This window comes from Hermetia illucens, chromosome 1, assembly GCF_905115235.1.
Source record: "Hermetia illucens chromosome 1, iHerIll2.2.curated.20191125, whole genome shotgun sequence".
In the NCBI taxonomy this organism is placed as follows: Eukaryota; Metazoa; Arthropoda; class Insecta; order Diptera; family Stratiomyidae; genus Hermetia; species Hermetia illucens.
Window position 1 is genome coordinate 51,177,658 of NC_051849.1, and position 288,358 is coordinate 51,466,015.

The 288,358-nt window shown below is 41.9% G+C and overlaps 2 protein-coding genes across 4 annotated transcripts in view; one reads left to right on the forward strand and one right to left on the reverse strand.

Moving 5' to 3' along the window:
• The window catches only part of LOC119651261, a 378,821-nt gene extending 361,997 nt beyond the window's left edge, over nt 1–16,824 (reverse strand). Inside the window, exon 1 of the mRNA XM_038054760.1 lies at nt 15,850–16,824. Within this exon, the coding sequence (XP_037910688.1) occupies nt 15,850–15,895 (46 nt within the window). The 5' untranslated portion in view covers nt 15,896–16,824. The remainder of the gene's footprint in view (nt 1–15,849) is intronic.
• A 15,112-nt stretch (nt 16,825–31,936) lies between these two features.
• LOC119653608 (tubulointerstitial nephritis antigen-like) lies at nt 31,937–229,653 on the forward strand. 3 transcript variants are annotated; one of them, XM_038058384.1, is made up of 8 exons: nt 31,937–32,274; nt 221,679–221,883; nt 222,003–222,035; nt 227,798–228,136; nt 228,238–228,360; nt 228,548–228,731; nt 228,803–229,151; nt 229,351–229,653. In XM_038058384.1, exons 2-8 carry the CDS (start codon nt 221,703–221,705, stop codon nt 229,525–229,527), a joined length of 1,386 nt encoding a protein of 461 aa, XP_037914312.1. In that variant the 5' UTR covers nt 31,937–32,274; nt 221,679–221,702; the 3' UTR covers nt 229,528–229,653. The 3 variants fall into 3 exon arrangements, with proteins under 3 accessions (XP_037914312.1, XP_037914303.1, XP_037914319.1); XM_038058375.1 differs by lacking the exon at nt 31,937–32,274 and adding an exon at nt 205,345–205,819; XM_038058391.1 differs by lacking the exons at nt 31,937–32,274; nt 222,003–222,035 and adding an exon at nt 205,350–205,819.
• Nucleotides 229,654–288,358: the final 58,705 nt, after the last annotated feature.

Genomic DNA, 288,358 nt, shown 5'->3' on the forward strand with positions numbered 1-288,358 from the left:
ACGATATCGACATCATGGGAAGAACGACCCGAGGCGTACAAACTGCCTTCATCCAGATCGAGCAGGCGGCGCGAGATCTTGGGCTGCACATCAATGAAGGCAAGACAAAATATATGGCGGCCACGACAGAACCAAAAATCGCACTGGTCAAACGGGAAGAATAAAAATAGGAGATTACAACTTTGAGGTCATTGGTAATTTCTCTTATCTAGGGTCGAAAATCAAACCGATCACAGCTACGATGAGGAAATCCACGTACGGTTGTTGTCACCCAACAGAGCCTATTTCAGCTTACAAAAACTGTTTCGCTCGAAACCTCTCACCATAGGGTCAAAGCTCTTACTGTCATAGAATATAATCTTGCCAGTCCTTATGTATTCCTCGGAAACCTGGGTTCTTAGGGAAAAAATTGCGAACTCTTGGCCGGGTTCAAGAGAAGAATTGTTGGCCTCCTACATGAGGATCGTCGCCACGCTATACAATGCCCCATGATGAAAGCATTTGACGGAGCAAGCTTCTTCTCTTATTCAAGCAGGCGGTCCCACGGAGAGAGCTCTTTATGCCATACAATGCATCGCCAAGACACATGAGGCGTCCGTGTCTAGGAGGTGTTCATTCCCCAGAAGAACACCGAACTACTGGTGCAATAGTGAATTGACCAGCCTTCGATCAGCCGGCCACCGATCCAGACGATCCAACGGCTCAGAGGGCGGTAGATAGGAGTGATCAGAGAAAAAAGTTGCGTGTTTACAAGGCAGCCCGCGAAAATATCAAGCTTGCCATCCAGCGGCGCATGAGGGGATGTTTCTCGGAGCTCTGCTCGAAAGCGGATGTAAATCCGAGCGGAAGCGCCTGTAGAATTCTGGTGGGACGGTTGAGAGGTTGGTTATCCCCACAGATCACGTGCCCTACTTTTTTGTTGAAAATTATCCAGGGGTTATTTCTTAGCAAGAGAATGATACTAACGCTTTTTAGAGTTTCCTGAATGTGATGGCAATTCCGGCAGTAACCACGAACGAGCTGTTAGCGATCTGCACCATAATAGGTGATAACAAAAGTCCAGGCCTGGACGGCATAACGAACAAAGCCTTTAAGCTCGTCGTAAAATCCAGATTGGACATGTTCGCTGAATTGCTCGAAGGGTGCATATCCGAGGAGATATTCCCTACAGCATGGAAGCTGCAAAAGCTGGTACTGCTGCCTAAGGCTGATAAACCTCCAGATGAACCATCCTCCTATAGACCCATAGGTCTTTTAGACACTATGAGGAAAATGTTGGAGCGGGTAATTTACAACAGGTTACTCCCGATCGTCGAAAGACCAGGAGGCCTTTCAGATCGGCAGTGTGGGTTCCGTAAAGCCAGATTAGCTATTGATGTCATCAAAATGGTTGTCGGCTTAGTCGAAAATGCAACTCACGGAAGGCGCAGTACCAGCATGAGCAGGATGGTGGGTTACGCCAATGATACATTGGTTGTAGTCGCTTTTAAGGCTTGGTTAGAGAGCGTTCGATTGGCACTTGCAGAGGAAAAGATGTCGTTACTCCCGAATTAGAGTCAGCAATCACATTATCACTTCCGACCGTCGACCATCAAATATTTGGAAGTGATGATAAGTACGAAGTAAAGTTTTAAACAATACGTGCAATAAATATGCTTGTGGTAAGGGATCCACGACTATTTGGGGAAAGGCATTTCATATGTCATGTAATGCTCGTAAACTGTATGCGGTCTATAGGAGGACAGCCATAAGGGTATGTTCTGCCTTCAGAACCTTCTCAGATGAGGCTGCATTCATCATCTCCGGAATAATGCCAATTGACGCAGATGAGATTACAAGTAGGTACAAACTGAAGATAGTCTCTCCATTGTCGCAGACCAAGGACGCCAAGGGGAGAGACCTGCAAATAGATGGCAGAAGCGTTGAAATCACTCGGGAAAGGCTGGGTGGATAAACAGGCTGATCCATAAAATCAGCAGACAGGTATTGAATCGATACTAATAAAGAGTGTAATAATCTCAGGTAAGCGCAATGTTGACCCCATTGCTTCTTACAATGTACTGTAGTGTACCGCTACGGTCTTAAATTAAGTTCTCTAACACATTTCAAGGCGCTGATCCAATATGGATTGTTGCGCCAACGGTTATTATTATTATTGCCAAGGCATCAACAAGTTAGCTATGACCTAACTAGAGAAGGCAGTTTTGGGGTATTAACAAGACATAAATTCCCACCAGATCATTTCTGAATTGCTTTCCCAATCGACTCCACATATCCTTGTATATTTCTGGACTAAATCCCTATGCTAATTACCGCATTTCCTCTTCTGCTATGTAGAATGCCATGTCTTTCCCTCGGTAATGTATAAAGAAATCTAGTTTCTTTTGTACTGAGAAAAATTCTTACTTGCTTGTTGGATGAAATCCCCTGGAAAAATTGCGGCGAATACCCCGTTTCTTTAAAAACTGATGGCCACTCGCGAATAGAGAGGTAGAAGGGAAAGTTTGCAGGAGAAAGAAAGGCATTCTCTTTTCTAGTCTTGGTAAAAACTCACAACGGTGGCCCAAAAAGGAGCTATTTTCATTTGATTATTTAGCTTTTTGGTAAGACAATTATTTATCCCTCTATACTCTCCTTAGCCCTTCCGAGGATTAGATTTAAAACTAAACCCTACCGTTATGACAGCTCAATTTTGAGGTGCCACAGCTTTTTAAAGGGGTGACCGCCACAATTCTTCAGCGGTGGCACTTTCCTCTCCCTTCTACGTATCCTCTCCGCTCCCACTCCATTTTTGCGAAACCTTTTTATGCAATAACGAACCTTTACCTTCTCTTAATTAAATGTGTATCTCAGAATTAATGAATTCCAATTTTTAAATTTAACTGCCTTTGACTCAGAATTGCAAATCGGATCGTACTTGCAGGTAGACAAGACACAGCACCTTGCCCATTTGAATCAAGTGGCAACAAGATCACCTGAACAATTAGACAAAACGATGGAGACATCAAAGCACATGTCACTTAAGAAAACAAGGTCAGGAAGTAGAGAGAAAATGGATCAAATTTCCGGCTTCCGTACAAGCACGGAAATATAAACACTATAGACATGGGAAGTCAAGTTGCCGGCGCTCCAAACGTCTACATATTTACATGGCGTAAACAAAGTCTTCACAAACAATTAAAGACATCTGTTCCTGATCTTTCTGAACCACAAAACATATTGTTTCATTGGAACTGCTCGATCTATGCGGGAAGATGGTGGTATTCCCGAGAAAATACTCGTACACTTGAGTGTAGCTGCATATGTTGTGTCTATACAACCCTTGCCTTGTTTCCATTGTGCATTTAAACTATTTGTTCTTCTTAGAACCATAGATGATTCAAAAACAAGAAGTTCTGAGAATTAGAGTCATAAAATTTGAAATATTTCTGGACAAAAGTGGTCCAAACCTGTCCTGGGAATTTCTAAGAGGTGTCAACATTTTTACGATCCTCCAGAAATTAACAGAAAGTTGAACACAAATGAATATCAAGGCTTACATAATTCCTCCATTCCAAACAAATATTCATCCCCCACAAAGTGACTGATTCGTCGTCATCTTCTCAAAGAAATCTTTTCTATCAAAAACATTTGGTTCCCTTCTGGGACCAGGAAGACAATAATCGTAAAATTTTCATGTGTGAATAGTTTTTATGTTGCATGGACTGGATGTTCGGGATAGGTGTGTGGATTGACTGACGTGTGACAGGTAGAGCGTGGATGTGACCACATATGCATGCCGGACTTCTGCTGAAATGTTCAAGATGTGAAGAAAAAAGATGTCGATTGCGAAGGCGGTGAACGCTGTGAAGCCAGAGTTTTCCGTATATACGAATATCTACAGTAAGAGCTATTCGCATGTGACGTGAAACGGCTGCTGTAATTCAATCCTGTTCGGCGATCGTGAGTGTCCTCTTCAAGTTCTGAAGACCATCCGTTGTAAACTGGTGAATATTTACATAAATGATCTGAAGAAATCCGCATTATTTATGTATGGTAGCCAGGCACCGTGGTGAAGAGCTGCTAGTATCGAAATGCTATATTCATGCATGTTATATAAATTAGGTATTTTATATACATACCATCAGGTGGAAAGTTGAAAAAGTGCAACACTTCGAGTGGTAGCACAAACAACAAATATATTATGAGTGCCTGCATGCTACTGTTCTCAAGTCAAGGAAGCAAATGACCATTGATCTGAACATATAATGGCAATTTAATTTGTCTTTATATTATATTGTTTTGAACACCGTACATATACCGATTTACTCCAAAAAATTTGCAATGTAGATATAATTCCATTTCGCATAGAGAAAAAAATCTTGATTAGCATTAATTGCTACCTTGAAAAATAATAGATGCAAATCCAATTGAAAACCGCCTTGACCTGGAAATATCCTCCAGCAATGCACTATATTAACGAATTATTCACCGATATATATGTAAGATATTGGTTTTGAAATTATTTTTGGACATAAGTAAGCACATAGCCTAGAGTAAGATTCGGGAACTCGAGTGTTTCATATACAACTATCCATAATATTGATAATTATGATCTACGTATATTATTAAACTTTTCTTGTTTTGGGAGAAGGAGTCCTGCGTGCGTGATACACTTGCAAACGCTGTTTTCCAGGGCAGAGATAAGGCAATGTCTAACGCCCATGTCTAAGCCACAAGTCGTCTGTTTTTAAAAATTGGGTGCTAGCTCCAAAGGGAGGGGTCCGTGGACCAGAAATAGTACGAGAAATTCTCCCCCCAATTGGCCCCGTCGGCCATCAACTGTATGCTCAGGACTCCAACAATCCTGAAATAAATATGCAGTTCTTCTTCGGGTGGCTTAGGGTTGAAATTGTTGGTGATTTTTTCATCCAATATAATTCGCATCCACATCAAGGTTCCTAATCTACATAAAAGTCACGCTGTTCCCAGCACAGAGGTGAACAGAGGCTGATGGGTTGCCTCCGCCGAAATCTCAGGTCGCCAGATCTCTGAAGATTATTAGGTCCAATTTCAAATTCCTACAATATAAATCTTTTTACAAGATCAACTTATCTATTTTGAAGTTACCGATCTAAATTCATTCCTTGAGATATCACTGAATGAAGAAGACACACCTTTGAACATGTTGATAAGTGCCCCTGTTTTACAAGGATGTTAGTCTTGAAACCACACCTGACGCAAGCGGAATACAATTTCAACAAAATTCGAATTTTCTTTATAATATAGGAGGCCTGCACTGATACTGGGCGAGCATTCTATCCCTGCAGTTCTACTCATTTATGAATACTACGTTGAAGCATGCAAAAAGATATTAATTGGTTTGTTCTATGCAAAATGTAAGACGACAAAAGGCACATTGTCCAGAAGTGCGACATGACGTTAAATACATATGATCTGAAAGAAATGAAGTTTATGGAATTGCACGAGGCAGCTTGGTGTCAGCTATGGCACGTAAACAGTGGAGGGGAGTCCACGTTGAATTAAGTCCGAGGACAACCGACAAGGTTACATTCTATGAAGCAGTCAAGGGATAGAAAGAAGGTTTTAGGTTGTTGCCTAGAACTTATGTTTTCTTTGAAAATATTGACCGTCTTACAGAAATAACCAAACTGGAAGAGGTAATCAGTGAACAGTGCCTGAACAACGACCCCACAACATAGCATTACGACTTGTCAGATACCGTTGCTATCAGGATTCGGTGTTTAAGGATATCACTTTTCAGCGGATATCTAACACCGAATGAGACCATTCCGGACTATCGATTCAGGCTTAATGCTCTGTTAAGGCCACAGAGGGGCAGATCGTAATTGCTAGGCTATTTGAATGCGGCATGTCTCATCTAGACTCCGGTGCAACACAACCGCTCGAAATGGCGGCGAGAACGCGGTTCATAGTTTTAAATGCCAGCCCACGCTAACATTCCAGTGCCCGGAAGCGAAGAAAGCATTCCCGAGGTAACTTTCTTGCTGGAACGGCTTTTGTTGTCGATGAATCAGTGATGAGTTCTGGAAAACTTCTCAGCAAGTGACCATTAATACATCGTTCTCAAAGCAATTGCGGCCGGTTGGAACACCGCGAAGGTGAATATTGGGTGATTCATCAAAACCCTTGGAACAAGCAGGTGCTGTCGTATACTATACGCTATGAATGAATGATGAGCTACATTTGGCAATATCGGCTGCCTATTATTAATATTTGATGTTGATATAACATAATATTTGCGAAAAATGATGTTTGTGATACTTTTTTCTCAGAAAGTGATATAATTCCACATTACGCGCACATATTTCACGTACCTCTAGTTCACAATGTTGTAAATTCAGATATAAACCTAGTAAGGACGGTCTTCCGCGTTTCCATTGGAGCCGTGATTGCCTTTCTATGTGTTGGTTGATCGACCTAAAATTAGTACAACATTTAAACGACCGGAAGGAGGTGTGGAGGCGCTGTACTGTGGAGCCGCCTAGCAGAGATTCGTCCAAGCTCCACACCAGGTTAGCAAAATTCACCATGGCTGGAAACTCACCTTCGTGTGTGGCTCGCCTACTTGTTGAAGACAAGTTGACAGGTGCGAGGCCGGGGGAGCAACGAGATAGAATAAATAGTCTGTCTGATTCTGTCAAGGAAAATAGATCTCGTCACTTCATTGGTTTTTGCTTTAAAAAGAATACAATGTCTAATTTAATTCAGAAAAGCTAAAAATTTAAATAATGCTCATGTCAGTTAAATAAATTGTTTTAGAAAATAATAAATTAGCGATTAACGGGGTTGGTCACCCGAAAAATGGAGGCCCTACAGAGACCCTGTTCACTTAATGCCAGAGAGATGGACCCCATTATAGGAGGATTATTCTTCACCCATCTCCTCCTTCCGTAGAAGTCCTCTGGATTGTTCACTGTTCACTATAAAAGAGATGGAACGCTTGCCTTTCCTTGTCGCTGGAAGGTGGCGAGACTTGCCCTAATCAGCAAAGGTAAAGAAGACCTTGTTTGCATATCATCGCTCTGTATGCATGTCACAGTTTGGAAATTGCTCGCAAAGCTCATGAAGAATAGACTCACCAAAGCGATACGCGCGGCGAGGACTAAACCCCAAGGCATTTTAGAGTCTGAAAGTCCACGGTTGATACCGTCATGGAGGTACAGTACATCGAACTGAAGCGCAATCCGTGAAATCGGCAATCTTGACGAATCGTGGTGTTTGTAGGTTAGGCAGACAGATTAAACTAGAAAATTCATTCCATCTACCGAGATACCGACATACCTTTACCTGCTATATGAAAGTAATTACGTTGAAGGAAAGCACCGGGTTCCATCCTAGGACGGGATTCTTGAAATGTTTCTCACGACAGCTTGGTGAGACTAGACAAGCAAAAAGAGTCGCGTCTAGTCGACTATGCGGATTAATTTGCGGCACTTATTTCCGGGCGCATACAAAAAAACCAAAGTAGTTATTTTGACTTAACTCCTTGCGTCTCGGGTCGTTCAACTTGGTGAGTATATAGCGAAAACCAGTTTTTAAGTGTCTTGAATTGACGGCCGACTAAAAGATAAGCTCTTTCGAGCAAATCAAAGCAGCAGCGGATATGGCTGCCAGAGCTTCGGCTTTAAGTCGACTATTGCCAAATGTTGGGGTTCTACATCTAGCAGGAGACGTCTCTTATGAGTGGAAATGCAGTGCGTTTTGGTCTACAGTGGGGTAGTATAACCTAATGAATCAAGCTATGGCGGAGTGAGCATACACAATTGCGAGTATCGTTGGCCATGACTTTCAAAAACAATTTTTGATAGCGAAAATGATTTTTCGAAGTCAGTGGAGAAAAGAGAGCCAAGAAGTCCAGTCATAATATTTTGATTGTTGAACTCATAATCCCCTTCTTTTTGCGAAAAAATATGTGTTGGTAAGTTCTTACGTTAAGCGTACTTAACAAGTATCGTAAACTCATTGTGTAAATACAGAGACAGTGAGCTTCACGGGTAACATTTGCCTGGTGTATTGTTTCGGAACTGCGAGAGTGGTAATCATTGCCGTCCTTTGTAAGGGACACAGTGCAAGGGAGAGGGGTCGATGGAGTTGATCGCCTGCGAAAATCGACAACACTCATTGAATGAGTAGCAACTTTCATGGGAAAAAGAGCCAGATGGATAACGCAGCTCATTAACAAATTAGGTCCGTGGTTGAATCCAAAGCACGGAGAAATTGATTAATTCCTTGGAGATGCTGCACGGTTGCTCATGGAGAAACTCCGTGGGAAGTATTGCCCTCTTTACATTGCATTTCTGGATCTAAAGAAAGTGTTTGACCGTGTGCCACATAAACTCATTTGCCAGAAGAACTCGTGCGCTGGGTTCAATTTCTCCACCACAATCCGAAAAGTAAAGTTCAAAGTGTGGCGGGTGTATCAAAATCGCTTCATGTCTCTGTTGGTGTTAATCAAGGAAATACCCTCTCACCAATCTTCTTTGTTCTTGTTATGGACACAGTCACAGGGGACATCCAACGTCTTAGCATCACATAGCAAAAATGGTCTCGAGCAACTTGTCCAAGAATGGAATGATCGCCCCCTTCAACACGGTCTCAGATTGAATCTGAATAAAACTGAATTTTTGACGACCGGTCCCCATGAAACAGGCACAATCACTGTCAGCGGCAGTGACCTGCAAAGCAGAACTGCGTTATGAAATTGCTTCACGCATTAACGCAACCTGGATAAAGTGGCGTTCCACAACTGGTGTTCTTTGTGATTGACGTATCAACGAATGTCTCAAATTTAAAGTTTACCGCAATGTCGTCCGTCCTGTCGCTCTCTATGGTTTTGAGTGTTGGCCGGTAATGGAGGCGAAGATGTTGCTTTGGACTAGTGGCGTGACGCGTTTTGATCACATTCGAAATGAGGATATCTGCGATCGATATGGAGTTGCACCAATCGTGGAAAAACTGCGAGAGAGGCGTCTTCGGTGGTATGATCACGTAATTCGCGTTAACGGGAATTCACTTCCCAAGAATGAACCTCGAAGTCGATGGCAAGCGACCAAAGGCTGGCCGAAACAACGGTGGCTTGATACGGTGGATGGGGATTTAAATGCCTTGAGATTGGATCGGTATCAGGCATTTGATAGGGCCAAATTGCGAAACCGATTACCACGAGCCGATCCCGCTTATAAACGGGACAAAGGCTGAAGAAGAAGACTGAAAAGACCCGATAGACAAGGCTAAGTTAACCTGTAGGGTTGACGCGCCTAAACCGGACATTTTATTGAAGTCGATCAAGCGATCATTAGTGAGTTTCAGATAATATATTTCTCTTCGTTTCAATCCTTAAAAGCATCATGGGCGAAGAAGCAATATCATGAAAAGAAGGGCCGTTGACAGGATCAGGGCTGATATGAAAATTATCCGGAAAACAGCGCTCGGCGTGAAAATTATCCGTGCCTGAGATAAAAATTATGCGGGCCCCCTATTGTCCTAGTTTTCATTGAAGCAACTATTCCGAGTCCCCGAGAAAACTCTGGGCTCTGAGGAATCCCCTCTTTCCACACTTTTTTCGTCAGGCCTGAAAGGTAGACACAGTTGTCTGCGTAAATTAGATTTTCATGACCATCGTCAAAAAGTGATTTACTTACTCAGCTCGTCCTGTTATCTCTGAGCAGCAACTTTGTTTGAAAACTTCCGCAACAACCTCTTAAAATTTAATCGTATCCAAAAAAAAACTAATTTTACTAATTTTACTTTACTTTCTGTCGTTGCATAAAAATGGCGGTTGCAAATGGCAGTTTACTTAGTTGAGACTTCTAGTAGACAGTGAGGCGCCCGCTGCATAAGTACCCTCAGTTCTCACAGCTACGTTACTTTATAATAGAGCGATTATCTCTCTGACCTTACTGGAAAGTGAAATCCTATCAAAAATATGACTAATGATCAATGCCATTTGCGTCTTTTAGTCAATTTATTTACTGTTTTTTGCACCAACGGTAAGCAAAGTTCTTATCTGACAGCATTAGTCAGAATAATTGAAAAATATTTGGTTAAAGCGAAATGATGAACGATTAAGAATAAAGAGTGATAGTAGTTGCCTGCATGAAGCGGATCCTAACGTAATCTTAAGGTTAAAATCAATGTCAAATCAGACGTAATATTTAAAAATCTCACGGGAAAATAAATTCGAACGCACGGTGATAGGGTAAATCTCTTAAATCTCTTGTATCAAAAGTTTACCTCACTAGTCTGCTTATTTTTTTTACTGACTATGGTATAGCGGACATTTGAATTCACATGCAATTTGAAACGGCTTCACATGGCTGTTTCCTTAAATTGTCGATTATCCTAGGATAGAACAGGTTTGTGCTATATAACACCTGGTAAAAATTTTCTTCGTTTCAATTTTTTTAAGGACTAGGCCGGCAATTATTTGTAACAGGTAATTTTAACGATAAATCTTATATATATATATGGATGCTGCTCACCCCTCGGTGGGATATAGCGCATCATCCACAACTACACGCCATTGTACCTTATCCACTGAGATCAGCCTCAACTTCCCCCGCGACTTCCCGACGCGCCAGCATTCCTTCTCTACTGTTCAGCGCCAAAGACTCTTGGTGCGACCCACGTGTCGTGGAGTCTGTGCCACTACATGGCGTAGCTAGCAGCTCCTGGATGTGTGATCTATCCACTGTCACTTCTCCCTCCGATCACAGCGCTCACAGGTGAATGGTCTGTGAACCGACCAAGTTCTTCATTCGAATGATATATCATAGACAAGTGTTTAGCAAGGCTTTTAGCTTTTGAGGAACGCCCATTCCATTCCACATAGCAACACAGAAATCGTCTTAGCACAAAGCAATCTCACCTTGATCTTGGTGTTGAGGTAACTGCATTTCCAGACTGGAGGCAAGGCAGCGAAGGTGGATCTAGCGTTGAGCGACATTCAGTTCTGTACTATTGTCGGCAGAATCGATACTTCCAAGATATACAAGGTTTTGTCCATTAGTGCAGATAGGAAGCGCGTGATAAGTGGGTCTGTTTGATTAAGAACCTTGGTTTTGTTGGTATTTATCCTCTTTTTCCAAATCCCGAGCCATTTCACCAAGATCCATGACATGGTTAGAGAGTAAACAGATGCCGTGAGCGTAATCGATGTATTTAAGGAAATATGCCTGGTCCATTGAAGTCCTCCGCGTCCCCTGGGCAAGACAGTATGAAAAACGCCGATAATAATAATCGTTGGTGCAATAATCCATATTGGATCAGAGCCTTAAAGTGTATTAGAGCACTTCGTTCAAGACCGTAACGGTACACTGAAGGAGGCAATATAGACAGCATTGCGCTCACCCGAGATCATTATCCTGTTTTGACTCAGGTACCCATGCGAAGCTGAGACGACTGGTATCTCACATCCAGTCACGATAACAAATTACTTTGCCACCAGTGAGATTTGAACTGCTACCTTCCGTTTCAACAGCGCTGCTCTAACCAATTGAGACATCACGGAGAAAAATGCTGGTAACAAACCAAATAGTATCCGTTACAAGATGCAACCCTGGCGAATTTAGCTTTGGATCTGAAAATCCTCTTAGATTTGGCTTCGATGCATTACATGACATTTGCGCCATCAGTTCGGAGTAGACTTTACGGCATATCATGGTATAAGATATAATCGAGTTCGGAATTACTAAAAGCATATTCCTTAAGGCCACTCACTAATCAACGGACCCTTTGATACAAATCTTGTAAAAATTTTGATTTATATGACCGCTTTTTAAACTGAAATTCCCGATAGAAATCGAAGCCACTTGTGATGAACCTAACAGATTTACATGGTCAAATAACCATCCTGAGTGGCCAAGATGACTTCGAGGGAAGAGCTATCCCAAAACCAAAAAGAAATCGGCTAAATGGACTGTGAAGGCTTGCCTGCAAATACTGAAGCTCCAGCAAATAATGGCGTGAGGATGTCAAGGCAGGTGGCGCGTCTCATTGAAAATCTGAGACAAAGGAAGCAAGGATCAAGACTGTGATCCGTCGTGGATATTTCATCCCTCGATCGCGACACTCGGGTCTGGAGATTTTTTTTTTCAAGTTTAACTCGCGTTTTGTTTTAACTTGTTAGTCGTAGTGAATTCTCTTGTTCGTTGTGTGATTTTTAGATCCGGCGCGGACCCACGCATCAGTACAGACACGTTAATTTTTCATAATGACACGTGAGGGATCGAAACACGCAAAGGACTCAATGCTACATGGACACAATTCCCAATGCCCTTGGACACAATCTCGTTACTGCGAAAATGATAAATTTATTACCTCTTTCTGATAAAGTAACCGTTCTCCATATGTTTGATGCCATGCGTCAAGTGAAGCACTATCTGGCTAGTTGGGAATTACGCAAGAATTAAAGTTATTCGAAAGGCAGGATAAAACAAAGGTTGACCCCTGTAGACCTATCTTTGTGCAATAAATAAGATCAAAACTGTCGGGATATAATCACTAACATAATCGTCGAATCTACCTACATGCCAACGCTGTCGACTCCCAGCACTGCGCCTAAACTCCCTACACGAATTTCCAAGAAGCTTGCACCATTATTCCTTCGTTCTGCGCTACTACTCTGTCCAGTCATCGCTCATTCTATGATAGTGGGTTCCATTGCATAGCATAGCCTGTAATCAAGTTGTCGGCCTTATTTTGGCACCTATCCACTGCCACTTCCGCTTTCAAATCTACACGTTAACGGATATATGGCCCATATGTCGACCAAGTTCTCCATTACTTCATTGTCTTCGATCAGAATACGCTGATGACACGAATTGAGTCTGAGGCGCTGAGGATCAGCGATAATAGGGAGAAAACATATCGGTGACAAGATCCAACTCTCGTTTTCGACTTCAAATTCGTCTAATATTTTACCTGAGTGACTTTTCTGGAATCATATGTCAGTTTTTACGGAATCCCGGAATGTTAACGTTGTCGAAAGTTTTCTCGAAATCGATGGAGAGCAGATGAGCTAGTGATCTAAACTCTCCGTGCTACTCCACAATGATTCGACAAGTATTAATGTGATGCAGATGGGTTTCTGCGGATCAAGCTGTCGAGATCTTCCTTGATGTTTCGCAGGATGTTTTTGGCTCATTGCGATAGCAGGGAGAACGCAAATATCCCTCCAGTTGATGCATTTCAGAGGTGTGCCTTTTTTAATAAACAGCTCAGTAAAGACTGCAGGGGCTGCACAAACAGTTTGGTATGGAAACTGACAAAGCTGGCGGCTTAGTTTCGGTTGACGGCTAATTCTGTATGAATGATCGCAATAATAATTTCACTGCTCTTCGGAAGGACAGCCGGTATCTGCATGCAACTGTGAAACTTCGCCGAATGTAAAATGGTTCACAATCGTGGTAAAATGGTACTTACATCTTTCCAACTGGTCATCCTTTGAGATGAGGAGGCTTGCTTGTGAGAGACATAATATTCATGTCTCTCACAAACCCCCGAAAAGCCTATGATCACTTGCAAGTTCTATTGTAATGCGATATACGGTAGCGAAATCGGTGCTATTTGTGATCGTTTCTGCCTCGCTCACGATGACCACTACTCTGTACTTCTCATGCTTTTTCACGATAATGAAATTTTTCCGGGTCTCCCCCACCTGCTCTTTTAGGCGTCAGCAGAATTCTCAATCCGCTTCTAGGTTTCCGTTGCGTTCTTTTGAGACGTGGCTGACAACTTCACCCGCACCAGAGGTGAAGATACTTTTCATGGCGACTCAGTGTTCCTCAATATTCTCGGGCAGGTTGATTTAGAGTTTGTGTTGCTTGCGCAGCATGGAATTTTTTCCCCTCCTGAATGACACCCGGATGGCATAGATGGCATTTTAAATTTTGGGGTTTGGCCCGCCGGTTACCTGCTAGCAGAAGCTGACCAATGACAGCACCTCTTCTGCGTAGCGCATTCAGAAAACAACTCCTAGATCTACGTTGATCGCGATATAGTCGATTTAATGTTTGCTGTCGGTCAGTCGGAACCCAGCTGTTATTGTGGCAGAGGCTGTGCTCGGACACTATGCTACTGATGACAAGACGGCGAAAGTTGCAGAAGTCAACAGACTTTTCACCGTTGCTATTAAGGTGACTAGGATCATGTCTGGGCAAGTTGTTGTCAGAGCCCACGTTGACATTCAGATCGCCCATTACTACCAAAATGTCACCTTTGGGAAGCCTCTCATGAATTGGGACTAATTGCTCATAGAAGGTATCCTTCTTCTCTTCTTTCTTCTTTTTCTTCAGCCTTTGTCCCGTTCACAAGCGGGGTCGGCTCGAAGGTATCCTTCTTCTCTATGTCTAATATTTCTCTAGACAATTGCGATGCGCCCTAACATCGACTGGAATCGTGCAGTCAAGATTCTATTGAAAACCGGCTGTCAGCAATAGTAAAGCGCAGGATTTGCGCCTGCTACCACTTGACTTGACAAAAGAGAGGGTGTCTGCTCCAACGTCCCAATGCCTGGGTGTCTAACTTACACTGCTTAAATTCTCGCTTAACCTGGAGTAAATGCTTTAAGCGAGCGTAAGCACATTCGAGGAGCCAATGATAAGTCGTTTTCGATTGCCAAAGCCATTGCCCATCCGTGGAACCGACGATTTCGGGAGCAATAGAATTGCCATTTCATGAAAAGCGAAGGCAATGTTTTCCGCCCTCCTTTAACGACTGCCGTGGTAAAAAATAGCATAGGAGATGTAGATCTAGCGTGACGCAGCAAAAAGATTTAGATACTATCATAATAAAAAAAACAAATATATTGCGCCTTTTGTATTCAGAATTTTCCCAGATCCTTTGCTAATTTGAATCTACAGATGAAAATGCCTAAGGAAGCCAAGAAAGTACTTAAGATTTATCCGTTTTCAGCTCCCATTTATGTTTCCCCAAAGGCAGCCTCCCACAGTGGAGGCGGTTTCAGAGTCTCTGATCCAAAAAAAACTCTTTTTGAACCTTCGTAATGATTATCCAACAACATCAAGCAAGAAATGTCTGGAAGTCCTCAACCAACAACACCAAGCCACAACTAAATTAGCATTATTCTTCTTTTTGGTGCAGACACTTCAGCAAAAAATCAAGGATCATTCCAGTGTGGGTTGAGATGTCCCAGAGAGACGACGACCAAGAATCAGGCGAATATATCAAGCAATGTGCTACGAGAGCAAGAATCGCAGTCAGACAGGCGAGTGTCGTTAAAAGTCACGAAAAAAGTAGTCGTGGGTTTCAAGAAGTTCCGCTGCTGTCGAAGAAGTTGCGTGTTCTTCACTTCCATTCATCGAAACGTATAAATATGCATACTCGCATATAGGAGTCCATATGCAAACTAGCATATGATCGTTGTCCAACTGTTCAAAAAATCCATTCATTCATAGATTCCTGGTAATATGCATTGCACTTGGAACGTGGATATGTGTTCGAAATACGTTCAAAAACATATGTGGACCGCTCGTGCATGTGATCTGGCATTACAAACGGCTAATGCAGCCCACATATCGCGGTACTCCATATGCATACGCTCGACGCCGTGTAGTATCTGCATTGCATACCACGAATGCACAACTAGAACATAGCGCGGAGTTAAGAGTTAAGGTTAAATTGCAATTACACACATTGACTTTGTACGCATTGCAATGCAACTGGCCAGTCTAATTCGACCTATCGAAGAAAGTCAAGGAACTTCTATAAATGATTGCGTCGAGAGAGTTGCATATGGTAGACGATGTAACGACCAAGTGTACAGCTGAAATCAAAAACGAGGTACTAAACTAAACCAGAACATACCAAAAAAGTCCTCCCAACGTTCCGACTCGTCCGACTCAATATCCATGTTAGAAGACTGCGCACGGCTGGCTATAGCTGGAGCTGCTTTCTGCTGACTCGTTGCACTTCGAAAACTCGTTAGGTGTATTCCTTATTTAGATTATTATAGATCCAAAGGTTCCAAGAATCGAGTAACTTCTACACTCTGTTACATGTACACGAAGAGCCACATACAAATTCACGGATGAAAGGGTAAGAAATGATTACATTCACTGCCTATTTTGGATTTCGAAGCAAACACGTTGTGGATTCACTTAAGACCGCATAGTACCCATAAATCCATCTTAAGATCGCGACCACTACACTCGAAAGGGAGATGCTGTAACCACAACATGAAACGTTATTGACCCCTCGGTGATTCACGACCAAGAGGTCACTGATCGTATAACCCGCGAGTGTAATTTGCCAAATGGCTGAGACTCTGGCCGACCGCCTACAAAGGTCAGTCCCAACAGGGGCCGGCGAATACCAGCTTGGATACCGGAGACTTCGAAAGTCTTACTGCACCATAGACTTATTTTCTTTTTCTCGATACTACATAGATGGGAAAGATAGGAAGGATCGCCTTTCCTTAATTAAACTGTGGTTCTAGTACCTCAGCTTCCCACTCAGGCGGACCAGATCCACCGGATCATGCAATGCGTGTTCAACTACTATTCGATCTTGACCGCACGACTATGTATGAATCACACTAGAAACAGTTAACTGATTTTCCGCAAACTAATTAACTGGGTTTCCTATCATTGCACTCATTCTCCCTGGCTTACAGAAAACGCTCGTAACGATCTTATCAAGGTGTCGAACTCAAGACGCTGCGACCCACACTATCGCGGAATCACCGAATTACCTTCCTTAGCCGCACTCTGCACCGGCTAGCAGCTAAGTCAACGGCAAAACTCAGACTGTTCGTGCATTTTCTGATTTCCCTACGCCATACGGAGTGCCTTGCTCACCCTGTCTATTCGTAGGTTGACTCATGTGAGGAGCTCGTCTCAAGACCTAAGACTCTGCCACTGCTTGGGGCTCCACGGCTCGTTTGCTAACTTTGAGTTTTCTTGTTGAACTCGTGCCACTCTTGCCTCCTACTTGACTTCCAAGATCCAAGATCATCCCAAGCAGCATGTGTTGATCCGAAGGGGAATCATATGTGATAAGTGCATTGTCTATTGGAACGCTGCTAGTGAACAACATATGATCTCTAGCCTATTTCAGAACTCTGATGCAGCGCGGTGTATCTTGTGTGTTTGGATTGGAATATCTTTAGATACTGGAAATAATTGGGGTGTGGAACATGGTTTTTGAATTAGATGGTCATGGTTTATGTCCTGAACGGGAAGAGTTACCGTTCTAGATTTAGCAAAATATTTTTAAATATATGTTAAGCTTTGAATTGTAATCACTTGGAATGTCGCGACGGACGAAACCCGATTTAGAAAACGTCCAGCGGCGGATGCGGACTATGTCCACATTCCGAATGCATCTTCCAAACTCTGCCCGAAAGTGGATGAACCTGCGTCGTGACCTTGCAGGCAGGGGCGTGGTTCTCGTGGTAGCACAAACATCAAGACCAAGTCGACTCGCGACATACTTATTTTTACAGTAAAGAGCAGGTGAGCCCTTACATGCCGTTGTTTTTATGGTAGACTGTGGGCTGACTCCACTTAACTTGAAGGATCGACCTTCCAATCCTCTGAGTGTGAATTCAAGCCAAGCGTGCACGGGGAGTCTTTGTCGGAGGGATTTATGCGTTCCATTTAGGACGGCATGGTTGTCACCTAGGCTTATAAATGTAGAATGAAACAGCGGATGAAGAACGACTAGTGTGGAATGTGTGATTCCGCGTTGATGACGTTGAACCGTCTCATTTTTGGCTGTACTGTTTTGTCACTAGCGCAATACATGGATAGGCACGATGCAGTATGAAAGATGATCCAACAAAACGTTGGACACAAGAATGAGCTGATCCCGGTTTCCCGATATGATCCGCACGTAGTACTCGATAGTTATACTTATTGCACGTGTTGGAACCGGCAAGTTCTAACTGATCGCCATATAGCCCACAAAAGCCTGATGTACTGTTAGATGATAAGGCAGGTTGTTTCCCCATAATAACAACATTGGACGCAAATATAAGGCGAGAAGAAAGAAACTACAGGCCACTGGCTCGTGAAATCAAAGGAATTTGTCGTTACAAGAGGGTGGTTGTAGTTCTCATTAGTCAGATTACAGGCATTATACGTGTCACCCGAGCGGTCCATTACAAAGACCTTTACAATAAACGGGACACTCGGTATGATGAGAGAGATCTGTGTCGACTTGCCAAAAGCCGACACGAACGCACACAGGATATCGAACGCTTCTATTGCGTTAAAGACAAGAACGGCACTTTGCTTACCAATCGTCGAGTGGTAACGGATAGATGGCAAGAATATTTTGAGCACATTCCAAAGGAATTTGTTTATCCTCTACTTCCACAAATGTTGTCGACATTTGGAGCAATTCCACCTGTCAGCGCCACTGAAGCGAAGGAAGCAATAAAATTAATGAAATCGGGGAAAGCCACAGAATCTGACGACATCGTACTATCGCATCTCAGTTCTGCGAAACGAAGAGCTTGGACCCAACACTGTAACTCAATGAATTCTTCAATCAGGTTATTCAGGAAGGTAGAACACCACTGGCACAGTTCAAATATGGAAAAAGAAAGATAGTTCAGCAGAATGTTCAAATCACCATCCGATCCGATTACTTTCCCACACCATGAAGCATGAATGCACTCTTCACAACTGTATTCGTGAAATCGTTGAAATAATCGTGGATCAAGTCAGTGTCAGGAACCATCGAACTACTGACGCAACACATGCTGCGTGGTTACTCATGGAGAAACTTCGTGAGAAGCATCACGCTCTTTATTTGCATTTCTGGATCCAGAGGAAACGTTTGACCATGTGCCACACGGTGGAATGCTCTACGACAACACTTCGTGTCAGAAGAACTCGTGCGCTGGGTCCAACTGCTCTACCAGATCCGAAAAAGTTCGAAGTATTGCAAGTATAACAATGCCACTTTGTGTCTCAAAGATCATCAAAGAAATGTCGTCTCACCAATCCTCTTTGTGCTTGTTATGGGCACTGTCAAACGGGACATCCCGCGTCTTATACGCTGCTTTATGCAGATGATGTTTTCCGCGCGTCTGATAGCAAAAATGATCTCGAGCAACTTGATAGAATGATCACTTCATCCAACACGTCTCAGATTAAATCAGAATAAAACTGAATTTTTGACGACCGATTCCCATGAAACAGGCACCATTACTCTCATTGGCAGCGATCTGTCCAAAACTGAGCTATTTAAATATCTCGGGTCAATGCTATCAGCCAATGAAGACCAGCGGTATGAAATTGCTTCACGTGTTATCGCAACCTGAGTGAAGTGGTATTTCACAACTGGTGTTCTTTGCGATCGACGTATCAACGATCGTCTCAAATCTAAATTTTACCGCAATGTCGTCCGGCCTGTCGTCCTCTATGGCTCTGAATGTTGGCCGACTGTAAAAGACAATGAACGGCGTCTTGTAGTAATAGAGGCGAAGATGTTGCAATTGGCTAGTAGCTTGACACGCTTTGATCACATCCAAAATGAGGTGCACCGATTGTGGTCACGTAATTCGCACTAAGGGGAATTCACTCGCCAAGATTGGTGTGAGCATCGAAGTGGACGGTAAGCGACCAAAAGGAAGGTCAAAGGAACGGTGGCTTGACATGCTAGATGGGGGTTAGAATGCACCGCGATTGCATCCAGATCAGGCTTCTGATAAATCAAATTGTGAAGGGGACAAAGGCTGAATAAAAAAAAAGATTGGGCAGTTGGATATAACTCTGGTTAACGAAGATTTTGTGAACACCTTTCGAAAAGTTAGACTCCCCTGGCTTGGTTGTGCACCAGACGTTTGTCAGCCTTGTACTAGCGCGTTACCGAATACTACACATACAGCAACTTTTTTGAGCTATGTGGGCGAACTACAGGGTAGAGAACTAGCACGCTCGGAACCCAGAAAGATTTCAGACTAGTCTACAAAAGCTTTGAATGAGCGGACCTTTATAGAGGTGTGGTTCGCCTACCCGGCAAATTAGGCGCCTCCACCGAAAGTGCTATCTATGTGGTACAATACATCGCCAGAGCATGTGACGCAGCCTTACCTAGGGGAATAGTGAACTGGACAGCCTTCAATCAGCCTGTCACCCAGCCAGAAGAGCGGCTCAAAGAACAATAGGTAGAATCAGGTAGGAGCTAAAAGAATACGCCTATAAAAAACCCGCAAAACCCTTAAACAAGCTATCCAACGGAGCAAGAGGATATTCGTTAAATAGCTCTGGTCGAAAGCGGACGTAAACCCGTGGGAGAGCGCCTAAAGTATTGTGATGGAGCGATTGAGAGGCCGTTCATCTCCGCCAGCAAAAGGAGGTTACTGAAAGCTAAAAGCGATCTCAGAATGTGACGTCAATATCACCGGGTTGCTGAAGATCTAGAAAATTTAGAATAGGAGACAACAAAGCTCCCGGTCTGGATGGCATACCGAATGGGGTCTTTAAGCTTACCGTGAAAGCCAGACCGGACATATTTGTTGAATTGTACGAGGGAATATTGCCTACGACTTGGAAGCGGCACTACTGCCTAAGGCCGGTAAGCCTCCCGGGGAACCAACCTCCGCCAGACCTAAATGTGTTTTCGACACTCTGGGGACAATGCCAGAGCGAGTAATCTACAAGAGATTACTCCCGATTGTTGAGTGCCTTAGATGGGCAATATGGGTCCCGTGAAGCCAGATCAATGATAGATGCCGCCATATTGGTTACTGGCTTGACCGAGGATAGAGGAGGAGGAGGGGATGAAAGGTGACCAAGCTAAAGTGAGCTGACTCCGCCACGTGATAAAATACCTTATGGGGGAGACGGGAGTCGTTTTAGTTGATAAGAATCCCACAACTGGACTGGACTGTCCATGCCATTGTGTTTTGAAGATTTCTACCTCCTCAAAAAAAAGACAGACAGACGGACAGACCGATTTTATAATAATAATAATCGTTGGCGACTGGTATCCAACGTCAAATCACGATATAAACCCCACTGCCACCGGTGAGATTTGAAACGCCACCTTCCGTACGACAGTCTTGTGCTCTAGCCACTCAGCTATCCAGACACATACAGACTGATTCTACCGACGATTTTGAAAAAGGCTAATATTTCACTCGAATGTCAATTATTCTCGTTAATTATGATCTCAGTATCTTATTTGCATGACGTAGCATGCAATTACTTCACGCGAAAATGATGATTATTACTTATGATTTGACGCTAATGGGTGGATTTGCGTGAAACTTGGAAATATTTGGAATTCCTAGGATGAGCTTGAGGGGGATTTTCAGTAATTTCTAAGAGTTGGTTATATACTATTGGTAAGTTTATTTAGGCAGATATCGAAATGGGACATATTCTGAGGTCTGGATTTCATATAAGCGCATCACTCAGTTTTTTCAGATTTTTGGGTTGGGTAGTTTCATTTTGACTCCTTACTCACGCACTTTGTAATTCAAGTCAAAACTTTTAGTCTCTCCGGCTCTTACTGATTGGCGGTGTGTAGATCACTTGTTTCTGTGAAATAGCGTTCTCTGACCTTTTTGTCGGTGATTTCTCAGAGAAGTTCGTTCAGATTCAAGTTAGAGATCTATGCAGCTTATAGAAGGGCATTTATATGATTGTCGTCCTGCCAACTCTTCGGCATTTGTAATGAAACTAAGGGAAATAGGATGATCAACTATCATCCTGATTGGCCGACGACGACATAGAGGGAAGACCTATCCTTTCAGCGCGTTGATCTCTCAGGCGTCATTTGTTGAAAATCAACGTGTTTATACCGAAACGTGGGTCCGCACCGGATCTTAAAATGACACAACGAACAAGGGAATTAGTGATCCCCTAACACGGGTCCCCACTTGAGTGGAGCTGTAAGTTCCGTGCCCGAATGCCGTGATCGAGAGGGAAAATTCACGACAGAAAATATATGGAAATATAATAAAAGGACGAACATAACGTTAAAGTGTACCGGAATATTTTTTTATTAATCACGAGATTTTTCCAGTGGGAAACAGAAGAATTTTTCAGTAGTTCCCTTTTTTTAAGTAAAACTAGAAACCTCGTAGGTAACAAAAATAAAGTTTTTCTTTTCCTAGTTTTCTTTCCGGAGTCTTCCCAGCGCTGCACACGCGAGCAGGAAAATGCCTCATACACACTCCGACCGCCTCCGAAATTCTCGGAAGCTACAAATGCGATATTCTCTATATGCCGCACACTCAATAGAGAAGCTGTCCGCGCAGCTCCACGAAACTACAACTTCACCACAAATCACTACAAGAGTTTTCCAACGAGAAAATGAGGATTTTTTTTTGCTGAGGATGCTGGGAGTTCTGAGTCCGCATCCACTTGATGATGGACCAGACCACTTGGGAAGCCACTTACTTCCTCTTTTGTGGTCCACGGACTCCCCTTTTTGGTTTAAACGTAGGTGCGAAGTCAGGAGTCCTAGCATTCTCAACAAAAAAATTCACTTCGGCCTGGTTTGACCTTGGGATGGATTTCACTTCAATATAATTCGCACTCAGGTCGTGTTTGCGATTATATATGAAAGGAGCGATTACTACCTGTCGCCACTTTTCCAAAATGAGGAAATTCACGACATCAGCGAAAACAAAGAAAGCTCCTCTTTAAGAAACCACTGTGGCTTCCCTCGGAAGGGGGAGATTAAGTACATCGTTGTGTATGATGTTCCACGGTAGTGGGCCAACAACGTACTTCTGGGGTCCGTCATCAGTGTCGTACCAGAGCTTCATTTCAATTGAATAACTATCGACGATAGCAGTGATAGGCGGGAATACCTTCGCTAACGATTTGTATATTAGATTCCAATTGGACGAATTGAATGTGTTTTTCACATCCAAGGTTACTACCTACTGTCCGGATAGCTGAGTGGTTAGAGCATAAGGCTATCGTACGGAAGATCGCGGTTCAAATCTCACTGGCGGTAGTGGGATTTGTATCGTGATTTGACGTCGGATACCAGTCGACTCACCTGTGAATGAGTACTTGAGTCAAATCAGGGTAATAATCTCGGGCGACCGCAATGCTGACCACATTGCCTCCTACAGTATAATGTAGTGTACCGTTTCAGTCTTGAATGAAGTGCTCTAACACACTTCAATGCCCTGATCCAATATGGATTGTTTGGCCAACGATTATTATTATTATTAAGGTTACTACCACGCAATATTTGCTGGTACTACCCTTTCCGTGGATTGCATCTTCGGCCAAGCCAGTAACCAATTTGATGGCATCAATGGTTGATCTGGCTTTATGGGACCCATACTGCCGATCTGAAAGGCCGCCTTGGTTGTCAACAACCGGGAGTAATATATTATAGATAACTCGCTCTAACATTTTCCCCACAGTGTCTAAAAGACATATGGGTTGGAATAAGGATGGTTCACCTGGAGGTTTACCGGGCTTAGGCAGAAGTACCAACTTCTGCCGCTTCATGCCATTGGAAATATTTCCTCGGGTATGCACGCTTCAAACAACTCAGCCAATATGTTCGCACTAGATTTCACGGCAAGGTTAAGGGCCTTATTCGGTACTCCGTCCAGGCCCACCGCTTTATTGTCTCCTATTCTTCCGCAGATCTCCAGCAGCTCATCTCTGGTGACTGGCGGAATTGTCGTCAAATTCAGAGGTGGTTGGAATGTATCGGTGCTCTTCTCTTTCTGGGGGAATAACCCTTGGATGATTTTCAGCAAGCGGGTGGGGCGCGTGATCTACGGAGCTGAACGATTTCTGAATCGTCCCATCACGATTCTATGAGCACTCCCCCACGGGTTTACGTCCGCTTCTTAGCAGGGATCCTTAAAACGTTTCACATTATATATGCATATATTACATGCTGGGTTCTAATGGGACAAATGCATACTCAAATGGCCTTATAAAAGAAATACACAAAACCTTTCACGCCTGAAGCGTCCAGCTTCCGGTTTCCCAACTTGTTTCTCCGATAAATCAGCGATAAATTGGAAAAATTACTTTGAGCGCTTTTTCCCGCCCAAAAATGGACGATAATGGCAATAGTGAAAATGTTTACTTTATCACAACTTTTTTCAAAAACTGAAATTCTGTATAAGATATGCTACAAAATCATGCATAACATTTAACATAAAAATTAAAAATACATTCGTTTTTTAACGGGGCTTGTCGGGAGTGGTTTTAGTGGCGTGTTCAGGCAAAACTTTTGAAGATTCCCACCTCCTCAAAAAAATGTCTGCATCACAATAGAATATTTTTTTTTCTTAAATTATCGTTAAATGATATTGTTGAACGTCGAAATAAAGTCTGTCACTTGTATTTGCAGTAAACCGAATTAATTAAAAAATCGAGATAAACAAACGCCATCTCTGTACTAGCTAGAACGATCTTTTTGTACCGAGTCCAGCTGATCATCGTCCAATTTCTTTAGCCGGACTGGATGCTGCTAACTCTTGCTTTGGCTGACACCAACCTTGAACTTCAAATTCAAAATCGGCGGTAGCAAAAGCAACAATTATATAAAATTTTCCTTATTGCACTCGCCTCCGCCAGAAACAACAACAGCGTGTTGCATCCAATAACATGCAGCATGAGCAGGCCTGGGTGCAAGCAAAAGGCCAACGTTCTTTTCGCTTCTTTTGAACATTGCGTTGTAAAAATAAAAACTTCCAACCGGAATCAAGCATTTTGTAGGAAAATGCGCTTTTGAGTTTTGAGGAAAACTACCTGGTAGTAGGTGGATATATGTGAATGCCGGGACGTGAATTGAAAGGAGTATATTGGGAAAGCTAAGGAGTGTTAAAACGTAAGAAGAAGAAGAAATGTTGCATATTACTAAAGGCACTCTAACGTCAGATTGTCACTGGACAAGGCGAATGAAAAATTTGAAAAATACGACTGACGTCTGCATTATTTTAAAATATTCGGTAGAAAGTATGAACCTGCCTTAAAATACTTCAAGATATTGATTGTGATGGTTCTAGTCTCTGTTTAATTCTGTCTTCGGTTTGTATAATAGTTTATAGTACGTACTTAAACCAGTTCAGACACCCACCGTTTGGGACATGTTATAATCTTCAATGGATGTCATGAGTTTTTAGCAACATTGTGTCTTAGCTAAATCGTTGCCAATATAGAATGCATGCAAGCAATGAAGTGCACAAAAAATATCCTTAGGAACCTTTATTTTTTCATTGAAGTTTTAATCAATTCAAATGATTCATGAAATTTCTAAACATTACATGAATCGTTACAATGAATACATTTATTTAGTTGTAAATGAGTTTCTGAGCTCAAGTTAACACAGTTTCCTCGGCCATGGCGGTTGCCAGTGCCAACTCGTTACCCAAAGTGATTTATTTCCTACGATGGACGATAATTACACCGTCGTATTTTACTTCATTCCAATCGCACAATTGAGCGTTGCAGACAGTTTCAGAGGAAATTTGAATGAAACGCGACACTCCAGCTAACTAGCTATGACCACGTAATTTTCTATTCTAGTTCGTTTCAATTGGGACGACTGCATTCAAGCGCAATGCAACGCCGGCTCCAAGTGTAAATCTTCATTTTGAAGGTTAATTTCAGTATTTAAATAATAATGTGCATCGATTGCAGTGCAATTGGTAATAGATTGAATTCGATGCAATGTAGAAATTGAAAAGGAACATTTGGCTCAAAGGCCAAATTGTAATGTGGAGCATATAAAGCGGGCCTTCCCCGTTTTAGTTGGGCCTTTTTAGCATACTTTCCTGGATTTTGGTTATCAAGAGATAAATCGTCTCACACTCATATTGCATGGCCACGAAATATCAACTAAATTTGCTGCTAGTCGTCGAAATATTCATCAAAAACGCAAGTTTATCTTATATTCCACTTAGAAGATATTTGAGACATTGCTTTGTCAAGTCACCGGAGATGTTTTGAGGGTAATATTAAGCCTAATTTACAAGCTGAGTATTCAATCCCGTTAGAGATGCGATCTCAACACTGTGCATAGTAGAAGAGTTCAGTATTAGTTTAATGGGGCCTAACACGGCGCCTCGAAATGTTGATATCTTAGCTCTGAAATGATTGCCAAGCTCTGCACGGTGCAGCATTGTGGAGCATTAGCACCACTCAACTAAGTTTTACATTTGTCGTGGTTTAGAACGGGGATTCCCGTAAGTCAATCCTTTATAAATTTTACCCTAGATCTATTTGAGGAGCACATGCAGGTATGAAAGTTTATATCACATTCCGGTAAAGTATGACTATTTCAACCATTTTTCACATTGTCATGCCGTCGAGTTTTGTTTTGTCTATGCACCAGTATTCTAGGTTTAACCGAACTTTTTGTTTGTTATTTAAATCTTTCAAAACTTGTTGATTAAACAGTTACTATGTAACCAAAGACTTCTAAAGAAAATAAAAGATGTTGCCACAAACCTCTGAAATTTTTCATTATCAGAAATATCAGTAACGCGTTGAGAGTTCTCCTAAGCTTGGTTTTTGTGCTTCAGCCTTGGTCCCGCTCAGAAGCGGAGTCTCAATCATCATCATCATTATCACCGCGCAACAACCGGTATCCAGTCTAGGCCTGCCTTAATAAGGAACTCCAGACACCCTAAAAGCTGTCTAGTGTCCTGACTTACGCCATCGCTCCATCTCAGGCAGGGTCTGCCTCGTCTCGTGCCTTTATAGCCTTTCCGAGCTAGATCATCCTCATCCATACGGATTAAGTGGCCCGCCTACCGTAACATATTGAGCCGGATTTTATCCACGACCGTGGTATCGTTCATAGATTTCGTCATTATATAGGCTACGGAATCGTCCATCCTCATGTAGGGGGTCAAAAATTCTTCGGAGGATTCTTCTCTCGAACGCTGCCAAGAGTTTGCAGTTTTTTTGCAAAGAACCCAAGTCTCCAAGAAATACATTAGGACAAGATCATAGCCTTGTAAAGTAAGAGCTTTGATCCTATGGTGAGACATTTCGAGTGGAACAGTCTTTGCAAGCTGAAATAGGCTCTGTTGGCTGACAACAACCGTGCGCGTGCGGTTTGATGTTGTTGGTTGGTTGGTTTTCGGTACTGACGTGCCTGCCTTCATTCATACGCCAGTAGTTGCGTGGACTTAAAGAGGATCGTACCTCTTGTATTTACCTCAGCATCACGGATCACTTTCTCGAGGGTCAGGTTAAAGAGGACGCATCCCCTTGTCGTAGACCGTTGTTGATGTCGAATGGTCTTGAGAGTGATCCTGCTGCTTTTATCTAGCCTCGCATATTGGTCAGGGTCAGCCTAGTCAGCCTTATTAATTTCGTCGGGATACCGAATTCTCTCATGGCTGTGTACAGTTTTACCTTGGCTATGCTATCATAGGCGGCTTTAAAGTCGATGAACAGATAGTGCAACTGTTGTCCATATTCCAACAGTTTTTCCATCGCTTGCCGCACAGAGAAAATCTGATCTGTCGCTGATTTGCCTGCAGTGAAGCCTCTTTGGTATGGGCCAATGATGTTCTGGGCGTATGGGGCTATCCGGCCTAGCAAGATAGAGGAGAATATCTTATAGATGGTACTCAGCAACGTGATACCTCTATAATTGCTGCATTGTGTGATATCTCCCTTTTTATGTATGAGACAGATAATGCCTCGTTGCCAATCGTCAGGCATTGATTCACTGTCCCATACCTTGAGCACAAGTTGATGAACCACTTGGTGTAACTGGTCGCCTCCATATTTAACTAATTCGGCTGTAATTCCATCGACTCCTAGCGACTTATGATTTTTAAGCCGATGAATTGCACGGACTTTTTCTCCTATACTTGGTGGTGGCAGTATTTGTCCGTTGATCTGGTTGTTCAGTAGCTCATCAAAAGTACTCAACCCATCGCTCCAATATACCCATTCTGTTGGAAATCAGATTTCCCTCTTTGTCTCGGCAGGATGAGCATCGAGGTGTATAAGGCTTCATCCTGCTGACTTGTTGGTAAAACTCCCGCGCCTGGTGCGGTTGCTCCCTGTACTTTTCTAGTTCACAGACTTGTTGGTTCTCCCAGGCTTCCTTTTTCCGTCTGTGAAGTCGCTTCTCCGCTCGACGGAGTTCGTGATAAGTCTCTGCGCGTGCCCGCGTTCTTTGAGAATGCAACATTACTCGGTATGCGGCATTCTTCCGTTCCGTTGCTAGCTTACATTCATCGTCAAACCAGCCGTTCCGACTCCTTTTGCGGCTGGCGCCAAGTATATTTGTGGCCGTATCCATGATAACGTTCTTCAGGTGGTTGTGAAGATCATTAGTTGATGCTTCATCTCCAGGTCCTCTATTGACTGCGGTTATTGCGGCATCCATTTCCCTCTTATAGGTGTCGCGGAGGGTTGTGTTGTGGATGGCTTCAGTATTCACTCTGATTGATTGTCAGAGGGGATTGTAGGTGGTGTCGTAATTCGAGCTCGGAGCACCATACCAACGAGATAGTGGTCCGAGTCTATATTGCCCCCCCCCCTAAATGTTCTGACATTCATCAAGGCTGAGAGGTGGCGGCTTATAGGTATACTATAAACGGTGAAGGGGCACAATACTTTTTTTAAGGACGTAGTGCAACGTCCCTTGACAATATTATTATTATCAGAGCGACATATGATGACACAAAATATCACACGCTAAGCTAAAATCTGAGGTAAAATCTCAGAGAATTTTGGGGTCGAAGGCGGAATCAGGTAGGGTTGCATCCTTCATCGATATTATTTCTTCTTGTTGACGATGACGTTTTTCATGCTGCTTTGTCCGGTGGAACAGTTCAAAGGACAATGATATCTCTCCTTAAACCCCTCGACTACATTTATGGCATCTGTTTGCTTTCTTGTCGGGTCGTGGCCCTTGGCCAAGTGGATCTAGATTTCGAAAGAGAGGCAAGTAGAGTTGGACTGAAGGTAAACACCAATAAAACTGGGGTTCCCAGTCTAACGAATCCGTCGAGAACTCCACGCAGCATCGAGCACGTATGCAGAATGGTTAACTCCTGTATGACTTGAACGAGACTGTGTGGGAGTCCCGAGATACAAAGGGAAGCTGTGAGGGACTTAGGTACAATATCCGTAGCTAACAATATTAAGGGAACTTCAACTACCCGCTTGAGACGTCAAATTTCTTTGATTTCCCGAGCCAGTGGCTAATTGTTCACCTTCTTCTCAACGTTCAATGCTGCTATTATAGGGGATAGTAATCGTAACTCTTGGTCACCAGTTTCCGCGATGACTGCAAATCGTACACGATCTCTGATGATGGCGGGGATTGTGTTGATGCGAGTAGTAAAGCGGTACTGATCTGCGACTCGCTGCACAGTCATAACACCATGAATCATAATTAAATTTATTTAATTTGAGGACTTCCTCTCCGCCCATTCCTCCCTAGTTCCTCTAAAAACTATCTTTACATAAAAGGATATTCTCCAAAATCATGGCCTGAGGATATCAATGTAGGGTGGGAATCTCAGAGGCCACGCTTCGTGAAACATCTGAGGCAAAGGAAACATTGATCGAGGATCCTCCCTTCCGATCGCGGCACTCGGGTCCAGAGTTGTATGGCTCCACGCGCGCGGTCGAGCAGTCCTTTTCTTATTTTTCATTTCAGATTAAGCGCGCGTGTTGTTTATTTCGTTGGGCTCGCACGAATCCCCATGTTAGGTTTGGTTTCCAGGGTCAGGGTCAGGGTTCAAAATAAGGACACGTGAATTCTTTTGGATACTGACACTCGAGGAATCGAAGTGTTCAAAGGGTCGCCGCCACTCCCAACTTTGCGAGGCTGAATAGCACAGAAGCGTGCAAGCACGTGTCGACGGAACACTTCGATGGAGCTTCAAAATTTGCGGGCAGACCTTCGTGGCCACTTTAGTCAATTTTTTTTAGGTATTCGGGATAGCTCTTTTGACTATCGACCATCAACTTTTGTAATAACAACCGATCCTATTTCCCGTAGCTCCTTTTCGATAACTGGCGGTATCAGGCACTCGTTGGCTTGGCCACTGTTTGTCTTCCGCTGTCTTGGTGGTAATCAAATAGAATGATAACAATCTGTTTCACGAGGCGTGGACGGTCATCTGGGGTGATCTGCATAGCTTTTTCATCACCATCCAGTAGGTTCCGTTCCAAGGGTTTATATCGGCATCTTCACACACCTGTTTGAAACAGTTTCTTTTACCTTTGTGAATTGCCTCCTTTAAGCGGCCAAGCAGTTGTCTTCTTCGATACCGGATTTTCTTCTGAGCCTCCGGTAAAGACTCCCTGCTGCAAACATGCGGCTCTCAAGCTTTATATTTTGTTGTTCCACCAGCAGTTGCAGCAGCTCCCTACTGGGAAATAGTCGCCTTCTGGTCATAGTGCATCGCATACTTTCATCACCTATTGCGTGATCTAGGTGTCTTCTTCTAAGTAGCTATCAATTAGGGAGAAATCAGGCTCAAGTACCGCAGAGAAAGTGTCCTACTCGAAGGCTTTCGCCGTCCATCTTGGCACCCGACAATCTGTGGTTGCTCTTTTTCGAGTTCGATTCGTTCTTGACCTCCATGTACATTGCCTGGTGGTCACTGTGAGTGTAGTCCTCACTAACTTGCCAAGCAACTCTTCTGACTAAAGCGGCGTTCACGTATGTCAGGTCTACTATAATCCCAGGCCCCTTCCCTTCAAAGTGAATGAGGTCTCAACATTCGCGAGCATCACGTCAAGCTCCGTGAATGCCTCGAGCGGAATACGTCCTCTCACATTCGTTGTCCGGTTGCCCCATTCAAGAGCCAACACATTAAAATCACCTGCTATGATTATCGGTCAACGTCTTCTTGCATCCGCTGGTTGGAGCATAGCAGCTGTAGATATGAACTTCCTTCACCTTGGGTCTGATGAAACCTTCCTCCGGGAGCTCCATTATTTCCTGGAAGGTTTGCTCTCCGCAAGTCCATTGCGCTGTTTGGCCCGTGCCCGTTTGATCCTTCACCCAAAGGCCACCACCGTGATTTCAATATGCCTCACTAATTATGGCCACATCTATTTTTTCGCGCGAATGGTTTGCGAAACTAGATCCTGCGCCGCCTCGCATGGTTGCCTTTGCCTCGAGGTAGATATTCGGTTAATATCGCAAAAATGACGGCTCAAGTTGAAGAAACAGATTTCTAACGCTTAGTTCACGGCATAAGTTTATACTAAGACTAAGTAATACATATGCTAAAATTTCCGCAAAAGCCCCAATAACTACTAAATCTGCGAATTAGGTAAACTATCTTAATTATCATTTCCGATTTGCATTATTTCAAAGCGTCTGACTGAAATTTTGAATGCAAGTGATCCCTGCGTAAATCGTAAAGTTTTTGATTCTAACTCCAAAAAAATAAAAGAGCGTTCCATGTGTTCCTCTTCGCTAGCTGCTTAACGGAAGAGCGCTGAAAGTGCATCCCCTTGAATCGAAATCTAAGTAGCTACGAGATACTTTGCAATATGAGGCAACATAAATAATATAAACGTAGACGGTGTCACCTGCGTTGCAACAGTTTTACCTTGGGTCAGAGTCAAACCGCTGATTTTGAAGGTACAAACCGTCCCTTTGATATCTTAAATGTGTTATTGTGCAGATCTCAAGATTCAGATACTCCATAATGGTTCCATAGTGCTGCAAGAAGCTAATGTTTGAGGGTTCGGTCGTTTAGAGTTTAGTCTGCGGTTATGGTTACTTCTTGTGCTTATTACAATAGTTCATTTGAGAGTGCGGCACTTTGATACTAACGTAGCTGGTCGCGGTCTGTCCACGTATGCTAACTCCAAAGCGAAATCAAGACCGTCTAACTGAAGCATCTGCAGCCGGTAAAACCTTAGTAGGAGTTAGTGTAGAAGTGCTGTTGCAGCTAATTTTTTCGTTGCTTGCATTTAGAAATTTCTATCGGACGGATTTATTGCAAACTTATTCAGTAGTTTACGGGACCTTGCGTTTAGAAGTTCGTTTTTAGGGAGTAGTTCAGAACTTCTGCGGATTTATCTTTTTACCCCTGAAACCCTCGTTATTCAAGAAATCCGCGACAAGCTAAGAACGCCGCTTAAATTTGAAAAAAAAAACCGGTAACGAGTGTTTGGAAGTGTGATACTCCCTTGAAAGTCGCTAATGTTTGTCATTTGAAGTGGACATCTACGGTAATTGATATCAGATACAATAGACCAAGTGACGACAGTGAAGACGCAGGTGATTAATATAGTGCTGAAGTCAGCTGCCCAGAACGCTACCTGTTGCAGATTTTGTAAGGTAGGAATCGTATTTCTACATTTTCGTATGAAATAACGCTTGGTTGGAGGGAGGGAGAGAAAGTCCAGGAGCATTTGGAATTATAAATGATGACAGCAGGTTTAAGAATTTCAGTTTGTTGTACAAGAATGGCAGATATGACTGCAATTTGTTTACTTTGCAGTTTATTGGTCTTATCACAAGGGTTGGGGTCTAATTTTTTTCTAAATTCTTCAATCAGACAAAACAAAATGAATAATCTCTTGCTATTGTCAGATTTAAATCAAGGGTTGAAATCAAAACCGAAATGTGGAAGTACCCTAGACACTCTTAACTATTATGCTAAGTAATCAATATACTTGATAACATAAGACAAAGGATACGAAATCTACTTTTCAGATAGGGTGAAGTTTTGTATGTTCCCCATACGGATATAATTGCAACGCTTCAGGATCTTGTTTTTGAGCTACAACTTTCATAATGTGCGCGGGACTAGAACTTCTGGTTAGTCTCCTTTCCTGACACAATGTAACATTTACGTTTGTCAATAAAAAAAATGCTTTCGAACTCCAAACTTGTCTTTGGTTGGGCTAGTTTCTACTATGCATTTAAGGAGGACTACTTGGCCAAGTTCTCGAATCCGTAGATACAGGACGAATCTCTAAAACCGCTTTTGTGTGAGTCACCCTTTTATGAGAGTGGAAATACCGGAAATTTTGAGATGCTGAGGAATGGGGGTTGGACGCGTTCAAGCGAACAACCCTCCGCTCTCCATTTTGCAGGTTGCGCTAGAAGTTTTTGGGCTAGAACATTGGGAGAGAGTACAAGTTTCTCGATAAATCGTGGAGCTGCAGAAGTGCATTGCCAGAAATCGACAGCGATAGCATGTAGGAATGATTGACGTGCTTTGCTCCAAATAAGTGTTTATAGTAACCATACACTTAGTGCTATGGTATTATTGAAATGTTCCGGAAACGGCCTGAAAGTTTGAAACATGTCCTTTAAAAGTGGCGATTAGACTTTGGCACATAGACTGTATGAGAAAAGTGATATTTGGCGGCCAACTAATAGTAAAATCTTGCGCTGTAAGTTGTCCTTAGTACAGCATTCCTTGGTCACCTTCATTCGCTTCGTGTCATTTACCTTCCTCCAAATCTACTAGAAATGTAGTTCGCTCGAAACCTGAGGCGGGGCTCTCTTATATCAACCTAAAGTTTCCTTCGTTTTATCTCATCATATAAGTGTATAGTATATAATAGAAATGAATATTATTATGTTTCCTCACTCTAGTCACGTATTTTGGGCTGCTTTATTTTTCTATTCTTCTTTTACTGTCGTCAGTATTACCGTCTGTTGCTCCTTCAACCCTTCCTTTTGTTGCATTTTCCACTGAATTTGGCAGTACCAATCTGGAGATTATCGCCCGGGGTCCCGAGATTAATGCTCTTATCGAAAGTGATTTCATCGGCATGAACCAACTTTATGATTTCTTGAAGCTGTATCCCTCTTACTTGGGGAATAACCCCTAGATAATTTTAACATTTCAACAAGAGGGTAGGACACATGACCTATGGAAATGAACGGTCTCTGAACCGTCCCGTCACGATTCTATAGACGCTCGCATAAGGCTTTACGTCCACATAACATTCCCTCTTTCTCTACTGGATGGCGAGCTTGAGGGTTTTTCAGGCTTCCTTAGACGCGCACTCTTTTTTTCCTGATCGATCCTACCTACCGCTCCCTGAGCCGCTCGTTTGGTTCGTTACTATTCCCTATTTCATCAATAGTTGGGTTTTCTGTTGTGGAGTGGGAGGGCATTGACGTGTCGCATGCTTTGTATCACATGGAAAGCTCTTGCTATTGAGGTGCGTGCTTTATTGGGTTGGTTTAAATAGATACACCATTATGAAGGTCTGCTCATTCAAAGCTTTTGCAAACAAGCCTCAAATCAGTCTCTGTTTCGAGCATGCTAATGCTCCGCCCTGTGACTCCGCCCATAGTTCAAAAAAGATGAATTTGACATAATTTGATTCCTGTCAGTTTCAGTGGATGCCACTGTGATAGCCACGATTTCCCGCCTTATTGCATTAACGAAAATAAGTTCATTCTCAGAACTAAAGATTTGCTGTCCTGTTTCTACAATAACTAATATTTCAGTAAAAACTTCTCCGACATAAAGTGATCTCCTCGACCGAATAATCTTGCACATTTTTCACTAGAAAACTCGTTTCGATGAAAGGAAAATAAAGACAACCTTGAGGGATTTTGGTGTTACTCAATTGACTCTTTACAATTACTTTAAGCAGTGTCCTATTTCCGTCAGATAGGTTGGTAATTAAAGTACAAAAATGGAATCTAATGTCGGGATGATTTAGCGCTTAGAGCGCTGGGCTATCGCGGCCGAAGGTCGCGAAACGACATACTGAGTCTGGCAGTATAGTTCCCTATAGGCCAGTACCACCACCTTAAACTTGCAGGAATTTGCACGCGTCTGGCACGAGAGTTCTTGCGATCAGGTTTTGCTATGGGCAATTTAAATCCGCTCTGGTTTGGTGGTCAGCCTTTGCCATTTGAAGCCAATGGCTACTAGGTAGTGCGAGGACGCAGACTGTGCCCATCGAGAGACTGTCAAGAGCACACCTCTGCCTGACCAGCTCATTGCCCTACTCATTTCTCTCTTTGTTCTATGACCACGAACCTACAGGAAAATGATTTTGAGCGTGCCATCAACCTGGGCGATGTTGCACTGTGTACAAAGCCTTAATGACCGCTTAGCTGTTGGTCGGAATGGTTATGTTACGCTTGGGACACGGATCATATCCTTGTCACTGACAGGCTTCCAGCACTACTCCCACTTGTGATCTGAGAAAGATCTCTGATCAGACAGAGACTCGCCAGCCCGTCACCCTAAAAATCCTATTGTCGGTTAGAATGGTGATATCAAGAACCCCCTCCCAACCGTTACAGTTCTGCCAGCTTGGGAAATGGAAGGTTGGTGAACCGCTAATGCTATGGACATGGATACCTTCTTCTAGGAGGACTAAATGAAACGCACTTCGAGTGATGCAGATTTATTTGCGCTACCCTCAGTATGATCTGCCTGCATAGAAGAACCATCAGTCCCTGCCGGACGTCGATCTTCATCTCTTCCAAAGTTGGCGGTGTCGACTGTATATCGTCATCCGGTTTCATCGAACCGAACACTGACTTCGAACCGCTTTTTATGATCCGCCTTTTTCAGTGCCAAGAGGCACTTTCCATTTATGCAGGGCAGAGATGGTTGGTTGTTCACCACGAATTCCTCGGCCATCCATATAGATCTTTGGCATTCGCTATAATAGTTGAAACTTCGGCGTTCGCTATAATAGTTGAAAACAACTAGTCCATTTGCCGCCTAACTCAAGGCGGTGCTACTGCTGGTAACGACTACTAGCTGGATGAAAGCAGCTCGTTCTCCGATGATGCGCCATCACCCGCTCTTCTTTCTTCATCGACGGTTAGATCTTCTTGCTTTTTGAGTCCATTGCTGGTACTACTAGTAATCCGGGAAAAATGTCCACCTTGACCAGTTAGGCCACCGGGGTAAGGGTCTTACTTGAAACTAAAGGTGCCCAAGGTATTCAGGGTCTACATACTAAAGACCAACCTCTCCATTTTCCACGCAGCCGTTGATGTATGTTGTTCCCCCTTGGCTTGAGTTTCGGTAAGCACACTTTGCAGTGCAGTGTGGGCGATCCCCAGTTGTTGCTTCAATGCATCGCTCCCCAGATCCGTTTGCGCCTAACACATGACCAGGGTAAACAGATCCTCATCAGTTTGATGAGCCAATTCCCAGCCCGGCCTTACACACTCTTGGTATGTCCGAAGACGGTTTCCAGCGGCCGCAGCGAGGAGATCGTGTGAGCACTTGTCGAATTATGCAACCTTAAACTGAAGCATAATCAAATGAGGCCACCGATGGTTGTTGTAGTTGTGATCATATCGATTGCAGAGCTGTTCAAGCATGGAATTGCGCTGTACAACTCAGCGCTATCCTTTAGTTGCGGTAATGATTAGATAGGCATTGATTCCACTGGTATGAATGCTGGGTCTGCATTTAGTATAAACCAGATCTGCTGCTCCCGGTCACGGCGAAGATCTGATTGTATTTGTTTTGAGAATGATGGGGTCCTAAGTCCGCATCAACTTAATGCTGGACCGGACCAAATGGGGAGCAACTTACTCCCTCTTTCCAGGTCCACGGACCCCTCGCTTAGGGCTTGCAACCAAACTTTTTAAAAAAAGTCAAGCGACGATGGCTTTACCGTTTCTTACCAGGGCAGAGGCAAATAAATCCTCAGACGCTGCCTCACCTCTCTCTGAGATTTCACTGTCCGGTGAAAGTCCCCAAGTTTTTCCTATCGCATCTGCAGGATTTTTGATATTGTTGCTGGATATGGTGCTTCCACGTTAGCTTTAATTCGAGATATACTCCTAAATACTTGACTGATTGCACCAGCTGAATTTCCACCCCTACTAAGGTGGGTAACGTGTAGCTACCCCACTTGACGTTCTGAATGAAGATAATTAGCTCAGTTTTCTTGACGTTCATCGTGAGTCAATTGCAGAGGCAACACTTTGTGTCCGCAAACTTGCTGGTAATTATTACGGCTAGACCGTCCACGTGAAGACCTTTTCTGGTAAGTTTGGCAGTTGTCGTGTCGCTATCACATTGGTCGTTAACCAAAGGGTCGATCATTTCCACTGGCATACAACAGGTCAGCATATTGGAAGCTTAGGCCCCGGACTACCCCACCAGTAACCTATGGATCTTGTAAGAGGTATGTAAATGTCTTGCAGCTCGATTATTAAATTCAGTCACCGCTTTACAATGCTGCAAATTTATTTAAGGAAACTTACCGTCGCTGCACAGGCCCTTCAATGACTTTAGGAGCTGGCACTTGTAACGTCACGGTTCCGAGCCCGCCGTAGAGCCGGCAGCCCATTTGTTCCTGAACGTTCCTAAAATCCGGTTCGGAAATGCGCGCCGATGGTATGGAAAGTTCCTGACTTAGCAGCAAGTTGTTCCAGAATCCCAGCAACATTCCGCTCTTCTTCTGTAAGCTAGAGAAAGCACTTTTTGACCGATGGCAGCTCAGGAACCTTTTTCAGGGTTAGTGGCGCACCCTCCCACCCATCATTGAGAGAGGAGCAGTACTGTGTGAGCCAATTGTTTGTGTTTTCGTCAGTAAAGTTTAGCCGTAACATTTTATGGTACACACCTACTGACTCAAAGCGAAGCTTAATGCCTCCGATTATACAGTCCTTACAGCTAGGAGGGGTTTCCTCCTAACCTGTTCGCACTGTTTAGTATCATAACTGGATGGATAGGGGTCGTCTTACAAAACCCATCCATCAGCTTCGACAGCCTTGCCGGCCGGGCTTTCTTCGCTGCTTTTTGTGTTGAAAAGTTGGCATCGTTCGAGGACCGTTGCCGCTTCGGTTTGCCCTTACCCGCAGGTGGGCCGGATGCTCCTTTCCTGTTTGCTGTCCGAGGATAGATGCTTATCTATGGGCAAGACTTTACCTTCTGCAGGTTGCGTTGATTGGTGCTCGGGGTCAGAAGTGCTGAAAGAAAAAGACTTGGGTCCAACCAGATTGGTTCCACTTAAGTAAGTGAAGAATCTGACTCAGGTTCTCCATCGATGAAGGGTTCCACCTTTACTCAGGGTTGGATCGTCACGATCGAGATTTAATTTTAGTTTTTTTTAATAGTTTTTGGTTTTTCATAATTGGTCGCTATGAGCTCAGTTTTAACGAGGAAAGTAAATCGATCTCGTCGTCTGGTAACCAGAGTTCACCATCCACTGCCACTTTTTAACCTCTGTGACTATTCAGCCCGCGGCACGTTAGTCAACCCTTGGCTTGGATTTTGATTACCTCTTGGCCTCAGCTGTCATCTTTTTCCCTAGAGGATCTTCCTTACCGAGCTCCCTCACCACAACAAGGTAGGTAATCGTCGAGAGAGCCGCCTAAAATGTTATGTATATTTCCCTGCTTCAGTTCAAACCGGATTCATTTTAAGATTCCTGATCTTACGCGTTTATTAAATAAAATCTAAGATATTTTCTATAAGTTATAATATATCCATTTAGACCAAAAAGGAAGATATTAGCTTACATTAGCCATCTTATCTTAGTTTGAAAACAGGGTGGTTAACGGAAAAACGTACGGAGATTAGTTTAGGAAGCTTTATCCACAGAAGTTCCCGCTTCTGATTTGATCATTACCGGGCACTGATATACATGATGAGTGAATAAAAAAATAAACTAATAAACACAAAAATTTGCCACTTATGCCTCATAGGTTTGTAATTAATTAGTGTCTATTCTAAATATCTACAGGAACAGAAGATTTTTAAAAAATTATCTTAATGGTTTGAATTGGTTAATTGTTCATATCAAATCATTTTAGTCAATTCAGAACTAATTGCACTTTATAATCAATATTTGCTTATCATCCTGATTGTCCGGAATAAATACTGCTTCTGAAACCATAAAAAAGATTGGATTAAGACAAAACTAAATTTGGTAGATGATCGCAGATTATCTAAATTTACAATGTCATTAGCCATTGTCAAGTGTTTTTTCTGAAAAATTGTGATAACGTTATCTATTTTGACTATCACTTATCAAAAAAAAAACTATAAATATGCGGGTAGACCTCACATGGCCTTGTTAGAATATAAATATGTATGGCTATGTTCGAAAATACTCGACTATGTAAGCAGATATGTATACAAAATAGAGTGATTCCTAATATTTCTCTAGAAATTCCAAAGGTTGAAAAGTTGTCACAAGAAAAAATTTGTTCAGGAAACATATAAATAGGTAACTATGAAGTTAAAAAATATCTGGTATTTTCAAAGCAATCTCAACAGTCAGACCACATTCACTTTGGTATCGTGGGAAAAAATAAGACTCGAATTGAGAATCAATCATGATCTTGTTATTAAGATTATTGACATGATCGGATTTGGAATGTTATTACCACTCTTTACGCAATTATGCCAGGTCTCGGCTTACTACAGAACTTTAATCAGACTCCCCATCAGGATTTAGTTCACTCGACACCCTGTTTGTTCATATCGTGAAAAACTAGATATCTTCGCCACACAAACATGATTAGCAAAAACGAAACCTAGAACCAGACACAATGAAGGTAATGCCAGAAAAGTATTTACAATCCACCAGTACGTTCTACTCGTATCTAAAATTAACGCAAATTGTCCGATTCAAAGTGACACAACACTTAAGTATGCGATCGAAATGATTGACTATTGCCTGTCAGAGCGGTCAAAATCAGCCTAAATAAAATTACGTAATCGAATTAGAAAACATTCCTGTCATCAGCATTAATCAATTGATTAGATGAATCAATGAAAAGCCTCACTCCGTCCATATTTCATCGCAGCGAGCATCATACTCAGAAAGAAGATATTGCTTGGGTCTTCAGGTGGTTCGAGTTGATATTGTATGGTCCAGCGAGATACAAGTGATGAAGTCATATCGCTGAGGACGTCTAAATTGATTGATCGGAGAGCTACCAGTGGTGATGACACGTGTTTAGGATGAAATTGATATGTATTGGTTTGGCATCATAAAAAAATATGGGAGCTGAAAAGTTCAATAATCAGAAATAAGAAAAATAAATGAAAAAGGAATAGTTTCGAGGCTTTTCTTTCAAAAGTCGGCTTGTTTCTGATATGTCATTTCATGAAGTTAGTGTGCATTCGCAAATCTCAGGATCAATATTAATAAGTTGGCTTTATTGCAAGGGGGCTATACGATCTCTCAGGGAGGCTCATTTATATAATTAGAATTCCAGCAGCCACGTATGTGGCCACCAACAATAACTTCACATTTCCTCTGATAAAATTTGTATTCAGTGTTCATAAGAGAAATTGCTTCTGATTTGCGTTTGTTTATAACGAACCTACTGATCAGTGGAATTTCGATATAATGATCTCATTATTATTTTAAATGGTGATCATTCTCCTTTTTATGCAATGAAATAATCAAGAAATTTCGGGGAAATTATTCAAATAATAACGTGCCAAGAATTCCTTTAAAAAGTGAGTAACCATGACTTCATTATGAATAGCCAAAGATAAATAAAACACAATTTGATAAATTCTGCATCATTCTGTACAAGATATCAACGAAGCGCTCTTAAACGATAGATGCATAATAATCTAAAATGCGGGGCTCAGATATGTTTCATCGCTATTTTAGTCTGGAATAGCCCTGGAACATTTTTTTTGCCTAAAATAATGTTAATGTTGGTAAATGAAAGACTAGCAAGAGGATGGTAATTAAACTTAACCTCAAGTCCTGGTGGACTGACTTTTGGAGTTCCCAATGAAACATTATTCACATCACGGACAAGGAGAAACTAGTCGCTTACTTCCCTTGGATATCGTTTAAGAATAAACATTAAAATCAGCACGTTCCTCAAGAATAGCGTTGAATGCAATGCTGGTTTCCTTGACATCCAATTCCATCGATACCGGTTGAGTATTTTGTGTCTAAACAACTGATAATGGTATTTGGTACTATGCTCGTATACTGTGGTAGCACATGTAGGAGTAGACATTGATTCTACATCAAATCGACTTCATGAACATCCACAAGCCCGAGACCCATGACCTAAATATAATGAGGATCATTAAATTAGAAAAGCGAACCACTTCTTTCAGAAGACAAAGAGTCCGCAGATTTTCCATTGAGGAAAAGTTTTCCGAGATATCTTCATCTAAATTCTGAGGAAGTCAGGCAGCTACCAGCATATGTATATGAAATATAGGTTCTTCACCCCCTCTCCCTCGTGCCAATCACCACCCCTCCAATTTTCTCCATGTTACCACGTTTAGATTGCAGTGTCGTGTTAAAAACCCAACAAGGCATTTTTTCTCGCCTCCGTATTGCAACAAAAATACCGCTTTTGTGGCCTTAATTTTCGCAAATGGCTAGGATTCAAATTTTTTTATTCGAATGTCAGAGTCTTTGTAACTTCACCCTTCAAGGTACCATTGGTACTCCAGACTCCTCATTATCAAAGATGCTCGAGTGGCTGGATACGGTTTGCTATTCAAGACTCATAACGATATTTGACTTTTAGAACAGATTGCGGTAGTACAAAATCACTATCCCTGTAGCAAACATTCTTCTGATATCAATCACATGACGTATACCCCCGGCTTGAAATTCTAATTTTTCTGAGCGGTCGTGTCAGTTCTATAATTACGTTTTCTGAAGCATCAGAGCCATCTGGAGTTTTCCGAGGATTTTCAGGTGGCTACATGGCTTTCTGATTGGTAGCTTTTCTTTGTGTCAATGTTAAGAAATCAATATGCGTCGTTTGGTGCTCTTCACCTCAAGATGAATGGGGGATTTTTTTGGGAGTAGGGTAGATGCATTTATGCACATGTTTCTGGACGTCAAATTACTAATTAAAGACCTCCATGTTTTCAGAGAACTAGCCTGGAACCGTTTGACATGGCCCGCTTCCGAAACCTTCAGGTCAGGGAGTTCTTTTCTCCAACGTGCTTCTACTTTAGTACCGAAGTCGAATGGAGTCCCCGTACCAGCGGTATCTACTGTATCTTCAGCAGTTTCTACTCCTCCTTCTGCCAAGGATGACTTAACCAAGCCCATCGATTCAGCGAAATCACTGACTTCCGCTGAGAACGCGAATCGCACCACTGGTGCAGTGCTAAAAATGCAACGAGCTACTAAGTCGTCTTTATCTACGTGTTCCCGCGCTTAGGAATTCGTTCGACGAGACTTTGACTTCTGAAAAGGCGCTTCCTACTGTGATTAACAGTGTGGCCCCAATATCTTCTCAGGAGTCTATGTACCAGGCCTCTCAATCTGAGTTGATTTCATCTACATTTCTGAGAGGTTAGATATTATCTTCTATTTGTAGTTAAGTCTAAAATTGATAGACCAGCAGCTTACTCCAAACTACAATTTTATGTTATTATGTAACTAGGTAGCTTTGTACTGATAAAGGGAATAAGTTGCTCCCGAAATATATATATATACATAATAAAATAAAACTGTAGTTTGGAGTAATCAACATTGCCTGCCACTGGCTCTACACCGCTGATCCAATGGCCCCTATGTGACGAGTTACGGTCCACTGAACCTCCAATGCAGTCTCGCTCCTTCGCACTTACAATGGGACAACATCCGCAGCCTGCTCAGCAAGTCACGAATCGGAACATAGCCGCTCCACATTTTGACATCATCCCCGTCACCAACGAAGCTCCACTTTCCGCCGCTGCCATATATCCTGGCATTTCATCCATCCATACAGCGGCCCCAAGAGAAAAATGGCGTCCCCACCCAAACAGCTTTTCATCTTCAGGCTAGCGTTCGTAACTTCTACGAACGGTGTACTGGAGAATATAAAGAGCAAAGATGGGTTACTTTCTCCTCTGTCCTGCGCCAAACTGACAAAAGATAACAACACTGACCGGATAATTGCGTCTTTTAGGGTGACTTATCTACACGAAGTTGACGTCCTCGGGAAGCCTTCTTTCTGGCCTGAAGGTGTATTCATCAAGCGATACAAGCGCCCCAATTTGCCGCAATTTCAGGGCAATCGTGTATTTTATCAGAATGTTAGGGGTTTAAGAACCAAGCTGGGGGCCGTCAATTTATCCGTGCTGGCTCAGCAACACCATGCCATCTGTATCTCCGAAACCTGGCTGGACAATGCCGAGCTCCCCAGAGGGTACTCCATTTGCCGCTGTGACAGTGACCGGGATGCATTTCGTAAGTCCACCGAGGGTGGGGTCCTAATTACAATCAAAGATACACTCCCCGCCGAACTCGTCTTCTCCTCTTCTGGCTTTCCTTTCGACTGTGTTGCTCTTCGTGCCTCCCCCTCCATCTTCCTCCCGTTCTTTGTATCTTGTGTATATGTCCCCTGCGTTAGCCCTTATCACCTGTAGTTTGTCTGAACTCCTTACATTCAGATTCCTGTCTTTTCTTCCTTTGCGGAGATTTTATTCTCGCCATGCTCCACTGGCTTAATCATCCTAACCTTCCAGCTTTAGCGTCTTTCACCTGCGTACATATATTAAGCAACTCATCGTGTGATCAAGCTCTAACCACCTTTTATAATATCGTGTCCGATCTTCTCTCCTGTTATGTCCTTTCTTCCCCTGCCTGCCTACGTTCGTACCCAACTTGGTTCACAACGGAGATTCTTGATGACATTCGCCTGAAACATGGACTGCGGAAGAAATTTTCGGGCTTCTAACGGTGACGCCAACCTTGCTCACTTTAAGGCTATACGCTCTTCTGTGAAGTCAGTGCGCATAAAAGGTACTTATTGGGCGTCGAAGTCGCCCTTGGGCGGTAACTTAAAACCCTTTTGATCTCATGTTCGCAATTCTCGTAGCCACACTCAATCTCGTCCTTATTATCTATCAGTTTTGGTGACTCTACTGTCAACTCCCCAACAACAATCATAACACCTTCTCTGCACCTACTTCTCGTAAGTGTTTTCTCCATCGACCCCTCCACCCTCTACACCTCTCCTAACTGCAGACTGCTTCGAATCTCCGACCATTCCTCTCCTTACGCCTGCCTTGGTTGAGTTCTTCATTGGTACTCTTGACCCCAATGTCGGACCTGGTCCCGATGGGCTTCCAAACCTCTTCCTCCTAAACTGTAGAAAACAGATTACCCTCCCCATTTGTATAATCTACAACAAAAGTTTAGGAGAATGCTACTACAGGAGTTACATGCTATTTATACTGATTTCTCCAGAAGCCTTTGATACCGTAGACCATAATATTCTCCTTTCTAAACTCTCATTACTCGACTCCCCTTCATCAGTCATCTCCTGCCTTTCCTCGTATCTCTCAAACCGTTCAAGCAAAGTTTCTTTTCATGGTTACTCATCTCATTCCTTCTCTCCTTATTCTGGTGGCTCCATACTTCGCCCGCTACTTTTCTTGTTTTTAATCAATGACTATGTCCCCAGAAAGAACACTAGCAGAGTTTCAATTTTATCTTGGTATTGAAATAACTGCCTTTCCAGATTTTAGACAAGGCAGCAGATCTAGCGTTGTTAATGTGTCAGGCATCAACTAGTTAGGTGGCGCAGTCGGCAGAAACCACGCTTCCTAGATACACACTTTGATCGACGTTTACCTCATACCATTCTCTCCCTATTATTTCAGATAGGAAGAATGCGTCGACCCCGTCAGACAGAAAATTTTGGTTTTGTTCGTGTTTATCTTCAGTCCAACTTTACTTCCTCTCTCCCCAAATCCAATTTGGCCAACATCGATGACTCGGTGAGAGCAAACAGATGTTATCATCGTAGGCGAAGTGTTTGAGGAAAAATGCCATCGTCTGTTCTTTGATGCGTTTCCGAATTATTTTTGCAATTATCTTTGCGACGGGAGGGAGCACGCAGGTACCACTTCGAATATCACACTCAAAACAGGTCCCTTCTTTGGGATCTTAACGATCATCCGCTTCATGCACTCTCTGGGCAAGATCTCAGATTTCCAGGATTTACGTACGGGAAGGGGAAAGTAGCAGAACTACAGTAAGTGGGATAAATAATTTTGTGAGGAGACCATCAAGCCCAGTGGCTTTATTTGGTTTGATTGCATTGATGGCCGAAATGACTTTACTTCTATTAGGTTGTTGCAAATGAAATGTCGGATTTTTCAATGAAGTGAAGTTAGTTATGATTTTAATGTTTAAAACTGCCGCAAGGTGACTCTGGTGGTATGGGATAATTGAGTATAAATAGTCGTTCGTTCGATCAAGGAGTCATTTCAGTTTCAATCGTCATTGAAGTTCCAAGTAAAACTCAAAGAAAAAAGCATGGAAGGGAGTCAAAAACGTCTACTTTTTCTATATGAATTTAAACTTGGTCACAACGCAGCGGAGGCAACCAGAAACATTTGCAGAGCATTTGGAGCTGACGCAGCAAACGAACGAACGACACAGCGGTGGTTCGAAAAATTCCGATCAGGCGACATGACCCTCCAAAGTGAACCTCGTGGACACCCAGGACCATCGATCGACAACGACGAGTTGCGTTTGATAGTGGAATCTGATCCCCGATCATCGATTCGTGACATTGCAGAGAAAATAGGCGTACACTATTCGACAGTATCTCGGCACTTACAACAGCTTGGAAAGGTGAAGAAGCTTGATAAGTGGGTTCCGCATGAACTCAACGAGCAAAACATGGCGCTGCGAATGGAAATATCCAGTTCTCTACTCAACCGCAACAGGAACAATCCCTTTTTGCGCAGAATAGTGACATGCGATGAAAAGTGGATATTGTACAACCGTCGCAGATCAGCGCAATGGCTAGATGTCGATCAGCCTCCACAACACATGCCAAAACCGAGCCTTCACCCGAAGAAGGTAATGGTAACTGTTTGGTGGTCTGCATCTGGAATTATTCATTATTCGTTTTTGGAGCGTGGTGAAACAATTAATGCAGAGAAATATTGTGCCCAGCTTGATGAAATGCACGAGAAATTACGTGTTCAGCGGCCTAGATTGGTCAACAGAGGTGGAGTGATACTGCTCCATGATAACGCCCGACCTCATGTTTCCAGAATGACGGTCCAAAAATTAAATGAATTACGATATGAGACTCTTCCTCATCCACCATATTCACCCGACCTCTCGCCAACCGACTACCACTTTTTTAAGCATTTGGATCACTTTTTGGCGGGGAAACAATTCAGCAATGAAGTAGCTGTCAAAAGTGCCTTTGAAGAATTTCTTAGCTCTAGAAACCCAGACTTTTACGAAACTGGAATAAATGCCCTTGTATCTCGTTGGGAGAAGTGCATTGAAGCTGCTGGTTCTTATTTTGACTAATAAAATTAATTTTCATAAAAGTTATAGTTTTTTGAAATTTTACTCAAATATCCGACATTTCATTTGCAACAACCTAATATAATACTTGAAGGAACAGTGCGTATCCGCATGTTACGATGACTAGCCATTTCATTCACAAAATGAAGAACTTCACCGGATGAGATACGGTTAAGAACCATGGTGAAGTGTTCTTTCCACTTCTTCAGTTGTTCATAATCGTGGATGAGAAGTCGACCGTTGACATCCTTCATAGAACCATTGAAAGATCGCGACCATATGCAAGCTCTTTCGTGATTCCGGTATACATTTTTGAAATCATTGAAATCTGCGGCATCTTCTGCTTTCCTGACTAGCGCAACAAAATTTCGCATTGTTGCTTTCAAAAGGTGCTTTTGGTGGGCACTGTGAGGGCAAGTAAAAAGGCAGTTTTGTATGGTATGCACTTTAGCTTACATTCCGAGTGAAGTTTGTAGAGAACAGGGAAATTTGAACCGGAACCGCTGGTCCAAATTTATTCACCACTTCCACACATGGGGTGTGCAGTATTAGTACTTAAACTTCAACCATTTCTCATACTAGTACTATAGTAGCATAGTGCACGAATTGTCTGCTTACCCTAAGTGTCTGAAATCGAATTGATTTGTTTTTTGCCCTTCTAACTATTGTTTTGGGGTGTCATGCGACGATGCTAGATTGTTTCTTTTTGTCACCATTCTCTCAAAACTGGTAAAGCTTTTTATCCAACTACAACTTCATTGCATTTATATTAAGACCGTTTCCGCCACTTTTCGCAGGGTTGGAGAGCTGGGTCCCCCTAAGTTCAACATCTACCGCTTGTATGACCCAGCTGTCGCTCGACAGGCGAAACTATCTTGCTGATCGAGCGGCAGATCTACTGAGTAACGCGACTGAGAATATCGATAAGCATTGAGCCGCCATCGAAAGCGCTCCTTTCTCGGGTGCTGTACAGGTCGTCGGGGATGTTCGGAAAGGACGTCATAAGATCTCGCTCGCTACGAGTGATGGCGAGTGTGACGCGCTCGAACTCATATCCTATGATATGAATTTGCTATGGCGCTGGTCAGGGAAGCAGAAGACCGCAATGGTTTCAGAACTGAATATTTCAATGGTCCTGTGAAGGACGCTAACGGTCGACTTTTTATCTACGATGATGGACAGAGAAACTAACAGCTATTATCAGAGGGACGTATAATTGCGCGAAATGTCGCGTGCGGCACCGAGGTAAAATCTCTTGCTCGGAGGACGTGCAGGAATTTAATGCATGATACCATTTTTCCTCAAATACCTCGATTACGTTGATGACATCTGCTTACTCTCTCACCGGGTCATGGACCTTGCCCAAATGGCTCTGGATTTGCAAAGAGAGGCAAGTCTGAACATAAACACGAACAAAACCAAGGTTCTCAGTCAGACGGGTTATCACACCCTTCCTATTTGCATTAATGGGTAGAGCATCGAGAGCGTGGATCAATTTGTTTATCTAGGAAGCGTGGTTTTCCCCGTTTCACCGAACTGCATTAACAGCCCTAGATTCGCTTTCGCTGCCGCCCTGTCTAAAATGTGGAAATGCAATTATCTCAGCACTACGATCAAGTTCAGATGATTTTGTGCTAGTGTTTTTTCTGTATGGATATATGGGAGTAGCACATGGAAAGTGAACACCACTGTTATTCAAAAGCTCCAGTCTTTCGTTAATACCTGTTTGCATCGTATCATCGTGGAATCCACTCTCCCAAGATGGCCGACGAGTGGGTCGTCTCAAGGGTAGTAGAGCAGTGCGAGCGCTTCTGGAAGTCGTGGGGGGAGCTGAAATGCATTTCAAGTAACCGCGAGCGATGGCGTGTAAGAGTGATTGGCAAGCTATACGCCACCAAAGGGTGAAAGGCAACCATATATATAATGTCTGCCTGCCCTTTTTTTTCTGGAGGTGGAAATCACCGAAAGACACCGGTAAATATGTTACAGTGTGTCAGATTTTAACCTATTAAAGCCACTCCCTAGATCTTGTTCTCTTTCTTGGGAAACCACTGTAAAGTATTAGGTCGGGGGGTAGGCTTGACTCCAGCTTCTCGTTTTGCCGATCGATTGCATTCACAATCGTTTGTTTCTCACCTGCTCCGCCTCTTTCCACCAGTACTCAATCCGCCCTACCATGTGGATAACTGCTTTTTAACTTTCCGGTGCTACTCTCTTTCACAATGTCTCCTCTAGACTCTTCCCTTACTCTGCTAGGACAATTGAAGAAGACATGATTCGAGTCCTCCGTAATACCGTCACGGCTGGGACCGTTAGGTGCATGGTCCAGTTTAAACGTATATTCGTCATGTCCCATGAGAGACTCCGTGAGATCGAAGCTTATCTCCTAATGCGTTATCTGTGTCCACGTCTTAATGCTGGGAATCAATGTGTGGGTCCATCGACTCTTGTTCACTCACTCCAATCTTTGTTGCCACCTGCACAGCGAAATCGCCGAGGCAGTGTTTTTCACTTGGCTATCAAAGGAAGAACTAAGTCCATCATAGATGCTGGTCATCGCGTCTGCCAAAATTTCGATTGGCATAATTCTACCGTATAGGCCTCTTTGTCGGAGATGCTTCTAAAGCCGCAGCACACTGTTAATGTGGTCCTTTTACTAACCGCTTTCATCTTTTGAGCATTGCGCGTAGTATGCAGTGCAGTTTCTCAGACTGACGCTGCGTAGAGCTATATAATGCTCACCATTCTTGCTCTAAGTAGCCTATGAGTGAACACTTTAAGGCAAGCATGTTACACAAGCCTCTTTATGTTGAAGTTTTCAAACCACAATTATCACTATGTCATCGGATAACCCACTATCGTGGCCTCGGTAGCTACAGGAACGTGAAGACAAAGCATTCCCAGTACCCATTGCCTGTGTCGTACCTGAGCGATTTTTTCGGGTAGGCACCAGCAAATAAGCCCAGAGTTTTCGAAGTAGTCCGTCTTCCTTCGCTCTACAGCTAACTTGACGTTTCTTCTTGTACATGCGCTGCTTCACCTCCTACCTAGCCATACTCATTGCTTTTTAGACCCAATTATACACCGACCTAAGATCAGACAGGCCTGCAGTTAGGTCTTTCACTGGGGGAACACATAACGTCGTAGTGTCGATGAGTCACATGCCGTTTCGATGTACTCTGTGATACTGTAGCTTCTTTCCGAGAGTGTACATGCTACATCATCCTGGTCCAACTACACCTCCGTATATGTTTGCTCGCCAATTGCTTTCGCAGACCAACCTGACGTGTTCATCATTCTTGGACGCGTCACTATTTCTTCTTGCAGACAATACCCTCTTGCAGTTCCACATGTAAGATCGCCTACTCGTGAATTATTGTTAGGTTTGCTATGGGATTTCCTTGTTATAGATAGATATTCTGCGTTACTGTTCATACAATGATTGAGTCTGATCTGAGCCTATCCCACAGCAGTTAGCAGCTTTTTGAACTGGTGATATTTTTCGCTTCGGGCAGTATGCTGGCTCTCCAGAGCCTCCTTTCCATTCTACAAAAAGGGCCTGATCCCTGTTATATTCATTGGCTAATACGACCCTCTTCCCAGCACCGTTTGCATTGGTCAATTTATCAGCCATTCTTGAATATATTCTCATCAGAAGCCCGTACAAGAGATGCTTGGAGCTTCTTTGCAAGCTGCTCTCTAAGGCGACTATCTATTCAATAATATATTCCGAGGTCAAGCAGTTTTAACAATTGTGGTATTTCCACCTTGTGAAAATCGTCCAGTTTAAACTACTCTGTTACAGTAGTGCGGATTTCTACTTTAGAAGTTACCCTGTCTAAGTCCATACACTCCATATTTTTGAGCTTGCATCGCGGTGCTCGCCTTTGCTTCTAACGGTCCTTTTCAGCTCTAACATTAAATCCTCACTTTGCTCCCGCATCCTACTGACAATTCTCACCAAGTCTTTAAGATTAGCCTCTTAATATGATCATGTAGGACCTACCTGTTTCCCCAGGTCGCCTGCAGAGCCAGTCAAGGCCAAGCATTCCATTGTATGGAGCGGTCCAATACTGAACCTTGGGGAACACCTGTTGTTACATTATGCTCTTTCGGCTTGTCACCCTGGCACATCCAATTTAGAAAAGGTACCCTTAATACAACCAAATGAGGGAAAAGATTATTAAATGTATATTACCTTTACCAACAGCTTGCCCATAGTGTCTTAAGGACAAGTATTTTTTGGGGCTTGGGTAGCAGAAACAATTTCCTCCCTTCCACGGAATGAGAAACACTTCTTCCATTAAGAACGCTTCGGATTCGGAGCGACTTGGGCCTAATCTTCGCAGCCAATTCGAGGGCTCCCGGTAGGGATCCCGTCCGATCCTGAAGGCTTGTTATCCCCGATACGTATACAGATCTCTCGTGTCGCCTCATCGGTAACCATGGGGACGATAAGATGTCCCGTCGAACTGTTGGTCGAGGTTTACTTTATTCCGCTGCAGAAGAGAATTATGATTTTGAATGTTGCCTAGGAAGCGCACCTCATGCAGATAATTCGCCATTTCCTCATTCTGGGAATTGGTTTTTGAAGGCACACCAAAACCTTTACCAAACAACCAGTTTCGCTTCTCGTCTTTTTGCAGATAAAGCAACAGGTTGGTGATGATAATGCAAAAACCTTTGCGTACTGGCGGCAAATAGTGTAAAACTGTCATCTATAATTCGTTTTTCTCAGCAGCTTGTCTAGTCCTGATATCCGACCTTATGCAGGTGTTATTGTCTTGGTTGGACAAGTATCGGTACTGATTGATATCGGAATAATGATAAGTTGTTTTGCTTTAAAATTTGGACAGAAGATGATTAGCGACGATCGGTACAAATGGGAGAGATTGCGCATTGATCTCAAAACAGCAGACGGGACTAGCCACTCAACAATAGACAGGCTGCCGTGTGAGTATGGGCCCGTTGTCTATCCTCAACTTCTACGATCATTACAAATATTACTTTAACGTCCATTACAATGTGCTAGATAGTCCAGTCGTTAAAGCCGGAAATCGGATGGGACCTCCGAATTCTTTCAGTCAAGACCGATTGAAATGAAATTTGGGATGGAGATAGATGGTAACATAAGAAATACAGGTTATAAAGCGCCGATGTGCGCCTACCCCCCAGAGGGGCGCGGCATCCCCACTCCGGGGTGGATTTTTTTCGGAACAACCACAGAAATCGATTAAGTGGTCGATGCACAAGTAGTATAGTGGTTATGGAGTTATTCATGTTTAAACATGTCGTCTTTTTCATTGAAAAATCCATGTTTTCAACGGTTTTTCGGCAAATAAATTGAAAACCATGTATTTCGAGTATCTAGAAATAATATGTAGCACATTTAATAACAAAAAGAATGGATCTTTTTCATTAAGGTTTTGTATAAAACAAAAAAATCGATTCACTGTCTGTCTGTCTGTCATTTCACACGCACTTTTCTCCAAAACGGATAAACCGAACGAAATTTGGTGGACAGACGGGAGCTATCAAATCCCATGCATACAGTGAGTGACATAAATTTAGGTGGAATTTAAAGGGGGCTCCTCATGCATGCAAAGGGGGGATTTAACAATTTTTTTCACCGGATATAGTCGTGTACGGCATCAAATGGTATTCAATTAGTACTTTCCGAAACTGATATTAGTTTTGACGTGAATTGCAAAGTGCGCGAGTAAGGAGTCAAAATGTACGCACTTAAAATTAGACAGGACTCCTTTTCGGAAACTACCCAACCCAAAAATCCGAAAAAAAATCAGGTAACTGCGCTTAGATAAAATGTAGGCTTCAAAGTATGTCCCATTCCGATATCTACTCAAACGAACTTACTAATAGTATATTGCCAACTTTTAGAAATTTACTAAAAACTCCCCTTAAATTCGTTCAAAGACTACGGACCAGCATAGAGGGCTACATTTCGCATACACCAGCTGAATTTCGTGGAAATCTGCCCATTAACGCCAAAGTTATAGCAGTTCAAACTTAGCAATTTTGCGCAAATTTACTGCTTCTAAAGCCACGCAAATAAAATGCTGACGTCATAATTAAAGAGAATAATTGATTTTCCCGTGAAATATTAGAGTCGCATTTATGAAGAATCTACTTCTTAAGTTCATCCTAGGAGTAACAAATTTTGCTCTGGACAGTCTCGTGCATACATATGCCAAATTTTATGCAAATCCGACTATTAGTGACTAAGTTGTAGCAGTTCAAACTTATCCATTTCGTAAGAATTCACCGCATCCTAAGCCACACAAATAAAATGCTGGCGTCATAATTAACGATAATAATTGACATTCGAATTGAATATTAAAATTTCATTCATTAAGAATCTACTTCTCCCCAGCCCTTTTTGTGTAAACAGTAGACCTTATTAAAATCGGTTAACTGTCTGTCTTTCTTAGTAGAAAGGTGGGTAGATGGCATTTTCCCAGCACTTATCCAGAGAGGCCTAAGAATTATCTTAGAGTCTCTTCTGAGGGTGGTAAGGGGGAGCATAGCACTGGGTTACATACCAAGGGCATGGAAACGGGCAAAAGTGGTCTTTATTCCGAAAGCGGGTAAAAAGGATCCTTTTCACCCTAAATCTTTCAGACCAATCTGCCTAACATCGTTCGTACTCAAAACGGTGGAGAAGGTCATAGACAACTATATTAGAACTAACGTTCTAAAGCGTAATCCCCCACATCACTGTCAACACGCTCATCGGGCAGGACGGTCAACTGAAACTGCTCTGTATCAGCTGACAGAGGTATTACGGGACGCCATAGAAACAAAAGAAATTGCATTGTGCGCGTTTTTGGATATCGAAGGAGCATTCGACAGAGATACAGGATGCCCTGAGCCGCAAAGGAGTGGGAAACACCCTGGCACTCTGGATGGGCAAAATGTTAGAAAGCAGACAAATAGAGGTACAAACAGGTACAAATTCTATTATCATGAACAGCACTCAAAGATGTCCACAGGGTGGAGTACTATCGCCGCTGATGTGGAGTATGGTAGTGGATGAACACCTGGACGTGTTAACTAATACTGGAATACAGGTCCAGGGCTACGCGGACGACATTGTTCTAATCTGTAGGGGCAAATATGAAGATACCCTATGTGATAGAATCCAAACTGGATTAAGGGTTACTAGTGCCTGGTGCAGGAAGGTGGGACTGCGGATCAACCCAACCAAAACCACCATAGTACCATTCACTAGGAGGCGTAAGCTGGATCACCTGAAAGCCATAACATTACATGATATTAAGGTGAAACGAGAAACAGAGGTCAAATATTTGGGAATCACGCTAGACCAAAAATTACTCTGGAAGACACATGTCGGAAACACTTGTCGGAAAGCCACGAGGGCTCTGATGACTTGCAGATCCATAGCAGGAAAAAAATGGGGTTGCAGCCCGAAGATACTACTTTGGATATATACTGCAATAGTGAGGCCAATGATTACCTATGTAGCGGTAATCTGGGCAGAAAGAACCCAACTCAGCACACAAGCCAGGGAATTACATAAGCTCCAAAGGGTGGCTTGCGTGTGTATCAGTGGGGCAATGAGAACATGCCCAACGGCATCCCTGGAGGTCCTTCTGGAATTAACCCCTCTCCATCTGCACATACAGATGCAGGCAAGGATATTAATATTCAGGATGGCCGGTAGTATGAGTGAGGCGGGGAGCTGCCTAAATCGAAGGAAGATTGATATCGTTTCTAGGCGGTATCCCGAATTACTGATACCGAGGGACAACATGACAACGAGGTTTCACTTCGATAAGAAGTTTGAAACACGTTGGAGTAATAAGGCAAACTGGGAGAGCGTGGCTGCGATATACGGCTTAAACCAGCAACTGATTACTTGGTACACTGACGGATCCCTCAGAGCAGAGGGAGCGGGTGCCGGTGTCATTGGTCCAAGGAAAATGTACTTTGAGCCAATGGGCAGGTACACTAGCATATTCCAGGCGGAAATTTACGCCATAGACAAATGTGCCTCCTTTAATCTGCAAAGGAACTACAGGGGGCAGAACATAGTTATTCTCACCGATAGCCAAGCAGCGATCAAGGCACTTCAACCAGGTGAATTCTAAACTGGTATGGGAATACCTTGAGAGACTGAATACACTCGGCTCGTCCAACAAGGTCTGGATACTTTGGGTTCCAGGCCATGCTGGGTTGGAAGGCAATGAGGCAGCGGATGAATTAGCCAAGAAGGGAGCAGGGATGCCTTCACACGGGCCAGAACCCTTCTGTGGACTCGGAAACGGTTTCATGGCTGTGAATCTAAGAAACGAAGAGAAACGGTTGAGGGGAATATATTGGGCGGGCCTATCAGGGATGGAGCAGTCCAGGGTGCTTATTGGGGGATACGAACCCATGTGTACAAAGGATTGCTTAAACCTCACCAAAAAGAACCTCCGAATCATAGTGGGAATTCTCACTGGTCATTGTCGGCTGAACTATCACCTAGGGAAGCTAGGGGTATCTACGGACACTGCCTGCAGGTTTTGTGAGGAGGAGGACGAAACCTCTATGCACGTCCTGGGACAGTGTCCGGCAAAGTAGGTCGATACATCTGGGAGAACATTTAATACCAGATGCAAAGCTGAAACCTCTGGAAGTGGGGAACATACTAAAGCTCCTAACGGTTACATGCCTGCTTGAGATACTATGATCAACAAGTACACTATAACCAGTAAAAGGGGCACAATAGTTCTTAAAGGACGCGGTGCGACTTTCCCTTAACAGAATAATAATAATAATAGTAGAAAGATAGGAGGCGTCTAGCTTCCGGTTTCTCGACTTGTTGTATTTTTTGTAGCTACAATATGGACAGAGTTATGGCTCGTCAAACGTAAATTGGTGAAAATTGATCAAACGCTCTTGCTTGCTTTAAAATAAGGTGTGATAGAAGTCAGTGGGATAAATAATAACGGAGTTATGATCAAAATAATGTAATTACCCGAATTTTAGATTTGAAAATCAATAAAAGCAAAACCTGGTTTTCTCATATAAATTGAAAATAAGTTGAATCCCTTGAGAATCTACTGTATTTACCCGTTACAATAAACTCTGAAATTTTAGTGGATATAAAGTGCGTGATTTACCTGATTTTTTTTTTTATTTTTCCTAAAAAGAAATCATCTTTTCAAAAAGATCTCAAAAAGAAAAAAGATAGTTAAAAAATACTAAAGCAAAAAAATGTAGCCTCTCTGTTGCTTAAATACCAAATCAGCATTTTTTTCAGTATTCAGTATTTCTACGGATGTTAAAACGACGGACCCGGCAACGACAAAGGAACAACGATTTGCGCATTTTCTCATGGAACGTGCGCTCCCTGTACAGAGATGAAGCTGATAAGCAGCTAGCCGATACCCTGTCCCAATATAGGGCTGATGTAACAGCGTTGCAAGAGATGCGATGGACAGGGACCGGTTTCCTGGAGAAGAGCCACTACACCATATATTATAGCGGCCATCCAGTAAACCATGTGCTCGGAGTAGGTTTCTTAGTCAGCCAAAAAATGAAACCTGCTGTTATCGGCTTTGAAAGTATAAGCGAACGGCTATGCACTCTGCGCTTGCGAGGCAAGTTTAGAAATATAAGCCTCATAAACGTTCACGCCCCTACAGAGGAGACTGCAGAGTCGGAGAAGGATACCTTCTACGAGGCAGTAGAAAGAACCCTCAAAGCCTGTCCCAGATATGATATCAAAATCATACTTGGGGATTTTAACAGCCAAGTAGGGAAGGAGCCCGTATTCAGGCGATACGTTGGCTCCCATAGCTTGCACGAAAAAACAAATGATAACGGACTGCGGACTATTCAATTAGCAGGGTCACACGAAATGGTTGTTGGAAGTACCTGGTTTGCGCGGAAAGCGGTCCACAAACATACGTGGGCCTCTCCAGACGGGACCACTTTCAACCAAATTGACCACGTGTTGATCGAACGCCGCCACCTCTCAGCCTTGATGAATGTCAGAACATATAGGGGGGCCAATATAGACTCGGATCACTATCTCGTTGGCATGGTGCTCCGAGCTCGAATAACAATACCACCTAGAATCCCCTCTGACAATCAGGTGAGAGTGAACACTGAAGCCATCCACAACACAACCCTCCGCGACACCTATAAGAGGGAAATGGATGCCGCAATAACCGCAGTCAATAGAGGACCTGGAGATGAAGCATCAACTAATGATCTTCACAACCACCTGAAGAACGTTATCATGGATACGGCCACAAATATACTTGGCGCCAGCCGCAAAAGGAGTCGGAACGGCTGGTTTGACGATGAATGTAAGCTAGCAACGGAACGGAAGAATGCCGCATACCGAGTAATGTTGCATTCTCAAAGAACGCGGGCACGCGCAGAGACTTATCACGAACTCCGTCGAGCGGAGAAGCGACTTCACAGACGGAAAAAGGAAGCCTGGGAGAACCAACAAGTCTGTGAACTAGAAAAGTACAGGGAGCAACCGCACCAGGCGCGGAAGTTTTACCAACAAGTCAGCAGGATGAAGCCTTATACACCTCGATGCTCATCCTGCCGAGACAAAGAGGGAAATCTGATTTCCGACAGAATGGGCATATTAGAGCGATGGGTTGAGTACTTTGATGAGTTACTGAACAACCAGAACATCGGCGAGTTGGAGGTCCCGCCAACTGAAGACGACGGACAAATACTGCCACCACCAAGTTTAGGAGAAACAGTCCGTGCAATTCATCGGCTAAAAAATCATAAGTCGCCAGGAGCCGATGGAATTACAGCCGAATTGGTTAAATATGGAGGCGACCAGTTACACCAAGTGGTTCATCAACTTGTGCTCAAGGTATGGGACAGCGAATCAATGCCTGACGATTGGCAGCGAGGCATAATCTGTCTCATACATAAAAAGGGAGATATCACACAGTGCAGCAATTATAGAGGTATCACGTTGCTGAGTACCATCTATAAGATATTCTCCACTATCTTGCTAGGCCGGATAGCCCCATACGCCCAGAACATCATTGGCCCATACCAAAGAGGCTTCACTCCAGGCAAATCAGCAACAGATCAGATTTTCTCTCTGCGGCAGGCGATGGAAAAACTGTTGGAATATGGACAACAGTTGCACCATCTGTTCATCGACTTTAAAGCCGCCTATGATAGCATAGCCAGGGTAAAACTGTACACGGCCATGAGAGAATTCGGTATCCCGACGAAATTAATAAGACTGACTAGGCTGACCCTGACCAATGTGCGAGGCCAGATAAAAGCAGCAGGATCACTCTCAAGACCATTCGACATCAACAACGGTCTACGACAAGGGGATGCGCTATCATGCGTCCTCTTTAACCTGGCCCTCGAGAAAGTGATCCGTGATGCTGAGGTGAATGCAAGAGGTACGATCCTCTTCAAGTCCACCCAACTACTGGCCTATGCTGACGATATCGACATCATGGGAAGAACCACCCGAGACGTTCAAACTGCCTTCATCCAGATCGAGCAGGCGGCGCGAGATCTTGGGCTGCACATCAATGAAGGCAAGACAAAATACATGGTGACAACGTCAGCACCGAAGACGAATCAACCAACAACATCAAACCGCACTGGTCAAACACAAGCACGAACAAGAATACGGATAGGGGAATACAACTTTGAGACCGTTGACAATTTCTCCTATCTAGGGTCGAAAATCACAACCGATAACAACTACGATGATGAAATCCGCGCACGGTTGTTGTCAGCCAACAGAGCCTACTTCAGCTTACAAAGACTGTTCCGCTCGAAACGTCTCACCATAGGGTCAAAGCTCTTACTGTACAAGACTATGATCTTGCCAGTCCTCATGTATTCCTCGGAAACTTGGGTTCTTAGCAAGAAAAATTGCGAACTCTTGGCCGCGTTCGAGAGAAGAATCCTCCGAAGAATTTTTGGCCCCCTACATGAGGATGGACGATTCCGTAGCCTACACAATGACGAAATCTATGAGCGATACCATGACCGTCCGGTTGTGGATAAAATCCGGCTCAATAGGTTACGGTGGGCGGGTCACTTAATCCGTATGGATGAAGATGATCCCACCCGGAAAGTCTATAAGGGCAATATCTATGGTAGGAAAAGAAGACGAGGCAGACCCTGCCTAAGATGGAGCGATGGCGTGGGCCAGGACGCCAGACAGCTTTTAGGGATATCGAATTGGTGGACCTCGGCGCAAAACCGGGATGTCTGGAGTTCCTTATTAAGGCAGGCCTAGACCGGATACCGGTTGTTGCGCCGTTGATGATGATGAGTATTTCTACCCGCACTCCCAAATTTCATGTCAATCGGTTTTGACTAAAAGAATTCTGAGGTTGAAGTCTTTAGTGACTGGACTAAGACCATTTTTTTGCACTTTTCTCTAAAATTATTAAAGCTTTCGATTCAATATTTTACTTATTTGCAGTTTAAAGTCCAACTACAAACTTCTCGCGTTTAGAAGTGAATTGAGTTTATGAAGGAAGTATTTTCTAAGATATAGAATATTTACTATTTGTAATGGTCTCTTGATAAGCCAGCTCATCAAATTAACCTTCCCTACACCGTATGTATCTGGTGCTATCTATAATTCTATCATAATATTCGTTCATTAACATTGAAGCCCTGTGAATTTAGTTTGAATGCCATGTGCCAATATAAGATATGTTTAACTATTTTATTTCCGTTAATTGATACTTTTTCTGATTACAATCTAATCTTGGTTTCCGTCATTGATATATGTAATACTCAAAAAAAAATTCGTAATCAATTTACATCATTTGTAACTGGCATTCGACCTTGGCCATAAAACGTATCCAAACAAATTGCCTGCGCGACATTATGTCACTTCTAATTATAAGATTACAATCCAAATATTTTTAATTTCATCTCTCCCATGGCGTACCTGTACCAAAACAAAAAATATTTAATTTTCACGGCATATTTCCATCCGACTTAATTAGTTTAATCGCGTAAGCCCCGCATACTTTCGTTGATATCATTCATGAAAATTCATTGAGTTAAAAACAAGATTATGTTCCCAGACAAATATTTATACGTAAATATTGGGGCCTGCATGCATTTGCGTTCCTGCTTGATAAATGCAGGCCGGGCCGGTATCAGGCATTTTGAATATTTTACGGGTTTATGGCGTCATCCTTGGATGCCGTCATGCACCAATTTCGATTGTTGACTTCATTGACACTGAAAGCTGCCGACAATCAAATAATGAGCTTTTGATTGTCTTTGATTGGATACCGCTACTTGATACTGGGGATATAAAATGTTCGCTAAATTATAGTATTATAAAGGTGAGATACGGTTGCTATGATTTATGAGCAAGTCAATACTAGTTGCAAACGTTTTAGTAGGAACTAAATTATGGAATTTGTTTGAATTAATGAGGATTGCGAGTACGTACTCATATACATATATTTGAAATCAATAAAATTGTTCATGAAGTCTACTGGAATGTAGCAACTTTATCAAGGAGGTTCAGATTTTTTTGCTTACATTTTTACTACCTTGAGAAGTATCTTAGAAGTTCTTACAAAGTTAATTTTTTGAAACTTCTTCGTAGTGAACTATCTTTGGATAGAATCTAAATAAAATAAAATACAAATGATTTTTTCCTGAAACGGGAAATATTATTTATTTGTATATGCGTATTTCGGGCACAAGTTGTGCCTTTCTTCAGTGCCTGGTCACCCAAGATATTAATTCCTATTCTGCTCTATAAAATTCAACAATTGGGATTTTATAATTGCTAACAGATTACCTAATTCGAGATCGTGGTTATACGTATAATGTCGTCTGGTGTCTCCCTTGCCACCTCTCTCAGAAGCTTCGATTGTACGTAGCCTGTGTCGTGATTCAATCTGTTCTCTTCTGGTTCCCTTAGGATGGCTCATTTCTTGATGACTTCTACGTTGTTCCATCCCATGTTATGTCTCTCTTCAAAAATGTCCTACGTAGCACTTTTCACAATCTGAACATGTCACTTTATATATCCCACTGGATTCATGCTTTAATTTGCAGTCGTTTTGGGATCTCAGCCTACTTTTGAGCTGGTAAACCCTATTTGATGGCACCATGTCAATGTTTTCTCCTATCTAGGGTCGAAAATCATAACCGATAATAGCTACGATGATGAAATCCGCGCACGGTTGTTGTCAGCCAACAGAGCCTATTTCAGCTTACAAAAACTGTTCCGCTCGAAACGTCTCACCATAGGGTCAAAGCTCTTACCGTACAAGACTATGATCTTGCCAGTCCTTATGTATTCCTCGGAAACTTGGGTTCTTAGCAAGGAAAATTGCGAACTCTTGGCCGCGTTCGAGAGAAGAATCCTCCGAAGAATTTTCGGCCCCTTGCATAAGGATGAACGATTCCGTAGCCTACATAAGAACGAAACATATGAGCGATACCATGACTGTTAGGTTATGGATAAAACCCGGCCCAATAGGTTACGGTGGGCAGATAACTTAATCCGTATGGATGAGGATGATCCAGCCTAAGATGGAGGGCTGGCGTTGCCCACGACACCAGACAGCTTTTAGAGATATTTGGTGGACCTCGGCGCAAAACCGGGATGTGTGGAGTTCCTTATTAAGGCATGCCTAGACCGGATACCGGTTGTTGCGCCGCTGATGATGATGATGATGATGTCGATGTTTAGCCCTTTCATCGTTTTTATAAATTTTGACGAAACCGCCGAGTGTGTGACCCCTATTCTTCTTTTCCCTTCCAAGTTATTAGCGAGGGATGTCAGGGCCCTTATTTCTTGCTGTTTCGCCTTTTCCACATGTTTCTTTCCATAATCATCATCATCATCAACGGCGCAACAACCGGTATCCGGTCTAGGCCTGCCTTAATAAGGAACTCCAGACATCCCGGTTTCAAGCCGAAGTCCACCAATTCGATATTCCTAAGCTGTCTGGCGTCCTGACCCACGCCATCGCTCCATCTTAGGGTCTGCCTCGTCTTCTTTTTCTACCATAGATATTGCCCTTATAGACTTTCCGGGTTGGATCATCCTCGTCCATACAAATTAAGTGACCCGCCCACCGTAACCTATTGAGCCGGATTTTATCCACCACTGGACGGTCATGGTATCGCTCATAGATTTCGTCATTGTGTGGGCTACGGAATCGGCTATCCTCATGTAGGCGGCCAAAAATTCTTCGGAGGATTCTTCTCTCGAATGCGGCCAATAGTTCGCAATTTTTTTTGCTAAGAACCCAAGTTTTCGAGGAATACATGAGGACTGGCAAGATCATTGTCTTGTACAGTAAGTGCTTTGACCCTATGGTGAAACGTTTCGAGCGGAACAGTTTTCCATAATAGACCGTTGAAAGCCGTTCTTCACTCCGGTGTCAATTATATATTCCTTTTCTTCCTTAAATCTTTCAACACTGAGGAGCACGTTGAATAATCTATGGATCATGGTATGGGAAGAGGCCATTTTATGTGAATTGGAGTGGTTCAAATTATCTGGTATCGTCCGCTGCGTGTGTATAGGCTTCCTGTAGACATCAAAAGAGATTCGCCTTTTCCTCTCCAATGATCCCTAAACCAAGAAAGGGGAGTTCTCTATTATCCTCTGCCTCCATTGTGAATCTAAGTTTCCGATGTACCTTGTTCTGGACCTCCAGCATCTCCTCCGCTTTGTCTTCATGGACAATGGTGAAAATGTCATCCACATACCTTCCCCAGATCTTTGAGAGGAGATCTTTGGATTGTAGATCTTTCTCCATGAATATGCCACTTAAAAGGGGTGAAAGGATGGTTCCCCATTGCCACCCCTCTTGTTCCTTTGTGGAACTTTCTTTTGAATGTCAGGTAGCTCTCCGACATGCATACCCCCGCAAGTTTCATAAACATCCGTATGTCTCTTTGTCACGCTAAGAATGAATTGACCAAATTAACACCCTATGGATCAGTGGAAGTCGCAGACTCATTTTACTGACTTTTCATCGATTTGGAAGAAGCTTTCGACAGCTTGAACAGGGAGTGTATCTGGCGTGCTCCACGCGAGTGGGGCTTTCCAAAGAAACTAATAGCCGACGTCGGAACGACATATGATGGCGCAAAATATCACGCGATGCATCGAGATAAAATCTTAGAGGAATTTGACGCCCAAAGCCGGGCCAGCCGGGGTAGCATCTTATCACCGATATTATTTTTTCTTGTTGTCGATGACGTTCTTCGTACTGTGGGACGTGAAGGAGTTCAATTTACAGCGACATTTTTCCCCAAGCATCTCGACTGGCAGAGGGATTTGATATTATAACTGGATGGCGGACACCAGTCGACTCAGCTGTGAATGAGTACCTGAGTCAAATCAGGGTAATAATCTCGGGCGAGCGTAATGTCACATTGCCTCCTACAGTCTACGGTAGTGTACCATTGCGGTATTGAATGAAGTGCTCTAACACACTTCAATGTATTGATCCAATTGACTACGCTGATAATAGCTATTTACCCTCTCACCAATTAATGGACCTTGGGCGGATTGCTCTGGATTTGGAAAGAGAAGCAAGCGGATCCGTACTGAAGATAAACGCCAGGAAAACCAAGATTCTCCCAATGGCGCAGAAGTGGATGTTGCCCCGCATATTAACAGCATAAGATCGGTTTTTGCCTACTTGTCTTAAATTTGGAGATGTAATTATTTCAACACCAAGATCAAGTTGAGAATCTTCTGTACTAACATCCTTTCTGTGTTGTTATATGGGAAAGGCACATGAGGTCAGCTGTCCGGCTAAGACAGTCAAGTCATCAATGGACGTACTCTGGTGGAGTAGCAACATTGGAAAACAAACCGGGGACTGGCAAAGGTACAAAAGGGCACTGACGGGGTATAGCACTGATGAAGGGAATAAGTGGTTCCCGAAATATCGGTATTTACAATAGGAATAGGAAATAGGAAAGACAAGTTTTTATTATTTCCAATAAAAGCTTCAGGGAATTTCGTGAAGAAATAGAACAAACCATAGAAGTATCTAGGCTATAGAAAGCTATAGCCAAAGAGAAATATTTCCTGTCTGTCTGGAGAAGGAGAATGGAACATTTACCGAAAATGAGGAGGACACATCTGCTTCGCGCATCATCCGGGGTCCTACTCCACGATGGAAGGCAATAGAATTCTGCCTGATACACGCCAACGGACAGAAGGAGGAAAAATGTGAAACAGCGGAAGAGGTATGCTCGGAAAATAGAGGCAGTGGGAACTTTAAAATCATTGAAATTATTTGATAATTTTATCAGATTGTATCCGCCGACGGATGTATTACGGGATGCCATAGTAACGAGAGAAATAGCACTGCGTGCCTTTTTGGAATCAAAGGGGCGTTCGATAGCACATCGTACAGAGACATACGAGATGCCCTATTCCGCAAGGGAGTGGGAAGCGCGCTGGCGTCCTGGTTGGGCAGAATGTTGGAGAGTAAGCAAATAAAAGTACCCACAGGTACCTATTTTATTGTTATGAACACTATTCAAAATTGTCCACATAGTGGGGTATTATCAGCATTAATTTGGAGCATGCTAGTTGATGAGCTCCTAAAAGAACTAACAAACATTGGAATACAGGTTCAGGGTTATGCTAATGACATTGTTTTAAACTGTAGGGGCAAATATGAGGATACCAATTCAAACCGGACTGCGAATTACTAGTAACTGGTGCGGGACTGTGCAATCCAGCTAAGGTCAATATAGTATCATCACTAGTAAGCGCAAAGTTGACACCTTAGAACCATTAGATTACATGGCGTGGAGGTAAAATGAGTAACATAGAATTGATACTTGGAAATCACACTAGACCAAAAACTACTCTGCAAAGACGTGTTGAAAATATATGTCGGAAAGTTACAAGGACTCTGATGACTTGCATGAATTACTGGTACCAAGGGATAACATTACAACGAGGTTCCACTTTGATAAGAAGTTTAAAATACGCTGGAAGAACAGGGCAAACTGGAACAGCGTGGCATTTACGTACGATTTAAAACAGCAGCTGGTAGGCTAACGGATGTGCCTCCTTCAACTTCGAGAGGAGCATTGCTATTCTAGCCGACAGCCAAATGACTATTCAGTCGTACAGGATAAATTCCAAACTGGTATGGGAATGCCTTAATAGACTGAACACGCTCGGCTCGCTCAATAAGATCTGGATACACTGGGCTGATGGCCTCTAGACGCTGCGTTACGGGCCAGAGCCATTATGTCGAGTCGAAAATCGGTTTAGAGCTAGGATATTGAAAAATGAAGAGGAACAGCTGGTGGAACTTTAATGGGGCAACCTACCAGGAACGGAACCGTCCAGGGTGCTCATCGGGAGATACAGAAAGATTGTTTAAACCTCAGCAAAAGGAGCTTCCAGATTATAGTGGGATTACCTACTGGTCACTGCAAGCTTAACTATCACCTGGGGAAGCTAAAGATATCTACCGACACTGTCTGCAGATTCTGTGAGAAGAGTAATGAAACCTCCATACATGTTGTGGGACAGTTTCCGGTACTTGTGCAAAGTAGATTGAACCGGCTGGGAGTATATTTAATACCAGATGCCAGATTGAAACACTTGAAATTTGCAAACGTAATCAACTTTCTGTCAATTATATATAGGTATTCTATAATCAGTGAAGGGGCGAAATAGTTCTTGAATATTATTATTATGGGAATAACACATGGAAGGTGATCCGCTTTGTCACTTGGAAGCTTTCTTGAACTCCTGCATGCAACGGGTCATCTGAGTGCGCTAGCCTTATACAATTTCAAGCAAAGAGCTTGGTCAGTGTGCAGGCCTGTCACCCGTAAACGATATGATCGAAAGGCGAAAGTCGGACTGGGGTGCTCTCACATTAAGAGGGGCGGCAATTCCATTGTTGACTACGCTATGCGGTGGAACACTCTATCCTAAAATGGCCAACGAGTGGCTCGCCCCAGGAGTGTTGGAATCATGGAAGGTCCTGGGTTGAGTAGAGAGTAGGGATGCTTGACATGCTATATCTGACCTAGACGTGAAAGAACAACCATATTATTTTTTCTTCCTGTACTTTGCGATTTCCTCCATTTTTTTCCTGTCAACTTTATGTATGTTCTTTCAGGAGTGCTACTGCGTCCATTTCGTTGTATATTCCTGTTATTTCTTTTTGACAGATCGTCATCGTTTGCAGTACGGCGAGTGCTCTGTTGTCACTTATCTATGGCCGGGATCTCCTAAATTATTGTGTCTTACGACACTAGTTTCCCTTTGAGTTCCCCTACTTTTCAATCCCGTAGCCTAACCATATGTGCGGTTTATGCAGTCCGACCGCTTCCAAAGTCTGTTAATCAGGTGTCAAGTCTTCAATATTTGGAGCAGTTCGAAACCCCAAAGCTCTCAATTATGAAACATTCCGAGACTCATGGTCGGAATTCTAAGCTTTGCATATCTGCGAAAAGTGATAATTGCCTTCACCTCAAATATCAGACAGTACTACGGTGGATTTGCCTCTTTAAATTGCGTAACGTACTAACTAAACCGTGCTGTGTAACTTTCCCACAACGGTTTGCTGACAATTAACTACATGCACTTTTTTAAGAAGAGGAAGGGGAAAAAGGAAGTCCTCAAATTAATGGCCTGAGGATGTCAAGGTAGATAGGGAAGGTCGAAGGCCGCATCTCATCATATATTTGAGGCAGGAGGAATATCGATCGAGGATACGATCCGTCGTGGATCTTCCTTTTATTGCGGCACTTGGGTCCGGAGTTTTATGGCTTCACGCGAACGGCCGAACCGGCATTTTTAAGGTTTTGAATAAAACAAAACCTTTTTAAAATCGGTTCACAGTGTGCCTGTTTGCCCATCTGTCTTTTTTTATGCGTTGAAAAGTTGAAAGGTTCAAAACCTATTGCTGGCTCCTGCTATATGGCTATGTGAGACTTTTACGCACCAAAACCACCTCAGTCTCTATCGCTTACCCCGCAGGACTGTCATTTCGGTATTACGTTGCCGGGCAGGATCAGTTACGAACTACGCCTCGTGTTGTTATTTGTAACTTCCCTCCAAAGCTCCTCCCTCCTTAGCAGATTGCTGATTGCCTTCACTAATTTTTCCACCACCCTCCAAGATGTTTCAGAGGCTAGCATGTGGTTCACGATATTCTCAGTTGTCAATCGTGCCCCGGCGTCAATTTCCGCTTCCGCTCTGTGTGCTCCGCCTCCGCTGGAATCATCACGCATGTAGGGCAATACGGGGAGTCGTTACACCCGAAGTGATAAAGGTATGCACGGTACCCTCCGTGCCCGTTTAGGAATTGAGTTGGTAGCTACCCTCACCATGCCTTCGTTTAATCCATTTTGAGACATCTGGAATAATCCTATATGTCCAGCATTCGTGAGGTGAATCATCCCATCTTTTTTGCCATTCCAAAATAGATTCATTTCGTGCCAATTGTCGACGACAAGGGTATAGGACTTGCTGTTTGCATATGATGGGACAGGCGTCGACAATCGTTCGCCAAGATGTCGATGGGGACCATGCCTGCTATTCCACAGGCTGCTTCGTCTGATATTGTACGGAAACCGCACGACGTTCGCAATGCACTCAATCGATATGAGGCTGCGATTATTCTTCTATTTGCTTCCGACTTTAAAGACGGTGTCCAGACTGGAGCTGCATAAAGCAAGATCGAGCTGACAACTCTCCGTCTCTTTGGCTGTCTGTCTCTCTGTCCGTTGCATGCATTTTTCTCGGAGATGGTTATATCGATTCCGACCAAATTTGGTGAAAAGGTGGAAACTGTGAATGCTCACGCATGCAGTGATTTATATAATTTTACATTGACTTGAAGGGGGGTCTCAATACATGCAAAAGGGAGGTGAAATGTTTTTTGCATCAAATATAGTCATGTGGGGTCACGGTTAGTACTTTCCGAAGCGAGTCTTAGTTTTGACATTTGTTGGAAAGTTGGGGAGTGCGGGGTTCGAAAGTGATCATTTCTTTAACGGACCCATTTTCAGAAACTACCTAACCGAAAAGTCTGAAAAAAAAAATCAACAGGCTGCCACAATATGGTGCATAAGCTCCGAAACATCCTCAATACCTATATCTGTTCAAATAAAGTTGATAATAGTATATCACTGTAACTTTTAATAATTGGGGGCAAAACCCCCCTTAAATTTTTCCTAGCATTACGTGATTGAATTGAATTGAATTGCAGCAATGTAGGGTATAAAACAGAGTATCATTTTACCGAGTTTGGTGGAGATCGCACTATTACTAACAAAGTTAAAATAGGTCAAAGTTGTCGCTTCTTTGCAAATTGAATACTTTGAAAGTCAATATTGCCTGAATGTGGATCTACTAACATAGCATATGCATATATTACGTGCTATGTACTAATGGGTCAAATGCACTTTATAAAAGAAACACACAAAACTCTTTCGTATCTGGAGCGCGCAGCTTCCAGTTTCCCGACTTGTTTTATTTCCTTTTCAGGTTCAGCTCGTGTGTCATTTCTCTCCCCCGAATGTTCTCGTTGTTTATTTTTCAATTTCTAGTGCGGACCCACTCATCGCAAAGGATAATTTTTGTAAAATACCCCATGAGGGATTAAATTGCTGAAACGACACCTGAGGATATTTCCTAGCCTGGCTAACACAGAGGTGTGCAAGCACGTGTCAACGGAGCACTTCGATGGAGTTTCAGGGTTTGCGGGCGGACCTTCATGGCTAATGTCGCCACCTTCTTAGGTTCCTGGGATAGCTTTCCCCTCTCGGCCGTCTCTGGCCACATAGGTTGGTAATTTGACCCTCGCCAATTCCATTTGGTCATCATACTACTCACTTACAACACTTTCTACTTTACCCAAATTAAAGAAATAATAACCTCCTCTCTAAGGCTGGCATATACAAGACAAATTACTAAAGATCCATTCGCGACCTCAAGCAATTCATTTGGAATCAGATTTAAAATCAGTTTTCCTCAATTGTCTGAAAATGGCCATAACAAGACGCGCAGTAGTTTTGCGGGAGTGTGGGAGTACGGCTGGCAAACAGAATGCAAAAATTTTACAAATCTTGCTAATAAATATGTATGACATTTTAAACTTTATGATTGTTGTTCGGATGGTATTGCGTTACACTCATGCATATGCACTCGTCTAATATTTTGCAAGGAGTATGTAAGTGTGTTCATGCTTGCCCATGAGTAGGATAGGAATTAACTTGAAGTGTCTACTCTGATTATTAGTCGCTTGACCGACATATGCTACTTGATCAACATGAGTGACATGTGCTTGTAGTGCCAATATTAGTTTAAACTCCTCATAAAATCAAGATCTATTAAAAGGTACTTAACAGACATTTTCCATCCCATTAAACCGAACTCAAAACGACACAAGTTCAATGAAAGTGAAAAGCACAAGCCGAAGGGGATTATCTCAAAGGCAACCCGCAGCCATATCCATGACATCTTTCTGGTTTCCTACTGATATTAACTTCAGTAAACGGAACCGTCTCGTCACATGTTGCACGGAAACTTGAGTGCTAAATAAGTCATGATAATTGTGACGTGCATTCAGCGCGCTTCTACTGCAGCTTTCGGGAAGGCGGCCACCTTTGACTACTGGAAGCTGTGAGCAAACAAAAGGGCCTGCGAACACCAAAGCTACTGACACGCGTCATAAGCAAGCACAATACAACGCCAATATAACGCAACCGAGCCTCTATAAAATGATATCGTGTTTGGCTAGTTTTCCATCTAAAAGGCGGAAAGAAAGATAGATTAACACAGTGGCTACTGTTGACATCAAGCTGTTAAGAGCTATTAAGCCAACAATTATCATCTGGTTAATACGCGCATAATGTGTTCCAAAGGCCAGTTTGAGTTATGTCGTGCTAACATGACATGTGATGTGAACTAAATGGGCACTCAGATGATTCCTGCATCTTGAAATGTAGCTTTTAGTTTTGTAGTTTCTTACTTAGATAATCTTCACTTGATTACGGAATATCTAAATCTTTTTTCATTCTAGTTAACTAATGAACTGCAAGTTTAAACTTTACGTAGAGGATGCAATTATTGAATTGTGATAATGGAGGGAGGTTTGCAGATTTTTGAAGCTTATATCGCCTCGTCATTGATGGCACATTGTTCGAGCACATACTTTTCCATAGGGTCAGTTGCGGTTTAACTGATTGACACCGTACGACCAACAGATTGAATACTTTGATTATCTTCTGCATATCCGTAAAAAGAATTCCAAGTTCAACATCGCCCGCTTGTATGATCCAATTGTCACCTGACAGTGATGCTGATGAAACAGCAGAATATCGTTGAGCAGTAGACAAGCATCGAAAATGCTATTTTCTCGGGTGCTATGCAGATCGTTGGCCACGTTCCTAAGGGACGTCACAAGATTTGGTTGACTGCAGAATTGTGGAAGGGGATCCATGAACGGAAGGGTTTTAAGGATTTATTAACCGTTTCGAGTGATGATGATCGAAATGAAGTTTGTTATTGCGCTGATCAGGTAAGCGGAAGTTAACACAGATAGCGATGACATTAGAACTGTATATCACCTTATGAAACCTTATGTCGAGCTTGTGGTCGCAAACCTTTCGCTGGCCCTGTGAGAGAGGTTAAAGGACAATTCCTTCTACTTCTTTTTCTTCAGCCTTTGTCACGTTCACAAGCGGGGTCGGCTCGTCGTGATCGGCAGATCACTGCCGCTGACAATGATTGTAGCCGTTTCATGGGGATTGGTCGTCAAAAGTTCAGTTTTGTTTAGATTCAATTTGAGACCATGTATGAGGCGATCATTCCATTTTTGGACAAGTTCATCTGCATAAAGTAGTGTATAGGGCGCTGGACGTTGGATGTCCTTTGTGAAGGTGTGCATGACAAGATTAAGAGCGGCTCTCCAACAATTGGAGAGGTATCTGCTTGCTCGCAGCAGTTGCGCAGCGTAGTCGCTGATGACAACTATTTGCTCCTTCACCAAGTCATAAATCTTGGTCAAATGGTTCTGGATTTGGAAAAAGAAGCAAGTAGACTCGGACTGAAGGTAAACAAAACAAAACGAACAATTTGATGGGTGATAGCACTGTTTCCTATTTGCTTAAAGCGTTGATCAAATTATATATATTAGGAAGTGTGGTTTCTGCTAATGGTGGCATCCAACTGGATGTCGCTCGATGCATCATCAGCACCTGATCCGCTTTCGCTGACTTTTCTAAAATCTTGAAATGCAATTATCTCTAGATCAAGTAGACACTGCTCTGCGCTAATGTTCTTTCTGTGTTGATATATGGGTGTAGCACATGAAAAGTAACTCCCCAGCAATACGACGACAGTCTGGTTGGGAATAAAATCGGGTTCAATGCGTTGCAGTAGGCGGGTCAGTTAACCCGTTGGTATGTTGTAGCAATGTGTAGGATTCTCACCGATGAAAACCACCCCCTCCTTTCTCTTTCTTCACATCGCCACAAAGTACTTCACGAGAAGAATTGGGCTTGTAGCAATCAAGCCTTCCGCTTTTCGCGTCTTTCATGCATGCTCGGCCTCCGTCTCAATCCTTCTTACTACACCAAGTTTCTTCCGAATTCGGCATTTCTCCGCCGCACACAGGATTTGACTGACTTTCTGAAAGCTTAGCTTCTCCAGTTTCTCTGAGGAAAATCGTTCCTCCGGTTTCCCTGCTGCGCAATCACATTCAGGACAAAAAGAAAAATCATCCAACCTAGATGAGACAGATCCTTCCTTTTAACGCCATGCCTTAACAGAAATTGTAGTAGGTACATATTTTCACTGCGTCTTTATTAAATCCATCTTTAAGTACGAGTAATCAGTGTATGGATCCAACCACCCCGGTGCGAATTATTCCACAGTGCTTGCCATTTTGTCAGTGATTTCTACTATTTGGTATCCTTTTCAAGTAGATTCACTTCTCCTTTCTCGTACAGACCAGACTATTTATGCAATAACAAATGGTACCTCGCTTGAGATTGTCGTGAATATATGTCCTTTCTTAATGCTACGAAGCGTCATTGCGCTACTGCTTCCACCCAGGTCGGCGCTGCATATAATACTATGGAGAGAACGCGGTATCCCTTAAAAATGATCTTCGCCTCAATGATCGCCCCCAAATATTTAATGATCGGCTTTTAAGTGACTATGTGACCTAGGATTGGTGATCATAGTCGCCCCCATCTTTTATTCTGGTAAGTCAAGCTCGACTATTGCTAACCACGTTTTTATGGAGGTGTTGCTTTCATTAGCGTACACTTCAAAATTTTCAGATTGTTTTGAGACTAATAATAATATCAGCTAAATGATCCGCAAAACCGATTATCGTAGCATCCTTCGGAAGTACAAAGGTCTCTGTATATATCATGTTAGACAGAGCACAACCCAACACTGAGTTTTGTCGCAATGTTGTCCTAACAAGGACATCCGTTTGGCTGACAATATAATTTTTGTCCATTTCCAGTTGGCTGAATTGAACCCATTTTTGACACCTAATATTATCACGGCTCAGCATTTACTGAAATACACGACGTCGTGAACTAGCTTCAAAACCAGGTCTATGGCGTCAATCATACAATCAGTTCGGGGAAAACCAAACTATAACTCCAATTGGCTATCTTTATATTCTACGATAAGGAGAAGCCTATTATAAACTACCCTTTCTAACATTTCTTCAATCAAATCGGCACATTGGGCAGAACAATAATGTGTTCTGCGATTGCTTATTAGACTTCAGGAGCTAAACTAATTTCTGAGTCTACCATCAAATAGGGAAAAACCCCTTTTACCGTTCAAGTAAGAAATATGTTGATAAACCAATCGATTCTGGTAATCATAGCGAGTGTAAAGACTTTATCAAGGACGTCATTCAAACCAGGAGTTTCTTTATCCACAAATCTCCGCTAATCTTTCCTATGTTACCGTTGGTATAGTGAAGATGCACAACACTTGCTTATACTTTTTGCGGGCGGGAGAGCACTGTCAGTATATCAAGAAGAAGATGCTGGCATGTTAGTTATCATGCTCGCCTACAGCTACTTCATAACAACCCTGTACGCTCTTCCATAAAGTCTGCCACCGGCAAATTTCTTCAAAACATTTGCGTCTGTTGGTGCATGTAACCTGCTTCAGCCTGTCTCCGGAGTTCCGGCTACTCTTAGATAGTTGTTTTGTTGTCCTAAAACATGCGGCCCATAAGTCCATGAGCTTCATCAATATTTTGACAGTTTCCTCGTCAGGATTCACCACCTCGGCTTGGTAGCGTCGCATGCTCTTGCTAATACATCACGTCATTTATGCTCCTTTTTCTAAAGCCATACCTTCGGTATCATTCCTCCCAGTAGCACCTTTATAAAGGTATCCCCTTCAAAGGCTTTCAATGAACAGACCTATATTCTAGCTCCCCATCCCCGAAGAAAATTTCCTGATGGTTATTATGAGTACCATGCTCACTAATAATTCAGACCATCTACCTCGCCAAGGTGATATTCACAAATGTCAAATTGGCTATTGCACCCCAGTCTGTACTACGAAAAGTGAATGCATGCAACCAAGTCGACCTTCGCGAACGCCTCGCGCAGAACACCACCTCCAGTTTTATCAGTTTGCCTACCTCAATCGCACCCCATAAAGCTATACGCTATTATTTCGGGGTTGTGATTTCTTGCAACCGAAATCTGCGTATCTGGTGTTCCCTCCAATTGTACCATTATCGCACTTGATAGAGTATGATAGCTGTATATATAAATAGCAGCCATTTTCTATTGGTCGAATCAAGTTTTCGATGAGTGAATTATTTTTTAGGATGGGTTGAATTTTACAGAACCATATTGCCAATCACAAGCTGTCGAGGGCGCCCTTGCTCACGGTAGCCTCAAGCAGTTTTAGTCCCTCATTCGTTATTTCCGTAATCTCACTTTATCTATCCACCGGTTTTTCTGACTTGGCTCCCAATTCCCCATAACAATCCTGTGATCTTCTCTGCTCTTATTTCTCTTCCGTGTTAACTCCCTCGACTTATGCGTCTCTTCTAGATGCGCACTACTCAAAATCTTTGATCATTCGTCTCCTTAGTTGAGTTCCTCATTGGTGGTCTTGACACCCATGTCGAACCTGTCCCGATGGGCACCCTAATATCTTCGTTGCTAACTGTAAACAACACATTTACCTCTCTCTTTGCGTAACCTTCGAAAAAGTCTTGAAGGATGCTACTTTTCTCATCTCTGGAAAGAGGCTCTTATCCCTTACCCTTATTCTTGGTTACTCGTCCTGTCCCTCCTATCCTTCCTCTCATGTTTCCCAAAGCTCTACACTTGGTTCGTTACTGATAAAACCGTTCGTGACAGTCAAAGTCAGCAAATCCCATTGGATGCGCTATTCATTTAAACCCTCCCCAACATACTTTTCCTGCTCTTTTGCTTAATAATCACTTCTACTATTTAATAGTTGACGACAGACTTCATTTCAACTCCCATTTCGTAGGCATCACCAATCGAGCTTCCAAAATGTTTGGTTCACTTCACTTCAATATCACCCTCCTCTTATCAGGAATATCCTGGTTCTCTTTCCGCAACCGTGACTGTCGCGCTGCTGAAGGTGTATAAATTGAATTCACTCGGACCCTCGTTTTCAAAAAGAATCTTTTCCGTATCGAATGTCTTTCACGGTTCTGCACCCCAATTTCCCTTCCCTGCAACAACGCCGAATCTTCCTTGATATACGAGTATATGCCCTTAAATTATATGATGGATTGCTCCGTCAACTCCGATATTACTTTCCAGATCGTGTATCATAGTACGTGAAGTGCAGACATTTTTTAAATCACCTTGACGTAGTTTGACATCTACTTTCGCCGAAACAGAGACTACAGCACCCTTTAGTTTGGATTTTTGGCTCTGACTTTTTCCTTAGTTTTAAGAGTAAGCTAAACCACTTACTTGCTCCTCCCTCTGAGGAAAACTAAGTAGAACTTGAAATTTACTTGTTGTGCCATTAAATAAGTTAAATTCAAATGAGAGTGGGTCCTGCGCTGCTTCGCAATGGGTGAGGTTGATTGGTACTAACTTTATTTCTTCCTATAGAATTTAACCTTCCTGAGAATATCGAGGGATATCATATCGTCTTTTTGAAGATGGAAAATAATCCGTATTGTAATCTTCTTTTGTGTATCGCTTTTGTCTTTCTACTAATTCTGACCCACATTCCGCGGTTTTACCTCCCTTGTGCTTGATGAAGGGAGCGCCGCTGTTTTCGCAAATTTGGTTATCATGTTATGTTTTTCCATTTTGTACTGTTAGGGTCCAAAAGAATCATTCGCTCCCCCTCTACTCCTCTTTTCGAGTTGACAGCCCTTTGTGTTTTGAGGAGATGTCACTTGTGTCGCCTAGATGGCATTTGTTGTCTTCTTGGCATCCTTAGTATATAGAACCGTAATGCCTCTGACCATTTTTTAATCCCCTAGTGCATATTGTGCTTGGCTTCTATGACTTTGGACCGCGAAAGGTCATGCGTCTGTATTCAGACACTAGTCCTACTTATTGATTTCTATCTGTGCATTTCCGAATTTAATAGTTTTCTAGAAGCCACTCTAATTTTCACCTTTCACTGCCTTTCTCATTCGGGAAATCATAGAATCACCGAGCTTCTTTTAAATGGGTCCAGCACGTATTCAAGCGATATCTCCAGACTGGTGTGACAGTCCCACTATGCATTGACGGATGACAAAGCTTGGGAGTCATCCTTCCATTTCTTTCTAATGAGCTTTCGCGGGAATGATGTACTCCTTTAAGGTACCTCTTCCTCGAGCCTGCTTGCAGTATTAGATGCAACGGTGGCCTAGTAATTGACTGAGGTACCCCATTCAAGGGGTTCTGCCGTTACTTAATATAATTGAAAGTTCAGAACCAGAAGTGTATCCAGAAATATCATTATTATATTTCGTCACGGATAATTTGAAGATTATTACACTTTTCAACCCTCAAATACTTCCATCTTCTATGTAGAAGATTGTAGTCACTACGCAACCACGAAATCAACAAAGTTTTTCACATAATTGGGTGATGATGATCGCGATGATTTCTGGCCAAAACAACAAACAAACTAATGGTCCAAATATTTACAACGAACTGTGTTTTTGCATCACTACTTATAAATATTTTTGCGGTCCAAATTTAATTTTACGACGCACTAATTCCAGCCCGCGAGACACATGTCGTTGCGATCAATGGAAAATATTTTTACTTTCCATGATACAAACAACTAAATCCGCTTCGGATTCCTGTGTCAAAATTAGATCAAATCTAATATTCTGAATGCATATCTGCAAAATTAGCGAATTGCTGTTAAGTCCTCCTTCGAGCGGAAGGTGCTAATCGCGGCTCGCGCCTCTCGTTAACCCTGACGTAATCTAGTGCAAATTACTCGTGTGAATTGTTAATAAAAGTCAATGTCATTGCCAAGAAAATATGTTATTAGGTTTTATTGACTTTTGATCGCGGCCCGCTTATTATAGTCGTACTTAAGCGAATCAAATGGAATTGCATAGCAGCATGCGCAGATATTAATCGTTTCGCTTCAGTCATAACACAAACAAGTACGCATTGATCGAGAATAGTTAATGGCTGGCAGGCGTGGGTGAAGAATTAATTTCATCAACCTGCATTGTGCCGCAAGATCGTTTAGTCACCCAATCATTCAGTTATTATGCATGAATTCAATATTTTCCAGTGGATTACATACATTTTGTCAATGCTTTTCACTTGAATGAATGAGGGTTATTGATTGAGTATTTATTCAAGGTACTCTTGAAATTTATACGGAGTCTATATTGGGCTGATGTATTGTATAATTCATCTGCATTACTCGTATCTTCCAGACGTAAATACTCTTATTTGGGGCTTGAAGTACCCTCGTAGATTTGACTCTTGGCTAGCAGAAAGTGGGTCAGGGTCTTTGTAGATGTCCTATAGAAGATAAAAACGTAAGGTCGGAGTCAAATAGTCCGCGTAAACCGATAAACATAATTTGCAATGTTAAATTATCAGATAATTCTGCAATGATACTAACCTGACCCACCTAAGTTCCAATAATTGTAATCCTGATACCGATGACCTCACGTTGTTTAGATTCATAGCGTTGCCTCTTTCTATGATCAAATTTGTGCATTTGTTAATATTCAGTGGAAAATGTATGAGTCGACGAACGACGGAACTACATGTTGACTCAGGACCATGATATGGCTTAAATTTAAGCAATTCTTTCATAAAAAATATTCTATAGAATCAACTCGTTCTTCCCTATGAGAACTCTACTACCACAGGCGCTGCTCTTGAAGTTTCCACATGATGTGATGAAAACTTTGGCCATTTTCACTGCAATCATGCACGGTTTGAGTGGAATACTTGCGGTGTCGTGAGAGGATTGACTTGACAAATTTTCTTTATTTGAACGTTTTTTAGTTCATCTCATTTGCGAAATAATTTCATTTTTTCTGCTATCAAATATTTCAATAAATCGAGAGAGAGATCCTATCAAAAACGGCATTTTAGTTCGCAGCGTCGATAATAAATAGTTTGCATGATCGACTGCTCCGAACGGAGTGTGTTGACCTTTTGTAACGGCCTTTGTACGATGTCGAAAAATTAAGGGAATACGGAACTAAGTACATAAACAGCACAGTGTAAAAACAAAACCTTGTTAGAATCGAGTCGATGTCTGTCTGTCCGTCTGCCTGTCTGTTAATCTGTCTTGCCGTCTGTCTGTCTGTCTGTTAATCTATCTTGCCGTCTGTCTGTTTGTCTGTCACACCTGATTTATTCGGAACTGGCTAGACCGATTGTCACGAAAATTGGTATGAGTGTGTGATTTGTTGTTCCATTTACATGTGGCGCCATTTTGTATTAAGTTTAAGGGGGGTCCCCATATTGTGAGTGAGGGTGCAAAATTTTTTTTCATAAAATGTGTTTATGCTAAAACTACGAAATGCATTTGTGTAAAGGACGATATAAGGCACAATTTGCTCAAGTTTGAAGAAAATCCAACTATTATTAAGAAAGTTATAGAGGGTGAAACTTTGCCATCTTTGGTGAATTTCGTGCATTCTACAACGTGTATGACGTCATCATCCCATATTAATTCGTCAATACTACAACCAAGTAAACTGATATGAATATGAACATTTTATTTTAAGTTTTTGAGTCATTTGTATATATTTGTGTATGTAAGTGGATATGCATGCTAATGAAGTTTGCGGGTAGGCAATGCAGACAGATATATTTGTACATTAAACCAGCGGTATTCACTATATGTCCTATATATGTACATATGTATACTTTGAAGTAAACTGGAAATGTAGGTACGATCAATTTATATACGTGCATGGATATGTACAGTATTCGGTAATAGGCAGTTTGTTTGTTTCGGGTGAGAATACTATCTATGTCTGTAATTTGTACGCATGTCTTTTAGTTTGACAAAAAATATGAAGGATTATATTGGATTTGTAGCAATATTCGAATGGAAAAATGTGCGTAGAAGTTTCTCACATATTTTAAGATGAACACAAAACCTTTATATCCGAAGCACTAGCTTCCGGTATTCCGACTTCTTTTTTATTTAATTTGTAAATACCCATCGTTTGTCGTTATATCTTTAAAATGTCCTCACCATTCGACAGAAAAACACATAAACTCCATGCACCGGATAAAAATATTAAATAATTGTATGTATTGTATTGATGTATGTTGTAAAATTTTACCGATTCATAAATTCGCCCTAAGACTCACAATTTTTCTTAGTGCAAGTACCTGTACGATTTACTAGTGATAAAAGAAATTTGACGGAATTTCATTTTATGGACAAGCAACATAAAAATCGATAACAGGAATTGCTGTTTCGAACAGAGTAATCACCCAAGAATGCATAGTTAGCTGCTGTGTTTACAATAATGACGAATGAATATAACCCACTTAGCACTCATAGATGCGCTGAGCACCTCAGCACTTCACACAAATTTCGCATTAGCGAAAAAAACTCTTTTGACGTAGAGATTAACGTCTTAATGTTACTGCCTCTTTTTTACAGAAATTACCCATGAAATTAGTTTTAGTTTAGTTTAATTTACTGGGGGGAGCCGTAGCTCCGAGCACTCAGGCCATTGTTAGGTCCTTTGTACTATCCCCGTAAATCGCCTATTCAATGGCTTCCCGCCTATGGCGTTCGCAGGCTTTAGTGAATCCGAGAAAATTCTTCAGAGGCAGAGAGTGTGCAGATTCTTCATTGAAGAAAACCTTGCCAAGGTGTCTTCGTCTGAGATCTGAGGAGGCCCCGGCACCCACGTCTTGAATGTTTCGTTCAGTCGGCCAAGTTTCAGCAGCACCTGATGACAACTCCACACCAACTGGCTTGACATGCCGTTCCTGTTTAGTGCTGATAACGCTGCCCGGCTGTGGGAACAGATTCGAATGGTGCGACCCCTCCGTCTTTGTCGCAGTCATTCATCTGCAGTCAATGAAATGGCATATATATCCACCTGGAATATGGTCGTCATTTTTCCAAGGGGTCGGGCCAGTTCTATAATCGGATTCCCGGAGAACACCCCTGTGCCCGAACCGCCCTCCATAACTGACCCGTCGGTGAAGTTTATTAAGTTTGTGATCAGAAAAGACTCATGGCCATTTAGCGACCATTCATCTCTTTCGGTGATTACGACGGTGTATGTCTCTTGAAAGACGAATCTGGAAACCATCATTCAACATCAGGGCTACGGGATATTTGTTAAGGAATTTGCAGATAGACACATGACCGTGTAATTGGCCGCCTTTTGACGCTTCAATGGTATTAAGTCTATATGCGTCATTGGCTGCTTTCCGTTTCACCTCCAAGTCAATGAGGGGTAAATTTAGGATAGTTTCAAGTGCAGCAGTCCCCGTGGTACTCATTGCTCCAGTAATACTTAGGCAACTATGCCTCTGAATCTGCGTTAACAGCTTTCTGCTGTTAACAAAGTTCAGTTTCGGCCACCAGACGATGCATGCATGATGTATGTTTGTAATGGGTTTTATTATGGATGTATACATCCAGTGTATCGATTTTGGTGAAAATGTCTTACCAATCGCATTCCTACAGCATTAGAGCAATCTGCAGGATTTCTGATAATGCTATGGTGCTTCCATTTTAACTTGGAGTCGAGATGTACTCCTAAATATTTAACTGTTTGTACCAGTTGGATTTCTGTAGCTGTCCCACCTGACGTTCCTAGTGAATATAACTAGTCCAATCTTCCTAGCATTCACCGTGAGTCCATTGCGGAGGTATCAACTGTAGATTTCATGCAGAGTTGCATTCAAGCGGTCACATACTGTATCCGTGAACTTGCCGGTAATTATTACAGCTAGGTCGTCCGTAAAAGCTTGCGCGAAGACTTTTTTGTCCTCCAGGAGCCACAGCACGGTATCCATTAACAAGAGTCATAACAGTGGGGAAAGAACCCCTCTCTGTGGGCAGCCCCTCAGACATCCTGCTTCAATAGACTTCTGGCCGACCGATATTTAGATTTTGCTCCGCTCTAGGATGTCAAGGTTCCAACTGATTAGCAGCGGTTCTCGATTCCATGCTGTTTTGCCGCATCACAAATTGCCGCGAATGAGGCATAATTGAAGGCACCTTCGATGTCCATGAATGCGCCTAAGACGTATTTTTTTCGGACATTACCTTTTCAATTTTTGCCGTGATTTCATGGAGTGCTGTCTCCGTGTATTTGTCTTTCTGATAGGCGTGTTGTCTATGTTGAAGTGGCCACTTAGGAATGTGTGTATCAGTTATGAACCGATCTACTAGTTTTTCTAGTCCTTTTTTTAGAAAAGACGTTGTACTAATCGGTCGGAAGCTTTTCGGGTCTATGTGGGTGGGTTTCCTTGGTTTGGGAATGAATAACACTTTCACATCACGCCAGGTAATTGGATTTTGGAGCATGCCTGGGAAGAGAACTTTAAGCAAATGGTTCGCCATTTCTTCATCGCTTTCTGTACCTCTCTCTCTGTAAACGTAAATAACAGAGTTTCTGGCTACGTTCTTTAATCAGAATTCGCTTCAGCTTTGAGGTTGCCTCAAGAGAATTAGTCTCTTCGCAAAAGCGTTTCCATGATGGTCGTTTAGCCAATCTTATGCTTTTCTTTAGAGCCTTCTGTGCCTCTTTATAGCGATTCCAGCTAGCGTCTGAGTCATATTTCAGAGCACGATTGACGAGCATCCTTGTCGTTCTCCCTCTGTTTTGCCAAATCCGAGTTCCGCCATGGTGTTTTACCCTTCTTTGGCATCTTGAGTAGACAGCTTTCTTCGAAAGCTTCTCTCGTGCTAGTTGCGATCATCTGGGTTGTCTTCTCAATTCAAGCAATGGATTTGATGCGCTTCCCAGGGATCGTGACTCGGACGCTCAATTCGATTTTATACATCACCCAATCTGCTTTCCGCGGATTTCGAAATGGAGTGGGTGGAGGTGGATTCGTGCCCATTACGAAATAAATGCGTCTGTGGTCCGAGAGTGTGATATCGTTTGGTACTCTCTACTCTCCGACCAGAGCCGCGATGTTAAGAGATGCCACCGTGATGTCGATGACCTCTCGCCTGACCACGTTGAAGAAAGTCGGTTCATTACCCAAATTAACGATCTGTAAATCGGTTCCTACTAGATACTCCAGTAGTCTCGATCTTCTTGCATTGATGTTGGCACTTCCCCAGCATATGTGTTGAGTGTTAACATCACATCCTACCATTACTCCCATGCCTTTACTTTTAGCATATTGGATAACTCTGATGAATGTTCCACTGGGAACTTCTTCGGCGTCATAGCGGAAATATGCAGCGCATCATAATATCTCTTTATCTGCCTGTTGACTTTTTACGTTTGGTTTAGCCGATGTGGTGTCGCCATCACATAGGTCGTTAACTAAATTGGCCTGGAAGTCTTTTGAGACTACCATGCAGGAGCGGGGTCGATCACTTCCATCGGCATACAACAGGTCAGCATGTTGGAAGTTTACGTTCCTGACCCACGGTTCTTGTATGAGACATACACGTCTTGCAGTTATTGATCCGACGACTGATAAGTACAGTCGCCGCTTTACAATGCTGCAAATTTATTTGGAAAATTTAGCACCTCATCTACATTTCATATAAAGATGCCGAGGGTTGCACGTCCCCTTCAATGGTTTTAAGAGCCGACGCCTGTAACGTGGCGGTCCTTAGTCTGTAGTAAAGCCTGCAGCCCGATAGTGAGAAAAGTTCCCGGTCTATCGGCTCTCTCTCCTGTTTTGCTGCCCAGCAGCATCCAGGTGGAGGTGTTGAGGTCATTCTTCACACTAAGTTGTTCCAGAACCCCCGCACCATTCAGCTCTTCTTCTCAACCAGTGGAAGCACTTTTCTAACAATTGTAGTTCAGAGGGAGGGAGGAGCAGTACTGCCTGAGCCACTCGTTCGTGTCTTCGTCGGCAAACCGACTCAAAACAGAGCTTAATTCCTTGCGAGGATGCAGTCCTTACAGCTAGGAGGAGTTTCCTCCTAAGCTGTTCGCACTGCTCAGTATCGTAATCGGATGGATTAGAGTTGTCATACAAGACCCATCCATCCGCTTTGATAGCCTTGGCTGAAATGAAGGCCTAACCTTTGCCGGCCGAGCCCTCTTTGCTGCTTTTTGTGTCGAAGAGTTAGGGCCGTTCGAGGACCGTTGCCGCTTCGGTTTCCTCTTAGCCGCAGGTGCCTCGAACGATCCTTTCCCCTCAACCTTGGTCGTTGAGTTGTGCTTTGCACGGAGACGGTTCGCCCGAAGGCGGTTTGGTTGGGGCAGTTTGCCTGAAGGCGATTTGCCCGAAGGCGGTTTGCCTGAAGGTGGTTTACCTGAAGGCGTTTTGCCCGAAGGCTGTTTGCTGTTCGTGGACAGGTGCTTCCCTATAGGTAAGACTTTAATCTCAGCAGGTGGTGCCAATTGGAGCCAGGGGTCAAGAGTACTGACAGAACGGGCCTGCTTCGGCTCGTCCGTTAAGGATTGAGTCCCAATTAGATTGGTTTCCACCTGAGTAAGTGGACAATCCGAGTCTAGACTATGGTTTCCCATTGATAAGCTTAGGGTTGCTTCTTAATTCGGAGTTGGATCGTCACGATCGAAGTTTAATTGTATTTGTTTAACAGGTTTTTATTTTTTTATGTTTTCATAATTGGCTGCCACGGCCTCAGTTTTATCGGGGAAAGTAGGTCGATCTCGGCAGAACCCCTTTTTGCCGAGACAAGGCTAGTTGAAACTGGGGGTCGCCTGGTACCCAGAGTTCACCGTCTACGGCCACATCTTAACCCCTGTGAGCATTCATCCCTCGGCACGGTAGTCACACCTTGGCTTGGGGTTTTGAATACCGTTTGGTTTCAGGTATCACCTCCCGTTTCTTGGAGGATCTTCCTTACTGAGCTCCCTCACCACGACAAGGTAGGTAATCGTCGAGGGAGACCCATGAAATTACTCCGCGTAAAATTTTCGCGCTGAGAACAATGGAAATAAAAGAAAAAAGAGCTTCTTACTGCCGTTCTCCATACTTCTGTCAAACCTGGAGCTTCTTCGGATGGGTATGGACATCTATTCTCGGATATACCAGCTTGGGTAGTTATAGTCTCCAACAGTAAACGAATTGGGAATTACAAAGGAGTTAGTTTGCTGAAATCACAATAAAATTCCTCTTGCGTTGCAAACAATCTCACAAAATCTGGAGCCGTGGCCCATCCTCAGGTCCAATTCCACCATTCTGTTTACTTCACAACCCTTTTCCCGAATCCGTTAGGACACTCTCAACTAATAATTAAAAACAATCACAGCACTTCTTAAAGCAAAAGGGATCCTTTCCCAGCGGCAGCTTTTCAACAACTGCTCTGGAATCCTGCTGACCACAGGTTCAGACCCGTTAATTTTCGTTGTCATTGATCCTAACTTTGAATTTTCAAGTACATGTCGGTGGCAACAGCGATCATAATTATCTAGCGCGGCTCGACGTTAAGCTTGCAGTCAATAATAGCACCAACATGTCCCTTGTTCGATCATATTCCGCTTGCAATATGTATTAGGGGGTTGTGTAAACATTGAAATTTTTAAATGTAAACGGATTTTATGAATTAAGGAAAGGACCCAAGGTTTCTTTTAAATAAATAAAATTTAAAATTTAAAAATTAAATTTTTGATATAAGTGAATATCGGAATGGGAATTAGGAAATTGGGAGGAGGAAGAAATGAGAAAACGAAGAAGTGCTGTTGCATATAATTAAATACATTCTTTCGCAACACCGCACATGTCGCAAAGCCTGCGAACCTACAAATGTTTAAAAAAGTGAACTTACCGGAAAACGTGTTTAAAAATAAAGTATAGTATTAAACCTGATTGCAGAAACTTACAATTCAATTTGCGATACCAAGGTCGTAGAGTTCTTCTTTTCCGTTATGAAAATGTTCTCGGATGACCCCATTTTACTCTCTCTGTTGAATCCAAACGATGCGTTTCTCGTTTTCCAAAGTATTATATTATAATCCCCAACACGTTCATGACTTGCAAAATGGACAAAAATCCTTGCGAATATCATTACTTTTAACTGAGCATGTTTTGAAATCAAAATCCAAATATAGTTTTTGAGATATTTGTTGCTGTTTTGCGTGTATGCACCCATGTATCTATCTAATATACTATCAGAAGACAGATTCCGGCATATCGCTTTCTTTAACTGTACAATCCGGGATGGATCCGGAATTCTGTCATGTTGAAAACTTGTGAAAGCCACTTGATGAGCGGAGCGATCGAAAGCCCCTAAGCGCCCGAAAAGGTCCCAGATGTTTATATTCCCCCTCCCAAATACCCAAAAAGGAACGTGTTTTTCACGAAATCCTTTTTATGGTGTATTGGTAACATCATCTTTTTTCAAAATATGCGAAAAAGAGAATCGATTTTTTTGAAACCATATCGGTAGAAAAACACCTTAAAGCTGTTACCATTCTAAAGCAATATGCAAACTATTGGAAAAACTTCCAACATTCTATCCTAGAACGGTTTCGAACGTTTCAGAAAACAATACGATTTACATCATTGGGTCATGATATATGATAATTTTAGCCTACAACATAAATGATAAGTACATAAACAAGTGTTCATAGTTAAATTCCTTCAAACAAACAAATTTTCTTATTTTACTTCAATGGAGCGGCGAATAGTGTAGTTCGAAAAAATAAACATCTTTGTCGAAAATCTTCTATGGATTCAATCTATTTTTTCGCGATAAGTCATTATGCCACCTGCCTTATGCGTGATTTGTTGGAAAATAGGAAAACTGGCAAAATATTCTCAAACTTTTAAAACGCTTTTGATTCACTATTCGGTCTGGAGTCCAAAAAGATGAAAACTTTATGGGAGAAATTCGTGAAAAGTATCGATTGCATGGAAAACATTTTCGATTGGAAACGCAGAAATAATTAATGGGAAACGTTGAAAGTGATTCAGCTGTTTGAAAATATAATTTTAGGAAAGGATACTATTTCCAGATTCATTTATTTACGGTGCTTGCTTATATTTTTATCGTAAATTTCCAACTTTAGGCACTACAACTGATTGCCAGGAAAGTAGGATATTTCAAGATTTGAATTTGAAAAAATAGATTTTGCAACATGTGCTCTAATTTTTCAAATATATAATTTCAAACAGATAAAACTGGAGCATTAGAAACCTCATGAAGGCTACCTACCAATGTTTTCTTCTTGGAGCTTTCTCTTTCAAAATTAGTTCATATTTATAAAATTGATAATGGTTTGTTGAAAACCGACCAATTAAAGATGTTTTCCTGTTCTTTGAATATCGAATAAATCTAAAGAATAAAATAGCGAACTGGAGCCAGAAAACCCATTACAAACGAAATGAATTCAAACGCGCTCTCATGTTTTCCATGTTGAAATTATGCCAGTATATCCATGAAAACTGTTGTTTATGCAATTACTTAAATTAAGTGCATCGCAATAATAATTGGGAGAATTTCTCGACATCTAACCTTGGTACCGCAGATACAATTACAATACTTTTTGATTTGTAAATTCATTTAATGTTTCTATTAGTCGATGTGCGTCAATCTGTCAGAAGATAATTATTCAATGTCGCATGTACAATGACTCCATCGGCAAAGCGAAATTAGACACCAAACATGCAGACACCCATTCCAAATATTTGACTGGATATCGAATTATGTAAGACATCATAGAACAAGTTGACTTTTATTAATTTTATTTTTAGACATAAAACCGGATGGCGAAATGCATAATTGGAAAGAGCGAGTTCGATTTTTTAAGTGAACAGGTTATTAGCACAGCCTTACATAGTTGGGCGTTAAAAAAGGTAGAATATTGATTAGTTTGGTTAATGAGAAAGTTTCGGTTCAAGCAAGATACTCTATTGATTTATTAAATCTTCTAAATGATCCAATAAATTGAAGGATATTCAGCAAAAAGCGATGACGCAAGCAACATAAACCTCAATGCGTTCACTTTGGTTCTGCATTCTCCAATCTAGTAAGGACAACATTTTCCTGTTTATATATCTATGCAGAAAACAAATTGAGTTGCCGGTGGGGTACTATAGAGGTTATGCGCAAGCTGTTTTCAGATGTTTGTATTAAATTCGCCGAGAAAAACTATTTCACTTCGGACAACGAGTCGTATATCGGCTTCCTTTCCAATAAAGTTAGTGCGTTTTTGAAGATTTTATTTTTACCGTAGACTTTCAGTATCGTAGATCATTTATTAACTTGAAACCAATAATGTTCCGGATAAATTGTGTTTGCCCTACAGAAGTTACAACTCGAAACGCTACCACTTTTGTGAATTGTATCATATATGCTAATTTCTCAAATATCTCTCTTCTTAGTAATGTTATTCCCAGGAACCTCTACAACAAATGCTTGGCCTTCAGGATGTCCTTCCTCCAATCATCTCAAATCATCATTCGCGTCCTCCAGAGCTGCGACCCGACCAAGTTCAGTATGGACCGCTTGTATGATTCTGCTATCGTTGAGCAGTGGGAGGGCGATTTTGCTCATCGGACGGCAGTAAAATGCTCTTTTCTCATATGCAACGCATGTCGCCAACCACATTCCGAAGGGCATCATAAGATCTGGCTGAGTTCGGAATCGTAGAAAAGGATAGATGAACGGAAGTGGTTGAAGGCTCTTTTGGCCGCTGCGAGTGAAGGGGGCGTGACGCGTGAACTTTGATACCGAGAGTTTCCGCTCTGGATCTGCTTGCATTCACCACATCAACACCCTACAGATTATTTTCGAAGAGTACGTGGAATTTAGACCTCCGCTGCACTTGATCTTTACCGATTTCGAGACAGCTTTGGGTAGCGTGAATAGGGAGTGAATCTGGAGTACTTTACGCAAGAGAGGCATTTCGGAGAAACTTATTGCTATTATCAGAGCGACATATAATGACGCGAAATGTCACGTCTTGTTATTGTTTCTTCATGTTTTCGGTGACGTTCTTCATGGCGCCTTATACGGAGAACGTGGAGGAGTTCAACACATATCTTCCCTTGGACAAGTCGATTGCGCGCAGACATTTATTTGCTCTCTCACTGGACTATGAAATTTGGCCTGAATTTGGAAGAGAGTCAAACACAGTAGGACTGAAGGTAAATACTAACAAAACCAAGGTTCTTAGTCTGACGGGTCGTCGCAATCTCCCTATCTGCATTAATGGGCAAAGTATCGAAGACGTCGATCAATTTGCGTATTGAATAGACGCATTAACAACACTAGATCCGCTTTCGCTGCTTTGTCTAAAATCTGGGAATGCAGTTATCTCAAGACCAAGATCAAGTTGAGACTGTTTTGTGGTAGTGTTCTTTCTGTGTTGCTATATGGGAGTAGCACATAAAAAGTGAACAACTTGTTGCTCATAAGCTCGAAGCCTTCGTCAATACCTGTCTCCGTCGTGTCTTCGGGGTACACTAGTCTGACACTATCTCGAATGAAAAGCTTAGTCAGCGCACTCTTACAGAATGTATTCAGAAGGGGAAGGTCTTAGTGCAAAGGTCACATATTAATGTGTAACCTCGTTAAAAAGGAGCAACATTTGAGGTGTTTGACTTTAAAGTGATGGTGAGGCCACCATATTAATCATATTCCTTTTCCTATGATCAGTAATCAACACCGCCTCGGTCTTTTGTCCCACTAGGTCAAACCACAGCTACATCATCCGACAGGGAGGACAAAGACCACATTGCACATCACGTTCCACAGAGGAAGACGGGACAAAGTACTGCTATCGTACCAAAACACTGAGAAGTAACTTTCCAGAAGCATGCTTAATTAACTAGCAACACCCGGTTCAGTAAATCAGCTTTTTGTCCATTCCCATCTAGCTGGCATTTTTGATCTCTAATGCTACCATCGCATAACATCTATTAAAGGGCAACGTGTCGCTAACTAGTTTCAAAACCAGTCTAAGCCGTCGATCGTTGAATGAACTAGACGAAAATCAAACTCCCACTACGACTGACTATCCTATAAGGCAAATCGATCGGTATGCTGATGGATCTCGTGGTTGCTTATGGGGTTTCAGCAAAATTACTTCCTGCCTCTTCAAGAGAGCGGGAATAACTCCTTCAACCATGCATCTTTAAACATTCTGATAAACCATTCAGAGTTGACTTTAACCACGAGCTTAAAGAGATAAAGTCTCGTCTTCCTTTGATTCATCGGCCGACGGATGCAGCCTGCAACTTCGCGATTACTTCATTTCCCCAATAGTTTCACGACCTATTCGTAAGGATTCGCCACTTGAGCAAGCTAGTGTCGCATGCACTCGGAATGCATCTTATTATTTGTGCTACCTTTTCTGGAGCTGCATCATGGGGTTCATGGCTTCACAATAGCATCTCTACCAATCATCTATTAAAATCACCCACTATGGTTTAGAAATTTTCACTTCTCGCATTCGAAACCAACACACCCAGTGTTTCCTTGTGCCATCATCCGATTTCCAACCATTTCAAAATGTTTTTTATGATTTGATTGTCCCACGCGCATATTGCCGTCCTGCCAGATTCCGCTGCTATTGTTACGATAAAACTTAATGATTGTGGTCACTTCAACTTCCTTCCCATAACGGGAGTAATCCCTATGCTGTCTCGCAATGGTTGAGAATGATTTATATCGCCCTAATTTGTTACTTGCGTCATGCCGACAGTAAATTGCGGATTCCTAAAAACAGAGTGGCCGAATTACTATTCTAGTTCCTCACATAAATATGACAATTTCTTGCTGTTACCCTTGCTTTTCTATGAGCGGTACCACGACCGTCTAGTTCTGGATAAAATCCGGCTCAACAGGTTGCGGTGGGCGGGTCACTTAATACGTATGGATTAGGATGATCCAGCTCGGAAAGTCTATAAGGGCAATATCTATGGTAGAAAAAAAAGCTTTTAGGGATATCGTATTGGTGGACCTCGGCTCAAAACCGGGGTGTCTGGAGTTTTTCATTAAGGCAGGCCTACACCAGACACCGGTTGTTGCGCCGTTGATGATGATGATGAATTTCTGGTTTTTTGATTCCTACGTCAACCTCTAAATACTTCTCCACAGTGCAAAGGAAATTTATAATCGTCTTGGCAGGAGAGCTCCGGCATTAAATCTTCCTTTTCGGAACATCTGATGCGATCGTTTTCTTCAAGCATTTGACCTCCCTAAGAATAACAGCATCCACCGTCAACTTTTTTTGGAGGTTGTAGTCAGTTAAGGCCATATTCATCCTTTGCGTGTCGCTTTTTTTTTGCACAAATTCTGGCCCGAGTTTCCCCCAGTGGCTTTTTGGAGTTTCACCTCCTTTGTGTTCATTGAAGCAGTAGCGCCGGCTTTCATAATTTGGGCTATTTTGTTGGCCGTTCACTTTTCAAATGAGGGACCTTTTTGTCTGTTAGCAGCCCGCGAGGATTCAAAAGAATCATTCGCTCACCTTCTGCTAATCTTTTCCAGGATGACTCCTTTGGGCTTTTTGGAGGCAAAATTTTTGCTGCGCTGATGATATTTGCTTTAACTCTAACCATGTTTTTAATTAATCACATCCTCGATCCATGCTTCCTCAGCTTCAGGTGTTCTTTGAGGCGTGGCCTCTGAGGTTCCTCCCTTATTTCACATCTTCAGGCCATGATTTTGGAGGATGTCTCTATTTATATTAAGAGTTTTAGGTGAATAAGGAGGAAAAGGGAAGAACGAGTCCCCAAATTAAAGAGAGAATTAGTTCATATTAATGATTGAATGGAAAGAAATGAGTGTAGAAAAAAAAAATAAATAAAATAAAAAAAAATAAAAAAAAACCACTTCGAAAAGAAATTAAATAATAAAAAATATAAAATAAATACATCACCCAGAGGTCTGGTGATCATTTTCTTTTCCCAATAGGAATTCTCAATTATTACTACAACTAACGAATGGAAATTGGCAGCATTCATATTTTCTGTTAATTCACTTAACTCGTTAATTCACTTTCTCTCTATAATTTCGTACTCCACGCTTTATGTGTTTGTTTATACTATATATCTCGGAAATTCCGACACTTTACTTCTGCAGCTCAATATTTATTTCATTCATGTAATATTTCAATTATTTGTTTTTTCGATAGTTTTTCTCCTTTTTGCTCTAAATCACTTTTGTCAACGCTTTGAACTTATTCTCGGAATCTTTTGTTTGAAATACGCTTGAATTATGGTTTAGCACGATGTGGCGATAGTTTTCTTGGTCGACTTCTTTTAATTTGCTCGCGAAAATTTTCACACCTTCTGAAACGATTGGCAACAAAATTATAAAAAAAAAATACTTTAAATATGAAAAATGTTTTAAAGTAGTTTTCTTTTGACTAAATTAGCATTAGTTAAAACGTTTTCTGCCCCACTTTTGTAGATCCTTGTTTATATGTACAAATTTTATCAAAAATTCAATAGTTAAATGCATTTCTATTGTTCATCTGATCACAATATTATTTGAACGCTACACCGACTTCTTTCTTAAGTCCGTTGTGTCATATAACTTCTTTATTATTGTTTTAGAGTAAAAAATATCCAGGTGTATTTACATTTTTATGGCGAATAAATAGCCATTCATTCACGTTCGGATTAACGATGATTTTTTGGTCTCGAAAACTCATGCCACGGCAAACACCTCATTTGACAGATTTTTTGGAGTGACTTGCGTCGCTATAAAAGCGGGAATAATTACAGTTAGATCGCCACGACTCGTCTCAACTGAACTGAACGGCGCCCGGCAGATAAATTCTAAAAGCGCCAACTTGCCTCTAATGCAAAGAGTCGAATTCCAAATTGCGCTGCCACCTGAATTTAACTTCTAGCATGGAGCCGCTGCTTCAATCAGTTCGTTTCCAAGAGACGATGCTTTGACAGCCCTCGGAGTGCAATCGGCACCCGCTGAAGACAACTTCCTTCCCGATAATCACCTGCAAATTCAAGACTTGAATATGAACAACTTCCCTCACTTTGATTCAAGGAGTTATTTTCATAAAATTATTCACTTCAAAAGATGCACACCTTTCTTTAAAGAAACCATCTTATTCCGCGAATAAGAGAATGACGACCCGGTTCAGTTCATCACCTGTTCCTCCAATCAACCGGTCCCCGGTTCCGCTAGTCTTTGTAACAAAAATGCATTCTCACTCGCCCCAACCAGATCAACCGTTAGATTTGCTTTCCTCCTTCTTTTTCTTCAGCCTTTGCCCCGTTCGCTAGCGGGGTCAGCTCGCGGTGATCGGTTTCGCCATTTTATTTTATCAAATAGCTTTTATATCTCCATCCCCCATCCGGCCGGCCTTTTGGTCGTTTACCATTGACTTCGATGGTCAGGCTAATCTTGGCAAGTGAATTCTCGTTAGCGCGAATTACGTGAACTGGTCAAGTTTAAATACAAGGTCGATGTTCCCTTTTGCTCGGTCATTCAACATTATTATTATATACAAATCGACAGTATGTATATAAATATATAAATGATCTTTGGCGTTTTTAGGGAGAAGAAGTGTATTTTAGGGAGAGGAAGTATATTGCGAAAGGTTTAGGGGTATTAGAAATTTGAAGAAAAGAGTAGAATATTCGGTTGTCTCTGAAAAAAAAACGAAGTAAAGACTGCACTTATCGCACAGATCCGGACGCAACTGCCTATTCACGGAAAGAATTCTTTTGTTCTCAATTGTCTGTCATTAAGCCAGTTCCGTTGGCGTTATCAGTTTCCTTTTCTTCCGCTTGTTCTATTAAGGGTGTAGAAGAAGGTATTAATGGAGAGGATTTTACTGGTTCATCTGCGCGACCCATCACCTACCCACGACCAGATCCATTGTGGGGAACCACATTGAAGTTTTCGTTTTGAGAATGATGGAGTCCTAAGTCCGCATCAACTTAATGCTGGACCGGACCAAATGGGGAGCAACTTACTCCCTCTTTCGTGGTCCACGGACCCCTCGCTTAGGGCTTGCACCCAAACTTATAAAAAAAGTCAAGCAACGGCGCCTCTGCCCTGGTAGGAAACCGTAAAGCCGCCGTCGCTTGACTTTTTTTCACATTGAAGTTGTTGCAATTTGCTCCATTTTATATGAGTCGAATACCATCGTCACTCTTCACTCTCCAAATAAAAATTATGCTCTGCATTTTTCTGATAAGATTGAATTTCAACATTTCAAAGTACTTTTTACACCTTTTTAGTCCAGTTTGAACACGAAGCTGAGACCCTCTAGGTTTGTACATTTATCATTGCCCCCATTCAAGAGCTTTACCTTTCAACGCTCAAGGTGAACAACTAACTTCACTGAGATTCCTCTGGCTGATTTGATTACCTACCGACACATCGGTCCTAGCTCTGCGAAAAAGTAGGCCCAAGTACAGACCACAGCGTAGCGCTGCCGACCAGAGTTGTCTTGGCCTTACGCTTTCCGCGCGCATGACCGCTGACAAAAAAGTCTGCTGCCTCCACTGGGGGTTTCACCGTAGTTAGCAGTTAGTTCCCATCTATCCCCGAAAGTTCTGCTTCCTTCCGTTCAATTCTCTCTTCTCTGAGCATTTCCAAACCTAGTGGTGTAGCAATACCCGTGTCCTAATTCGGAGGAACTTTCGCTTTCTTCCCAAGCGCCTTACTTCGCCGTCTGCGGAAAGGCTTGGCACGTCGGTCTCCTATCCGAGCCAGCTGTGTTTACATTAGCAGCCTTCCATTCTGCCAGGTTTTCTTATAGAGGGGGAAGGAAAAGTTCTGACAAGTGAAGGAAGATTCAGAAAACAGTGCCACAGACAGGCTGTCTGCAGCCCACTGTCCATTGAAATGGAGAGCATACGTCCTTCAGATTTCTTCAGGGGTGAACATACATGTGGGGAGGCCTTTGAAATCCGTGAATCGGCCGAAAATTGATTGCTCATACTCACGGATGAATTCGAAGTTTGCAACTTTTTACCACTTGGAGAGTTAGTATCCTTATATTCATGTTTGAACACTCATAGCCTAGTAAAGTATTAGGGAAGATTCACCAGTATAGTCAAACGAATATTATGTTCGGACGCAGCATGTATACGTTGCACCATAATATCGACACTGATCCACTATTTTGGAGACTTGACCTCTCCGTTAATTATTTATTGAAACCTTCTCCCCAACTACTTTAATTTTCCATGAAATTGCATTTTCTGAAAAACGTTCCTCAGAAATTAAGGAAAACCTATTTCCCACGATTCGTTCCAAACAGCTGAAACATAAGTTCAAAATTTATTACTTCTGGAAATATTCTCAAAATCCAGTAATATTTTATAGTCAGTGAGGATTCCAGAATTGCTACTCATGGATATATTTATGACGAATTCATTTGCACTCAGTAACGATTTATTTTTGTTTGTCATAGCTCAACTGCTTCTGTGGAAAAGGAAAATAAGCTTTAGTTGTTCACATAAAATTATCTCCACTCGGTTATTATTCCGGTTTATATCCGTGAACTTACATTTGCATGGAGTCCAAGTCAGCTCTGCCCCGTCCTCTTGCTTAGATGCGGTGCTAATTTTGTTTTCCGATTCTGTTCAATATTTCAGCGATGATTGCATCCAAGGTCGATTTTCACCTGATGGATGGCGTTTGTATTGATCTTGTAAACACTGAAATTTTCATGAAAAACAGAGTACGAATTTGATGATTGCGAATTTGCTGCAATACTGCTACTTTGCAAACATTTTGTTGAAAGACAAGCCACACGAGCATTTCCTGCTGAATTTCGAGTCACTGCTAAAAATACTTGCGATTGTCATAAATCAGAACAAACTTTACAGAAGCAACTTACATAATTGTAATTATTGTATCACCGCGACTTGGTGTCCCTGAACTACCTGTGCAAGTGCACTGTTGCATTAGCATGCAAATTGGACGATATGTGCATCTTTTGATCATATGATTCAATCCACTCGATTCCGAAGCTCCCAGCTGCTGGTGATCTCAATGATGATGAGCAGAACCTTCGATAATTTATCTGAAGTTCAATGCCAATGTCAGGGGAATATTGCGATTCAGATCGATTGTGTAATAAAACTGGAAAATTGTTACTCAGAATATGTATCTAACTCCTCTTTGGAATGCTTTGATGATGATTTCAATAGATAAATACTTTTGCCATGCACGTCCTTGACTTATAGAAAAAAGATGAATTCGTTTGCATTCATGTTTTATAAAAAGCTACAATGTTCAAATAGGCTTGTTTCATAGATAGTTACTTCGCCACATTATAAGAAAGAACGCATACATTTATACGTTCCAATTTTTCGAACTAAGCAATGTTTTCATAGTTTCCACAGGCAAACAACACAAAAATGTAATCCAAATATCTAAAAATAAACTGAAATTGCAATAATGAACAGATTGATTGAAACTGAATGAAAGGGTGTTTCGTTACAATATCGGCCAAACATTCTTGCTACGCTTCTAGCTTTTCACACCAGCATTTCCAACGCACTTATTGCCAATTCTAAGACAGTTTCAATTATGTTCACGTAACTGCACTCATTGAATTTCAAAAAGTGACATGAAAATGGTGTGCGAAGTAAAAGACATTTGTGTGGAAATGACTGCTTTATCAATAGATCACGCTTCTACATATGATAGGCATTTGCATTGCCAATTAAAGTGACAACAAATGTCTGTTTGTTGTTAAAAAAAACTGAGCATTTGCTGGAGATATGTGGTCCCTCTATATCCAAAGTAATATATACATATAAGTGAATAAAAAGAAAAATTTTCTATTTCCAGTAGATACTGAAGTGGAAAATAGATTTAAATTTAAAATTTAGTCTCAGAAAGATGGAATTACGGATATTTAGGATTAGTACGAAATGTTTAATTATCAATCAATCTGAATTACCCTAATTATTTTTTTTAGTTTAGGGATTGAGGAGTCCTAAGCCCTTTTTAAAATTCCCAACATAGGTGTAATTAAAAAAATCTGCACACACTTCAGACCAATGGAGAGAAACTTACTCCTACTATATTTGGTTCACGGACTGCTCTTCCAGGGTTCAAAAATTTAAAGAGGAGATTTGGCCCCGTCTGACATTAAGTGGATTTATTTATTTAATGACCACAATACGCAGAAAACAAACTCCTTATTACATATTGTCCTCAGAGAGAGGAGCAAGTAAATGGCTTACTTTACGCTTAAAACAAGAGAAAGTGACAGATTGAAAGGACCGTGGGGCGTTGTAGAACAGGCATAGCCTCGGGATCGCAAAGAGGAAATGAATCTCGAGCTCCGCAAAGGATACATAAAAAATATCCGCACTACGTGTGTTATGAGAGGCGATGCAGAAAGTAATATCCGAGTTGGCAGAGCAGTCCATGAGGCAATTGCAGAGTTTGAAAAGAGTACACATATCAAGGGAGATACGGCGTTGCTGCAGGGAGGAGAGATTGAGGGTGCGGAGTAGTGACGGATAGTCAACCCGTGGAAGGTTCTTTTTAAGGTTTTGTGTGAAACAAAACCTTATTAGAATCGATTCGATGTCTGTCTGTCCGTCTGTCTGTCTGTCTGTCTGTCTGTCTGTCTGTCTGTCTGTCCGTCTGTCTGTCAGTCTGTCTGTCACACCCGATTTATTCGGAAACGGCTGAACCGATTGTCACGAAAATTGGTAAGAGTATGTAATCTGCCGTTCCCTTTACATGCAGCAACTGGCGCCATTTTGTGTTAAGTTTAAGGGGGGCTCCCCATACAGGTGAAAGGAGGCTGCAAATTTTTTTTTCACAAAATGTAGCCACGTGGGGTATCAAATGAAAGGTCTCAATTAGTACTTTTCGAAACTGGTTCAATATTTGATATTGGGTGAAACATAGGGGAGTGAGGACTCAAAATGTGACCCCCAAAAAGTGTAACAGGTCTCGTTCTCAGAACCTATCCAACCGAAAAATCCGAAAAAAATCATAGTAGTGCATCTCTATGAAATCTAGGCCTCAAAATATATCTGGTTCCGATATCTGCACAAATAAAGTTAATAATAGTATATTTCCATATTTTAGAAATTTACCCGGCACCCCCCTTATGTTCATCCCAGAAGTACAAAATTTGGCATGCGTGTAATGAAGAATATAATGCACAGTTTGGTCAAGTTTGAAGAAAATCCAACTATTATTAACAAAGTTATAGGGGGTGAAACTTTACAATTTTTTGTGAATTTCGTTCACTCTACAACCCGCATGACGTCATCATCACATATCAATTCGTCAATATGACAACGAAATGAGTTCTTATGGATGGGGGCGGAAAGGATTATTTTGTTTTAGTTTTTAGTCATTTGTATATGAATATCAATTACTCAAACCAGACATGTGTGTATGTAGGTATATAGTATATGCTTGCTGATGAACTTTGCGGGTAGTGCTTAATTCAGACAGATATAAGAAGTAAATCGGAAATATGGGCACGATCAATTGATATACGTGCATATATGTGTACAGTATTCGGAAATAGGCAGTTTGTTTGTTTAGGGTGAGCGTAACATCTACGGCTGTAATATGTATGTATGTCTCGTAGTTTGGAAAAATATGAAGGAGTATGTTGGATTTGTAGCTGTATACGGATAGAAAAATGTGCCTTGAAATTTCTTAGATAAGATGAACACAAAACCTTTATACCCGAAGCGCGAGTTTCCGGTATTCCGACTTGTTGTAAAAGTGGGTCCGGGCGAATTTGCGTTGTTCAACTTCAAGAACGCTGCAGTCAGGGATGCGGAAGGGGGACCAGACCACACAGCAATATTCATGGATATTTCTGACAAGGGAATTGAAGAGTGTTAAGGAGGGCTGAATTAAGGTAAAGTCGGTGGAGGAACGTAGCATAAAACCAGACATTTTGGAAGGTCTGTTGATGATTTCAACGAAGTGGGAATTGAAACAAAGTCGAATATTACACCCAGGTCTTGCACGGAGGTCAATAGTGAAAGCGGTTGTCCACTGAAAAAAAAAGAGGATTTTGGGGCAGATTAAGGCAAATAACACATCCAGTGACATTTGCCGACAATCAGTGTTAACTAGTTGAACGAACACCAACGGACTAAATTATCAAAGTTAGACTGAAAGAGAGCACAGTCAAGCGGAGATGAAACAGAGGGAAATAATTTAAGGTTAACACGGGCAGGTGAGGATGGAGGTGAGATCATTGATAAAAAACAGGAAGAGTAGCGGGCAAAGTATAGACCCTTCGGGAACACAGAGGAAGGGGAGAAAGAACGAAATGAGTAACCATGAAAAGCAACATGCAGGAACGGTATGAGAGATAAGAGGAAAGCCAGGAGACGAGTGAGGGAGGGAAGTTGATTAATGAGAGTTTAGAGAGAAAAATATTATGGCCAACGGTATCAAAGGCTTTGGAGAAATCAGTATAAATAGCATGTACTTCCTGTCGTGAATTACAGCATTTAGCAACGAAGTTGGTAAAAACCAGAAGGTTTGAAGCCGCAGATCTATGTTTCACGAAACAATGCAGCTCTTTGACAATGCGGTTACCGAAGTGGGTGGTCAACCAGTCGTTGACATGTTTTTCCAGGATTTTTGAGCAAGAGGAGAGAAGAGAAATGGGACGGTAGTTCACAGCAAGAGCCGTTCTTGAGGATAGGAATGATAAAGGCCTCTTTCCAGGGGAAAGTAGCATTTTTCTAGACTTTTGTTGTAGATTATACTCAGGGGGAGGGAAATTTGTTTTCTACAGTTAAGAAAGAAGAGGTTGGGAAGCCCATTGGGGCCAGGTCCGGCATTGGGGTCAGGTTTACCAATGAGGAACTCAACCAAGTAAGGCGTTAGGAGAGGAATGGCCAGAGATTCAGAGCAGTCTCCAGTTAGAAGAGGCGTAAAGGGTGAAGGGGTCAAGGGAGAAACCACTGAAGAGAAGTAGGTGCAGAGAAACTCGTAAGACTGTTGTGAGGAGTTGGCAGACGAGCAAAATTGATAGAGGACGGGATAGATTGACTGGGATTACGAGAATTGCGAGTGTGAGACCAAACGGATTTTAAGTTATCGCGGGCAAGGGCGGCTTCGACGCTCAACTGCAAAGAGGCATTATCTGTCCTATACATTAAAAGGGGAATATTACGCAGTGCAGCAATTATAGAGGTATCACGTTGCTGACTACCATCTATACGATATTCTCCGTTATCTTGCTAGGTCGGATAACCTCATAGGCCAGAACATCATTGGCCCACACCATAGAGGCTTCACTCTAAACAAATCAACAGATCAGATTTTCTCCCTGCGGCAAGCGATGAAAAAACTGTTAGAATATGAATATGAATATGTCAGCATCAAAAACCAACCAACCAACAACATCAAATCGCACTGGTCAAACAGGAAAAATAAAGATAGGAGACAACAACTTTGAGATCGTTGATAATTTCTCCTATCTATGTGGAAAATCACAACCGATAACAGCTATGACGATGAAATCCGAGCACGGTTGTTGGCTGCCAACAGAGTCTATTTCAGCTTACAAAAACTGTTCCGCCCGAAACGTCTCACCCCGATAGGGTCAAAGCTCTTACTATATAAGACAATGATCTTGCCAGTCCTTATGTATTCCTCGGAAACTTGGGTTCTTAGCAAGAAAAATTGCGAACTCTTGGCCGCGTTTGAGAAAAGAACCCTCGAAGAATTGTTGGCCCCCTACATGAGGATGGACGATTCCGTAGCCTACATAACGACGAAATCTATGAGCAATACCATGCCCGTCAGGTGGTGGATAAAATCCGGCTCAATAGTTTAAGTGGGCGGGTCACTTAATCCGTATGGATGAGGATGATCCCGCCCGGAAAGTCTATAAGGGCAATATTTATGGTAGACGCTGCCTGAGATGGAACGATGGTGTAGTTCAGGACGCCAGACAGCTTTTAGAGATATCGAATTGATGGACTTCGGCTTGAAACCGGGATGTCTGGAGTTCCTTATTAAGGCAGGCTTAGACCGGATACCGGTTGTTGCGCCGTTGATGATGATGATGATGACAATTATAGCAAGTCGAGAAACTAGAAGCTATACGCTTCAGGCATGGAAGGTTTTGTGTATTTCTTTTATAAAAACATCTCCCCCTTAGCACGTAATATCAGATATCTTCCTTTGGGTGCTACCGACATTGAAAGTGTTATAATTCGCACTGAAACGACAACTTTATATTGCTGCTAAATTTCATAACTCCAGGATGAACCTAAGGGAGGTTCTTCAGCCAATTACTAAAGATTATAGTAATATACTATTATTAACTTTACTCTAATAGATATCATTATGAAGAATATTTTGGAGCTTAGGCAGTGGCAACTTTCTGATAATTTTCAAATTCTTCGGTTGGGTAATTTCTGTATAGTCCCCCCCCTTTTGCATGTATGGGGGACGATGAACTCACAGTTCTTACCTGCCCATCAAATTTGGTGTCAATAGGGGTAACACCGTTTCCGAGAGAAATGTGTGTGGTAGATAGACAGAAAAAACTTCAACCAGATTTCATGTTTTTACCCCCGTAGCGTGATATTCTCCCCAAGTGAATTCTTAACTTTTGCCTCAGTTAAAAAATGAGATCGTATTTCTGAGTACTTCGGAATATGCAGACATTTCCGCCAAGATCTTTTAGGTCGGGGTCAACTTTAATCTATTTTAGTATCTCCGCTTACGTTTGCTGGAAATAATTATTGCCTCTGGACGAATTCGCGATGGAGTCTAGTTCTCCACGCCTTAACGTGTTTACGCTTCCAACATTAGCTACGGTGATGTTTAGGCAGGAGAACACCTCGAGTTGGATTCTTCCTCATTCATTTTTTTATTTTAAAAAAAATTTTTGATTTTATTTATTTTCATTTAGGTTGAAGTTCATATTCTTAGAAAATAAGTTCGTGATGTAGAACTCAAAGCTTTTTGGTTTCAGATAAAAATTTGAGCCTCTACACGTCCCGAAGTTGGAGAGCTTCAGTTATGACCTTGAACGAAATATTGCCGCGTAACTCTTTTATTTATAGCTGAAGCTTTTGAAAAAACTCTCACAACTTGTTCAGAATATGATTTATATGTATAATGTGCAACATGATTAAATTTCGAATACTTCTTCCCACTAAAAAAAATCCTAAAAGTAAGAGGCCTTTAATGTGGTTTCTCCCCTTAAGGCAGGACATTGTTAGGCTGACGAAAATCACCACCGGCAGTGCCAGCAGATCGATAAACAACAAAATGCAGGGGGTTTACTGCAACTACACCATCCCCAGTGCAGCACCTGAAGCTCAAATTTTGAACACACTAAATAAACTTTCTGTTGTAAGGCAAGTGTCGAATCTAAGCCATTTGCAAAGGTCATCACGAGCCGCGTACCAGACAAAGCGTTGGTGCCCTCCATATCCAAGCTTTGAACGCGACGCACTACTCCAAATACCTGAGAATTCTGCAAGAAACCCATTTTCGAATTGGTGATCTGAAGGAGCTCTGCTGTCTGAATTCATGCGAGAGGTAACGCTGGTGCTGAATTGCATCTTTCAGGGAAGTATAAAATATAAAATAAACGACCGCGAAAATATCGTAGCGTTTACCACGGGAAAGGACAAAGCTGAAGATCCAAGAGAACCTGAAGGCACAACTTATTTATGACGTCTGGAAGGAGAGCATATGTAAGTAGGTCACATGTAGATGCATTTGCAATTGGTTGTACTCTCTACAATCTACTGCATAGGTCTACTGATAGTCGACCCTAGCAGGTTTAAATGTACAATAATAAAATTGGGGAGAAGAAACCATCTATCCTATCAACATTTATGGTGAAATGCACGTTATGGCTCATTTTGATTCAGTTATCAGCAATCACGCTATTGATTCTCGTGAGTTAACTAGACATAGTGGGCCAACTACGCCTACTCACCAACGGAATAGTAACTGACCCAGAGCGGAACAATTAGATGCATTATTCGTGACACCTGATTGACTTCATATTTGTTTTTTCAGTCGTAGTACACAACACATTATGTGAAAGCATTTGTAAGCACACTAATCGCACCATAACGATCTCCAGCTATTTAAACAAATATAAGTCAATCAACACTAGCGTTGTGATAATAGTAACATGAACATAGTTTTTTAAAAGGGTCCGATTACAGAGAAGACATGTTTACTTCCAGTGGGAAAAATGGCTTGGCGGATGTTCTACGAATAAATAAATGCTTTCATTCTTCAAAGAGCCATATTAATTCATTATCATATTAAATTAAATACTTAGATTCGCTCAGAAAAGGTTCAAGAACAAAAAGGTTTCCAGAACAACAAAAATTAGAAGTCCTGGATTCTTAATTCTTCGTAAGAAACATACGAAACAAAACACCATGTGAAGCATCCCAAATACGACTTGGAACTATACCCTGAACTCTTTTATCATTTCCTAATGGAGATCGCTGGAATGTTCATAAGAAAATGTCCAATTTAAAAATAGAACTTACAGACCAAGTATAGTAAGTGTGGAGGACTTTCCACCCATTACAGCGCCGGCCGCCTTTATAGATTACAGTGTCGTAATTTGAACGAATTATTTCAATAGCAAGGGTCAAATTTTTGAACTCCTTGACACTTATGTCAAAACGAATATTCAATTAGATAGTGCCGCCAAAGTTGTAAATGTTTCAATTTAATTTTTGTTGATACTCGTATTTCATTCATTGAATGGAAAACTTTCGATTTCGTTTTGATATTTTATTATTGTAAATACAAATTAGAATCAAGGACAAACTTTATTGCCAGTTTAAGCGGAAATTCGTGTAAATTTACGTCATCTTTTTGTTTAAAAATACATTTACAGAACAAACAATAATTGTATAACTAAACAAACAAATGCCCACACTATTGACCATTAACCGCTGGGTGTCTACAGCGTGAACGATACAATTTAGATATCAATCTGTTCGATAAATAAATAACCAAAGGGCTTTGGCTTGTACTAGAAACCTTCACGGGCAGCGAGCTAGCTTTATCAGAAAATGTGCCTGTTAACATGAAAATTAGGTAATCTAAATTTATATCCAAACAATCCATCTAGATTACAACAATAAGACAAACAGAGGTCGTGCAGCTAATTAAAAAGCTCGTTAACATTGTTTAGCGCTGATATGATTAGAAACAAATGTTTTGTGTGTTTGTATTGTTTCTCGTTCAGAATCATTAATTCCCTCGTATTTGGGGGAATCAATGGAATTTAAAAGTTAACTCGATTCGACGAGCAGCGTGTTAATTGATGTCGGATGAGCAGATAATTTGCGTTACGTTCTAATAAATTTGTGGATTATTTGAAATTTTAATCAAATTTACCAGGAGATTTTGTGATCGAGTTGTTATTTGCTAAGCATCTAGATTGCAGACTATGCGCTAAGTGTCACGCTATACTACGCACATTGAAACGCATCTAAGCATGAAATTTAGTTTACAGATAATAGTTATCAATTTTTAAGAAAGACTTCTTGTCTAGACCTACATCCATCTTTTACATAAACAATTTGTCCAATTTTCAAAATAGTACGATGAGATCATCTGATTTGAATTAAAAACAATCTTATAATTACTGATTTCATTAAACAACATGCAAATGTGCCATATGTATAATACTACTAAGATGTGTTATGCCAGCAAATTTGAGACTTAAACTATTATGTAAATTTCGCAGTCCGTCAGGCGACTATCAAGTTGACAAAATCAAATGTTTACAAACACAGAAGATTGCGCTAACTAACGAATCAATAAAATCTTTTACTCCAACAAATTTCTGTTCACTGGAAAGCTAAACATTTGCTAATTTATAAAATTGGTCATTTCCAAGTGCTATGATCAGTATCGCAAACATTAAAAGGTTGTTCACACTTTTGAATTATTCAAATTGAAATTTTATTGACCATTAAGTAAAATGTTCTTAATAGGAAAGTAATAACACTTTGGGTATTTTATTACTTAAAAAACATATGTAAGTTCACCACCATTTTAGAAATAAATACAGTAAAATAACGAGAATATGTGAACGTTCCTTTGCTGTTCCACACATCTTGTTCAGTTCAGTCAGTTATTTGACCTTTACTTGAAAACGGTCGACATCCTCCTGTAACTATATAAAACTCAGTCAAAAAAGAAAACAATAGTCGAACTAGGGTGCAGATTGTTAGATTGAAGTGGTCGCTCGATGCCGCAATCTTGGGAATTGCGGTATCGAACGACCATGGTCGTTATAAGAGAAAAGAAGTAAAATTTAGTGAGCTCTGACCCTTAGCGCCAGCCTGTGCGGCTCATGAAAGATAATAGCTTTCTTATTCAATAGCTGGACATATCTTTAAGGTCTTGAAGCGATGGTTTGCCTATTGCCCGTTGCCTGAAAACTTGAAAGTACACTGAATCCCTATTAGGCAGTGTACCTTGTAGATGGCCGTGATCCTGTATGTATTCGCACGTGTTTGGCTAATAAGCTTTCGTGCCCAGGTTTTCCCGTAAGAGGGTTAAATTTCCTCGATTTCGCTAAAATCGCGAGTGCGCGGCACTTAGGATTAACAACTCACTAGTAGTGTAAGACAATTTTGTTCCTTACCAAAGCCCACGCAATTGAAACTGGGTCCGAAACAAGCTGTCGAAATTGGAACTAGTTCGTCTATCCATCCTTTAAATTTTTGCGTTCTTTGGAACCCAGTAGTAAGAGATGTAATGTCATAAATGTGAATGCGATGGTCAAGCTACCATCCTAAGTGGCCGGAGACAACCAAGAGGAGACAGCTATCCCAAAAACCTAAAAATGTGGCGAAATTTATCATGAAACTCTGCTCGCAAATATTGTAGTTCCATCAAAGTGCTCCGTCGACAACCGCTTCGAAGCCAGGCTCGGGTATGTGGTGGAAGGGGTCTTTTGAGCGCTTTGATCTCTCCCGTGTCATCGATCGAGGTTTTCCCTCACTCAGATGTATGATGAGGCGCGGTTTTCGAGTTTCCGTCCTTACCTTGACAGCCCGCGGTCATTATATTGTCGGATACCCCTATTTAAAAAGATTTTTGCGGGGCTAAAGAGAAGGAAGGGGAAGGAAGTCCTCAAGTCAAGAGATTGAATTAGATTTCATGGCATATTCATATTGCCATTCAAACCATAAATAATAAAAAATTCGTAAAATAAAAGCAAAATGGTGGAAATAAAAACAATTATAAATAACTTCGCCCTAGCAGGCCCCAAGTCTGGCAGTGAAAAGGGGAGGGATGGATAGCTTCAGTCTGAATGGCTGTACGCCACCGCAGCGTCTCAGGGGGTAGGTGAGAAAAGTGCAGGAATTTTGTAGTCTTGTAGATTTCTCACTAAGGAAGCTATCACTACACCTGGCAGTTAGGTATAAAATGCAAATCTGCTTCATGAGAAGAAGGAGAAACTTGGATACTCGGTGGGAGCCATCTGACTTGGTGACTGGGTCATGCAGTCGAAACCGCTAATCGTGCAGCGAGTCGCAGACCAGTAGGCCTTTATAACTCGCAGCGACACAATCCCGGCCGTCAGATTGCATGGTCAAAAGATTCGCTTTCATGTTATTGGTTTCAGTGATCGAAGAGATCCACTATGGAAAATTCGTCTGGAACGTCGGCAGGACTCACTTAGGTAGGACATTGCTAGGCTGACTCAACTCAGCTCTGGCAATGCCAGCAGACGGGTGAAGAATAACGCTCAGAGGGTTTACCGGAATATGTCACACCCAGTGAACGCGGTTACGACGGTATGGTGAAAGTCACTCCAGACGTGCTCAAAATGCAGCATACCCGAGGAACCAGCGGAGCTCTTTCAGATTTCTCAACGAATCCCACCCGTGCAGTTTTCAGTGATGGAAGTGAAAGAGTACTGGGGTGGACTTTTGCCCTCCCAACATGCTGAGCATGCAGAATGGATCACCGCCGTAAGGACTCGCCATTCCTAAAGAGGAAGTTCGCCGAGCCATAATCAGCTCGAAGAACTGGACGGGCCCAGGCCTGGATCGGGTACAGAATTTCTGGTATAAGAAGTTCACCAGTATACATGGTCGGTTGGCACATAGAATAACTCAGGTCATGAGTCGGCTAGAGGAATTTCCACCCTTCCTCAGGACATAGTGCAAGACCCCGCACACTCAAGATCGAAATTCATAACGTCCATCATTAGTTTAAAGGTCAATGCGTACCTCGAGACCAAGAACATTCTGTCCGAGGAGCAAAAGGGCTGCCGAGTTGGGTCAAGGGGTTGTACTTGTAGGACAAGCAACCAGAGGTCAAAGAAGCCTTCTTACTTGCTATATCCATTATGCCAAGGCTTTCGTCAGCGTCTCGCATACCTGGCTAATCGATGTCCTAAATCTTTATCGCATTGATCACAAACTAATGAAGTTTTTGGTGACAACCATGAAAGGATGGCACACCACCTTATCAGTGCCTTCATTTCAGGGTGCCAATACCTCAGAGTCCATCCATATACGGAGGGGCATCTTCCGATTAAGAAGAATAAGGAACTCTACTCTGAGTCCCCTTTGGTTTTACATGACATTGAACCCTCTTTCATGGGTACTGAAAGATGCTAGAGGGCATGGTTTTGCAATAAAGTATGGCTTACGTGCTAAGTGCGAACTGACACACTTGATGTACTTAGATGACATCAAGCTGTGTACTGGTACTGACGACCATTTTAGAAGTATGTAGTGAATAGTAGACATGTACAGCCGTGATATTTAGATGGAGTTTAGATTAGATAAATGTCGAATCCAAGCCGCATGCCGGACATAGCATTGGTGACCTTCACATCCAAGCTATGATTGAGACAGACTTCTACAAATACCTAGGAATTCTTCAAGGAACCCTTGCTAGAGTTGGTAATTTAAAGGATGCTCTACTGTCCGAATTCCTACGACGTGTAAAGCTGGTACTGAAATCGCATCTCTCGGGGAAGAATAAAATAAGCACATTGAATGTATTTCCTATCCCTTCACCGGCCAATCTGGAAAACGTCTAGCGACGGATACGGACAACTATGTCCAAATTCGGAACGCATCATCCAAATAATTAATAAACCTACCTCGTGACATCGGAGGTAGGGGCGTGGTTGGCGTGGCAGCACAACATCATCGGCAAGTCAAGTCGCTGCGCGCTTATTTTTACTGCAAGGAGCAGGCGAGTCCTATGCATGTGGCTATCTGTAAGGCTGACTGTGGGCTGACTCCACTTAACTTGAATAATCGATCTTTCAATACTCTGAATAGCGTGAAGTCGGACCAAAAGCGGATTGATGAATGGAAGTCGAAGGCAATGCACGATAAACACATGAATTGTCTTTGGCAGCCATTTGTCGAGTTTCATTTGTCGAACAGCTGGTTGTGTGCTGGGGAACTCTTTGCTGAGACGGATACGCTCATGTGTGTCATCCAGGACGGCGAGCATATAAACAGCTCATTATGAAGGATCGAGTGGAGAACGGCCAGAATGTGTGCATTTATTCATATAGTGTATCCTCTTGTTTGGAAATACACGGAGCAATATTTTGAATTTTAATTATGTAGGTGAACGTACATTGAATTCCCCGCATAACAAAAGCAGATTAGCTTTCATACTTCAAGCGTTCAGCTTCCTGACTTATTTGCAATCTATACCGGTTTTCTCAATCCCTAATTCTATGTTTGGCCTCCAAGTTAACTTCGCGTCTACAATAAAATCAAGATCCCTCACATTGCAAGAAAATGACGGTATTTGTACTTTTAGTCACGGAAAGTCAGACTCATATCAATGGTGAATGCCTTCAAACCAGTTTGGGTTAGATTTATACCAAGTTCAAAATCACTCCTGCAAGCTATATAAATTGGTCGACGCTTTTGATGATCTGCCCATTAATCTAGGCAGAAAGAGTGCGTTGACCCGTCATACTAAGGACTTTGGTTTTTTTGGTGTTTATCTTCAATCCGATGTCATCAGCGTAGTCGAGGGTGTTTAAAGAAAGATGTCATCATTCATTGAATCCCTCCACGTCCTCCGTACAGCAGAGGGCAGCATAAAAAACGTCGCCGATAACAGGAAGAAATAATATCGGTGATAGGATTCAATTCTGGTAGACTCCTTTTGGACCTCTAAATCTTAATGTTTTACCTGAGTGGAGCACGTGAAATTTTTTGCCCTTATATGTCGCTCTGATAAGGGCTATTAGTTTCTTCGGAATACCCCTCCTAGGTAGATTACAGCAGATGCACTCCCTGTTCACACTATCTAAAGCTTCTTCGAAATAGCTGAGGATCAGGTGCAGCGAATATCTAAATTTTGCGCACTGCTCCAAAATGATCCATAGAGTGTCGATGTGGTCGATGCAAGGGGATCTGGAGCGGAAACTAGTCTGCTCTCTGTCGATCAAACTTTCGAGACGTTCTCTGATGCAATCCAGGATTATTAAATTATTATTTTTGCGACGGCAGGGAGCACGCAGATACCACTGCAACTGTCACACTCAAATCGTGTATCCTTTAGGGATCTTAACGATCATTTCTTCCATTCTCTGCGGAAGGTATCGGCTTCTCAAGATTTCCATAAGAGTGGAAGCAGGAAATCTGCAGTAACTGTAGATGCAGCGACAAATAGCTGCTTTACTCCGTTCGAGTGCATTGATGTCCGAAATGGTTTTTCTTTTTTTTTGAAGAGCAGTCCGCATTCGCACACTTACGTGGCCGACGTCCTGTGCAGCACCTGGAAAAAAGAACATTTTTTTTGACGGGCTCTCAGTAGATTTTCCGTTCGATCAGCAATATAGCTTTCCAACTGTCGAGCTACAACTGAGTCATACAAGCGGTCGATATTGCGCGCAGCTCTTCAACCCTACAAGAAGTGACGGAAGCAACACGGAACCGAAAGTAAGCGGCCATCAGATGGTGATCCCTTTCAAGGCCGACGTCAGCGCCTCTCTTGTTACGCACATCCAAAACACAACTCCTAAATCTACTGCCAATCGCAAAGTGGTCGATCTGATTGCTCGTACGGTGTGGGTCAGTTGAAACCCAGCTGAGTGCTCCAACGGTGTGCCCCTAATGATGAGGCGGTGGAAGTTGCAGAAATCCACGAAACTTTACCCTTACCGTTACGGTCGCCAAGACTTGCTACCCTATCATATGCCCGAGCAAAATGTTATCTGATCCCACCATGACATTCAGATCACCCATTACGATCACAATGTCACCTTTAGTTAATTTTCCCTGAACTACGTTTAATTGCTCATAGAAAGCATCCTTCTCCACTGCATCGGAAGTCTTGGCTGTGTCGTAGCGTGGTACAATTGTGATGCTCCTTAACCTGGATCGGAATTTTGCAGTTCAAAGTTTGTCAGGAACCGGCCCCCGGGTCTAAGCGTGCTTTGCGGTAGCAGTCAGAAGCAACCCGACACGGGATTCATATCTGCTTTCCAGAGTGCAAAAGCACATTGCCGCAAGAGGGAGAGGAGTAGTTTCTAGAGTCCCAAAATCTTATTTCTCTTAGTGCTAGAATGTCCGCTGAAATCTCCGCTCAAGTTGGAGAAAACGAGCATCCCGAGGACCTTTGCTACTGTTGTCGAGAAGCATGCATACATTCCAGAAAACAATCATAGTCCGTTTTCGATAGCCAAAGTCGTTGCTGTAGGGTCAGTCCCTTTCCGAGGCGTTGTTGACGTTTCAGTGGCAGTAGAGTTTCAAAATGTTCAGGTTGCTATCCCATAAATTTCCTATCCCTTTTAGTCGCCTCTTATCACAAGCAGAGAAGGCTTGGAGTGTATTCTTAAGGTTCAACTCACAGAACGTAATTTAGTTTCGAAAAACCACTTGTGGTATATTCCAAAGCGAAGATACTATGACCTTGCATCCACTAAAATAACCCAATCTATCAAATCAGTGATAGTTAATAAACGGGGCATACCACTGACACGATATTAGAAACTATCAGCTTAAATGTCCAATTTAGCCAATCGCACATGACACCCTAACGCCCCATTCATAGCTAATGCCCACTATCTATATTGTTTTCCCATAGATACTATTTTTATTGAATTAAGTCATCACGACGAGTTTTCGGCATGTACTCGAGTTGTTTTTGCAGTGCCACTGCCAAATTGCTCCTCATCTGCTTTGTTTTCCGACTCGATTACGTCCAATTTGCAACAGTTATGACGTCAAATGACTTTCAAAAGATATCGACATTTTCGCGAATATTGAAAGGAAGGCAATGGATAAATTCCTCGATTAATCGAATTCGAATCACGCGTGTTTTATGTTGTTATATTTTTAGCAAAGCCATTTTGTCCATTAGATGCGTACATAAACGATCAAAGGATTCGGAATGGAACATTTCGCGGAATTGCACCGGGACAAGTATTTATGGGGAAGACGAGGCCCAGATACTTTCTCGCGGCCGCCATGTCATTGGGATGCACTTGGCGTTCATGCGGTGATACAATAGGAAATTTAGTAAATTGATTCAATTTACACAAATTTAGCATTAGAATTCACTGATTAGTGCATGGCTCCAGGAGGTATTTGATTATGAATGAATGGAGCCGGGTGGGTAAATTTGTGTACGCCAACCACATGAGCGTGTTTACTGAATTTAAATGACACCAAACAATGACCCATATTAGATAAGCGTATCATGTTTCTGATTAGGAGTGATACTACGTGATTTGATTATTCGCGCAAATTTATTTGCCCTCAAGTTGCTTAACAGCTGGAAATTATCATATAATATTACATACAATTAGCGCATATGGGGAGTTGTCGGTAATTTTAATTTATTCCATGTATGCACATAAGCAAACATGCATGTAGTTCAGAATACGTGAAAACGTTTGCTATTCGACTCGAAGTTAGATTGCTGCACAAATAATAAAACTAGGACTGTAATGACATTTTTGATTCCAAATAAATTCAGATAAGATTTGAATTTTATCTTTTGGGGATACCCCGTGTTATTGTCGATCTTTTAGTGGGAAAAATAACGCCAGTGCCACACGCAGCGGTGGAAATATTAAAACATTCTTGTTATATAATAAATAGCGGACACACCTATGGTGCACTACTTAAATGAAGGAGTTATCCGTGGGGAAGCGGAGGAAAAAGATTAGGGTACAAATTACCATTGATGAAGTTGGCTGGGAATGGTATGGTCTGCCTTACTTGGGTGGTCAAAAATTAAATTTGGGAGTGGCGACCGATGTAGAGGGTTTCCCTAACTACTCTATATAACAGGCAGTTATTATTGCTAAGACAGTGTCTTTGCTTATCCAAAAGTCCAGGTTCTCAGCAACTAAGGGGTTAGAGTAGGGGTAATAGCTTTTTGGCCATGTATCTAATCAGTAATACGTCGATGCTCTATATTTGGGAGGTTAATCTTCTTTGCACATCAATTTGAGATAGCAATAAGAGAATAATAACTAATTTCCATTCGATGAGGTATTTGTTGAAACTATCTAAATCAAAATTCAATAGGGTATGACCTCCTGTATTCTTTATAGAGATAAAAATAACAAGTTCATTGACATATTGCAGAATTTTAATCGGGTTGGGTCTGTTCCTTTCATTTGGAATTTCTGCTGTGGTAAGTTCAAAATCGTGTCAAGGATGGATCTTTATCAGAGCTCATCTGTTGATAATTTTGTCGCCCAGCTTGAAAGCTGAATTTAAGTTTGCAGAAGCATCGGTGGGAAGTGATGGTTTTTCTCAGATTTTATGGAAAGAAAAATCCGATTCAAATTGGTTCATTGTCTGTATAAATGTCTGTATGTCGGGGTGGAAATCTTCAAAATACGCTGTCAGCTATGTTACCGGGTTGTGGTTTCTCTTACTTTCTAAACCACTCCCCAACTCCAGCACGCCTCCCCGGTTAATCATAGCAAATTATTACGTTGCGTGGTGAATTTATGTCGAGTGCCTTTGCTACCAAGCATTTCTCGCCTCTGCTACCTTTCCAAGCCTCCATTAAATCCGCTCAATGCTTAACAATTTCAGTTTTTTGGCACGCAAGCATTTCCCTAATTAGGCATTTCCCTAATTAGGCCCCTTATTTGGTGCGATCGTCCTTCCTAATATCTCTTCCAGACCCATCTTTTCTTCTATGAGTCATAGTGGAAGAAGACATGCTCCAGGGCTTTCAGGACACCATTCCAGCTTCGACAGTTAGGTGAGCTGTACAGTTTAAATCTATACAGGCGTGATATTGTAGTTTAACATTCTACATCGTTTGTGCTTACAGATCTTGGTGTTGGCAACCAATCTGTAGATTCTCAATTTTGTCAAGCCATTCACATCGTTCCTGCTTTCTACCGGCCTATTTTTGTCTTTTGGTGCTGTTGCGGAACAACTCGGTCCAATAAAGATCATCTCATCGACCAAAAGATCGATTGACATCGTTTCTTCTACAACATAAGCTGCGGTTCTGAAGCCACAACACACTCCCAAGGTGGGCATAGTGTAAATTGCACTCATATTTTAGGCATTGCATCTGGAATACCCTGGACCCTCGAAGCCTGTCCCAAGTATGATATCAAAATCATACTTCGAGATTTCAACAGAGAAGTAGGGACGGAGCTAGTATTCAGGCAATACCTTGGCTGCCATAGCTTACATAAGGGTACCAATGATAACGGATTGCGCATTATCCAGTTAGCAGCATCACACGAAATGGTATTTGGAAGTACCTGGTTTGCGGGGAAAGCGGTTCACAAACATACGTGGGCCTCTCCAGACGGGACCACTTTCAACCAAATTGACCACGTGCTGATTGAACGTCGCCATCTCTCAGCCTTGATGAACATATGGGGTGGCCAATACAGACTCGGGCAACTCTCTCGTTGGCATGGTGCTCCGAGCTCGAATTGCGACACCACCTACAATCCCCTCTGACAATCAGGTGAGAGTGAACACTGAAGCCATCCACAACACAGCCCTCCGCGACACCTATAAGAGGGAAATGGATGCCGCAATAACCGCAGTCAACAGAGGTCCTGGAGATGAAGCATCAAGAAATGATCTTCACAACCACCTGAAGAACGTTATCATTGATACGACCACAAAGATACTTGGCCTCAGCCGCAAAAAAAGTCGGAATGGCTGGTTTGACGATGAATGTAAGCTAGCAACGGACCGGAAGAATGCCGCATACGGAGTAATGTTGCATTCTCAAAGAACGCCGGCACGCTCAGAGACTTATCACGAACTCCGTCGAGCGGAGAAGCAACTTCACAGACGGAAAAAGGAAGCCTGGGAGAACCAACAAGTCTGTGAACTCGAAAAGTAGAGGGAGCAACCGCACCAGGCGCGGAAGTTTTACCAACGAGTCAGCAGGATGAAGCCTTATACACCACAATGCTCATCCTGCCGAGACAAAGAGGGAAATCTGATTTCTGACAGAATGGGCATATTGGAGCGATGGGTTGAGCACTTTGATGAGCCACTGAACAACCAGAACATCGGCGAGTTGGAGGTCCCACCAACTGAAGACGACGGATAAATACTGCCACCACCAAGTATAGGAGAAACAGTCCCTGCAATTCATCGGCTTAAAAATCATAAGTCGCCAGGGGCCGATGGAATTACAGCCGAATTAATTAAATATGGAGGCGACCAGTTACACCAAGTGGTTCACCAGCTTGTGCTCAAGGTATAGGATAGCGAATCAATGCCTGGCGATAGGCAACGAGGCATTATCTGCCTCATACATAAAAAGGGAGATATCACACAGTGCAGCAATTATAGAGGTATCATGTTGCTGAGTACCATAAGATATAAGATATTCTCCGCCATCTTGTTAGGCCGGATAGCCCCATACGCCCAGAACATCATTGGTCCATACCAAAGAGGCTTCACTCTAGGAAAATCTGCAACTGATCAGATTTTCTCTCGGCGAGTGATGGAAAAACTGTTGGAATATGGACAACAGTTGCACCATCTATTCATCGACTTTAAAGCCGGCTATGATAGCATAGCCAGGGTAAAACTGTAAACGAGAGTGAATTCGGTATCCCGGCGAAATTGATAAGACTGACTAGGCTGACCCCGACCAATGTGCGAGGCCAGATAAAAACAGCAGGATCACTCTCAAGACCATTCGACATCAACAACGGTCTACGACAAGTGGATGCCCTATCATGTGCCCTCTTTAACCTGGCCCTCGAGAAAGCGATCCGTGATGCTGTGGTAAATGCAAGGCGTACGATACTATTTAGGTCCACCCAATTACTGTCATATCCTGACGGTATTGACATCATGAGAAGAACGACCCGAGACGTACAAACTGCCTTCGTCCAGATCGAGCAGGCGGCGCGAGATCTTGGGCTGCAGATCAGTGAAGGCAAGTCAAAGTATATGGTGGCAACGTCAGCATCGAAAACCGACCAACCAGAAACATCAAACCGCACTGGTTAAACAGGAAGAATAAGGCTAGGAGAATACAACTATGAGACCGTTGATAATTTTTCCTATCTTGGGTCGAAAATCACAACCGATAACAGCTACGATGATGAAATCCGCGAACGGTTGTTGTCATACAACAGAGCCTATTTCATGCTTACAAAGACAGTTCCGCTCGAAACTTCTCACCATAGAGTCAAAGCTCTTACTGTACAAAACAATGAATCTGCCAGTCCTCATGTATTCCTCGGAGACTTGGGTTCTTAGCAAGAAGAATTGCGAACTCTTGGCCGCGTTCGAGAGAAGAATCCTCCGAAGAATTTTTGGTCCCCTACATAAGGATGGACGATTCCGTAGGCTACATAACGACGAAATCTATGAGCGATACCATGACCGTCACGTTGTGGATACAATCCGGCTCAATATGATACGGTGGGCGGGTCGCTTAATCCGTATGGATGAGGATGATCCCACCCGGAAAGTCTATAAGGGCAATATCTATGGTAGGAAAAGAAGATGAGGCAGACCCTGCCTAAGATGGAGCGATGGCGTAAGTAAGGACGCCAGACAGCTTTTAGGGATATCGAATTGGTGGACCTCGGCGCAAAACCGGGATGTCTGGAGTTCCTTATTAAGGCAGGCCAAGACCGGATACTCGTTGTTGCGCCGTTGATGATAATGATGATCTGGAATATGGAAGGTCGCGGTTCGAATCTCACTGGTGACAGTGAAATTTGTATCGTGATTTGTAGTTGGATACCAGTCGACTCAGCTGCGAATGAGTACCTGAGTCAAATCAGGGTAATAATCTCGGGCGAGCGCAGCTCCCAAATTGACGCCGCATAAAATGATATAGGGTTCACCATCAGCTGTAATCAACCAGTACAGAAAAAGAGCTGTCAAACAGCTAACCGAGATCTTCTCAAAATATAGGACTAACGTTAGAGCGTTAAAGATACGCTGGACAGGGATCCGTTTACTGGAGAAAAACGACTATACCGTATATTATACCGGCGATCCGCCTCATTAACGTTCACAATGTCAAAGGGACAATTTATCATATTCCGGGAATGCCTGTGGAAAAAATACTGGAGTCTGCAAAGAAGCCAAGATTTAACAATTAAGGTTTTTGCAAGGGGCTTCTCCAGTTGGAGTGCACTGATGAGGCTACCTTAAAGTGGCCCCAGCAGGTAATCCCGACTTTGAGATCTGGCGATCGACTCAAGTTCACTATTGTGAACACTGTTGTTTACCGAGCCCTCAAAGGAAGACAGGGGACGTAATCCCCATGTTGGGTGAGCAGAACCCGGGCATGGACTTCGGACGCTGGATGGTAAATTTCATCAATGCCAGCAAGGATAAATCTACAAATGTGGAAGGTTTTAGCTGAGCAGAGTCTGAATGTGCTCAGGAAAAGTCACCTTATAGTGCCCCACTTTTTCCTAGATAGATTGAAATTCAATCATATCAGGAAACTGTAGAGCATCATCTCCATTTTGAAAGCGAAAAGCAATGATGATCTTCGACTCACACAACATAGAGCAAGGTGCAACATCTTCGGTGCGTTTTCCCATAATGGAGCTGCATGTGAAGGATAGTGTATACAGTGCTGGAACCCCCGTATGAGGGTTCGGACTGGCGAAGGGACTACAGAGTGAATTTTACCTGCCAGTAACTTCTCCTACATCATTTATGGAACGGGCGGAAGAAATGGAAGCCAGAGACGTGAATGAAACTGACTTGATGACAGTTCGAGTGATCACATCTATGCAAACCGGATACCGCAAACCAGTGCAGATGTGATGTGGAAAACAAATTAATGCTCGGCGTGATGAGATGAGATCTTTCATCGATGATGACATGGGAATTGCGGCTATTCTTAGAGAAATAAAACACAGGGGATTGAGTCTGGCGTACAGTGTGAGATGCTTCTAATTGTTTCCCATTACACATTAGACTAACTTTATGTTGAAAAACAAAAGATTGGTCAAATTAACCTACAGCATGCCAAAGCCCCTTTCTATCTATTGACAGCGGGGCTGGTAAAACTACAGGATTACCTTGATATTTTTCTGGTGCAAGAGCCATGGATTCGATTTCATAGAATCTACCGCATTGGATTAGTAAAGGAGGCTAGGATTTTTTACGATGAAATATCCTTAAGATCGAGAGCTTATGTCCTAATATCAAGCCTGTTAGAGACAAATATGCTGAGGCAGTTCTGTTCCCAGGACTTAGTTATGGTCATCTAACAATACCAAATTAACGGCGGAAGGAAAAGCATCATAGTTCTTCTTTTTCTTTCGTTCACAAGCGGAGTCGGCTCATCGTTTGATGTTAAGACCAATCATGGCAAGTGAATTCTCGTTTGCGCGAATTACGTGACTATACCATCAAAGACGCCTGTCTCGCAATTTTTGCGTGATGCAACCCGATATCGACCACGGATATCCTTATATATAACGACGACATTGCGGTAAATTTGAGATTTGAGAAGTTCGCTGATACGCCGATCACAAAGAACACCAGTTGTGAAACGCCACTTCATCCGGGTTGCGTTAATGCGTGAAACAATTTCATAGCGCAGTTCTCCTTTGGCTGATAGCGTTGACCCGAGGTATTTAATATTTAAATCGCTCAGTTCTGCGCAGGTCACTTCCTCTGATAGTGATTGTGACTGTTTCGTGGGGATCAGTCGCCAAAACTTCAGCTTTATTCACATTCAATCTGAGACCGTGTTGCATGAGGCGATCATTCCATTATTGAATAAGTTCCAAGAGATCATTTTTACTGTTAGACGCAACGAAATCATCATCTGCATAAAGCAGTATATAGGGCGCTGGACGTTATATGTTCCATGTGATGGTGTCCATAACAAGAACAAAGAAGACTGGTGAGAGGACGCTTCGTTGATGAATACCCACAGAGACAAGAAGCGGTTGTTATACACCCGCCACACTTCGAACCTTACTTTTCGTATCGTGGCAGATCAATTCAATCTAGCCCACGAGTTCCTCTGGTAGTTTTGGCGTAGAGCATACAAAATGAGTTCGTGGGGTACACAGTCAAACGTTTTCTCCAGATTCAGAAATGCATTAAAGAGGGCGATGCTTCTCTCGGTGTTTCTCCATGAGTAACTGCGCAGCGTGTATTGCGTTAGTAGTTCCGCAGGTCTTGATAAACTCGGTTATTTCAACGATTTTACCAATACGGTTGTCAAAAATGCGTTTAAAAATCTTCATATAAAATCTTCATCTTCATCTACCTCTGTTCGAATCCTAAGAACTTCAGACAGATCAGCTTGACATCATTCTTACTGAAAGATTTGGAGAAACTGGTTGAGCATCACATTCGTGGAAAGGGATTTAGGTCGCACCTACTGAATGAAAACCACCATGCTTACTAACGTGGAAAGTTCAGTGAGTCAGCTTTTCATTCTTTGGTTTCAAAGATAGAAAATTCAACACTGAAGGGGGAGTACGCGATGGGAGTTGTTCGTGGACATTGACTGTGCGCCTTTCCAAATTCTTTATGATTCCACTAGAGCGCATGCTGTTGATGATACTTTAATTAAGTGGATCTGTGCTATGGTAACGCAGAGTTTGCTAATCGGTACCTAACAGGAAAAGCAACAGAAGGCTGCCCCCAACGAGGTGCACTACCGCCACTTCTGTGGAATATGCTGATCGAGGAATTGCAATGTGAACTGCAAAATATGCTAATACACGATGAAGCTTATGCTGATGATGTACCTGTGCTAGCCGATCCATTGATTTGACAGCTGGGAGGGGGTTTAGATCTTCATCTCATCTGTTCTTCATTGATTTCAAAAAATTTTCGATAGCGTTAACAGGGAATATCACACAGAACCTTAAAAATGACAGTTATTGTATATATACCCCGTTTGTGATCGTTAGCCTGCGAAACTGTAGAACCGATGGCGAAAATTGGTGAAAATTGGTTTACGAAGCGACTAACGAAAGTTTGGTAAATTTATATGAAAAAACAAACAAATTGTAATTTTTGTCCATCTTTATTAAACCTTGTCAGTTAATGTTTTTTCAACGTAATTTTCGTTGATTTCAATGTATTTCTTGCGTCCGTAGATCGCCGTTTCAAAACATTCCTTGAAATCGTCTTTTGGAAGCTACTGAATTTCGATTTTGATTGCATTTATAATCTCCTTGTTAGAAATAGCATCGCTTGCTGTCAATTTTTGGTTTATTTTTGGAAATAACTAGAAATCGTATGTTGCTAGACCAGAGGAATCTGAAGCTTGACGAATTTCATCAATGCCTGAGAGCGCAATAAAGCTGTTGGTTTTTCCAGCAGTATAAACTGTCGCATCGCCCTGGTGTAGAAAGTAGCGACGAAGTTCCTTTTTGGCTTGCCTGCTAATACACTTTTGAAAACTTGTGGTAAGCATATTTCTGCGAGCCGCTTTATTATTACTATTTGATCTGTTTCCAGAGGAAAAGCAGCTACAACCTTGGCCGAATTGAAATAAATTGACACCGCCCTTCTTGTTGCTGACATTGGTTGCCTTTCTAGGCTCATGACATTTACTGCTGTTTGATTTCCGCATCGCACTTATAGAACCATGCTTCCCCACCTATAATCATTTTGTCGGCAATGCCAGGCTGGCCATTTTTAGACGTCGCAAGGAAATATTGAGTGTCATTTCAAAAACCGTAGAAAATAAGTAACCGAATTCATGTTGTTTTGGTGGTAGAATCAGCAGTTATAGCATCACCAAAACTATGTTCCCCGGTCTCCATTTTCACTGATGTTACTGAAATTTCACATAAGATATCACTAAACTATAACAAACCAAACAACCCGCAATTTACGAAGTTGGCCTAATAAAAAATGAAGTATAAATTTATCGAACTTTTGTTAGTTCCTTCGTATATGCGTATTTTGTAATAGATGACGCGGGCATAGATAAACTAAAACATCGTTCATCCGACCGCTATGAAAATTGGTATTCTCCATGGAAAACATGTTGGTTTTATTCGTGGTGTTGTAGTTGATCACTAGATGGAGCTGCGCCAGGTCAACTTTAACACCATTCACCCATTCGGCATGAAAATTGGAGTAAAGGTTGGATTTTCAACCCCCTCCTCGTAGGAGGTGAGGAACTCAGCATTTAGAGGGAAAGGCCCGGCCTCCTTTCAATTCTCATGAAAGCTCGTGGCGGTCATCCCTCTTAAAATGTTTTGGACATTCAAAGTGGATTTTTCTGATGTCGTGATGGTAATGTTTTAATTTTCAACATTATGTATGCAAGGGGAAGAAGAAGCGCCAATACCAAAAAATTGCGACGGCCATATCCGCTTAAAAAGTGATGGTGCACTAAATTGAAGAGATTTTCTTTAACTTTGAACTCCGAAGAGTAGGCTGACATTTGTAGAGAACGGACGTGTCTACGAATTAATATTATTAATAAAAAGAATTTAAAATTTAAATTAAATTAAATTTTATTAATAATATAAAAAGATATTTATATTACATAATTAATACAATATAATTTTAAACTTAATTTAAACTAGCTCACTTCTGATTTGTTATTTAAGGTACTCTGTCACCGAAAAATTTGGTCAAAAACTTCGTTTTTTCCACTTGTGTGTTGTTGACGGGAATTAGTGGCTAGCGGCCGACGCCGACTCGGATCGGTCATGGAGTCCGTAACGAGGAGGATCCAGACCTCAAAAGAGCCAAAGTAAGGATAGCCAACTTTGAAAGATGAAATGGCGAGCTGGCAAAGACACTTGAAGATCTCAAAAACCAAATGTCATTATTGCCGTGTCCAATGGTAGGCAGGAAAAAGGTGAAGCTTTCTTGGAATACTTCTACAGCCATGGAAGAGCCGCTCACCAGGATGGTTGCAGTAGTGACAAGTGCGGCAATGATGGCCCTGAAGAGGGAAAACTGGATGAGTTTTTGCTCTATGTTTCAAAAAAATGAAAAAAGAAAAACAAAAATGAAGAAAAAATGTTAATTGATGAAAAGAATAACCTAAGTAGGACTGAAAATTTAAAAAATGGTCCGACCGGGGCCACAAGTAGCAGCCGGAATAAAGAAAAGAAAGGGTGCCTCCCATTAATGTATATGAATTAGGTGGTAGAGATCTAGCAACTCCACTTAATGGGAGCGTGGGGCTCTCGAATTTTATTATTAAAAGACGGGGGCCAAGAGAGTGCAAATCAAATGTGAAAAAATAGCCAATTACCAGAAAGCACGGGAGGTCCTCGAGAGAGTGAGGGCTCCTCACTTCACATACATTCCAAAGGAAGAAAAGGTGCAAACCTTCCTTCTGAAAGGCTTGGATGCGGAGGAAGAGCCCGATTAGGTCCTTAAAATGCTCTGGGAGGCGGGAACTGAGGTCAAGTTCCTCTCAGTGTCACGTTTTAGTACGAGGAGATCCATTTTGGAAAAAACTAATTCTGCCGCGCTTCCTTTTGCAGATAAGTCCGGAGAGCCGGGGAAGCGATCTGATCGGCATCAGTACAATGTGGTCCCCAGGCATTTATCACACATTGCCATTCGTAATTATTACATCTTGTTCAATAAAGTCCAGTAAAAGTCCGAGTGTTCCCGATCTTAAAGAGCGGGAAGTATTCATCAAGTACTAAGAGCTACTGCCCAATCAGTTTGCTGCCTAACATCAGCAAGGTGTATGAGGCTTTGGTACTGAAAGCCTTAAATGGGCATATCAAGAGAAAGGAATTATTATCGAATGCGAAATTCTAATTTCGATCTGGACATTCCATTCATTACATGCAATAACGAAGGTAACGTCTGATATTTGCTGGCGGATTAACAATGGAGAGTGCCTAGGTGCTTGCCTTATAGACATGAAAATGCCTCTGATACAGTCTGGTTGGATGGACTGATTTTCAGGCTCCTGAAAAACGCGTGTCCTAGCCATCTCGTAGCGATGATGTGTAGTATACCTTATGGCAAGTGCTTTATCATCACGGACGAAGGTCTCACTGCTAGTAGAGAATTTCATGTTCTGAATGGATTACAGCAAGGGACAGTGACTGCGCCTACACTTTTGCAGTATTTGTCGGCGAATTACTCAGCTCGTTCAAGTTTGATAAATCTCCTAAAAGATCGTTGGCTGCCTTTGCTGACGATCTGACAGCGTACACGGCACACAAAAAGGTAACTGAGGTGTAAGTTGAACTTCAAAAGATGTTCAATGATATTAAGTTCTTCACGAACAGCTGGCGGATGAAAATCAATGCGCAAAAGTGTGAAACGATTCTGTTTCGAAATTCCTTGGCATTCGTCAGTAGGAGTTTGAAAAGGAATTGGAGAGATTTCCATATTGTCGCAAACGAGGATAGTTCGCATAAGAAGTGCGTTAGATATCTGGATGTGTGACGAGCGTCTCCAATTTAACGAACACGTTAAAGTGGCGCTAGGAAGCGCTCGCAAGGCATTCATGTCTCTTCTAAAGCGCTTTTATGCTCCACATCTTAGCCGGAAGGTTAAGATTATCTGCTATCTTTGGTTAGATCGGTGCTCACCAGCGTGTGTCCTATCTGGTTTAATTTGAGTGCTAGCCAAATGGAGACAATAAGGATCTTTGAAAGGAAATGTCTGACTGTGGGGGCTCCGGAATTCGATTGGAGATACTCCAGAGCGAGAGCAATTGATATTAAGTGGGATGAAAAAGAGAAATCCTGGTACTGATGGCTGTCCGATGTCGGTTAGCGGCAGCCGTGCTCAGTTCTGTCATTTGTTTCTCAGTGGGGCTTTGTTAATATGCACATATTGAATGGTGCTGTTTTTTGCCTCCAGTTGTAACTTATACATGCATATGTCGCCAGAGCTACTTCTAACTCATATTGCTAGTGCTACCCAAGAACACTTTTTACAGCATATTCGGAAATACAATGTATGCTTTCAAAAACATAATTTTGAGCGACAAATATTGTAAGATATGGTAAGTGCCACACCTACATTAAACTTTTGCCGGTGACACCGCTTGGAGTTTCTCCTTGGCCATTTGGTGTTGACACAGCCGATAGGGTTGCTGTCCCATCTGCCTCCTCACCACCTTAGAGCACCAAAGTAGTGAAAACATATGTGCCAACAGATTGGTTCACTTATTCCAGTACCTGAAGAAAATCCGCCGTTTTGAACATATACACAGGCAGAACAAGGTCTCTCGGATTCAGCTAGTACATAAGAAAAGTCAAAACGCTTTGGGGATGTTTATGATCACCATCCATTGTGGGTTATAAGTAACATTCGAACTGCATAGGCCGCAGAATTATTAATAATAATGATCCCGGAGTATGTTACTATCAACAAGCGCCTTAGAATGAAATATATATTCCTGTCAAACCTGTGTATTTAAATCGGATCATGTCCTAAGCAGAATGAGCAAATATCCTTCAAAACATTATTACCGACTGTTAACAACAATGTTCACCAGAAGGAGGAATGCTATCATAACTCATCCACCCAGAAAGATGATGAAAAACGACTATTTTGATGCGAACAAGACTTTCTGCCAACAAAACAAATACACAAACTAATATAATTCGCACAGTCATTTATCAAAGATAAGGATTGCGTGTATCTAAAAATAATGCAGATAAATCGCATTGTTCCAACGCACTATTCGCCGTGTTGTGCCATTTTCATTTTCACCGAACAGCAGGATTTGTTGATGCGACGAAATTAGCTGGGGGAAGCTTTTGGCTCGTGGCCAAGGAACGCACAGCAATTGCTTGCTTTCAACCACTTGTAGATCCTCATGTGAAAATATTGCGGAGCATCAATATTTCCCTCTAAAATAAATTCGATGATTCAGCTTGGTTCGTGTTGGGGACCTAAGAAATTTTCAGGATGCGAATTTTTTCCACTGCTTGTGGCCGAAGATTTATGAATATGGGAAAAACGGATCGGAAAAAAGATTTGAACATTTTTAGAGGCCGTTGGCGCGTCTTCTTACGTTTTAATGAATTTGATGTAATGTATGACTGGGGATGAACATGATAGAAGCGCGGAATGCTCCCCAAAACGCTAATGATTATTAGAAACTTTCGGTTTGATATATGACCACATTCTTGGGTGTTGTTCTCGGTTGGAACGAGGGAGAGCAGTTGGATTATTTCAATTATTTCAGCTAATTGTGTTCGACGCCGTTAATTTAATTAGGAAAGGAATGCTTTCGTAGGAAAATGAGGTGTTGAGTACCTTCGACATAATATCATTGTTTGAAATTCCTTATTATTTTTAGGGTATGATGCGTTGGGCTAATAGTACGTTCATATGTGGGAACCGATAATCACTACTATAAATATCGAGGCATTGGTATTTTTGCACAAATGATTTCAATGTTTATAGTTGCTTAGAGGAGTGTGAAATTCATAAATCATGTCAACACATTTAACATGTTGGTTGCTTGAGTTTAGTTTGCGTTACGGGCAAAACAAAACTGTTCTGTTCTCTTATTTTTGGATTCTCATTTCTATTTACCTTTGCAATTTTGGTTGGGAGGTCAACTCCCTTCAAATATTGCCCTCATGCAATGGAAATTTCTATTTCTGGCCATGAAAATAAAAGCGAAATAAATCAACTGGTCAAAAGACTATATCACTGCCAGCAAAACAACGTCATCTCCTGCTTATTATTATTATTAAATTATGAGGGTAGAGCCACTTAACAAGCAGCCACAAAAATGGTTCATGGAGTCACATTAGTCCCTCTTGACAATTGGTTCCAATAGACGGGAAGGTCTCGTCGTCTGGCGCTTCATCCCTTCGGTCGAACTTGAGGTTAGCAAATTAACAACCCTTAAATCGTTAAATTTCTTATTATTCTTATATTCTTAATAATATCGTGTTTCAGCTCTGAACTTTGTTTCTGGTTTCTTGGATAGCGACGCAACTGTCTCTAAACTTGGTTCTGGGCTGGGCTCCACATACATCTTCTACCGTTATGGTTTCACAACTTTTTCTTCACCAAGCTAGTGTTGCCTCATTCCTACTCCACCTTCCGAGGAAAAAGTTCCTGTCATTCTCTTTTGGGTATTATCATCATCATCAAAGGCGCAACAAACGGTATCCGGTCTAGGCCTGCCTTAATAAGGAACTCCAGATATCCTGGTTTTGCGCCGAGGTTCACCAATTCGATATCCCTAAAAGCTGTCTAGCATCCTGACCTACGCCATCGCTCCGTCTCAGGCAGGGCCTGCCTCGTCTTCTTTTTTTACCATAGATATTGCCATTGTAGACTTTCCGGGGTGGATCATCCTAATCCATACGGATTAAGTGACCCGCCCACCGTAACCTATTGAGCCGGATTTTATCCACAACCTGGTATCGCTCATAAACTTCGTCGTTATGTAGACTACGGAATCGTCCATCCTCATGTAGGGGACCAAAAATTCTTCGGAGGATTCTTCTCTCGAACGCGGTCTCATGTTCGCAATTTTGCTTGGGAAGAACAAAAGTCTCCGAGGAATACATGAAGACTAGCCAGATCATAGTCTTGTACAGTAAGAGCTTTGACCCGATGGTGAGACGTTTCAAGCCAACCAGTTTTTGTAAGCTGAAGTAGGCTAGGGATAGGAGGAATGGGAATAGGAATGGGGGGTTTTTGGCTGCCAGCAACGGTGCGCGGATTTCATCATCGTAGCTGTTATCGGTTATGATTTTTGACCCTAGATAGGAGAAATTGTCAACGGTCTCAAAGTTGTAGTCTCCTATTTTTATTCTTCCCGGCGCTGACGTTGCCACCATATATTTTGTCTTGCCTTCATTGATGTGCAGCCCAAGATCTCGCGCCAATCGCCGCCTGCTCGATCTGGATGAAGGCAGTTTGTACATCTCGGCCGGTTCTTCCGATGATGTCGATATCGTCAGCATAGGCCAGTAGTTGGGTGGACTTAAAGAGGATCGTACCTCTTGAATTTACCGCAGCATCACGGATCAATTTCTCGAGGGCCAGGTTAAAGAGGACGTATGATAGGGCATACCCTTGTCGTAGACCGTTGTTGATGTTGAATGGTCTTGAGAGTGATCCTGCTGTTTTTATCTGGCCTCGCACATTCGTCAGGGTCAGCCTAGTCAGTCTTATCAATTTCGCCGGCATACCGAATTTTCTCATAGCCGTGTACAGTTTTACCTTGGCTATGGTATCATAGGCGGCTTTAAAGTCGATGAATAGATGGTGCAACTGATGTCCATATTCCAACAAGCTTTTCAGCTCTTGCCGCAAAGAGAAAATCTGATCTGTTGCTGATTTGCCTAGAGTGAAGCCTCTTTGGTATAGGCCAATGATGTTCTGGGCATATGGGGCTATCCGGCCTAGCAAGCTAGCAGAGAATATCTTATAGATGGTACTCAGCAACGTGATACCTCTATAATTGCTGCACTGTGTGATATCTCCCTTTTTATTCAGGGGACAAATAATGCCTCTTTGCCAATCGTCAGGCATTGATCTGCTATCCCATACCTTCAGCACAAGTTGATGAACCACTTGGTGTAACTGGTCGCCTCCATATTTAACCAATTCGGTTGTAATTCCATCAGCTCCTGGCAACTTATGATTTTTTAGCCGGGAGGTCACTGTGTGAAATAGAGCGCGTTACCCACTCCGCGGAGCCATCGCTGCCAGTTCCTGGTAATATGCATCAACTCACTTCACCAAATTTCGGGAGATTGCGGGCGCTTCACTCGTCGGCCATCCTACGATAGAATGTTCCATTGCATGGCATAAGTCGCTATGGAGGTGTCCCCCTTTCTCAATATGTGACTTATCCACTGCCACTTTACGCGGCATAATGTAGGCACGAAAAACACTTGAAGAAAGCTTGTAACTTTTAGGGAACAGGAGCAGTCACTTTCCATTAACGAATCTCACATTGAAGCACAGAGGGAATTTTATTGCGGAACATAACACCACGCTGAGGCCCGAAGGTCTCTGTTCACTTGAACGTAACTACAACCCCATGAAACTTCCACTAGGGGACCAGCTGCTATAATTGAACTGAACGCGAACGAAATTAACTTCAGGGAGGCAGGTAGCAAGCATCGATTTTCTAAAAAGGCTGAATCACTTAGAGAGAAAAGGAAGTACGTTTTAGGAATGTTGCTCAATATGAAGCCAGAATGTGTTATTTTAATTTTAATTTACGTTGAATTGAAAGGCGAAGCAGGAATCCATGAATAATACAAAATAAATACGATATGGATCAGAATAGGAGGCAGGAGAACATAGCGAACAAATGGCGGGGAAACTGTAGTCATCAGCAGCTTCGTCATCTGGTCTCTTTACTTTTCGGTAACATATCCGAAATATGGTACCAATTCTTCTGAATATTTTCCGGACAAGTCTGTCGCTGAAAGTTCTTGATGAAAACAATAGGTGGTCTAAATTGCGTCTGATTTCAGCACCCTAAGACAAGCCGGTAAATAACGCATGTTAAAAGTGTCCACAGAAATCCCAGCTTATGTTCACTTGCTTAATATTGATTTAAAGTCCAATTTGAGCAACGCAAACAGAAAATATATTTTTTTTGCATTGGGATCGAGTGGCCCTCAGTCTGCCATCTACTTGGTGCCGTACAATACTAATTTTGGCAAATAATCTGCTCCGTCCTTCTCGAGAACGGATCACTCTTCTTTGTGCGGATACCCAACTTTCAATGCATCTGAATGAGTTTGCCTCTGCCAGAAGGAAAATAAATGGCCCTCGAATCCTAGCGCGGAAGTGTCACGCCGGATAGATTAGAAGTTATTATCAAAGCTACGTAAAATATCAAAATTTCAGGGTAATATGAGGTAAGTTCCTAAGGGTTGTATACTATTTCTTTTTGTGACTGAAATTAAACGTAAACCTTTCCTGCAGGGTATAGACAATTTTGGTTGTATTTCTTTTCTAATATTGGGAGTTAAATAGGGTATGCATCAGGGTAAAGATATTGCGGATATTGGTGAAAAATCGTAACCACTTTATTGTTGTGGCGATAGTCAAACGACCAACCTGAGTTTCCGGAGACAACCAAAACGGGAGAGATCTCCCAAAAGCCTAAAAAAGTTGACGAAATTGACCGTGAAAGCCCGCCCGCAAATTTTGGAACAATAAAAATGAAAGGAAACAAATAAAAAATAAAGGAAAGATAAAAAAATAAGAATCGACAATAAATTCATAATGTCCATTATTAGTGGAAGGGTCAATGCGCATTGCGAGACCAATAATATTCTGCCCCAGAAGCAGAATGGCTGCCGAGTTGGGTCAAAGGTCTGCAAAGAGAAACTTACTATCGACTCCGTAGTTGTAGAACAAAGAACAAGAGGCCAAAGAAACCTCTTAAGTTGCAATATCGATTATGCGAAGGCTTTTGACTGCATCCCACATATCTGGCTAATCGATGTCCTACAACTGCATCGCATTGATCCGAAACTAATAAAGTTTTTGGCGACAGTCATGGAAGGGTAGCATACCACCTTGTCAGTTCGTTCATCTGAAGGCACCAATATCTCAGAGCCTATCCATTTACGGAAAGGATCTTCCAAGGGGATTCGTTGAGTCCCCTCTGGTTTTGTATGGCACTGAACTCCTTTTGGCTACTGGCTACTGAATGATGTTACATAGAGGGGCCAATGCCAGACATAGCATTGGCGACCTCCACATCTAAACTATGACGGAGACAGATTTCTACAAATAGCTAGGAATTCTTCAAGGAAACCATGCTCGAGTTGGTGATGTGAAGGATGTTCCGCTGTCCGAATTTCTGCTGAATTTGGCGCTAAAATCGCATCTTTCGGAGAAGAATAAGAATTAAATAATCACACTGAATGTGTTCGCTATTTTCTCACTGGATGGAACATTGACGTGGACGAAAATCGACTTGAAAAGCCTCCAGCGGCGGATGCGGGCAACTATGTTCAAATTCCGAAAGCATCACCTAAACTCTGCCGTGGAGTGGATGAGTCTGTCTTGTGGCAACGGAGGTAGGGGCGTGGTTGTCATTGCGGCACAACATCGCTAGCTCGACTCCCTTCACGCTTATTTCTATATCAAAGAACAGACGAGTCACTTGCATGCGGCTGTTTGTAAGGCCAATTGCGGGCTGATTCCACTTAACTTGAGGGATCTTTCAATCCTCTGAGTGGGGTGAAGTCAGACCAAGAGCGGTTCGATGAATCGAATGCAAAGCACGGTGAGGACGAGAGTTGCCTCTGGTAACCATTTGTCGAACGTATGCATGTTGGGGAGCTCTTTGCAAAGAGTGTGGGAATAATGTATGCGATTCAGGACGGCGTGGCTTATAAAAAGTTGATAATGAAAGATCAGGTGGAGAATGCACAGTGCAGAATTTGCGGTTCAGCGTTAGAGAGGTTGAACCATCACATTTCTCGCTGCACAGTCATGGCTCCGGTGCTATGCAAGAACAGGCATAATACTGTATGCAAGGTGATCCACCAAAGCTTTGCATACAAGCGGGGACATGTTTGATTTACCGGTATGAGCTGCAAACAGTACTCGATAGTTCTGCTTACAGCATGTATTGGGACCGGCAAATTGCAAATGATCGCCACATATTGCACAACAAGCCTGATGTAGCATTAGTTGAGAAAACGGCCGCTCCGCACCATTGAACAAAAATACGTGTAGAAGAAGGTCAACTAAAAGCCACTGGCTCGGGTAATCAAAGATGTTTGGCATCTCGAGAAAGTGATTGTAGTTCCCATAACATTGTCAGCTACAGGTACTGCACCTAAATCCCTCACGACTTTCCTTCATGTTCTGCGACTCTCACACAGAAATCTCCAAATGGTCGCCATTCGCCATTTGGCTTAGGGACCAAATGATGTGGAGAGCGGTTGGACGGTCTGCAGATACTCTGTTTCATCAAGTCTTCGAACTCCTTCTTCGCAACAGCAAGCTTCTGGGGTGAAAGAGGACGCACCTTTGAGATGATTAGAAATCCGATAGTGTTGATGTGGTGCTGCACATCGTGGTTAACTGGTTTTGGAAAAACTACTTTCAGTAGTAATGTTGCGAAACTTCCGGAGGAGTGCACGAATGCGGTGATCGGCAACGTCCTCGAAAATTATAGAAGGAGTATCATTTTGCAGGTAGAAATTTTTCCTGACGTTTGTAACGAGGTTGCGGGGTATATGAATGTCTTTTTCTGCAAGTCGACCAGGAGCTCATAGTGACACAGGAAGTCTGCGCCTAATATGGGGACGCCAATGATCACCTGAACGAAACGCCATGATAACGTCCGACGCAGCCCAAGACTTACGTCCATCTGCCTATATCCATAGGTGCTGATGGGAGATGAGTTCGCGGTCACCAGTATTTTGCGGAAATAGGGTGTTGCGATGGGGTACAGGGAGAACCGACACCAAAGCGCCAGTGTCGACCAGCAAGCAACGTCTGCTTAGGGCGTCGAAGATTGTAAGGCGACCTGTAACTGCGCCTCGAGTAACTATCGCCGAGGCACTCAGCGAGCCTAGTCTTTTGTTGCACTAAACGTGCATTCAGTGGTACATTTAGTTGCTTGAGCTTCGTATTTCTGAAGGTATCAACAAACGGTCGAGGTCCATGAGGGTCCCGGTGAGAGACTACCCGAACGCCCCTTTCGGGGCTTTGACCATGATTGCGATCGAGATCTACCTCCCGAAGGCAAAGTATCAATAGTCGCAGTGAGCTTGGTGACCGTGTCAGCAAATGCCTTCACCATTAACTTGAGGCAGTCCGCTTTCGAGTTATGTCTCGAGAAACTTCCGCGAGCACGGGGCGTGCGTACTCGCGTAATTTATCGGCCGTGACGGCAACACCTCCAGCGATCCCGAGTCCGTGCAGGCCAAGATTGCGCGGGAGCTCTCTGGAAGACGCTGCCGCCTGAGTGACTTTAGCAGCTCTGAGCCAATCTTCTCTCCACCCAATTACCTCGTTTCACGAAGCAACTGGCTGGGGCTACGGTCATCTAGCGACAACTCATGCAGTAAGTGATTGAGTTTTGCCTCCTCACTCACTGAAAGGCGTCTTATTAGCTGCTCCTTCAAGCGGACGTAGAAGCAAAGAAAAAGGAAAAGAATAATTTCCTGCCTGTGCTCGCTATGGAGCGCCGAATGTTTGTGATGTTGCCCTGTGGGTGGTGTTATGCTGCTCACTCCACCGGTTTGTGTCACAGATGATGGTCCCAGCTTTCCGATAATATATGTCTTTTTTTATTACTCAATGAATTCGAATTTGAACGTCGAAATTTGTTTAAATTGATCAGCCACTGTGGATTCTTCCATACTTGGAGGACCAAGAATGTTCCCGAAGAATCGCGGACTGTGTACCTACGAAGCTTCACCCTTAGCCAACCTGTGGCTGAAACTTTCCAAATTCGTCTTCTCAAGCACCCTCGCCTATCTAGTCAAGAATCACTTTGGTGTCGCGGCCATAATTTTACTAAAATTGTTGCTTATTGAACGGTGCTTTCCTTTTCCCGTATGTAATTGTCCTTTTACAAAAAGTACCATCCTGTCCGAACGTACGGGGTCACCACTTTGGAGGAACCGTTTTCCACCACAAACTAAAAGACAGGAATTACTAATTATAATCATATATATCAAATTCAACTTGTAATAACTATATCACACTTTTGTTTCAATATCACGACTTTCACTGAGCTTAAATAATTTAGTTTGTAATAATGCACTTATACTTTTTTCTGTTTTTTGGGCTTCTCTGATCGGCTGTCAAGAATTCAGTCTTCCTTGACATTTGTCCTCCAGTCTATGTCAGGCTGGTTCGACTTTTCCACAATTTTAATGTCTCGAACCGGCCTCATTACAAAAAATAATTAATTTTGCTTTAGCCAGAAACAAGCGTTGAGACGGCATATCGCAATATGCTACATTATTTAGAATTATGTGTAAACAGCAAAAGCAAAGGTGAATAGACGTTTTTTTCGAAATCTTTGAAATTATTCTATATCAGGTTATGTGGTATGGACCGTATCAATATAACTGCATTATGCACCACTTCGGGGTTTGTTTAGACGGTGATGCTTTATTCTGTCTGAGTTCCCGAGTGGGAGAGATTTCTTCTTAATCATTTCACTTATCGAAGCTACTCTGAGTTTTAGAACGGATTGAAAGTCGAAAACAACAGATAACTTCCCATCAAGCTGTAAATATCAGAAACGTACGTAATTAATGATTATGTTTCGCTATCATGAAACATGAAAGGAATTTTAATTGAAAAGCCTGGCAGCCAAATCTCATGGAGTGAACAGGTTGCATGGTCATGCAAACCATTCTTATAGTTAAACTTATCGTCATTACAGAACAAATGCCATTTATCGTTTAACGCTATCGGGCGATCATGCTTCTTGAAGTGTGCAATGTTTCACAACACCCACGACCACTATTATGTTGTTAGAAGTGAAGGTAGAAAATTTATGGTAGAATCTGTTTTCATGAAAATGTGTGGATTATGGGGCATCTAGGAGAAATGGGGTTTTTCCTGACTAATATTGTTAATATATTCCAATAATCATCACCCGAATGTAAGTAGACCACAATTTGTGAACTTTTCAGACATAGCTAGAATTTTTTTTTAATTTTGTTTTAATGAAAGAGTTATCATCCTCAAATTTAGTCTCTAAATTTTCTGAATTTCCTTATTTTGATTCTAAATTTTCGATTCCAATATTGCCCAGATAATATTTGTCATTGAGTCCAGAGTATCTTTTCAGCCTAAAGTAATTTAGTTGTACGATATTTCGGGAACCATTTGGCCCCTTATTCAGAGTAATTTCGTCGAATTTGATAGATATGGATGAAGAAAGAGATATCGCTTCTGTTCTCACCATTTTTTTGCGCAACCAATTCCAACATTGCTTAATATGAATATAATATAAATTCCTTTTCTTACCTTGGATAACTTCTTTGGATTTAGTTGCTGACGCGGTATGTCTTTCGGACAAAATAAACTTACAGCACTAAGTGCAAGATATTGCACAAATTCTGGTAAATTTTCCAATTTCAAAATACATACTTCAACTTATTCTTCACTTGCAAATACAGACACTCAAAATACCAGAGCCTAGAGCGAAATTTCAATTTACTTTTACTATCCACAAGTGTCTTCACTTCTATCCTTTCTACTTGAAACAATGCAATCTTGAAAATGATCTGTAGAAAAGATAAAATCTCCACTTACCAACTGCAAATGCTTCAACAAAGCTCGCAGAGGGTCGTTTGGCTGCACATTTAGTGAAATGGATTTATGAGTCTCACCGATGGATATGATCGGATAATTGTCTTTAAAGTGAAGTATATTTTGTAAATTGCCGAGCGTTAGTGTGACGGATTGATTACCGTCCATTGAGTTATGGGATCGTACAGAAACTCTCACAATGCATTAAATATTAGTTTCTGAGGTTCGCGGATGCACATGCAGTTGCAGTTGAGGTCAAGAAAGTTGGAAGCTCTTGGTCTTCAAAACTTTCTTTTGAGAAAACGTGCAAAGTGAATGAGAATGATATTGTTATCGATCTACGTGAGAATTTTGAAAATAACCCTGCCTCAAGGGAGGATTCTAGGGATATGTATTTTTGCCTACCTTGCAAAAGTCTGGAAGAAGAATCTCATAATTTACAGGAACTCATTTAAAAAATAAATAATAAAATAAATAAATAATACTCTCTCCATTAAGCAATCCGCCAAATTATAGGAGCTTATCCAGACAGGAATAGAATGAATATTCTGCATTGTTTTGGAATTTCCTATTTAAGCGGCTAACAAATTTTGTCTAAGGCAGTCAATATTATAAACAGAATGTTGCAACTTCACGAAAAGAAAAAAAAGTACACGTGCGGGGGAGAGGCAATGCCTCTGAACACTCAGACCCCAGTGGTCCATTGCACCCGATTCCGCCGTCAAACGGAATATCCTGGATTAATACTGGAAATATAGCAGGATTTCGTTTAGTGAATTTGATGCCCCCACTGCAGCTGGAGCATGTCAGCCCTAAAAATTTGATATTTGATGCGTCCATAGGCGGACATTCATATTGAAAAGACTCCCTGGACCCGCTTCCCCATTACAAGCTCGTTTTGCCGCCTGCCACTATAGGAGGTCTGTTCTTAGGTATAGATAGCAGTCAATACTACTGATACTCCAATTGCTGGTTCCGATCCTGGTAAGGGGAAAATTAACCCTCTTTTGCTAGTGCTTCCGAGATTTCATTTCTCTCAGCACCACAATGACCGAGTACCTCGAGTATTGAATCTACAAACAGAGCTCAATCAGTTTCTACATTCTTGAACAATTTTTGAAGTGATCAAAGGACTCCTGCACGAACTCAGTGCAACTTGACTATCGCTACAGATTGCCATGCGCCTCCTCTTCAACCGCTTGTCAATCATTTAGGTTGTTTCCCGTAGGGCCGCATACACTTCAGTCTGAAAAACTGTTGTATGTCCCAACGAAAAAACCCCAGTCAGTTACTGGAGAGGTGGACTCCCGCCCCAGAACCCTGTTTTGTTTTTGGACAAACAGTTCAGAAGACTTTCGTGCATCCTGGCATGCCTTTTTCTGGACTTCCTGGGTTTCTCTACGTTTTAGGATAACTTGATAAACGAAATGGATGCATGGGGACACGAGAATAAGAATGCATTTTAAGAGTGCAACCCATTTCTCCCAGGACTTTTCTGTTGTTGTTCTGTAGTCCTCATTTCCGTAGTTTTCCCATAGGTCCAATCGAATTAATCTTTGATCTGCTCTCATTGCAGTATTTTCAAAAAATAAATCCAAGGGTTACAAATTGAGTACTCTAGTTGTACCGGATGTCGTGCACATGGCACTGGCAACACCCAGACAAACAGCTCTTTGCAGTGTGGCTACATTACAGTGAAAACTCTTTTGTTTCACCTTAAACCACCATACTAAGATGCATAAGGGAATATGAACCTGATGATAACAATGTACATCTTCATTATTACCTACGTCGAATCGATCAACATACTCTTCAAAGTGGCGAAAGCACACCTTCCTGGGGCAGCTAGGTAGCGATCCACACCCACTTCAGCACACAGCAATCTCAGTTTTATGATAGCATACGAGTAGATCCACTTAATTAAAGTTTCACCTCTACCGGCATCACAAAGCTTTTTGAAAAGCGCACAGTTAAACGCCCCTTCAATGTCTACAAATACCCCCGCACCCACCTTCAGAGCTGTGTCCTCTATGTTTGAAACCAAAGAGTGAAAAGAAGACTCACCGGACTTTGAACTTTGGTAAGCATGTCGGTTTTTTCTTATTGACTGCGATAATAGCGCCTTCCCGCGGATGTGACGCTTGACAAGTTTCTCCAGATAATTCAGAGAAAATGATGTGAAGCTTATTTCTATCAAGTATGAGTAGTTATCTTCCCCATATAAAATATTTTCTAGAAGTTGCTTTTATTGCTCTATAAGGTGCGAGGCGCTTTGAAGTGCTTAAGAGACAGTGTGGCTCACCGCCCTCGCAGTGCCCCAATTATCCTACAAATACTTTCGTGCGAAAAGGTTTGTAGAAATCGCCAATTCTTTCCCCCCAATTCCATTATCTGCTCTCAACAAAGATACAAATGCCCTTCGAGTAATATATGGTTACCATTTATCCCTCAGTGGGGTATAGCTCATCAACCTCATCTTAGCATTGTCGTTCCCGGTTACCTGAAATCATCTTCAGCTTGCCCGACGATTTCCTGAGACGCATGCACTCCTCTACTGTTCTGCGAAAAGTGCTCTTGGGATAACCCACTCGTCGGCCATCTTAGGAGAGTGGGTTCCACAGCATGGAGTAGCCCGCAAAGCAATTATCGCCCTTCTCAATTTGTGACCGATGCTCTGTACATTAATGCAGATTGTAAGAGTGCGATGACCCGTCAGATTGAGAACCTTGGTTTTGTTAGTGCTTATCTTCAGTACAATGTACTTTCCTCTCTTTCCAAATCCAGAGCCATCTGGTAAAGATTCATGGCCCGGTGAGAAAGCAAGCAGATGTCATCAGCGTAGTCCAGGGAGTTTATTAAATTTTATCAGCAGCATGGCCTTCTAAAAGCGCGGATCCGTTCAAACTGCCGCAATCTTATATATATTTGCACCCACGGGTCATGATCCAGCCATCAAAACGCTATCTCCTAGATCAAACTAGATTATCATATTCCTTAGCAAGGCCATTATAAGATGCACCTTCAATCGTATTCTGGTTAGAGCTTCCTTGAAGGCTTTGGAGCTAACGTTAGGAAATGCCCCTTCAATATTTAGGAAAGCCGTAGGGTATATATATATATGCTTGAAGTGTAACGACTAATCAACCGTGCTAACTACCTCTCGAAGAGCGGTTACTGTGGATTTGCTTTTGATGAAAGCATACTAACACTTCAGAAGGGGGTTCTGTTCTTAATCGTCCTTAAATGCATGTCAAAGACACTTTGTATGGAGGTGAGACTGATTGGTCGATAGCCCTTCGCGGAATCATTGTCGCGTCTTGATGTACGAAAACCACGTACGTGTCTGAACTAGCAGCTCCTAGGCCGACTTGTGCAAACAATCATTGTATGGCTATTTGTGCCTGCAGGAGATGTTGAACATCCCCTGGTCAATTTCCTGAGTTTGGGGAGACCTTTACTCCACCACGGTGGCTATGCCTTTTTGCTGTATTTAGCAGGACACGAGACTTTAACGGCGGTTTTGAATGCCTTTGCAGATTTTGACTCATCTGTTCTGTCAATATTGTCAATTTGCGCACCGGAAAGTGTGTTTTTGACAAGTTAACTAAACTTTTTCTACTCGATTCTTCTGAGGTCTCTGAAGGAGTAGTGTCCAGCTGTGGTGAGAAGTTCTGAAAATTCAATTGAAGGATATTAGGGTGACAAAAAGGACCTTCTTCTAACTTTAAGAGTTCTCTGCGCTGAGGAAATAGACGGTTTGTTTACAGCCCTTTTACACATTGATGGGTCTGTGTTAATAAAAAACTCAAAGAGAAACTGACCTCTTTCGTTGATTTTCGAACTGCCTCAAAACCACCCACCCTACCTCAAACCACCCAGTCGTCCATGACGATTTCGGGGATTTGAAGACGCTTGTTGTTATCCATGCTGATCTTTGACAACCAGTTATGATTGTCTAGTCTCCTTAGAATCTGGTCGTATGCGATGGTCTAGAGCTTTATGCTCTCTCATCCGTCGAACACCTCCCAAATAATCGACAAAGGCCCTGTATAATTGGTCCTCGTATGTTATAGCGATCGGCTGGTATTATCTAAACCGCTTTCATTCCGCTGGTTAATAATACCGGGATTCTTGTTCTTAGCAATCTTGCTAAAAATATATATGACATTATGATGCTAGCTCTTGAACAGGACTCCGGTGGACACCCGATATTGTTTTCAGTCCTTTTTTTTATGAACCTCCGGTGCTACGTCTAGTTCGATGACAATGGATCTCTAGTTGTAAACCAGTATTCCTTTTGCCTCCTCACTCTCGGGAGTCCCTTTTGTTGGTTTCAGGCAGCGGTGCTGCCCATGGTAATCAGAGTCCGCATATTGGTGACCAAGCACACAGCCTTTGGCCTATGCGATTTCAGTTTGACTTTGGGTCCTATCAGCACCTTTCTTATTGCAACGAATGTTAGTCTGGACTGGTGCTTCGGTTCACCCCCCCCCCCCCCCCCCCCCCCGTCCGTTCTCCGGCAGATCCGTTTGCCCCGAAATATGGCCAGCAGGTAAACATATTCTTGTGGTTGAAGACGGTATCTAGTGACCACAGCGGGCAGGTCGTGTGGACCAGCCCCATAATCAATAAAACCAAGTTACAATTGCTCAAACAGACTTTCCGTAATTTCATGAAATATAATAAATATATCTATGTATCTACTTAAAATGTTTACGGAGACCTTGACCTTACTCACGAATTCTCACAAAGATAATTTAAATCTGAAAGGAAGCAAGATATTGCATAATGCGATAGGTAGTTTAAGAGATAAATTTTTGCAAAAGTTATATACAATTTGCATTTTTCTTGGATAAGAAAGTGTAAATAATGTCAATCTTAAAACTTATTTTCAGGTATTGCATCATTTACAATATTGGACAAGAACACAGGACGGTAAACTTGTCCGCTACTGCCAGGTGATAAAACATTTTATTCGCTTAGAAAAATGGACTTTTTATAAATATTCAGTTAGACGGTGACACTTTTCATGTGTTGATTATTAGATTTTTAACCGTCACTTCACTGCGTCATCTTATTATGATACCAGAAGTATGAAAAATCTAGCTTATCACACACAATGAATGGACAATTGCAAGTATTTAGTCATGCAACGAAAAGTGAAATTTCGTAATTGTGTCACATTCGCACTGTATTGATAACAACGATGGATGAATTACTCAAAAATGACAAGCACTATTATATTTTATATATTAAGGTGTATGCATTTGAAATATTATTCGTCATATTAAGTCATAAATTGCATATAATCTAATCCTAATAAAAGTACAAGAGGGGTTGATCTTCGCTCTTGTAGCCATTACCGCCAATAAAATAGTATTTTCTGACTTTGCAGTTTTTCCAATAATAAAACCGTTAGCTTATCCCCTTGAAAACTTCCTCTTCTTCTTCTTCTCCCTTATTTCGGAAGATACTTACTTCCTCCTTCATTACACTGGTTTTGGAGTAGTGAGGTCAAAGGAGCTTCCAAAATGCGTATATACATGAATTACGCTAAAGTAATGAGGATCAGAGAAAGCACCTCCCGAGATACGCATGAAATAAGCATTTATGTAGGGCCTTAGAGTAGCTGACACCAAAATCTTCTCTTTTCTTTATCATCTGGAGTTGAGTTGTTAGTGTGAGTCAATTAATTATATGAATCTGTCCCCTACGTATCATCCTTGTCCTTGACTGCTTCCGTATTGCAATAAGTATTGACACGCTATTTACCTGCGTACGCTTGTGTGCAATTACATTTCTTTTTCCTAAGCGATTTCCTTTTAGCAATACAGGAATGCAGATACACAGATACAGTTCCAAAATTGCAGATACGCTTTCCATTAGCTTAGTGTATAAGCGCCAACATATCGTTACCTTACGATTCAAGTGTAATGCAGAGCAATCGCATCATTATCGGCCTGTCTGTTTGCCTGTCACACGTACCTTTCTCAGAAACCGTTACATCCGTGGGTACGAAATTTGCATTTTGTACTTTCCGAAACAGGTCTTAATTTTGACATCAACCATAAAATGGGGAGGTGCGGTTAATTGAAAGTGGTTACCTATTTCAAAAGACCATTTTTCGATATCTTCGGAAACAAAGTTAATAATAATTCATTATTACCACTGCTACTAAATTTACTGCGAAATATGCTTTAAGTTCGTTGTAGAATCCTAAAATTGTGATAATATAGGTCTAGACTCTGGCATTATTAACGAAGCTAGGTCAATGGTGACAGGAGTGTCGACTAGAGACGAAACGTCCTAACCGCCCCAGCGTGTAGGTGGGACGGTTGCGCTATTGACACATTGACAAACCAATTTGTCGGCTCTTTATTACCGGCTGTGTTTTACTAATAGCCCTTTCGACTGCACATTACTTCCTCTGCAAGAGAAAACCACAGAAAAAATTGGAAGTGTTTTGTGCAAGGCGGGAAACCGTCAGCCGGTCGCTCCCAGTATGAAAGGTTTTGTATATTTCTTATATATAAATATTTGAGTGTACATTTGTTCCATTTATACCTAGCACGTAATGTGTATGCATATATTATGTCAGAATATTCATGATGCTGACATTCAAAGTCTTAGAATTGGCACTGAAGCGACAAATTTGACCTATTGTAATTTTGTTAATAATAGTCCGATTTCCACCAAAAACAAACCATCATGCCTCATGTAATCGTCAACAGCACAACATTTCACGATTGTAGGATGAATTTACGGGAGGGGCAAGGTGTGCAGTCAATTGATAAAAATTAAAGTATTATACTATTATTAACATTATTCGAACAGATATCGGTATGGAGGGTATTTCGGAGCCTAGTACCATATAGTGGCAGCTTCTGGATTTTTTTCAGGTGATGAAATTAAACGTTTTACACCCGCATCGCATCCCTGCCAGTAAAATTGTCAGATTTTGAATTCTTAGCTACCTTCATTTTCATCCTTGCCGTAGTCATCACCATCATAGTGATTACTTAGAATATAGGCCGCGGCTTTGACAGTGTAACTCAACCGTTTCTTCTAATCCATGGCTATCTAATTTTTCAGGTTTGAACCATACCTGAATTAATCAATGGATGATTAGCATCGTTGATTACAGACAACAAAAAAATTTGTTGATACTTATTCCCTCCACTACAGAATAGCGTATGATTTGGCATTGAAAAGGAACAAAATCTGTTATTTTAAATTGTCAGGAAGTATTTACTCCAATTGCCCCTATACTGCTATTAGACATACCCTCCTTAAAATGTATGGTTTCCCTATTTAAAAAGAGGCACACCGAAATTCAGACAATTGAACTACAGTTGTGAATTTACAAGGCTTAGATTTTTTTATTATTCCAGATATGTATAACTACTCTTATACCAGCGCTTTGGAGTATTTTTTGGTATTTTCTTCTTTTATGGTCCATTTGGTTGCTTCGCCTTGCAGAAAATCCAAATGGATTCTAAATATTTTTAATATATATATGTGGTTACTATTCACTCCTTGTGGGGTGTAGCACTTTAAGGGAGACCCGCAACCGTTTTCTACGATCTGTACGAGATGCTCTTGGGGCGACCCACCGGTCGGCCAACTTGGAAGTTGCCTAAAACACTCTCTGTTCACGTAGTCGAAAGTTTTTTCGAATTTCGTACAGAGCGAGTGGAGCGAAAATCTAAAGGGCACACACTGTTCCAAAATGTTCTATAGGACATTGATGTGGTGAATGCAGGAGAATCCGGAACGGGCATCCAGCCTTCGAGATATTTTTTGATGCGTTCTAGAATTATCTGAGCTGTTTTCTTTGCGACTGCAGAGAGCACGCAGATAATTCTCCAACAGTCACAATCTAAGCGGGTGCCCTTCTTTTAAATCTTAACGATGATTCCTTCTTGCACTCTTTTTGGAGGGTCTCAGATTCTCAGGATGTCCTTATGAGTGGAAGTAGCAGATCTGCAGGTGCAGCGGTAAGTAGATCTGGAAAGAGGCCAAAAAGTCCAGCGGCTTTACTCCTTTTGAGTGCATGGATGACCGATATGACTTCCCTTCTGCTTGGAGGAACAGTCCGGATCAACATGCTACGGTGATTGTAGATAAAAGTTCATTAGATTTAATACGGTTAAGAACCCATTCAAAGGTTGCCGCCCAAACGCTAGTTCTTTCGTGATGCGGTATGATGTTCTAGAAACATTGCATTCTACGGTATCTTCTGCTTCCCTGACAAACGCATCCGAAAGGTCGAGCCAGTTCAATAATCGGATTTTGCGAGAACACCCCGGTAAAGATTATTAAGTCTTTAATCCCAAAAGAAGCGCGGTCATTTATCGATCATTCTTCTCTTTTGGTGATTATGACGGATAATATCTTTTCTAAGACGAATCTGCAAACCATATGCTCGGCAGGGGTCAGAATCCCTTGATGTTTACCAAGAAATTGCCAGATCGACGCATGACCGTATGATTGGCCGCCTTTCCACGCGCTAATAGTAGTATCTATATGCGCGTTGATGTTGGAACTTCCCCAGCATATATGATGAGCGTTAACATCACATCCTGCTATTATTCTCATGCCTTTACTTTTGGCATATTGGTTGACTCTGATGAATGTTCCAATGGCAACTTCGTCTACGTTATAAGGGAAATAATCAGATCACTATAAAATCTCCTGGCTTTTCATGGGCAATTTGATCGTTGTGGTATCGCTATCAGATACGTCGTTAACCAAGATAGCTTGTAGGTCTTTTGAAACTACCATGCAGGAGCGAGGTCATCAATCCCATTGGCAAACAACAAGTCAGCCTGTAGGAAGTTTAAGCCCCTAATTTCCCGACCAACAACCCATGTTAAGATGAAGATGCCGTCGGCTGCACGTTCCCTTCGATGGTATTAGGAGTCGACACTTGAAATGTGACAGTCCCAAGCCCGTGGTAGAGCCGGTGGCCCATTTGTTCCCGAATCTTCTTAATATCCGGTTCGAGAACGGCAATAGTGAGGAAAGTTCTTGGCCTATCGGCTCTTCCTCCTGCTTTGATAGTTAATAGCATCCAGGTGGAGGTGTTGAGGTTATGTTGGACTCGAAGTTGTTCCAGGACCTTAGCACTATTATGTTCCTTTTCTGGAAACCAGGGAAAGCGCTTTTTAAACGATGGTAGCTCAGACACCCTCTTCAAGGTCAGTTCCACATCATCTCACACATCGTTGAAGGAAAAGCAGCACTGTCTAAGCCACTCGTTCGTGTTTTCGTCAGCAAAGTTTATCCGTAACATTTTACGGTATACACCTACCGACTTAAAGCGTAGTATAATCCTTTGTAAGGATGCAGTCCTTACAGCTAGAAGGAGTTTCCTTGAAAGTTGCTCACGCTGCTCTGTATTGTAGCCGCAAAGATTGGTGTCGTCATACAAGACCCACCCATCGGCTCAATAACCTTGACTTCTTCATTTGCAGCTCGGTAATGGAAGCCGATGTTGGAGGAGCCTCTTTCCAGCCATTTTAGCCGAAGAGATGGGATCGTCAGACCGTTGCAGCTTTGGTTTGCCGTTAGCCGCGGATGCCCCAGACGGTTTGCCTGAAGGTGATCATCATAGATGGTTGCCATGGCCTTTGTTTTACCGGGAAAAGTAACTCGACCTCGTCAGAGCCCCTTTTTGTCGAGACAAGGCTAGTTGTCCTAACCCTTGTGACCATTCAGCCCTCGGCACGGTAATCACACCTTGGCTTGGGGTGGCGATTACCGCTTAGTTTCAGGTGTCACCTCTCCCCCGGAGGATCTTGCTTACTAAGTTCCCTCACCACGACAAGGTAGGTAATTGTCGAGGGAGTGGTGACGCGGAAAGGATGAAATCGAATATGTTGAGTCCTTTCCAAATGACTAATAGACAGATTTTAATACAAATCCGAGTGATATATTTTTTTACACTTGTCGTCTACTTAAATTATTTTAATATTTTTGATTATTCATTTAATTTTAACATTATTTAAACATTTCTTAACAAATTATAATATTTATTTTCACAACTAAAAAATCTAAGATCAGCAATATCATGCTCCTTCATATCTCTTAGATAATAGCTTTGCAAAACTTTATACTTTAGTTGACCCCATGCATTTCGCGTTTGAAGCAACCTCATTTGGGTTTTCACAATTAAAACCCATCTCAATATTTTAGATGTGAATTACAATCATAATTCCTACACAGTTGATAGCATCAACACTCTAAATTGATCGCTACATGGTCTCATCTTTGGTGGATTCAACGAAAATGCTCTTGAACTATTTAAATAAATTTCTTAGCCTTCCAGTAAGCACATACATAAATATTTCGGCTTTATTCAAAAGAGAATTATGATGGAGCGCCGAGAATAGCTGATAAATGTGCATGTGAGATAAACTGTATTAAATATATTATATAAAGACCGCTTCTAAGAAGTAATTGCCAATGACGTGAACGTGGTTCAATGTTATCTTAATAACTAGAAAATTACTTGGTAGATTAGTTTTTCTGTTTTATGGAAACGTTGGCATTTTTGGACTTTGTGAATACCGGGAAAACGGAGACAGTTCGAATAAGGGAAATAAGACGAATTTCCCCTCCAGCTGTGAAGTGTGTAAAGAGTAATCAACGTAGAATATTTACATGAAATTGTCTCAATAAAACTTTCATAAATAATTTAAATCTGATGTCAGCTATTCGCAAAAGTATGAATCGAGTTCCAGCATGAGGGAGTGGTTGATTGAGTCTCAAATATGGGTCAAGTGTGTTGCAGCCCACTGCACTGCTGCATTGAATAAGTTCACACTCATTGTTTTTCCCGAAAGTCTGATGAATTATATGGTGCTGCGGTCACCAAACCCATTGTTTGTCGCTTACTACAATGTTATGTGTAATGCAATGATTCCACAAATAAACTGAATAAAATTTTGAGGTTTTACCGGGAAATCATTGCTATATTTAAAGTTTTTGGAATTCATCCGCTGCTACTGCTAGAGAACGTAGACCCTATAACAGACTATTACTGAAAATGAGTGTAGGAAGCGAAACCTTTAGATAATTGCCCAAACCTTTGATATCCCACTTCAGTAGTTAGATGACGCAAACATTTTCAAGGTATTAAAATGTTCAGAATATAATAAAATAGAAATTCGGTAAAGGTTACCTTATCCCCGCAGTGAACTCTTTTCTCTTGAATCTCGTTGAAAAATCGCGGTAGTCATCTCCCTTGAAATGAGGTGCATATCAATATGGTTAAATTGAGTTTACCAACCCCACACTGGGAAAGGAAGGGAGTAAAGAGGTTATAGCGCTCCTCTTAAAAACGAGCAGGAGTCACCACTCCTTAAAAAGTTACGATACCCCGAAAAGAAGCTATTTTCGTATCAATAATAAGCTTGTTGATTGGGTAAGAATCATCGCAATGTGTGAAGAAGATTATAGACGGAGGCCGCACCTTACCCCTTTCTTATCTGTGACGGTGTGGCGCAGCGGGGTTAACAACATTCGAAATTTATTTGGTGTTCTCCGTGGCGGAGCAGGCCATGATTAATTAATTTTTGAATTTAAAAAAATATGAATATTGACAAGTTGAAAAATGTCAGCTTAAGAAAATAAAAAGAATTTTATGTCCCGTCTGCATGTAATTGTATTTTTGTCTTCAGTGGATTTTAAGTAATTTGCAATTTAATTATCTCCAAAGTGTCATATAGTGGCTAACATGTCTGAAGCTAGTGAAAAGGAAGAATTTTCACTAGACGAGAAATTTTCTGGTATTTAAACATCACCACAATGAAGCACAATATCTAGTTCTGTCTGGTATTCCGAATAAAGACGCTCAAAGTGATAAGTGGCTTTATCTAATAAGGTAGAACTAGAAGGCTGTGAGGATGTCATAACCTTTCAACGGAAAATGACGGCTACAAGTCTTTGATGGTGTTAGAAGGAGGGAAGCTTCTCGTTCAACACCTCCTATCCTCTGTTTTCTCTCCTCTCCTGGGCGTGGCAAATCTAACTATACTATAATGTAATTGAAACACCATAGCTTTTTGAGAGGAAGTGACCGCCGCAAAAGGAACCCCCGGCTTTTGCTTTTATGTACCCCTTTACCAGTGCGGGAAAAAGGTTCGAAATCCAATCCTAACGTACTGACATGAAAATAGCTCCACTTTGATCCGACATTTCTTTTTAATGGAAGTGACCGGCGCAACTCTTTAACTCTTCCCATTTTCTACTCCTCATGGGGTAGGGTTGAAAATTTAAACTTGACCACGGATCACGGATATAAAAAATCCTAACTTTGAAGGGCCTTTTAAGGGAATCATCGCTATGAGCTTTGATATACTTAGAAAAGCGGGCTTTCCCCCTTCTCCTCCAATCTTCTTTACCTTTATTCTATACCAAAAATTCTATAACATTTGCAACATATGTCGCGTATGTGTATATTTCGCAAACATACTTTAGCCTCTCCAGACAGAACCACCTTCAACCAAAATGACCACCTGCTTATTGAACGCCGCCACCTCTCAGCCTTGGTGAATCTCAGAACATATAGGCGGCCAATATAGACTCGGATCACCATCTCGGGTTCGAATTACAACACACCTACAATTCCCTCTGACAATCAGGTGAGAGTGATTACTGAAGCCATTGACAACACAGCCCTCCGTAACACCTATAAGGGCGAAATTGATGCCGCAATAACCGCAGCTAACAGATGTCCTGGGGATGAAGCATCAACAAATGATTTTCACAACCACCAGAGGATGATTAACACGGCCACAAACATACTAGGCCCCAGCCGCAAGAAAAGTCGGAACGGCTGGTTTGACGACGAATGTAAGCTAGCAAAGGAACGGAAGAATGCCGCATACTGAGTAATGTTGCATTCTCAGAGAATGCAGACATGCGCAGAGACCTGCCACCAACTTCGTCGAACGGAGAAGCGATTTCACAGACGGAAGAAGGAAGCCTGAGAGAACCAACAGGTCTGTGAACTTGATAAGTACAGAGGGTATCCGCACCAGGCGCGGAAGTTTTACTAACAAGTCAGCAGGAGCCTTATACACCTCGATATTCTTTCCGCCGAGATAAAGAGAGAAATCAGATTTCCAACACAATGGGCATATTGAAGCAATGGGTTGAGTATTTTGATGAACTGTTCAAAAAGCAGAATATCGGCGAGTTGGAGGTCCCGCAAACTGAAGACGACGCATAAATGCTGGCATCACCAAGAATAGAAGAAACAGTCCGTGCAATTCATCGGCTTAAAAACCATAAGCCCTAGGAGCCGATGGAATTACATCCGATTTGGTTAAATATGGAGGCGACCAACTACACCAAGAGGTTCATTAACTGATGCTCAAGATGTAGGACAGCGAAAACATAAAAAAAGAGATATCACACAGTGCAGCAATTATAGAGGTACCACGTTGCTTAATACCATCCATAAGACATTGTCCTCTATCTTGCTAGGCCGGATAGCCCCATACGCTCAGAACATGATTGGCCCATACCAAAGAGGCTTCATTCCAGGCAAATCAGCAACATATCAGATATTCTCCCTACAGCAAACGATGGAAAAACTGTTGGAATATGGACATCAGTTGCACCATCTTTTCATAGACTTTAAAGCCGCCTATGACAGTATACCCAGGGTAAAACTGTACACGGCCATGAGAGAATTCAGTATCCCGACGACATTAACAAGACTGACCAGGCTGACCCTGACCAATGTGCGAGGCTAAGTAAAAGCAGCAGGATGACTTTGAAGACTATTTAACATCAACAACGGTCTACGACAAGGGCATGCCCTACCATGCGTCCTCTTTAACCTAGCATTGGAGAAAGTGATTCGTGATGCTGATGTAAATGCGCGGGCACTATTCTCTTCAAGTCCACCCAACTACTGACCTTCGCTAACGATATTGACATTATGAAAAGATCGACCCGGGATGTACAGTATATCATCAGCTAGAACGAGCAGGCAACGATCGGCGTGAGATCTCGGGCTGCACATTAAAGAAGGCAAGGCGAAGTACATGGTGGCAATGGCAGCGCCAACAACCAACGAATGAACAACATCGAATCGCACTGGTCAAACGAAAACAATAAAGATATGGGACTACAACTTTGAGAGCATTGAAAATTTCTCCTATCAAGGATCAAAAATCACAATCGATAACACCTATGATGATGAAATCCGGGCACGGTTGTTGTATTTCAGTTTACAAAAAGTATTTCGCTCGAAACGTCTCACCAAAGCTCTTACTGTATAAAACAATGATCTTTCCATTCCATATGTATTCCTCGGAAACCGCGCGCGAGAGAAGAATACTCTGAAGAATTGTTGGCCCCCTACATGAGGATGGAAGATTCTGTAGGCTACATAACGACGAAATCTTGGTTGGTTTGGTTGGCGATAAAATCCGGCTCAACAGGTTGTAGTGGGCGGGTCACCTAATCTGTATGGCTTAGGATAATCCAGCCTGGAAAGTCAATAAGGTCAACATCTATGGTAGAAAAAGAAGACGAGGCAGCCTGAGATGGAGTAATGGCGTAGTTCGGGACGCCGGACAGCTTTTCGAGATATCGAATTGGTGGACCTCGGTGCAAAATCGGGGTGTCTGGAGTTCCTTATTAAGGCAGGCCTAGACCGGATACCGGTTGTTGCGCCGTTGATGATGATTTAAATTTACTTGAGGTGGCAATCCGTGTCCGTATCAATCCAAAAGTGTAGCGGGGAGCCATCCATCCTGCCGCCTTTCATGCTTCTGAATGTTAGCCGACTGAAAAATACAATGAATCAATCTCTAGTCAATTTCCCGAAAACATAGCAGTTATTTTTGAGGTGTTTATTGGTTCTGAGAATTTTTTCGTGAGAGGAATGACCACTTGCCGCCCCTGGCGCCTTTACAACAAATGCCAAAATCAAAATCGGCTTTAGAAAGTACTAATCAGAACTTTTCATTTCCTATCCTACATGCCTGGAAAAAAAAATTTATACTTGGAAAACAATTTTGTAACTCGAGTACTTGCAGGAACTAACATCGGAAAACAATTTTTAACAGCGAAAACTTTTGTTGAGTGCCACCTGTTGGTGTGGTTCACAGTGGCCGTCCAGGTGTGTTTAAGCTTCTGGCATTCCTTCAGCAAGCTGCACCCCAAGCCATATTCGTCGATGCCTCAGATATTGCCGTGGGCGCCGCTCATCACCAAAAAATGAACTAAATTTGGTAGCAGTTGAGCTTCTTCTCAAAACAGCTCAATTCCGCTCAATGGAACTACAACACCTATGATCGTGAGTTATTAACCGCGTACCTCGCAATTAAATACTATTCTCTTAAATACAGGCCGTTTGCAGTGCTCATTGATACTAAGCCCCTCACTTTGGGTTTGAAACAAAAGCCCGACAAAGCGTACCCTAGACAATTTCTGCACATGAGTTTTATCTAGCTAGTTTATTTTCGACAATCAACACGTGTGTAGAAAAGATAAAGTAATTGCTGACGCTTTGTCACGTGTTGCAATGGTAAAGATCCCCGCCACCGTCTATTTTCCAGCAGTTACCGAGGCGCAGAAGGACAATGCGAATCTTTTCAGTGAGGACCGACTCCAAATACACTTTTAGGGGGTTTCCTATCTTCGGCTCAACATCCAATATATACTGCGAGACCTAAGACAAGGGACCAAGACCAGAGATTCCATCCAATTCACGAAAGGAAATATTTCACGGAGTTACGTTCTAGAGCGATACCGCTGAAAGTTATTACTGCACACTTTTGTGCGGAGGCCCTCTATCGAGAATGGATTCCACGTTCTACCCGACAACCGCGTACCACTCGCAGCCCAATGGGATGCTTGAAAGGTGACATAGGACGCTGAAAGCCGCTATAATGGCCCAAGACAACCCTCCTTGGCCGCATGACCTGCCACTCGTTTTACTTGGCCTCCGGTCAGCCAGTCGAGAAAAATTTGCTGCAAGTCCCGCGGAGTTGGTATACGAAGGGAACCTGAGATGCCCTAGCAACCCTGTTCTTGACTTCAGGTCGGGACTCAACACTCTCTGCTAAAAATTGCAAGAGAGGCGTCTTCGATGGTATGGTCATGTAATTCGCGTTAACGAGAATTCGCCTGTAAAGAATAATCTGAACATCGAAGTTAATGGTAAGCGACCAAAAGATTGGTCACAACAACGATAGCTTCATACGCTGGATGGAAATCTCAAAGCCCCGCGATTGCATCCAGATCAGGCATTTGATAAAATAAAATGGCTTAACCGATTCCGACGAGCCGTCCGTGCTTGTGATCGGGACAAAGGCTGAAGAAAAAGAAGAGCAGCACACCCCAAGCTCCAACAGCTTATGCTGTTTATCGGTAAACCGAAGAAACGTTCTGCAGTTAAAAGACTTTAAGACGTGGTATGCTTAAATATGAGGGTTACACAAACTCACCTTCTTACATTGCATGGAAGGAACAAGTGTGGGAACACATGAGTAAATCACCACTCGAGCTCCCTCTGATTTTAATCAAGGTATTGGTCCAGCATGTTCCTACCAAAGCTTGATTGGTATTCACATCACTAAATGAACCCAATAAATATAGCCTAATAGTCTTTTTATCTAACACACCGACGGGTCCAACAGCCTTATGCCTGGGTAAAGTTGGTGATGTGGGAGGCCCCAGGACATCCGCCTACTGGATCACGACCAGCAAACCGTCGTGAATACAGCGTTTCCCAATGCCATGGGGGTTTCCCAATAGTCATTTTGGTGGTGCCTCAGCAGACAGGATTGTTGCTTCTTCTGCCTCCTTGCCACCTTTGAGCACCAGCAAGTAGGGACAGTCTCGTCTCTATGGTTTTACGCGGATACCTGTCTTGGGGACCTAATTGCGCGGTCTTCTTAAGACAAGGGTTGATTTGGTGACCACAATCAGAGCCTCGCTGTGACAAGCTAAAATGGTACCAGTCTGTAGCGAGTGCATGGCTCAGCATTCATACTGGTAGACGCATGACCTGCTTAAATCTTTACCAAACTAAGGAGTACGGCTCCCGTGTTGAAATGCAAAGTCTCTCTTGGCTTGAACGTAACCGCGCCTCTGAGTGGCCAAGGAAGCACTGGCTTGTAAACACAACTCATTAAATTCTGAAAGTGAAATTAAGTGCGCCATAATATTCCAATGAATTCTATCAGATATTCAAATTGGAAAGTTTCTTCGTTTGAACATTTCGACTCACTTTTTTTGGTATAATAAAGTTAAATGAGAAAGAAAAATGTGAAATGTATCTGAGGTTGCTTCGATTATTCGATTCTCGATATTCCTTCTTTGCGTTTGTATACTAATTGACTGTATTTGATGAGAATACTAATCTTAATTATAATGGATCGAATAAATTGGAATATCATTTTAAATCCTTCAAAACCTTAACTTTAATGCAACGCATTTTGATTTCATTGAATTGCATAACGACAATCAAATAATTTTCCAGTTAACATCATTTCAATGCGTCCACGCACTGCCATTCCGTTAGAATTCATATCTATTCTCAATGCCAAGTTTAAATTGTCTTAACGATCTTTAAGTGAACTGCATTCTCAATTATTAGAGGAGTTTTTTCATTAAAGTCGTGAATGTCTGCGGTAAACTTCTAGGGAAGCTGGCATCTACGAGCTTATAATTGCTATACTGGGAGAACTTTCTCTAGCACAGAAAAGATAGTGCAGCACATTCGGTCTGTCAGTGAACTCCTAATTTTGGAAATGGGACTCTTTCGCAGAGTTTTCCATTATTTCAATTATGGTAAGATGTATTGCGACTACGAGCGTTTTTTGAACTAAGCCGAAACGTGACTTCTTTACGGAATAAAAAAATATTCTCATATGTAAAAATATACAAAAATATACATATGTAAACAAGCACTACAAATTTTAATAAAAAGCATGTTCCAAAAAGTTATATGTGTTTATCTAAAGTTTCGTAAACGACCAGTTGCATTTCAATGAGGGATTTGAAAGAAAAATAGTCCACCATGAAGCACATATAAGATATTACGCTGTTTGAATCCGAGAGCAATATATCACGTAAGCTAAATCAATCAATTTGTACAAGATTTAAGATAAGACCAGACAACATAAAATCGGAAACAACGCGAGATAAATCAGTTCTTTAATTTAGTATAATGGAAGCGCCTCAAGTGTTACAACTTTCAAATATGGTATTATAAGATTGTATCTACTATTTTGTTTCGCGTTCGAATATTTGATAGATGGATTGAAAAGGATAATTATGTGGATTTATGCAAGGACAAGTGAGAATTTACTAGTTAATAGTGCTAGAATGAGGCACTAAAATATTTAATGCTGGTGATCTAAATTCACATTATGTAGTGTAGATCTATCTGGATGCCGCAATGTACATACATAGCTTCATTGCATGGTATGGTATTTAATATTCTATGGCTAACCATTTTCCTTCTATTCTTGGAACTTGGGCAATGATAATTCAAGCTTTTTTCGAAAAAGTGCTATAAACATTTTGATTACTTTTTAAGGAAATAAGGTTTTCATTTTCTAGTTTATGAATATACAAAACTTAATAATATTCTCGCACTACTTTGTTTATTTTCGGAATATTTATTCATAAAGAATGTTTATGAAAGGGACTTCAAAATAATGCTAAAAACAACTGTCTAACTTACATCGAAGTACTAAAGAATTCCAGATCTAATTATTCATCCAATCAACGAATCATGACAATCTTTTTTGTAAAAAGGAAAAATCGTTCATTTCGTGGTCGTATTTTCGAGCTCAGCTTTTCCATTCAGTAAATGAAAGAAAGATGCAATATATGTTTATGCGTTTTCTATATAGGATCTTGAGATTTTCTCAATTTTAGATGCCTTCCTTAATTGATTTACTCAATTTTTCCCGGTTTTGCGACCGTTTGAGAAGCTTCAGATAGCTCCTTTTGGGATGAGTTCATGAAGTTAGGAGTAATTAATTTAACTGTGGATGACATCACGGGTTAGACGATGGCCGAAAAACGGTGAGAAAACGATAAAGAGGGGATTACTATTCCAGAAAAACTAAAAATTTGGCAAAATCAACGGCTAAGACACGTCTGCAAATACCCAAGTTCCACCAAAGTGTTCAATATGCCCTTGCTTGTCTCTTTGCTAACTAGGCTCAGAAATGTGGAGGTCCTTTCAACATTTCAGGCCTTCACATGTCATTTAAACGTATCTTTTTACCAATGCGTAGGTGCGCACCGAAACCTGAGAAACAGAATAAATTGCGCCAACCTTAGTATCCTCAGGCTATAAAATTGGATGGCAGGGTGGGAACCCCGAAGGTCGCGTTTCATTGTAAAAAATAAATTTAGCTTGCGTATTTATCTTTTATGAGGATTGTGTTTGATTTTGAGGTTCCGGGCCAGACCCACATAAATAAAACGTGAGAGACTTAAGGGGGTCATCCCGTGAGTCGGATCCGAGGATCGATTTTTAAGGTGTGAACACAAAACATTATTAAAATCGGTTTACTGTCTCTCTGTCTGTCCGTCTGTCTGTCTGTCTGTATGTCCGTCACACGCATTTTTCTCGGAGACGGTTATAGTGATTGACATGAAATTTGGTACAAAGGTGGGAACTGTGAATTCTCACGCATATAGTGAGTTACATCCTTTTACGGCGAACTTTTGGAGGGGGTCCCCATACATGCAAAAGGGGGTGTAATTTTTTTTTTCATCAAATGTAGTCATGTGGGGTATCAAATTAAAGGTCTCAGTTAGTACTTTTCGAAGCCAGTCTTAGTTTTGACTTTCGTTGAAATGGTGGGGAGTGCGGGGGGTTGAAAGTGGTAATTTCTTTAACGAGCCCATTCTCAGGAACTATCAAACCGAAAAATCTGAAAAAAATCAGGGGGCTGCCAATACATGGTGCCTAGGCTCCAAAATACTCTCCGTACCGATACCTGTTCAAATAAAGTTAATAATAGTATGTTACTATAATTTTTAGTAATTGACAGGAAAACCCCCCTTCACCTTAGAATCACAAAATTTTGCAGCAATGTAGGCTACAGTATAGAGCATGATCCTTTGGTGAAAATCGCGCTATTACTAACGAAGTTATACTAGGTCAAAACTGTGGCTCCTCTGCAAATTCAAGACTTCATGTCAATATCACTTGAAAGTGGCTATTTTCACATAATATATGCATATTTTACGTGCTACATGCTAATGAGACAAATGCACACTCAAATCTCTTTATAAATGAAATACACAAAACCTTTCATACCTGAAGCGTCTAGCTTCCGGTGTCCCGACTTGTTTATATTAATTATATCTAGATATATTGTAGAATATATGTGCAAAGTGATTTTTCGATATTCGGAGGCGTTTGGAATTTACAGTGTTAAACAGGTAAAATGTCTATATCGATCGCCGTAATAAAGCGCGTATTTATCGGTCCGAATGACTTTCGAATCGCTTCGTTAAAATCATAATAATTGAAGTCAATCCTTTACATGTGTTTCTTCAAGAAACCTAAGGTTTATGGACTAGGTATAGCAGATTAATGGTTACTTAAGATTTTGTGGCTGAAAATCGCATCCTACTTTTTAAATTCGATTTTCTCGAAACTGCATGTTGAACACCTGCTGCCACCATAGCCCAAAATCTATCCAACGAAATTCTTTGAAATTTTCACGACTTATTATGGAGATGGGTGTATAAGTTGCTCTGTATTTTAATAATAAATGACGCTCAACTGGGCGGTAGAGTAAATTGCTTCGGCGAGTACTGAAACTGATGACCGAGAGTCGATGGTGGCAGAGGTGGCGGCCTCAACAACGCCACGCCCCACTGCAGGCAACAGTTTCAGTACTCGCCGAAGCAATCTCCTCTTCCGTCCAGTTGAGGTTCGGGACGAATTCCAACAAACGTGTATAGAATGCTCGCAAATAAATCCTTTGCATAAACCAGGTATTCCCAGGCTATATGCATCCTCACCAACTACGAGAATTCCATCTCAATTAAAACCGAGATTGCATCTCGGCCGTGTGCTGATATGTTGTTGCTGCAATTACAATCGTTTGCATATTGTGGCTGTCAGATTGCACGGTCAGAAGATTCGCTTTCGTGTTATTGGTTTGTCAGTTAGGTACTTTCCGAGTTCATAGACTTATTGGTTCTCTTAAGCTTCCTTTCTTCGCCTGTGAAGTCGCGTGTACCTCCGTTCTTCGAGTGTTCAACACTGCCCGGTATGCAGAATTCTTCCGTTCCGTTGCTAGTTTAGATTCATCGTATAACCAGCCTTTTTGACTTTTTTGCGTTTGGGGTTAAATATGTTTGTAGCCGTATCAATGACGACGTCCGTTAAGTGACTGTAGAGATCATTTGCTGATGCTTCATCTCCCGGTCCTCTGTTAGTCGTAGTTATTGCGAGAAAGGTTTCCCCTTATAGGTGTTACGAAAGACTCTGTTATAGATGGCTTCAGTATTTACTTGCATCTGATTACCAGAGGGGATTCCAAGTGTCATTATTTGATCTATGGACACCATGCTAACGGGACAATTTGAGTCTATATTGGCCTCTCGATATATAAATTCTGACATTCATCAAGGCTAAGAAATCGCGGCGTTGGAATAGCCAACATGATATCATGGGGTAGAGAAGTTTATTCGAATTCATCGACTTTTATTAGGTTGGTATTTCTGCGTGCAGCAGTGTTTATGGCGTCGGGAGCCACAATTATTACTTGGTTGATTTTTTTATCTGACAAGTTTCAGGTTACAATGAGTTTTCTCAAGTTCAGATTAGGCGTCTGACCAATATGTGTGAACGAAGGATCTGCTAGTCATTAGGACTCGCTTTTGCAGTTGAGAAGACGAGGCAAGTTGGAGTTCAACTGAAAAATAGTCGGCCATGCTCGGTGACGTTTTACGGGATTTCATCTGAAAACTTAGTTTGGTTTCGTCAGACAGCAGGAAGTAGTCGATGATAGACTAGGTATTCGGTCCTGTCAGCGTATCTGGCAGAACCATCTCAATATTGGTGAGCGAAAAAGAGTCATGGATCTATTTTAGCAGGGTTTCTCCATTTTTTATTGACTGCCCTGTCGCCCCAGGGGGTGTGCCTAGAGTTGAAATCGGCCCTGAGAGGAAGGTATTTTGACTTTAACTGGAGATTGCTCAAGACTTGTAAGTCATGGCCCAGTCGCTCAGTTTTAGACGGAGACTACCAAGATCCGTCTAGAATCCGTAGTTTTAACTATTGCCGCTGCAGCGGAAGAAGTTTGCAGGTTCACCACTGGCGAATTCCTCAAAAAAAATTTTCTTTTCGGGCTAGAAGGGCAGCGCCTGAATTGTAATCGCTCCTAATAATGTTATATCGGGTGGAGTTTACATTATGCCTGCTTTTAAGCGGAAGCGAGAGCTTCAACTATTTCTCAGAAAACTCTGTTTGGTTGCGTGATGTTTTGTTGATTCGTATACCATGCCCGGGCCGGTCAAACTCTATGAAAGTTGAGTTGCTGTTGCTTGACTGAAGATTTTTCAACTGTTTTCCGGGTTTTGGTTTCCGGTTTGGCTTCCAGTTTGGCTACCATCTCTTTGTAAGGTGGACATCGACGATAGCTTGCAGGATGCTCACTTTGGCCGCAGTTGCAGCAGTGCGAAACTTCTGTCGTAGGTCTTGAGCATTCCCCACTCCAATACGCATTAACTGCGTCTACGCACTATCGAGCAATTTTGAGCGATATGCCCGAAGTTTTAGTAGTTGTAGCGCTGTACTTCTTCCATTTATCTTGTTTGGTCATAAAATTTAAAACCGAGCGAACTTTCTGAAGTGGGTACTCTGAAGTGAATTCGGCCATAATTTCTTCAGAGTCAGTTTTCCTATGGAGACCGCGGATGATTATGCGCTGAGTTCTGGAGTGGTTCTTGTGGTGGCGCTAAGCCCTTGCTCTTTAAAGAGCGAAAAAATGTTGGCATGGTTTTCTGTGGACTCTGCAAAAACGAGAATTATATCACCCCTCGTGTTTTTAGGGACGCCTTTAGGGATTTCACTAGCAGCGAGACATTAATATTATATGCCCTATTTGGAGGAATTTTCTCTTTTTTGAGCTTTATGGCTGTAGCAGAAGACTGACACTTGGCACATGAGGAGCACTTACACTTTTAGCACTCACCTGTTGTTTAAGTTAAAAACGTCTTCTTGTTGCTCCTCTTCGATTAACTCAAGGCATGTCTTTTCTCCTGCGGGTCCCACCTTTGGCTCACAGCGTTGGACGGTATGGTTGGGTGGGGGATAGTCAGCAGATATTTTTGTTGGCTTGGTCAGGGCAACAACGTGCTGTCCCACGTTCATAGCGGGAATAGTAAGCCCTCTGACATTAGTGAGATTTAAACCATGACCTGGTCCTATAAAAATTCACTTCTCCCTCCCTAAAAGTGACCTAATCGTAGCACAACTGCAACTTAGCCGAACGATGAGGGTAACAAAAAATGTCATGCACAAACAGAGGAAGTCGAAAAAAATTGAAAAAAGTAGTAATATTTCTGTAAAAAATTTTATGTGCAGAACGCCACGAAAATTAATTATGTTCTAAGAAATGAAGCAGAATCTGAATTGAACTGCATACTCAGAGGCCAAATAGACTAATTGGAAAAACCCCTTCCAGCCGTATGTATATGATTTGTCTTTGGTCCTTTTGCATCATCAAACTTGCACACATGGTCTATATTAAACTGACTTTATAATTTGGGTCAGACTTGCATAAAAAAACGCCCACTAAATTCAAGTTACCCTTGACATTTAAAACACATACACGCCTGACTATACGCATAGAACATGTTGTACAAACACACTTATTTATAGTTCTCAAATGAAACTTTTGAGAGACATCCATATGAAAGACTATCATCATTCATATGCCACCAGCCTGTTCAGTTTTAAATTAAAGCGGAGCTGACTAGCCCTAAAGGTTGACCATTGCGTGGAATCATAACAAATAACATCTTAATCAAACTTTTGAATTGGGGCTATAAATCGATCTACAAAACAATTGGAGCCCAATGAGTTGTAATCGAATAGTTTCAACTCTATCACAATATGTTGGCATGGCATATCTGTAACTCAATGATTCAGTTTTCTGGATATTAAGAATCATATGTTAAGATAAAAAACCCATAATGCGAGTCCGATATTTGAAATTAAATTGACCCCTTTCTTAGACTTGGTCCGACTTCATCCTCTGGTTTTCAGAGCCAACTACTGGTATGTATGGCATTCACTCAATAAACACATATGACCGTCACGTCTGGACAATATCTGAAGTAATAAACTAATGTTAAGATACATACATGCATCTCAATGTACATATGTATACCGGGCCCAACATATGCAAAGCATTTCGCGAATTATTGCCAAAGGCGCTTTTGTGATGAGAAGCAATTGATTTTGGCAATAAATTATAGTTTTTCAAATGGAACCAAGAAAAACTGTTGATTATATTGTTGATATGGAATAGCCCAGCCGCAAATGTTGATGAAGCTGTAGATCTCCATTTGTGTACGTACAAATGTGTCCCAGTTAATATATGAAGATTTGGGCGCCGGAATAATTTACTTGAATTAAACAGGAATACCAGCTCCAATGACGACCTTCGTCTAATTGATTTTTGTGCTCTCGTATCAAAGTCTAGAAAACGAACTTTATCCTCGTTTCGTAATCAGAACTAATAATCCCAAAAAAATGCGATATTATATTGAGGAATTTTACAGCGAAAAAATATAGAATTAGCTTTTTGCTGGGACTAAACGACTAATTGTTTCGATGGAATAAGCATCCCCTATCGACATAAAAAGTTGTGATTCCCATCACATAGTGCTAATTAAATCTATTTTTACGATATCTTAATAGTAACCATTAGATCCAATCACTGCATTTAGCACGGTCGTCAATTAATTAAAATGCTACGCCTGACAGTCTGTAAACTTGCATAAAACAATCGCTTTGGCAAATTACACTTATCTTTTTGGATTCTTTTCCATCTACGTAAACAACAATTAAAAGTCGATTTGTCCCAACCAGTTGATGCATTATCGCAAAAAAGGAGGACACCATGGCGAATTAATTCGGAAATTATAATTTATAGCAAGTACGGGACCGGTATGTGTCCCATTAGAGCTTTTAGCAAATTTATCCAGAAAATCTCAGTCACCTTCACACATGAGTCTTACTAAAAGGTGTTTGCTTCTCTTTGCCACCTTTGCTTCTGGGGTTTTAACATAATTTAGATGCAATAGATCCGAAAACGTGATAACGCATGGGAACATGTGCGCACGCGACCTGCCGAGTTCACCTGAATCATGCCGGCGCTGATTGAAACAGATAAAGTGGCGTGAAATGCATACACTACCTGTCCGAAGCTGAGGTACTTGGTGGAATGTTGCGATTGTTAATAGCACACCTGTCCGTCAATCAATTGATTTATACTTAGGCCCCTAATCTGTGTTGGGTTTTTCTTGGGAGAGCGCTTGAAGGAATAAACAGCTCCGGTGATGCATATCTTCTCCTCGGCTCAGTGATTTGTTGGAAGCCAGTGGATATTTCAAATGCCATATTAGTTTCGCAATTTTAATTATCATAGTTGAAGTGGAGTAATAATTGTGACGTGATATATGAATGATTTCCAGAACTTTGAATTCTCAGCGAAAATTAACGTTTGTGTTTATTTTGACAAAGTTTCGATCCCACGTTGGGCGCCAACTTGTAAGAGTTTGTTTAAAACGCCCTCGCCAACTATCCTCTACTTCGGGTTGGTTTCTCTTCAATATTTAGCTTTTCACAATGCATTTCTATCTACCTTCTCTCTCCACTTGAGATCCTCATTGAAAATCTCATGGGAAGTCCGATATGCTGGTATTCATAAATCATTTCTGTTAGCTAAGCAGATTAGCCTTTTCAGTATAATTATCAGTAGAGCTTCGAAAGGTTCGATTACCCCACAACACCAACAGCAACTTTTCGACTATTCGTGTGAATTACAAGGGATCCCTATTACTTTCAATTACACAATTTGTCATAAATTTTAAATGGGGCAAAGGGAGTTAAACGCACCTATACACAATTGCTGTCCATCCCCGGCAATGTGCTTCATAAATGCTATTGTCTAAGGCCGACAATCATAACTGATAACACTTATTATAGTGTCTGCGACTTTGCGACGTGGGTGGAATTTCTTCCACCTTTCCCAAATTCGTCCCGACAGGAGAATACATCCAGTAGTGTGTAATTTTCCCCACTTTCTTCAACACTTGGTTCTCCCAAGTAGCCCTCTCAATTTCTTAATTCCCATCCCGACATTCCTTTGACTCCATATATATATATATATATAACTTTTAAATTTATTAATCTTACTTATTTAAAAAAGAAAATACAAGAAAAGACTAACAATTGGTCGCTTTCCCCTAAACCTAAAAATTCATTTTCATTTGAACAAATTTCAATTTGAATTTAATAATAATTCTCTATTACAAGCCAACATTTACGAGCAAAATGTACATTGATCCCTTTGCTTGTATCTGAACTTACCCAGGTTATATATTATTGGTGAGGCACAACGGTTGTCCTAGGCTGCAGCAAATGTGCATCTTTAAGTAATGCAAAAATTTGATTTAATTTTTGTTTTCGCTGCGCCGACTGTCAATTTAAAGTGCAAGGCCGCGGTCGGCGAAATCAGGAATTAGCGGGATAGAGACCGGCTGATGTGGGTTGGCCTCTGATTACCTGGATAGAAGCAAGGTAATTGTTTCAGTCTTTCAAGAAAATAAGATCGATTTTGGTTTTTAGAAGTTGAAGTGGCTTTGATTTTGAGAAAAAGTGGTATTTGGAACGGAGTTTTATAAACAAAAGCAGTTACCAAACATCAGAGAGAAAGGAAATCAAGTTAGTGACGATATTTGCTATCTCCTCCCGGAATCAGATGGGAGGGAATCCTCCTTCTGCGGTTTAGAAGCAGGAAATCTAATGGAAGAGCCAGTGGATCGCGATTCGTGCAGTGGGGGCAAAGAGAAGCTTGCCGGTCGCCATTTGTGGAGTTTTTATGGGAATTCCGCGGGAGATCTGACATTAATGAGTATAATAGACGATCATCTCATGTGAATAGCAGTGAAGCGAGTCCCTATTGTCGTTTCTGGAGGCTTGACGCGTTATTCTATACGTCGTTGCCAATTCAGAAGCTCCCAATCGGAAATATTTTATTTGTCACCCGAAGGAAAGGTGACCTTTTTATAATTTAGTGAAGGATCACAAATATATTTTCTCATTTTATGGAATTTCGTGCAAGGATGTGGTGCTTAGTGTGGCTGCGGTCGTTCATTTTTTTATCTAATCGTCTGGTTCATGTAAAAAAAATCGAGCGTGTATGTTGGTGTAAATGAACGAATTTACTTTTCACTTAATTAGTTTGATTTATTTAAATCCCCAAATTTCGAAATTTGTTGTATTTTTACGGTTATTGCGCTATATTTTGATTTAGTTATTAGATCTATGTAAACCAACCCTGGAGCTCAGGGTGGAGGATTTTGAGCATTTTTATGACAGTTTTATTATTTCTTTTTCGTAGATGTTTTGATTTATTATATTTTCATTTGCGTTTTTTTTCTTTTCACAATCGTTTTATTAATTTTCTCATGAATTATTTATCTCATTTCCCATGATTTTTTTGTTAAATTTATGGATATTATTATTATTATTTTCCGAGTTGGCACAATTTCGGCAGATGCCGGATGTTACCCAATACTAGCACCAAGTGCCAAGCATTTAGGCTCGGACGATCCTACCTACTTAAAAACTAAAGGGGCGCTGGTGATAGTGGCCGATGGCAAGGAAATGGGAGAATCCGTCGAGAAACCCTTATTATTTTTTTCCTTTTTTTTTTATTTGGAATATACTGTACCATAAATATTAACTAAATCTGTCTTCGACATGAGGACTTTCTCTTCTCCTCCTCCTATTTAACACCACAAAACCCTCTTTACAAGGAGGCATCTTTCAATAGAATGGCCTGAGAATGCAAAGTAGGGAGAGAGCCTCAAAGGCCGCGCCTCATCGCACAGCAGAGACAAAAGAAGCAGTGATTGAAGATGTGATCCGTCGATATCTTTCGATCGCGGCACTTGAGTCCGGAGTGTTAGGGTTCAATCTTTCATCTGTCCCTTTTAGCTCGCGCGCACATCTCTCAATAGGCTTCTGAATCCAGTACCGATCCAGTCATCGGTTAAAAGAGCACGTTAAGCTTTGTATAATGACAAGCGAAAGATTGAAGTGCTCAAAGGACAGTATTTGTGGGCGGACATTGTCGGTCAATTTCACAATCTTTGGTCGTCACCAGTCGCTTCAGGATGGTCGTTCCACCATCTTATTTGGTCATTACAGTATGACGATGAAATCCGTGCACGGGCATCTTCCTATATGGTCAAAGTTCTTACTGTACATGGCAATGATCGTGCCAGTTTTCATGCATTGCTCGAGTATGGGTTCTTAGAAAAAAAATTGCGATTTCTTAGCCGCAGTCGAGAAAAGGATCCCCCGAAGAGATTTTGGCTCCCAAAACGAATATAACCTAACCTATACTACAATGAAATTTTTAAGCGATACGACAACAGTTTGGTTATGGATAAAAATTACTAAATAGGCTACGGTGGATGGGTGACCCAATCCATGTGGCTGGAGATTACGCCAACCCCCCCGCCCCCAATATATGTTCAGAATCTATGATAGAAAACAAACACGTTCTTTAGCAGAGGCTGCTTTAGATGGAGCGATGGTATAGGCGATCAACACCCAATTCTATCGATACACATCCGGAGCTGCTATGAGGTCTCTCATCTCGCCCGTCATTGCCAATATCTTCATGTAACATTTAAGCCCATAAATGAGGCTGTCCACAAACTGTCTGGCTCAGAATTTCTTAATCTCGCCACATGCACATGAGAAACTTCATGAATTCCTGGTATACTTAAACGGGCTACACCCAAACAGCAGATTTTCCAAGGAAAGGACAAAATTGAAAGCAACCCTTTTTTGACGTGTTGATATACAAGAAAAAGAATAGAGAACACACTAGGCCTAATATATCCAGGAAACCAACACACACCAATAGATATCTACATGCAACGTTACATCACCCTTCATCGCAAAAATAACCATCAGTTCTCTCATCCACAGGGCTATAAAAATTGTGAACAAGGAGGATCTGTACACGCAGCATTACCTTATATAAAGGCAGGATGGAACAAATCAGGAAAAGAGGGAGACCGTTGCCAAGCTAGCACGAAATGTGTTCCTCAGGTCTCTGCGCGAAGGCCACTATTGTGGAACATCATGTGTAATGATTTCACCAACATTCCAGTTGCTCCTAAGGCCACAAAAGACAGTTACACATATTTGTTTTAATCATCCGAAGCAATCGTTGACATGAAGAACTGGTTGAAAGATGTAGGCTTACACTCGCCGTAGATAAAACCGAGTTTGTGCTTAGAACAAAGCGGCGTAAAGAAACGACTTTTCACACTAGAATTGCCAACAATACCATACCATCATCATTCAAAGTCAGCAATCAAATACCTACCCTCCATTAAGCCGTCTAACGTTAGCATGGTGTCCGGATGGCTCAAGTGGTTTAAGTGCTACGCTGTTGTAGCGGAAGTTCGCGGTTCAAATCTCACTGGTGGCAGCAAAATTCGTATTGTGACTTGATGGCGGATACCATTCCACTCAGTTGTAAATTAGTACCTGAGTCAAATCGGGGTAATAATCACGGGCGAAGGTAATGCTGACCACATTGTAAGAAGCTTCTACTTTCCAAGCTACACCAACATTTGGACAAAAAAGAAATTATTACTTCTCACCAGTTTGAATTTAGAAGAAAACATGGAACTGTCGAACAATTTCATAGGCTAGCCTCCGAGATAGCCTGTGCATTGGAAGATAGTACCGCTTGGCCATCTATAAAAACAAGGAAAAGCTAACTACAAATGCCGTTAAAGTTCTCGGGCGTTAGTACACTAGATAATCAGTGGCTGGTTTAAGAGCAATAGATCACTACAATACTCTCTTAGCGTTGCGATGATGGCAACCTACATAAATTCAAATTGGAGGTGGAGCTCGCCAGTTAACATATCCATTAAACATATGTATCTTACACAGTATATGCAGCCATATGGTAATTAAAAATAAATTAAAATTATTCCGGGGCTAAATTACCGGTAACCAAACATCATTTGCAAAAATGCCTGATTAATTACTATTACAAATAACCAACACGTACTTCTCCCCAATATTATCTTTCTGTTTGGAGTACCTCAGAAATTCATTCATCACACCACCGCACGTCACACTCCGTTGAACATTTCAATAACTTTGTATCAATTTATCATCCCATATATTGTAATAAGTCCTCACATTACCAGTGACTAATTGATGGCATAACTGCGATAAAATCTTTTACAATTTATCCAATATCAACAGTAGATATGAGCATGCAATACAAATTACATACAATGTGTCAAGCCAACAATGCAAGCTTTTGATTAATTTCTCGCCATTAAAGGTCAATAAAATCAGTGAACCATAGGAAATCTAGCTCAGCAGCAGGCAATGTACAGATATCTCTGATTACAGATATTGCCGAGAATGTGAATTGATATCAACTGAAATTTGTCACTCAGAAGTCAATTCGTACCGGCAAACTAGTGTTTAGAGTTTTCCGATCATGCAGAGTTACAAATGGGCTTCTGAAAGCGTATTCATGTTCGTTAATTACTCAACGTGTTTCAATCAAATCAATTGCATCTATTCATGATAAACTCATGACTGTCATTGGTGAGAAATTATCCAAACGACATTTAATAGAGGTCATTCCAGCTCCAGCACCACAAACTATCCAATGTGAAAACTACTGCGACAATGTAGTCAGGAATGAAAGATCTTCTGGGTTTTCGACGTACAAATATTAGGGCGCACAATTTTTCTATTTATATATATATATATATAGTTTTGCAAGTCTGATTCAGAATTTTTCAAACCAAATTCCGAATTTTTCAAACAGTTTCAGACTTTTCCCAGTCAGTTTCAGAATTTTCCATTTCAAATTCAAACTTTTCAATTTCAAATTCAGAAATTTCCATTTCATATTCAACATTTTTTCAACGTTCTACCATAGGGTTGTATACAAACATTTTATCACTGGTTAAGGATGGAGTTTATGCGGTGAGAGAAATTTGAACTGTCTATCAATTTTCTATTATTGCTTGTTTTCGTGATCTGGGAAAAATGTGTGTTTCAGGGTCTGGGAAAGAATATGTTTTCAGGACTTCTAGATATAAAATCGTGTACTTCTCACTACAATTAATTCCGCCGTTTCCACTGACAATCGAGAGAACTTCCCTAGTATTAAGAAATTTAAATTGCGAGATTGCTAATTACTTTCAAACACTTATCTGGAATAAGCGAGGAGTCGCCAGCCACCTGATCTGTTCAAGGATGAGATATGAAATAGGTTTGAACAGTCGAGAATTTGTTTATAATTTTCATTGCTTTATTTTTGTAAAATAAATACTTGAATTTAAATTTGTGTTCATGCTAACATTCTATAATATACATTTAAAATAAAAATTTTATTAAATCAATTAAAATAATTTTTTGTTTATCTACTTACAAAAAAAAAATGAAAATTATGGAAAAAATATGTGCAGACCTGTCTCATAGAGTCTCCATCCTTATTCAGTGATAATGCCTTATAGTAGAACGTTTAACAAATTATGAATTTGAAATGGAAAATTATGATTTTGAAATGGAAAAGTGTGAATTTCAAATGGAAAATTCTGAAACTGACTCGGAAAAATTTAATTTTTGGTTTGGGAAAATCTGAAATTCGGAATTTGGTTTGACAAACTCTGAATCTGACTTGGAAAACCTATAAACATTGGATTTGAAGGACTGTTCACTTCAATATGCTACTTACATGTATGTCGGCTTCCGATTTTTCAACTTGTTTCTTTTTGTCGATGATATTCTCTATGCTGCCTTATCTGGAGTACGTAGAGCAGTTCAACGACTACATCTTTTCTCGAAAACCTTCATTACACCGATTACAACTATTAGCTATCTCATCGATCATGGACCTTTTAAGCGCTCACACTGTAGTGATCCATTTTATTCAACTCCCCCTTCTATCCAATTATCCCAGATATGTTTATGTATCACAGGATTCCTGTTAGTGGATGTGACTCCAGTTGCAACTAGAGCAAATCAACACCAAAAATCTGATGTCTTTCATAGCCGGGGCATTTACATAGAAAATACTCTGTGGATTTTGCTGCCTCATTACATGAGGGATGCTATCATCTTATATTCCTATTCTGAAAGAATGTCTAGCTAGAGGATTATGGCCAGTCACAATGCTCACAATTTTTCCGAAAGTCTTCCTGCTTTTCGACAGGTTAAACATTGCAGTATGTTTGTTAGATTCTGTCAGGAAAGTTTCTTGTGACTTGAGGCATTTAGGCAGTATGTCATTCCCAGTTTTTAAAGACAACCTTGGCCAATGTTACTGACAATCAAATTGCAAATTCTGGTCCTGGCAAAGGCAAGTGTGTTCTTTTTTCCTAAGACATCCGAGATTTCATTTCCCTCAATACCACAGAAACCTGGTACCCACAGTAGTTGCTTCGTATTAAATCTAGAAATAGAGTTCAATCGATTAATGAACAATTTTTGTGGTGGGTGGGAAACTACTTCACGCCCTCAGTATAGCCTGGCTATTGCTGCAAATCGCGATGCACCTGCCATTCAACCGTTCGTCAATTAGCCAGATTGCCGTCCTTAGGATCACAGACACTTCAGCCAAACCGTTGCATATTATCCCATAGGAAAAGCCGGCTTCTCATTTTTAATCGAGAGGTAGACCCCTCTGTTTTTGATTCATCTTTGCAGTAGACTTCCGTGTAATGGCCACGCATTCCCTTGCGAATTCCAAACTCTCCCTCCATTTCAGGATAACTTCATATCTTCTACCAAACAGATTTGTGGGCACGCGCAAGTCGAAAAGTATTATAAAACTGGATTCAGTTCTTACAATGCTCTGTACCCCCACAAATTTTGCAGTTCGCATAGTACCTGGAGGGCAGGCTTTTGTTGTTTCTGCTATTAGATAGCGATCGACACCCACTTCATCAGACAACAATCTCTGCGTTAGTATAGCATAGACCTACTTAATTAAAGTATCATTGATACCATTTGTTTTAGCGGCATCATAAAGTGTTTGGACAGATGCCATCCCTGCCAGGTGCTTTGAAGTATTCAATGGACAGTATGTTAGATCTCATTTTTACATTGGTAACAACTGCTTTCGTAGAGTTCTTATTCCCTTTGCAACACTTTTGTGTTGAAGAGGTTGCAGGAACCGTCAAGTCTCCCTTTTCCACTTCTTTTACCAATTCTCTCGGGTGGTGTACTTCCAAGCGAACCTGCACTGATTCCAGTCTAAAGTTCGTGAGAGTACCATCGTGTTTTTTTGTGAGAATCAAAGTAGGCGACTCATAACTTTTAAGCACTCTTCATAGCTCTCTCTTGCGCTTTTTTGCTCCTCACAGTACGCCCTAATGGACTCCCCTGCCTCGAACACTTAACGAGTCTCTTATTTTTTCGCCTTTTACAAGCACGATTCAGAAGTCATCTTTTTGATTTCTGCGATTTTCGGTTCTAACAAGGAACCTTTTTACCACTTTTTCCTCGGGAAGTAGGAGAAACCTCTTCATATCAATGAACAAGTGCATGGTTCAGAATTTCTGCAATTATAGACCAAATTTTAGGTATTGGTGATCTGGCATTGAGACTCCGTCTAGTACCCTCCAATCTGTAACCAATTCTAACACCTGCCTACCTTCTCGGTCCCATGAAGGTAGTGGCGCACCATACGTTTGCAGTTATAAGACCAGCTTAAGTCATGAAATTTAATAGCTGCTCTCCTCTGAGATTAAATTTGCTATTGCCTCAACAAATATATTAAGCGTCCGCATCACAATCTATAACGAGTTGACGCCCATTTGATCCTCTATACGCTACCACATCCTTAAGTTCTTGCGTCGATGTAGGGCATAAAAAATAATAGGATAAGTAACTATGATAATTTTCCTGTCGCCATTAATCTGATGTTGTAAGATGACTGTAACTAGGCCCTGGAAACAAAACTGTCTTAGCATGGTTACTTCTAACAAGTTTGAAATCAGGACACAAGCTCTGGATCTTACGGATATTTCATCGTAAAAAAAACCTCCTTCACTGATGCATTTTATTAAATCGAACCCATGGCTTTTGAACCAAAAAAAAATGTAGAGGCAATCCTGCAGCATTGTCAGCCTCGCCGCTAGCAGGTAGAAGGAGCCCTGCCATGCTGCAGGTTACTTTGATTCACCTTTATGTTTTAGGTCATAAGCTTGGTTTAAAGTGTAATGGAAAACAGTCGGAAGCATATGCCGCGGTCGGCATTTAACCAGATTTCCTTCACATAGTACCGTAAGAGACTCGGTCACCTTATGTTGAATTTCTTTGAATTGCCGTATTTGGATGTGCAGCATCATCACGCAGAGCATTCTTCTGTTTTCCAGTTAAAATATTCTTTGGTTTGCGGTTCCCGGTTGTTTTAGATCCAATTACAAAAACCTTTGTTCCGTGAAAGGTATAGTACTGTAGTGTAGGCCAGTGCGCCACTGTATACACAATTCTCCGCGCGCAATTCAATTGTGGAAAAGCACACCGAAGATGCTGCAATTTGATCCATTTTGTGCAGGTTGACGACCATCATTACACTTCGCCCTTAAAATGAAGATGATGCTTTATAGTTTCCTGTTACCACTGAATTTCACAATAGTGAATTTTGACCGACCGCCAGAATTCAAAGCTGGGGCCCTCTTCAGTGTACTCCAAATGAAGGAGCTCAACGCGAAACTCTTCGCTTCGTTCCAGGCTCCAACATTTTTTTCACTGGAACTCCCATAGAATGGTGAATTGTGCCTCTGACATTTTGGTCAGAAATGGGGGTGAAGTTTGCACATAGGACCAGTCCTTTCCCGCTTTTGTGCTCGTATTACTAGCGGAGGAGCCAGCTTCGTTGAGATCACCCTCGCTAATCTGACTCCCACCCAACACACCGGTCCTAATATACACAGTACTAGACCCCAGTGCCGAATACAATAAAACGTAACCCACCACAGATGTTTGCTTTTGTGCTAATTACCGCTGACAGAAGAGTGTGGTGCATCCAGTGTGGATATCACTGGGGTTCCTTGTTTGTTCCCACCTTCAGCCGAAGATTCCGCTTTTTTGCGTCCAATTTCTCTGAACATTACCTCATATAGTTCTGCAGTCACATCTATGTCCTCATTCCGAAGGTGCGTCCAAGACACCAGCTTCCTTTTCTTCCGCTCTTCCTTGTAAAGGTTCTGATAGGCAGAATTCATTCTGCAGTCCCCCTCCCTAGTTACTAGTTTTGCTTCTGCGGAGTCTTCCTCTTCGGTTCACGGATAGAGTTAGTCAATAGTACCGCGTTCGGGCCAGCGTTTGTCGGATTTCCAGTTCCAAGTTGAGAGTTGCGACTGGCTCCAGCGTTTGTACTAAATGCAAGCTTTCCATTTAGTTGTAAAGCATGCCTTCCTCAGATTTCTCTGCAGAGATCCAGGCCTTTTTCGGCCTGATTGCTCATGAGGGCAGTGGATTCGAAATTTGTGTCTTCTCACCAATTGGAGAGTTCAAATACATAATCGTGTTTTGGACACCCTTAGTATAGTACTAAACTATTACAGGCTGCTTCATCATGGCAAGGTGGTGTTCGAAGGATCTTATTTCATTACTTCTTAGCTTATTCAGCCAATAATCTAAACGGTTTTCATATGTATTGTACATTATGAAGGTCCGCGGCATCAAACCAACAATTTGAGCCCCAACAGACAGTTTATTGCCATCCAGCCAGATTTTAAGGCCACATTTGTATTTCTTGACCACAAACTTTTCTATAGACAGGTCGGTCTGTTGAACAATCCTTACCTTGGAGGACCAGTCGTCTTCTGTTTTGTATGTATGACTTTAAAAGTCTGGTATTTAAGTAGGGTTCGCTAGGAAGATTGCTGGTGTTTAATCGCTGTGTGCGTAGTTTTACTATAATAAACCAGTGCGTGGATCAGAGGCTTCCATATTACGTGAGAAAGAAGATGGACGAAAACCATGAGCACGGTAATTCCAACATAATTAGAATACTTTTTAAGAGTAATCAACATATCAAGTATACATGAACGAAAATTCGTAATTATACCGTATATTAGCACCATGAAAAGATACTAGATTTCAACGTAAAGTATTTTTTTGTCAGTCGTAGAACTCGTCTTTTTAACTCTGTGGTTTGGATCTATTCAAAACTTGTAGGCTTCATAACAGAGTGGTAAATCTTTCCACGAATTCAAGTAAGCATAATTTTCATGTACTGAACTGGCAGGATAAGTACATATGTATGCTGAACTATATCCAAATAGTTCAGCATACATATTGAATCCATGTTACCTTTGTTCTGTTCTTAGCCCATTTACTGATGGCATTGAAGATATTCCTAGTATTGCTGCGATTGCTTTCAATTGACTTTAAATAGATACATATAATTTGTTTAATGATGAAAGATGACAAAACTACTGAAACGAAAGTGGTATTGAGCAATTCATTGGCTGAAGACCTTTTAATCATAATTGTCTATGAGATTATTTCAATTCTGCTTTCAGCTTCAACTCGCCCCAAGGAGATACAGCTAGAATCTGAATAGCCTCAATCTTCAGAATGACATGGATGTTCGTTGAAAAACGCATAATCGCAATTATATTCATAGAACTTTTTTATGACCGATTTTTTCTCACCGTTATCATTGTGCTCTGCTCGATGAATTCTCTGCCATACTATTGGTGTTGAATACTAACATCTTCTCGGCATACATAAATTCACCAACTCTTCCCATTCGAAATTTACGATTGGAAATTTTATATCTGGCATTAATCGAATAATCATAACTGAGTGGCGAATTTAAACTATTTATGGTGACGTAGCTGGTACCGTGGGGAGGTGATCATGTTAGTTTTTAATGAATAGTGCGAGGTAACTTAATATGCTTGAAATATTTCGTAGTGGTTAGTAATGAATTAAATAATATTGGGCGCCATTGATACTGCGGAATGCCGTTGAATACATAAAATACACGCGAAGATTAGCGCCGAGGATAAACAAAAACGGCGACGACATATTCAAGTCTGCTTGAATATTAATTATTGTTGTTTGGAGGAAAATGAATCTTAAAACAAAAGCAAAAGAGCAATGGCATATTAACAATAATAATAAACAGCAATTAATTTCGGGAGCTTAATTAGTAATAATTTAAAGAATGATATCATCAACGGGTTGGGTTAATCTTTTGGAGTTAGTTTTTAGTTTGTTCAATTGTCCGGCGAGGTTTTTGTTGGTCTGTTTGGGCTCTGAAACCTAAAATTAATGGGTGGAAGGTAATAAAAGAAGTTCTGCTCCGTTTTGCTATGCTCAGCGAAAAATAATTACAAATATAAACATTTAGGTAACCAGTTTGTGTTGAAATCAGAAAGTGAAGGTTTGCTTAGTCTGGTCGCTCGGTGTTTTGAACCAAACTAGAACATTTTTCGTAAAAATATTTTATTAACGTGAATTTGCATATAGCTGTTTCTGAGAAAACTGCGTGTGACAGACAGGCAGACGGACAGACTGAGAGACAGACAGACATTGAACCAAGGTTGTTTTGTGTTGCAAACAAGACCTTAAAGAGGATTATTAAGCAGATAATATTGTTCAGGTGGGCCCTTAAATTTTAGACAAAACAGCGAAGAAAGAAATAGCATTGTTGTCGAGGTCTCCTATGTTTTTTTGGCAAGATAAAATTGATATGTTTCCTATCAACAGCGACGGGTTCCAAATTCTATTTTATTTTTTGTCAATAGGCATTACGAAATGCTTTCGTAAGTCAAATTGCCTCCTCTTTGGAAGTGGATTGATTGTGCAACTAACTTTTGCTTTCGTCAACACGATTGAATTCTGAAATGTATGTATGTTCCTAGGCAACAGTATCAAATGACCTAAGAGTGTTCGGCTTTTAACTTAAGCGGGAATTCCAGCGGTTCAGACTGAACATTCTGCGGTGAAGCAAAGTAAGCTTGACACCACTCTACTTTTCTATTCGTTAAAGTCTACTGGAAGGGTAAATCCATTGGCAGAATGATACTGAATGATATTGACTGAGAGATTCCAGTGCAGGATGAAGAGCATTTCAGCACTGCCGTGATACGCACCGTCGGAGTCTTCCAATACATAAATAAGTCGGGAAACCGGAAGTTGGAAGCTTCAGGTATGAAAAGGTTTTGCATATTTCTTATATTTGAGCGTGCATTTTTCCCATTAGCACGTAGCAAGTAATATATGCATATATTATGTGAAAATATCCACTTTTAGTTTTGAATCTGCAAACAGGCCTTGTTAGTAATAATGCGATTTCTACCAAACTTGGTAAGATCATGCTCTATATTATACCCTACCTTGTTGCGTACTAGGCACATGATACTAGGATGACCTTAATAGGGATTTTGCAGCTAATTTCCAAAAATTATTATTATTAACTTTATCGTTCGGTATGGAAGGTATTTCAGAGCCTAAGCACCATATAGTGGCCACCTCTTGATTTTTTCCAGATATTTCGGTTGAGTAGCTTCTGAGAATGGGTCCGTTATTCCATTTTCGACCCCTCGCATTCCTCACCTTTCCAACAAATGTCAAAATTAAGACCGGCTTCGCAAAGTATTAAGCAAGACCTTTCATTTGATACCCTACATGATTATATTTGGTGAAAAAAAATGTACACTCCCTTGTGCGCCTATGGCGACCCCCACCCCCTTAAATTTGACGCAAAAGGATGTAACTCACTATATGCCTGAGCGTTCACAGTTCATATTTCCACCAAATTAGGTGTCAATCACTATAACGGTCTCCGAGAAAAATGCATGTGACGGATAGACAGACACTAACTAACACTAAACCGATTTTAATAAGGCTTTGTTTTACACAAAATCTTAAAAAAGAGCCTTTCTAAGAACAAGCGAATGCATTCTATGCAAGGTTTGTTACTGATGACATTCTGATGGTGATGGATTTGGATAATAAGTGGGCTCTCAAAACATTTTGCTAGCACGTATGATGGGAAGGCACTATCCTGGGGACTTTGATGACAACGATGAAAGGTTCGTAAATGTCTTTCATTTCCCATACAGGGCATATTTTCTGATCAGAGAGCTTACCATACGCCCAATCGGATTTAACTGGCTGATAATAACCAACAAGTTGGACCGACAACATCGTAGTCGTCAAAAAATTTTAGAGTTTTACTCTTATGTACGAAATATGTGAAGTATTGAGATTGACCTCAAACAAGGACGTTGGCCTGCCCGCCCGCCCGAAATCGCATAATTAATCTAATTTAGTTAAAGTTTCTTCGTTCGGAGCCCAGGGGGATTCCCCTCCTTTCCCCTCTCCCTCTCATCGCCTGCATGTTGCTTCGATTCCTGAAGATCAACAGGGGCCGCTTTCGTCATCGATCTGTCATTTAGCAGAATTGCCTGGTTGATCAAGACCCAGATGTGTTAAACAAAACGATTAAAACCACTTTTTCTCTGGCATGAGCCAAGCTTACTGTGAAGAGTTGAAGCAAGAAACTGAAGGTTCGTATTTTTGTTGTGTGTTGGGGCGAACGTGACGCCCTCAAGCTTTTTACCGAAACAAATCCCGGAACAGACGCGTAAAGGTACTATGGGAAAAGAGATTGGGCTAGCCAGTAAGGCGGAAGTTGCCACAAATAAAGATGAATTTAGGATCATATGCTGAATCACGAAATCGATACCGTCGTGAAGAAAATAAATGGTGGGGTTCTCTTTCGAGAATACAATTCTGAACAATGTAATATCAGATAGATTTCCACAGAAGTTGAAACATACAAGCAGAAGTAAAACATCCCAACTATCAATACGCTCAAACGGAGTAAAACCGTTGGACATCTGCGGTATATTCCATATATTTTGCTACTCTGCGATAGATTCCTACCGTGGCAGCTGCCGTCGAAATACGCTAGACTAGCCCAACTGCATACGTTTTGTCGTAGACGCACCGGCCTTCATTCGCCAATATGTCTATGGGAAGCATCCCCGCTAGTACATGTGCTGCTTCAGCTGATGTTGTCTGATACGCATTAGATACCTGGAGTGGACTTCATCGATACGCTATTCCTAGTGTTTTGCAGTTTACTTTGTTGTTCAGAACAGGTGCCCAAACTGGAGCTGCATAGCACACTAACTACCCTAGAAATCAATTCAAAGTATTTGAACGATGGTTGGGAGTAAAATGTTTGTTCCCAAACTTTAATTGTCACGATTGTGTTCTTTATTCTCTTTCTCATGAGAATTACTTCTGTTTTATGTTGAACTAGTGATAGGCCGGAATTTTCCAACCAGGAATTGATCTCCCATATCGCTTTATTTGCGGAGGACCCGATCTCGTCTAAACATTTTATTAAATTGTTATTTCGGTATCATCCGCGAAGGCAGTGGTTGTCGCATTGTCCAGAAGGCGTAGCGTCAACATTATGGCATGCCCCAAGTTGTCGAGAATATTTTCAGTCCGTCGCCCGAATTGCAAAACAGTCTTCCCCAAGAAGAAATTATACAACCATGCGTACAATGTATTTCGTAAATTGACAATGATTTTTGTCCATTTTGCAATGTTGCCTTCTTGTATTGCAGCCTGAACCAAGCCAGTCACTATGTCGACCAGTTGATTTCACCTTAATTCGAATTGTTGGAAAGAAAGACCTCCTTCTTTTGCGTAACAGCGAGCAGCCTGTTGTATATTACTCGCTCAAAGAGTTTGCCAAAGGTATTGAGCAGACACATCAGTCTATATGAGGAGATGTCACCCAATGGTTTACCTGCGTTCGGAATTAGTATGGTGTTAATGTTAGGACAAGTAATCGATGCGGACTGCTTGCCTTTTAGTGAGGACATTATCAGCTTTTACACGCCACCCCATGGATCAGAGTTAGCTTCGGTATACATCCGTAAGAAATACTCGGGCCTGCACTTCGTGATAATTACTTGCATTTTTTTCCTCGTACTTTTGTATTGCACGTGTAGCTCCTCGAACTCAGGTTGGTATTTTCTACGCTGGGAGCGTCCCCTAGTATTAAGGCAGTTGTTCCGGCATTGTTTGATTTATGAATTCGGCCAAAAGCTGGGATTTCGTTTTCGAAAAGCGCTACGTCGCATAGAAGCATCGCATGCACGCTGAAATTTGTACGCAATCTCTGTCTGTCTATCTGTCACACTCGATTTTTCCGGAAACGTCTGAACCAATAGACAACAAATTTAGTGAGAATATGTGATCTGTAAATCCCTTCTCCCCTGGTTTTCAGGGGAGCTCCCCATTTATGCAAAAGGAGGGTCAACAATTTTTTTCCCAAAATATGGTCATGATCATCAAATGAAAGGGCTCAATCAGTATTCTATTTTTGATATTCGGTCAAACATAAGGAAGTAAGAGCTCAAAATGTGTACCCCGAAAAGTGTAACAGGTCTCACTCTCACAACCTATCCAATCACAAAATCTAAAAAAATCCATAATGATGCATCCATATGAGATCTAGGCCACAAAATACATTCCGTTCAAAAGTATGCTCAAATAAAATTAATAATAGTATATAACAGTATTGTTTAAATTTACTCGAAAACCCCACTTCACTTCATTCTAGAAGTGCAAAATTTGGTACAATTCATAATAATAATTGGAAAGTTTGAAAAATTCCTAATATTATTAACAAAGTTACATAAGGTCAAAATTGTGCATTTTATGTGAATTCATCGCGCTCTAAGACGTGTGTCACGTTATCGTCACTTTATAAGTTAACTCATATGAACGGCGGAGTTGGAGTTAGGAAATACATATATCAAGGAAAATTTTGAATTGGATGTTTGCACGAATCGTAAAACGAAGCGCCCAACTTGCCGTATTTCGACTTGTTTTTATTTTTCCCATTTCAACTTGCGAGTTTTCCTCCGCTCAGTTCGTGTGATATTCTCTTTGCTGGTTTTTCAGGTCCTGCTTCGCTCCCAAGCATCTTTTACCATTTTCATATTATTCTTCAATTGGAACTCGATTGGTTAAACGTACATAAGTTCTCGCTATACCCAAAATCCCCACACAATATTGATGATTTTATTGAAATAGTAAATTAATTTTATTTAAAATAAATTGCACAATTATTCAATGGCATACTCACGAAAAACAAAAAACTTGCGCTCACGTCAAAGCAGCAGACGATTCCTGACGGTGTAGTAGTCAAGATTATTTTAATCGGTCTCGTGACCAGCCGCGCTCTTTCAGGCCGAAGGCACGTCGCACATTAGCGTGCGCTTGGTATCACTTCGCCATAGGCGAAAGAGCAAGTAAATTTGTTTTGTAATTGCACATGAGGGGCTGAAGTCTTCAAAAGGACCTCCTCCTGATATTCCCAACCCTTTCGAAGGCAAAGGCGTACAAGTGCGTATTGACCAAACACTTCCGTGAAACGTCAGTATCTTCAGATGGACCTTACGTCAATTTCTGCAACTTCGTAGGCTTTTAGGATAGCTCTGCCTCCAGGTCGACTCCGGTCATCGAGGACGTTTTCAGACCATCGCTATTCATGTAAATTGTTGCAAAATTGCAAAATCGAAATGTTTATGAAAATGAACACCATATATTGAGATAACTTTGGAAGTACTTTTTTCGGAGCCATCAGATGCATCAACACGACGCGCTTCTTCAATAATTAAATTCAGTTTTAGAGTATTCATTCTTCTCTTCTCTCTTGTAACATTTGAATCCAGTATCTGGTACATTTTTGGTTCAATACTGGTCCTTTCTACGTTTTCATCTCATTACTTCCTGTAGGATGTTTGTTATAAACTTCTTTAGAAACAGAATCTTTTCACTGCTCAAGGCTGGAACCCACAGCTCTAAACAAATAGGGTTATTTAACTTTAAGCTACATAATATGAATGACTGCGAATACGATACATGTTTACAGTATAATCCTTGGTATGCCATATAATATGACCGTAGATGAATCACTCAAGTCAAAAGCGAAGGTTTGTATTAGAGTAACATAGAATACGCAGCAAATTATTCAACCAGAAAACCAATCAATATTAGAATTACGTTTCTGACAAGTATGGATCCTCCACTGATCAAACAGAGATTAATTTTCAAATTCATTTTAGTAAAACTTCCATTGTGCTGTATAGAATAAAAGCGGATAATCACTGGATCCGCACTTCAAAATCTTGATTGAAATTTGAATGGATACGCTCGTTATTTTGTTGTGTAGTAGTTATGTCCCAAGTAGATGAAATATGTATTAATTTGCTCTTCAAGCTCTGACATCATCTATTGTTTGTACTTGAGAATAATTACGCAATCAGCACACACATAGGTCTCCACCTGAAATGATATCATTAGCCTTCATTAGGTAGTTCTAGATTTTATTAATAAATTAATTATATAAAAGTTTCATAAAAGTACGTTGGTTTTATTTTCAGTTTAAGGCAAAGATATATACGTAATATGCTGTGGTCTTTTCTAACTATTTTAGGAAAAGTTCATTTTTTCAATTATCGGAATTTCCTGATCCAAATTCCACAAGTGAGCATGGATCATTCCCTACCATTTTAGTCATCACTTCCAACCACAACCCCAAAGTAAATATTGAACTTTCATTCTCACTAAAAATGTGTCTCATCAGCGGAATGTCTTGGAAGTCCCCGCGAGTTCAAAGTATTGCACACGATTCCATACAGCCCTAACCTTGTCATATTGAATAATTTTCAGAATATACAAAGTTTCGCAACGTACGCAATATGGTAAAGTGCCGACATCTTAGACATTTAGACTTAATTATTATGTCTATCAGGGGCGATACGTTTATTTGTTTACTTCCCACTCGAACAGATAACAGAATCAGACTTTTGAAAACTGAATGGGTTCTGGATGGCTGTGGAACGGCTGGGCCTTTTGTAATCTTGACACAATATCTCGACCCTGAAGAGGTGACTAACTGTAGAGAAATTTCAATGAAATGGGTACATCATCAACGGTATTGTTTGCAGTAGCAATTTTTAATTTATAAATCAATTGTATTTGACATAGTATCAATCAATCAGGGGAATGAAATGTTAAATTGTAATATTGTTGTCTTTTCGTTGAAAGAAAATATTTTTCTTCTTTCATCTTATTTGGCACAATATTTTTCTTTTTTTTTTAATTTAAGAGTTACCTTAATTGGTCATTTTAATTGTGGAAAAATTTCCTCTATCTTTTGAATTAAATCATCTTAAAAGGAGGTGGATTTCACTGGAGTTAATTCCCTGTTATTCAGTCCACTCTTACTATTCATAGCACAGTGGATAGGGTCCAGGTAAGATATGTACTATATGTTTGATAGACTGATTGTACTGCCTTCAGCATAAAAAGTTTTTGCAAACCGCTTGGGCACCGTCTTCTGCCCCTGATTGGGCCCTACAATTAACATCCTAAAGTGTGAAAGTGTGGTCAGTGCAAGAAGATCCCGAACGAAAATTAGCCTGCCATTGCCTATCAAAATTTCGAAATAGCCAATGTGAGGACGAGGAGGAGATGACTCTGCACTCTATATGCAGCTGTCCGGTCTCCTCAAATTTCAGACGAAGACATCTTGGTAAGGTATTCTTCAATGAAGAATCTGTACACTCTCTGCCTCTGGAGAATGCTCTCAGATTCGCTAAAGTCTGAGAAAACGTAGGCGGGATTTACGGTGATAGTACAATGGGCCTAACAATGGCCTGAGTGCGCGGACCTGAGGCTCCCCTCAGTAGATTAAACTAACTAACCCTATAATGAAATTAATAGATTTCTCATGTCTATAGAAATCGAAAGAGTTGTAGGGGAAGCCTAGTTTAGTGAAAACAAATTTTAATAAAAACAAATGTCATTTTGCAACTGCTGACAGTTTCGTCACTAGGCAAAGATCAATCTTCGGACGCTGTCTTGGCCGAAAGCGGCTATAAGTGGTATATGCTTTGTTTATGTTACCACACCATGAGGAGAAATAATAACAAGCGGCAAACACCCTTTGAAAGGTGGTCTAAACCTATAACCTATAAGTTTCAGTAGTTTACTCAATGACGCCATTTTTTCACTGCTAATAATTCTAACAAACCGGCTCATATTAAACTGAGGTAGACGAAATTAAGCAAACTCATAAGCACATACAGCACAACACCCAAGTAGTATCACCCACATCCAAAATAAAGCGGAACACTAAAATTAATATGGATGAACACTACGCCCCCAACGGCAAAGCGGTGAAATCTTTAGGAAGCTTGTCGTGATGTTATGCTGGTTACTCCAGACCGAGGAGAATAGCAGTAAGAATTTTAGCAGCCTAAGGATCAATGTTGAATTCTAGCGCCACAGAAGAAGAGGAAGGTAAACTGTTTATGATAGACTCTAGATGTTTATTAGGTTTCCGCAGGTGGAGTAATGGATGGATAGTTTACCCTAGTTTCCAATCCGGTCAGAAACAATATTAGAACTCACTAACTCAGTATTAGGCCTAACTACGGTTTTTGCTGTTGTCTCCTGCTTTCGGTTGACAATAGCGTTTCGGTAAAAGTTTCCTGTATGTGGCAAATATCCAGCATTTAAAATCAATATGCTCCATTTCCGTCGTAATAATCTTCCATATCGGACAATATGGAGAGTCGTCTTAGCCGAAACGAAAAATACATCCGCGATATTTTCCATGCTAGTTTAACAATTCATGCGTCACGTCACGTCGCTTTTAATTCAGTTTGAAATTTGTAGGATAATTCTGTAAATACAACGTCCTCTCAATGAATGATTTCTTTCGTTTTGTGACTTCAGAATTGATTCAATGTGCGTTAATCCCCGAGGATGTGTGTTGCACATGACAATGGGGTATATTGAATCATTTTGGAGAATCCTATTCTGAGCATATGTCCAGCTAGTGAATTATGGCCGATCAAAATGCCCACAATACTTCTGAAAGCCTTCCTGCTTTTCGATAGGATAAATTTTGCCGTATGTTTGTTCGGTTCTGGTGGACTTAGCTTTTGATAGCAGTATTAACCTGACACCCCAATTGTTGTTTCCGGTCCGACAATGCGGGGAAATTCAAGCCTCTATTGCTAAAGCATCCGAGATTTCATTTCGCTCTACACCATAATGACCGGGTATCCAGAGTAGTTCCGATTTCTTCATTCTTGCGCGATTTTTGAAGTGACCAAAGGGCTGCTCAACGTTGCTTGATTATCGCTACAGATTCCATATATCCTAACATGCATTCTTCTGGTTCGTCCCACTTTTCCTCTTCGTTTCATTATAATTTGAAGTCTTTTACGAAACGAATGTTGAGGATCCGAGAATCAGAAGGTATTGCGAAAACTGGATTCAGTTGTCCGGCATACTCTTCAAATACTCTGTGGCCCCACGTCCATTACTTCCCCATAGATCTAATCTCTGAGCTGCTCTCATTGCAGTGCTATGAACAAATATATGCAAGGCCTGCAAATTGTGTAATGGATTAGAGCTGCGCCGGATGCCCTGCTCACAGCACCGGTAATCCCCAGGGACACACTACAGATACATAAGCATATATTAGCCAGGTTGCCGCCCTTGGGATCGTATAAAATTCAGCCACAAAAACGGTTGCCAATTGTTGCAAAGGAAAAGCCTTCTTCTCGTTTTTACTCGAGAGGTAGACTCCGGCTGAAGAACCCTCTTCTTTTTTTGATCCATCGGTGTAGAAGGCCTCCATGTGCTTCGTCACGTATTGCTCTCTGATTTTCCAGTTACCTCTAAATTTTAGAATATCTTTATATCTTCAACCAAACATATGTTTGTATTGCGTGCCAAAAGTCGAAAGGAAATATAAGAACTGGAATCAGTCAGTTATCTCAATAACTCTTACAATACACTTCGCCCCCCCTCCCTCCGTTCTTTCCCTTAGATCTAAACGAATTTGTCTAATAGCTAATCACATCGTAGTGATTTGAATAAATATATCCAAGCCCTGCAAATTGAGCGATGCATTTAAACTTGCCTCGGACGTCGTGCTCATGGCACCGGTGATACCCCGACACACAGTTCTTTGAAGTGCGGCATCACAGAGCTTTCGGAAAGGCGCATAATCAAACACCCGTTCAACGTCCACAAACACCTCCATCACGTACCCGCCCTTCAGAGTTGCATCCTCTATCTTTGAAAATAAAGAGAGAAAAGCAGACTTACAGGACTTTCCACGTTGGTAAGCATGTTGGTTTTCATTTAGTAGCGCCTTTTCGCAAACGCGACGTTCAACCAGTCTCTTCACACTTTTCAGCGAAAATGATGTTAATTTGATTTGTTTGAAGTTAGATGTGAATATTGATCTTTCCTGGGCTTAGCTCTGGAGACTACCTTAACCTTTCTCTAAGTGCTCTACACCCTCCTCTAGCATCGATGGATAGATGTCATCCTTACTAGGTACTTTGAAGTGTTCAAAGAGTAGAATAGCAGCTCTCGCCTTTTCAACAACCGCTTTCGAAGTATCCCTTGCAGCGCCCTCATGTTGACAGGTTTGCTTCTCACTTTTGAGACCTTCTCTCCAAAGTGGTTTACTTTCAAGAGGGTCTGTAAGTACCATCCGGATTTCTAAAAGAGCCCAACTTGTCCGACTCATCCTTTTTAAGGACTTTGCATAGCCTGAAAGTTTCCCTTTCATCTTCAAGTTTCTCACAGTATCCTCTAAAGGAACCTCGCTTCAAACGCTTTACGAAACTCTTATATTCACGCTGTGAGTTCCGGAAGTTTAAGCAGTCTTCATTCTTATTGCTTTGATTTAGAAGTCGGCTTGCTGGTTTCCTGAGTTTTTGCAACTCCCGGTTCCAGCATGGAACCGCTTTACTGCTTTGGTCTCGGGAAAAAGGAAAAGCCTCTTCAAAGTACCCAAAAAGTGTGCGATTCAGAGTTTCCATTTGATATTCTATCGCCAAAGAAGTCCTTAGTCCTATTCCGTTGTCCTAGAATTTCGTCTTTGTATTGCAAACTATTCGCCTGCAATAGTCAGACTAAATTCTAAGTAACGGTGATCTGAGGGTGAGACTTCATCTAACGCCCGTCAGTCTCGAATCAACTCTAGCAACTTTGTAGTGTAGATTGTTAGGTCAATTACCCCAACCTTCACGGCCAAAAGACCAGCTGAAGTGATCAAACAGCTTCTTTCCTCTGGGATTGCATTTGTTACTGACCCAACAAATGTGTTGAGCGTTCGCATCACAACCTATTAAGAGTTCAAGGCAGTTTGATTCTGCATACACTATCAGATGCCTTAGTTATTACGTCGACGGAGGACACCAAAAATACCGGGGGAAGTAACCAGAGGCAACTATGACGTTTCTTCTCTTGCATTAAACTTGAATCGTAAGTTGACCGCAACTAGGTCCTGTGAGTAGAACTGCCTCAGCATGGTTGCCACTAACAATTTTGATATGGAGATGCAGCCCCTTGGTCTCGAGAATTTAGTCCCCTTGACTGATTCCATACCACGAATTCTGTTAAAACGAACCCATGGCTCTTAGACCAGAAACATTTAAGGGCTTTCCTGCAACTTTGCCAGCCTTGCTGCCAATAGACAGAAAGAAGCTTTGGCATGCTGCAGACCTTTTTGTTTGTAGACATAAGCGTAGTCTAATATGAAAACCGCCGCTAACTGAAAATTCTAATGTATTCAGCGTGTATCATATCGGGGTTACCAACTTGCCATTAGCATCGCCGAAAGTTACGGTTTCTTGTGTCCGATTTCACTGCGTATCGCCCCACTTGGTGGTGTAACAACGCACATGCCCTCATTCTCAAGAAACTCCGCCTTCTTTCGCGATGCCTTCCATTGTCATCGGCTGGGAGATCTCCTAGCTTCACGGTAGCCGGACTGCATGGATCTGTCTCCACATACTGGAATTATACCAATTGGGTCTAAAGCACGAGCTTCACTTTCTTTCGCTTTCTAGGTAGAGGTGGTGGAGAAAATTCGGACAATTTCTCCGATTTTCTGGAAGAGTTAAGTATCACGGAGGGGCGGTCATAGTCAGATTTCCTCTCATAAAGGGAGTGGCTCTACTATCCTTAATAGCTGACCGCGCCGTAGACACCGGGTACAAGTTCTCCACTGCATCTGATGAGGTCTCCAAAATCTGTCCCTCAGCAGCGACCTGATTTCTCAAAGCCGCGGTTGGATTCGTCCGTGTCTGTGACTTCTTACCTCTTGGAGAGTTACAATCCTCTGCTTCCATCTTCGTGTGTTTTGGACACATAATAAACTACTACAGGTTTCACCACCAAGACAAGGTGGAATCCGAGAGGGAGCTTTTCGGTTGCAATAAAGTTTGAAAATTTGCAGATTTCTAATCGACAATCTTTTAGTTGCGTCTTACGGCAATAAGGGAGGACTTCGAGTGTATTCTTAAGTTCCAACTCACAGGTGGTTGTAAGTTGTTCGGCTTAGAGAGACCTATATTTGCACAAACCAGAAAATTCCAACAACCATTTCGTGTGACACAAGTTGGATAGTCCGCGGTTCATTTTCATTGGTAATTTTATGCATGCTATGGGAACCATTTTATGCATGCTATGGGAACCGACGTATCATCCGAATATGAGTACCGTAAAATAATTTTGATACCAAATCTGGGACAGGTTCCAAATATTGATTCCACTGCCTTGTAGAAATTATTCTTCTCTGACTTTTCAATATCATCTGCAGGGACGTGATGATGCTTCTATCATAAACGAGAGTGCGTAGCCGTTCGCTTGTATTTTTATTTCTGCAGGTTTCATTTTTTGCCTGACTAAGAAACTTACTCCGTGCATATTTTTCCTGGTAGTCTTATAGCGCTACCCAATCTCTAACTTAGAGGAACAGGTAGTGTGTCCTGCTTTTAGGGATGGGATACCCTCCTTCATTCATTTTCGTCTATACTTTTTCGCTTGGAAAGAACTTGCAGATTGGATGCTTTCATTGCAGCGCTATTAATAGGAATTTGCCCGGTTTAGGACTTCTCCGCACAGACACACACTTCAATAAAGCTTCACTTATGTGCCGTAAAAACGTACGGTCAACTTTCATCACTTTTATTTTGATTTTTCAAATAGCTGTGCGCGAGTGGTTGATCAAAGTCAACTGAGATGGTCATTCGAGGTGACCCCAGCAGCGACGTTCACTACGAAAGATACAATTGTCAATTTGATTTGTAACCAAGTCAGGAAACCGAAAGCTATACGCTTCAGGTATAAAAGGTCTTGTGTTTCCCTATGTGAGGAACGATCAGTGCATAATAGTTCCGTGTGCATCGTTAAAAATTCAATTGCTCTCTGTTTCTCAAAAAAGCCATTTACACAATTTTTTTTGATCTGGGAAGCACTACATTGATAAAAGTCAACCTCATATGCCACATTAGGAGTGCAATATTATTAGCAAATATGAAGAAGTTAACCTATTATTAACTTTATTTGAACAGATATCGGTGTGTATTTCGGAGCCTAGGTACCATATAGTGGCAGCCTCTTGATTTTTTTCAAGTTCTTCGGTTGGGTAGTTTCTGAGAATGGGTCCGTGAACGAAATGATTACTTTCGGCCCCCCGCACTCCCTACCTTTTAAGCAGATGTCAAAACTAAGACTGTTATCGAAAGGTAGTAATCGAGGCTTTTTATTTGATACCCCACAGGACTTTATTTGGTGACAAAAAATTACACCCCGCTTTTGCATATATGAAGATCCCTTTAGGTTTGACGTAGAACGATGCAATTCACTGTATCCGTGAGCATTCATAGTGCCCACGTTTCCACCAAATGTAATGTCAATCGGTAGGACCATTTCCGAGAAAAATTCGTGTGACAGACAGACAGAGAGACAGACGCATCGACAGATAATTGGAACCTCCTACGAAAGTCTCAGGCGATGATTGGTGCTCTCACCTACCTCGCCGCTATTATCGATAGCTCTTTAAAACAGTGGACACTCTTGTATAATACCGATGATGGACTCAAGGAGTACCTCATCACTAAGCACCGCAAAAGAAATTACGCCTGCATTAGAATCGGGAATCGTATCATCATTTCCAAGCTGGCCATCAAATACTTGGGGGTTATGAAAGACGGAAAACTCAATGAGCATCCACCACGAGTATCGCTCCCGCAAGGATGATGCCGAACGCAGGAGGACCGCGGCATACGCGCAGGCTGTTCATAGCCAAGGTGGTGAGTTCGATCATGCTGTATGCAGTCCCAGTTTGGGGAAACGCGCTGCAGGTTTTAGGCAATACACATAAATTGAGTACGGTTTATAGAAGAACAGCCTTAATGGTGTGTTCTGCCTTTAGCACCGTCTCAGACAATGCAGCGTTCGTTATCTTGTGAATGATGCCGATTGACAATATTTAGAACCCCAGGTCCATCTCTCCCTTATCGCAGGTGAAAAAAGCCGAAAGGAAGAGAACCATAAGCAGATGGCAACAGCGATCGGACCAGTCAGAAAAGGGTCGTTGGACTTACAGGTGTATTCCTTCCATCGAGGAGTGGAGGGTGGTAGAAAAAGAAGACGAGGCAGACCCTGCCTAAGATGGAGCGATGGCGTAGGTCAGGGCGCCAGACAGCTTTTAGGGATATCGAATTGGTGGACCTCGGCGCAAAACCGGGATGTCTGGAGTTCCTTATTAAGGCAGGCCTAGACCGGATACCGGTTGTGGCGCCGTTGATGATGATGATGATCAATTATAATCTCACCCAATTTCTCACCGGCCATGGAGAGGATACCGTCAATACCTGTACAGCTTTAAATTGGATACCTCATCCAATTGTCCAAACTGCGAGGGGGTCCCAGAGGACATGTATTCTTCCAATGTCCTAGGTTCGTGGAAGAAAGGAGCAACCTAGAGGAAACTCGAGGTGAAGTGTAATCACCGGAAAATTTTGTCCGGAGAATGGTAGCTTTCTAGGAAGACTGGGATGCGATCAATTCCATGATCGCAGTAATCCAGGATAAAATACGAAAAGCAGAAGAAGTGACGAAGGCGAATCAGACAGAAGGAGATCTAGTTAAAGTAAGCTAACTCTGCCCCGTGATGTAATACGTAAAGGTGGTTCCACGGTGTAGGGGAGGAGTCGGGGGTGGTTTTAGTGGGTAAAAATTCCACACTCTGGCGTGCTCAGGCCAGAGTCTTTTGAAGATTTCCACCTCCTTAAAAGAAGCAGGCAGTAAATCGATTTTAATAAGATTTTATTTTGCAGAAAACCTTAAAAATCGTACATATGTTCATATAAAGTGCGCATATTGAATACCGTTGGTTCAATAAACAAATATATCTATCTGAATTAGGCACTTCTCCAAATACTTCATTAACATATACATATAAATACATATATGTCTGCCTCGAATAATTGATGTTTCCTTGCGACCCCCATTAATATGAGAGACACGTTTTAGGATGCACAAACTTCACATTAAATGTAAAAGTTTAACCTTCTATAACTTAGTTAATAATAGTTGGATTTCCTTCAAACTTCCCAGAGTTGTGCCTTTTGTTATCCCTTTTGTTATTGCCAAATTTTGTTCTTCTGGCATGAACCGAAGGGAGGTTTCCGGCTAAATATTAAAAGAAATGTTAATTTTGTGACCGTCAGTCCAATCGTTTCCGAATAAATCGTGTATGACAGACAGACAGACAGACACACAGACGGATGGGCGGACAGACATCGAATCGATTCTAATAAGGTTTTGTTTCACACAAAATAGTAACCCTTTTATCTGGTGGCTCAGGTGTAGGAAAGCACAGGAACCAAAAATATTACAATATTGTTGTAACTTCCTGAAACGGCTTGATTGAAGGTATCAATATCTTATAGACAAAATCTTAAAAGTGCAAAGGGACTTAGAGAAGAGAATACAATCTAAGGTGAGGATGATTGTTAGTTATCTTATGCGAGATTTTGGGGTTACGTTGTGTTCTTTTGCGTATAGAGATAGCAGTATCTCAGTGCGTAGGAGTAATCATATCTAACACTTCAGGAATTTAATCTAACTTGTCAATAATAATCGATAATTTGTCAGAATATTTCCACATTTATTTACTTATAGACGTTCAAGTGCACTCGAAAAATCGCTCACTCATTATTTATTTTTTCCACGGAAGTGATTCCAAACAAATTTATGCATTTTTCTTCTATGACAGATAGATATCTATTGCAACCAATGAACATATGTATTTCACTTTTTGTTTACACAACCCGATAAGGAATCGGTGAGTATTCATGTCGGCTTGTGTATAGACACCCACTTGAGATTCGAGTGTATTTAATCTAGCATTATTCAGAATTTTGAGCCTCTTCCAGAAGCACATTCCATACCTTGTGCATCATAGTCAATTTGCAATAGATTTGAAGACAATTCCGCAAAGTACACTCAAGTACCTCCAATTAAATTTGTTTACTAATGACTACAATATGTAGATTAGAACATTTCCTAAGATGAATGGAATGCGGGTGACGTAAGGCTGAGTGATCGCAGCCCTTTAATAGTCTACTAATGGCAGACACGTGAAGTAGAACTTTATTATGGACACCGTGAACAAAGCATATCTTTAAGATCCCTGAAATTCTTCGGAATACAAAGTTCCGAATTAGAATATTCACTGACCAGCCGTAATCATTTGCAAGAGCTCCGTACTCCCGGTGAATTATTTATGTGCAGTCATCAACCAAAATATACAAAATAATATAAACACAATAAAATTCATCTCAGAATAAACAAATTTGAAATACGCATTTATTATTATATGGCAGAGCGTAGATTCGACAGATCTGCGTTCATACGGCGAAACTAAGATCGGCGTATTCACACTAATCACGTTTTAAGACTTTGGCCTCTTATTCATTTTAATGACGGAGGGATTTTATGGACTCCATTTCTCGGGTTGTAACTCAATTTACAGTGTATTAGCACCTAATGGTATTTTTATTAGTTTATTCGTAATAAATGTCTTCATTATGATGTGATTCATTCGCTTAATTCATTTCAAAGTCAGCTTTTTCATGCGATTGGCAGAAATTAATTTAATAACACTTTGGCAGGGGGCAATTCGCCCTTAGAAGAACTGATGAAAGATTTATTTAAGATTCGAAAGCTAAGAATGTTCTTACGGAATATTTAAGAAAATATGGAGAGAAGAAATGCCCAAAAAAGAACCTTCAGATTCCATAGAATAACATCTGAGTTCTCTTGAATAAACAAAAGAATTTCAGAGCTATGTAGCGCTGCAGGCGTATTTGCAAGTGACTTTCAAGAATAGAACAATCAATGCCTTCTAAAATAAAATCTGATATCCTGTCGTGAAATTATCATTATCATTTTTAATCTATCGTTCTAATTGTGAGGTCTTTAAATATGTTAATAATGTAGCCTTCTCTTGAATCGAGTAAATCAGCCTTTGATATTGGAGCATGCAAATAGTCAAGTTTTCAATGTTATTTATAGTTGTATCAATGTCCTGATATTATAATGTGTGGGGTTAGTTTCCACTTGCCGTAGACTTAAACGAGTCTCATAAACTTATAATAAAATATTATGAGATAACGCACTACCAATCAGAAATATATATACATATATTTATCTCATCAATTATATTTGAGACATAAAAACTGTAATAAACTCAAAACTTGATAGTTGATATAAATATTTGCTGAGTGGAGAAGAGGACAGAGAAATAAATAATTTGTAGAAACTGGCGAATATGTAGTTGTTGTCTATGTCAGCCAGCTGGGTTGGTCCTCAAAATACTGTATTTGTATTCATTTCATAAAATTATTAACCAATAAAATAGAATATCTACCAAAATTAATTATTTGCTCAAATTTTGATTAACCACGTCCTAAATTGCACCATGACCAAGACGACCAGACCAGATAATATATAGTTTCACTCCTTGGCGCTCGCGATTAAATGAAATGCTCTTTAGCTCCTCCCCACGACTTCCCCAAGACGCCCGCCCTCGTCCTCTATTGTTCTGCACCAAGTCCCGTGGGGCGATCCACCCGTCGGCCATCTTGGGAGAGTGGATTCCACTGCATGGCATAGCCCGCAATGCAATTGCCGACCTTTCTTAATGTGTGACCAATCCACTGCCACTTCCATCTTCCTATCACAGCGCGTACCTTGTACGCAACCAAGTCATTCGTTTGGGATAGTGTCAGGCCAGTGTACTCCGATAATACGATACGGGCGGCAAAAGCGGACCTAGGGCTGTTAATGCGTCGAGCAGCATTTAGTTCGTTGCAACCGGCGGCAGAAACCACGCTTCCTAGATATACAAATTGATCGACGCAGATAGGGAGAGTGCGATGACCCGTCACACTGAAAACCCCCAAATCCAGAGCCATGACACAGTGAGAGAGCAAAAACAGGTGTTGAGGAAAGATGTCATGGTCCATTGAATTCTTCAAAGCCCTCCGGGCAAGGTAGCATGTTGAACGCCACCGTTAATAAGAAGAAATAACATCGGTGACAGGATGAAAACCCAGGCGAACTCAGGTTCCGAGATTTCACCTGGATGCAGCACGTGAAATTTTGCGCCATCATATGCCACTCTGATAATAGCGATTAGTTTTCTGGAATGCCCCTCCTGCGTAAAGCACTCAAGACCAAAGATTGTATAAATCTCTGGTCACGCATTCGAAACCTTTCTCGAAATCGATGAAAAGCAGGTGTAGCGAAGATCTACATTCTGTGCACCGTTCTTAAATGATTCGTAGGGTGTTGATGCGGTCGATGCAGGAGAATCCGGAGCGAAACCCAACCTGTAATCTCTCGATCAAGCTTTCGAGGTGTTTAGCTATTATCTTTCGCAGAAACCACTCCAATTGCCATACTCAAAGCGGGTGACCTTTTTTGAATCTTAACGATCATTCCCTTCTGCCACTCTTCCGGTAAGGTCTCGGATTCCCAAGATTTCCGCACGAGTCGAAGCAGCAGATCTGCAGTAACTGCAATAAAGAACCCTGCATTGATCCCCGAATATATTTTTCTTTTGTTTGGAGGAACAGTCCGTATCCTCATGTAGGGTGAATGGCCATTTCATCCACAAGTGTTCATTTCACTTCTTGAGTTGCTCATCATCGTAGATGAGAAGTCGACTTTTGACATCTTTCACAGGACCATCGAATGATTTGAGAGCATATTCAAGCAATTTCGTGATGCGGTATGCAAATCTGAAATCATTGCTATCTTCAGCATCTTCCGCTTCCGTGACCAGTCTCGGCATACATCATGTTGAACTTCTGGGAATTTCGCTCGGTATCGGAGTTTGAGCGCGTTACGCCCGCCATTATTCGCAGCGGTGAGTAGAGCCAGGAACAAAACATCCCGTTCGCCGATCCGCTTCCACGACTCCGAAGTGAGTCGCATCTTATGACCCCCCCTTCGGGACGTAGCCAACGACCTGTAAAGCATCCGAGAAAAAAGAAGCATTTTTGATAGCGGCCCGATGCTCACCGATTACTCAGTATATATGCCAATCGATCAGCAAGATAGCTCTCCCACTGTCTAGCGACAGCTTGGTCATACAAGCAGTCTATGTTGAACTTGGGGCGTTAGAGCTCCCCGTCCCTGCGAGAAGGACCACACGCAAGCGAACGTAAGCGACTATCAGATGGTGATCCCTTTTAAGACCGATGTCAGCGAATCTCTTATTATGCACAACCAAAAGAAAACCCCTAAATCTACAGCTGATGGCGAAGTGGTCGATCTGATTGCTCGTTCGGCTTTGGTCAATTGAAACCCAACCAACCTTATGGCAGACTCTGTGCCTCAGTATTTCATTGTGAAGAATCTACTCAGTAATTTGTTCAGTGCTCTCATGTTTCATGTGTTGCTCCGGCCACAGGCAAATGGTCTAATATAGGTCATTTTCTATCCTTTTCGGCCTTCGAGTGCAAACACGTGCATGAAGTTCTACTACTGAACCCCATTTCTCCAAGGATAGCTGCTGCCTTCAAGTTTCTCTTATGCTCTTGCTGATTACAACAGCCCCTACAGGCTCTTGCATAATCTCTTTATATTTTTTCCCTGGTAACGCAAATCCTTTAGACTGCTCCATGAAGGCTTTTTCATTCGTTCCCCGTTCAGGTAACTACATCTAAGTACTGGGCCCAAAATTTCTGCCGTACTGCCAGTGTAAGTGAAACCACAAGAGCGAACGTCTCGGCGTAGTCATCACGGTGACGTTAGAAGAGGTCACCATTGGCTTTCCTCTTTAAAATCATTTGCATGAAACTGTTTTTCTGACTAGAAGAAAATCTGCGATTTCCCGGACTCGGTGTACGCCTAGTGATTTCATGTTTTCCTCTACAGCAGACTGCCACCAGTCATGCTCTCTCTGTGCCATTTTATACCCTGGCCTCTGGGTACGTCTTTGTGGTGTCGCTGGGGCACTCTGCACTGGCGACGGTGTTTGGAACTCTTCATTTATTGATTCGTTCTGAGATCAATGATTCCTCCTTCAAATTCTTAGTCTTCCGATTCCCCATCTTGTGGCGTATCATAAGTAAAGAACTGCTTTAATAACTTGTTTTTCTTCTCCTCATGGCAGCTCTGTTCTCGAGTGAGTTTTCTTGGTTTTCCCCGACTTGTTAACCTACACCTCTACCGCTACTCAACCGCGTTTATGAGTGCACTCTAAGGTGGGCATTTGAAACCTGCAATTTTCGAACCTTTACGCTACCGAAACGTCAATAGCGCTTTAGATAGGGATCGATCGCATACCGAAGATCTTTGGCTGTTGTAAACGAACTATGATTGGTTTCTGAAATGTGGCCACGCTCCTCAAGAATGGTATCGAGAGTCCCCAGAAAGTTCACTTTCGCCAACTCGAGGAAATTTCTAAAGAAATAAGCTGGACATTCTGAGACTTTGTAGTCCTCTCCTTTTTGCCTCACTTATGGCAATGTACTTTTGTACTCTAGAAAGCAAACGTGAATCCGCTCGCTTCTGATGGCTTCCCCAAGATGCGCGGGGGAGAGGTATTCCTAGAAACTAATAGTTATCATCAGAGCGTCATATGATGGCGCAAAATGTTACGTCTGCATCGAGCTGAAATCTCAGAGGAATTTTAGTTCGAAAGCGAAATCCACCAGGGTAGCATCTTATTATCGATATGATTTCATCTTATTTTGGGTGACGTTCTTCATGCTTGCTCGTCCGGAGCACATAGAATACTTCAATGGACGATGACGTCTCTCCACAACCACCTCGGCTTCGCTGATTATATCTGTTTGCTCCCGCACCGGAATATGGACTTTGGACAAACGACTCTGTTGATAAATGGGAGTAGTACATGGAAAGTTACCACTACTCTTACTCAAACACTGCAAGCCTGTCCGCGACGTAACATCGGAATACACTGCTGCTAAGGGTATTTGAAACAAAGTATTTGGTCGTAACCGTGACTGATGTGATTGGACGGTGGAAGTGGCAGTGGATAGGTCACACCAGACATTAAGGAGGGGTGATGACTCCATTGCGGGCTACGCTATACAGTGTAATTCATTCTCCCAAGATGGCCGACGTGTGGGCCGATCCAAGAGCACTTGGCGGAGAAAACTAGAAGAGGAGTGCGGGCGTCGCGGGAAGCGTTAGAAGGAGTTGAAACGCATTTCAGGTAACCGCAAGATGGAAAACAGATTTCCCGATTTGGTGATTGGGTGCACATCTTTTGGAGAAGAATAAAATAAGTTATGCCGCGGACGAGGACCGTTCTAGAAAACATTCAGCAGCACTTGTTTTCAAATGCATCGCCCAAATCCCGCTGTGGAGTGGATCAGCGTGCCTCGTGGCAGCGTGGTTAATATTATATTTCCGCATATCATCATCGTCGAATCGATTCGCTACGCGCTTATTTTTATAGTAAAGAGAAGACGAGCCATTTGAAAATGGCTCTTTGGAATGAATGGACGTGAAGAGTAATGCTTGATAAATACGTAAATAGCCTCTGTCATCCTGGACGGAACACGTGTTTACGGAAAGGTTATTCTGAACGAAAAGATGAGAAACGACCAGTGTGGAATATACGGTTTTGCTTTAATAAAACTGGGCTGTGACTGCTCGTAATGATAGCTGTACAATACACGGATAATCATAATTTTGAATGCAAGTGGATTTAGACAGAACCTTTCATACAAGCGGGGGCTGATCAGAGAAAGATATCTTCATCTCAAATCTAAGGCAGTTGGACCGCTGTATATGAACTGAAGAGCTGTCTCACCCAATCCTTCTGCATACATCCGACCGCACAAACACCGCTTAAGTCATATTCAGGATGTTATCAAGCTCTTAAAGCTAGGCCTTCAATTCAATGAAATTTAAAGGACATCAATCCGATAAGCTTAAAGGACCGACATTTCCAAATAGATTATGAATATTAGTTTATATGAGTATCTATTCTGTTTTTCAAAAAATACTGTAAAGCTGTAAAATTCAAGCGACCTTAAACTGACACCAACCCTCACCTTTTTTATCTTCATAAAACTAAATGAGAAAAACCTTGTGGGGCTATATCAGACGCAATTTAACTGTGCATTCTGATATATATTTGTAGTCAAATTTGATTTAACTCAATTAAATTTTATTTACAAATGGCTTTGGTGTTAAAAGAGCCAAAGTGGTTGGCCTTGAAATGCTGCACTTTCTCAGCTAGCCAGCAACCGCTTCTCAAGGAATAGTAAAATTTTGTATTTGATATGGTAGACTTGATAAAAGTAGCTTTATTGCCTATTCAATGGGAAATTTATTGTTATTATTATTTTATTTAGATTTCTTCTATTCACGTCATAGTCATATTTCATGAAATCGAATACATCTTTAAGAATATGCAACATACACATGTTGTGATAAAAGTATTTAATGAATTCCTGCTGAGAATTGATTGATTCGTCATTGGATTTGCTTTATTTAATTAGCGAATATTTATAAATAAGATTTTTGTATTGCAGTTTTGATTTTATGGTTTTTTTATGAAATTCAAAAGGATTTGAATTTGTGCCTCATAAAATAGTGATTTTTTCAGATCGTTTTTACTCTTATTTCAAGTAAATAGAGATTCACTGGAATAATTCCTCCTATGAAATATCCGGAAATTTTTTGAACGAAAAATAGCAGACAGGCTACATAACGACGAAATTTATGGGCGATACCACGACCGTCTGGTTTTAGGTAAATCCTGGTTCAATAGGCTGCAGCGGCAGGTTAGCTTATCTTTGGGGAGAACATGATTCAGTCCGGAAAGATTATAAGGACTATACATGTATCTATGGAAGAAAAAGAAGACGGTCTGAAATGGACATGAAATGGAAATGGTAGGGATATTGAATTGATGGCCCTCGGCGCAAAACCGCGATATCCTAAGTTAATTCATTCTAATTCACATTCTAACATAGCACGGATAACTTCGCTATGTACTTTTCATATCAACCGGCTTTTAATGGGGGAAATTTGTCAGTAGAATCTCACTTTGTAATGTCAAACTCTTTCGTAAGTTTCGACTAAGGCCACAAAGATTACGGAACCGTTCAAAAGGAAAAATAAGCGATATTTCTAGCGTAGATCATTGATCGACATAGGCGTGGACTGGAAATTCCTGCGAGGCTACATATCCAAATAGCACATTTGATACTACTTGTTTCTCCCATATTGTCGCATTCATGAAGAAAGTTAGAAACTCTAAATTTACTTGAGGTCTTAACGCTTACCTAATTCCCTTATCTCATATTCCATTATCCTTATAATCTAAAAGGAAAAAAGAACCAGATAAACCAATCGCGAAATGTTCAAATGCGTAATCTGTCACATAGAGTGCATCCCAACATGCACGGTGGGTACACCACGTAATTGACACAAAAGAAGAACCTTGCCTTCTGGAAGGCAAGATACTGGAAAACAGACTTGTGGAGGCACCAGCAAGTACAAAAACGAAACTCATCAATATGTTATACCCGAAGTTTCTGTACAGAGAGGGGTACTATCACCGCTAAAATCAGTTGACATTTGAATGAGGGTCCAGGATCATAGCGATCAAATAATACCAATTTGTAATTATAAACGAAAGGACACTCTATGAAGTGGAACTGAGTTTCACTGACGAGTGGTGCAAGAGAGCGGGGATGAACATTAATCCAGTGAAGATGCTATGATATACCATTTACTAGAAAATGCAAAGGAAAACGCTTGACGACCACCAGAATGCATGAAACGAATGCTAAATAGGAAGCAAGAAAGTTGGGTAAGTTTTGAAATAATGTTTAATAAGGTATATGGTAAGTAGTTTAGAATCAGAGCAATATGTGGATAGAGAGCAATGTAGCAGCAGATCAGTTAGCAAATAAAGGAACTGAAACGCTACTCTTTGAAGCTGAAGCCTTCTATAAAAAAAATTAGGTAATGTTACTCTAAAAGATAAGAATATTCCAATATACTATACTGGGTAAGCTGATCAGGAATGCGGTAGCGCAAGGTGCTTATAGCAACATATGAAGTAACCCGCGCCACCATCTACCTCTCCTACCATTATGAGCGAGGCAATAAAATAAAGCCTCCTTAATATATCCTAGGACAATGTGCGATCCTCGTGTACAACTGAAGAGTGTATCTGAGAGAATATCTACCAGACAGGGAACTAAAACATCTAGAAGTAAACGATATCCTAAATTTTTTTTCGTAAATGTAAAATGGTGATTAATCGTCGAACCGCCCCACGATTAGCGGTTTCGGCACCGTGCTGTTCATTACGGGAGCCCGAATCAGTCGCCAAGTGAGACAACTCCCGCCAGTTAATCGTACCGGATCTTAAATTTCTTTTTCTCCTCATCTCCTGGTTTTGCATTCTATCCCTTACTGCCAGGCGCGGTAATAGCTTTCCCAGTGAGTAACCTGCAAAACTGCAAAGTTCCTGCTCTTTCCCCATCTACCACCTGACACACTGTGGTGGCGTACAGACTCAAGCCATCTATTGCTCCTCCTTTCCCAACTGGGCTTGGGACCGGCTACGGTAGAGTTTTATGTATCTGTACGTGTATTATTATTATTATAGCTTTTCTTGTCGAATAACTGGAAAAAAATAGGCAGCATCCATTCAAGCAGTGTAAAACAAATTCAAATCCAGGCAAGATTTAATACAATTGGGCTAAATGGTGAAAAAACCTGTGGAATCGAGCTCACCTTTTCCAATTTTCATTAAAATAGGCTTTGGATATAGGATAAATTTGTGATATGGATGCACCATACATTTGTTGAGCACGAAAAACGGTGACATACACCAAATAGCCTCAATGAAAGTGGAGAATAATTTTGCTAGAAAAGAATGAAATGAAAATTTACCTTTTCTGAGATAATGCTGCCTTGTAATTATCAATGTTTGCCCTTCATCTCAACGAATCTTTGTTGATTGCCTGTCTATTAATTAGACATTTTTTGCAATTTTTATAGTACACTCTCCCAAAACTTGAGCCTTTTGAATCGCAACACCCGGCAGTCGATTAGCCCTTTCCAGTGGAATTATCTCTGAACTTCCTGATAAGCATTATGCCTTCTATAATAGTATTAACGCCGCTGGATAGTGGGTTTTCTGCCACTCCTACGGTCTTGAAATTATGGGATTATGGGATTAATACATCCCATCTTTTCTGGCAGTTTATTCTTACGTTCATAAATGAAGCAATAAGTGCAGCGGGATGCCCTTCAAGCTAGCATTGTCAAATAAAATTTAGATTTTCAGCTACACATTCAAGATTTCTTAGACTGTGACTACGAAGAAAAAAACTAGAGCGCACCACTCTGATTATAAGCGACGTACAACAAACAATCCTTTATTTATGTAGTACCAAATTCGTTTTGCTAGTAGAGAGAAAAGTGCAACTCGAAGCATCAACCGTTGTTTAGAAACTCCTTAGCAAGCGTTAATCGTAACATATCTCCTTGGAAGGAGCATCCTCGTGACTTCGGAGGCTACGTTGCGGCACAACATCATCGCCAAATCAACTCACTACTCACTTACTTTTACAGCAAAAAGCAGGTGATTCCCTCGCATACAGGTGGGCTGCCTCCACTTTACTTAAAGGATCGATCTTTCAATCCTCTGAGGAGGGTGAAGTCAAACAAAGAGGGGATCGATGAATGGAAGTCGAAGCCAATGCACAGTAAACACGTCAGTGGCCTCTGGCAGCCATTTGTCACAGAAACGGGTGCCTGCGGGGGCGAGCTCTTTGTTGGAGTGGAGGAATTTATGGTATGGGTGCCTTTCAGGATGACGTGGTCGCCACCCGAGCTTGTAAAAAACTCATAATGAAAGAAAGGGTGAAGAACGACCAGTGTAGAATATGTGGTTCGGCGGCAAAGACGCTGGACCACCTTATTTCTGCCTGTATGGTTATGTGCCGATGCAATGCACGAACAGGCACAACGCTGTATGTAAGGTGATTCACCGACCACCACATACTACACAACAAGCATGATGTACTGTTAGTTAACAAGACGGGTCAGTCCGCGGATATTATTACTGTTGATACCCCCCATAATAGCAACATTGAACCGAAATACGGGAGAAGAAGGTGGACAAGAGCCAATGGCTTGGGAAATCATAGAAATTTGACGTCTCGAGAAAGTGTTTGTAGTTCCCATGATATTGTCAGCTACAGGTATTGCGCTTAAATCCCTCACGGCTTCAGTTGATATTCGCGGACTATCATACACTCTGGTTCAAACCATGCAGAAAAACACCATTCTGCAAACGTGTTCGGTGTTGTCGGGAGTCCTAGACGGATTCCTCCTTTAATTACCATCGGCCACCGTCACCAGAGCCCTTGTATATTTTAATTACTGCTTCCTAGGATCCACTACCGATAATAGCAGATGACCACAAGGAATAAGCTTTACACACTCAAAACCGCCAATATCTTCCAGTGATGAATAAGAATAGGCTTGACTCCGCGTGATTAAACTCCGAATTTAGACAAATGGTTATCCACCGATAATCAATGGCTAAGAGCTCCCCCAAACGGTGAAGTAAGGAACGAATAAAAGCATTCAAAGTGCACGGTCGATGATAAAAGTAGGTAAACTGTGCCGTGAAGCTCTCTCTGAGTGAACGAGTGGCATAAAGACGATAACGAAAACAGAGCTATTTACCTAATTACGTTTTGGAGCTCCATTCTAAGAAGGTGTATCTCCTATTATTTGGGTTAGAGATGTCATGGAAGAGAAGGAACCTTCAAGCCCGTGCCACCATTATATCTAAGGTGGAAAGAAGTATCAATCGAAGTTTAATCAACACCAACGAATTCGACCCATCTTCTGGAACTTGGCTAGTACAAGCACTTCTTTGGAGCTGGGCTTAGATGCAAAAACAATGCAGCAAAGAGACACTGTGTCCTCTAATCTACAAAGAATGACCAGGAGAGGTACCATGGTGTGCATAGATGTGTACACTCTTAGCCATTCTATCACAACTCTATAAGCACGCACATATTCATAAAATTCCAAGACGAATCGATAGCGGTTTAGTGAAACTGGCACGGCAGGAAATGTGTAGGAGGAAATACCTCTGAAAGCCTACCTTCGGTAGCTGTCTGCTGTTTGGCGGAGTAGGTATTCAACAAGTGATAAGGAGTAGGTGATGAACTTAGAGCGCTTTACGGAGAGTGCTCCCCAGAGCAGACGCGTGGAAGCCCAGGATTAACAGTAATGGTTGTATCGAGCACGGTAGGAAAGAAATGGTTCATGTCTACGACTGGAGAGTTGATGCAGAGCTTGCATACACTCTACGAATTCATCTTAGCGAAGCACAACCCATCGAAACAGGTACCTACTGTTATCAAAAGATTGAAGGGAGCTACCGAAACAAACCCACGACTTACCAGAACCTGGTAGGTAAATTCTTAGGAAAAGAAATTATGACCACACAATTGAGCTATGAAATAACTCTTAATGGAAAGACTCCAAGGAGGTCACAACGGCAATTTCAAATTCCACATGGGCATGTCAACACAAAAGAACTTTTGAAAACATACGGCGTCCCGTGAATGACAATCGTTAGTGTGCAGGCTGTGTGGGCAAGTATGTTGTTGCAACCTATAGAGCGATAACGGGTAAGCTGAAGGAAATAAAGGTCCAACAGATCAAGTATTCAGTGTTACTATGTAAGGGGCACAATAGTTCTTCAAGGACGCGGTGCGACTTTCCCTTAACAGAATAATAATAATTTAGTATGTAATATAATGACTACCCTATTTCTACAGCTAGAAAACTGCACTGTTGGCTTCGAAGGAAAACAACCCCTAGGGGATATTCCGCCTAGAACAGAAGGCGAACTTACGATTGAATGCAAACATTAATAAAATAAAATAAATTACCCACCCCGAACGGAATACCAAACGTGGACTCATGGAAGCCGTAAAAACAATACCGGGGAGGGGACTATTTCTTGAATAGTCCTGAGATCCTCGAAAATCGGTACTGGACCCGTTACTGTGGGAGAAGAAGGAGGAGAGAACGCGCACACTTAGGATATGGCATGAATATTGGGATAATTATCATCAAAGGAGGTGGATGCACAGACTGATTCAAAATATTCGGCTTTGGATTATGGGCGGCATTGGGGATGCTCTTAATCGCTTGACTTAATTCCTGACTACGGATTGTGGATACCGCCCAGTAATTACATCGTTTCAGACATGGAAATTCCCACCTTTTGTCCTTAATGCCTAAGTGAATATGAGGACCCTGAGCATACCTTCTTAGCCTGACTGAGATTTGCTATTCACCATCAACAGCGCAACAACCGGTATCCGATCTAGGCCTGCCTTAATAAGGAACTCCAGACATCCCGATTTTGCGGCGAGGTCCACCAATTCGGTATCACTAAAAGCAGTTTGGCGTCCTGACCTACGCCATCGCTCCATCTTAGGCGGGATCTGCCTCATTTTCTTTTTCCACCGTAGATATTGCGTTTATAGACTTTCCGGGTTGAATCATCCTCATCCATACGGATTAAGTGACCCGCCCGCCGTAACATATTGAGCTGGATTTTATCCACAACCTGACGGTCATAGTATCGCTCATAGATTTCGTCGTTATATAGGCTACGGAATCGTCCATCCTCATGTAGGGGGTCAAAAATTCTTCGGAGGATTCTTCTCTCGAACGCGGCCAAGAGTTCGCAATTTTTCTTGTTAAGAACCCAAGTCTCCGACGAATGTATGATGACTGGCAAGATCATTGTCTTGTACAGTAAGAGCTTTGACCCTAGGGTGGAACGTTTCGAGCGGAACAGTTTTTGTAAGCTGAAATAGCTCTGTTGGCTGACAACAACCGTGCGCGGATTTCATCATCGTAGCTGTTATCGGTTATGATTTTCGACGCCAGATAGGAAAAATTATCAACGGTCTCAAAGTTGTAGTCTCCTACCTTTATTCTTCCCGTTTGACCAGTGCTGTTTGATGTTCCATGAGAAAATGCGCAAATCGTTATTCCATTGTGTTATCCGTCCGGTCCGAGGCTCCTGTTGTGGCTGCGTAACAAGTTGTTTTCAACGTAGGGTTGTCAGCCCTACCCTACCCCCACCCTGGAGGACCAGTTGGTACAATTTGTCCTGTTTTTAGGCGCGGGAGGCTCGCCTTCATCCTTCTCCGTCTGCAGCTTTTCGTTAATAAAGAGCTCCCAGCCGTCACCACGTGGAGGTGGAGATAGAATTTAGTAGTAGAGCTGTTGGTGTTGGTTCAGCATGCGTTTCCCAGGTTTTATGCTCCATCGTGTGTACCAATCCACGTTTCGCCCTGGGACCTATACTACCCTTTGACGTTATCTTAAGGAAACTCTTCCTGGAGGAACTTTGTGTGTTTGAGCAACAGGAAGGAAACACTTTTCACCGTAAGATTGAACTACTAGGGTTTTGAACCGCCCGAGGATGTAATATCTATAGATAGTTCTATGGGTCCTAGCGGGTGAGGAGAGATAGTTTTAGGGGATTTAAGTCCCAGACAGACAATAAAGTGAAATTTTAACACGTTTATTTGCCCCAAAACCGTCAAGATAGCACAGATTTATGTTTCTGTATGCATACAAAACAGATGTGCTCCAATGGCTTTTATAGAAACTGAAAAGTTGGCTTCAAGTTTCTGCATCTTAGCAACAAAATATAATTAAATGAATTCATGTGATTGCTCAATCTGGAATGCGCATACTACCTCTAACTGTATTTCGTTGATCCAAACAAGCACAGTTTCTATCCTGCAAACAGCAAAAAGTCATTTGCATTACGGGGAAGATTCTGTATTGATGAGTACAAAATCTTAAAACTTTCTCATGAATATGCATAACATGAAATCACTCCCATTCTCGATTAATGCAATGAATAATTTGTTAAATTGTAAGTATTAACTATACAATTCTCTGACTCACCGGAATGAGTTCACCGAGTTTTATTACCTTTCGTTTTAACTATTCTTGTTAATTATAAGAAAACATTTATGTACATACATTTGTGCTCAGCCAGAATAGAATTGCTCGAATAAAGTGCCACCTTTGCCAGACATCATGAGACGCGGTGGAGCTGAAGGAGCCGTGATTCAACACATTTGCTGTGTACACATGTGAACAAATCAATGGAATGGGGCTGGAACTCGGTGGGTATTTAAATTCACGTTTCAGATGGATTACATATGCAATGCCGAAAATAGTGTCATTTAATGTTCTGATGTAATTTCGGTATTGACTCATGTCTCTCTAAGAATATCTTCCGGTAGTCGTGAATGGATATCCAATATTTTACCGGTGTTCTTGGCAGAATTCTGGAGAAATTATGTACGGTGTTCTGCGTAAATACAATGTAGAGCTGGATACTAGTCCCTATTTTTGGATTTGCGTAACAAATTACAAGAATGAATGTTGAGAAGATACTATTTTGTATAGTTTATCAAGTTCTAAGAAATTATATTTGATGATTTGTCTCGGTGGCAAATATTGCCCTTAAGAAAATTTAGGGGGTGGCAAAGGGGTATTTTAAAAGCGTTGTGGGGTATAGTCTGATTTGCTAACTCCCATCCCAGAGAGGGAGCAGTTTCCCCTTTTTAACACTGCCGAAGAATGGTCATCCTCCGACGGAAAGGGTACGGGGCTTCGAAAAGAAGTTGTTTTCGTATAATAAGCTTATTATTAGGGCAACCTTCATCACAATGAGCAAAAGTGAGTTACAGAGAGAACCATGCTTTTTCAACGCGCTTTGGGAGAGATGACTACCCGCTGCTGCCTTCACACCCTCATTTGTCCCTGCGGACATCTGGGAAGAAGATCAGATAAAATGGTATAGAAGGTGCTGAGTTTTTGGTCATACGTTAATGGAGGAAGAAGGAACGCCGTTGATTGCCGCCAGGGCTGACTTCAGACCCTCAAAGTTCGCCTTACGAAAGTTCAACTTAGTAGGCTTGCGGGCGAAGGAGAGTTGAGTCGGAATATCTATGCATCGAGCTCGAAAGCAAGATGATGGCCGTTAGATGCAACGTAAGATGGGCATGAGGGGATTGGGAAAGGCAACGCATAGGGAAGTTAGAGAGGGCAAGATCAAAAGTGCGATCTATGTGGTTTCTAGAAAGGTTAAACTGCAGGGCGGCACAGGTGTACATGAAAGTATTATAGATACAGGAAGGGAAAGGTAGTTACTAGGGAGGCCAGGAGAGCATAGAAAGATTAAAGTTTCCACAGAGGATAAAAGGAAGTGAGGGGAACAAAAAGATAAGGAGTTCTGATAATCTGTTGAAGAAATTGACTCATCAGCACGAAACAATCATCTTCGGAAAATCCTAAAAACTAAAATCTTTAGTTCAATTCTGACTGATGGAGAAGGAAAATCCCGGAGAAAACTAAGCACTGACTTCACGTACCAAATTCCAACGAAAAGCTCACAGTTTGAGAGCCCTCCACCTTGTTAAAAGCCTCTTTGGGAATACTACTGGTAGGGGCAAACCGCACAGCAAAATTCAAATCTTACGCAGAAATTTTCACGCGTGTTTTCCATGAAACGTAATGCCTCCTCTCGTTTATTTTCCGTTCTTCCTTTACTTCCAGCACCGAAATTCAACCAACCTGGATAATTTTCGATCCCCAAAGCTGCAAACGTGTGCCTCTCCCCGGTCCAGGCGATTAGCTGTCCCTCCATCAGCCGATCTGGTCCGGTTAAACCTGGCATTGAACTTGGAAGAATGGGTTAGGGTAAACCGACCGGTTATTAGGTTTTTTTGTAAAATAAATAAAATTACTCAATTTTAAAGTAGGAATGTAGCTAAGGGGTATTGGAATGGGAGAAAACAAAAAAATATTGCATATTATTAAATGTATTCTCCCATCAGATCGTACCTGAATAAGGCAAAGTAAATGTCGTCAATGTCACTAAACCGCGGCCACTAAATATACCAATATTTAGCGTGCAGACAAGTATTTGCTTAGCTCGGACTAATTTTCTTACGTCCTGACGCCACCCATGCATCAGGAACTCTTGCCCATTTCTCGACAGGACCGGGGCCCGCCATGCATCGTCAACTGAGGTGAACATCCTATCATATTTTCGAAGCTTTTGACTCAACCCGATCATTTCGTTTTTAAAGTCATTGGATGAATTTGCTTGGTCGGCCTGTCGCGGGACCTGCCACCAATAAGTATCACGTACAATCTAGCATAGTGGAATAACTAACTATACTTTATTTATCTGGTTCCCTGATCTCAGCATTTTAATTTTGTTTTAGTGAGGATAGTTCGAATAGTCGGATTGGTGGACCTCGGCGCAAAACCACAATATCTGGAGATACTTATTAAGGTAGGCCTTGACCGGATACCGGTTGTTGCGCCGTTGAGGATAATGATGAGGATAGTACAAAGTACGTTGCCTCAAATTCTGCTCCTTTACCTGGGCTTGGGACCTGCATGTAAATAGCATGGCGGAGTTTACTATTGTAGTAAGTAAAGTTTTGTACGGGACCACAAAATTCGTCCTGGATTGCTTAAGGGGGTCGTCCCTTGTGAAGGCTGTTTTTTGGTTTTTTTTAGAAATTTTTTGTGAAGAACTGTATAGAGATACAAATACGAATTTTTTACCATAGATTTCCTAATATCTTGAGCGTCCATAGTAATTTTTCCAGCCCGATCGCATAGTTTATTATTGAAATACAGAGCAATTTATACACCCATCTCCAAAAGAAGGTGTTTTTCTGCTGCCACGCTGAAGGGCGCTGCGATCATCTTAAAGAAAAAAGTAAACGGCATTTTAACGTACAGACTTAACTACCGTCCGCAAACTAGGATTATTAAAAAATATTAAAAGCTAAATTTTTGGTGCCTTGTTAAACTTTTTTTTGTAAATTTTTAGTCCATAAACCCTAGGTTTCTTCAAGAAAAGCATGTACAGCCTTGGCTTCAATTTTTGTCCTTTTAGCGAAGACATTCGAACGTCATTCGGACCGATAAATACGAGCTTTATTACGGCAATCGACATTAATCTGGCATGTGACTTATCATGTGTTTAACATTCATATATAGTATAATTTCCGAACGACTCCCAATATAAAAAAATCACTTTGCCCATATCTTCTACACTATATCTAGATACAATTGATCATCATCATCAACGGCGCAACAACCGGTATCCGGTCTAGGCCTGCCTAAATAAGGAACTCCAGACATCCCGGTTTTGAGCCGAGGTCCACCAATTCGATATCCCTAAAAGTTGTCTGGCGTCCTGGCCCACGCCATCGCTCCATCTTAGGCAGGGTCTGCCTCGTCTTCTTTTCCTACCATAGATATTGCCCTTATAGACTTTCCGGGTGGGATCATCTTCATCCATACGGATTAAGTGACCCGCCGGATTTTATCCACAACTGGACGGTCATGGTATCGCTCATAGATTTCGTCATTGTGTAGGCTACATCCTCATGTAGGGGGCCAAAAATTCTTCGGAGGATTCTTCTCTCGAAGGCGGCCAAGAGTTCGCAATTTTTCTTGCTAAGAACCCAAGTTTCCGAGGAATATATGAGGACTGGCAAGATCATAGTCTTGTACAGTAAGAGCTTTGACCCTATGGTGAGACGTTTCAAGCGGAACAGTCTTTGTAAGCTGAAATAGGCTCTGTTGGCTGACAACAACCGTGCGCGGATTTCATCATCGTAGTTGTTATCGGTTGTGATTTTCGACCGTGATCGAGAGATACAATTGATGCCAAAGAAAAATTCGATTCCGCGGGTCCGAGACACGGGATGACCTCCTTAAGGGAGTCTTCTACCGTTGTGGTTTCAACAAGGAATACGCCATAAAAAGGATTTCGGAAGAAGCATGTTGCTTTATGAGTATTTCGGAGGGCAAATATGAACACCTTCGATCTTTTCGAGTGCTTAGTGGCAGAGACCCATGGGACTTTCTCAAGTTCTCAATATCACAGAATCCCTATCGATCCCAGATTGTATAGTTGTTGAAATTGACATACGAGGATCTATCTTCTGATAATTATTAGAACGATGCTTGGGTGTACACACTCAAAACAACAACGAATCCCTCAAAAGCTGTATTTGAATTTTAGCTCCAAAGCGATAATGATGTTCAATGAAGGATTTTTGTTAATTTTGCAAACCATAGACGTTTTAGATATTACTTCGGGAGACTTGAAACCATCGACCGCTCATAGCGTAGGGTCAGTGACGCTGCAAAAAGGATCCGGATTCAACAGAGAGAGGAAAATGCGAGAACGTTTTCTTAATGAGGCAGAAGGACTCCCCGGCCCAGATTGAATCCGAAGTTTCGGCAAACTTGTCTTATACCGCACTTTATCTTTAAACGCATTTCCCGAAAGTTGACTTTTTTAATCAGTTGAGTTTAATAAAGTTTTTTTTTATTTATTCAGTGATCATCTCGCTATGACTTCCCGAGCCAGTTTTTGAAAATTTTGATTTGTTCCAGCCTCTAAAGTTTTACAGCCTTTAAAGTTTTGAAAAAAGTCAAAATACAAATTTTTTGAAAAATGGTGCATATTTTAGTCTAACTTAAAAAAAAATCCAGCTTGGCAAAACATAGCCAACGGAACACTTACTGATAAGAAATATAACTTTTTTGATTTCGAATAGATAAAATGACCTTTCAATTGCCACAAATTCGCCCATGAAATTTCGACAAGGACTATGGTAAGAAGGTATTTCTCAAGGACATAAGAAAAACGATGGATATTTTTCAAAAATATTTTTGAAAAATCAAAACATGTAAAAATTAAATAAAAAAATTCTTCATTGGTTGGTTTGCAATTAATTCCCAAAAATAGGTCTGAAATTTACGCTTGACGGTAGAAGACCGTCTTAATCCTTGTTGTCGGTTAGCCTATTACATTTGATCTGCCACGCAATAATAATATATAATTTTAGACGAATCACACATAGTCTTTTGTTGACAGGTTTGAAGCCTCTAATTAGATGTTTTAAAGAGTTACTAATTAAAAATGCAACTCCAAATTGCCCCTGACCTGTTCCACTTGTAGGATGTTCGATCGCGTGTCGGGCATTCAGGATGTTGATATTATCTGCCAAAGTTCTTTGAAGAGGTTAAAAAGTTAACGTACCTTGTGACCTTACCGGAGCCGTATTCGCGGTTTCGAAATTCAAGGTTTTTTACGGGGTGAGTAGTTATCTCATCGCTTTCACTAACCCTCAATCCAGGAGGGCCAAAGTCTACTTTCTTCGTTGTTACTTTGTTCCCCATAGAATTAGGAGCATTAACTCGTGGAGGCTAGAGTAGAATGAAACAGGCAGCATCTTCATTTCTGTAGATCCGCATTCGTTGCATATCATCTTCATTGACGCTATGGTGCCATTTCAGAATCTATTAAACCAGAAAACTGATACTTTGAAGGATTTACTTGTCTCTTTCCGAAACTAGGAAAATATGCTAAACATTTTCTGAAATGTAACCTTTATTCCTCCAGTTAATCATTGCTTTGTGCCCAGAATAATAGGAAACTTTATCCAATAAAGTGTTATGAACAGCGACACTTTAGATAAAATCTGAAATAGAGACTCAAACTTCCTAAAGAATACGCGATCGCCAAACTGTCAATATATTGTATTAAGCGATTGGTTGTTAATTTTATCTATTGCTTTGTCACGCAAAGCCAAACGATAGAATAATTTAAGCATTGCAGAGTTACGAAATGCTCTTACCTTAATTACGTCATACATAGCCGCTAATCGTAATAAATAATGATTAATGAAAAAAGCTTGATTGCTGCTTGTCCACCTCGATTCCGCTAGAAATCTATCGAAGGCCAAGCGGGCAGATAAATCAGCTGAGGTTTGTGAGTAAACAACCGCCTCTTGCAGAATCCCAGCTTATCAGCGACAATATCGCGAAACCAGTTCAACCAAATTCTGACGCAACATGGCGAAAGCTCTAAATCGCGATATTCTCGGCCCACCAGGCATGCGTGGAAATATATGTAATCGCTCATCGCTAGTCGCTGTGGGGAAAACTTTTCACAGAATTTTCTTGATGAGTCACGGAAGCATCTCATCGATCGTCATGCAGATTCACGATTCGCGGAAATGGATCGTAACTGAGGATTCCTCCGGAGGACTCATTTCGCTGTGCTTTTACCACGGGAACACTTTGGTCGATGATATGTACGTGCTTATGCGCGCTAGTGGCTAGTCATTGAATCCGCAAATTCCGCGATCCGCGAACATTCCGTTATAAAACTTCAGGTATACCACAGCCGCGAACTTCAGTGCTAGTCGAGAATTCGCCTGGTAAACAGCGACTTCTGCAATACTCGGGCTCTTGCTTAAATTTCCGGCTTGGTCGAAATAAGTTTGATTTGTTGGAGAAGTTATGTCCTAGACTTTGGAGTCGTCTCCATATTTTGTAATGATGAGTTAAAGCCAGAATTGCTGATCGATCAAGATACCTCCCTGTGGGTCTGAATTCAGTTGGATAAGTGAACACTAAGGTTCGGGCCGTAACGAACTGTCGCACTCGTGTGTTCTTAATGCTGTGATAATTGGTGCCAATCAAACGCTCAGAGTTATATTTAGTGCTAAAAAGCGAAAATACCAAATATCTAATAATAATTGTATCTGTTAAGACCGAGGTGAGTGATAATGAGAGTGAGTTTGATGCACAACTGAAAATGGGCTTGATTTATGAAGATTTTAGTTGAAGTTGGTTTAGTGATGGTGCCAAGGTTTGATGGAAAGTGCTTGTTGTTCTTAGAGTCAGAAATCTGAAATAGTATCTCGAGAAGGAAATAAATTAAGTATCCACTCGCCTAATTAGTGGCTTTTGTTCTCTGGCGACACGGGCTCTGTGCTTTTCAATGTTAATGCTACATTCCCGACCTGTTATGCAACTTGTTTAGTTGAGCCAGACTGAGTGGAGGTGTTGCAAAAATTGGCAAGAACAACTTCATTTGCAATCTTTTTTCAAACGTAGTGTCGTAAGTTTGGAGCTGGTAATTTTAATGTGAATTCTTTACCCCCAATTGGGTTTTTGAAGGACGTTTCCTCATGTTCTATCGTGTATTTAGGGGTAGATGTAAGTTATGTACCCCGCGATTTTCAGTGGTAGTCATTTGGAAATTTTAAGTGTAGAAGATATCAGAAACTGCGTTTAATAAAGTATAATTTAATGGGGTTAATAATGAGGTTATCAAGCGTAATATTTTTTAGAAACTGATAATTCTAGTCTGATTATCTGCAAAATGCAAGATATTGTGAACTCTGAAGTGGTTGACCTGGGGCTCTAAAATATGAATTAATTCGTGTCCAGCATGACAACTTGATATGAAAATTATAAAAAAAAATATACGTTTAGACCTCCGCATCCCGAACCTCTTAAACATTAAACTTATCAACACTTTTTTCACTGACTATGGATTTCTATTTTTACACTTATGCATTCATTCCATTTGGATTTAAAATCTTTATTTCAAAGCCTGGTAGATATGAGCAAAGCGAATGTTAAAGTTCATTAAATTGAAACCGTGCAAAAAATATTCTTTGTGTGTTGTGTATTTTTTGCATTCTAATTACCAATTTGTTATCGCACTGGGGGCAGCATATATTTTGTTAGTAATCTAGTTCGTGTAAGAATAATTGACAATGGCAAATAGGTTCCCACTTACAAATAGGCTTGACAAATTGATAAGGTCGGGAAAAATGGTCGTTAAAAATAGCTTAGTGCAGGGTGATATGCCATTGGATCGATATGAAATTATGTCATTTGTGTGGAATCATCAACATTGGTGGAATTAGATAATTGTCGCGTGTTTTTGCATAAAAAGGTGTTTTTTTTAGAAAGTGGACCTTTCAATCTTTAACATTAGACCCACAGTATATTGCCGAGAGTTTTTGGACTGGATTGGCTGGTCATTTGGTGGCAAAGCTAATTTCCTAGAAAGCTATGAAACCACCGGATGTCAGCTTCAGTTTTGATACTCCTGCAATGAGCCATGATATTGGTATCATCATCATCAACGGCGCAACAACCGGTGCCGGTCTAGGCTTGCCTTAATAAGGAACTCCAGACATCCCGGTTTTGCGTCGAGGTCCACCAATTATGTATCCCTAAAAGCTGTCTGGTGTCCTGACCTACGCCATCACTCCATCTCAGGCAGGGTCTGCCTCGTCAAATTTTTCTACCATAGATATTTCCGGGCTGGATCATCCTCATCCATACGGATTAAGTGACCCGCCCACCGCAACCTATTGAGCCGGATTTTATCCACAACCTGACGGTTATTGTATCGCTCATAGATTCCGTCGTTGTGTAGGCTACGGATATGAGCTGAGTTTTTCTGTATTTAGAACTGAAGCCGTGCCCCAGTTGCCTTTGCACTCTTTAACGAGGCCCCAGTTCTCACTTGAGTGAAAGGACTCAGCCGATTTCAAAGCCACGGTTCACTGCAAATGGCGCCCAATGTGGGAAAAGCTATAAACGTACCTAGGTTAATGGTTTAGCACATGAATTTTCGATGTTGACGCATGAGTAAAGAAAGCATCAAGAGGTTTGACCCACCCTTCCGATTTTGCTAGCAAAGAGGGAACGAAGCACCTGCTAGGTTTGAATGGCCAACAATTCGAAAATTTTTTGTTATCTCGGCCCTCATAGTTGATAACAATCCATTTAGATGTTTGTTTTAAGTAGGTGTTTGATTCCTTGCCGCTAAATTTCACTGAAAATAAATTCTAGATAATCTAGCCCCAATTTAGTTTTTGATTTAGCAGACAAATAAGATATTAATATTAATAACTTGCTGGCTTTAAATACGGCTGACCTTGTCCTTATTCGTATCGAACCTAATAGTGTAAGTTTGCCTAAATTTTCCTATCCCATCCTATTTTCGGACTGAGGTCTCGCAAATAATTCTTCCTCCCTCCGTTGCACCTTTGTATTCGGAATGAATTGTCTCTCAGTTCAATTCACCAATTCCTTCTTTGGATATAATGAAGTACTGTCGGCGTTGATGGTGTTCTTCTAGCAAGAATTGGGTTGAGTTCTCCCTCATTAATTGAACGTGGCCTCCCCACTGAGCTTCCGCAATTTTATCATTTTTGGATTGTCATACTTATTGTGCTGTACCTGATTCGACAGCTGTCATCGCTTTAAGTTGCTGTGAAGATTATATCTTTGAAACATTTAACATTTAACAAGTTGTATTCATCAATTTAGCTATTTTGTCTAGCTGGCATTGGTTTTCTAGTTGGGCCATGACCTTGTTTCTTTTGCTTTTTGATCCCGACCTCCTCTACTGCATCGGCCATTTTCCTGAAAGGTTCTCTGGTACTGAGAAGGGATATTGATGTCAACAGCGTACGCTATTTCCTACTTCTGGGTCTTAAAGGACCAAATTGAAGAGCTTGAGATCATTCACTGTTAAAAATGGATCATTGAATTCACACCAATGAAATTGACTCCATCATGGTTGCCTTTGTGAGATGAACTAGTTATTCTGGGATGCCAAACTGGAGCATAACTTTGTATAGTGCAGTACGACGTCGCATACTAGTTTAAAGCTGTTTTACAGTGAAGAGCTGATCAATTGTTAAGCGTCCACCTCTCAACTGTCGTGGTATTTGCCGATTAATTATTTGGGGTAAGGCTTCAGTCTTTTTGTTAGAATGTTAGTGAAGGCAAGTTAAATAAAGTTATTGTCCAGGGATTTCTTCCTTCTTCCCTATTGGCTGCATGTAGGTGGAGTTTTTCAGACAATTGTTGCTTTTCAATAGCTTGGCGGATACATCCGGCCCTTTATCGTTGTATTAACCTCCGGTAAGGACGGCAGGTGAACTTAAGTATCTGTGACTATTCCCATAAGAAATCGCGCAACTATTTTCACAGAATTTGGTTGAAATAGGGGTTTGTATGATAAAACGTTTTTTTATCCACACTTCCCTTCCTTTCTATTGATGTCACTTTTCTTCTGTTGCTTGTCAAGGATATAAAGTAGGCGCCTTTCAACTACATATTAGTGAATCCCCGGAGCTAATAAATCTATGTTGTGCCTTTTTCAACTTCAACAGCTTATCCCCATTTCATCCTTTGATCCCAGCCAAAGCAGACAAAATTTTCGCAATTATAATAGTTATGTGAATTTCAGTAGTGGAAGAGCCGCGAAATCTTTTCTGTTCGTTTTCAGATCCCGTCCCTAGAAGAATACTCCCTAACTAAGCATAACAGTTCATTCTCTTGACATTGAGCTCGCTTATTGTAATATTGAGCTACGAGGTGTCTTCTTGCTAGGGTTATGAGTTTTGTTTAATTTCTCTTCACTTTCGATCCGACTCCTGTAGCTGACTCTACCATCATTTAGAAGACCTCTATCACTCATCTAAACTGGCTGACTGTTACGCCGACATCATCCGCATACGTTATTAACTGCCCTCACCTTACAAGTAGCTAACCGCTACCCTCGACCAAATTATTTTTTCCCTTGACCTACTCCAATGCCAAACTGAAGAAGACATTCATGAATATCGTCTCCTGGTTTTAATACTGTTTCGGGTGTAAACAGTTCAGTTAACTCAGACTGCGTTTTCGCTTGGCGTTAAGTATTTTCCACCGCAGATTTTTTGGGGCAGTTCAGGCTGTATTTCTAACTCAAGAAGTACTCGTAGAATATACAACAAATTTGAATCGATTCTTTCATATGTTTAAAGGGAGTCCATAAATAGTTGGAAAACACCGATGCTGTCTTCCCAGGATTTGTCCAATATATAATTTGGTCAATATACACTTTCGGCGAACCTCCTCAGGATTTCGTTGAAAGTAAACAGCAAAGGTGTTTTCATGGAATATTCAACCAAACCAACCAAGCAAACCGACTACCTTCAGGAGTTCTACTTTGAAGGTGGTTAGCATCGGCATGCGCTCTTGATTCGGATTATCTAGGGTGATTGCATCTAGGGGGATTAACCGTGAATCATCATCAGTTATGTGGCATTTACAGTTTATTCTTAAAAACTGGTAGTTGTAAAGGCAGAATGTGATGGAACACGGAACATATACCTCTTGCTAAATTTATTGGGGCACGAAACTAACAATATATCATCCTTAAGTGAATTGAAGCTAGGAGAATTTGGAAAACAGCTCCAAGCAATAGCACTATCTCAAAGAGTTGAGATTCCTCTTTTGAAGAGACCCTCGTGGGATCGTCAGAGATCTTAAATATGAAGAAGCTAAATATGACCGAGCCTAGGTGATTATTTGAGTAGCTAGGAATTTCATGTTTCCTTCTTAAGGTGTGATGTGAATATCGCCCTAACAGTCTCAAGTTCCTTCGCAAAGATTCTCGTCTACTGGCAAACATTCAATTTACTCCAATTGAATTTTCACAACAGCCATGACAGTAGATGCCGAGTCATCAAAACTGTCGCTTTTCCCACTATACTGGAGCGAGTAAATTTGTTAGCCAGAAATCCTCGAGTTCCTGGGTATAGTCCAATTGATTGAATATAAGCAGGCCCTCTCGAAACTGGCTTCAACTTTCATTTTAAAATGTTAATGCCGCTTGACTCCAGGAACAAAATTTAATTTCTCGGCACTTACTCGCGAATATCAGCGACTTTTCTGGTTACGGCCAAGAAGATATCGATTTACCGTTTGCATAGCTTACTAATAAAGAGAAACAATAGGCGGTATCCAGCACGTTTGTTTATGGATAAAATGCGATATTGATGCAATGGCTGGGTCACCTAATCCATATGGGTGAAATTGATTCAAAGGGGAAAGCCTGCATCAGCAATATTTATGGTAGAAAAAGAAAACATGGCTAACTCTACCATAGTTGGACACCATATAGCTGTTAAGGATATAGAATTGGTTGAGCTCTGGGCATTCTCAGTATTTGAGATTCCTTATTCCTTTCTAAGACGGCATAAACCGAACTGAAGTTGCTGATGATGAACGAAGATAGTCCACATATGGTTGGCTGACTAAAGAATCAGTACCAATTGGACTCTTAGCTTTCTCTAACCTGCAGCCTGCAGCGAATTCTAACAAATTAAGGAAACTTGGTATTTTGGTAAAAAGTTGGCAATTTCGTCTGACAAGGCGAGTTTTCCAGTAGTTGAATATAGCTTAATAGGATTCAAAGAACCGCGTGTGCAGGAGCTACCGGGGCCAACAGTCTATCCGACAGATGCTTTCAATGTATTCCTACATCTCCTCCCCCTAAAACTTAACATTAAAAGTGTTATATTGTGCAGTGCGGTCAGAGTACGTGAGTCCGGCTGCTGGACAGCGAAGCCATGCGGCCATAGTGACATTTGGGAATTCCCCAACGAACTACAGTACACATAAGCCGAGGTCTGCACTGGATTTTTCAACCAGGGCAGAGTGGAAGAACACCGGCGTGTTGCAAGGCTATGACCCAGTATTCCGACCACCGGACCAAAGACGGTCTGTGAAGTCGGTGAGGAAGTTTTCTCAAATGCACAGAGTGTATTCGATTCGTACAGTGCCCCAGGTTTCGCCAGTGTATGCCAAGCGGAAGCATGTCAATGGCTGGGGCATGATGCGAGCCGCAAGCGTAACGTGACAATTCTAACCGACAATCAATTAAGGCCTTGTACTCAGCAGCGATATCATCTAGATTGATGAAGCAGTGCAGAAATGCGCTGAATACTCTGGGTGGCACGCACTCTCTCCTGGGTTCCCAGCCATAGGAGCATAGAGGGGAATGAAGCAGCTGACGGACGGCAGGCGTCTGCTCTTGGCAATCCTTCGCCGGGTACAGTCTGTGCCCCACTGGCGACTGCCAAGGGTAGAATTTGCCCGCACTACTTAGGGGTCAGATAGCGAAGGTCTACCACCTGTGTCAAGTCGCTTCTGCCAGATGCGTGTAAATGCATCCCCTGTAGGGGACTATGCCGCAAGACTCGGCCGAAGCTGCGGAGAGGGAGGGAAACTCTATGATTGTCCAGCTTTCGCTAGAGTCAGGCTACGGACATTAGGTAAACCATTTTTTGGGAACCTCTGAGAGATTTCTAGCTGCAGGGTGGGAGTACTGCTTTCCTTTGCGAATGCTACGGACTGGCTCTGAAGTTCTGGGCTGGGTGGACTTTGTCACCTTGCTCTGGTAGCAAGTCTAACCTTCCGGAATAAGAACCAAGGGTCGATTTAATAAAATCCAAGGGGCTCATTTGACGGGACCGTGAAGCGTTTTAAAAGATAAACGTTTTCCTATTCGAAATACATATTGAATAGAAACTGGTATAAATGTTAACGGACACTTCACTCCGTTGTTGATAGATTGTTGCTTTGGAGAAAGGAACTGCGTAAGATCTTTTGTTTAATTGAAGGTATGTATTAAGAATAGGAGTGGTGGTTGGTGTATAGGACTAATCCACCATTTTTATCGTACAGATGGATTTTACAGTTAAAGGGAGTTGGGACTTGTGGAGATTGATTTTTGCGGAGAAAATTTTCCTCGACAATTTCTACTTGCTGGGGGTCTTTCTAGGAGTTTCACCGCGTTTCTGATTAGGAGCACATCGATTTGCAGCGTTATGGTTGGGTATATAGTTTGCTTCGCACCGTTGTTGTTTCTGAATATGTCAGTGCAGTGACTGAGGACTTGTAATTTCGGGTTTTTGTCGAATTCCAAGAGGAACAATTTATAGAGAGATCACTGACCACTTAGAAGGTGGTAGATTAAGTTACAGTAATGCCGGTAGAAATTTAACATGTATTGAGCTTATGGACTGGTCGGAAGCCTTCCTTGTTCCATGGAGGCAGACTGCTATATATGATTCGTGTGTAAGAAATTTGGTTTGAGAGTTAAGGGAGCGTAATTCGAATGACCTAGTCGAGGTGGACGAGGTGGTACTCTAAGCTTGCATTGTTCATATCAAAGTCCTCATCAATGACTAATTTGATAGCCCGTTCGCGGGATGAAGACCAGCATGCAGGAAGGACAATTTTTCATTTTTCTTGGGAGCAGTAGTGATCACATTTCATATCAGTTCATATCAGCAGTAGGCATTTTAAAAAAAAAATCCAACAAAAATCTGAGAGGGATCAAATTTGAGGATTGCAAAAGAAACGATCGAATCTGCAAAGCTTTTATTTACAATCAAAATTGAATTTGTTTTTATTGGTGATGAAAACCTGTAGAAATACAAGCATTTGGGTCGCATTCTGTTGCAATATCAGAATGACATTTACAGAACTTTGCTAAGGACCTCTCAGTTGCCTTTTTAATACAGTTGGAAACACAACTCATATCTATCATTCGAGACTGTAGTGACCTATTAGAGCGCCACTCTGGGTTTCAGCATAGCTGGTAGTTTTGTGGTTTTTAGTATGTGAGAATCTCAATTGCACATCTAATCGTTCCCTGCAGGTCGTTAAGCTGATGAAGCTGATGTATTTGAACAAACAGTCGGTTATGCCAATTCTAAGATCAAGAGGATTGTATATGAAAAGCTTCCGTTTCTTCTTCTCTATTCATATAGTTTAACTTACACGGCGAGAAGCAGTAGGAATGTATTCAAACACCTGCTACTCGTGGGTTTATTTTTTTTTTCAAGTTTATAAATCACTACTCATGGTTACAGATAACCGGAAATCTACTAACCTCTAAGTGGCTCTATCACCAGATATTTTTGAACCCAATTCATATTTCTTGTTTGTCAGCGGGAAAACAAACTACGACGAACGCGCAAGAGCAATCTAATCGACAATCATAACGTACCTTTTGGGATCCCTCTCAATTTAATTTGTCACAAAGTCTATTATGTAAGAAATTAGGCATAACGAATTGCCCATCTTGTTTCTTTAAAAGCGTATGAATATTAAAATAAATGTTCGCATATTAAATATTATAATTTCTTTGAAGTTTATGCTGAAATTCTACTTGATTTTTTTTTTTAATTTATGCATATTTTTTTATAGAAGAGCAATGACTCCAATTTGCATGAATTAGAAGAAGAATTTTTCGGTTTTTCAGTCCTTGATCTCGGGGAACATTAGCCTCAAATTATATATTAAACCGGTTGACAGAAAAAAATATGAGCATATTCACAATATCTCTATTTGCACTTGTGTTCTTACCGGAAAATCATTAAGTTTTCGATGAAGTGTTAGGTCAAAAAATACACGTTTCATACAATAGATCATCCAAATTTAGCCTTTTCCAATCTTGCTCAAGTATCATCTTCACGAGTCAACGTGAAGAGTAACAAATAAAATCAAGGATTCGCTGTGAATAGTTTAAAGCGAGAATTAGATTTTTTTTTAAATTTAAAGGCGATGAGACCACCGGTTATATTTGACTGAATGCGGATTTCTATATACTTATATGATTTCAGTAAGAAGAAATGAATGAATTGGTGACTAATGTAAACGTGTAAGAATCGCAGGATCGATTGAAAAGAAAAGAAAATGCAACACGATTGTCTAGACGCTGAATTACTCTGTAAAAACTACTTGGGTTTAAAGAGATTTTCGGATTTTGGAGTGCAGGAAGGCACAAATAATGATGCAAATCAGAAAGTTAAAATCTTTTAAACATAGCCGTGGGTAGATACTTTCCATTTGAAAGCAAATTTGCGTCTACTCCGACTATCATCGGAAAAGTGACCGACAAACTCGTTAATTCAAACTTGGAAATGAATCTCCAAAGTTTGATATTCACTGAATGTCTCGGATAAACTGTTATACGGATTTTTTTATACAATGAAAACAAATTATATAGGTTCAAATCTTCGCTTTGCTTGGGTTTAGATAATAAATAAAAAGGTAGGTGGCGACGAAAAATCTCAAATGAAATTGCAATTGGTAATTGAGATTTTATCATGCATGCTTCTCAAATTTACTAACTTTATTCAGAATTGTGAGAGTTCGATAGTATTTTTTGTGTCAGTTAATAAATATTTGTTAATTCCGCTCTCCCTGACAACGAAATTTGTAAAGCCAACCAATTTCAGAAATGTCCAAACTCACTTCAGACTTTTCCATGTCAATTTTAGAATTTCCCTTTTCAATTCAGATTTTTCCATTTCCTATTCAGAATTTGTTCAACATTAGAGCAGCTCATCAATTTTCTACTATTATTTGTTTTGCAATATATATATGGTTGCCATTCATCCTTTGGTGGGATATAGCGCGTCAACCACACCTACCGATTACCTGGAATGTCCTTTAGCTCCCTTGACGACTTCCCGAGACGCTCGCACTCCTTCTCTACTATTTTGCGCAAAGTGCCCTTGGGGCGACCCACTCGTCAATAATCTTGGCAGAGTGAATTCCACTGCATGGCATAGCCCGCATTGTAATTGTCACCCCTCATTGATATATGACTAGCTGACCCGACAAACTTCGTACTGCCTCAATGGATAAATGAATGGCCTAAACTTTTGTATAAAATAATTTTAAAACAAACAAAACGAATCCGTATTTAACAAGTCGGAATACCGGAAGCTCGCGCTTCGGGTATAAAGGTTTTGTGTTCATCTTATCTAAGAAATTTCAACGCACGTATATAACTACAAATCCAACATATTCCCTCATATTTTTCCAAACTACGAGACATACGTCCATATTACAGCCGTAGATATTACGCTCACCCTAAACAAGCAAACTGCCTATTTGCGAATACTGTACATATATTGGCACGTAAATTGAACGTACCCATATTTTCGATTTACTTCTTATATCTATCTGAATTAGGCACTACCCGCAAAGTCCATGTCACATATCTCGTTGGAATAATTGATATTCACATACAAATGAATAAAAAACTAACACAAAATAATCCTTTTCCACCCAATTCATACGAACTTACTTCGTTGTGGTATTGACGAATTGATATGTGATGATGACGTCATGCAGGTGGTAGAATGCACGAAATTCACAAAAAATTGTAAAGTTTTACCCCCTATAACTTTGTTAATAATAGTTTGATTTTCTTCAAACTTGACCAAATTGTGCACCATATTCTTCATTATACCTATGCTAAATTTTGTACTTCTGCGATGAACATAAGGGGGGTGCCGGATAAATTTCTAAAATGTGGAAATATACTATTATTGACTTTATTTCTGCAGATATCGGAACCGGATATATTTTGAGGCCTAGATTTCGTAGAGATGCACTACTGCGATTTTTTTCAGATTTTTCGGTTGGATAGGTTCTGAGAACGAGACCTGTTACACTTTTTGATGGTCATATTTTGAGCCCTCACATGTTTCACCCAATATCAAATATTGAACCAGTTTCAAAAAGTACTAATTGAGACCTTTCATTTGATACTCCACATGGCCGGATTTAATGAAAAAAAATTTTGCACCCTCTTTTCACATGTATGGGGAGCCCCCCTTAAACTTAACATAAAATGGCGTCAGTTGCTGCATGTAAAGGGAACGGTAGATCACATACTCCTACCAATTTTCGTGACAACCGGTCCAGCGGTTTCCGAATAAATCGGCTGTGACAGACAGACAGACAGACAGACAGACGGACAGACAGACAGATAGACAGACAGACAGACAGACAGACGGACAGACAGACATCGAATCGATTCTAATAAGGTTTTGTGTTTACACAAAACCTTAAAAAGAGCACATTACCTGGAATGTCACTATCACAAAGGATCGCCTAAGTAAAGAAAGTTCCCGCGCACTCATAGATATCGTAACGCAATATCGTAATACTTCTTTCCGTAAAGTGCAACAGGATGGATTGACATATTAGTTGGTTGTCAAATCTAATGTCAAATATTAACGTTGCGTTCAGAAATTTAATTTGTAACAAAACTTAATATCTAGTCTAGGTCTAGGTAGTCTAGTTTGGTCTTGAAATATTTATGGAAATTCAGAGAAGGTTTAAACGGTGAGAAACAAAAATACTAAAAACAGAAATTCTATTTTCCAATACAACATGTTCTGAGCTGTGAAACATTTGATGTCTTTTGTCTCTTTAGAAATAAAAGATTGTCACTTGGTTGTCAAATATTTCCAGTTGCGTTAAAAAAATTGTCCGTTTCATAGCTGTAATATGAGGTCCGATGAACACAGTGAGTGATTGAACTTTATTGAATATTAATAAAGTTCAAATTGACTCTAAATTTTATTTAGAAAAAAACGTTTATCTGGGAAGAAGAAAAGTGCTGTTTTTAGGGTTTTACCGGCAATTATTCGAATTTTCTCACCTTTTAAACCTTTCCTAGACCTCCACGGACATTTCAAAACCAAGATAAGATAAATCCGTTCAGCCATTCGCGAGTTTTAGCGAGACTAACGAAAGCAATTGATTTTTATATATAAGAAAGATCTATCCATTGCCACCTTGAGCAAACAGATGTCATCAGCGTAATCGAGGTGTTTCAGGAACGCCACCGATAACAAGAAGAAATAATTTCGATGATAAGATTCAACTCTAGACGACTCCGTTTTGAGCTTCAAAATGCTCCGGGATTTGATCTTGGTGCACCACGTGACATTTTGCGTTATCATATGTTGCTGTAGCTACTAGTTTCTCCGGAATGTCCCTCCTGCTTAGAGCAGTTCAGATACACCCCTATTCACGCTATCTAAAGCTTTCTCGAAATCGATGAAGAGTAGGTGCAGCGATGATCCCAATTGCGCGGACTGTTCCAAAATGATTGTAGGGTATTGTTGTGATCAATGCAGGAGGATCCCGAGCGGAAACTAGACTACTCTCTATCAATAAAACTTTTGAGGTGTTCTTTAATGCTTTTCAGGATTATTTTAGCTATTATCTTCGCGACGGTTGAGAACACGCAGATACCCCTCCAATTGTCATATTCAAAACGGGTTCTTTGGGATCTTGACGATCATTTCCTCCTACCACTCTTTGGAAAAGGTCTTCGATTCTCAAGATCTTTGATATCTTTGCGATAAATAATTCCGCGGGGAGACCGTTATGCCTAGCGGCTTTACTCCGTTTGAGTGTATTGATGACCGAAATGATTTCTTTTCTGAGTCCGTATCCGCATATTACAGTGAAAAGCCATTTCATCCACAAGAGGAGAAACCTCGTCGGATGTGATACAGATAAGAAAGGTGGTAAAGTGTTTTTCCACCTCTTCAGTTGGATCGTGGATGAGAAGTTAATCATTGACGTCCTTCACAGAATCATTGACCATGCGACCACATGCAAGCTGTTTCGTGATGCAGTATACATTCCTGAAATCATTGCTGTCTGCGTCATCTTTCGCTTCCCTAACCAGCACAATAGCAAATCCTATCTTACCATGGCGTACATTACGCTCAACTTCTTGGAATGTCATTCGTTATCGGAGTTTGAGCGCTTCACGCCCGCCATCACTTGCAGTGGTTGATAAAACCTTCAACCCCTTCCGTTCATCGATTCCCTTCCACGATTCCACAATCAACCAGATCTTATGACGCTCCATCAGGACATGGCGGACTACCTGTGTAACACCCGAGAGAAAAGCATTTTTATGGTAGCGCAATGCTCATCAATATTCTCAGATGGGCTACTCAGTATATCTGCCGTCTGATCAGCAAGACAGCTGTCCCACTGTCGAGCGACAGCTGGGTCCTACAAGCGGTGAATGTTGCACTTAGGGGGTCGGAATTTGTAGTTAGAAGTCTGTCAGAAACAGGCTCGCAGGTCAAGAAAGCGTGCTTTGCGGCAGCTGTCGAAAGCAACCCGACAAGGGCTACTACTTGGCTTTCCAGAGTACAAAGTACATTGCCTCAAAAGGGAGAGGAGTACTCTTCAGATTCCCACAATCTTATTTTACTTAGGGCCAGAATGTCCTGTTTATATGGTTGGAATTCCCCCGCAAGTTGAATTTGCGCTGGTTTAAACATGCCGTGTCTCTTAAAGCATACTAGTGACGTTAGGAAGTTGTTCGATCGGTTATGGAAAAGGCAAGGTTGGTCCGGATATTTTGACCAATTGTCCGGGTCTGGGTGGTTTTGGCCTTTCCGGGGAAATGTTGTTTTGTCGAGCATTGAGATCGATTCTGTAGACTGCAGTTAAAATTCGCTTAATGACGCTGTGAGGTCCTGTAAATGGTTGAGCTAAAGGCTTCTTGACAAAGTCTATTCTCACGGATACGTGCAGGCACCTTTTGTAGTTATTGTAACTTTATTTCAATGTTACTGTATAGATAACTACTTTATTTAGAAACTATTCCTTAAACTAGTATGTAGTTTCTCTCCTTGACTTTGAAAATCATTTTTCAGTAGCTATCAAAAAATTGTTTTCCAAACTGGCGACTCTTTTCAGAGCGTTAAAAATTGCTTGCACTCGTCACGCAAATCGCTCGCTCCGCGCGGCACTACATCCTCTGCTGAAACCAAAGAAGTCTTCAGCGAGGAAACAGACGCATGGTTCTTTCTGGCTGCGCTTTTTTCCTTCTTGCGTCTTTGGCAGGGTTAGGTTAACACTCTTGATCGTGCCTCTAAGATCGAGGCTAAAATGGTGTGCGCCTCGTTTTAGGGCCACGAAGGTGCCCTCGTGAAGTGGCCGTAGGTGGTGGTAACTCGAGCTTCAATCCAGTAGTGCTAAGGCCAATGCTAATGTCGAGGACAGGGTTGCCGGGTAGTCTTTGGTCCTTCCTCTAGTCCACTTCAGTAAATTCTTCGCGATTGGCTGTCTGGAGGCCAAGTAGAACAAGTGGCAGTACTTGCGATCAAGAAGCGTCATCGTGGGCCATTATGGTGGCCTTCAGCATCCTGTGCCATCTTTCAAGCATTCCTTTGGATTGCGGGTAGAGAGCGATTGTCCGGGTCCATTTGAAGCCGAAAAGTTTTCCTTACTCCGCGAAAAGGGATGGCTCGAACAGCATTCTATGGTCGTTGATTATATTTATCGGCACATCTACTCTCGGCAAAGGACATCGGCACAAGATTGTGCAAAAATGTGTCCTCTTTCCGCACGTATTTTGTAGCTTTGCACTTCCGGCATACAATGCATTGTCTGGCCCAAGGAATAATTGATAACCAGAAATATTTTCCGGTGATTAACCGATTCTTTGTTTAGACACTTTGATGCGTTAAGTTACGGATGCCGTCAAACACTCCCTTAGGAAACTTTGCTGGAATATATGGCCTGGGTCCCTTGTGTGGGGTCTCGCAGTATATACTGGATGTTGACATGAATCGTCAGCAAACTGCCTGAATGTGTCCAGTTGGATGCTCTCAGGGGTAATCAGGTGGCCTAGGAATCGGCATTTATCAACGTTGGGACCGTTGAGACCAGCCTCAAGGAGGTGTTGAAAGGTGCTCTAAATGTTCGGACTCCTAGAAAGACGCGAACAGAAGGCATCCCGGTTTTGAGCCGAGGTCCACCAATTCGATATCCCTAAAAGCTGCCTGGGATCCTCATCTACGCCATCAATCCATCTCAGGCAGGGTTTGCCTCATCTTCTTTTTCTACCATAGATATTGCCCTTATAGACTTTCCGAGCTGGATCATCTTTACCCATCACTTAAGAATTCCTTGACTTCGTAGCTTAATTCTCCGTGGCTTCGTTCAAACCATTTCCAAATATCCGGAATGATGTGGTATATCCAACGACCAGTTTGGAACTCGTTTCATCTCTTTTGCCACTCTGCGATTTCCACTGTATCAGCTGCCGTTAAAATACGCTGGGTTCCCCAACAGCATACGTTTTGTTGTAGAGTCGCCGACCTTCATTCGCCAAGATGTCTTTGGGGAACATCCCTCCTAGTACATATGCTGCTTCTCTTGATGTTGTCCGATACGCACTTAACCGATACGCCATTCCCAATTTTCTGCAGTTTACCTTGTTATCCAGAACAGTTGCCCACACTGGAGCTGCATAGAGTCGCACGGAGCTGCATAGAGTCGCACGGAGCTGCATAGAGTCGCACGGAGCTGACTATCCTAGGTAACAGAGGACGTCGACTTTGTTTTGGCCTACCAATGTTCGGTAGTATCATCGAGATCGTCGCAGCGATGGAAGACAATGTGTTTTTTGAAGTTGAGCGTTCTGTCAAACATTACTTCCAAATATTTGAGCGATGATTGGGAGTAAATTGTTTGTTCCAACTATCCTCTGTCTATCTGTCATACTATTTTTCTCAGATACGGCAATACCGATTGACATGAAATTTGGTAACAAGGTGAGATTTCATATCAGTATCACCAGGGTACATCTATTTATGCCGTGATTGTCTTAGCCGAGTTACTGCCTTCATTAGTGTCAATGACGACCTTGTTAAGGTCTTCTTCCACTATTTCTAGTTCTAGTTCGCTGCTGATTTTACCGCCATGATGATGAGCCATGTTATGGTTCAGGTACCTATTCTAGTAGGATTCCTTACCTTTCGCACATACATACCATTTGTAGTAAACCCTTTTAGGTCATCATATCCTTATTTAATTGTAATTTTTTTGAGTGATGGAATATAATTTCTTCAATATAAAGTATAAAATTTTTTGCAAAAATTAAATAAATAAATTTAATAATATTTTTTGTTACATTCCAGAAACGAACAAGACTTTTTCGAAAAATGAATCTCATTGGACATTTTAAACCCCATCGCATATTGCTGGCATGTTGCCTTGCTCTATCAGTGATTGTGACGCAAGCAGCTTATAATCCGCTATTCCCGGACTTCCCTGGACCATACTGTGAAAGTGTAAGACAATGCTGTAGTGACCGACAAGATAGTTGTTCTCTGAGGATAGCTGGTAGGTAGACGGTTCCATTATCTTTTTATTTGCACGTTACACAGACACATTTTACACTCTCTATCTTCTATACACTTCTTCCCACCTTTTTGGCACCAACTCGATTTTCCAAAATGCAGTGAAGGATCAAGATTCGGAAAATTCAATCAAGGGTAATTGTAATTTGGACAATTTTACACAGATCGTTGCACACAACTTTCACTGATATCTCCAGTAAAGCAATCATTGACTAATTTTCCTGCTTCTTACTAACCATTGTATGATTTAAGTTTAATTGTGTATATCCATTGGTTTTCGTAATAGTTTAATTGGTAAGTTATTCAGGAAACATTAATTTAAAAAAGATAATTTGGTAAATATCTATTATTGCCAATTGAATCTGTAGAGAAGCTACAGATTGAATATTCCTTCGAAGCTTCGTGAAAGATTGGGCTAAAATTGGCAGAATTAATAAAAAAATTTCTAAATTTTATAAAAGGTGACCAGTCGTATAAAACTGTAAACAGGATCCCAACTAGTTGACTTTGCAAATGAAGCTATGCAATGTGGACATTAAAAATAAGTTTAATCTGCAGCCTTGGATTACAACCATGAAGGATCCTCAAAGGCATCCTGATAGAAATGCGGAAGCCTTCTGAATGAGTTCCTCGGTCAAATCCTTAATACGTAAGTCCAGAAATGAATATTTGACGAGTATTGAAGACTCACTAAAACGTGGAAACCTGAAACTTTCTGGTCCCACATTTGCAACTCCCGTTGTCCCGCCCAGTTATCCTCTCCGTCCATTTAATTCTCTGGCTCCTCAGCTAACTCCCCCAACTATCTTGTGATTTACTCCGCCGCTACTTTTCCTCACTCCATGTTTCCCTCCTCCGTCCGAATCCCTGCCGAAAGTGGATGTAGCCTGCCCCACATCGCCTACCATTCCGTAAAGAAGGGGAAGGGGGAACCCCCCTACTTGCCGAATATTTCATTGTCAAACTTGATGCCAATGTCAGACCTCGCTACGATGGCTTCCAAACCTCTTTTTGCTCAAAACTGGTAAGTCCATCTCCCTTCCCCTATTTCTTATATTCAGCAAAAGCCTCGAAGAGAATATTTTTCCCGGTTTGTGAAAAGAGGCTCTCATCATCCGCATACACAAAAGTTGCGATCGTACGCTTACCGAGAATTACCGTTCCATTTTTGTCCTCTCCTCCTGTTCCAAAATGTTGGAAAGATATGTCAGCCACGCCCACTTTGGCCACCACATAGTGAAAGAACAACACGGCTTTGTTAAGCGTAGGTTCACTGCCTTCAACCTGCTTGTCATTACCAATTTTGTCGCTAAATATCTAAGTAGATGGTAACAAGTACATACGATTTACATTGATTTCGCTAAAGCGTTCGACACTGTAAATCACAGGATACTACTATCCAAACTCTCGTCTCTAAGCGTTTCCATACCAATTGCTCTATCGCTTGCCTCTTATTTTTCCAACCGATCCTGCCGCGTCTCTTTCGACGGCTCCACTTTCCGCTCCTTCTACTCCTCCTCTGGCGGCCCAAAAGGGATCTATTCTGGGCCCTTTGTTATTTTTATTTTTTATCAACGACCTTTCCCCTTCCTTAGTTGTCGCTATATATCGTCGCCTATGGACTGTGTTTCCCTTCAATCTAACCTAGACGCTCTGTTCGTTGGTGCTCGACTAATGGTTTAGCGTTAAATGTCAGAAAGTGTCAGTCTATGTGCTACTCCCTAAAATCCTCACCCACTTCTTGCTGCTACTTTCTTAACGGACATTCCTTATCCTGTTTAAATTCGACTCAAGACCCCGATGTCACTTTCGACAATAAGCTCCACTTTGACACCCATTACCTCGAAGTCGCCAATCGAGCAGCAAAATTGTCAGGCTTTATACTTCGCTCCTCCTCTTTTGACTCCATCCAACCTTACTTAGCTCTCTTCAAACTGGCTATGATACATGCAAAACGAGGGGGGGGGGGGGGGGTGGGTATACTTCTTTCATTGAATATAGTCCTTTCAGGTAGTAAATGCAAGGTCTCGATTATCACTTTCTGAAGTAATTTTAGTTTTGATGTCAGTTCCAGTTAGGGAGGGGTAGCGAAGGGTTGGAAAGAGGTTACTTAGATGAAGAGATGTTCCCAGAACTTACCCATCCGAAAAATTTGTAAAAATTATTCATAATGATATTTCGATGTAACATCTACACCTATACCTGTCTCTCCTTAAATAAAAAAGTAAAAGTAGAATAGGCAGGTAGGTATCAGTGGTCACTCCGAGGAGTCCAATTAGCGCTGTGGTGCGCCGTTTTGATGTCACAAACTCCTAAGATCAGGGCCGTTTTTTTTAGATCAAAGGGACAGAGTCCAGCAGACTTAGATCCTCAGAGTCAGCCCGCAGCCCTTACGAAGGAAAGCACCTCTCCTATTCAGCAGCTTGAGATCTCTCTGAGGTCCTCAAAGACTGATCTACTTAGTATCCGCAGCCTCGCTCTAGCTAGAGCTGAGCAATCATGAGGGCTCCTTCTTTTTATCCGTAGCTTTGGCAATGCGATTTGTGCACGCGTCTGGCACAGCAGCTCTCGCAATCGGATTTTGGGATAGATGGACCAAATTCTCCTTGACTTGGCACTGGTGGTGAGCCTTCACCATCTGAGATCCGCAGCGTTTAAGTAGTGCGAGAAGATTTCACCCTTAACAGTCACCAATGGGAAACAGACTGCGCTCCCTGAAGGGCTACCAAGAGCAGAACACTGCCTGGGCAATCTGTTAGTCCACTCATTGCCCTATGCTCCTATTACTGGGAAGTCAGAGATGACCTTTAGGATATCACCCAGACTATCCTTAAGGTTTCTGCACTACTTCATCAGCTTGGAGGATGTTGCCACTGGGTACAAGACTTTAATGGACGCTTGGCTGTTGGTCAGATTGGCTATGTTAGGCTTGGTGCTCAGATTATGCCCCAGCCATTGACAGACTTCCAGGATCGTGAGTACTTCCGCTTGGAATACACTGGCGAATTCTAGGAGGGACACTGTGTGCATACGAGGAAACTCTCGCATCGACCCAACAGACCATCTTTGATCCGTTGATGAAGAATACTGCGCCTTGACACACGCTCCCGGTCATTCACTCTGCTTTGCTTGAAAAGTCCACAGTGAAGTTTCTTCTGAAGTTTGGCATGAATGGGGCGTAATCGGTGGGGAATGCCCAGACTTCCCGAGGTATTTCGTCTAGCATGTTACTATGGCTGACAGAGACAATGAACGGCGCTTGCGGTAAAGGAAACGAAGATGTTGGATTGGACTAGTGGCATGGCACGATTTGATCACATCCGACATGAGAATATATCCGATCGACATGGGGTGTCACGAATCGTTGCGAGAGAGGCGTCTTCGAAGGTATAATCACGCAAGAATTCACTTGCCATGATTGGTCTGTACATCGAGGTCGATGGTAAGCGACCAAAAGACCGACGGTCGCTGGATTGTATTCAAATCGGACTTATGATAGAATCAATTGGTGGAACCGACCGCGACGTGTCGACCCTGCTTGTGAACGGAACAAATGCCAGAGAAAAAGAGAAGTCTAGGCAAAGGAGGCGCAGGAGTACATTGAGAGCATCTGCAGGGCAGGACATCAGAGCCCCGGTAGCACCTGAACACGCCGTTGTTTGAATCCTATTAAGCTTCGTTTTATTGTAGTTTTAGTTCGGAGTCCGCCACAACACAATAGAGCCGTCTGTTGGGATGGGACGTGCCGTGGCTGTTTACATCCTGAAAACCATGCTCGGCCGGAAAACTCATTTCTTTGGAAAGGTCTTCAAGGTATAGAAGACTATATAGCACTTCACAACCCTCAGTTCTATGTACTATCCCCAATTTAACTTTGGATCCAGAATTACACCCGGAAAGGAGGAAAGAACCAATCTTTGTTCATTTAGCCGTGAAAATTCAGGTACCCTTGGCTTGGTGATGAGGAGCATTAGTTCCGTTTTGGTTACATTTATGCCGGGTCTGCATTTTGTACCCGTAGGCATACCATGATGTCATTCACAATGGAGGGAAGCATCGTTGACACCAAGTCATCGGGATATGCCAGCACCTTTGCCCCGCTCTTGTCCAATAAGCGTAACGTTTCGTCCATCACTATCAACCAGAGCACCGGGGAGGGGGCGCCTCTCTGGGGCATGCCTCTATCCACAACTCTGGTCAAGTGGTTACCTCCAAGATTAGATTGGATTATCCTAGTTTTTAGCGTAGATATTATCCAATCCGTAGAACTCCCCTCCAATCCAATATTGTTCAAGGCTTCCTTGATAGCGTTGGTTATAACGTTGTTGAATGCCCCTCTATATTCTGAAAATCAGCTCGGGTATACTGCTTCAACTTTGGTAACCGCTCAATCGTGTTTAAATCATCCGTGGGTTTGTTGGGACTTAGAGAAAAGCGTCCTCTCCGTTCTTTTTCGGATGTGCAGGACGTACCCTAGGCTCCTTGCACTCCCCGAAAAAGGTGAGGCTGATTGGTCGAAAGTCTTCCTCTGACTCATGGTCGCGTCTGCCCATTTTCGCTATGGGCACCACGAGCGCGCGTCTCCAAGACTGTAGTACATATTCCATAGCTCAACAAGCTATGGCACAACCCCTTCTGGCTGCTTCTATAGAATGATTGGCATTATGCCATCTGGGCCCGAAAATTTAAATGCGGAGAAGCTATTTATAGCGTAACCGTAACCACATCTGAACTAGCAGCTCCAGGAGTCTTCTGACTTGCGAAGGATGGGTTCCTATGTTCAACCCAGACCGCTTCTTGTCAGTCTTGATAGCCGACTTGTACTTCTTCAGGTAGTCATTGTACGGCTGCCAATATTCGTGCCTGTAGCGGATATTGAAGATCTTCCTGGTCAGTTGGCAATGTTTTCTTACTGTATTTAGCAGGACATGTAACCAGAGGGAGGTTTAGAATGCCTTTTCAAGAACCCCGTCATTTGACTCCAGTTCGTTTTTTAACTTGACCGAACTTTCTCCAGTCGATTCTCCTGCGGTTTCTGAAAGGGTTGGAAACCGCTGCAGCGCGACCTAGATTGAAAAGTATCCAGCAATGGTATATTATTATATTTTGAAAATTCAGTAAAAGACCCTTTTAACAGGTATAGGAGCAGCCATAGCTACGGAAAATTGAATTTGAGCATTGTTTGTTATAGCGGCTAAAATAACTAGTTCTCCAATAATTATTATTTCATAATCCATCTTTATTAATTCCAGATAAAAAATATAATTTCATCTCCCATGATTTAAAATTCAAGCCATTGCTAATAGCAAGGCTACGTCACCAATTCAATTTGATAGCGCTGCTAACATTCCCGCATTGAAAGATTTTACATTTTGACAAGATAATATGAAACTGGCCACAAACCACCTCAAAAGTTTGAAGGAAATCTTACTGTTATTAACAAAAGTTCATTTGGTTGAGATTCTGTTCTCTCTAAATTTGTTGCTCTATAAGACGTAAGCATGTAGATGGTCTGACCTCAACAGTTTGGCTCACCTTTTGCATGATTACTACGAGCTTTATACAATAGGAACCATCGACAATTATTTTTTACATTTCAAACCTGAAACGCGAACTTGCATGGCTCCATTCCTTCCTGTAAACATTCAGGATTCGATACCTGGGCAAGGGATTAAAAGTCTGATATTCAGTCACCTCGGTCATCGCACCATTGTTATTTCTCGGATTAGATTTTTCTCTTAAACGCGAAATTTATTAGATCGAAACGTGTGTTTTACAGCAAAGTGAAAAAATGTAAGTTTTCTATTAATTTTACTCTGCAATATTGGAGGAAACCTCATGGATATACACAAACTACGTTAACGGTGATTGCCATATTAATTTTTGTTTTTCTTTAGATACACTCTGCTATTGCGACTCATTCTGCGAACGTGACCACAGTCCGGATTGCTGCCCAGATTACCAAACCTTCTGTAAAGGTCTACCTCCTCCACCACCACTGACTACGTGTTTACACAATGGAAAGTACTATAACTATTCGCAAACTATGCGAGAAAATTGCAATACATGCAAGTGTGGGGCAGAGGGGAGGATGACTTGTACGAATGACGTCTGCATCACGGATGAGGCACTCGTTCATAATGTTAACCTAATATCATCGTCATTGGGATGGGAAGCACGAAATCATAGCGAATTCTGGGGACGGACCCTCAAGGAAGGGTTGAAATTACGATTGGGTAAGTTATGAATGGAAGGACAAAGGCAAGGTTGGCCTCGCATATTATATGTAATAGGAATGAATTAATGATGCCTAATCGTTCTTTTTTCTGATGACTAGGCACGTTGGAGCCTTCCTTTAAAGTGAAATCAATGGCCCGATTAACGAACAAGGCAACTACAATCCCACGACACTTTAATGCTGTGAATCACTGGGGACTCAATGATGAAATTGTGGATCAAGGTGAGCCTCACTTTGAAAATTCCTGCTATATTGGAAAGAGAATTGTTGGGTTATTTAAGTAAAAAGTCCTTTGTTAGGAATTGGGTATTAATCCCCCCCACAGCTCCGACAGTATTTGGAAAAAAATTCCTCTTCATATTTAATTAAAGGACGATAGTTTACTAATCTCTTATGAACATATTGATAGGATGGTGTGGTACATCATGGGTTGTGTCCACCACCTCCGTGGCATCGGACCGATTCGCCGTCCACAGTAAAAACCGGGAAGTGGTTCAGCTGTCACCTCAGCATATCCTTTCCTGTGCACGTCGATCACGTGGTTGCAACGGCGGTCATTTAGATGTTGCTTGGCGTTTCCTGAATAAATATGGGTAAGTGGATTGAACTTTTCCTGTTGAAATCTTTTTCCCGTCACTCACTGTACGCATAAACCCCATTTCAGAGTTGTCGACGATGACTGCTATCCATATAATCCTAAGGAGACTCAGTGCAGAATCCACCATACTAAAGATCTTCTAAAAGCCGGGTGTGCACCACCAACCAACGTTCCTAGACGAGATTTCTACAGCACGGGACCTGCATATTCGCTAAATAACGAAACAGATATTATGATAGAAATTATGGAATCAGGACCAGTTCAGGCAACGATGCGTGTCTATCGGGACTTCTTCTCGTATTCACGTGGCGTCTACAGACACTCGGCCGCCAGTCGTAGCGAAGATTTCGGATTTCATTCAGTACGTTTAGTCGGATGGGGCGAGGAGGCTGGATACAATCCTATTAAATATTGGGTAAGTCCAGGATTTTTCCTATTAATTATTGATGGTGTTGCATAGGATTATTAACCGAGGAGCGCTTATAATTTGTGTCCTACGAGATCTCTTTCCCAGAGCCTAAAATATCCAATAATCCTTGAAAAATTGAAAACTCACCACGTATATTGCTTAATCACCGAAACAGTTGCTAATATCTTCCTATCTTTTATCGTAGATTGCTGCTAATTCCTGGGGTGATTGGTGGGGCGAGGATGGCTATTTCCGCATTCTTCGTGGTTCCAATGAGTGTTTAATTGAAGATTATGTCCTGGCGGCATGGCCATATGTGTATGATGACATCAAAGATAATCGTCGCGGTCGCCGTGGCCGCCGCGCACACCATCGCCATTAACTACGCGAAGAAGTCCTGAAATATTAAGAAAAAAGTTCATTCACAGCCAAACGATTGTAGATATAAGATTTGTACCGTATAATGCAAAAAGATGTTCATAAATGTAGTCGTTTAGTTATATTTTAACTTTAGCTTCGATCGATTATATCGAAATTCGGTAATATTTTAAAATTTCCAAATTGCTGCATGGACTCGTGCGTGGGTTGCTGTGGACTCACGTGAGGACCTTTTCAAGTGCACGGATAAAAGATACGCATCTTAGAATATTATTCTCCTTTTTTGTATTCTCTCATGAAATTCCTACGATAATACTAACTGCCATTTACCAATTATTCGATTATTTCCCTTTATTTTAAGTTGCTTTCCAGTCATTTATAATTTTCCGTTCCACTTTTCGCTATTCCATTGACCATACAACCAACCGTACGTTCATCTCGATATACAACTGCCATTGTATAAACTTTGTTAGGAACGCAAGTCATAAGTGAAACGAGATACATACATATATTTTTATTTTTAACGTAAATGTATTTTATTAGATTACGTAGTAATTATGTTTAGTTATTTTTTACGATTTAAAGCTATTTTTTCTATTACTATTTTTTTTTAAATGAAATATTTCGATTATTCGTGTTTTTGTAAAATTTGAAAGGCTACAAATTGATACTAAAATTGACAATAAATTATATAAATATGTGTTAAATATTGGTTTTGACATTGTCCAAAGATGTTGATCCAGTGATGGCAATTGGAGTGGCGTCGCCTGGGAGAAAAGATACGCTGTTTTTCCTCACCAGGAGCAGAACGTGGCAGAGTTCAGACTTCATCAACTTCATTTGTTCTTGAACCTTTAAATAATAATCAGTTGAACGTTTCCGCCGCTTTTTTATTCTCATAATTTCCGTACACAGTTCTTTCTCATTGTCCTCCTTCTAACAATTTCCGTAGTTTGACACTACTTTCTCGTTGAAAATAAACAAACAAGTCGGGAAACCGGAAGCTGGACGCTTCAGGTGCGAAAGGTTTTGTGTATTTTTTAGTACGTAGCACGTAATATATATTATGTGAGAGTATCCACTTTTGGGTGATATTGACATTCATAGTCTTCAATTTTCAAAGAAGCAACAAATTTGAGGTATTATAACTTTGTTAGTAATAGTGCGATTTCCACCAAACTTGGTAAGATCATGCTTTATATTATAGCCTATATCACTGCATAATGCATGGTACTAGGATGAACTTATGGGGGGTTTCTAACCAATTACAAAAAATTGTAGTAATATACTATTATTAACTTTATTTAAACAGATATCGGCATGGAATACCTTCACACCTTTCGGAGCCCAGGCACCATATAGTGGCAGCCTCCTGATTTTTTTCAGATTTTTCGGTTTGGTAGTTTCTGAGAATGGTCCCTTTAAAGAAGTGATCACTTTCAACCCCCGCGCTTCCCACCCTTCCAACGAATGTCAAAACTAAGATCGGCTTTGAAAAGTACTAATCGAGACCTTTAATTTGATACCCCACATGACTATATTTGATGAAAAAAAATTTTACACCCTCCTTTTTGCATGTATGGGGACCCCCCTTAAATTCGACGTAAAAGGATGTAATTCACTGTATGCGTGAGCGTTCACAGTTCCCACCTTTCTACCAAATTTGGTGTCAATCGCTATAACCGTCTCCGAAAAAAAATGTGTGTGACGGACAGACAGACAGACAATAAACCGATTTTAATAGGTTTTGTGTAAACACAAAATCTTAAAAACAAGTCGGGAAACCGGAAGCTTGACGCCTCAGATATAAAAGGTTTTGTGTTTCCCTATGTGAGAAGCATAACGCAGTCCTCCATTGGCTGACAGCATTGACTGGAGATATTTAAATCGCCAATTGCTGTCAGCTTCAGTAACCTGTCCAGAACTGAGCGAATTTAATATCTCGGATCAATGCCATCAGCCAATGGAGAACGCATTAATGCAATCTGGATGAAGTGGCATTCCACATCTGGTGTTCTTTGTGATTGACATATCAGCGAATATCTCAAATCTAAAGTTTACCGGAATGTCATTCGTCCTGTCGCTCTATAGTTCTGAGTATTGGAAGCCTATAAAACACAATGAACGTCGTCTTGCGGTAATGGAGACGAAGAAGTTGCGCTCGACTAGTGGCGTAACATGTTTTGATCACATCCCAAATGAAGACACCCGCGATCGATATGGGATTGCACCGATCGTGGAGAAACTGCGAGGGAGGCGTCTTCGATAGTATGACCACGTAATTCCCACTAACGACAATTCACTTGCCAGTATTGGTCTGAACATCGAAGTCAATGGTAAGCGACCAAATGGCCGGCCGAAACAACGGTGGCTTGATACGCTGGATGGGGATTTAAAAGCCTCGTGATTACATTCAGATCAGGCATTTGATAAAATAAAGTGACGAAACTGATTATGACTAGCCAACCCACTTGTGAACTGGACAAAGGTTGAAGAAAAAGAAGAAAATGTGAGGAGCGATGAGTGCATGACAGTTCCGTACCACATAGTTAAAAATTCCATTGTCCTCTCGCGCGATTTAAATAAATCATCTGATGGAAAGCCCTGTCAACCTCATACCCTTCACCCTCTGAGTCTAATATTATCAGCAAATGCGTAGAATTTAATCGACAACAGATACAAACAAGCTGGGAAACTGGAAGCTGGACGCTTCAGGTATGAAAGGATTTGTGTATTTCTTTTATGAAGACATTTGAGTGTGCATTTGCCCCATTACTACGTAGCACGTAATATATGCGAATGAGAATATCCACATTCAGGAGATATTCACATTCAAAGCCTTGAATTTGCGAAGTAGCGACAACTTTGATCTATTATAACTTTGGTTCTAATAGTGCAATTTCCACCAAACTTAGTAGGATCATGCTCAACATTATAGCCTACACCACTTCATGGTGCTAGGATCAACTTGAGGGGGATTCTGCAGCCAATTACTGAAAATTATAGTAATATACTATTATTAACTTTATTTGAAAAGATGTCGATATGGAAGGTATTTCGGAGCCTAGGTACCATATAGTGGCAGTCTGTTGATTTTTTCAGATTTTTCGGTTGGGTAGTTTCTGAGAATCGGTCCGGTCCGGTCCTCTCCAATAAATGTTAAAAGACCGGCTTCGGAAAGTACTAATCGAGACGGATAAATTCACACGAAATTGATAAGTTTCAACTGCTATAACTTTGACACTAATAGTCGGATTTTCATAAAACAAGGCATGTTCTCTATGCCGGTGCAAAATTTAGTACTCCTAGGATGAACTTACTTTTCGTAAGTTTATTTGGGCAGATATCGGAATGGGACATCTTTCAAGGCTTAAATTTCATTTAAATTTTTGCACAAAACCTTAAAAAGGGAGGGGGAGAAGCAGATTCTTCATAAATGCGACTTTAATATTACCCGCGAATGTGAATTATTATCGCTAATTATGATGTCAGCATCTGTTTTGCATGGCTTTAGAAACAGTAAATTCGCGCGAAAGTTGGAACTGCTATAACTTTGGCTACTACTACTATTATACTATATCCGGTGGATTTTTATTAAATCCCCCCTTTGCATATATCGTAACTCCACCTAAATTTATGTCACTCGCTGTATCCGTGAGATTTCATAGTTCCCATCTGTGCATCAAATTTGGTTTGGATTGGAGAAAAGTGCGTGTGACAGGCAGACAGACCGACGTCAACCATCAACAGTGGCAGGTGTTTTTTTCATATCACTCCGTGAATAATTTGGTGAAATTGATATAATCGAAGAGGATAACGAAGAAAAAACTATAAAAGTCTGTGCGCATTGGTACTTGTGGGTCCATTACGTTTCGGGTTTGATACTCAGCCGAAGCAAAAAAAATAAAATTTTAAATTTCCTTTATCGTAACTAGTACAAGTTAGGCGGTGCTACACAAAGTCAAGCACCCATAGTTAGCGCATAGCCTTGTGCTAGAGCGCGTGCCTTAGCTGCGTGGCAGTGGGAGATCAACTCCAGTCAACTTAGTTTATTCTGAAATAAACTTTAATTGTTTTACATTGAACAGTGGTTATGCATAAATAATAATTACTTGTATGTACAAGCATTATGGCTGGCGGTATCTGCAGTGGCTAATTTTATAAATCGTTAATTCTTGAACATTTTAAAGATAATTAGAAGATGGATTAGGAGATTCAGCACGAAGGAGTTATGTTTACTCCTTTGTCGAAGGACATCGTGGCAACGGGAGTGTAATCCACGAGCGAATATGCTAAAGAGGAGCCGTTTAAAAATGTTAACGATCCCTTCAGGCTCAGCGCTAGAGTCTCGAGATCACCGACAGGGAAAAATGAGAGAGATCAGAAATTGAAATGCATGCCAACTATAATACAAGTGTAATGAAAAACTCGGCAGCAAACGGCGATAATGCTGTAAATAGCGAGGGCAAAGATGCATTTGCAAAGTTAGGGGAGATGGTTTTGAACCTGATGCAGTTTGTAGGTCCCCGACACAACGTGCACGGCGAAATAAAAAGCCAAGTGAGTGCTATTAGATCGCTGTATTTTGAGGCACGAAACGAGCTACACTGGTCTAAGAAAAAAAAGGCTACAGTAGAAGTAGCAGCACAAACGCCCTCAAAGTCAATACACCTGATAGGAACTCCGACTAGAGTTGATAACCTAGCAGTGGATCGCCTTCTTGAAAAAGAAATACCAGAGCCCCGCAAACGGTATAGGGACACTAATAGAGAATCCTCAAAGACTCTAAAGCGCAAGAAGATTAAAACACAATAGGTGTAATCAGCAAACTTTCCCAGTGAAAATCTACCATCAGGAGATACGCGTCAGTGACTCTACTTGAACTGAAGTAGAGCGAAAGAACAGGCCACAAAAGAGGTCGCGTCTCGATGTGCTGATTATAAAATCAACAAGCGAGCTGAGATATGCTGAAATCTTGCGGAAAGCAAAGACAGACAGTTCCCTCTTGAACCTGGGTGAGCACGTGAACCGTATTAGACGCACGCAGAAAGGCGATTTGCTCCTTGAGCTTAGGCTTGGGGGGAGTAAGTTCCACGATCTACATAAGAAGATCGAGTCGTCACTGGCGTAGCGGAGGTAAAGGTGAGTCAGGACTGAATGCTGATTGAATGCAAGGACCTAAATTGGATCACTACAAAGGCGGAGATCTATGATGCCTCAAAGACTCAACTCGGGCTAAATTCGACCCTTAAGTCCAGTATAATAAGGCTCCATAATGCATATGGTGGTGCTCAGGCGGCCACAATAGCCATACCATTCGAAGCTGCAAAAAAAGATATTACTGTTGGCAAAATATGCGTCGGCTGGGTCAACTGTCAGCTGCGAGAACAGATATCGCCAAAGGGGTGTTTCAAATGTCTGGAATTTGGACACATTTCGAGAAACTGTTCAAGCAAGTACGATAGGTCTAAGTTGTGCCGAAGATACGGAGAAGGGCATATTGCCAAAGAGTGCAATGCGAATCCTAAATGCCTGCTATGCAGGAGGCTAACGTCGCGTTTAAGAAGGCGACTTCAGCTTTTCGTAAATAAAGTTCCTGCAGCTGAATTTAAACCATTGCCAGGTAGCTCAGGAACTGCATTCTCAAAGCGTGCTTGAAAATGAAATTAACGTTGGCATTATATGCAAACATCACAAAGACTTCCTCAGTGGTGTTTTTGTATCAGACAGAAGCGGTAAAGCGGCAATCTGGACTTGCGGAAACCGAGCATGAGCTAAAGTAGGTGGCATTCGTATATTCAGCTGCTACGCTGCGCTGAGCCTCACGCTAGATAAATTCGTACTGATGGTGGAAAAATTAGCTTTCGAAGCAAGCCGCCACAACCCAATAATAATAGCTTAGGCCAAAGATTGGGGTAGTCGCGAAACAAATGCCGGAGGCCGCATATTGCTCGAAGTATTTTCACATCTGAATGTCATTCTGGCAAATGTTGGCAACGTCAATGCTTTTCGGAGACGGGATATTGGATCGGTGATAGAATTTACCGTTCTTAGCGATACATTATCTAAGGATCTCCAATGGCAGATGAGCGAGGAATATACGCATAGTGATCATCAGGCTATCATTTTCGAGATGGAGCGTAGGACAGGAGCAAAGTAAATCAAGAAAACTGCTGTATCGTGTTGGACATCCAAAAAACTTAATAAAGAAATGTGCGAGGAAACGATGAAAAGATACAAAAAGCGTGTGACGCTTGCATGCCCCGCCGCACGGTACCCAAGAAACGAATGCCTAACTTCTGATGGAATGCCGAAATTGAAGAACTTCGTAAAGTTTACCTTAAAGCCAGAAGACACAGATAATGTAGCCGAAACTGGCCTGAGTCTGAAGAGTTACACAACCGATATAAGAAGGCGAGAAAAGAATTGCAAGCAGCCATCTCTGGAAGTAAAACTCATCAAGCGCTCATCGCCGATCACAATCCTGATTTGCTTCGGGATGTCATTAGCATTCTCTTCCCCAAAAGTTTCCAGTGGATTGAACATACCTTTTGTCCAAATAGATCCCGGTGAAATTTAAGAGGTAACCACTGAAGAAGTCCTGGAAGTCGCGAAGAAAACTGCCGAAAATAAAGCCTCAGGTTTAAACGGTATTCCGAATAAAGCACTGACATAGCCGTGGAAACAGTTCGAAGATGGTTCGCTGAAACAGTTGCGACGTGCCTCATAGATGTGATTTTCGCGGAAGAGTGAAGGAAACAGAAGCTTCGGCATTTACGTACAGAGTGTTGTACTGGTACGTCGTCGGAATACCAACACCTCTCCTTCATCAGAGACCCAGCATGAAACCGTTTCTCACATTGCTTCAGATTAGCCTTCTAACTCTCCCGCCTTGCGGAGACTTCAAATCATGGAATTCTTCTCACCAAGGGGTGGGGAGAGGAGGAAGGAAACTGTCAGTCCAAGGAACCGATTGCCATTAGGCTCCTCCACCGGTCCAGGTCTATCCTCCTTGCAACAAGAAGGACCGAACATTATGGGCAACATGGCTTCACTTGTCAGCGCTCCTCAGCATCCCCTCGACAATGTTGTCTGGAAAAAGATCCCCTGTTTTTAAGTAGAGATACTCACGAGGCCCACCAAACCATCCACAAGAAAAAAAGTGTGCTAGGCGTCATTCAACATTCCTTGGGTCTTCTTCCTTGCGCATGCATATGACTTGACGCTCCTTAGCAAGAAGGACAGCAGGGATCAGTCCCGCGATCACCATCACGGCCGGTTCAGAGACAGTGCAGTACGTAGACGCTTTAATTTGCTCAAAAAAGTTCATCTTTGAGTCAAGAGTCAGTCCAACGCACATTACCATTGGTTTTGACTCGCTTCTCGACTTGTCGAACGATATGGGATGCAGCGTCGGAATTCCCTTTTCAGTCAACTACTACGGATTTTTCCGGTGGAAGGTTGAAATCATGAGCAGTCATCTGCCTCTACTTTGCGCCTGTTCGACAGCGCATCCAGCAACAAGCGCCGCGACATCATCCGCATAATCGACCAAACGCGATTCTTCTGGCATGTCGGGTTTAAGTAGACTATCATAGGAAGTGTTGCACAGGTCCGGCCATAGGATGGATCCCTACGCTACCTCCCGCCACGACATTCACCGTCCCCTGACCCTCTTGTGTTTCATAGGGTAAGGAACAGTTCCTCAAATAGTCCTTTAATATCCGTAAGAGATAGTTCGATACGTGAAAAGTATTCTTTAGTGTGCCTAGAATGCCTTTCCATTTTACAGAATTAAAGACGTTACGAGGAGCACCATTCGTCGAGATCGGTGGCTGCGTGCCTCTGTTCGATAAATGACTTGTATGACTGCATCAACTGTGGATCTCTCTGCTCTAAAACCGAACTGCCGTGGGGATAAGTCTCCAGCAGCGTGTATCGCTTCAGCGAGTCTACTTCTGATGAGCCTTTTGAGCACTTTTCCAACAGTATCAAGCTTACAAAGTGGGCGGTATGAAGACGGGAACTCAGGGTCGCTTTCCCCTTTACTGATCAGCGCAAGCCTCGCCACCTTCTAACGAGAAGAGAAAATGCCTTCTTTCGAGCAAACGTTGGATGCGCCGGGCAGTAGGTTTGGTCGATGTTAAAATACCAGTTTGTATACATCTGCTCGAATACCATCGGGTCCTAGCTCATAGAGAAAATTGTCTGTTCCTACTCTTTTGTATAGAGAAGTGGGCAGTCCTCGACGGTCTCCGCGCTGACGTCATCAATCCTTTCTGGGTGCGCCGGGAATAGTGCCCACACAATACAGTCTATCTGCTCGGCTTTATGTGAACAGGGTTTCCGTGGAGCCCAGATTTTTTGGATTACCAGTTTGTTACCGATTCTCCAAGGGTCCCCATTGGCTCATCTGTACGTTGTCATTATGGCACATACTTCCTCCTGGTCGTTTAGATGTTGTGTTAATCGCCGGAAACTTCTTTCGGAGCTCTGAAATTCCCGGCGTAAACCAATACATAGAAGGTTTTCCACGTCTCGATGTCCTTCTGACATGGAAGCTCCGCAGGCCGTAGTTATCGGGTTCATAACTGAATTTACGACAGTGTCACCTACAGCGGCACCATCCCTAGGAGTACTCTCCAGCGCAGTCCCACCTGTTCTAAGAGTTTCTAAAAACCTCATGGTGTTTATCTTCGCAATGTTCTATGCACAAAACGAGCGCTGGAATGCTTCCTTCGTAGCTTGGACGTCAGAACGTTGGGGTGGATCCGGTGTTTAAAACTACAATTCCTGTTCTCGCCGCCATTTCGTGAATTTGTTTCCCTCTGGAGTCCGGATGAGCATGCCCCATTCAAATGTCTTGGCATTGAAATCACCCTCGACAGGAATCCGTCCCTCTGTGCGGGAGATAGCGTCCTCCATCCGTCCGTCTCATTCAGCGTTAGATGGACACTGAAAAACACCGAATGCTGACAAAGTCGTCATGTCGGCTTTGGGTAAGAACCCTACGGAGGGTACTGTCCTTGTTTCGAATTAGCTTTGGCCTCCGCAGCGAACTGCGTTAGCAACTCATAAATGGTTGCATTCCGGTGTATATTGATTTGTAGGATGCGAATCATGTTGATCGCGTCCTAGCTCTTTCCAGTTCTGCTCTGGAGGCTGGGCACTGCCTCGAGCCCATGGTTTGCGCAACATTTCCATCAGACGCGTCCCTGTATAGGACGCTGCTCTCCATTTCGTTGCAGGTGCGGATTTCACTGAGGACTTCCGCAAAAGTCTTGGCTTCCGTCTGTGTAATAAGCAGAATGAGCGGTATAACCCTCCTTTGTCACTCCAATTTTTCTTTGGGTGCTCCATCCTTCGCATCCGCCTTAATTTTAAGTAGAGATTTTTCTGATAGTACGGCGTGTTGTTGTGTCTTGCCCCTCTCCGCTTTTCTCTTTTGAATCCTGGAGAGCATTTGAGTGAAGTGTCCTTCAGATGCCCCTTCTTTTTTTCCCCAGTTCGCTCTGCAATGGGCTGTCTACGATCCGTTTAGCGCACGCGGTGTTCTCATCGGGAGGCGCGCTCGTTTCTGCTTTCTGTGGATATTCTCTTACTCTCCATATCCGCCTATAATACGAAATTTTGTCCATAAGCTCCTCCAGCTCCATCAGCCCGTCTTCACCCCTTTTCTGACGTCGCAGATCGCATGCGCTTCACAACTGTCGAACATTTCTTAATAAGCATTTCCTCTTTAGCTTTTGTCAGAGTAGTTGACAGCGCTTCCACTCGGCTTATATTCGAAACCATCTGGTTAGTTTCCACTGTGCCTCTTCCCGCAACTATAACACTGGGTGGTAGCACTATCTGGGTTGTCCTCCTCATTGAAGTGGTGCATCACTTTGCGTATCTTCTTCTCTGCTAGTGTTTCCCGCTGTCTCGTCTGGTATTTTAGCCCTGTGTCCTTCACTGGGCGCTGGGGCGAGCGATGCATTTTCGTGCTGGATACAAATGCAGTCAACTCATTCTCCATTCCCACTATCTCCTCGCTCGTATTGTTGGTATTCGCCATTAAAGTTTTTACCAGCGCATCGTGTGCCAGGGAGCGGGCCGCAATAGTCGAGAACAGGAATACACTCGGGGTTTGTCCCCGAGGGACCCTACCCTAGTTCACTGAGGCCTGACCTACGATTATCTCATCTCAAAATTCACGGACTGATCAACAATCACTCGGGGCAACGCGGTCTATCAATACCGGTTCAATGCACACTACCCGATCCGGATCCTGAAGAAGCTGGCTTCTGATACACGCCACAACTATCACCTTGGCGGAGCTAGACTTATATCATCCCATCGATGTCGACAAGGAGTTGCCAACGGTTCCGGGACTCCAGTGTATCCCGGCGTGTATCGGCTATTAGCTATTCGCTCTTCATCGCGAAACTTCCTCGAGGCTACTGCCTAGGAAGCAGGTATTATGCCAGCTAAGGGGTCAGAATTACTTGCTTGGGCACCTCGGGGACGCCACTCCCCCTATGGCAAGCGACCCGTTAAGGATCGTTGACGACCCCTGGGTAACTTATTTGGGAATGGTTAAGATTATTGTCATGAAATTTGGTGAGAACATGTGGGGATTCGCAGGCCACATGTTACACACAGCACCTGGCACCATTTTGTGTTGAGTTTAAGGGAGGCTCGCCAAGCATGTGAAAAGGGTGGGTACATTTTTTTTATCACAGAATATAGTCATGTGGGGTATTTCGGATATTGGGGGAAACATAGTGTAGTGAGAGCTCAAAACGTATGTCGGCGGTTTTATATATACCAAGGAATATTTTGAATTTTTAACTATGTACCAGAGAGACCGTATCGAGAGAAGAACCTCCGAAGGATTCTTGGCCCCCTAGATGAGGATGGACGATTTCGTAGCTTACACAATGACGAAATCTATGAGTGATACCATGACCGTCCAGTTGTGGATAAAATCCAGCTCAATAGGTTACGGTGGGTCACTTAATCCGCATGGATGAGGATGATCCCACCCGGAAAGTCTATAAGGGCAATATCTATGGTAGAAAAAGTAGACGAGGCAGACCCTTCCTAAGGTGGAGCGATGACATAGGCCAGGACGCCAGACAGTTTTTGGGGTTATCGAATTGGTAGACCTCGGCGCAAAACCGGGATGTCTGGAATTCCTTATTGTGGAAGGCCTAGACCGTATACCGGTTGTTGCGCCGTTGATGATGATGATGAATGGGAAAACCTGCATAGGAAATTTCTCATTCAAGACGAACACAAATCCTTTATACCGGAAGTGTCCAGCTTCCTGTCTTCCGACTTTTTTGTGGAATGCAGTTGCAGTTGAGGCCGTAAAATAAAAACTATTGCTGTGGACAGTTAAGATAAAATTTATAATTTCAATGAGAAGACCTGTCTCACCGGGTTGGCTATAGTCAGAATTAAGACCAATATTTATTCCAAACTGCTATCAACCTTACTTCTGCTACCCTAAGCCACAATCGTTATAAAAAAAAAATTGGCTAAAAATGTTGGCAGTTTCTCCCACTGCATTTCAACCAACTCTTCCTTGATTTCATTTCAAAATTTAAAGTGGGATATGTACATGAGTAAGTAACATGGTTGTCCCTAGCCACTTTAACTTTTCACTTCTATTCTATTCCTTGCGCTCAACGACAATAATGGTGCAACAATTTCCAACTTTCACATTAAAAGCGGCTGAGATTCTCTGGATCTACCCGTTATGACTGCGAAGGGTTTAATTCAATTCCCGTATTAATTTAGGAAGTTTAAAATATTAAATGGTTTTCCCATTCAAATTTTCATTTACCCAGACCCCGATTTGCAATAGATTAGAATGTAAATTAGGATATCCTTAATGCTAACGGCAGAAATTAGCGACTTGTTAAAGTCGATTAAAATGGGGAGGCAATTTAACTCGTTAATGAATACGGAAAGTTTCGTGAAGTACGCTAGTGATACCGAGTGCTCTAAATTGGGATGCTAGACGGATTGGGAGAATAGAAAATATACAATTATTTTAAAGAAGAAAAGTATCTTTTTTACAAGGAGAAACTGACCACCATTTGATTTCAGCTTCAATTTGAATTTGCATTCATTCGAGCTTCTGAAGTTCAGGGAATCAACCTATGATCACACCTCAAAGATGGTTTAGTTTTTGTTAAACGACCCAACCAAATTCCTAATAAGCATTTCGTGTCGCTTGAGAGCGACAGTCTGCAGCCCATAATGAACTGATTAGGAGCATATTTAATATTCAAGTCAAAACTAAGTGGGGAAAACGCCGGCCTAACCATGTGCCTGCTTGCTGAAATATGGAGCAATTAATGCCCAGGCAGCTCCCAGTAAGTAACAAGGAGGCAATTGTATTATTCAGGGTGATTTATCATTCTGCGAAGGTAACGTTCCTTGCCGTTGCAATCACCAAGATTATGAAGACTAGCTCTCCACAGTGGCTACCATCTCACCTCGCCCCTTAATTATGTAGTAACTAATTCCTAGCGTTCTGCGGACTAATGTCCCGGAATATTTACAATTATATTTCCGAGTATACTTACTGGGCCCATACGTTCACCTTTGTGGCGAAAGGCTATTCCTGGGAGCGCCTGTAATATTCATAATTACTAATCCTGACATGAAAGCTATTTTATTGGTTACTTAAATTATTCAGTGAACGTCCGAGTATTTAGTGTTGAATGTTGTGTTTGATACTGAGGAAATTTGTGTTTGATTAATGTAATTATGATTTAATTGGATTATTTCGTAGAACTGACTGGGGTTAGCTAGGAATTGTGAGGTTCCTGATTGTTTTTGAATAGTGATATCTAAGCAAGACATTAGGTATTTAAACATTCGAGTAAATTATGATAACAGAATTATTCATAAACAGAGTTAGGTGGCTGTAAGAAGGGTGGAATCTGATGATTGCCTTCGATAAGTGTTTAGATGTCAAGTTACCATTATCATCATCAATGACACAGCAATTGGTATTCGGTCTAGGTCTGATTTAGTAGCGAACTTAAGATATCCCGATTTGCCTCGAGATCCACCCATTTGATATCCCTAAAAGATGTCTGGCGTCCTGGTCTACACGATATGATGCAGGGTCTGCTACGTCTTCTAGCACAGATATTCATCATCATCAACGGCGCAACAACCGGTATCCGGTCTAGGCCTGCCTTAATAAGGAACTCCAGACATCCCGGTTTTGCGCCGAGGTCCACCAATTCGATATCCCTAAAAGCTGTCTGGCGTCCGGGTGGGATCATCTTCATCCATACGGATTAAGTGACCCGCCCACCGTAACCTATTGAGCCGGATTTTATCCACAACCGGACGGTCATGGTATCGCTCATAGATTTCGTCATTGTGTAGGCTACGGAATCGTCCATCCTCATGTAGGGGGCCAAAAATTCTTCGGAGGATTCTTCTCTCGAACGCGGCCAAGAGTTCGCAATTTTTCTTGCTAAGGACCCAAGTTTCCGAGGAATACATGAGGACTGGCAAGATCATAGTTTTGTACAGTAAGAGCTTTGACCCTATGGTGAGACGTTTCGAGCGGAACAGTCTTTGTAGCACAGATATTGCACTAATATATTTTCCGGGCTGGATCAGACGGATTTTATCCACAACTAGATGGTCATAGCATCGCTCATAAATTTCGTCATTATATATATAGGCTACAGAATCATCTATACTCGCTCCTCCAGCTGCCATTTGCTCGTTGATGGGGTATAGTGCATCAACCACACCTACGGGCCATCCTTCGTTGTTCACTGAAATGCACTTCAGCTACCCCAGGACTTTTCGAGATGCTCGTACTTCTCCCTCACTGTTATGCCCCAAGTGCTGTTGGGATGACCAACTTGTCAATCATCTTGAGAGAGTGGGTTTCATTGCATCGTGTAGTCCACAATGCAAGTAGGGTAGATTCGAGCACAGACCTGCAATAAAGTCACAGTTCATTTAGAAGTTGTCCCCTGGCTGTGTATAACCAGAGAGATGCTGACAACGGCCTTATCATCTGATGATTCGCTTACGTGTCGCGTTCGCTGCTTCTCATCAAGAGCAATCATCTCGGCCGCTGGTTGGCTGTTTCCCCGAAGAGTTATCGCTGCTGCTGTCCTATACAATGAAGATTTTTGAACGCGAATCAAGCCGGGTTTGTCAAGAACTGCGGGGCTATTGTGCAATACACGCTGCATGGTTACTCATGGAGAAACACCGTGAGAAGCATCGGCCTCTTTACATTGCATTTCTGGACCTGGAGAAAGCGTTTGACCGTGTGCCACACGAACTCCTCTGGTATGCTCTATGATAGCACCTGGTGCGAAAAGAATTCATGCGCTGAGTTCAATTACTCTACCATATTCGAAATATAAAATTCGAGATGTAGTGGGTGTATCAAAACCACTTCATGTCTTTGTCGGTGTTCATCAAACCCCCTCTCAGAACTCTATTTAAGGTTTTGTGTGAAACGTCTGTCTGTCGGTCTTTTTTTGCATTGGAAGATGGATAGGTTCAAAACCGCCACTGGCTCCTGACATACGGTTAAGTGACACTTTTATTCACTAAATCCACCTCCTTCTCTTTCGGTTACTCCGTGGGACTGCCATTTCGGCATTACGTCGCAGGGCAGGATCATTTACGAACTGCGGCTCGTTTCGTTATTTGCTACTTTCCTCCGAAGCTCCTACTTCTTCATTAGTTCGTCCTTTAGTTGAATTATCCCATCCTTTTGGCCGCTCTAAAGTAGCCTCACTTCGTGCTAATTGCCGACATAGGTACATAAGCCGCTGGTTGCATATGATGGGTTATAGCGGCGTCAAACCTCGTTCGCGAAGATGCCGATGGGGACCATGCTTGCTGTTACATACGTTGGTTCATCTGATGTTGTACGGTAAGCGCCCGATGTTCGCAATGCACTCAATCGATATGGGGTTTCGATTTTCCTTCTATTTGCTTCTAGCTTTAGTGTCGAAGCCCAGGCTGGACCTGCATAAAGCAAGATGGAGTTGATAACTCTCGAGGTAAGAAGTCGACGGCTTTGCCAAGGTCCACCTACATTTGGTAACATTCTTGTCAACAATGTAGCAACCCTGGAAACCTAGGTTGCTAAATTTTCCAGATGGGGTTTGAATTTTAGTCTTTGATCAACAATAACTTCTAGGTATTTGAGCGTTGGTTGCGAATGTATTATGTGTACGCCAATTCTGATCTTTACCGCTGTTTGCTTCCTTCGCTTGGTGATCAAAACAGCTTCGGTTTTATGTTCTGCGAGCATGAGACCAGCGTTTTCTAGCCAAGACCTAATTTCAAAAATTGCCACTTTTGTGTGAACTTCGATCTCCTCAATGTCTTGTGTCACGATAGTTGCTCCGAAGTCGTGTTCGAAGACAGTAGATATTGTCTTTCGGAATCCGAACTGCCCATCTGAGAAGACACCCTTCTTTCCTGTGAATGGTACAAGTCTATTGTAGATGACTCGTTCGAAAAGTTTGCCAACGCCGCTTAATAGACATATAGGCTAAGAACACAAAGAATCACCCAAAGGTTTATTTGGCTTCAGGATTGGGACGCTTTTCCACTTTTCTGGGAAAGTCTCTTTTTTGAGGCACGTCGAAAATGTTTCAAGAACCTGCGTTACCTTTTCTTCTGCGTTTCCCATCGGTATCGTTTCCTGCAAAAGTAGTTCCTTGAATTGCTCGAGCCTTTTTTAAGGTTTTGTGTAAACACAAAAACTTATTAAAATCGGTTTACTGTCTGTCTGTCCGTCACACGCATTTTTCTCGGAGACGGTTATAGCGATTGAGACCAAATTTGGTAGAAAGGTGGGAACTGTGAACGCTCACGCATATAGTGAGTTACATCCCTTTACGACGAATTTAAGGGGGGTCCCCATACATGCAAAAGGGGGGTGTAAATTTTTTTTCATCAAATATAGTCATGTGGAGTATCAAATTAAAGGTCTCGGTTAGTACTATTCGAAGCCGGTCTTAGTTTTGAATTTCGTTGAAAAAGTGGGGAATGCGGGGGGTTGAAATTGGTCATTTTTTAACGAACCCATTCTCCGAAAAATCTGAAAAAAATTAGGGGGTTGCTACTATATGGTGCCTAGGCTCCGAAATACCCTCCATACCGATACCTGTTCAAATAAAGTTAATAATAGTATATTACTATAAATTTTATTAATTGACAGGAAAACCCCCCTTAAGTTCACCTCAGAAGCATACGCAGCAATGTAGGCTGCAGCATAGAGCATGATCTTACTAAATTTGGTGAAAATCGCACTATTACTAACAAAGTTATACTAGGTCAAAGCTGTCGCTCCTCTGCAAATTCAAGACTATGAATGTCAATATCACTTGAAAGTGGCTATTTTCACATAATATATGCATATTTTACGTGCTACATGCTAATGGGATATACTGCATACTCAAATCTCTTTATAAAAGAAATACACAAAACCTTTCATACCTGAAGCGTCTAGCTTCCAGTGTCCCGACTTGTTTATTTTTATTTGCAGGTTTAGTTTGCGTGCACTTTATTTCGATAGGTCCATACGAATCCACGTGTTTGGCCTATTTCTCAGGAGAAGAGGCATGTGAATTTTGTGGAATGACATGTGAGGGATCGAAGTACTTCATGGACCCTCCCACATTCCCGAAGCTAGCTAGCACAGTGTCTTCCATGTTTGGCATTGGCTACTTTTGTCCGTCATCTTCACTAGCCTAGACCTCCAACGCCGATATTCTGTTTGTTGAGCAGTTAATCAAAATACTCAACCCATCGCTGTAATATGCTCATTCTGTCGAAAATCAGATCAGATGAGCATCGAGCTGTATAAGGCTTCATCTTTCTGACTTGTTGGTAAAGCTTCGTGCCTATTGCGGTTCTCAAGTTCGCAGAACTGTTGCTTCCCTCGAGTTTCCTTTTTCAGTCTGCGAGGCTGCTTCCCCGCTCGACGGAATTCGCGGTAGGTCTCTGCGCGTGCCTTCATTCTTTTGAGGGTGTTACATTGTTCGGTATGCACATATCATTTTATACGGGCTCCCTACTTGTTTGGCTGCCCCTTCTATAGCTCTGTTAATCATTGTTAGATTTAGCAGCAGATTTTGCAGGATCATCTCTTATATTATGGCCTGCATTGTTGTGTTTTGTTGCTAAATTCTTAGCATGAACTTAAGGAGGAGGAGTTTTTGAGTAAATAGTATGTATCTTTATTAACTTCTTTTGAGGCACCACATAGATCGAATGCTTTACCACATGTTGGAGCCGCATAACATCCGGCGGAGGTCCATTTCTTGTGAAACATAATGTTATGTCACAGTGGAAATTCACTTTTTCTCCGAACAAAAACGACCTTACCTTTGCCATCAATGCAAGCTGATGTTCTAGACGATTTCCCTACGGAATTCCTCCGCACCGCTCCTACGACAAGGCAAGGTTATTCAGTTGTAAATGCTGGGATTTCGAGGTCTTTCTCAGTAAGTGGAAAACGAGGGTGGTCGACAAGATTCCGAAAAAGGGCATCTGTCATCAGGGCAATTTTTCTGATTTTCTGGACCTGATTGAGGTAAGAGGTATTATTGCATCCATTTGCATGATGACGTGGGAAACTGGTGTTGCAAATGCATAATTTGTGCTTCAAGCAAAAGTCCAGAAGGACGATTATAAAGTGGAATGTAACAGGGCAATGCGCAAGCACCGTTTGAAAGAATGGCTACTGATATTGCTGGACCGTTTCCGGAGTCTCAAAAAGGCAACAAATACGTGTTTGTTGCGATCTATATCTTTAGCATAGGCTGGAAGTTTAGGCCACTTCAGCATTGCCGATCAGTTGATTATGAATCGGGTTACCAAATTTGGAGTTCCTCGGGAATTACAAGGAAAAAACTTCGAGTCCCACATCGTACGGAATCTTATATAAAATATTGGCGATCTATAAAATCAGGACAAGTCCATTGCATTCGCAATCGTACCGAGTGTTCTGAAGGTTCAATAGGACTTTGAATGCAAATGTATCTTAATTGGCACTCGTTGGACAAAGAGATTGGGACCAGTACATACCGCTGTTTTTGATGGTCTACAGGACTTTGGGGCATGCGGTAACTGAAGAAACCCCATCCAGTATTCTGTTTGGTAAAAATATCTGAATTCCTTGCCACCTTATGTTTGGACTACCATCACAGCAGACGAAACGCAACATCGTCAACATATAATATACGAATCTGTAAGAAACAAAATTCGTTTGCCGACGGACCCCATGAAACCTTTCTGGATTTGTGGAAGGTAACTTGATGTGGCTGTACAACTCGTGACGACAAAAAGGAAGATCGTCAAAGTTGCAATGTAACTGGCAAGGCTAATTGGTAACAATTACAAATCTTAATGATCGATTGGCAAAATACCCACAGCAGTGCTGTCTAGTGGACAAACTAAGAACTAAGGGGAGTGCATCTCGAACGCCAATCAAATAAATAGTAAAAACAGCCATCAGAATAAACCTAGACGAAAATGTCAAAAATACGTCAAGCTCTGGTTCTATCTGAGCCCTAGCACTCAACAATATCTTTCTGGACAATTGCATTATGAAACCCAGAACCCGCAACCCGAAACCCCCTTTTATCTTGCAAAAGTAATCTCTTAACTGATTAATTTATTATCAAATGTGTATACTTTCAGTATCAGTTAATCCACGGCAGTCAGTCCAGCTACCACGTATGTTCAGTTGACGTAAGGATGATGTCTTTCGACTTTCTACGTGAAAGTCTTTATGAGACTGCCTATTACATTCTAAGAGTTTGATGCTGTTATTATTTCGAACTCACTTTCGAAACATCTTTAAACTGATAATTTCCTCCGCAAATCGACACCTACATTTTCCTCAAAGAAAGCATTTGTTACTTTATGAATCTAGATTGTTGACATTTGAAGCTCCAAAACCACCGTTAAAAGAACTCATAATAATTGACGTGAAAGATATCTAATCCATAATTTTTCGAAAGGCGTGTCTTAACGCCCATCACATAACTTCTCCTACCACACATTTTGGCAATCCAAAATGCCCACTTCCCGCAAAGACCACTTTAGTAATATTTTCCGGAAAATGTGTTGAAATCTGAAGCCCAAATATGATCTTCTTGTCCATTACCGCAAGGACTACCGCCGAACATATCCCTACTGACATCTATATTAATTGCACTGCCCAGGGGGTATGTATTTTCAAGAATCAGATATCACAACCATTGTCCTACTTTGCTGTAGATACTACGTGCATTCGTCCAGGAAAATCGATTCCATCGAAATAAGTCTTGGAATCGAAATAGCAGTGGCAAAGTGTTTACAGAAGAATTTATGTACAATATGTCACATGGGGGCACGTACGTGTTAGCAGCGTTTTGTATCTGTCTTTTGTGCGAACATACATATATGTATTATATAAGTACATAATGTGATCAAAGGAAACAGGTGGAGAACCATTTCCGTAATGATTGAGGAATTGCGTAATCCAAAACTTCCGGGCGCTTAGTTCCTGGAGTTGTTACATGTGGATTGTTAAATTCTCTGTTAGATGCCTTAAAGTATTTTCAGAAGATGACATAATGCGGAAGATTATTATGTCCGTCAATTAAGTACCCCAATAGCATTGAGCAAGCAAAGTTAGAAATTAGCCCCTGCACTGGTAGGCAAGACATCAGCCGAGAATATGTTTATTATTAAGAATAGAGAAAACAGTACCAGTGACATATGCAATTTCTCTTAAAGCCAAGAACCTCAGCATCATGTATTTGAATGGCATTGGATTAGAATCCTTTTTCCCTAGCTGCTTTCTATGGAGCCACATAAAATCTATGGTAGAAACAAGCAATTTCAATGCATATTTCAGCTAAGTAGCCCTTTAACCCCGGATACGTGGAACGTGTAGTAAGTAAGTATCTCAACTATTGAAATTCATCGCCGCTTTTCAGAAATTGGAAGTCTGGGAAAGGGGAGAATAGCAAATTATTAATAATATAAACTCCGCCGTAGCCGGTCCCAAGCCCGGTTGTGAAAGGAGGAGGGATGGAAAGCTTCAGTCTGAATGGTTGTACGCTACTGGAGCGTTTCAGGGGGTAGGTGAGGAAAGTGCAGGAGCTTTGCAGTCCTGCAGATTACTCACTGAGGAGGCTATCCCCACACCTGACAGTTAGCTATAAAATGAAAGTCCATCTAATGGTAAGAGGGAGAAATTTGAGGTCTGGTATGGATAACCGGCGAGAGTCGTCTGACTTGGTGACTGGGTCGGGCTCCCGTAATGGACAGTATGGCGTCGGAGCCGCTAATCGTGGGCGGTGCGATGTCTAGGTGCCACGGCGACATAGCTTCGCCTGCTGCAGCTATTTCGCCACAATCTGTGACGACCACTTTAGCAGGTTCGCGTAGGCAGCGGATGAAATGGACCCAAGAAATGAACCTCATCATCATCCACTCCTACTACGAAATAACGGAGAGGGCAAGTACAACATCTTACCGCCCCTTGGTGCACCAGAGATTCGTCGAGCATTTCCCGCAATTCGCGCACGTGCCTGTGCAGTCGTAGATCAGTACCGCTTTATTACTCGCAGCAACACAATCCCGGCCACCATCAGGGAGCGTGTTCGGGTTGAGGACATCGGGGAAACTGAGGACCGAGAGTCGATGAGTGCAGAGGCGGCGACATCAATAATACCACGCCGTACTGCAGGCAACAGTTTCAGTATTCGCCGAAGTACTCTTCTTTACCCTCCAGCTGAGGTTCAGGACGAATTCCAAAGAGCGTGTATAGAATTCTCGGAAATGGATCCTTTGCATAGACCAGGTATTGCCAGGCTCTATGCATCTCCAGCAACTCCGGGGATTCTATCTCAAATCAATGATGAGATTGCATCTCGGCTGTGTGCTGATATGTCGCTGCTGCAAGTACAATCACTTGTGTATTGTAGTGCAGTTACGGCTGTGAGATTGCACGAAAATTCGTCTGGAACGTTGGCGGGACTCACTACGGCAGGACATTGCTAGGCAGGCTCAGCTCAACTCTGGCAATACCAGCAGGCGGGTGAGAAATAAAGTGCAGAGGGTTTACCGGAACTATGCCACCCCCGGGAAAAACCCGTAGTTGAAATTCTGGACATATTAAAGCAGAAACTTTCTGTCATATGCAGTCGGTTACGACGGTATGGTGAAAGTCATCCCAGACGTGTGCAGAAATCAACATACGCGAGGAACCAGCGGAGCCTTTTCAGATCTGTCAACGAATCCCAACAGGGCGTCGAGACAGTGCAGTTTTCGGTAACGGAAGCGAAAGAATACTGGGGTGGACTTTGGGGGTTACCCGCCCAGCGTACCGAGCATGCTGAGTGGATCACCGCGAAGGCACCCGCCATGCCAATATGCCTCGCATGAATTTTGTGGATGTTACCGACGAGGAAGTTCGATGAGCCATAAACAGCTCGAAGAACTGGAGGGGCCTAGGTCTGGATCGGGTGCAGAATTTCCGGTAAAAGAAATTTACCAGCGTACACAGTCAGTTGGCATGGCATAAATCAGGTCATTAGTCGGTCGGAGGAATTTCCACCCTTCCGCACTGCGGGGATTACCTACCTTATTTCTAAAAAGGACACGATGCAGGACCCCGTAGACATAAGACCGATTACAAATTCATTACGTCCATTAGTAGTAGAAGGGTCAATGCGCACCTCGAGACCAACAACATTCTGCCCTAGGAGCAGAAGGGCTATCGAGTTGGGCCAAGGGGTTGTAAAGATCAACTCATTATCGACTCGGTAGTTGTAGGACAAGCAACTAGAGGCCAAAGAAGTCTCTTTAGTTTCCATATCGATTATGCCAAGGCTTTCGATAGCGTCGCGCATATCTGGCTAATCGATGTCCTACATCTGCATCGCATTGCTCCGAAACTAATAAAGTTTTTGGCAACAGTCATGGAAGGGTGGCATACCACCTTATCAGTGCGTACATGTGAGGGTGCTAATACCTCAGAGCCTATCCGTATACGGAGGGGCATCTTCCAGGGGGATTCATTGAATTTGTATGGCACTGAAGCTTCTTTCATGGTTACCGAATGATGCTAGAGGGCATGGTTTTGCAATTAAATATGGCCTACTTGCTAAGTGCGAACCGACACTCTTGATGTACTTAGATGATATCAAACTGTATGCTGAAAGGAATGTGTACAAGTTGTACAAAGGGTTTAAAGAAGGCCGTGCAAATGTTGAAGACGAAGATTGTTCCGGACGATCTTGAACTTCTTCCGGTGGACAACACGTCAAGAAAATCGAAGAACTTGTCCTGCCAGTTGTAAAATGACTATTAGAGACCTTGATGATGCTGTCGGTATTTCGAAAGGATTTACCAATGTGATTTTAAAATGCATGTTGGGGTCTACTAATGCCAAAATAAATCAATTACTTCAAAGAGAGCCGTCAATTTGTTGGATATGATTGTATAACCATCGTGTTCGCATGATTTAGCTCCGTGTAACTTCTGGCTATATCCGAAACCCAAAAGACCGTTGGGAGAAATCGCTTTAAGACAATAGAATAGATCAAACATAAACCGCAACGCGCTCTGAAAGCCATCCCGGAAGACCCTTGCTATAAACAAGGAGAAACTAGTCTTCATGCAGCTTGGAGCAAAATTTATTTAGCTGCCCGAGTTTATTATGAACAAGGGCAACGTGTTCCAGCCGTTAGCAAAAACATGGTGAGAACCGATAGGGTCCTCTAGATAAGGTTGCAGGAGGGAAAAAGAAACCCAAGCAAAAGCCGAAACCAGCTATCTCAACAAGGAAATTAGCAGAACACTGAGAGAAAAAGGAATATTGACAATTCTGAAGAAGGAAACAAAAAGGGGAGGAAGTCTGTGCCTCAAGTGTGATCGTCGGTAACCGAAGCGAAACCTAAGGGAACCGAAAACGGCAGAACTATGGTCATTTACAGAAAGGGGAAGAAAAAATAAAAGGTGCGAATTCACCCAGAGGCAATTATTATTCTAGTAATGGTGATCTTTTGTACGCAGAGATACTAGAAAAGGTCAAAGCTGATCCAACCTAAAAAATCTACGCGGAATATTAGCAAAATTCGAAGGACCCAGAAAGCTGATCTTATGTTTTTAGTTGAAAAAATCCAGCTTGGACTAAACTGATGGTTATTGCAAACATGTTAAGAACTCACTGGAAATTGCCACCCCACCATAAGTGAACTTTAAAGAAACTGTAGCGGCGGTGTAGAGGTCATAGATTCGCCTGGCCGAGCAGCGATGTCGGCGTGCAGTCGCCAGGCTATACAGCTATATAGCAAGACGAAATGCTTTAAAGGGCTCTGCGTGGAAGTGGATTTAAATTCTTGGGGAGCGCCTGTAGAGTTGTGATGTGATAGGATGGGATTCAGAAGCTTGTTGAAAATCATCCAGGGATTATTCCCCCAGCAAGAGAGGTCTCTGGATGTGACGGCACACCACAGATGAGTTATTTGAAATCTTTAGCAGAATAGGGGACAACAAAGCTCCGGATTTGGGGGTTTACCAAATAGAGCCTTTAGGTACCCCTAGATCTCCCGACCGTATATCTTCGCTAACTTGTTTGGAGCGTGCATGTCCGGTGGTATTTCCTAAAGCATGAAAGCGGCAGAAGCCTACCGCCTAAGACTGGAACTTCCAGATGAGCCATCCTTCAATAGACCCATATGTCTTCTAGACATTACTTTTTTGGGCAGGTTAGGTGACTGGGTTTGGCACAAAGCATTGGAATTCCGCAAAGGTAGGTCGTGGGACTACCGCGTAGTTACCTCCCTATCATCTAGCCTGAAACTGCTTGTCACATTAGTTCAGGCTAGCCTCCAAGCTCTTCCAGCGAGTATGCCCAGAAGTTTTCCAGAACTCACCACCCGTAAACTAGCAACACCAGTGATTCTGAGGCGAAGGTTACGTCAGGAATGCTTCTCTGCAGCCTGGGCGACTGGACGTTGGGCTGGATCCGGTCTTTAAAACTACGAGTCTGGATGAGACATGGCCTATTCAAGTGTCACGTTGAAGTAACCAAAAAACAAAGTTCCGCCCCTCTTTGCCCAAGATAGTGTCTTCCAGACCATGAAGCCTGCTTAGAAAGTCCGGCATCGTCTGATTTAGTGTTAGATAATAATAATAATAATTGCTGGCGCAACAATCCAATCGGATCAGGGCCTTGAAGTGTGTTAGAACACTTCATTCAAGACCATAATGGCACACTACAGAATAACAGTTATCACTAGCAGGCAATGTGGTTAGCATTGCGGTCATCATCATCACCAACGGCGCAACAACCGGCATCCGGTCTAGGCCTGCCTTAATAAGGAACTCCAGACATCCCGCTTCCAAGCAGAGGTCCACCAATTCGATATCCCTAAAAGCTGTCTGGCGTCCTGACCTACGCCATCGCTCCATCTTAGGCAGGGTCTACCTCGTCTTTTTTTTCTACCATAGATATTGCCCTTATAGACTTTCCCGGTGGGATCATCCTCATCCATACGGATTAAGTGACCCGCCCACCGTAACCTATTGAGCCGGATTTTATCCACAATCGGACGGTCATGGTATCGCTCATAGATTTCGTCATTGTGTAGGCTACGGAATCGTCCATCCTCATGTAGGGGGCCAAAAATTCTTCGAAGGATTCTTCTCTCGAACGCGGCTAAGAGTTCGCAATTTTTCTTGCTAAGAACCCAAGTTTCCGAGGAATACATGAGGACTGGCAAGATCATAGTCTTGTACAGTAAGAGCTTTGACCCTATGGTGAGACGTTTCGAGCGGAATAGTCTTTGTAAGCTGAAATAGGCTCTGTTGGCTGACAACAACCGTGCGCGGATTTCATCATCGTAGCTGTAATCGCTCACCCGAGATTATTACCCTGAATTGACTCAGGTACACAGCTGAATCGACTGGTATCCGATGTCAAATCACGATACAAATCCCACTGCCACCAGCGAGATTTGAACCCTTCCATACGATAGCCTTGTGCTCTAACCACTTAGCTATCGTGAGTTAGACAGACACTGGACAACGTCATCCCTAAACACCGAATTCAGGCAAAGCCGTCCCTCGGCCTTGGCCAAGAACTCAAAGTTTAGTGCCGTCCCAAACTCAGACGGTAGCGTCATTTGATACATCGAGGTGCCATGAAACTGAGTCCTTGATTTGACAGAATTCAGTGATAAGAACTAGATCAGTTTTGATCTCCGAGCGGTTTCACTCCGGCGCAAAGTGATCCGTAGGATGCGAATCATGTTAAGTGCCTTTTGGCTCTTTCTAGTTCTGTTATGAAGACTGCATGGCGCTCCACCGCAGTGTGCGCAACGCACTACAACCCCTGTATAGAGCGCAAGCTTTTCGTTGCAAGTATTGGCCTTATGGCTTTTCTGACTATATTTGCGACATGTTGCCCTCCTGTCAGGTTCGCGGCTGTTGCAGACGTGGGCCCATAATAAAAACATCTGTAACTTCTGGTTAGTTCGGCCCGAAATCGTAACCTAAATATTACCCAACCAATTATGATTTTCTCGTTGTTAAGAAATTTTTTTGGGTATTACTTCGCAACTTCCACCACAGCGAATTCTTGGCCTCGGGAGTTTGCAGAGGTGATGCTAATCCAGGAATTGGATACCTCCGAACATTCGCGCTTGACGGCCCCTTCTCTTTTATTTTTTTCTGTAATGCAGTCAAGAATTCTGATTGGGCACGTGGAAACCAAAGTTTTCTCACCCAGTCGCCCCTTGACTGTCTGTCCTTCAGCTTATTTCGAGTAGAACTCTACCACCGTTCGTTTTCCCAATGGAAAACACCTTCGCTCGACCTTTTCTTTTGGTGTCCCATTCTTGGTGCCCGCCTTAATTTTAGGCAAAGGATTTTCTGACGATGCGGCACGTTGTTTCATTTCGCCTGCTTCTTTTGAGCTCTGGAGAGTACCTAAGTGAAGTCTCCTTCTCAGCGGAGAGGCGATTGCTTCTGTTTTTCGCGCATCTTCTGTCGTTCGAAATTCGATCCAGGAGCCACTCCAGCTCCATCAGCCTGTTTTCCACGCCTTTTCTGACGTTTTTGTGGAGAAACAGCATTCGCATCATAACTGCGACGTATTTCTTAACAACCCTTTCCTGCGCGGCTTGCAGCAGTTGCCACTGGCCCTCATTCCGCGTCAATGGCACTGCATGTATCTCTCTGGGTTACCGCCTCCGTGGTAAGTGCCGCATTACTTTGCGATTTTTTTGTTGGTATTTGTGAATCCGTTGTCTCGTCGGATCTTCCAGCCCTTGCTGTGTCTTTCATTGACCTCTGTGGCGAGCAACGCATTTTCGTGCTGTGGACAAAACGAGTTAAGGACATAGTCCCTACCCCAGTTTCCGAGGGAGCGACGCGAAACTCACGGACGAATTAACACTCGCTCAGGACAATGCGGTCTACTAATGCCTGTTCAATACACACTACCCGATCAGGGTACGAAGTGGCTGGCTCTTGATACACGACACAACTACCACCTTGGGAGAGCTGGCCTCACATCATCCCATCGATGTCGGCATGGAGTTGTCTGCGGCTCCGAGGACTCCCAGTGTGTCCCGACGTGTATCGGTTATTCGCAGTTCGCTCTTCACTGACAACTTTATCAAGGCTTCTACCTAGGACACAGATATAATTCCAACTAGGGTATCAGAACTGCTTGCTCGGGAATATCGGGGACACTCCTCTCCGTATCATAAGCGACCTATTAAAGACGACTGACGGCCACTGAAGGTCGTCGTAGTGACTTCTAGACACACTTTAATAGATGCTCCTTGTTATTGAGAGCCAAGAAGGTCTTTCAGATTGGCAGTATGGGTTCCGTATAGATGCCACCAAATTGGATACTGGATTGACCGAGAAGGCGATTCACGGAAAGGGTAGTTCCAGCAAATATTGCGTGTCGGTAACTCTGGAGGTGGGAAATACGTTTAGTTCGGCCAGTTGGAGCTTCATACGGCAATCGCTAGCAGCGATTGGTGTTTTCACCTACATTGCTGCTATTTAGTAGAAGGAAGACTTTGGTATGATGCGGATAATGGACCCCGGCAATACGTTGCGTTTGCTAGTGTTCTGAAGGGTTCTATACTGGGTCCAATTCTGTGGAGCATTATGTACGATGATGTACTTAATCTTCCGATTCCGGAGGAGGCCACGGTTGTGGGTTATGCCGATGATATGAAGTTGTAGTTGCAAAGCATCTAGAGGATGCTGAGGCATATTCATGCGAAGAAATGAGTGCTATTAAGGCTGGCTGAAGTCAGCCAGCAATCTGCTTTCCAAACAGCCACTTCAAGCAAATTCACTTGCTCTTTCATGTAGAAATAAGCATGCAATGACTTGACTTGAAGGTGACATTAACCACGGCTTTGCCTCCAGTTTCTAGAGGGAAGTTCATCGACTCAGTGGCAAATTTGGGCGATGTTTTTTCAATGATGAGAAAATCAACACGCTGCGCTTATTTTGTTTATTCCGAGAGATACGGTTTCAGCAACAGCTTAACTTCAAATCACCAGCTCTAGCATGGGGTTCTTGCATGATTCCTGGGTACTGATGGAACTCTGTATCTCTATCTCTCTCTACTTTGAAGATGAATTCGACGCTGGTTTCGAATTAAATTCTATCCGAATATCGCGGCTGAATTTATCAATCATGAGCAACAGAGTCTAAGGTGTTATTACTCCTACCTCTCTCGCTGACAGGTGGCATGCCAAATCTTTTACAAATTTTGAATATATCGTTAATATCGCCCCAATGTCAATCATTATTATTCAGCCGTCGGTTGTGCAACTATGTGCAACTGAGAATTTAAATGCCCCCAGCATTTATTAACAACGTAAACGGAACCGTTTGAAATTTTACATTAAATTTCATATTATTGCAATGCAGATGAAGACAGAAAACTTCTCAACAATAGCTTGTTAGTATCCAGACAAGTTAATTGAATTTAAAATTAATTTGGCTTGACAACTGCAATTCCTTTTTCTTTTTCTGTCTGAAAAACTTGAATACAAATCTAGAGAAACGGCAGAAAAACTATTCGTCTCCATGACAATCACCCTTCCATTCAAGGAAATTGCTTTGTCAAGTTTTCTCCTAACGACATAATACAAGACAAATTTTTGTAGCTCCACAGCTAAGAATGGAAATATAAAATATGAAGGAAAGATGAGAAACAGTTTCATTTTACTACATAGATTGGGATCGTTGACATTCTGGTAAGTTTTCAGGACAATTATCATTCGTTTGTCCTGAATTTAAAGTTATATTACAAGTCCCTAGAAGAACAACACTGCACAGAAACAGAAAGGAATAATTAGTAGCATAATAGGAAATTTTATAGCGTAACTTCTGGCCAAATCAAACGTTCATCAAGTCTCGCTGTAGGTCAAAATAATGGACGTCTTTTGGTATAACCTGGGCAGCGAAATCTAAACACGATGAAAATGAGTCTCTGAGGCCATAAAGGCTGAAAGTACTGGATCAATCAAGGAAGTAGATATGCCGCCTAGTAAACAGCAGAAGCTGGCCGATCTAGACCAAGATTTCCAAGGGCTTAGGGTAGACAGCGACTTGCAGGATAGCGACAAGTTGGAGGGGGAAGGTAATACTCCGACAGATGAGTAGAGCTACAAACAATAACAGAGTCAATACAATGCGAAGCTGAATTTGCGTTAATTGCAAAGGCTAGTTCCAAAGAGAACATTGGAATAGTGCTGGCTCAGGAGCCCTGGGTGTACGCGGGCAGCTTCGCTGTCTGCAAGGAGAAAGCATGCAGGTAATTTTGGACTCCTTTTGCGAAAAACCAAGAGCTTCTATCATTCTTACACGTAATTTAAAATATACATGTCCTGATCGGAGATCTTGTGGCTATCCAATTCTCACTGGAAGCCGGGCGTGGCATCGAGCAACTTCCCAGGAGACGACATCCGGATCCCATCGGAGCTAGTCGCTAGACTGAAGTATTATAAGAGGAGTGCTACCAATTCACCTCTACTGCGATTCGAACGCGCATCGCGAAGTGTGGGGAAGTAGCGACACCAATCGAAGAGATGAGTCCTTTTTTGAATTTATTCTAAGCAACAAGTTAGAAATATTATGTTTAAGATAAGGAAAATTCCAACATTCGTGATCAGTGCTAGACAAGAGCTTTAAGACACAACTCTAGGGAATACTCTGATGAACGTGCTGGTCAGGAAAGGAAGGGTGTTGGATGAGGCTTCTACGTCGGATCACAGAATAATTATATTCGACATTGAGGGCAACTCCGAATTAAAAAAAAATAATAAGGATTTTCAGGAGAACAGAATGTGATGATGAGCAATAATATATAGCATGGAGGTGAAACGAGAAACTGAGGTCAAATATAATTTCTGCTAGATCAAAAATGACTCTGTCAGAAACACTTATCGAAAAGCTACCAGGACTTTGATTACTTGCAGTTCCATAACAAGAAAAAAATTGGGTAGAACTCCGAAGATACTACTTTGGATATGCATCTGGGCAGAAAAAAACTGAACTCAGCACATAAGCCAGGGAGTTACACAAACTCCAAAGCCTGGCTTGCGTGTGTATCATTAGGGCAATGAAGACATGCCAAACCCTGGAGGTCCTTCTGGGATTAACCCTTCTTCATTTTCGAATACAGACACAGGCAAGGAGGGCAATCTTCAGGATGGCTGGGAGTATCAGTGAGGCTGAGAGGCTGTCTATATCGAAGGAAGACTGATATTCTTTGTAGGAGGTACCCCGAGATATTGATACCGAGGGATAACATGACCACGGGGTTTCATTTCGATAAAAAGTTTAAAACACTCTGAAGTAACAAGGCAAATTGGGAAAGTGTGGCTGTGACATACGGCTTAATCCAGCAACTGATTACTTCGTACACTGACAGAACCCTTTTAGTAGAGGGTGCGGGGGCCGGGGACATTGCTCCAAAGAAATTGTACTTAGAACTAGTGGATAAGCATGCCGTCTGGATCATAGGCGGAAATATATGCTATAGACAGATGTGCCTCCTTTAATCTCCAAAGGAACTACAATGGGTAGAATATTGCTATTCTGACTGACAACCAAGCGGCGATCAAGGCACTTAAGTCCCACCAGGTGAACTCTTAACTGGTATGGGAACACCTTAAGAGGCTGAATGTGCTGGGCTCGCACAATAAGGTCTGGATACTTTGGGTTTCAAGTTGTGTTGGGTTGGAAGGCAATAAGTCAGGGAACGAACTAGCTAAGAAGGGAACAAGGACGCCTTTACAGTGGCTACAACCTTTCTATGGAATCAGAAACGGGTTCATGGCTATGACATTAAAAAATAAAGAGGAAAGAATGAAGGGCGAGCTTACCAGAAATGGTACAGGTAGTACAGGCTTATTATTGAGGGATACAAACTCAAGCACACAAAGGATTTTTTGAACCTCACCAAGAAGAGCCTCTGAATCATAGTGGGAATTCTCACTGGTTATTGCCTACTAAACTATCAGCTGGGGAAGCTAAGGATATCTAGGAACACTGCCTGCGGGTTCTGTGCGGAGTATGTCGAAACCAGGGTACGTTTTGGACGGTTTCCAGGCCTTGTGCAAAGTAGGTCGAGGCGCCTAGAAGAATACTCAATACCAGATGCAAACTTGAAATATTTGGAAATACAGAATATACTAGTATTCTTAACGGTTATAGGATTGTGTGGCATACTATAGTTAATAGGTATCCTATAACATATAAAAGGCGCACAATAGTTCTTTAAGGACGCAGTGCTCTTTCCCTTAATAGAATAATAATAATAAAGGTGTACAGTAGGTCAAGCCCGTTTGAATTTGGATTTGGAAAGGTTCGACGGATACTTCATAAAATGTAAAAAAAAAATTTGATTAACCTCTTAAATATGGAGCACCGACGTGTTACCGATTTGATATGCGGACAAAAAGCTATCACCTATATGCTAACCCCTTAGCTGCAGGGACGCTTTTACACGGGCCACAACCCTTCTGTGGAATCGGAAACGGTTTCATGGCTATGAATCTAAGGAATGAAGAGACACGGTTGAGGGAACTATCATATATTGGGCGGGCCTACTAGGGATGGAGCAGTCCAGGGTGCTTATTGGGGGATACGAACCCATGCGTACAAAGGATTGCTTAAACCTCACCAAAAAGAACCTCCGAATCATAGTGGGAATTCTCACTGGTCATTGTTGGCTGAACTATCACCTAGGGTGCCTGCAGGTTTTGTGAGGAGGAGGACGAAACCTCTATACACGTCCTGGGACAGTGTCCGGCACTTGTGCAAAGTAGGTCGAGACATCTGGGAGAACACTTAATACCAGATGCAAAGCTGAAACATCTGGAAGTGGGGAACATACTAAAGTTCCTAACGGTTACAGGCCTTCTTGAGATACTATGATCAATAGGTACACTATAACCAGTAAAAGGGGCATATTTTTCCGAGTATAAGATTGACAATAACGCGGGGTATCCCTAAAAGATAAAATGTAAATCTTATCTGAATTGATGTTGAATCAAAAATGTCGTTACAGTCCTAGTTTTATTATTTGCGTGTATGAACGCTACTTAACATTTTAAAGCGGGAGCAAGAAGTGCCCACACGCATTCATTCGCCATGAGTGATTGGTACCATGATTAGCTGCAATTAGTTCATATGATGCTGCTTGCTCTAGCGCATCAGCCACACTTCAAGAAGCTATAACTTTCCGTATTCTATTTTGCGTCATGTTACTCAAGGATAGCCAATTCACAGGCCATCCAGTGATAGTAAATGGAATTGTCATCCCTTCCTAGGGTGGGACCAACCCACCGCCACCTTCGCCTTTTGATATAAGTATTCGCAAAGAGAAATAATTTTTCTAACCAACTACATGCGCTGAATAAATGGAATTCATTCTAAAACTTCAACATCAGTGACAATTTTATCTTTAAACTTTTACATTTAGTTCGCCTTTAATCCGGAGGAATATGTCGCATTGCGGGCACAATCCTTCTACAAAGCTTTCCCTTACATCATGGTAATCAGGACAGTTGCAATAAAAATAAAATAAAGATAGAACCATTTGAAATTTTACACCTTTCGGGTACACTTCGCTTTCATTCTTTAATCGGGTATCAAGCATGTCCTTTCTGAAAGTCTGTATCTTTTGAATAGTTTGAGAATTTGTTGAAAGGTATTTTCTCGGTTTTTATGAAGGAAATCTTCATCCCAGTTTCATTACAAAGAGATAAAAGTGTTGCTGGAAGGGTTTTGGTAAAATTCTCGTAAAAGATGACAGCCGAATATATGCTTTACCGCACCCTCTAGTGGGACATTTTCTGCTGCATTAGCTTATAAGGAGCAGATTTTATTTTTATTGGGGCTTTAAAAGGGGGTTACCGGGGTATATGTCATTTTATACGAAATTCTATCTATGGGGAAAGATGAGGAGATAGATGAGATCTATGAGCTCTGTCAACGTGTAAATGACAAGAGTTTGGATCCCCGCTTCCTCTGTTTTTTGTTCGTATATCTAAGCGGGAGTCAACTTTTGTTAGCATTTAGCGTTAACTGGTTTAAGGGACTGTAGTGGATCTACAATATTATTGCCGATTTATTAGAAGAAGTAAGTACTACTTATCTTATTATATGCATATATGAAGTAGACAAACATAAATCAAGAAGAGAGGAGGGAAGGAGGAAGAGCTAACTGCATGTGGAGGTCGAACGAAAGTATGTTGTTTTCCGCAGCTCCTAGCGGGGAAGGCATCAGTGGCTGAAAATCCTGCGAGATTTCAAAGTACTATCGGAGACTATCGGATCGAACAGTCTGCAATTTTCCTCTTCCGAAGCAGATCGGTGAAACTGAGCAGATGGCTTTGGACTTAGACCCAGCCGACTGCGCTTGCCAGAGCAAACGTTAGAGAAACAGGCTGGTAGAACTAGATGAACTACTGAATAGTATATACTTTTATAGGTAGATATGACGTACTTGTAATCTGCGCTAAGAGCGCGAGGAGAAATACGTCCATAAGGGGCATTTCAAGTTAGAAAAATAGCGAATACCGTAGATAACATTTTGCTTAAAGTCAAGGCAGATGCTAATGACGAAGAAACAAAACGGCAGAAAATGCAACAGAACTCGACTACCAGCACTGCTCATCCTCAATGAGATCCGCTATAAGATTAAGCCTGAAGATAGTGGGAGGATAGTACCTTCCATATAAAAAGCGAAGGCTCGAGGAACTCTTGTTCAATTAGGTGCGAAAATAGTTGACATCCGAATATCTTGTGAGGTGATTAAGAGGTTACTCGGAAGTGTGGAAGGATAGCGAGTTCTGGATGACTTAGAAAAAAGGATGTAAAATGTCAAATAGAAACAGATCCAACTAGTGCATGCGCGAAATGTTATCTACGCTATCTGAAGGAAAACCTAGAGCCGGAAGAGGGTCTAAGAAGGCTCAAGATAGCTTTAAGACTCCCATGGCGAAACTCAATGAGAGGGGAGCAGCGGAGATCAGATCAGAACAGGGACATGTTCCTAAGAAACCCAACCCCGAGAAAGAGGGAACTTAAGATAGATCATATCCTGGAGTACATATATAGATCACTAAGAAAATGGGAAAATTATGGAGGTGCTGGTTAATGTAGATTTCGATCTCCTAAAGATCAAAGAGGAGAACAAGTCCGAGTAAATTACTATGTTGGAAGACAACACTACGAAGGGTTTCAATACTGCACAATGCAAAAGCAGCATCTGCAGTAATTCCAGGGGCATTTTCGAAATGTGATATAACAATAGTCCTGGCTCAAAAACCCTGCGAGCACTCCCTTCAGGGGAGAAGTAAGCAGGTAATTTGAGATGATTGTGTCTTTGAGAACCACTTGGAACCAGCGGATGAACTAAATAGATAGCAGTGGCTTCCCAAGGGGCCACAACCGGGTGAGTACCTTCTGAATATTTATCCTTGGCAATAGGGTAGAAGTAGTGGTAGCATTTGCGACTTGCACTAGGGAAGTGGTCCTTGACATAACTCTAGGGAATGCTTTTATGAAGCCAGGCTATGAAAGGAGGAACCCTCTATGTCAAATCACAGAATAACAGAATGCGATATTGAGGGCAACAATAGGAAGGAATCCCAGGAGAAACGATTGGGATGGCAAGACATCTTGGGAATAACCTGTCGGCTGTCGGATCAAGACACTCACTTTGTCAAGTGGCCTACTCACCTGGAATAAGAATCTAATCAAAATCAAAAAAAACCCCAAACCGGTCAAAACGGACCGGCGAATGCCCAAGCTACAATAAACCACCAGAAGAAGAAAGGAATTCTATGAAGGTATTAAACAAACCAATAAAGCAGCCAGACTATACACCTACTTAAAATATCCTTATCCAGGGTTCCTCCTTCTCATATCAGGCAGGCAGAGACATGACATCTGACACTGCATCACCTATAACTGACAGAAGAACTAAAAAGGAAAATTGGGGAAAAGAGGTACGCTCGAAAGTAAGATGGGTCGTGGGAACTTTTAAACAACTGGAATCACCCAAACAACATTTCTAAATAGGTCTTCTCCAGGCTTCCTACTGAGGAAAGCAATAGGCAGGGTATCCTTGGGACACATACCAAATGTCCTTCATTCTGAAACTGGGCAAAAAGGATCCTTTTCCTAATAAATCCTTTAGGTCGATTGACCTAAGCTGCTTTCTACTAAAAAATAGTGCAAAAAGGCCTGTCCTAACACATAATCTTCTGCATCCATTTCAGGATGCTTACCGGGAAGGACAAAATCGCCCTGTATCAGTTGACGTATGAATTACCGATGGAATAGATAGCAAGGAAACGCCTAGCCTTCTGAATGAATAAAATGCTAGCAAACAGACAAGTAGAAGTTCCAAAGGTACAAATTCTAAATACAACGCAAAATTGGTTACAGGGTGAGATACTAACACCACCAATGCAAGGTGCTGCTATATAGCAATCGAACCCTGGATGAGCCGCAACGTATTGAAACAATGGGTGAAGTTTACGTTGAGTACATTGTATTAAGCTGTGAGTTACATCCTGTAAGTACCCGACGTGTCGGCCTAACCCCACGGTCTTCTTAACACACAGAGTGATTTTGTGACATCAGATTCCCGCTGTGACAAGCCGAACTGTACCAGTTTATATTGACTGCAGGCTCAGCATTCATTCTGTTGGATGCAACGTTAGGGGCCAACCGCAAATAACCGAACACCTGCCCTTCGAATTCTCCTGAGAAATATGAACTCAGAGAGATATCTTAGTCCCTTCAGATGAGTCTCCTTCCAGACTCTAGACGGATCACCCAAGGCCTTGGAGCATTCGTTCACTTCATTACAATCAGCAAGTTAATCTGAATATAGCATTTCCCGGTCACCTCGTGGAGTGCCTTCTTTTGGCCACACGGTGTTAATTCAGTTAACAAAGTTGCTGCTCCGTTTATCTACTCGCAGCCTGAGAGCACTAATTAATTTGTAAGGATAAATATTATACCACGCTATATGACGGGGTCAGGGCAGCAACTGGTGCAGGAGAGTGGGGCTGGGTATCAGTCCAACATAGTGATTAACTTGATTACTTGAGAGACATTAGACAACATAACATAAAAGATAAACAGGAAACAGAGGTCAAATATTTGGAAATTATAGTACACTAAAAACTTCTCTGGAACGGCATCCCTGAAGGTTCTTCTGCGATTAATCACTATTCAGTTTCACATATAGATGCAAGCAATGAGGGTAATCTTCAAATGTCCGGGGATATCAGGAGGGTAACATTCATAAATCAACAACAGTCTACTTGTGTCCGTGACAGCAAAGGGAGTGGACGCAGGGTTCATTGGCCCCAGAAAAATGTTCTTCGGACCGTTGAGTGGTTACGTTACTTTTCAGACAGTTGTCGTTGGAGTATACCAGGCAGTTATGAAAGTACCTATATTCAGCATCTAGCGCTTCCTCTCGTACACAAATCCTTAGAATCCGAGACCTTCGTCATAGATTAAAAGGAGAGAGATGATCAGTAAAATTCCAAAGAGAGGCATCCGTTTTGAGCATGAAAATTTAAGGGGTATCAGCGTGCTGCCCGCCGTCGCGAAAAAAACGTTGGCCAAATGGCTCTGGATTCGGAAAGAGAGGTAAGTAGATTTAGATATACATCAACAAAACCGAAGTTCTCAGCCTGATGGATCATCACATTCTCCTTAATTGCATTACTGGGCTGTTTATTTAGAAGTAGTTTCTGTCGACGGTGGCACCGAAAAGAATGTGCTGCTGGTACGAACAATCAAGTATTGAGGGGTGTAGCAGTATCAGAAATTCTCAGATTGATCTAACGCTAAAGGACTGCGATAGGTTAGACTCGTGGACTTTCACCAGGAGCGGTTCATTTGATGTACCGTGGCCTATATACTTGTAACTACGTAACTGGTTTGTAGATAAATTCTGATTTAATAGGTTTCCGTGGCGACTTAATTCGTACGAATGAGGATAATTCAGCCCGGAAAGTCTACAAGGGCGATATCTATGGTTGAAAAAGAATTCGTGGGTATCGAATTGGTAAATCTCGGCGTAAACTAGAATGTCCGGGGTTGCGTGCTAAGCTGTGCCTAGATCGGATAACGGCTGTCGGGTGTTTGTATTGGCCAGATCATTTAACGCAACCCCAGATGGAAGTGCCAGGAGTTGCAGCTAAAACTTAGCTGAGTGAACGAAACGTTTCTAATGTGGATGCCAAGTCACTGGAACATTGCTGGCAGCGACGAGGCGGAAAGGCTGGTACGCCAAAAGTCCGTCTCTACAATGATGGGTCCAGAGCCAGTATTTGTCATTAGATCATCCGGTGTTTAGACTACTCTGAAGGTCGAATTCAAGGATTCACGCACAGATGATATATGAATTTCCTGGTGGTAGGCGAAATTTTTTATGAAGGAAACAGAGGCTTATAAATGGAAGGAAGGCACAGAAATCCCAGAAGGGCTTTTACTGCTCCTTAAAATATCGCATGGAAGAAAATGGAGTGGTAGGCTCAACTATATGAAGCCAATTTGAGGAAAAGCTGGCCACACTCCTGAAACCTTGGACGAAGATACCTAAGTGATAAATTTGCGCGCCCTTTGCCGTTGGAGAGATACTTTTGGGGTTGCCTGGGCAGCAGTTTTCACGGCAGATAACGAACCCGTGATATCCGTGATACGCCTTCTATGTATTGTAGGGCGACGTAAATTACCAAGCCACGGAAGGAACGCCATAAGCTTTGTTGTTTGCCATAGTACAGATCAACTAAAAGGAAATTCCGCATCGCGTTAACTAAATCCTAAATTTGATGCGAACAGAAACTAGTCGACTAAGTGGACTTGGTTATAGACTAGTCACCTGAAATTTCATTTTGTTTAACAGACTGATTCGGCGACCTTATTGTGGCCACAAAAGCAATCCGTGTTTTAAGAAAGCTGTGGGGTTAAGTCAAGTCTAAACGACGAGTACTCATGTACAACCACCAGGACATAGCTGCCGACTTCCGCTATCGGATTTTCCCCTATGGCACTGGTAAAGGCTCCTAGTCTGGAAAAAATCAGTTCGCAAAGTTTCAGTTTCGTTGAGTTGCTTAATGAGAAGCAGTCGCTTTCGGGGCACAGTAGCTTCGTATGCTTCCGTCAGCCATTGCATAGCATGGGCGATTTTTCAAAGGCCCTACCACTCAGGGTGAACTCGAGCATCGCATTGAACGCATCCTACTCGAAAGCTTTCGCGCTCCATCCGAACAGCACAACCGGTACTCTGCAAAAGCTCTTTTCCACCTAGTGATCACTGTGAGGGTAATCCTCAGTAACTTGCCAAGTAACTCATCCAATTAAACTGGTGCTCACGTATATCAACTCCACACAGCTTTGTGAATGTTTCGAGCAGAACACGTCCTGTGACATACGGCTCACCGCAAACCTATTCGAATCTTAAGCTACTACAGTGAGGATAATATGATTCTTAATTATGGTCACATCAATATCTTTCACACAGATGCTTTACAAAACTAACTTATGCGCCCTCTGGCAATGGTTCTATATTCCCGGCAGTTGTTGCTACTTCCAATGTAGCGATGTCCCCACCCTCCTTATCTTTTTCAAAGTGTGCGATTTAGGTCAGTTTCACAGTCCTTACCTTCCATTCCGCATTTTCTGCATTGATTCGATCTGCCATCCACGCTGGTACATTCCTTCACGATGTGACCGAAAGTCACCTGTTCCATAAGACGATACATTATCTAGCCTATTCTTACTTTCCCTGCTATCTACTGTTTGAGTACTGCCTCCGTTGGTAGGCTGATGATGGCGGTTTGTATCCGAATTCCTTTTCTAAGGTCTTACAAACCTCCTCTTAGAAATGTTCCGCCTGCTAGCCCTTTAGTCGGCTTCCTGCCTTAAGGATTATTCGATTTGGTTGAAGAATTGTTTGGCGGTTTTCTTGAACTCTAACCCCAACTCCTTCCTGAGACCATCTAGTGCAGCTAGATTATCTCATTATTATCTCCTAAAGTGGTTAGTTCTGGGTCTGTCTTCCCTGTCTTCAGAATGACCGTGTATGACATTTCACTACTCTTTCGAAATGATGATAGCCTCCAATATTTCCTTTTCTGAGGTGGCAGTTTTCCACATCCTCCTTCTGACGTCCACTGCTTCTCTGCGGAATTGCGGCTCAGCAGTTCTCCTCGCCTGCACTGCCTTTCTTGGAGTTAAGCCCTTTTTTCTTTTGGAGTTTTCTACCCTGGTCATACATTCAAACGGTTTTTCTTTCCCGTGTTTTAAATGGACGTCAATTATATTGTCTCGAATACTCTTTGGCCCAATGCCTTAACCCTTCTTTCATTCTGGGCTTTATGGTAGGCCAACTTGATACCTTTTGTCATGGCCCTAATATGCTGGTAGATTCGCAAAGCTCAGTTGTTTTGTTACGAAATCTCAATTAGTCGCTGCAGCTTGGTTAGTTCTCGCTACACGGAAACCCAAGTAGAGCTTTTACGGGATGCTGCTCCTTAGACTACCGCATGGAAGAAAATAAGGTGGTAGACTCACGTATAGCTGAGTCTACATGAAGAAGAGCTGCCAGGCTCCTGAGACCTTGGATGAAGGTACTTCAGTGAAGAATCTGTGTATCCTTTTCCTTTGAAGGGATACCTCGTGATACCTCATGATACCCCCGATACGTCTTCTATGTATTGTAGGACAACGAAAATTGCCAAATTGTTGTTTGGGTCCAAATGGGGAGGAGTTGGCATGCTTCAGAATACCATAGTACGGATCAATTAAAAGGAGACTTCGCATCGCGTTAAATAAATCTCAAATTTGCTGCTAGCAGGAGGTAGTCGGCTAAGTCGATGGGGATCCATGAAGACTTGGTTATAGACAGGTCACCTAAAATTTCATTCGTTTACCGGACTGCTTCTTGCAGATATTGCGGATTATCTAAAAGATCGCATTCTACTTTTCGAGATCCCGGAGAGCTAGAGGAGAGTGAAGATCACGCTTGGGGTAGTACAAGGGCCCATACTAGGGCTGGACCTCTGCAACCCTGCCCACTCATTCGGTACTTAGCTCCATGGTTGGACTGAAAACTTTTTCTTTATCCAGATTCCAACGGGATGTCGACGTTTTCAGTCTTGTCTACACAAGACCGATTAGGCGCGAATCCTTGATTGTGCGTTCTGCAATGGGGTGGTGGACGGTGTCGATCGCAACAGCGGAGCTCTCTCCTGATAATATCGGCAAAGTGATACTGGATGAGTACTGCATATCACGTTGAGGTGGTTTTTTCGCGAAGATGGTTAAGCTCGACCCGCGGAACGAATGGTGGGGGTTCTGAGAACTAAGAACTTCCCACAGCAAAAAAGACATATAGTGCAGTTAAGTTCATCTTTCAAAGCTGACTTAAAAGTTCAGAACGAAACAGTTGAAAGTTGAAAACTAAAAATTAAAGTTTACTAGCGACTGTACTGCATAAATACGAAAACACCTATTAAAGCGGATAAGTCATATAATTTCTTAAAGCTCAGTTGAGCCCTTGATGGTTCTCCTCCAAATCCAGCAGTCTGCAGCAGAGGAAAGGGAAACACTCCTTACAACTCTATTACCATATTCCAATAAATATTGTAATAAAACGCACTCGGTGAATGTTCTACCTACCACGGACATATGTGAAAGCATGATCAATTCCCTCCAATTCAGAATGTTTCCGGAGAAAAAAACAGTTCCACTTTCAATGTCACCCACATTTTACTTTCCAACATTAGCTCTGGAGTTTCCTACCCTAGCTTTGAGGTTTCTACCCTGGAAATGATAGTTTTTCAACACACGTACCAGAATGTACAGCGGTAACATCTGTACATGGCAAATATTACTTCTAACGTCAGCGAATTTTCATCTCGTATACCCAAAACTGACAGATAATTTCTCCACAGATACTCGCATTCGACTGGGGACATATAACAGTTTTCGGTTTCCCGAATCAACATTGAACAGTATCCTCCCAACTATATAAATGACAATTTACGACTATCTGCATTCGGATTTGAGGGACAAAAAGCGGATGGTAAATTGTTTGTCTTCAAGACATCCTTCCACAACTATTAGGTCCTGCTGGGGAGAGGTCGTTGGGTTTGTGTGGAGTCATCAAATGTGAATTTTCTCAACAGAAGTAAATAAATTCGTAATTTTAATGGGGTGTGCGTCCTTGATATGGGTTCGTTGCAGACTATCCAGTGTCGAATGTTTCTTCTTTGACCTACATACTCGTACGTGCTGCAGTCACTTGTATTTGTCTGATGAAAATTGATCCCTGGGCAATTGAAAAATGGTGCTGGTTGAATGTTGCTGAAAATTAAGAGCTTGAACTCATTCCATCATTATTTCTAGTTTATCAGGCAAGCAGAGACTCCATTGTATTTAAAGCACTTATGGGACTATTGTTGCAACTTATGAAGAATGTTGTCTTGTCTTTTGGTAAAGCTAGATAGTTGTCGGTTGAGCGTCAGCTTCTCGATTTCGTCTAACAGGATCGGATCCTGGGCCGATCATGGGTGTTATTGTTTTAAGTATTATCAGGCTTACATGTTGCAGAGTATTAAGTGTTCATGGCAATTAGACAAGAAGCACAAGCTCATTGAAAGTGGAGGAGTAAAAGAAAAATTTAGAAAGAATAGAGTCCCCTTCCTGTCAGCCTGTCATAAACAAAAAGTTAAACTCCCAAGAGCAGACTAGCACTCTATTGATCTGCTACTACTTTGTCACGTTTGTCTTCCCATTAAATGCAGTAAATTGGGTAAATATTTCAGTAAATAAAGCACATCCTATGGATATGGAAGTTTGTCTTTCCTTGCCTAGTTTTACTTTCCCCCAATAATGGAAGACAATCTCTTTATACAGTTTTTCCTTCACATGTCTCGTTTTATTCCCTTCCCATAATGAGGGATTGTCTACCATCACAGTCAATATTAAATTCATTCACTTGGGCCTTATTCCATATATATTTCGATGTTGGAATCCTCGCACGGTGGCACTTACGAAGGTTCTTATCTTCTTTGCGCTTTTTCATTTGGGCAGTGCGCTGGGTTGTAAAGGGCTTTCCAGAATCATTTTATTCAAATAAATAGCAATTTACAGGACCCTGATTGATTGTGGGGCATTTATGTGACATTTGGGAAAGAATTATTGTTTGTTTAGGATTCCTGAAGGCTATAATTGGATATAGGAACGTTCGCCGGGATATGGTCGAAATCTGTATAAGATTCGAATCTGAGAAGTCTTTACGTATTAAAGGCTTTCCTGTACATTACTTCAAAAATAATAGAAGTCGCCCAAGTAAAAATAGTGTTATATTTGTTATTTTGATCAAATAAGTAATTTAAACTTTGGTATAAAAAGTGATAAAATTTTAGATAAAAGTAGCTCAAAATTCTTGACTGTACAAATTAAACTGGAAGAGGGAACCGTCCTTCAAAAACGCATTGACTGCAATATATGAAGAAAGAGAAGAGTTAACTCATAATGAACGTATTAGGTTAGTTAAAGGGTTACGTTTAGTTGTGAAAATTCGCCAGAAAAAGCTGGTTACCATTCTCGTCTTAGGGGGTAGGTGAGGAAAGTGCAGGAACTTTGAAGTCTTGCAGATTACTCACTGAGGAAGCTATCCATCTAATGAGAAGAAGGAGAAATTTGAGGTCCGGCGGGAGTCGCCTGACTTGGTGACTGGGTCGGGTTCCCGTAATGGACAGCACGGCGTCAAAACTGCTAGTCGTGGGACGGTTCCACGTCTAGGTGCCATAACGACCAGACACATTGCTCCGCCTGCTGCAGCTTTTTCGCCACAATCTGTGGACTGAAGAAATCAACATCTTCATCATCCATTATAACTCGCAGCGACACAATCTCGGCATCAGGAAACGCGTTCGACTTGAGGTCATCGGGGAAATTGGTGACCGAGAGTTGATGGGGCAGAGGCGGCGGCATCAACAGTTTCAGTACACGCCGAAGCACTCTTCTCCACCGTCCAGTTGAGGTTTCCGCTGAGGTTCGGGACGAATTCTAAAGAGTGTGTATAGAATTCTCGGAAATGGATCCTCTGCATAGGTATTCCCAGATTCTATGGATGTTCAGCAACTCCAGGAATTTTATATCAAATCAATGAGATTGCATCTCGATTGTGTGCTGGTATGTCGTTACGGTAACTACAATCACTTGTGTGTTGTGGTACAGTTACCGCTATCAGATTCCGTGTTATTGTTTTGAGTGACCCAAGAGATCCATCATGGAAAATTCGTCTGCAACGTCGGCGGAACTCACTTAAGCAGGATATTGTTAGACTGATCCAGATCAGCACATGCAATGCCAGCAGACGGGTGAGAAATAGAGTGCAGAGGGTTTACAGAAACTATGCCATCCCAAGTGAAACACCTGTCGTTAAAATTCTGGATACACTAAAGCAGAGTCTTTCTGCCAGATGCAGTCGGTTACGATGGTATGGCGAAAGTCACTCCAGACGTGTCCAGAATGCAACATATGGGACGAACCAGCGGAGCTTTTTCACATCTTTCAACGAATCCCAACAAAGCGTCGGTAACGGAAGCGAAAGAATATTCGGATGGGCTTTGGGGGCTACCTATACAGCATGCTGAGTGGATCACCACAGAAGGCACCGGCCATGCCAAGACGCCTTACTAGCATACACAGTCGGTTGGCACACAGTATAAATCAGGTCATGAGTCGGCCGGAGGAATTTCCACCCTTGCTTACTGCGGAGATTACTTACCTTATCCCCAAGAAGGAGACAGTACAGTACCCCGCAGATACAAGACCGATTTCTTGCTTACCAACCCTCTACAAATTCAGGACGTCCATTATTAGTGCAAGGGTCAATGCGCACCTCGAGACCAAAAAAATTCTGTCCGAGGAGCAGAATGGCTACCAAGTTAGGTCAAGGAGTTGTAAAGAACAACTTATTATCGACTCGGTAGTTGTAGGACAAGCAACTAGAGGCCAGAGAAACCTCTTTAGTTGCTATATCGATTATGCCAAGGCTTTCGATATCGTCCCACATACCATAATCGACGTCCTACATCTGTATCGCATTGACCCGGAACTAATGAGGTTTTTTGGCGATAGTCATGGAAGGGTGGCATACCATCTTATCAATGCGTACATATGAGGGTGTTAATACAGCGGAGCTCATCCGTATATGGAGGGATTCGTTGAGTCCCTTTTGGTTTTGTATGGCACTGAACCCCCTTTCATGGCCACTGAATGATGCTAGAGGGCATGGTTTTGCAATAAAATATGGCCTACGTACTAATTGTGAACTGACACACTTGATATACTTAGATGACGTCAACCTGTATGCTGGTACTGACGACCATCTCAGAAGTCAATTGCGTATAATGGACATGTACAGCAGTAATATTCGGATGAAGTTTGAACAGAAAAGTGTCGAATCAAAGCCATCTGCAAAAGTCATCACGAGCCGCATGCCGGACCGGACCGTGACCTCCACATCGAAGCTATGACGGAGACAAACTCCAACAAGTACCTAGGAATTTTGTAAGGAACCCATGCTCAAGTTGGTGATCTGAAGTATGCTCTGCTGTCCGAATTCCTGCGACATTTAAAGCTGGTGCTGAAATCTCATCTCTTGGGGAAGAATAAAATAAGCGCATTGAATTTATTCGCTATTCCTTCACTGGCTTATGCATATTGCCTTGGGCGAAGACCGATCTGGAAAACGTCCAGCAGTGAATACGGACTACTATGTTCAAATCCCGAATGCATCATCCAACGTCTGCCGTGGAGCAGATGAACCTGCCTCGTGACATCGGAGATAGGGGCGTAGTTGACGTCAACATCATCGCCAAGTCTACTCGCTGCGCGTTTATTTTTACAGCAAAGAGCAGGCGAGTTTCCTGCATTTGGCTGTTTGTAAGGCAGACTGTGGACTACACTTAACTTGAAGGATTGATCTTTCAATCCTCAGAGTGGTGTGAAGTCGGACCAAGAGCGGAACGATGAATGGAAGTCGAAGGAAATGCACGGTAAACACGTAAATTGCCATTCAGCGGGTGAAGAACGACCAGTGCAGAATGTGTGGTTCGGTGTTAGAGACGTTGGACCATCTTATTTCTGGCTTCACTGTAATGGCACCGGTGCACTTCATCATTCTCCTCATAGCATCAGCAGACAATTTCCATAGATATCCCCACCTTCCCCAGGTGATAGTTTATTCCACAGTGACCAGAAGGTAGTTAGTTCTAATATTGTCTATAACCACTGTCTTAAGTAAGAAAGATCTCAGGTAAATTGGTCTGAAAGCTTCGGAATAAAGATCGCTCTTGAACGGCTCCATGCCCTTGGCAAATATCCCAAGGCTATGCTGTCCCATTCTTACAAGAGATAATTTCTAGACCTCAGTGGAGTCGTGGTGGGGAAATTCTATCTACTGCGGGTGATTTCACTGGTTTAAAGGCTCGTACTCCCCATTTTACTGTAGCTTCCCAACATACCTCTTTAGATAGTTTCCAATTCATGTTTTCCCCTTCTGTTCGCCTTCCGCCGTGGAGTAGGACCCCGCGAAATGAGTTCTGAGAAGCAAATGTATCCTCAGTCTTGGTAAATGTCCGATCTTCCTTCTTCTTACGGAGAGAAGATATTGTTTTAACTTTGGCTATAGCTTCGTATAGCATGAATGCTTTTCTGGTTCTCTAGAATTCGCTGAAGCTGTTAGCTATTTCGTTTTGGTTCCCTGGTGGTGTTGCTACACGTCGTCAGTCCTTTTTGGTACCTTTGCCAATCCTCGGTTTGTTTCGTTTGCATGAAAAGTTTTCCCATCTCCTTTCTCATTCTGGCTATGTTCCAGTCTCACTAGGGTATGTCCTTCTTGGAACTCACCTCTTCGATTGATGTCGATGCTTCCCCAGATCGCAGCGATAGGAGCCACGGAGAAGTGATAGCGTCTTCCCCAGTGAGATCCGGGTGTCATCTCCGGAGAATAATCTTGATACGACCACTGCCTCCCGATTTCTCCCCCCGCTTTCAATGAGATTTGAACAGCCACAAGATCTCAGCTAGAAACTCTGAAAGACATACATACTTTAAATTTCCCTTGGGAATGATGCATTCTCTTGGTTTCTCACAATAGCAATTCATAATTACCTGCAAGATTCTTTCTTGAATATCGCGCATTCGACCCCAATAAACTCATGGTTCCTTCTTCTGAGTTAAAATGTTAGAATATACCGGAGTTATTTCCTGTTTGTTGCAAAAAGGCTATGAGGCTTGGCTATCAAAAATGATTTATGATTGGTTCTGGAACGTGCGCACGCTCCTAAATAAAAAAGAAAGCTCGCAGCGATATAAGCTGAACATTCAGTGAGATGGTGGGACTCAGGGGAATATTCCTCATTCCCTTCCAAAACTAGAAGCTTAGTGGGCATAGATTTAAATGCGGTATCGGACTGCCGCTGATGCATCCCGTGAGGTCTTTTTATCATCTGCAAGCCTGACGAATGTCTGATAAAGTCTTAATGCAGAAATTTCAATCCACATTAAAATCGTACACTGCTATACACTAGCGATGATTGCGTTAACTGAACGCCACGTTTTCTAGAACACCGTACTGGGGAATGTGGTGAAAATTTACCCTCTTGGTGAATGTTTGCTTTTCTCGTACATGGGCTACAAAACCTCAGTCGGGTCAGTGTTTGCGCTAGAACGGGCCCATGTGAATTTCGCATCCACTAAAAACTATCCACGGTTTGTCTAGCTTCAGCCCCATGGGACTGCCATTTAAGGATTATTTCGCGGGGTGGGTTTGCTTTCAGGCACTCGTCGTTCTCGTCCTTTGAGATTTCTTCTCCTTTACCTTTCTTCAGCAGCAAGCCTGTACTTTCACAGGGCAAAGAAGTGCAGATATTATTTGCAGCAACCACCGTGTCTCGTAGCCAACTGGATAACGTACCAGTTGGTCTCAAGCCACACGCTAACGATTAACCCATTGGGTGATCTGGGTGATTTTCTATGGCCGTACCATTTGAGGCTATGGTGAACTCGAGCATCACTGGGAGCGTGTCGCGCTCGAAAGCTATCGTGGTCACCCAGCCATCCTAGTCGACAACTGTGCGACCTCTTTTTCAAGCTCGATTCGCCCTTGATCTCTATGCACATTGCCTGGTTTTCATTATGAGCATAATTCTCAGTAGCTCGGCTAGTAAATTTTTAGACTAAAGTGGCGTTTACAAATGTGAATTTAACTGTAAGCCCCTGGACTCCTCCTCTGAAAGAGTATTAGGTCTGTACTAAAACCAGCTCCGTGAATGCTTCGAGTAGGTGTCTTCTGAAATGGCTTTCCGTTCTGCATCTCCTGCATTACGAGATGTAATCTACACTGGCACATGCATTCGCGATGTGACCGAAGTACTGTTTCAATGCCACCAGCTCCATAAGATGACACATAATCCAGCCATAAATCTAGGGCTTTCGTAGCGTGTTTACCGTAAACGTTTCAAGTTCGATTTGGTTAAACTGCTTTTATAAAGCTTCTCGAACCTCCTCCTTCGTGGTACCCTCATGTGCATCCTTGCTGACTACAGAGACCTTCGGCCTTTTACCTTAAATCGACTTCCTGTTCTAAGGACCGTCTAATGCGACTCTCATTATATCCCAAATTGGTGACTCCTGGGTCGGCCATCCCTCCTGAAATTGTTAGGTAGTTGGGCGTCAATGTTTACTACTTTCCGTATCCTCGCGCTGTGCTTTCTCCACTGTTAGTAGCACTTTCAAGTGTGATAAAAATAGCTGTCGACTGATCGTTGCATCTTACATCGTTCAGGTAGTTGGGCGCCAAAGTTTACTCCTTTCCGTATCCTCGCCCTGCGCTCTCGTCACTGTTGGTAGCACTTTCAATCGCAGGGACTTTTTTTCGTAAGGGTGGGTATCTACAGAGAAAGGAGCTTGTTTGGAACGGGTTCATCGAGGAAGCCAGTTCTACTTACTCCCGTACGGTCCTAAAATTTTATGCAACATTAATCAGGGTACTCACTACTGAAGCACTGCTATCGCAGATATCGAGAGCCGGAAGTATGCTTGCGGACGGCGGTGCTAGGTTTCCAAAGTGCTATAAGGTAACTTGACGTGTCTCCTTTTCTTCCATATTCGGTTTTATTTCTAGGTATCATTTTCAATACTAATTTTTATCCATGGGTGGCGGTTCTTTTCCCTACCAGCCCGCCGTCCGCATGAGCATGTCTATTTATTTACACCTCCGGATGCTTTTTATGACCCCGCCAATAACACGTCTGCCGAACATTCCCTTATCTGCACGGAAAGACACACCTGATGGGAGAATTGATAGTTCCGAGCAGAGTCTTGTTGTAAGCAACAACCATATAATGGAGCTCATTATCCCAGGATGGCGGCGAATGAGTGGCCCTAGAACTAGAACTGCGTCCTTTAGAACAATGGAGGAGTAAAAGCTTTTTAGAAAAATCATGGATTGATTCGAAGTTGAAGTTTACGACAACAATATAGCTTAGAACTAAGTGTCACTCCTAGTTACATTATCGGCTTTGGTGTTATTGATTTTCAAATAGAGAGATTCTACGCCTTTTATTATATTTTCTATTAGCGGGGACCATAATGACCCGACGTTTCCGCGGATTCAGAAGTGATTCCCACATAAATTAGCATCATCATGATCAGCCCAATAATCGGTATCCCGTCTAGGCCTAGGAATTTCAGCCGTCCCAGTGTTGCGCCGGAGTCTAACAATTCGGTAACCCTAAAATCGGTCTGGAGCCCTAGCCTACCATCGCTCCATCAGGAATATTCGCAGAACAGTTTCTGCAAGCTGAAATAGGCTATGTTGGCTGCCAGTAAACATGCCTGCATCTCGTCGTTATCAGTTGTGATTTTGGACTTTACATAAGAGAATTCACCAACGGTTTCAAAGTTGTATTCTCCCATCGTTATTGTTCTCAGTTGACCAGTGTTATTTGATATTGTTTTCCGACGTTGCCATTATATATTGCATCTTACCTTCATTAGTGTGCAGTCCAACATCTTGCGCTGATCGTCGCCTGCTCGATTTGCTCAAAGGCAATTTATACATATATATCTTGGGTTGTTCTTCCCATGATTTCGATGTCATCAGGACAGGGCAGTAGTTGGATGAATTTGAAGAGGATTGTGCCATTTGCATTTATATCAACGACACAGATCACTTTCTCCCAGGACAGGTTTAAAAGTATGCATAATAGGGCATACCTTTCTCTTAGACCATTATTGATGGTGAATAATCTCGAGAGCGCTCCTGTTGCTTTTATCAAGCTTTGTATATTGGTCAGGATCAGTCTACTCAGCTTTATCAATTTGTTTGTGATACCGAATATTTAGTTTGGCTATGCTATCATAGGCGACCCTAGAGTCGATGTAGAGATGGTGCTACTGATGGCTATATTCCAACAGTTTCTATGCTTGCCGAACAGACCGGCTACTGAAATTCACTGGAAATAATCTTGTGAATTTTTCCCTTCGATTGATTTTGTTATCAGTTTAGATGCAAGTTCAAGTATTGTTTAAGTCTGCGTGTATTCATTTTTGAGAGTAAATGGCTCTACTTTAGAATTCATTAAAAAAACAAAATATTCCCGTGCAGTCCCCCATCTAGATATTAAACACATCCAGCAAAGCTTAACTGCTGTGGTTTAGCTACCCTATCAGATCAACTTTCTTTCTAATTATTGTTAAGGCAACGAATTTTTACGTATATACGTGTGTATGTAATTATTTTTCGACAATAAACGCTGATCAACAAAAGTGAACTTTTTTCTCTCAAATTCTATCTATCGATGGAATCGTGCGATTTTCTAGGGTTGATTTCCAGACAAATACTCCCACAGTAGAAATGAATGTTTTTATAATTTCGATAATTATTGTACATGCTCTAGATTAAAAAAATATCGAAAAATTCCGAAAACAAGCTGTCATATAGAAACTGTATATTTGGTGAAAACTCACTATTCGCTGGTTTGCAAAGTCCGCTATTACAGCTTTTCAGAATATCCGAGTAATGGATGAAAGCGAAACTTCCCCCACCAGTGCTTGTTCACTACAATTTCATTCCAAAAGGAAACTTCAAAAGTGTTCGCACCTTTTTGTGAAAAACATTCGTTGATATCTTTGATAAAAAGCCAGTAAAACTTTACAGTTGATACCAATATCCTTGATTACTTTACAATCCCCTCTAACGCAACCAAGGAGATATGTAACGTACAACATCGATAACAGAAATGTTTGTTTCCAAAGTGTTTTTACGTGTTGGAGCAGAAAACAAACTGGGACTATAGATATGTCACTTTGTAATGTCTTTCGTATATTCTTAAGTTGAATTGTATCTTTGAGATACAATACATGGGGATGAGGATATATGTGACTCTGGCGAACTTCAGTTGAAGGAAATAATAGATGACCTGCAAATTTTAGAGAAAACCCAAGAAAGTTTAATAAGTGAAAATAAAGGTGAACATTTCGGAATTTAAGAAAATTTTATTCCGCGGCTGTTTACTGTTTTATATTTATATATGTAGACCCAGTTTCTCTCAATTGACATGGAAAAATCAATGGAAAATTCATTACAAAGAAATCGATAATTTCAATAAAATATTTGTTATAAAAACGAAACAGAGCCAACCAGAAGCGGGTATCGGGAGCTTGGCAAATCTGATGAATCTTTTCTTAGTTGAGCTCTGCCTCAGAAATCCAATGGTAGCTTAATGGTTTTGAATGCCCCACTTTCATGATTCAAGTTATCACATTTCCCATCACTAGTGACTTAGGTCCAGGTTATCGCACTTTTTACCATAAGAACGCATACGCACCTTTCCTTTACATCAATAACACGTGAGGACCGGTCAACGCTTGCACATTGAATTCGGCAAATAGGTTTCATTTATAAATTCGCAAATTTGGCAGTTTTAACTTTTTCATAATTTTAATTGTACTTTAAGCATGTAAATAGCTGTAAAGTTTAAATATAGTCAGACTTGTAAACTTGTAAACCGAACCAACGAGGAGGTGGAAATCTTCAAAAGACACTGATTTGGACACACCAGCGTGTGGGATTTTTACCCTCTGAAACCACCCCGCGCTTTTCTCCTTTCCTCTGCCTTTCGCAGTTTATTTTGAATAGATGCGATCATGGAGTTGACCGCATCCCAATTCTCTTGATGTGCTAGCATTTTCGGTACCAGATTTTCAGGTACCAGCTCCTCTCCTAGAGTCTCCTCTAGATTCCTCCTTTCTTCTACAAATCTCGGGCAGTGGAAGAATACATACTCTGGGTCCTTTGGAACTCCACCACAATTTGGACAGTCGGGTAAGGTCTCCAATTTAAACCTGTGAAGGTATTGGAGATATCCTCCATGTCCCGTGAGAAACTGGGTGAGATTATAATTAATCTCGCCGTGTCGTCTCTCCAACCACTCCTTGATGGCAAGAATGAGCCTGTAAGTCCACCGACCCTTTCCCGAGTGTTCCTACCGCTCTTGCCATATATTTATGGATCTCTCCCTCTCAGCGTTCTTCGTCTGCAATAAGGGAGAGATTGGCTTCGCATGGTACATATTCGCCATCTCATCTGCCAAAATGTCGATCGGCATCATTTCAGAGATGACAAATGCTGCATCATCTGAGACAGTCCTGAAAGCAGAGCATACCATCAGAGCTACCCTCCTGTAGACTGCATTCAGTTTGCTAGTATTAACTAACATCCGCAATGCCTCGCTCCAAATTGGGGTCGCATAGACCATGATTGAGGTCACCACCCTGGTTATAAGCAACCTAGAGGTATGCCGTGGCCCTCCCACGTTCGGCATCATCCTCGCCAGGGCCATACTAGCAGTGGAAGATTTATCACGAACATACTGTACGTCTTACTTATAGCTGAGCTTAGTGTCTATCACCACCCCCAAGTATTTGATGGTCGGCTTGGAAGTAATGATATGACTCCCGATTCTAACAAAGGCGTAATTTCTCTTCCGCTTCTGTTTTTTCCTCCGTAAGCGTCAGACCAGAGCTCTCTAACCATCATTTGACAGCACTGATTGCCTCGCTTGAGTATAACTCAGCATCTTCGAGATGCTTTGCGACAACAACCAGCGCTATGTCGTTAGCGTAACCCACCACTGTGGCTTCCTCCGGAAGGGGAAGATGAAGTACATCGTTGTACATGATGTTCCACAGTAGTGGGCCCAATACGGAGCCCTGTGGGACATCCGCGGAAACAACGTACTCCTGGTGTCCGTCATCGGTGTCATACCAGAACCTCCTTTCAGTTAAGTAACTATCGACGATAGCAGCGAGATAGGCGGGAATACCAACCTTCGCTAGGGATTTGCGTATTAGATTCAATTGGCCGAATTGAATGCATTTTTCACATCCAGGGTTACTACCACGCAACATTTACTGGTACTACCCTTTCCCTGAATTGCATCTTCGGCCAAGCCAGTAACCAATTTGATGGCATCAATGGTCGATCTGGCTTTTCGGAACCCATACTGCCGATTTGAAAGGCCGCCTTGGCTGTCAACAATTGGGAGTAATCAATTATAGAGTACCCGCTCTAACATTTTCCCCCCGTGTCCAAAAGACATATGGGTCAGTATGACGATGGTTCACCTGAAGGTTTACCAGGCTTAGGCGGAAGTACCAACTTCTGTCGCTTCCATGCCGCTGGAAATATTCCCTCGAATATGCACGCTTCGAACAACTCAGCTCTTCTGGCTCGGTGGCAGGCTGATCGAAGACCGGTCAGGTCATCATTCCACCAGTAGTTTGGTCTTCTACTGGGGAATGAGCACCTCCTAGGCATGGACGCGTCACATGCTTTGGCGATGGATTGAACCAGATGGACGGCTCTTTCCGTAGGAGCGCCTGCTTTATCAGGTTGATCTCACCACACCTCTATGAAGGTCTGCTCATCCAAAGATTTTGCAGACCAGCCTGAAATCTTTTTCAGTTTCGGGCCTGATAGCTCTTTGCCCTGAGGCTCGACACATGTCTCCAAGAAGATTGCCTGGTGATCAATGTGGGTGTAGCGCCTGCGAAGGGCTGACAAAGGTCAGGTCTGTCTGTCTGCCAGTCTGTCTGTCTGCCAGTCTGTCTGTCTGCCAGTCTATCTGTCTGTCACAGGCACTATTCTCAGAAACGGCTATCCCGATTGGCACGAAATTTGGTGAGAAAGTGGGATCTGTGGACCTCCAGACATGCAGTGAGTAATATCCTTCCACGTTGAGATTTAGGGGGGGGGGGGGGTCCCCATACATGTAAAAGGGGGGTGTAAAATTTTTTTTTACCAAATATAGTAGGATATCAAATAAAACGTATTAATTAGTACTTTTCGAAGCCGGTCTTAGTTTTGAGATTTGTTAAAAAGACGGGGAGTGGGAGAGGGGGAAAGTGATGATTTCCTTAACGGACCCATTTTCCCCACCAACCGAAAAATCTGAAAAAAATCATGAAGCTGCCTCTATATGGTGCTCAGGCCTCAAAACACTCTCCATATCGATATCTGTTCAAATTAAGCTAATAATAGTACATTACCATATTTTTGGGAAAATTGAGTAAAACCCCCCTTAAGTTTATCTTAGGTTAGGTTATAAAAGTTGGTAGTAGTATAAAATATAATATGAAGCATATTATCTCCAAGTTTGATAAAAATCATGCTATTAGTAACAAAGTTACAGTAGCTCAAAGTTATCTTTACCGTGTAAATTTTCAACATCATCATCAACATCAACGGCGCAACAACCGGTATCCGGTCTAGGCCTCCCTTAAGAAGGAACTCCAGACAGGTATTGCCCTTATAGACTTTCCGGGATGGATCATCCTCATCCATACGGATTAAGTGACCCGCCCACCGTAACCTATTGAGCCGGATTTTATCCACAACCGGACGGTCATGGTATAGGTCATAGATTTCGTCGTTATGTAGGCTACGGAATAGTCCATCCTCATGTAGGGGGCCAAAAATTCTTTGGAGGATTCTTCTCTCGAACGCGGCTAAGAGTTCGCAATTTTTCTTGCTAAGAACCCAAGTTTCCGAGGAATACATGAGGACTGACAAGATCATAGTCTTGTACAGTAAGAGCTTTGATCCTATGATGAGACGTTTTGAGCGGAACAGTCTTTGTAAGCTGAAATAGGCTCTGTTGGTTGACAACAACCGTGCGCGGATTTCATCATAGTAGCTGACATCGGTTGTGATTTTCGAGCCTAGATAGGAGAAATTGTCAACGGTCTCAAAGTTGTATTCTCCTATCCTTATTCTTCTTCGTGTTTGACCAGTGCGGTTTTCCATTTGGGGCAAGGAAATTTCGATAGGATCGGAGCTATTGGAGCATTAATTTTTTGGTTGTAAAGGGTAGCTAGCTAGCGGGTCATTCCACCAGTGTTTGAGTTTGTAGTTTTAAGGTTGATAATTCAAACTCCGTAGCCTACATAACGACGAAATCTATGAGCGACACCGTGACCGTCAGGTTGTGGATAAAATCCGGCTCAATAAGTTACCGTGGGCGGGTCACTTAATCCGTATGGATGACGATGATCCAGCCCGGAAAGTCTATAAGGGAAATATCTATGGTAGAAAAGGAAGACGAGGCAGACCCTGCCTAAGATGGAGCGATAGCGTAGGTCAGGACGCCAGACAGCTTTTAGGGATATCGAATTGGTGGACGTCGGCGCAAAACCGGGATGTCTGGAGTTCCTTATTAAGGTAGCCCTAGACCGGATACCGGTTGTTGCGCCGTTGATGATGATAATAAGGTGGGCGGTTGTGGTTCGTGGCTGTAGATGTTAACTAGAATTATGGATTGACTCCCGAATAAAAGTTCGGCTTCGGGGGAATAAACCGTTACCTCCAGGGATATCCTTCTGAAGCGGTAATTTCTTTTTGATGAGGCGTTCTAAGCTATCATGTCCATCATATTTGCTTTTAATAATGGTGGTTGTTTATATCGCAAATTATGTCAGTATCGAGGCTGGTGTTCTTTTTTTTTGGAATTTAAAATTTTTGAGGGAAGGTTTCAAGATTTTCGAAGTTCTTCCTGAGGCTTTGAACGCAAATTTGAACTATTTTCATTTCACGGACTCGGTTTCCTGTAAACGATCTCTGGAAATATTGGTGTTTTTATAGATAAACTTTAAACCATAGATCGATTCTCATTGGTATTATTATTGGCAGAGATGATTTCGTATGACTTTTTTGAGAGGGCAGGGTGGTTAGGCGGGGCAAGCTAGTTTTTGTTGCCTAGATACTCTAAGCAAAAAGGGAGGGAGCATGCAGCCCCCGAAATATGTATTATACATGTGTGCACAATAAAAATTTTCTTGTAAGAAGAAGAAAAAGCTGTATATGTTAACCAGATAGTCTACCTCAAAGAAGACATAGACATCAGCCATCTCTCTAGGCATAGAAAATGTTTCGATCGATGTTAAAAACAAGGCTGTACTCTGTCCGCTCTGATAAACATTGGTTTGGTAAGTCGCCTTACTCAATGAATAGTACCCACGTTAAGAACCCCAATATTCATGGTTTTATTAAGCGAGCAAAAAAACGCTCCGAAGGGTAGCCATTTCAGTTATACTCAGGTTATAAATTATGGGCTATATATTATTCAAAACAAAAATTCGAAAGAGTTTATTAGAATCCGTTGGAAACGTGCGTAGAAAATGGGGAGATATTAGTTTCAGAATTGTTCACCTTCATCGTCAGTGAGATGATGGAGGGCAAATTTTTATCACCAAAACCAGACTATCGGCATCTTTCTCAAGATATGTACATATGTTTAAGGTCCTCCACAGCTATATTAAATATATCGTAGCACATAATGCTGTCCGACTCTGAAAAAGTGAATATTTTTTTTTTGGGGGTAGGGTAGGTGAATGCATTCACGCATACAGTGTTGGACTCCCGATTCGGTCGTCGGACTACCAATTAAACACCTCCCCATCGTCAGAAAGCTAGCCTGGAACCGTTTGTCTCATTACTTCAGGCTAGTCACCGAACTCTCCCGCCTTGCGGAGCCTTCAAATCAGGGAATTCCTTTCACCAACGGGAGGGAGAGGAGGAAGGGAACTGTCAGTTCAAGGAACTCCCTGCCATCCGGCCCTTCCACCGGTCGAGTTCTATCTTCTGAACAACGAGAAGAGCCCGAACGTAATGGGCAACACGGTTCCACCTGTCAGCAGTCCTCAGCATCTCTTCCACAATGTTGTCTGGAGAGAGATCTCCTGTGTTTAAAAAGAGCTGTTGACGAACCCCATCCCACCCCCCAAAAGAAAAAAAAGTGTGATGGGCGTCGTCCACAACTCCATTGCAAAACACACAATCTGGAGAACGTGCCTTTCTAATTTTGTGCAGGTAAGACTGAAAACTTCCATGCTCACTTAAAAATTGGGTAAGGAAATAGTCAGTCTCACCATGCCTACGATTCAGCCACGCTCCTAAGTTGCCGATGAGCCGCGTAGTCCATCTGCCTCTAGTTTCATTTTGCCACGAGAGCTGCCAATCGTCTAGAGTGCGTTGCCGTTTTTCGCGAGCAACCACCTCCCTTGGCTCATTTCCCTTGCGCTTGTATACGGCCTGACGCTCCTTAGCAAGAAGGGCAACGGGGATCACACCCGCGATCACCATCACGGCCGGTTCAGAGACAGTGCGGCACGGAGATGCGACCCGCAAAGCTCCCCGTCTCTGTACTTACGCGAGGCGTTTACGATATACCTCCTTATTAAGAGCGCCAGCCCATACCTCTGCGCCGTAGAGCAGGGCAGACTACGTTGAACTCATCAGGAGACGTCGCCTGCTAGACGTAGGACCTCCAATGTTTGCCATTAGCCTACTTAACGCCGAAACTCCAGCCGCAGCCTTGTTCACTGCTGCTTTGATTTGCTGAAAACGTGAATATTGGCCAACTAACCTATGTACATAGAAGTAGCGGCATTCTGGAGCTACCAACCAGGAAACTAAGGGCAGCTCAAGCAGTCTGCACCACAGCAAGAGTTACCACGACAATTTTAATCAAGCGGATGTGAAAGAATAGCGAGTGATAGATTGATTTGACACTGTGGTTGCATGGCTTCCTCGAAGAATCTCCTTGACTTACGCCAGTGTTATGAAAGTGTTAGAATTTACTACTTTATTGACTAAATTAGCATTATAGACCAGCAATAAATTCAACACAGTCAGCATTGTCTGATGATTTCACTCTTGAATCATATCTGACTTCCTTACTGCAGCCAAGTCTAGGCAAGGGTTGCTAACCTTTATGGAATTTTACTCATTATGTAAATTTTTCATTCCTAATCGGTATATTAACAACTCATTTTCCTCACTTTATCAATTTGCAGTTTTTTGAGAATTTGAATTATCGAATTGGGATATTATCATTTTAATTTTTTCAACCCGATAAAAATGCTCCGAGATTCAGACTAAGCGCAGGACGGAAGACGTAAGTTTAAAATACAAAACCAACGCATACATTATTCAAATTTCTGGTACTAGCTTCAGGTGTCTAGCCCACATTCAACAGAATAAATTCGGAATTCTTGAATATTTTTCCCTTTCCACTTCTTCCTTTCCAGGTACACGCTTAGGGAATTCTCCTTGGATTTGAATAAAACATTCAACTTGCATTCACCTCTCCAGACGGAATCAATACCTGCTCAAAGCATCTAGTTCAAAACGTTTACGAGTATCTCATTCGAGCTATTTGTTCATTGCAGTATGTATCTTGCATCGATTTTCTGGTTGTATCTTTTCCATATTCGCTGTGTAAACAACTATAATGAATAATTCAATTTATTTTTGGACGAACTCCTCTTCCCTAGAACAATTCACAGCATCACGGAATTCAATTGGACAAACGGAAAGTGCAAGGCCAATTTCAATGTCTGAATTCTCGGGTATGATTCGGAGCGAAAATATCTGAAAACATTTGAATTTTGAATCTAAGTGACGAAGAACTTTGATTTGAATAAATCGATGGCAAAAGATGAAAGTTTCGCCTGTGCTTTTGTACGGAAAACCAACAAACATTGGAACGTTCCTGTGGAATTTTGTTTGGATCTTTGTTGTCTTTAGATTTACATAGCAGATGCTGCTTTCTCTTAATTTTCAGTCCCTACGTATCGGACTTTTAAGACCGCTTATTTGACTTTTATGATTAAATTTTATTGAAAAACAAACGAAAATCCGAAACCATGAACATTTGTGGTTTCCTAGGTAAGAAACTGTGGGCATGCAGGAATCTGATATGATTCAGAATCTGCTTGATGTTTTAGGATGCAGTAAATTTATACAAGAAAAACACATTTTAATGAACTATAACTATGCATGCTAGTAATAACAGGGTTTTCATAAGCTTTCCAATGTCTTATATGTTTATTTACTTGTGTCTAATCAAATCCTCTCATGTTTTGAACGATATCAAACTCAAAACCAGTTTTAAAAAGAACTAATTGTGGTATTTGGCTGCGCAAGATTGTATCTGAAAAATGCATCCCGCCAAATTTACTGACAATAGGTTTTACGCCTTTTTGAGAAAATAGATTGAAATGTACAATTGGCGCCCAACGTGGGACATCATTTGTAATAAATATCAACAATTTTATTCGAAGTAACAAAAGAAAGTAAAGGCAGGCCTTAGTGCCCAAGGGCAGAGATTTTCCGGACCCTATACACACACGAGGATAGGTGCTTCAAGAGACGGGATGCTGAACTAAAAATAAATTTATGATTTGGACCTATCCAGGGATCTACGGAAGAGGTTGCCGCAAAAGGGTGCGGTATTGCTGTGAAAACTGGAGCGTAATACAGGGTGCGGCAGCATAACTTCCTTTTTTAAAATGCGCGCCACTCAGTTAGTTGATGTCATAGCGGAGCGCTAGTGGTCTCGTTCAAGAGGGGATACTGTAAGGTTTTGTCCCGACACGGTTTAGTCGCCATCATGCGTTGGAATAGTGAGGAGCGTGCCTTTGCCGTTGAGGTTTACCTTTCAAGCGGATGTTCGGTTATTGCAACACAGCGTGCATTTCGGAATCGCTTTAATTTAGCCCCGTTGGCTCCCGTCCCAGACCCCAAATCAATTGTTACATGGGTCACTACATTCAGACAAACTGCAAGTGCGACAAAAGGAAGAACTGGAGTCCCTCGGCCC

Bases quoted from the DNA above. Each gene is read 5' to 3' on its own strand.
- LOC119653608 (XM_038058384.1), top strand. From the start codon at position 221,703: ATGAATCTCATTGGACATTTTAAACCCCATCGCATATTGCTGGCATGT. The intron at 228,137-228,237 runs GTAAGTTATGAA...TCTGATGACTAG, and splicing joins AGGGTTGAAATTACGATTGG to GCACGTTGGAGCCTTCCTTT. The intron at 228,732-228,802 runs GTAAGTGGATTG...ACCCCATTTCAG, and splicing joins CGTTTCCTGAATAAATATGG to AGTTGTCGACGATGACTGCT.